At 42.8% G+C, this 255,585-nt stretch overlaps 2 protein-coding genes and 1 pseudogene across 2 annotated transcripts; 1 reads left to right on the top strand and 2 right to left on the bottom strand.

Annotated features, from left to right (window-relative positions):
• Positions 1-12,058: 12,058 nt before the first annotated feature.
• On the top strand, positions 12,059-179,626 carry Garem1 (GRB2 associated regulator of MAPK1 subtype 1). The gene is made up of 6 exons (XM_021150525.3): positions 12,059-12,546; positions 68,474-68,614; positions 136,748-136,878; positions 155,538-156,710; positions 173,002-173,168; positions 174,471-179,626. Exons 1-6 carry the CDS (start codon positions 12,426-12,428, stop codon positions 175,366-175,368), a joined length of 2,631 nt encoding a protein of 876 aa, XP_021006184.1. The 5' UTR covers positions 12,059-12,425; the 3' UTR covers positions 175,369-179,626.
• A 29,889-nt stretch (positions 179,627-209,515) lies between these two features.
• Positions 209,516-238,318, bottom strand: Mep1b (meprin A subunit beta). The gene is made up of 15 exons (XM_021150985.3): positions 238,225-238,318; positions 235,689-235,707; positions 234,917-234,967; positions 234,256-234,296; positions 230,103-230,181; positions 226,293-226,410; positions 224,161-224,339; positions 220,898-221,116; positions 220,183-220,335; positions 218,346-218,561; positions 216,014-216,457; positions 214,580-214,759; positions 213,412-213,544; positions 212,190-212,394; positions 209,516-209,646 (listed from the first exon to the last, which is right to left on the bottom strand). Exons 1-15 carry the CDS (start codon positions 238,285-238,287, stop codon positions 209,632-209,634), a joined length of 2,115 nt encoding a protein of 704 aa, XP_021006644.1. The 5' UTR covers positions 238,288-238,318; the 3' UTR covers positions 209,516-209,631.
• A 14,641-nt stretch (positions 238,319-252,959) lies between these two features.
• The window catches only part of LOC110284825 (protein ECT2 pseudogene), a 2,886-nt pseudogene continuing 260 nt past the window's right edge, over positions 252,960-255,585 (bottom strand).

Genomic DNA, 255,585 nt, shown 5'->3' with positions numbered 1-255,585 from the left:
TGGGGATAGTCTCCCTAACTCTGGGCAGCACTGTCCTGTGAACTGGAATCTTGGGTGCAATAGAGGGGGAAAAGTAAGCTAAGAGCCAGCGTTCAGATTGCCCTTCCTCTCTGTAGATGCAACGTGGCCAGCTGCCTCACGTTCCTGCCTCTGTGTCCCTCCTATGTAGGTGGGCTAGGAGCCAAAATAATCTCCTTCCTTAATTTGGTTTTGTCATAGCAAAGAGAAAACAGTAACTAATGCAGACAGATGAGGGACAGCTATCTCTTCCGAGGCACTAGGCAGGTGTTAAAAACTTTTAACAGACTTCTATTATTATTATTTAACAGACTTCTATAAATTATTAGCCAACGATAAATTCTTAACGGAAGTACTTCTTCTGATATCTCGTTTCCTTTAAGTAGGCAAAGATATTGGGTGATGGGTGATTTGACTTCATGATCTGCAGCCACTGGACTCTCCCTTACTGTTCTTGCCGACTTGAGCAAAAGGGCTACCAGTCAAACAGCCAGATGACCCACACTTATACTGGCACTGCCCATTTTAAACACTTTTTAGAGAGCTCAGTGAAGCTCCATGGTTATTAGACCACTTACTCCAGAGAGCTTATACTCACCCAGTAAGGACTGTTTCAAACAATTTAGGTCTAACGTTCTTGGCAACCATTTCCATCCGACCAAAAGGGGGCGCAATTCCCTTGATGGCCCCGCAGAGGGACTACTGTGACTGGTGGGTGCAAGGGCACAGTGGCATGATTGGCTCAAACAGGAACCTTCATTTGTATTAAAGCTTGTTTGTTGCAAACACCCTTTCTCCAGACACCTAAGCAGGCTGTTGGTTCCCTTGCTGAGCCTAATAAGAGGTATGCTCCTGTGTTGTCTCTCCTGGTGCAGCAACGTCAGGTTCATAGAAAACTCTTCAGTGGTCTGTTCTCACCTGCTTTTAGCAGAGCAGGCTGAGCTGGTGGAACCAAGAAAGTGGCACTAGAAGCAAAGACCGCTGAACACGCAACTGGCAGACTGAGATGAGAAGCAGCAAAATTACTGGCTTGGCAGCTCAGTAAAAGGGGGAGCCATGGAGAGCACCAGACCTGCAGAAGTGGGGCGGTGGGCAGTGGGGGGCGGGACACAGGAAGAGTATCACCTTGACTGTGGCAGCAGCGGAAAGCTGGGGGCCACAACTAAATGGTTGGAGCTAGGGCACTGTCTTAGACAGGAATACACAGTGGCATGGAGTAAGAGTTGAAGCAAAGGCCACAGCACTAACAAAGATAACACTGGAAGCAGCGGCAATGGCAGTGAAGATCAGGGGTCCTAGATACCACAGCCTAGAACTGTACTATCAGCCACTGCCAGTAGCTGAGCAATCCCAGAGCCTATGTCTGCAGTGACACCCTCTGCCAATGACTGAGGCGCCCTGACTCTCTGTCATTTGTAGAGTTAAGATGTCCCAGGATCCCAGTTCTGTGAGAGCTGTAAGACACTAGATGATACCACCTGCTGCTGCTGCTGCTGCTGCTGCTCCTCACAGATGCCAACTGGTTATCACTCCTATGATATTTGGCTACAAAATATGCACCACTCTCCGCATTTTGACTCCCAGTTCTATCATGGTCTTTCCAGCTGTCTGTCTGATGTATTTCACAGGTGACTCAGATTTAAAATGTCCACCTTCAGTCCATTCTCTCTCTTTCCCATCACATATTCAGTAGGCTCTTCTTTTCTTCCATCTGCTAATGGGATCATCACCATCAGGACCCCAAACAAGAAATTCATAAAGGATTCTCATTGCTGGTCAGGCATGTCACAGAATAAAGTCAATTGAATAGTACCAGGCTGAGATAAGCCAGGCTGCTTAGTAGTTAAGACTCTATCAGGTGATGAGACTGTCCACAAAAGTTAATCTGTCCCTTCAAAGTCACTTTGTTTCACTTCTAGTCTGACTTATTATAGATGGATATAGTAGTTCAATGTTAATTTTTTAAATTCAGTCTTTATATATGCTCATGTGTACTACCTACATGTCTACACACATTGGATGTCTTACAGTTGGATTTGCCTGTTCCAATAAAGTCTTGATCATTTTAGGAGAATCAAATCACCCATGATAGGAATGAATTAGTTGTGAGGATTTCAGCTCCTTTCTGAGTATGTTAGATCTGTTCCCTCGTTTACGCGTCTGAGAATGTATTGTCCCTGCTAAACCCTCTGTGATCTGTCATCAGATTTTCCTCCTGCCCTGACTTGTCCTCCATCCTTTCAGGCTCAACCTCTTCAAATCCAGACCTGACCTTGGTAACCTCGTCACAAAACTGGTAATTCCAGTAGCCCTTGCTTTCACTGTAGACCATCTATTACAGGTCTTCTCTGACAAGAGTGATGTCTCTTCACAGGAAGACATACCACTTTGTGATCTGAATACTGTCTAGTTCTCTTACTCATCTCAATACTCCCTACCTCAGACCTCAAGATACATCAAGACCAAACTGACTGCAGTAATCCTCTCATTGTGTGGGCTGCTCTAGCCTTCTTCCCCTGCCTTATCATGATCTGGAGCCTTGAATGGTAGTAGAATTCTCTAGCAAGCTGTCTTCTCCAAAGAGGTTGGATTACATTCCTAATTCTTAGCAAGCAGGAATCTCCCCTTTGCAATTCCAAGTACCACCCTTCTTACCTCTACCATTGCCCCCACTGGGTTGTAATTATAGTGTTTCTGGCTATCCCATGTATGCATTTTTCTGTCCCTGGCTTGGAGGGTACCTCACATATACGAATATTATAAATACTTAGTGATAAGTGGGTAGATTGATAGATGGATAAAGAGTAGGTAATGAGCTATGAGCAATAATGTGCCAATTTAATCAAAGCATACTTTAAAATTAATCAAAGGATAAAGTCACATTATTGTCTGTTTCCCTTTTGGAAGGGTATTAGTTGCTGTAATAAATACATCAACAATAGAACAAATCTGACTGCTGTTTCAACAGCTTTGAATGCTTTCATCTTCTCTTAGTAAACTCTGACAAATTAGAATTGTCACTGATAAATTTGAACATAGTAAATATTTTCTACTCAGTATATTTACTCTTATTAACTGAAAGGTATAAATCATTTGTGATATTAGAAAACAAGGTAAAAAATCAGATGTTCTGTTAATATTTCACAAATTTGTATTGTGTTTAGAGGTCATTCTCATGGTATCAACTTTTTAAAAATGACTTGAGTCCTTGATAAAGGGCCAGTAGTCCCAAGAATAAGTGAGACTCTAAATTATTCAGCAATCTAATGAGAAAAAATTTGGAAAGGGTAAATAGGATTTTACATTTTTACTACCATTGAAGTAGTGAAAAAAATAAATTTTAAGCATCTGAGGTAGTGCTTGAGAACTGTGTCAAAATAGAGTTTGGCTGGGAGTTTGAGGAAGGCATGCAAAGATGGTGCTTATATATACGTCAGAGCCGTCAACAGGACCCAAGGAGAATTTTCACAATCACGTTAATGGCACATCTTCCAGTACATTAGCCGAGCAGTTAGAGCAAAGTGAAACTCAATGGGCTTTGCCCCCATGACTCCCCAGTGCCTGATTAAATGCCAGGGGTCTGTGAGCAGCCATCAGCTCAAGCCAGATACCTCCTCATAGGTATTTATCTTCCCGTAGGATTTAATGGTAAGGATGTAGGGAAATTGAGGACATGGTTCTTACCAATGAAGTCAAGAAAGGAAAAATGTCAACTTCAGGGCTATTTTGTGGAGAAAATACAAACACAGGCCTGGACAGAGGTGTGAAAAATAACAGAATTCTCATGGCTCTATGTAAATGTTCCCTAGTCGTTCTTGACATGTGATGGTTCTTACTGTTCCCCCATATGTTCCATTTTTATCTTATTTTTCTACTTATATGTGTTCTTTTAAAATGTGGGGCTGGAGATAAGGCTTAGATGTTAAAGGCTAGGCTCACACAGAGCAATATAAAATGTCGGAAGAACGTATCCAGACTCGTGGTTCTTATTAATTATTCTCTTTATTTAAAGGCATGGAATCTTTTTTATTATATTGATTTCTTTATTTATTCTCTCTCTCTCTCTTCAGTTTTTGGTACTGTTTGGGTGGATCTAGGAGGTGTGGCCTTGCTGTAGTAAGTGTGTCACAAGAGGCAGAATTTGGGATTTTAAAGATTTCTAATTTGCTCTCTGCTTTGAAGTTTTGGTTCAAGCTATGAGCTTTTAGCTGCTACAGCAGCAGCATGGCTGACCGCTATTGCCTTCACCGCACTCAACCTTCCTTCTACAAGTTGTCTTGCTCGTGGTGGACTCATCAGCAATGGAAAAGTAACTAATGCAGGGTCCAGGGACAGAGCTCACTTTCTCCACTGACCCATGACCTCAGTCCTCGTTAAGGATTTTTGCCCTTTAAAGAACCGCTATACTTAGATGTTACTGCTGGTTACCAGATGTTCACAGTGGTGAGAAGAGAGTTCTGAGACTCAAACATGGGGACTGAGCATGCTGAGTACTCACTCACTGTGTCCCTGAGCACCTAGTGTGCACTCACTGTGTCCCTGAGCACCTAGTGTGCACTCACTGTGTCCCTGAGCACTGAGTATGCACTCACTGTATCACTGAGCACTGAGTATACACTCACTGTGTCCCTGAGCACTGAGTATGCACTCACTGTGTCCCTGAGCACTGAGTATACACTTACTGTGTCCCTGAGCACTCACTGTGTCCCTGAGCAGTGAGTATGCACTTACTGTTGAGCACTGAAATGAGTTCTCTGTATCACTGAGCTATATTATATCCCCCATTTGTCCAAATATTTTGATAAATGCCTCTTTGCATTTTGCAAACAATGAAAAATAATAATGTAAACTCATTTTCAAAGCACTATAAATAAAGCTTTATAAATTAATGGTATAAAAGCCTTTAAAAGCATTTATACATTCTAATAATTCACCACTCAGGAACTTCTAGTAAGGAGGCAAAAGTCTTAACTCTACCCCAAAATTTGCCTACAGAAAAGTTATGAAGTGATTATTAATAATTGAAATATAATAAATCTTTAAAATGTCAGTCAGAAAGAGTAATAAATTATATATGATAAAATACTACATAGTCATTTTAATGGCACATTTTGAGATATATAATAACACAGAAAATATTCACTATACATTGCTAAATGAGAAAGGTGAGCTTCAACATTTTATTAAGCTTTAGTCCAAATTAAGCAGAGATACACATTATACATACATATATACATACATACATATATATACACACACCACAAAAGTAACATATATGCCAATTCAAATAGTGGTAGATAGCTAAGTTAGGGTAATAGAATTGTAGCACACAATTTTCTCTATTGAATTCTTTAATGCTTAAATATTTTATGATATCAACATATAAAAACCACATTAGTTCACCACACCACAAAAATTAAATGAAATTAAAAATACTGTGATGGGGAAATTTTTCATTTGTTTTCTAGGTAGGAATAGGCATAAATCTTTAAGACATAGTTTTGGGAATGAGTAGAAAATCCACTAGAAAAGTTTAGTGTGATCTTCTGTCATCTGAAGTAACCCTGTCGTGTCACACCCAACTCTGAGAAGTGCAAAGGACAATATGTTCATTTCACTAGCATATGCTGGTATCCAGCAGAGGCCTTGGGCACCACTCTGTCTCCTCTCACCACTCTCTGGGAGACCGAGTAGAAATGTGAAAATTAAGGATGCTGGTGGGATGGACCTTTCTGGGAGGCTGTTGTAGCAGAGAGCTAAAAATCTCATCATCTTTCTAGGGAGAGACTTAACTGGAAGCATCTATAACTGCCACGACACAGAACTTTCCTGAAGCTTTGAGTCAGCAGAGCTGTAGACTCACACACCAGCTAAGAAGATTTTTTTTGACACTAGTAGTTTAATAAGAGAATCTTTTTATTTTGGTTCTAATAAAAGCAAAATGAAGTGTCTTGTGATTTAGCTTGTGACATTAAATACATAAATTTATTGAGGGAAAATCTAAATTATGGCATCAACTACAAACTCTTCTAAGTGTAAAACAAACTACGATAATGTATTTTATTACAGATACAGTATATAAACTAACCATTTCTTTAAATATATTTAAAAAACAATTTATTGGATTGGCCAGTTTGCCTTGACATGCACAAGACCCCCAGTTTGTTTCCCAGCACTGCAAAAGTAAAAATAACAACAGGTCCTTTAAGAAAACAATTCATTTACATGCAAAATGAATAATTATTCAATAATTTCGCTTCATTTAGAGAGCAATTATTGAAGCTTTAGGACTATGCAGACAACCTCTGCCCTCTTAACCATGCCACCGGAAAGTCTTGTATAATTCCCAAAACTACAGAGTCTTCAACTGAGTTCTTATGCTTGCTTGCAGTAAAAGTACCTTCCACAAAGACCCACTTCTTCACAAACTAGAACTTACAATATATGGCGTCATACATATGCATAATCATAATACATATATGTAATGATTTTGATAAACTCAACAATTTAATTCTTGTCATCTCCATTTCATTTCTGATTTCTTGAAGCTTCTATAACATTCAACATAATGGCATCTGCTTTGAGCAACTACAAATAGTAAAAAGCATGCCAGGGATATCTTACCTAAAATCATGCTTTAAAAGGTAGAGAAATAGCTCAGTGGTTTAAGGCCTTTGCCACCAAGCCTCAAACTTGAGTTCTATCCTCAGGACTTATGTGGTGGAAGGAGAGAATTGATGCAGACAACTTTTCCTTTGATGTCCACATACACGAACAGCTGTTTGTGATGTTTCTCTTCATGGTCCTCCAATAGCACTGTAACATTTGTGTTATCCAATGATCTACTTAGAAAAGTCATAGCCTGTATCAAAAGGGATGAAAAGCAGATTACAAAAGTAAATTTCTTGGTGTCCATTCGGGAGATATATATTCCTTTTATACACCTACAGATACTGTCTATCTGAGTTACCTACTATCCGTTAGGTGTTATGAACACTAACCAAAGACACCCCTTGGAACAGATGGTCTTAGGTGACTTCTGGGAAAGAATCATTTGATCCTCCCAAGGGGATCATGGCCCACAGAGTGAGAACTGCTGCTTTAAAGAGACAAAGTCATAGTAACAATAAACAATGCCAATAATGATCACAATTGCAGTCAATAAACACAATCTCTACTTTGTGATGAATAGCAATCTCAGTGGCAGTGGGCTCCAGTTTTCAGATCAAAGTCAAGGAACATTGGCCATATGTGTTTGGATCTTAAAAATCTTGATAGATTGTTTATGATGGAGATGTGGTGACCTCTGAGGTAAAACAAAATGTGCTGATCCAGACTATTGAATGGTCAACTCAACTATCATGTATCACTTTTCCTCTACCAAGCATGGTGATAGGAGTTGGAGAAACAGAGAGGAATCTAATACGTCGGTGCCACAGCTACTTGGTTTCTAGTAGGGAAAGCCAACAATGAGAACGACATGAGGTAGCAGTTAGCACAATAGAGGTGGGCTTTCCTGGCTATGATGACATCATAGAAAGCCATTCTCTTTCAAAAATAATTGGTTTTTTTTTTTTTTCAGAATACAAAAAGCTAGAATTGGAAGACATGTTCCCCAAGAAGAGAAAAGGAGAAAGGCAGTCTAGGCTGCTCCAAAAGCGTGCAACAGCAAGACAATTGTGGCATCCTATGATATCAGAAGGCAGCTAATAGAAATGAGTCTTGGGAGGCAGACCAACCATGCAAGGGTTGCATGGTTGCACAAAGGGATTCACGCTTTATTCCTTGAGCAAGGGAGACACGGGCACTGTACAAGAATTTAGCCAGGGAGTGACTTCTAGGTGATCTCTGTCAATAGAATAGAACTTAACAGAAAGGTAAAAGAGTCCGAGGTTCCAGAGCAGCACTAGGGCCGTGAACTTTGCAATTACACTTGACCACTGGCTTACTCTGTGCTCTAGGACACTGTGAAGAGCAACATGTAATGTGGTTATCCCGCAAAGCTGAGGATGCAGAATGAACAAGCATCTGCAAACAGTCGGTGCACAGTTAGGAGACTGGGGTGAGTCATGGAGGTCCCCAAGTATCTCCTGTCCAGCTCACCCTGGGCTTGCCAAGGGCAGTTCCCCCAGGCTCAGTTTGGCTCGTTCAGCCCACAGACCCTAGACTCAAGGAGGGAAGCTCTGTCAGGGTCTCCTCTTTGAGGACTGTTCCCCTATGATGTGCTGATTCTCCTAAATCTACAACCGCTTTTCAATCTGAACTTGTCTCTCCGTTTCTTCTCTAAAACTGGCCCTCGCCAACAGTGCTTTTAATAACACAGGCTGAAACATTCCTAATTTAAAATCCGAAATCAGCAAGGTTCAAAACTTTACATTTTTGAGTACTGACAGGGTAAGTAAAAAAATTCTATCGCTGGTCTCAAATGATAGTCACAGGCACACTGAAAACAACATGTGAAATTACATCCACAGGGCTCCAGGGTAGGGCACAATGCTGAACCTGTGTGAAGCCTTGGATTCAAGCCCTAGCATCTACAATAAAAAGCCTAAAAAAATGTCCATCATGCTATTTAGGTATATATGAAACAGAAATGGTATACATAAGATATATATATATATATATATATATATACTCAACATACAGATGAAAAATGAAAGAATTTCATGTATCAACTAGGATTTCACACCTCAAAACATCTTATTAGCTATATGCAAATATCCTAAAACAAAAACAAAGCTGGAGTTCTTCTTGCCTCAAGTACTTCAGATAAGGAATACTCAACTTGAAATAGCAAAGGGTCTGCTATGTAGACACTGTGCTAATTTCTCAGTGTGTGTTCAATGACTAGATTCTCTATCCCTCTGTGAGGAATACTGTTGCAAACTTACATCTTTCAGAGCCACAGTTTTCCAAGATTCTATACAGGAGCAACACCACTAACTAAACTCAAGGGCGGTCTATATACAATATTCGAGTATTTAAATTTGTGTTTTATGTGATGGAGGCCAGTTCTCTTCTTCAACCCATGCGGATCCCAGAGACTGAACTCTGGTTATCAAGCTTGGCAGCAAATATCTTTATCCATTGGGTCCTCTCACTGGCAAGTTGATATTTTTATTTATCCAAGAATATGCTATTTGCCTGGAGAGATGGCTCAGAAGTTAAGAATACTCATATGCTTCTAGAGGACCTGAGTTTGGTTCTGAGAACCCATATCAGGCAGCTTACAAATCTGGCCTCGATGGGCACCTGTACATGTGTGGTGCATTCTCTCTCTCTCTCTCTCTCTCTCTCTCTCTCTCTCTCTCTCTCTCCCTCCCTCTCTCCTTATTAATTAAACAAATACATGTTTATAACGAATCTCCTGGACACTTCACCACTGTGCTAATAAGACTTCCTTTATTACAACAAGTACTTCAGAGGAATCTGCTTACAGTTGACTCACACTTTTAAAGTTTCTGATGTGTCCATAATAGGTTGGATTCTTTGCTTTGGGGCCTCTATGAGGTGGAGCTGACTGTTCCCATCATCACATCTAAGAAGCAAAAGAAAAGAAAAAGAAGCCAGGGTTCCACAGTTTATCCTTCTCAGGGGACCCCATCCCAAATAACCTAAAGACCTCATCAGTCTCAACCTTTGCACCATCTCTGAATAGCTCCCTCAATCCCCTCATACTGTAAGGGTCCGTGATTCACTGAAGAATGATACCCTGGACTCAAGTAATATGCAAGTGCAGAGTGTTTTATTCTGTAGAAGTCCAGCATGCTGGGGTCTTCCATTACCAAGATAGATAGACCCCGAAGTGAGCTTGTAGGCCCAACTTAAAGCACATTAGGGGAGTTCCGGGGTAGGAGGGCTTTGTCTTGCTCTATCTGTAGTCAAGTGCAGTAGTGAGAAGAGGGGAAAACACAGACCAGCAGTTCAATCTATAACTGACTGTGAACAAGCAGTTGAGAAAACTCACTCCCTTTGTACCAGCCTGTCTCAGCCCTCTCAGCACACGGATTCCAGGGAATCATTTACGATCCTGAACCCTGTTCCTGTGATTCTACATACCCTGTGTTGGTTTAATAATCCTCAAAACATATGGCATATTGGCAGTTCAGTTGATATTTTCTTACTCTTACCAAAGCTCCATCTCATGAACTTTATGTTTCATAAGGATGAGAAACTTACCAGGAATTGGCTCATTAAAACTTCTTCCCTTAAATGCTTAGGATAGAAATGAAATGTTTTCTGCCAGGTCAGCAATAAGAGCAAATTTAATGTAAGACCTTTATTGATTTAAAAACAAATCTGATTATATTAATCTTTTTACATTTTGTCTTGTCTTTAGATCATAGGTCACCAGTCCTTTTGGGAGAGAGCTTTTAAGGAGAGTATAATAGAAACAGAAAGGGATGTTTTGTATTTTTTTTTAATAAGCTCATCACATAAGGATTTAGGGTCTAATTAGTGGACAAATGAAGGACACCTGACCTTACCCAACCTGGGATATTTTCTGTCATCTTTCTTTTTATGACTCTAAGCTTTATTTTCAGAAATGATGAAGATATTTAGAAAAAGTAGCTGGTACTCAGAACGGTGTGGTTTTGAAACATGTGAGTGAATCTCAGAACTTTAAGTATCTTGGATGTAGCTTTTTTTCTTTATGAGTGAAAAAAAATTAACATGATGTCACAGAATGAAAAAGTTGAACAGAAGAATTTAGTAAATAATATAAACAATATTCTAAAGTGAGAGTCCCGGAGAGGAAGTGTGAGGAAGAATCGCTTGTGGTTTTCCTCAAAAGCTCATGTTCTGGCTTGCTTATGCGAACAGACTTTTCTTAAGCCAACCTAAGAGGCAATGGGATCTTTGCAGGGCCCCGGGGCACTGAGCACCGGAATGTGTTGGTGTTGATGGGACATGTTCACTTCATCAACTGCTCACCTCTTCTAGTTTAACTTCATATGAAAGAAAACCAACACACAAGACAGATGTGTGACAAAACATAGGAACCTCTCACCCTCTTCTATAGTCTGAGCTCTGCTGGCAACTAGCAAACCCCTATTTCAAAACGGTGGACAAGATTATTATGGCAAATAACCTGTAGGTTGAATGCTAGAACTGCTCTCCCAAGAGCTGTGCCATTTTGTGACATCCCGCACAGTTCTGGTAGCATGTTTAGGAAAGGGAATGTATCCCTGGTTCTTAGAAGAAAACCTCTCTGCCCTTTCCCACTGCGCGTCGGAGGAGGGTGGCCTTCTGGACAGTGACACTCAGCATCTTTCTGTGTCTCGGGCTCTTATGCATTCTGCCTCGCAGCCACACTTGGGCTGGTCACAGAAACTTCCAGCTGATCTGCAGGGTCGTGGGGTTGGATGGGAAACACCTCGGAAGGCTGGCTCCACAGCGGCCTCCAGCAGGCTCTTCCCTGTTACCGGTCACTAAAAGGTGGACAACTTGCAGCTGCCAGAGGCAACATTGGAGTTCGTCACTGCCCACCGCGAAGAGGACTGCACCTCGGGCTCTGGGAAGGACCTGCGGAGCGAGGCTGCAGGGCGCCGGAGCGGTCGGACGGGGGAGCGAGAGCCAAAGCTTGCGGAGCGCAGCCGAGCGGGTACCGCAGTCCCCGGAGCCGCCTACAAGGGAGGCAGAGCGCCTAGCGAGTGAATTGCGGGAGGCGGAGCCTGAAGGGGGCGGGGCTATGAGAGGCGGTGCCTGAGGGAGATTGAAGTGGGGGAGGCGGGGCTAGGTGGAGAAAGGCGGAGCTAGAAGAAGGTGTGGTCGTGTGGGGGCGGGACATGTGGAAAGCCCATCCTACTGAAAGGGAGGCGGAGCTAGTGAAGGTGGAGTTAGAGTTCCTGGGAAGCGAAGCCTGCGTACCAGCGGAGTGGAGCTAGCGTCGTGGGGGCGGAGACAGAGTCAAAGAGGCAAGGCCTCTCTGGGGAGGCGGAGCCTATACTCCGGGGAGGCGGAGTCTCCGATGGGGAGGCGGGCGCGGAGGCGGTGCCGGGGCGGGCTGCGCAGGCGTCGCTTGCACCTTGTTGATTAGTCAGTGCCGGGAGCGCTGCTATGGCGTTCCTCGGACCCGCGGCTCCACCTCACACTGTGCTCGAGGCGGAGGCTAGGAGAGGGCCGAGGAGGAGGAGGCGGGCGGCTGGCCGCCGCAATTGCAGAGCCGGGGCCAAGGGAGGCGGAGGCGGAGCGGGAGCCGCCGCAGCCAGCCGGGCCGCCTGCAGTGCTCCCCTGGCTTGAGGGCGCGGGGCGCCAGCCATGCCTCGGTGTGGCCACTGAAGCCGGGCGCCGGTGTCTCCGCCGCTGTGCCTCGCTGTCCGGCTGCCCGCGGCGGGAGTACGGAGCCGCCAGCCAGCCAGCGGTGGCGCGAGCGCGGGAGCGCGGGGCAGGAGGAGGCGGGGAAGATGGACCCGGCTCCCTCGTTGGGCTGCAGCCTCAAGGATGTGAAGTGGAGCCCAGTGGCCATGCCGCTCGACCTGCTGGTCAGCACCTACCGGCTGCCCCAGATCGCGCGGCTGGACAGCGGTGAGTGCCTGCGGGACACACGGGTGCCTGGAAGGGTGGGACCGATGGCGGGGGCGGGGGAGAACTTGGGGGGGGGGCGGTCAGTGCTCACCCCTAGCCGTCTAGTTGGCCCAAGAGGCTGCCGCAGCTCTGGCGCGTTGCTCTCCACTCCCCCCAGCATCAGCCCTCGCCGCCGGAGAGGTGCACACCAGAACCCTTGCAGTGCAGTAAATAAGGACACCTTACATCGTGGAAACCTAGAGATAGTAATCTTGGACGCAAGAATTACTCAATCTGGGAATCCTGAAGTTATCTTAGGCAACTTTCTGACAAAAATAATTGGACTCTGGGTGGTATCTTGCTTGGGGTGCTCTCGCCAACTGGCCCTCCCTGCAGATTTCAGAGGAAAAGCTCCCAGGTGACCCAATGAAAATGATCTCCTTTCTTGGTGACCTTTTATTACAGCTCGTCTATTCTGTTTAACCCAACAACGAGTGATTTGGGGCTGTGTACAGAAAATGTCTTTAGCAGAAGTGATGGTATGCTTAAGGTTAATTATTAGCTTAGCACTCTTCCAGCTTAGAAAAAAAATATTTTAAGCCACTAAAACGTATTGATTTGCAATCTGAGCTTTGAACCAAGAAATGCCAGTATTTCCTGAAACTGACCTCAAGAAAACAAGCCAAGAGCACCCCCCCACACACACACACACTGATTATTCTGCACTGTGACATCTGCAAACAAATATGTAGATTTGCTACTGGCAGTCAAGTGAACACCTTTGGACTTGAGAGTTGTGACATTGGAGGGGGCGTTTAAATTGTGTCTGTATAAAAATACACTGTATGTTTATCAGGTTTAACTTCATGGGACTGCAGATTGTAGGAAGAAGTCTGTTCGGCTGTAGGGTAGTGGGGCAGCAGGTTGGCAGCAGGCAGGAACATAGACAGAGCTGTGCCCACACGCAAGCCAGATCAAAATAGGTCTGAGCAGAAGGATGTTATTTTTTCCAGTGACAGACACTTGCTTCATTCCTCGTTTTCTAGAGTAAGAGTGGTTCACCTGAGACGTATAAATGCCACCACAAAATTCCCGTTCTATTTTTTGTCTGTGAAGTAAAGTTAGACATTAGAAACCCTGACAAGAGAATTAACATCTAAGAAAGTTTTTAAAGCTGGGGAACGTTGGCATGCTTGCTGCCCTTTTCTGTGGTGGCGGGAGTTGGGGTGGACCCTGGGAATAAACTGGTTTTTAAACTAGGAATGAAGTGTGTGACGGTAACACTGTTGAATCCAGGGGAGGACAGATGGAACATTGAAGCATTTCTTCTTGGCAAAGTGTGTGTGTGTGTGTGTGTGTGTGTGTGTGTGTGTTCGTTCGTTCGCAGTTTCATTTCCTCCTCCACTGTGCAAAATTGTATGTTTTGGCAGATTGTGAGTCTTTACCTTTCCATTTCCAGACCTTCCCTCATCTCTGCAAACTCTGCCAAAACTTCTTAGCTAGACAAGAGAGCATTGGTGCGTTCCATGTGAAAATCACCCAGGGCTCTTCCAACTCAAAGTGCAAAGAGGCTGTGTATCAGCCTCAGACATAGCTTTAAAGTCTCATTCTCCACTTCCCTACCCCTGTCCACTCATTAAAGGATCCGAATCAGCACAGAGCTCACCCCACACTTCTTTTCAAATTAGGATGTAGGCTGTGAGTCTTAACACTGTCCTTTCAAGGCCTGGGATGGATTTGATCAACATACGGAATTCTAGTTCTTTGTTGTAAATTCCTCTTGTGATTACAATTTGAGAATCAACTTCAGCACACTAGGTTTGTACCTGTAACCCGTAACCAGTACTGCCTTATACCTGATTCCTTCATTAACCAGTCCCACCTCCCTTTTATTAGCATAGACTTTAATATCTGCATGCTATTCCTTGGGAATAGCTATACTACATATCTATCTGTTCCTCTATTGATGGACATTATGTTGCTGCTGCTTCTCCTCTTCCTTCTTGCTGCTATTTGTAATTTCAGAGATAATGAGCATTCCTGTACATAGATTTGTTTTTGGGAGTGAGAATGCATTCCTGGCTTGCTGAATGCACAGGAGTCCCTTTAAAATTTGTGATACAATTGTCTTTGCTCTAGAGACCAAAGGTTATACTCATGTAAACATAAGCATTGTGAGAAAACCACTGGGCCCAGTCCTTACTATAGTAGGACTCTGTGTTTATTTCCTAAGTTTTTAATCTGATGGGGGCAGGGGACATGTCATTTTAACAATTCAATTTGGATAGACTTTAAAAGTGCCAAATCATAAATTCCTTCCGTAAACTTTGTTCACTACAGTGTTGAGGACATGCTAAGGACATTGCTGCCATACTTTTAGAAGCCACAGGTAAATTCTCAGGATTTGTAAAGTCTAATCTTGTGTGTGTGTTTTTAGCCAGTTTTAATGCTACAGGAACATTTTACAGACACGGACGCATGCACAGACATGAAAAGTGGTTATTTTCCAAATCATTTGTTTTAAAAGAAACCAGAAAGAAACAGAAAACCATGCCCCAAACTGACATCATGCTAAGTGGAAGGATCAGGGCTGCCTTTAAGGAGTCCTGGAAGAACATTAGAAAGTTGGAGTTCATTGGTGTTGCTCACCGACCACCTGTTGCACACACGTATAAATCCATGTGTTGCACACATTGTCTTCGCTCCTCAGTAGCCTTGCTTTAAGGATTTGGGGAGCATAGACTCAGAGGTTGAACAAAAGAATCAAAATGAGCAGTGGGATTTCTAGCAGCCTTTGTGCCCCTGGGTGCAGGCTGTGCTGCCTCCTCCTGAGAGAAGGGAGTGGGAAGTGCCAGGTCTGACTTATGCTCTAAATAGCCTCACTGTCTCTGAAAGCTTAAGGACCAGAAAGTCAATATTTTTAAAACGGTGTAGACACCGAATTAAGTGCTGGCGTCATCCATCATATTTAGATGACTTTTTGCTTCCCAAAGGAGGGGCTGGGAAGAGAAGAAGGGTGGTTACCAAGGGAGAAAGCCCGGAGAGAGAAGGAAACAAGTGCCATGTGGGGCTCGTGTTCTTATTTGTTCAAATGACTTCTTTGTACAGTTAGTATTTAAAAAGTATTAACTTGACAGTACATGAAGAATTTTCCATGCATGAGCCAGGCCAATTAGATGCATTTAATTTGATATGTTCTATGGTAACATTTTAAAATAATTTATTCATATGTGGTGTGTGTGTGTGTGTGTGCGCGCGCGCGCGTGTGGGCTTGCTTGCTTGTACAGGCTTATGTATCAGAATGTACATGTGCATGTTGGAGGACAACTCATGGGAGTCAGTTCTCTCCAGCTACCATGTGGGTCTTGGGGATGGATTTCAGGTCTTCAGACTTTCCAGCAAGTGCCTTTATCAACTAAACCATCCTACCTGCTCTCCAATGAAGACATTTATCTTTGAGAGGTAAATACAAAATTGGTGAGACTTCCTAGTTTTGCCTCCCGAGTCTTTCTAGAGAATCTGAAGGAGAAGCCTGTAGTTGTTCTTCCTGAGACTGCTATGATCAGCAGAAGCCAGCCCGTTACTGACTCGCTGACTGTCCAGTATCTTAAATGGTTGTCGTCTTGTAAGTTGTCTGTAGGATCGGATTCCATGAGTTCATTCAGAACCAGGAAGAGGACAGAGAGTATTAACTCCTGCTCCATTCCAGCAGTCCATGCTCAAAGCTGGGGCTGTGGGGAGCTATCTTCTACTTCATCTTGCAAAAAGTCTTAAAGATCTAACTCTAAGTTATCTTCCCTCCCCACTTCCTCCTTCCTCCTTCCTCCCTTCCTTCCTCTCTTTCTCTCTTTTTTCCTTTAAGAACTCACATACCCTAAGCACATTGTAAACTTGTTCTTTAAAACTTTTCATTCTTCTTTTAAATGCAAAAAATATGCAACATATTGTAAATATTGATGTTTTAAAATACATTGTTATATCATTTCAAAAGCTCTAGTAGAATCTGTGCTTGATTCCCAGTGTTTCATATTATTTTTATCACATTTATTTGTGTGTGATGTGTGTTTGTTTGTGTGTGTGCATGTGTGTATGTGTGTGTGTGTGTGTGTGTGTGTATGCATGCTTGCACCATGGTATGAGTGTGGAGGTCACCTTTTGGGTTTAAGAGATCAAAATCAGGACATCAGACTTGGCAGCAGGTACCATTAACCATGGAGCCTTTTCACCAGCCTTCAATATTTATTTTAAAGAAGCATGAGCAAGTCCACAAGTTGTTATAAACTTTGTACCTTTTCCTCATATCCTTAAATCCATGCTTCTGCCTCCTCACACCCTGAATAAAGTCCCCATTCAGTTTCCCTTAGTGTTCAAAATGGCTTTATTGATCATTCTGTTACAAGTTCTGAAGCAAACAGAATACTTTGGAATGTAGCATTTTGTACTTTTTTTTTTTTTAAACCAGAAGACTTTTAGAATTTGAAAAATTCCAGATTTTAAAGACAACAATATTATTTTATGACAGGGCATGCCTAGTGCATAGAAGTCAGAGGATGCTGTCAATGGTATTAGATCTGGCCTTTCATCCTTGTGTGGGTTCTGGGGCTTGGACTCAGGTTGGCAGCCATTATTGACAAGTCCCTTTATCCACCAAAGTTTTGACCAAACAAAGAATTAGTGGCTGGGAGTGTGGTTCAGTGATAGAGTACTTACCCAGCATATAAGAGGCCCTGGGCTCATTCCAGAGCCAGTCCCAGAGCACACACAGAATTTCTTAAGGTACAAAAAGTATCACTCAAATGCTGGAGACTTTCACCCCTTAGCATGTGTCAACACTTTCCTTGTTTCCTTTGTTTATCCCCATCTCTGTGTCCCTGCCCAGTGTGTTTTAGAAAGATCTGGGAGAAAACAATACACGTATGAGTTACTTGAATTTAGTGGGTGAAGGAAGACTTAAGGTGGATAGGTCAAGAGCAGCTTCCATCTATCACAGGCATGGTCACCACAGGAGAGAAATTCTTCCATCCTAGTCATGGCTCAAACAGAACATGTTTTAAATAATTATCTTGGGTTTGAGTAATACTGGTACAAGATGGTAAAAAATAGTTCAAGGCTTTGTCTTCCAAAAGGAAAAGGAAGTCCTAGGCTGTCTTCAGTGATGGAGAGAAGAAAAAAAGTTGATCAAGTTGGAGACAGGTAAATAAGACAGCTTTAGTCTCCTACCTTGTTGTATTAGTCACTCTATCTGGTGTCCAACAAGAAGCAGCTTAAGGAGGGAAAGGTTTATTTGGGCTCACATTCTGAGGTGTGCTAGTCACCCTGGGAAGAAGGGAGAGCTTGTGGCAGCTGCTTGCTCACATCCCTACAAATCAGGATGTAGGAGGAAAGGATCCGTGACACCCAGATGGCCCAGATGGCTTTCTCCTGGTTCCTTTTGTTTTCAGGCTAATCCCAGGCCCTAGTGCAGTGCCACCCACATTTAGAGTGAGTCTTCAGCCTGTAGTTGATTCTCTCTAGAAAAACCCTCATATATAGAACCCGAGTGCATCTCAGTAATACCTGCTTATAATTGTTGGAGATCCTGCTAAATCCATGTTTTGTCTCTGAAATTCATATAAGTACTCTGTGATTGACGTGGGCAGTGGGGGTAGGGGGTGTGCACATGCACATGTGTGTTTTGCTAAATCAACAGCATATAGATACTGCCCATAATACACACACACACACACACACACACACACACACACACACACACACTTTATGGCTTCATTTCTTCCTGGAAGTCCATTTAGAATACAGAGAGTGCATATACAAGCTCAGGGATGGAAAAATAATGTTTAATGATGAATTTGGAGTCAATAACTATTGTTTTGTTGCTGTACAATCTTGGTTAGATCTCTTCATTTCTTTCATTTGTAGTTTTTCACGAAGGAAAAATAGACATACCCACCTCCAATGTGTCCTATCATAGTAATTCATTAGCCCCATACACTGCAATTCCCTATTATAATTGTAGTATTGAGAAAAGCTTTGTTCCTCATGGAGGAAGTAGTCTATGTATCTGCTTATTTGGGGCATTAATGCAATATAATGCAATAGCATATAGGTATTACATGTGGATTGCCTCATAGTTTATATGCATGTCTAAGATTGGTATAGAGATGCATGTATGCTTTCAGAGGGAGGCTTCTTCATGTATCACTGAGCATGCAGAAGGGACTGGAGTAATGGATTGTACTTATTCAGGTAGAGAAGCAGAAATGCTCCAGGTGGCTTAGCCTATTTTTTTCTGTGAATTATAGGTGTCGTAGACATCTGCAGGTTATAAAAAGGAGTGAAGTCTTTATCAGTGAGAAAGGGTTATGAATGAACCCATGATTGGGCTGAGAGGCTGGAGCAGAAGGTTCAGGAAGGATTCTTAGCTGAATCAGGGTCTATCCAAGTGGTATCAAGGCAAAGGACTGAGACAGTTGAACATCTGTGTGCATTTTCGTGGTTTTGTCTGTTAGTGTCCTTTTTTAGTGGCCGTGGTTAGTTCTGTATGCCAGGTAAATGATGAAAAAGTCCATTTCATGTCCTCTCACACATGGTATACTTTTTGCTTTCTTCCAGTTCTGACTTATTCTGACTGTTGGCCATGTCTAAAAATGACGTACTCAGGGTTGGAGAGGATGTTGCTTTAGGCAGTGAATGGGGATAAACATTTAGATCCATGAGGCAAGGGTAGTCATAGCTACTTTAGTGTCTTTGCTTTTCAAGTACCATGGCTGTTTTGAAAGTTTTACATGCAATGCATTTCCACACTGGCATTGAGAATCTGGGAAAGTGCTTTGACTATTGCAAGACTCTGCCTCATCAGTTGAAGAGGGAGTATTTTGGGTCTTTCTCTCATTGGCTGCCTTACTAAAATAGCCAGTTCTTGTAGACCAGCTTGTAAACTCATTTATTTTTGTTGGCTATCCCTGAGGGATCTGTCTTTTCACTTACTAAACCACAGCTCGTAGAAGACTCATAAACTCCCCTCTGGTCTTAGCAGGACCCTCAGTCTTTAGTACACCAGCTCTTGTGTACAAACGAAAAGAAACTACCACTCACAGCTTATATATTTTGTCATTCTTAAAGAACATCAAAGGGTTTTAAATTTCTGGAGATTCTTTCACAGCATATTCTCACATGAATAGCCTCCCCCACTTCCCTACCCACCTCTGCTCTGAAATCCACAAGAACATTTCCCCAACTTCAGGTTAAAGATACCTAGAGCTATTTTATTGTTTCTCAGCTCCTAGCACAGAGCCCATCATAGAGGAAGCTCTGGCCAGGTAAGCACTTCATAAATGAATGAGCAAGTCTCAGTGTTGATAACTGTGTGGCCTAAGACTCCTGCAGGCCTGTAATAGCTGGTAGTTATAGTATTGTAAATAAATCCTCTCTAGAAATGGCAATTTATTTTCAGAGTAAATAAAAAGTTGCTGGATCAATAAACCACCTGTTATGTTAAAATGAAGGTAATTGTGCATGTTGCATGGTGCCATGCCTCTGAATTTTTAAACTTTGATGTCATTACATTGCTCACCCGATGCCCATGTGTACGCATTAGAGTGCCGGAATCTTTGAGACTAGTCATCACTTACTTCTAGAAAGAAAGGCCCAATGAGGCAGTCATCTGTTCAGCCATCCGGGGTCTCATCATGGACACTAGTAATTTTATTTCTAAGCAAAGCAAACCACTTGGTTCAAATGTGCTACAAGGCTGTAATTGCTAATTTGGTACAGTTGTCTCTTCCTAGAATAGCCACAAGACTGACTGTAGTGTCTTAATCCCAGACAATGAGTTTCCTTTTATGCCCTTGAAGGAGTATTCTGTTGGAGGAAAGGAAGGAAAAACACTCCCAGTGCAGTGCTGTGGAGGCCTTGCCTTACAACTACCAGGCCAGGCATTTTAATGGATTCTGTTAATTGTTAACCCAGGCTGAAGTGGTTAAACACCACTTGGGCTTTGTTGGCGTAATGTTTGTTTAATAAATACCATATTATTGATTCTAAAATGCAATATGAATTCTTAGCACTGTGGAGATATTTGTTATTCTGGGTAATACTGACCATGCATTGCAAGTAATAGCACAGAGGAGACTGCGATTGTTTTTGAGTAGTGTTTATGTTTATATCCCTGGAAAGAGTTAAGCTATATTGTGTCTGGTGGCTTATTTTCTTAACTCACTAGAGAAAAATTTCTTCAGTCAGACACTTTTTTTTCCCATATTAAGATGATAGTTTTGTTAATACCATACTTTAAGATGTTAGAATTGAAACTTTCCTGTCTTTCTATCAGGGAACTAGATTTACATACTCAAAATAGACAAGGGCCACCCCCTTTCTGTTGTACCATTGTTTCTAATCATATTTACTCCCATGTAGGCACTCACAAACACTGGTTATTGGAGGCTTCTGTCTGTTCATAAAAAGGTTAAAGAACTCCCTGAGAAAACTTTGCAGAACATGTGAGCATCTACCTCTGCTGGTTCTGTTTCTTCCACAAGTGGTGCTCACTTTGAAGTACCATTCTCTGGTAGTCACAGTAGACCAGCAAGAGTGGTCAGAACCACTCCCCTGCCATTTCTGTCCTTAGGCTATGCCTCTGGGTCTTTCATCACAGGTTGCTTCAGGTGTTCACATTTAGGATATTTCAGCATTCAGTTTTACCTTGGGGCCACTGTCCCACAAAGTCAGTCAAGCTCCAGGCCCAAGTTAAAGAACAACGTAATGAGTTGAGAGAGAGGCACATGTGTGTATGTGAGTTAGAAATGCTCTAGAAGGTTCAGATCACCTACTTAAAATAACAAAGTCACAGGAAGCTTTATTAAGAGGCTCCCTTGTTTTTTCTATTTATTTTAGTCCCATTATTTGGCCAGTTAAAATGGAGTCAGAGTAGATAGGTTCAGCAGAAATTTCAGAACCTCATTTATCATGGTTATAGTATATCAGGCAAGGTTAATTTCAGTCATGCATTACAAGTTGAAACACACACACACCACACACACACAGTGACAACAGTGACTTACACAACATAGACAAGCCTTATTCTATGTTGTCAGGACTGAAATCCAGGTCCAGTGGTGAAGACTTACGCTGTTGCTGCCTTTCTGTTTTGTTTCCTTCAAGCTGTTGGTTCTGTCAAGGTGACTTCATGGTTCCAAATGGCTGCTGGAGCCCTTGCTGTTTTGTCTGCATCCCCTATAGCAGGAAGGGCAAAGGGGTATTTCCTCCTAGTTCCTCACCACATTCACTTACATCTTTGGCGCTTTGACGTGGGAGGTCATGAAGGCAGAGAGTCTGATCTGTGTCCAAGGGTGCTGTGGCAGGAGATGGAGGCACTGTGTGTTAGAGACCTTCTGTTACTCAGAAAGCTTTTAAAACCACCCAGTTCTCTGACATCTCCCATGTATTTAAGAAGCCTGTTTGTTGTTTGTTTGTTTGTTTGTTGAGGATGGTGGATAATTAGTGCTTACACATGCTAGGCAAGTAATCTACCATCAGCTATATCCTCAGCAAAGGAACCTGTTATTAGAGCTGAAAGTGCTGAAAAGCCAGGAGGAGTTGTGTATCTATCTGTAAGGAAGAGTGGTCACACAGCTGCTGCTGCTGCTGCTTGGCCTTGTATAATTTTCACATTTTCCCTCTGACTTGATACACTCATTGGAATATTTGTATAATTTTTGAGAGAAGCTTTTCCCCTATTCTGGTCCTTTTGGACAGAAAGGTGTGATAGTTGTATTTAAAACAGTATTTTTTATTTTCATCATCACAAGAAATTTGGAAAATATAGAAAAAGAAGGCAAAGTGAATATTGGCTTTAAACTCAGAGGGCATATTAATTGTTACATGACAGTTGGTATTACACAGATATGGAATGTAAGGACCAGATAAGAATATAAAAGTGGGACCAAACTGCCCATCCGTCAGCCCCGCACACTGCTGCACTGTACTTTGTTATTGCTGGAGGGTAAAACTACTAAGATCGATGGGCTTCTGCCTTAAGAGTGATCTTTCGTTTTTTGACCATTTCCTGTTGTGAGATAACCCTTCTGAGTATGCTGTTTCTGAGAACATTTTTGTACTTAAATTGGTTAGTTTCCTAGCATATCATTGTTTGAGGCTCCCACCCAAAAGAGTTGCTTTTACATTGTTTATGAGTGTTGGTAAGTTGCAGAAGGTAATGCTGAGACCATGACAAGTGAGCCTGTCACTTTGTATGCCACCGACTGTCATAGTCATTTCTTAGTCTTTGCTAATGCTAATTTAGATAATTAAAAAAAGCATTTCCCATTTGTATTAATGTTTCTTTGGTTACTGTTAAGTTAGCTTCAATAATATATTTTTGTGTGAATTTCCTGAGAATTTTTGCTCAATTTTAAACTTTTGGAAAGATCTTGTAATCAAAACAACAAAAAATCATAACTTTATATTAGTTTCTATGGGATGTTTATGGGATAATCTCAAGTTATATAGGAGTTAATCACTTTCTAAATTTTCTTTCTGTTTTTCTTCTGTTATTAAGTACTTTTTACCTCTACGTTTTTAATAGTCATGACCAGTTTAGAAATACTGCATGTATTGTTTTGTGCACGTCACCCATTATAACACACCCAGGATGATGTTTGAGCCAGTTAGGTGAGCCACAAGTCTAAACACTGGTACTCAAGGCTGACTAACAAAATTCACAGAGCGCTTCAAATCATGGGACAAGCAAATACAAGAGCTTGAATGCCATTTGTCTTCTGGTGAACATCTGTGCAAATGTCTTCCATGCAGTCTGTGGAGAGGGAGTTGGAAGAGTCTGTCTCAGTTCTCTCTGTATAGTCCAGTGACAGACAGGAGATAAAGTATTGTCTCAGTCTGTCAACTTAACACTGAAGGACCTTGTGAGCAGCTTTATCGATCAGCATGTGGAGGTGGCAGTTGCTGGAAGAGTATCTTTTATTGCCAGAGGAAGAGCCTCCAATTTACTACATGGTGAATGATGTATCTCATCTGAGCCTTGCTCTGTCTCTTCTTTTGCTCTCCCTTCCATCCCCACGCTCTGTTTTTTTCTTTGATTCAACTGGAAGACAGTAATCTGAGTAGCTTATGTAGAGTTGAATGTGGAGCCTAGAGAGTGGGGAGGATAGACGTGTATGCAGTAAGTACCAATGTCATGTAGAGTCTACCTATCTTAACTCAACCTTTACATCAAGCACTCTCACCCTTGAAACTTTGTCTGCCCATAGGCCTTGGTTATGGTTCTGTTGCTGTGGAGAGACACCATGATCAAGGCAACTCTTATAAAAGAAAACATTTAATTGGGGGCTTGCTTACAGTTTCAGAGGTTTACCTCATTATGATCATAGCAGGGAGCATGGCAGCAAGCAGGTGTGGTGTTGGAGAAGTAGCTGAGAACTACATCCTGAAGCAGAGAGAGACTCTACGCTTGGTTTTAGGCTTTTAAAACCTCAAAGGCCCAGTGACACACTTCCTCCAACAAGGCCATGCCTCTCAATCCTTCTAATCCTTTCAAATAGTGTCACTCTTTGGTGAATAAGCATTCAAATATATCTATGGGGGCATTCTTATTCAGGCTACCACACTGTGATCCACTTAAACAATCCAATGTGTGTTCTTCATATTTGCTCTTTATTCATCCTCTGTCCCCATTTACCCAGACATGTATGGAACTCTGTCACTGTAATAAAAATTAAGTCCTGGGATTGAAGGTGTGCACTACCACAGCTGGCTTCATTCTCTGGCTATCCTGGTGATTAGCTCACCAAACCTCCCTACATGTAAAGTTATCAACTTCACTGTTTTCTCAGGATCTTCTAGTCTGTGTCTTTCCTCTCAGCCATTTCTCCTATCAGATGTCTTCCTGAGTGTTGTAATGTCACAGTCAAACAGCAGAATTTGGGGATGGGGGGATAATGAGTCTTACATCAGAATCAAAGCCCAGCAGGTAGAGTGGGGTTGATTTAATGAGTGTTGAGAAGATGAAGTCCAAAAAGTCCATCTCAATCTAATTTTGTCACAGAAATATGGGAATCCATTTCTCTAAATCAACATAAACTTAGTATTAATTGTTCTTGCCAGCTTAATGGATGCAAGTGAAATAAGGTCTTATTGCTATACTAATTTGCATTTCTTCTCTGTAAATTGTGCATGCATGCATGCATGTGTTTGTGTGGGCTGTTTATATAACAAGGTGTGTGTATGGGTAGGGCAGTGGATAGCTTGTAGGACTCTGTTCTCTTACTTTGCCACGAGGGTCCTAGGGATTGGACTCAGATCATCTGGCTTGGCAGCATCTCTAGCCTCTACACTATCTCACTGCTCCTTGAGATAGTATTTGTATTCCCCGGGGGGTATTTACATCTATCTATTGTCTTTGCATTATCCCAGTTAACATATTTTAATTTTTACACAGATAGACAAGTCTTTTTTTTTTTCTTGTTTTTAATCCTGATTCAGAAAATCTACCAGGAAACATAGATTGTGCATGTAGTACTTTATATTGTTTAGGAAGATTTGAAAATTACAAATTTGTCTTCAGTCCATCTGGAATTAATTTTTGCATATGATGTAAGATTTCTATTTTCTTACAGGCTGCTGTTATGTGTGTCCAGTTCTTTTAAAAAAAAATCTGTTTACTACTGATATGAGCTATCTTTGTTGAATTTATCTTGCTTTTTAACAATAGGAAAACATACTTGAGCCACACCTGTCTTTCAGAGATTACCCTGGGCTCTGTTCCAAGAACATAAAAGATTAATGAAATCTGAAAACAATCTCTTTATTCGCTAGAGAAGAGTCATAGAAGATCTGCCTCTCTAGTATCAATGTGTTCTTCTCCTGCAGTAGCCACGGGAGACCCAATAGTTGTTTGTGCAAGGAAAAATTAAATTCCTTTTGAAGCAGGGTTGCCCTGGTGAGGTTTGGAAGCAATAGGAACTTGTGAAATGCTGTCTGGAAGCAGAGCCCAGATGCTTTGGCAGTAGGCATTCTCCGGAGAAGAATTTGTCTTAAATTCTCTACTAAGCTGTTGTGAGTGTGCTTGTACTTGTATGTCCGTGTGTGTGTGTGTGTGTGTGTATGTGTGTGTGTGTGTGTGTGTGTGTGTATGTATGTATATAAGAGAAAGGGAAGGGGAGGGGGCGGGAGGAATCATAGTTTAAGAAGGGGGTTACAAGTTGTACTAACTTTTAGATTCTATAGTTACATGTGTAGTTCTGTTATTTTTGGTACAAACAGGGGCACATGTTTGCATGCTATTCTTAATGTGTATGTGTCTACTTCTCTGGGACTCCATAGTGACCCACCCTTGTTGATTTTTAAAGACTTAAATTTCTCTTACATTTTGTTTCTCTCCCCCAAAATCATTGTTAACATTGTCTTCCTAATTCTTTTTAATCTCATTTGTGGAAGCCAGAATTAAAATCTTTAGAAAAGATGTAGGGCCTCATACCTCAGTTTCAAAGTTCATAATGTCTGCATAAATGATGTAAGGGAACTCAGAGTATTTCCTGAAACTTTGCTTATTGCATGTGTCTTGTGTAAAATTCTAGCAGACTCTCAACCCTGGGTTCCCTGAGGATCTTTCTGGTGGAATAGTGTGTTCTTAAATGTTTATTTCCTTTTAGATTTGTACTTCTAAGCTGCAAGTAGAAATTCAGACTTCACATCCTGTCATAGGTTACACAGGGACTAGTGCTGATGGCCCACCTGATAGATTAGAAGTCCAAGTGAATGACTCTCCCCTACGTTTGTTGGCTTTGATTATATGATATGTGCACATGTATACACACTTCATTTTTCACTTTACAATATTCAAGCAGATCTGGGCAAGAAAAACATCTCAACTCCAGAATCTCTCCTTTCCTGCTATAGCTCAAAGAATTTATAGACTTTTAAATATTTTCAATATGTATATGTGTGTATGTAGTATGCATGTATGTATATGAAGTCATGTTCATACAAGTATATATTCTAGAGTTTTTCTAAGGCCTTGACTTTTCACACTTAATTCTTAAAGACACTTCCTATCTAAGGTTATATTTATATATATTAGCGTAATGGAAAGAAATTGGATTGATGAAGTCAACATAATATTGAAATTTTGTTGGTGGATCATTGAGATTTAGCTATATTATTTCATCAAAAGCTATTTGAACTTTCCACGTGCTATGGGAACATATCCTAAAATGTACATTAACATATTCATCAATTCTAAAGTTCATGTTTTTAATTAGAATGTGTTTTATAATTAGTGGTGTGTCATAGTTAAATCAGTGGTGTTTATTCTGTCTTGGTTGTTTAAAATAATGATTATGTTACATCTGGGATATTGATGTCCCTGGTGGCATGAATTATGGTCATTCTACAGAATGTCTTTCTGACAAACGTGAAAACAAAGGTGTGGTTGCCCCAGTAGAGGACAAGATTGTCCCTGAATCATCCATTCTAATGAGGAGTGCTCTGATGTAGATCTGGGATGTCTCCTAGAGGCCCTCTTAAAAGCCTAGGCCTCGGCTTGGTGCTCTCGGGGGGCCATGGAAACTGTGAAAGGTAGGGCCTAATGAAAATACGTCAAGTTACTGTGCTGTGCCTTTGTGTAGGATCCCTTCCCTCTATTTTGCTTCTGGATACAGAATGAACGATTTTATTTACTGTATGCCTGTGCCATGATGGGGCCTTGCCATGTGCCTCTCCAAAACTACAAACAAATACTGCCTTTCATTATAAGTTGATTATTTCAAGTAAGTATTTTGTAGTAACAGGAAGCTAAGAAGAGGGAAACTGTTAGGCAACTTGTAAGTATGTGAGTGTGGATGTGTGTGTGTGTGTGTATGTACACATCTGTGAATGGGGACAGAGGACAACTCTTGGGAGCTGATTCTCTCCTGCTACCTTGTAGGACCCAGGGATGAAACTCAAGTGCTCAGGCCTGCATTCAAGTGGTCCTCCCAGCCCACAGAGCCATCTCACCAGCCCAAGGATTCCTTTTGTGGTATAACATACACACAAGCAAACTCACAATGTAGTTGAATGATGCTCATCCCATCTCAAATAAAGACATGTCTAAGTCTAAATTCCTTTTTATGTTCCCTTACTTAGATAAAATCTTTGCAGATGTAATCGACAATTATGAAATGAAGATATTCACCTGATTGGTTTATAAAACCATTAGTAAGTGTCTTTATAAGAGAAAGGAGGAGAGATAAGAGAGGTATGGAATGGAGTGGGCAGTGTGACCATGGAGGCAGAGACTGGAGAAATGGCTATATAAGTCAGGCTCACTTGGTGCTGTTAGAAGGGAGGTGAGGCAGGAAACAGAGCTAGAAACTTCATAGGAATGGTCCTACTCAGTAATTAAGTTTGGATTTGGCCTCCAAAATGGGAAAGGAATACATTTCTGTTGCTTTAGGCTACCCAGTTCATACCAATTTATTATAGCACCCCCAGAAAACTGCAGTGCCGACACAGACACACAAGCACTTGGACACTTACAAGTTCTGTTGGCCTATAGTTAACTAAAATGCTAGGTTCTTAAAAATAGAAGTTATAAATATAGAAGCACATAGACTTTACCCTAACATCCATCAATAGGATGTGTGAGTGGGAGTATGGTATGTGGTTTCCACAATGCTATTCATTTACAAGCTTTGGATCATGCGATTGCGATCTGATACACACAGTACCAAGAGCTGGGAGCACAGAGATAAACAGATGTGGAGCCGACCCGCAGGAGGTTCACAGGCCCACTGGCTAGGTGGAGTCTTAGACAGTTGACTGTTACCGTGAGATAGAGAGCAGGAAACGCTTCATCTCAGGGTCAGTTAATTTTGCCAAGGACTCTTGAGCAGCCATTTCAGAAGGCACCATTTGACTAGTGAGCTAGTCATCGAAGCATGAATAGAATTTTGCCCTGTTTAGAACAGGCAGAGTTGTATTCCTGACAGAGGTTCAGAGCAACCAAACCACAGGCATCTGAGAGAGAAATGAGGCCCCAAAGACAAGTTGGAAACAGATTTTTGAAGCGCTGTAGCATACTGAAATTTGGATTTCACCTGTGGCTGCACTGGTAGCTCTTCATGCTGGGCTCCCTTCCAGGGCACAAGTGACAGTGGCAAAGTCCCTAACTTTGATGAGAGTCAGTGTCAAAACTGCAAATAATGCAAATTATAAGACTAGGCAGGCCAGACAGGTTTCAGAATGTAGTTGGAAAACATTAAAGGGCCACAGATGTAGGAGCTATCTAGATTTATTTTTTCTGAGGATTGTTTTCATCATCGTGGAACATCATTTATAGCAGTACAAGGCAGGGGATGAGAAAGAATATTTGGAAACCATAGGCTTATATAGTAAAGAAAAAAATGTGACCTTTAGCCCAGAGCAGGTTGAAGAGCCATGCAGGTGAGTGGGGCAGACTTGCGGGTGAGTCTTAACTACTGTGGAAGTGACTGGATGTGTGAGTGGGGAAGAAGGAAGCTTTAACCAGACCCAAGGTTATTGGCTTTGTGTCAATACTGTATCAAAGATGATCAAAAAGCAGGCTGCTGGTGAGCATTAGCAACAGACAACTCCAAAAGGTCAGTGTTTTCAAACAAAAAAGATTAGGCAGTGGATACAAGAGAACGGTGAAGCATGTGGTCGGGCGCTTGCACCACTCAGAGCTCAGTTCCCAGCTCTTCGAATAATTGAATAAAAAGTAAGGGAAAAAATAGAAGTGTATGAATTTCTCACAAATTGGCTACTCCATGGCCTCCCCTTCCTCCTCTCACTGTAGGTCCCAGGTTTGGAGTCCCCATAACCGTGTTTCCAAACTGGTGAAGCAGGAGACTGAATAGGTCTCCTTGGTCCCTTAAAGCCTCTGCCCCGAAATGATGTAGCTCAGATCCCTGATACATGGCATTGTTAGTGGCTGGTTCTCCTGCCACACTTCCAAGAGTCAGAGCACTATGTGTCAAAAATGACTCCAGCATCTGTGATGGTGGAGATACAGGAAGATGGAATGATTGCAGCCAGGCACAAGCATTTTAGGGAAGCTACATTTAAATGTTGGAGCGTTTGCATCCTGAGAGTCCAGGGCTAGAGAGATGGTAATAGGGGATTGAATACAGTTGTTATAAATCAAGTGAACACAGTTACGAATAACATGGACCAGGTGTGAATAGACTCAGCTCAAAGGTGGGAAAAGACCAAACTTAATAAGCAGTAGCTACAAATGCTGCGACGCTGAAACCCTATATGTTTTGTAGCAGCTGGTTATAACTTTAAAATTTTATCTAATCATTGCCATCGGGTTGAATGAATCACTTAAACAGAATGTGGCTTTTGTAGACTCCAAAATCGCTGACTGGCATTTAATGATTTAAAAGGTGCCTTTAGATTTTGCAGTTAGATCCCAGCCAGTTTTTTACCCCAGCAGGAAAGATGATGCCTTGCAAAGGGTTGCTTCTGTAATGTGGGACAGGAGGTCAGTTATATGTTGATTCATACCAAGGTTGCTGAGTACTCAGAAAATTAGAATGTCTTCTTTTTTTTCCCCCCTGTCTCCGCCATAGACAGCAAGATAGGCTTATCCTTGCTGTAATGATGTTCTTTTTATAGCTTCAATTACTGGCAAAGGGAGGTAGTTAATAGCAGTTTTCCCCATTGGCTGAGGTTCAGACATAAGACTTACATTTCCTATTCTCCATTCTCTTGAAAGGTTCTTACACGTTGCCTGCCTGACCTCCATAGGGGGTCTACACTAGAGTATTCACTTTTAAAATGTCTTGTGTGTACATATGTAATTAATTACTCTCACCAAATTGACTCTCCTTCCTTCAAAATTGTGTATTTATCAGAAAAATGAAGAAATAAACCTGGCCTTACTGTATGGCACCATTTTTTTCTTTCTGATACAAATTCTCATGTATCATGTAGCTGGGGCTAGCCTGAAACCTACTCACTGTGTAGGATGACCTCGAGCTCCTGCTCCTGGTTGCTTAAGGTATCGGGGATTAAAATAAGGGCTCCTTGCCTGTTAGACAAGCACTCTACCAACTGAGCTGTATCCCCAGCCTAGCGTTATCATTTTAATGGACAGTATGAATGAAGCACTGTGCCATCAGTGAAGGTAAAATGGCAATTTCAGTCGGAACAATGCTTTGTTAGCTTTCTACTTTTTGATAGTACTGTGTTGAGTGGTTGAAAGAAGTTTAAGTAGGAAGCTAGCTTTTGCCTTCTGTGCATGCATATATACACACTTAAAAAAAAAAGATGGAATAACTATACATTCGTGGAAAAGAAGGACCTTCACCATGACTCACATGAACACAAAACAGGAAAAGCAGTGGTTAAATTCTACACAATGAACTTTATAGTTACCACACTGATCCATCAAGACGGCAACCCAGAAGTAGAATGTATATTCTAAAAAATATGTGACTTCAGTGCAGTCTTTAGAATGGGATCAACATACCTTGCCAGTGAGGAAGGAGTAATAGCTTCTGCTTCATTAACCATTTATTTTCATTACATATAATTTAAACTTAATGTCAATGTTAATATTTTCCTACAGTTTAATTGAGATTCTTCATGAGTGGGACATACACAAACAATTCGCTTTGTACTTGATCCCAGGCGTATGTATTAGTTTACTCCCAGCCTACAAAAGGAAGAAGTAGAGAATAAGGCCAGGTTCCTAAGACTGCCCTGCTGACATGTAACCTCAGAGCTTCTTGATGGAGCTGTTGATAAATTCCCTCTGACTAACAAGGCACTCATTTCGGTTCTCAGGATTGACCCCTAATGGCCCTCAGAATCCCTGATACTGATACTGAGATGTTAATTGAGTGCTAATTAATGTATTTACGTTATTTTTAAAAGCTGCCGCTAGCTTAAGAACATAGGTGTTTAGCTTCTTGACTCTAGCACAGAAAACTGTGAAACACAACAGTTGTGTATTCTCCAAGTCAACTAAGTCATTGGTGTTTACACCTGTGCAATAATTATAGTTCACATTTATCAAGGACTAATTATGGTGCTGGCAATTGCTCAGTTTATATTACATGATCTCAGTTACTTCATACAATAGACCTGAGTAATTTACAGAAGGCCATGTAGCTGAAAAGTGAAGTCGGTGGCTGGAGGCACTTTGAGAACCCAAACACAGCTCTAGCCGACCTCTCCAGCTCTCATGCTGGCCATCATAGCAGCCCTATGCCTGCTGCACACTGCAAAATAAGGCAGTTTGTGGTTGATTGTCTTTATGAGATGTTGAACCTCTCTAGGCGAAGGTAGCAAAATTAGGTCTGGTCCTCAGTAACTGATGGGAAATACCACAAGGATCTCATAGAACTCTCTCCAGAGGACAGAACTAAAGTGAACATTGCAGTTCCCAGGGCTTGAAATATTTGTCTTCTCCCACCCTAACTTTCCCAACAGGACGGGCTGCAAGGTAGCATCTAACAGCAAAGTAATAAAGTAGAAAGTGGCATGTAACAATAATAATAGTTTTTTCTTTTCCTTCTTGGCTTATAAAACACACATTCCCAAGTTGTCCTCAATGGTCTGTGTATGTGTGTGTATTTGTAATGTCTACACATAAATACACATATACAGTAATATCCTTCACTTACCAAGGGATGGGACTTGAAGAAACTCTACCCTTCTTTCCAGTGAGCCCCTCCATCTAATTTCATGTATCATAGCTCATACCTGCCATCGGATCCCTTCTCTGACTGGAGGGCAGTGTGCTTCATACCACAGAATGAAACAGCAACACTGGAAATCAAGCAGAAACAGGCTGGGACCAGCAGGGGTGACAAAACCTGTCATGAACAGGCATATGATCACACTCAGCTTCTAGTTTCAATAATCAGAAGATTCCTCCTGCCTGAAACACATGAGGACTAGGCTATTTTTATGCTGTTACAACATTAGTGTGATGCTTGCCCAACTTTTTAAGGTTGTAAGAAAGCAGCAGGTGGACATTAGGATTCTTCACGTGATGTTAAAGTATTCTTGGGTAGAGATACACTCCTGTTTAAAGTCAAGGACTCAGACTCTGGCTAGAGTGCTCTGACACTGAGGGACTTGGACACCACCTCACAGTGAGGTCAATCTCCACACAGTAGATGTTACTAAGGATGGAAAGACGTATCTCATTTATTTTCACTTTATTATTTTACATTAAAATCTTTAGTTTATTAGATAACACTCATGAGATAGTGCCCTTATTGTTGTATGTGTGTTGAGTGGTATTAGCAGTGTCTATGACCTGAGTGCTAATGCAGGCTTCTCAGAATTGTAAATAGCTGGAACCAGTTCACACCAATCAGACCTCACTTTGCTTAAGTACTCTCCTACCAAATAGCACCGAGTCTGTTATAAGCCTGAGGTTGGCACCTGGGGTACCAGGCTCACTCTGGCCTGCAGATAGATGGTCTATATAAATGATGTTTTACCGGAAGGTGGCACACTTATACACATACTTTCTACAGGTGTGAACAGAAATGATATAGCTCCATGATATAGTCCACCAAGCCTAAAATCTTTGCCATCCACTCATGTGAAAGATCAAGTTGATCATCCCTCATCTTAAGCCATTTGTGCTTAGCTACTTTAGTGTTCATTCATATGGATGGTGGCTACAAGACTACAGATACTGCAAGACTGACAGGATTGTTCACGAGTCTCATGTATGCTTACTTAATATATGATAGGTATGGAACAAAAGACACCCTAAAATAAGCCCATCCAGGAATACAGTATTACAATCACTTGTTATCTATGTTGCTATTATCTGTTTGTCAAGTGGTATAATTTTATAGACTAAGCTTTCAAATACCCTCTCATGGAATACCTAGACGAGACAGACTAAATTATCTAATGTAACAGCACAGAGCATAGACCAAAGAACCAGAGTCACCCCATTTGATGCAGCAAATCATGCAATTCCTTGGATCACCTATGTTTTCATGAAGGTGACTGAAAACCAGAAATAAACTGAGAGCATGCTTGCGATGTATAATGCAAGTAGGAGGAACAAAGAAATGCAAGGCCCTGCCTTCAAGAAACGTTGACATTTAATAATTTACATTTACTATTAGAGTTACATCTCTCTTTAAAACTGTAATAGCAGACTGAGAAGAATGAAGGAAACCTGAATCTATATCTTGAAAGACAATCATTCATCTTTTTTTCTTTTGCCATAAAACAAATAGGTTACACTTCATAGATGTCACCAGTAATTGTTATAAGAAAGAGATGTACTGATATGCTACCACTCCTGTGTGGGGGATGGGATTGTTGCTCCGTGGTAGAGCTCCATGTAGGAGCATGGGTAAGACCATCAGGTTCAGCTCACAGCAGAGGGAAAGGAGGAGAAAGAGGAGGTATTTCCCAATTTAAAAGGCTCACTTTTCAATAAAGCCAAGAAAATTCACTTACAGCCTGGTGTGAAGGAGCATATGCCACAGGGTTATGGACCACACATTTATCCAATGAATGGCTTTGACTAATAGACTTTTAAATATACAAATGAAAAATTTAAAACCAGAGAATTTAGCTGAATTGTGACGTGGTGTAGAAAACGGGATCTCTCTTAAAGCTGTGTCGGTTGAATTCCAACCTGAAAGAAATTCTTAGATTTGGCAACAGATGTTCTCATTTAGAGTCATTGGTGAAAACCATGGAGGACTAGTCTGTATCGCTGATATAAGTGATCAGAAATGAATTCGCTGCTTCCTACTAAGTGTAAATCAGGTGGTAGGGTTTGCATTGTGGATGTTTGTCTAGGAACAGCATATACAGGTAAAAGCAGCGAAGTTGCCTATGACGGGTGTCCTCTGGGTTCAGGACAGCCAGGGCTATTGACGGCTGTGACAATTGAGCCCTGAGAAGATGAGTACAGTAAGGACCCTTTAACCAGACACTGTGACTCCCTTGGGCCTGTGCTTGGGAACACTCACTAGGGCTAGACTGCAGTGTGCACTATACACGCAAGCTCTTTCATCATCTCAGTGGCTTGGGGATTTGATCCTTACTTTTGTACCTTGAATCCTTAGAGGAATTGCTGGGTCCACAGTGACAGCAGAATGGGAAACAGGAAGACCGTTGCTTTGTGCATCAACTTTTCCCATCTCTGTTGTTTGAGAGGTTGTTAGTTTGAACCAATCAGAGGTGGATCGCAACCCTCATTCTCTCTAGTCATTGTGTGAACCTGGAAAGTCAAGAAATTTTTCTGAACTTACCTCCTTTTCTAGGACATTTTAGCATCTCATTTTGTCCAGGAGTATCCCATTTTGTATCTCTGGTGCCAGTGGAATGATTTATTGAGTTCCCTTTCACTCTCAGAAGTGACCTAGCAGATAAAACACTAGAGAATTGGAACCTGGACCCCTAGAATCTATTTGAAAGCCAGAAAAGTGTGACAGGCATATGTAATCTCAGCACTCAGGAGACTGACAAGGATTCCTGGAGCAAGATGACTACCTAACTACCTACCCAGAACTGGTGAGCTCCAGGTTCACCAGGAGCCTGACTTTATACAGTAGAGAGTGACTGAGAAAGACACCTGACTTCAAAGTCAAGTGTACACAAACACACAGAGACATACATATTCATGTGCATATGAACATGCATATCACATATACTCGTGCAGATAATAGTGTCCAGGATTGGGGAGTACATAAGCATTCTATTTATAGTGGAGGGCCTCCATCCTCATCATGTTGCAGAGATAAAATTAAATACTATAAAAATACAACTGTGTTTATATTTCCTGGCATAACATGGCTCTGCTGCTAAAATAATGTAAGTGTAATTTTATTCTATTATTACCTCACTCAACATTTTTGATACAAGAATTAAAGTTAATACCATATGGCTTTATTCTGGGCTATTATATGTACTTATTAAATGTTTGTAATTTACTAGGTATTTCAAACTTTTTAGACTATGGACATAATTTGTCACTGATAATAATACAATTCAGTTTAGAATCATCCAGAACAAGGGACATTTCACACACACAATTTTGGCTGTTTAATCTGGGAGTCTAACCTTCAGCCATTCAGCTTGACTTCATCATATTTTATTAGAGTTCTAGTCTTATTCAAAGGCAAGGAATTACTAATTCATGGATTCTAGATATTACCATATGCCATCATGTTGACAAGACTTTGCAATTCATTTTTTCTCTTGGACTGTCTCTGCTGACACAGTGTGTGTGCTCTGGAGGAATGCACACTTCCATTTGTGGAGCCTATGGATGCTGTGCATTTCCAATGGTTTGCTTCTTAATGAGCAGATTCTCTTTTGTTCACGAGAGAGACTCAGAGAGGTCTAATGGCCTATTGGCTTCTGTATGTGTGTGATCCTGAATGAAAGCTGTGTGCCTTTGATTCATTCCACAGTTCACCCATTAACTGCAGATTCTGCCATCTACATCCAATCACCTTTTGAAATGATCTGTCCTTCTTCCCAATAAGGAATCCCAGAGAAGCTTTGTGGTGGGCTATAAAGAGGAGAGGAATGAGTAGGAAGCAGTGAGCTTGAGTTGCTGGTGACAATCCAGGCAGAATGCCTCCAGGGGGCTATTTTTCCTTTCAACTACCTCTGCCCTTCCATGGGCCCCATTCTAGTGTCTCAGACTAGCAAAAGATCCAGACAGATCCAGGGATGGGATGAGGTGGGAGGCAGGATGCACATCTCCTGAGGAGGAACTGTTTGTGTCGAGCTTTGAAAGACATATAGGAGTTAGCCAGCTGACAAGGGCTGTTTCTTTCTCATGCTATTAAATAAATACTTCTTTGCTATATGTAACCTTCTCTTAATCTTTGGAAGTCAAACCTGTCAGCATTAGGACCCCAAGAACATATGCATTCAATTTTGGAAACAGCTCATCTAGGAAGGGGGAGATGAGCCTTCCTCTACAGTTCTGGGATGTATGTCTGGATGTCTGGGCTGGTTGGAAAGGTTGGAATGGGACCTGGTACTATATATTGGATATAGGGACTGCCAAGGATGGTGTGATTCAGTGGGCATCATTGTGCCCACTTCTGTTTTGACTTGATTTCCTTAATGATTGTCCTCACAGAATGACTACCCAATCCAGAATGGAATGTTAAATTTCTGTCAGTTCCCAAATATGCAGTGAGATTGTTGCTAGGTTTTGCTGTATGGCGGGACTGCAGAATCACCTCTAGACCTTGAATGCCTGCACTCCAGCCAAGTGGCTGACAGGAAGAAACCTAGGCCAGAGTTCCACTGGCTGAATCAAACACATTGGCCAGTGTTGATGGACATTGGGTTGTTTCTGGTTATGGTTGTCATCCACACTGCTGATGTATTTGTATGCAAGTAATTATGTGAACATCTGTTTTTTTTTCTCTTGGATACACATTAGGAATTGCTGAGTCATATGGCAATTCTATGATGAGTCATTTGAAGACCTGGCAGAATGTTTCCCACAATGTCTGCACCCTTTTACATTCCTGCCAATGATGTATGGCAATTCCAGTATTCACGTTGTGCATATTTGTCTCTCAGTTGTTGCAGCTACCCCAACAGGTGTGCTCGTCTCATGGTGGCTTTGATACATGTTTCTCTAGTACCCAAGGGTATTGGATACCTTTGTGCCCATTGCTGTTTGTGTGTCTTCTTTGGAGAATGCTTCTTTGAATTGTTTACTCATAAATATTTATGCAGAATCGTTGCGAGTTCTGTGTACATTTCTGAGTGTAAGCCTTTGTAAGCTAATGTTGGGCAACTGTTTCTTCCCACTTAACTCTATGGATTACCATTTCACTTTCTTGATGATAGCCTTAGAAGCACAAAAGTCACTAAGTGTTAAATATTGCCTAAGTTGGACACGCTTAGTGCTTGCTCACACTTTGGGTGTCAAATATGAGAAACCATTGGTATATCCTAGGTCGAGAATTTCCTTGCCTTTTAGAGTTTATAGGTGTAGCGCTTACATTTGGAACTTTATCTATTGAGTTAATTTTCATATACATTATTGTTTAAAAGTAAATTGTATTGTCCTGCTGTCGTATCTCTAAATTATTTCCCCTTCAAGTAAATGGGAAGTTTTAAGGAAAGCTTTTACCCTTCTGTCTTGTGTTTGCTCATTTGAGGGCAGAGGAGCCTTCTTAATGACATAGTTATTCATTTCAGTTTTTTAAGCTCAGTGCTATTGTGAGTTGAAGAATACATGTTCTCTTCTACAGTAGCAAATGCAGTATGCCTCTGAACTCTCTTGCTCTGTTAACCTGAACAGTTGGTCTCTGTTCTAGAACAATCTCTTCATTTTCTGAGAACATTTGTTTGGGACCTTTCATTGAAAGCATCTCTCTTCCCATCAGCTTCTTATCTAACAATGAACAAAGCCTCTGAGCAGAGGGCAGAGGCTGAAGATGTGCAGGTGACTTGGAAACCCTAGCCCTGTCCTTTCTGTAAATGTTGGAAATTAACATCCTTTCCAAAGCTGAGTCTCTATAACTTGCAGGCTTCCTCTCCTAACAAGCAGACTTTTATGAAAATCACCTGTTGGCTTTTTCTCATTCTTTGCTGTGCTTATTAGTTCAGCATTTGGTGCGCCACTCTTACGCTTACATAGCACGTCTTACGCTATGGATGTCAGGATCTCTTAAAGTGTGCTCTGTATCTTGGAACAGTTCTTTCTTGGTTGAAAAACCACGTGGTGAATGAAAAACCAGGATGGAAGTTTTCCGTTGACGTTGCAGACACTGGGTCCCATTGGTGCATTGTATTCTTTAGATGTACCTAGCTTTTCAGGTGTTTGAAATTTATTTTGGCCCAAATAATGGAGTCATATACTTTATAGCACCAAATACAGAAATTGAAAATTGTTTGCTAACGTCATCATAATCCTATAAAGTGCAATAGACATTATAGAGACCATAAATTTAATATCATTTACTTAGCAGTGTTAAAAGAATAACATTTTCGATGTGATTTTTATTTTTACAAGATCAATAATAGTTTTTGCAAAGCAGCACAGTGATTTGGTCTTGGCAAAGCTACTCTCAGCACTTCAGGGAGACTTCTGAAAAACAGAAAAGACAATTTGCGCCTTGGATGTACTAGAAGCAGCTTTCACAACAGGGGCTTGCATTCTGGGCCCGGTTGTGAATTGCTTCAAGTGTCTGTTGGTGACCTTCCCAGGGACTCCATCAGCTGCACCAGGGACAGGAAGTTTGCTGTATTTTGGAATGCAAGCAAAAATATCAGCACATTGTTTCTGCAGATGACTTTAGCAGCGCTTTTCTCTCTGTGAGGGGTGGAGAGGGTAGGCTGTTGGGGGAGGTTGCTGAGTGGGTTGGCTTGTGTCCGAAGAAGGAGCCCTTTTATACCGGGCACTGAGGACCAAAGAAAAGCTGGGGAATAAAACCAGAGCAGGCCGCTTTTGTTTCTGGACACAAGGGAAGGCTTCTGTGTGTTTGAAAGATGTTGTGTCTGGGTGAGCAGACATTCAGCAGAGAGCACAGCCGGGGAGGAAGCCCCAGCCGTGGGCTGCACTAGCCCAGAGCTCAAGGGCCTGAGCAGCTTTACTGGCCACTCACTGCCTTAATCTTTGTCAACCACGGTCTTCTCCATTGTCAGCCACTAGGAATGGCTCATATTTATTGAGTACCGTCCACCAAGCAAGGTGCTTTCTAAAGTAGGTTTGTTTCTTGGCTACCCAGCTAAAGCATTTCACCTGCTTCCTCAATGTCTTTTGGTCAAGAAAGGACTCAGACTAAGGACATTCATTCTTCAGGGTTTTAAATCCACTGACCTGGAGAGGTTTCATAGGCCCTGAACCGTTACGTTACCCTATCAGAAGTCAGTTGGCCCCAGGAATAATGAGAAGTTTCTCCCTATAAGTTGCCTGCTTGGGGCTTTATCTGTGAGCTGATGGCATGTTTACCTGATGTCAACCTTGCCTAAAACCATAGTCTTATTCTCTGGGTTCTTGTGGGCTCTTTTTTTCCTCTTTTGTATTCCTCTGTGAAATAACTTTTTTCTTTAAACTCTTCTTATTAAGTAACAGATAAAGAAAAACGAATGGGCTATAGAATTTCCAGGACCTGGCAAGCTTGCACATCCTCAATTTGATTACTGTTATATAGCTGGAGTGAGGATCTTTTGCCATCACACTTAACAGTATTTACTTGGGGAAGTAGGGAAGTTAAGACCTGGCTGCTTCTCTGTGACCCTCATATGTCCAGCCAAGCCTTGCAGCCTTACCTCCAGATTTACTACCATGAGAGTCTACATTTATCTCTTGGATTGCCAGTCCCTTTAAATGTGGATTGGCAATCATTGATATCTTGAAAGCAATCTGTGAAGACTGTAGAAATTTCTCTTTGCAGATAAAGAAGCACAGTCATCAGTAAGGTGTTTGTTCAAAATCCAAAGTAAAAAATAAAGTCCTTTGTAAACTTGTGGGTAGCAGAAGCTTTGATTCAGTGCTGTGATTTATAAGGATGAAGACCTGACACCTTTTCTCCTGAACACACCTCTCTCCCAATGTTTGGAAAGACCAGAGAGCTGCCACTGCCTCTGATCCTATCCAGTTTATCCCTGGGATTGGAAGCTGGCTGAGGGAAAGGGTCAGTATGATAGTTGGTTCATAAGTAGTTGGCTAGATGCTTCAGCTTCCTCCAATGCAGAGGGGCTTACAGAGCCAGGCAGGCTGCCATGGTGGACGAGAGTGAGCCTGTGGAACAAAGCTATAATTCACAGGGATTCCCAGACTGCAACATGCTTGGGAGCAGTGCCTCAGGCCGGGGCAAATTACTGGCCAGAGCACCGTGAGCTTTCCTTTGGTTACATATACATCTTCCCATTACCTACCCATGACCCACCTAAGACTCATCTGTCTATTCATCTGTCTATCTTATCAGTAGAAATGGCAGCTAAAATTGCTAGGTTTGGGTTATTTATTTTCAACTTTAAATGGGTATCATTTGATCCTTTTTAAGTTTTTTTTTCTTCTGTTTTTTGGGGTGTTCATCTGTTTCATTTTATTTATTTTTTATTTTTTATTTTATATGTATGGATGTTTTGTCTTCATGTAAGTCTGTGTACTACATGTGTGCCCTAGTACCCAATGGAAGACAAAAGAGGGGTTCCCTGAATTGGAGTTACAACAGATGGTCAGTCGTAAGCCACCATAGTGTAGGTACAGGGAATTGATACCAGATCCTCTGGAAGAGCAGCCAGTGCTCTTAACCATCGACCCATCTCTGTAGTCCTAGTCTATTAAAGAGATCAATTGAACTTTTCAGAGTGAAACCAGAAGTCATGAACTCTGCTTTGGGGAAACTTGGGTTGCCTCACTGAGGTGTGTGAACAGTGTAGAGACCATGATTCAGAGTTATTCTTCAGACTGTCCGCTGCTGACTTCGCCACTGAGACTTTTAGAAGGAGCAACATAGTACCCCGCCCATTTTATTGTATTTAATGCCCCTTTCGTGTGCTGTCTGTAGCTAAGCCTGACCTCACGTTCAGAGGTGGACCCATCCTAATGTTCTCAAAGACAGTTAACCTGGCAGCATTGCCTGTTTAGTGTACTCTCTTCTTTGATGTTTCTATCACCTTGTGCTCCTCCCCCTTTAGAGCTGGTCCTGTTAGCTTCTCTGCTCAGGAAGTTGCTGACCCCAGAGCACACCACGGGATAACCCCTCCACTACTTGCAGGACCTCAGGTTGCCTTGTTCTCTTTCTACATGACTGTAGAGCTAGTATCAGTCACAGTTTTATCCCTGGGCTTTAGGAACCCTTGGAGCTGGGAGAAGCATGGAGACATCCCCATGCTGCCCCTGTCCTACGACAGAAGGGCAGCAGGAGTCAGGAGGCAAGCTCCTCAGACATGGTCATTGCTAGGCAACTGTAGGAAAGTAGCTAACACAAGTGACCTGGCTCTGTCTGGTGTGGCTCATTATAATACACTGATTTCCATTTAATGATTACATATCACTGTTCAATGGATTCAAATCCATATATGAAATGACACATACCTGCTGTATCGCCATCCTGTATTCAAGGGTTGCTCTGTGTACTTGCTGGGCTGGGAAGTGGCCGTGTGATGGTTTATTTCACAGTAGCCTAAAGAGGTAAGTTTTACATCACCTTAGATGGAAAGGTGAAGCCTGTGTGAGATGCTCAAACACACATAATTAAGGGAGCTAGGATTTGACACTGTTTCTTGTTTTTGTTGTTATGTTGTACTATGATTTAAGTTTGGATTTGGGGTTTTAGTTTGGGAGACAGCCTCATCCTGTAGCCCAGGCTTGTCCAAAAACTTACTATAAAGCCTAGGCTAGCCCCAAGTGTGTGATGATCTCTTCTTCTACATCCCCCAATGCTGGGATTGCTGGCAGGAGCCACCACTTAGCTTGAAAATGTTTATATCTCAAACATGTCTGCAAGTGGGTTGGTAAGTTGGCCGAGAATTTTAAGTGCCTGCTGCCTTGAACTTGATTCTCCGGAAATCTACATGGTGGACCAAGAAAAAAAATGGACTCCTGAAAGTTGTCCTCTGATTTCCACAAGTATGGATGGACATGTGTGCAGGAGGGGAGTGCCTGTGCATATAAAAACATACGCACCCCTATGCATGCACACACAAACACACGCACACATACAGACTCACGCACATACACATGCACACATTTTGTAAATCTCTGTCCTTTTGATATCTCCTAGCTAGCTGTAGGTGCATAAAGAAAAAACAAATTTCTCATGCTTGAACTGATCAATTTAAATCTGAATTGTCAGAGTAAGGCATTCTTCTTAAACTGTAATCTGACTTTTGTGTTTTCATTTAAAACTCCAGTTCAGGAGAAATTGGTGGTGTGGATAGGACTATGCACTCAAGTACCTCTAGGAAGGAAGCAGGTTAAAGCCACGTTACATGAGCTGCCTCATCCACTTAATTATTTGAGTAAGAACAGTGAGGTTTGGTGCAGCCAAGGACCTGGCTTTGACTGCAGTCACCTTTTACACAGAGTTTTAAGTTCCAGCTGTCATCTGAAGTTTCTTATCCTTTTGTTTTTTCTTTTTAAAATTAGGGGCTATGTGTTCTCCAACTTGATTCAAGCTGCAAATATGTTAACTGTAATTGTATTGAGCACAAATCAATTCTTTGCTTTTTTTCTTTTACTTCTTCCAAAGGTTTTGGTAATTTCTACATGCTTTGCTAAGTGTTGACTTAACCACCTTTTAAAATATTATCAATGATATATTAATTGTTTATTGCTAATATATAGAAATGTGATTGACTTTTAAGAATTATGTTGGTATTCTTTAGCCTTTACTTATTCTGGGGAAGTTTTTATTATTATTTCATAGGATTTTCTATGTAGATATTTATATTCTCTGAAAATATGAAAACTTTTTCTTCTCCTATATATAAGATTTTAATTTCCTTTTTGTGTCTTAATTGTAATGGTTAGAACTTCCAGTATTATGTTGAATAAGAATCTAAGCGTGGCCAGCCTTGCTTTATTGATGTTGGAGGGAACCATATGGGTTTGGGAATGGAGCTCAGGCTGCCACACTGTTGGCAAGTGCTTTCTCTACCTCACCTTCTTGCAGGCCCCAGTTACTTTGTCTTGGTTTCCAGTTGTCCAAGCTTCCTTCTCTTAGCAGAACTTTCTTTAGTATCTCTTCTGGAGAGGATCTGCTGGTTGATAAACTTTCTCTTACTTTTTCTTCATCTTAGAATGCTTTGATTTCTACTTCATTTATCAAGGATGGTTTTGCTGGATAGACTTCCAGGTGGGTAGGGTTGTTTTCACAGCTTGGAAAATAGTCTCTGTCTCTCTGGCCTATGATTTCTGAGGAGAACATCCTTTGAAGCATGACTTCCCTGTAGGTAGCATGTCACCTTAATCAAATTGCCCTCAGGCGGTGTCCTCTGTGTACAGTGTTTGGTTTTGGAATATCATTGCCTGGGTTTCACGATGCCTGCCTTTTCTACTTAGAGTTTGAATCTGTATGCTTATATTGTTCTCTGGCTTGCCAACGTTTTTAGCCTTTCCTGATTTTTTTTCCCCTACCTCACTGTTTCTCCCATCCTCAGCTGTGGTAACATGAATGTCATATCTTTTGATATTGTCACACCTGTAGACTTGTTCATTTTTTCTTCCATTTTTTCTTTTTGTTGTTCATAATAAAAATTTCCTGTTGATCCATCTTTAGGTTCATTTGCTTTTCCTTCTGTATCAGATCTGAATTGTGTATACTTCTGCAGACGTCGTGGTCCTGGTTAGTGGACTATACCCTAATTCAGTTCTTTCTCTCAATAATAAATTGCTTAGGGTGAGACCTATGTATTCTCAGCTTGTAAATGAACCCAAGATAGCATACACTTTATGGGAGCAGCTCTCTGATCTCTATCCCTGATATTCCTGACTCTCTACAACTCTCTTTTCATTTTTCAGGCTAAAAAAGCTAAAGATTTTTCATTTTCCTCTCTAATGTACAGTTTCCACAATTGTATCTGCATCCACAGCCAAGAAAGTGGATGAGAACCCCACCCCACCCCCAGGGGGGTGCAGGAAATGGCAATTTGCTCTACCATATAGTGACCAAAGTTCCCTCAGTCAGGTGAGCTTTATTCTGAATGAATGGCCTTTCTTTCCAGCTCATTCCTTCCTGATACAGAAGAATGCCATTCTCTTATTTTTTGAAGAGTTTTGGGAACGTGGTCATCTCTTACCACCACCTCCATCACACCAGTTTGCTTAAGGACCAGTGTGCTGCTGTGTCGAGTTCCCACTTGTTGTTCCCACTCTAGAGTGTCCTTGGAAGACTGCCTTCAGCACTCTGTCCAGCTCTTAGAAGTGGATCCAGTAGTGCAAGAGGCAGACTGTGCTGTGTCTATCACTGACTCCTGAGGACTGCAGCAAAGGCCATGTTTCTCCTGAGCATCCCGGACATGCTGAGACCCTTTGGCTTTCAGGATGTTTGCATATCCCATCAACTCTAGTAAACATAGAGTTGTGTTTACAACCCTAGTATCCCTGTGAGAACAAATGTAATAATCAAAATGCAGCAATTTTGTGTAAGGCTTTCTTGTTAGCACTGCACCATCAAGTCAGAAACAAGTTTCAGAGTAGCTAACATCAACTCCTTACATCCCCTTTGGTGTATTTGTGTAAGCTGTTCATTTGTAAGACAAAGTTTTAAAGATTGGATTTCACATCTTCAGGACACCCCAAAATATCAGCATGCCAGTTCTGTCTTTGATCCCTTTCTGACGGGATACAAAGTTGTACTTCAGTGTCAGCTATTTCTTCTGCTCACTGACTCTCACTCGGACCCCACCTGAGCAGGAGCTAGTTTCTGTTCTCATGGAAGTCGTGGGGTATTAGCATTTGAACAACATTCTTGTTTGTGACTGGTAATTGTGTCATGAAATTTGATATGTTATTTTCTTGATAAGTTAAAAGGACAAGCCTTTTTTAAAAAAAAAATCATGTGACAAGGATCGAGTTTCAGAACTCAAATGAAAACAGCAGAAACCAGATTGCTGCCCTGTCATACTCTCTGGTTTCATGTCATCGGATTGCCTAAGATGAACCATGATACCCATTCTTCTTTGGTCCCATTAACGAAGCCTGATGTACAGAGTGTTTAAGTATTTGCCTCTGTTTGGTTATTGTCTGCTATCTCACAGGCACAACGTAGACCAGGAACAGTTAAAATAAGAGAATGGCATTCTTCTGTATCAGGAAGGAATGAGCTGGAAAGAAAGGTCATTCATTCAGAATAAAGTTCACCTCAGCTGAATCACTGCTTTTCACCAGAGAAGTCAAGAGCCCTTGATCGCCGTACATTAAAATATTATCAAAGCCCTAAGCCAGAAACACAGCCTCTGAACTGAAACTGGCGGGCTTTCCTCACTTCCTGTCCTCACAGTATGAATGTACTTGTAGAAGTTGAGTTACCCTGCTGCGGGGTTCAAAATGTCATGGTAGCACCCGAATTCAGAATGGCCCACATGGGTGCTGTGAAGCAAAGGTGGCTGCAATGGAGAAAGGACTTGTTTTGTTGGAAATGGGTAGGCTTCGTTGTTAATGGCATTCTGAGAGATGAGTGGACGTCGTTGACTGGAGTGCTGAAGTTGTTTAAGAACTTTTACATGGGTCTTCATGATATACGTAATCCCAGGAGGGAGGCCATTGGTTCCAAAATGATGCAAGTTAGTTAGACTGTCACTGGGAGATAAGCAGAATATAGTCCTAGTAGCCAGGGTTACTAAGTTCATTTCTGAAAGAAGTGTGACAGTGAGACAGGACTTAAGTGTCACTTCTCTCTCTCTCTTTTTTTTTTTTTTTTTGGTTTTTCGAGACAGGGTTTCTCTGTATAGCCCTGGCTGTCCTGGAACTCACTCTGTAGACCAGGCTGGCCTCGAACTCAAATCTGCCTGCCTCTGCCTCCCGAGTGTAGATAGACAAAGTGAAAGTCAGCCTGTGCCACAGACTGGAGACAATAAATTGGCTAGATCCCCTTCCTCCTCACCCTGAAACTAAGAACAGGGAGGTCTCATTGCCATTTTCCCCTTAAACTTGGTTTTACTTCATTCATGCATTTGTGTGCCTGTTTTAGGAGACCTGTATCCCATGGTGCTCTTGTGGAGGTCAGGGCAACCTATGGTGGTTACTTCTCTAACCATGCAGGCCTTGGACATGGAACCTTAACCCACCGAGTCATCACCCCAGCCTCTGATCTTCATTCTAAAGAACCATTTCTTCATAGGAGAAAGCTGTATGTAGAGAAGCATAAGATACATTGTATTAAGTACTTTTTTAGACCCAAACTTTTTGCTAGGACCCTGCAAATTATGCAAAACAAACTTGAGCATATCATCAGGAAAGAAGAAATATAGGACCATCCAGGAGGAACTCAAGGGCAAGAAGGTGACAAAGGCAGGTCCAGCCCTTGACACTGTAGCAGGGTATTGTCATTTCTAAAACATAGGCTGAAAATGAGCAATAGTGTTATCAAACAACAACAACAACAGCAACAGCAACAAAACCAGAAAAGAAAAAAACAAAAAAACAAAAATAAACCTCAATGTTTTAAATAAGTTTGCAACTTTGAGTTGGCCTGGATTCCCGTCCATCTTTGGCTCCATGTACCTAGCAGTTAGACACATCTGCAAGGGATTGCAAGGCTGAGGATGCTCAGGTTTCTCGTTTAGGGTCGTATATCCATTCCCACCTCATCACTCTGTCTGGGAGGCTGGGCACCCTGTGTTCCAGGTTGTGGGCCAAGTCCCTCCTCCAGGATGGGAAGAGAGAGAATAGCGACAGGATTACACTTAGACAGACCTCTCCAAAAGCCGTCTATCCCCTGCTCAAGCTCACCACCTTATTTTAATTAAAGCCTTTACTGACTAACATGCAGCCTTCTGGAGCCAAACAAAATCCATCAAACTTACAAGGTCAGTTTTTCAACCATTTTCACTCGGAAGCAGCCAAACTGTTTTAATGGTTTGTCAAGGTGTTTGCTCTGTGTCTCAGAGATTGCTGCATTTCCAATAGTTCTGTATACTCTTTTAAAGTTACAACTTCATTTCCCACTATACAACCTGCCACCACTGTTAAAAACTCTATACTGCACACGTCATATGTGGTCGTGATCTTGCACACAATTTGACTGAAATTGCACTAAACCTCTCTTTCCTCATTCCTTGTGTTCTGCTGGAACTTTTTGACCTAAAAGACTTTAGCCCTCAGTTTTAGAAAGTATAGCTTTAATATAGCCATAAATGATGTGGCATTTTTTTTGAAAGGTCACATTTTTTTTATGGTTGGAAGGAAAATTGGAAATATTTATAAGTCATTTGAATTGTCTAAGTGAATTTAAGTCCAGATTTTCTATCCAAGTTTAAATGCTTAAGCTTAAATGCTGAGTACCCTTATCTGCATATGTCTGATGTTAATTTGAGAGCTGTGACGGAATGTTATAATACAAGCCCTTGTTTCCAGACCACAGCCACATTTCCTCATTTCAGAATTGAGCTCTGTGTGTCCATGTCAAGTCCACTGAAGCAGGTGCTCTGGTTTTCTCTCCAGCACAGTTATTCATTAACAGGGTGGCTTTGGACTAGTCATTTCTTTTCTTGGATCTTGAGATTTCCTCACATATTAGCTTGGAGAAAGAGTTTAAATAGCTGTAGACCTTTGGAAACACTTTGGCCTCGTTCACGGAAAATAATTCATGGCTGCATAGCACATGGCTGCCGCTGTCATCATTCAGTTGACATATATGTGTGTCTTGCATATCGTAACTTCACCAGTGAAGAGCCCCTGCTTTGCTTACTTTGCAGAGCAACTATATATGACATTCCTCTCCTGGTGTTGTTCTTCAAAGCTACAAGGCCACACTGGGCAAGGAGAACAATAACAAATTTAGGAGTCCACAGATGAAACTGACTAACACGTTGAGTGGATGAAACTGAGCACTCTAAGGAGATTTGAAGGGATAATTGCTATCGAATAAGAATGGTAGTGATATATTTGGAGACATAAAGTAGAGAATGGAAATTGAAAGAATAACCCAATATTTAGTAAGGCAAGGCACAGTTTGAGTCCAGAATTGCCATCCTGCTGGACATAACTCAGGCGAAACACTTGCCTCTAACATGTTTGGGTTCCTGGATTCAATCCCCGGTACCACCAAAATTAAAAAACAAACAAACAAACAAACAAACACAAAAAAACAGAATTAACTATCTTGTGTTCCTTTTGCCTTCGATCCTAGGATTTGTATTTTAATGATATATTTTTAAAATTCAGTATTTAATTATTCTTGCTTTGTCTGTTGTTGACCAGGCTTTAATTGAGCATTTTACTTTGTCCTTGGACTTCAGAATTAAAAGGGAAAAGTAGGAGGGGCCCATAAAAGACAATAGAAGTAATCAGAGAGTGTTACAACTAAGGTCCACAAGGAACCATAATCTTGAGTTCAAAGAGAAGTTAAAGAGATCACCCATGAAAAAGAACACTGAGAAAGTGCTTGCTTTCTTAGTGAGAGCTCGGGAAAAACTTAGGTAAATGAAGTCCCTCTTGCCGTACCTGGAGACGACCTGACTAAGATCTGTGTTCTGAGGAGGTGGGCTGTTTGCCTTCACTTTGTCTTTGTTGACTTGCATTTGGCGACAAAACCAACAGTTCTTTTATCTTCCATTTCCTTTTCTTTTTGTTTCTTGTTCTTGTAATAGAGGATCTTCGTAGGTAGCTCTGGATGGCTCTCCTGGAACTTCCTGTATACTAACTAGGCCGTCCTCAGACTCGCATGAATCCTACTGACTCAGTCGTGAGTGCTGGGATTGCAGCTGTATGTATGCTACCACATGTGCTTCCTTCACACACATTAATCTCTGCTTTTCTGTAACTCCCTACTTTCTTTTCCAAATCGAAAGGTAGCGTAGAGCAGAAATGAATTCTTGTGGCCATCAAATGAGGAGTTCTTTGACCCAGTAGTCCAACAGAGTATGGAGGCAGAGTCCCCTCGGTATTTGTGGATGTACTTAGAATCACTGTCTACCCGAAATAATGATAAATTGCATTTGAAAACAGAAACATCTTCCTTAGGAGGTATGTATAGTTGTTCATTGGTAAGTCTCCAATGAATGTGGTAAGTAATCCTGTTTCCTACTACCTGCTATATAGGAGAGAAAATATATTTCTTAAGCAAGAGCTGTTCAGTTAACAAGAGTTTAAAAGCTAACTTTATTGGGAATATATTCAGCACACTGAGTGGAAGATACAATTGAGCAGTAACTAATTAATGTATGCCAACCCACTGGGGTAAAAATAGCAGTGCAAGGAGCCAAGCGATCATGGAGTTGACCCTTCACTCAGTCACAAACACTAAATTGGGAATGGTACAGAATTTTAAGTGCCTTTTTTCTTGGGACTTGCTGTTGTGATCTTTCTTTAGAACTGTTCTGATATACCCTTAGGAAGGCTGGCCTCTGTAGATGTTGTCTGTGCCAAATTACAGCACAGAACAAGGGCCTGTTCTGTTTAGTTACTGAGAATAGTGCCTAGTCAGTACTATTTGACAACATGCTGAATTAAGAGAATGTTAGAAGGATGTTTGACAAAGGAAAGTGGGCAAAACTTCTGATGTTTACAAGTTCTGTTTATATGTAAGTTGATAGCATCAGAAAGCTGTACTTAAAGCTCTGCTTTAAAGATTCTACTGAACACATTGTGGAGAGAGGATGATTTCATCTGGTTCCAAATACATGCGATCTCTCAGTAGAGTTAATTCTACTTTAGAATCCGATCCTTTTCCTTTCTGGCTTGAAGTGTATCAGACGCTGCTAAGTTGCTTTGTGTTAACCAATCCTGTGCGGTCCTCCAGCCACCCAGGGACACACCTCAGATGTTTTGTCTCCCCTCGCCTTTGACTTATATCCTAGTATCTCATCTGAGGTCTAGGGATAAGTAACTAAGCTCCTTGACACGCAGCCAATGAGAAAATTAAATTGTGTTCTTGCATTTATGTGTCAGTGCATATCCTGGCCTGACAAAGATCAGTGGCATTTAATGTTGAAAGGGGAAATAATTGTGAACTACTTCTGTACTCTATTTCAGAGTCACAAGGCAAGCCTTTATCTTGCCTTTACTTCACCATAGCTCTTTAGCATATGAAAAGTCTCCTGTGGGGTTCTGAAAGCTGCTTCTATTTTTTTAATGAACAGTCTATGGTTGATAGTCAGGTACCAAATAGGAAACAATATGGGATGAAGTAGAAAAATACTATAACTTGGGGGATGGGAGGAATTCCTTGAGTCAGGCATCTTCCTTATGTCTCCTTTGGATAAAAGGTAAGATTTAGAGGATCATTGTACTGGTGGTCATTATACTCCTTGTAACTGAAAAGCTCAGAGATTTGCCAGCACACATTTAGCTAATATGTGACACATTATGTCTCTAAGTATATAAGTAGCAGTCACGTCACATGACAGTGATAACTTGTGACTGCATACACTGATAATAGAGACTAAGAGAAATTAGAATTAATCCATATTCAAAACCCACAAACCATCCTTTGAACTGATGTAATTTTCTTGAGCAAGATAAATGCTCAAATCAGAAAAAGAGCAAGTCGGGGCAGCCATTACCTAGTGGTTAATCTACTGCTGAAGTGCAAACATAGGGTAAACTAGTGTCTGCTTTATGTTGCTTTTCACCCCCAGCCAACACCTGTGTGGTGCTTATGATATGTTGAACACACTTGCCATCCTCTGTCCTTACTCCTCAGGGCAGATTATGAAAGAGTGCTCTCCCGTTTCTGATTAGGAGACCCGTCCCTGGATCTCCCAAGCACCCGGGGACACACATTCAAGGTCAGGCTAGGACTTCCACTGGCACCAAGACCAGCCCATGTTTCCCTGTACTCCCACGGACTTTACCTGTAGCAGCTTTGAGATGTGCAGTTGAGGTGAACTGTGTAGGTTCGTGTGTGAAAGCTGAGCACCTTGTTACCTTTGGAACAGACAGTTTAGTTCTCAGGGCCTTAAGGTTTACACCTAAGGAGCAGGAAGCTGAGGTCTGGTCTTGCTGGTGTCACAAATCAGAGTTTAGCTACATTTCCTCAGTTATCAAACAAAAACACATGAGCTTTAAAATTCTCTGAATCCACACCTAATTGCTACTGTTTTTCTCAAAATTGTTGCTTAAAGAAAAGGAAACACTATATGATCAGTCTAGATGTTTATGTTTCTTCTAACCTATCCCAACCAGAATCTCATCACCATTCTGATGGGTAGCAACGAAACCCTTTATAATGGTTCCCGGCAAACCTTCTCTTAACAAATTCCATCCTGTGTTACAATGGGGAACAGGAAGCTCCCATCCTGTATTCAAGGGGTAGAAATGATTGAATTGTAGAGTGAATTACTCAGGAGTTTAGTCCACAGACATAACGTGAACATTGGTACAAAGTACTTCTGCTGCTGAGGCTTCTGCTCTCAGCCCACAGGTATGAGAAGCCACTACAGTTACAAGGACTCTGGGGAAGGGATGCTTGCCAGGGAAAGGAAATGGCCCCATCTGTAGGATGGAAGGACTTGTACCTGCAAAGGCTTCTCCAAATCTCCAAATCTTTTCATACTTAATCCATTCAAAAGTTTGAGGACCAGGTTTCTCTCTCCCCCTCTCTTTCCCTCTCTCTCCCCCTCTCTCTCTCCCTCCCTCCCTCTTGCACATGTGCGCGCGCGCACACACACACACAATGTATATATCTATGTATGTGTATGGGGTGTGTATAAAGCATATATTTATAATATATGCTACTCCTATTTTATTCAGTTTATGACAGATCATAAACTATGTTTTCATTGGACATTGAAACCAGTTACTTAGCACAGTTTCTAGGAATACAAGCCCTCCACAACCCAGGTGAGGCCATGCGCTAGAGCAATAAATAGCACAGTGCCCAACTTCTCTTTTCTCAGTGCTATATACTGTTGTCACCAAATAAAGCAAGGGAGAGAAGAATGTCAACTCCCCTTAGCTGTGTGACCACAGGCTAGAGCGTCTCATCTCCCATTTCTAATTTTCCTTCTGTCAGGAAAGAGAAGAGCCTGCTCAAGATCATTAAGCTTTCCCTCCAGACTGCTCCTACAACTCAAATCAGACTACGGCTTGGGTCCAGCTTCTCTTCATGACACCAAGCTCCTATTTAGTCCCTCTGTAGTCAGCTTGATACTGACCTTTCTGGTAGACGGAGGCAGCTTGTATCTAGCGTGGGGTGCCCCTGGGAACCTTAGAGGGAGATGAGGAAGAGCAGAGCCCTGTGCAAGTGACAGAAGAGACTCTGGAATTTCTCCTTTGGGCTGGTGAATGGGGAATGATTTCTCAGGTGACACGAAACACCATTCCTCCTGAGCTAGCAGGGAAGAGGCTTTACCAGTCTCTGCTAGTGGCTCTACTCTGACTCAGCCTAGCTCCGTACCTTACCATGGCTGTAGGTGGGCTACAGGGAATGGGACTCGGGGGGAGGAGGAGGAGTCACACTGTACCTCATAGAGTTAGGACCTTGTTTTTTAGACAGACATCTCATTAGTGTGGAGCTTGCCAAGTGTACTGGTCTCCCTGGCCAGTGTGCCTCAGGGGTCATCCTGTCTTTGCCTTCCCAATGCTGGAGTTACAAGCACACACAACTTTTTACAGCTTAAAAACTGGATTCCTGGGGTTGAACTCAGCTTTGCATGCTTGCCTAATCAAGCAATACACTGAGCCATCTTCTCAACCACTGAAAATGCCCGTCTTTCCTAAACCGGAAGGGATATGGTTTGGCGATAGATGAATACCTCAGGGAGAAATCTGAGCCTCTCCCTCCTGTTGGGAGGTTTAATCCTAGCCACGGTGGCAGTTGAGAGTCTAGTATGTAGATTCCAAGGAGTCATTAGTTCCTCGAAGTAGTAAGTCAGACATTAGATACAACCAAGAGACAGAAGTATGTGAGCGCTGATAATGTTCCTTGCCAGCAATGTCAGTGCCTGGCATTTTCCGCATTTAGAACATTCTCCGGGCCTAGCACCCTCTGCCCTCCCCAGCACCCAGTCTACTCCTCTGTCTTCTTTCTTACTGCTTAGGGCTGGAAACTAGAGTCAAAGAGCAAAGTAAGGAAGTCTTACAACCTAAGCATAGTGTATAGGGTAATAATTCTCAAGCTATTTAAAACATTGACAGTTATACACCACTAGCTTTTAAAGGGCCAAGTGAAATTGTTGAAAATCACTTCAGATTTTTTTCTTAAACATAAACTAATTGGTTTTAGCTGAATTCATCTCTCAATTAAATGTATCTGATGTGAAGATTGTGTTTGTCTCCAGAGTCAGTGAGGCACATCCTGTTGACCTGGTTGCAATGCTAATGAAGACATCACCCTCCTTCTCTCTTGGCTCTTCCTCTCAACCTTAGGCAAAGGAGCAATGCTTTCATGAGATCATGACTCAAAGCGTTCACTGATCTTGACTGATGTGTATGCATAGAGTCACATTGTAGGTAAGGTAATTCGAAAATTACCTTGTAAACATAAAGTTGTACCCATAATACTCAAGTTGAATTCTGTATCTGCCTTGTTTGAACCACTGGCTTTCCTAATGAATTAGCATCCATGATAGGCAGGACTCTGAGATGGTCCCTTGCTCTTTGTCCCTTGGTATTATCATCGTTATGTTACATCTATGGCACATGGATTCCATAGATGTAATTAGGATCATTAATTTAATTTACTTTAAAGCAAGTAGTATCTCCCGGCCTTTTGTTTTGTTTTAAATTAAGGAGTATCTTAGTTTGGGCTGGTGTAACAAATGCCATAGGACTAGGTGGCTTATGTTAATGGGATTTCCGACTCATCCCTCTGAAGGCTGGGAATGTGAAGTCAGGTAGCCAGAGTAGCTGGGTTGGGGCAGGAAGACCTTCTCATTGCCGGTTGCTGACCTCTCCTTGTATCCTCAAGTGGTACAAAAAGAACAAGAGAGCTTTCTGGGGCTCCTTTTATAAAGATGCTCATCTTATTTCTGAAGGTTTATCTTCATTGCATGACTGTCTCCTCAAATCCACCAACCTAGGATCTCTAGGAGAACACAGAGCCAGGGCACTCTACCCCTGAGCAAACAGGTTTCAGGCTGGGAGAGGAGAGACTACAAGGGACAATTACCCCAAGTGGGCCAGCCTACTCAAAATGCCCTCTCAAAGTCAGGCTGTTCTTTCTCTAGCAGGTCTTATAGAGGAAGTCAGAGGTATTCAAAGGGTGAGAAGGCTTTGATATGAGACAGTGCTGGGCTGCTAAGATGGGGAGAGGAGCACAGATAAGTCCCCGAGACTAGCCTTTGACTGTGTAGCAGTCTCTGATCCACAGTCAGAACACAAGGATGTTAGCCCTTCAGCTAACTGACACCCCACATCCCGATGAGAATACAGCCAGCCAGCAGTGTCAGCCTGATAGATTTGTCTATGCTTCGTTCTGACTGTCCCTATATCAGGTGGTCTTTCAATCAGCTTTTTGTCACTTTGACAGAATTCCTAAGCAAGCAACTTAGAAGTAGAAAGGCTTGTTTGGTGGAGACAGAGGCTGCTTACTGCTTAGTTCCAGGAAGCAGAGAGAGAACACAGGAAAAGGGCAGATAGGGCCTTCTGATTAGTTTCCACCTCCAGTTAGCCCACTGCGCCATGAGCTTATCCGTGGGTGAAGTTAGCCTACCCATGGTCCTGTCACCCCTTGCCAGTGACACCAGCGGGGACCAAGCCTTCACCTCACAATGTAATTTTAGAGGCTTGTGTAGTAGGCAAACCATAACACTGTCTAGGTTTTGAGCAAAACTGAAACACTCCTGATCAAGACAATGTAGGTCAAGCAGGGTAGCAGCACAGTTATTCAGTCCAAAGTCACCTGTCCGTATTTGCCCATGTCTGAGAACTCTCTTAAAGTATTATTTAATTTGGCATATTTAAGCGTTGCAAGTAGCAATCTGTATCCACAGTTGGTAACAAACTGTCAGTCATTCAAACAGTCCCCTTTTAAAAGGCACCATGGTGCTTAAGTGCCCCACAATGTGTCTTGCTTCACCCCAAGCCAGTTAGTTTGTGTTTCAGATCAGAAGTTTAGAAACTTACCCTTTAGGACTGATATAAAAATTACTTTTTCCTTGGTACCTTTGACCACAGAAAATTGTATTGATAATTTATAAGCAATAAAACTGGTTAGGAAATATAACTAACCATAGTACCAACTTAATTAATATTGTTTAGCCATATAAGGTAATATTTATAAACTCTTGAAAAATATTTTGCTTGTTATTATTGTTGTATTGTGCATAATGCATGAAGACATGCATGTCACAGCATGTGAAAGCCACGGCACATGAAAGGTGAGAGAACAGTGTTGTGGAGTGGATTTTCCTCGTGGTTTTGCATGTGTCGTGGGCATCAAGCTGAGGTTGCTAGCACTACGCAGCCTACACCTTTCATACCAAGCAAGCCATCACTCCGGCTTCCTTTTCCTTCGCCTTGTTGCCTGGCTTTGGCTTTGGATATTTAGAAAAAAATGCCGTTGATCCTGTTTCATTTTCTGGTTATGCTTCGAGACATGGCACCTCAGTGGGGATACTGTGTACTTCCTGTCTGTCTACCTTTATTTCCTTGTGACCTTTATCTGACTATAAAATTTGATTTGATTTTTAAAATGTTTGCCTGTTTCCATCATTTTAATAGATGGTGCCCTTTCTGTTTCCATTTGTCAGTTGTGTGTATTTGGAAGCCACTGGTGTAGAACGCTAGGAAGCTGCTGTCTGCAAGAGCAGCTCACCTGGAACATGAAACCCTTCCACTGCTATATCGTAATAAAAAGCTGTTTTGTGTACAGTCTATTAAAATTCATTCCGTTTGTGCATTGATGCCAGAAGCATTGTTTTCAACTTTTACCTATGTTTCTTTAAGTATATGTAAGGCTTTGTTTCTCTATATTCTGTTTGGTTTTGTTTTGAAGACTAGGTTGTAGTTTCTGGAAGTCACTTAAATGTAAGCAAGGTATTGAAGCTATCAAATATGTAATTTAAACATGTTCATAAGACTATTCCTCTCATGTAAGTTCATAAGACTATTCCTCTCATGTAAGTTCTGGCCAGCTATCTAGTTTAGCTTGTCAGTGAACTCTAGGTTCATTAAGTGAAGACAAATCAAGGAAGACACCCAGTGCCAACCCCTGTGTGTCCCTCTACACAAGAACACACACACACACACACAAACTGTTGGGTTTTCCACTGGAAGCAAATCACACTTTTGTTAAAGTGAAAGAAAATGTGGTCACTGCACCTTAGCAATGATCTTTCTCAGTAGACAAGGAGTCTGCAGTATAAACTAAGCCAGTCACCAGGGAGATTGCTGACTGAGGTAGAAAACAAAGCAGAGTTCCAGGAGAGCCTCCTGTCCATGTGCTGCTACACTAAAGCTCTGATCTTCACCCTCATTCAGTCATGGTGGCCTCCTTAGCACGGCTCAGAGAACACAGGAATTGCTCACAGTCATGTTGTTAATAACAAAGCTACCAGTTAGAGCTGGAGAAATAACTTGGCAAGGACAGCAGTCCAAGGTGAAGACCGGAGCTTGAATCCCCAGAATTCACTTTCATGCTGGTCTAGTGTCGGGGCCTACCCGTAATTCCACCCCAGAAAGTTAAATGAAGGGCATCTCTGAAGCAAACAGACTGTGTAGACTACGAGTTCTGGTGAGCTGTGGAGGCTTTTGCTTTGCCTCATTTAATAAGGTGGACAACAATGGAGGAAGATCCAACATCAGCCTGGGACTTCCACATGCATGTACATATATGTATACATGCCTGCACTCATGTGTGTCCCTAGATATGAACACATGCATATGTATACACACCACACTCCCAGACATATACAAAGAAAATAACCACCATTTAAGCTTCAGCCATCTGTCAAAGTCCCTGGTTATGTCTGGGATTCCTCACTACCTCCCATGTACCACGTGGAGTCATCCTATCTTCATAAATTACTAGAACCTGAGAGTTGAAGGGAGAATTTCTAGGAGTGTGCCTGGTGCTTTGCTCTTTGACGCCTGGTGGAGTCTGGGGTGACACCTGCCTGTACTTGGGTCTTAGTTTCTGTGTACCATTTGTGGTGTGAGCATCTTCTCACACTGTTCTAGAGCAGTAGTTCTCAACTTTTCTAATGCTGCAACTCTTTAATAGGATCCTCATGTTGTGGTGGCCTCAACCATAAAATTATTTTCATTGCTACCTCATCACTGTAATTTTCTTAATGTAAATACCTGATATGCAAGCTATCTGATGTAGCCCCTATGAAAGGGTTGTTGGATCCCCTGAAGGGATCGATACCCACATGTTGAGAACCTCTGTTATAGATAGCACTCAGACTAAAAGAGTGATCTCACTGATTGTGAGTATCTAGCCCAAGGTGGCAGAGGCGACAGCATGGATCTATCAGGCTTCCTGCAGCAGCCCTGACTGTGCTGTAGCTTGGTAGGGTTTCGATGAATACCTTTCTCCTGAGTCTGAGCCTTTCCTGAAGTATTCTACACTATCCGCTGGGCACTACACCGGCTTAAGGGTTTTCAGTGTTTGTAGAAATGTGAGAACCACAACTGCCCACCTGCTGTTTGCTAAAACTTCCCTTCTGTAAAATTCTTATCTTTAAAATGTTAGCTACAGCTTGCCTTTTCAGAGTATAGAATCTGGGGTTTGACTTCAGTAGGCATAGTACTGTGTTATACAGAAGGACTTAGGTATCATAACTGGTAAATGTGCTGTTAGAAAAGGACTCCTTTCTCATTGGTTTATTTAAAGGGAGGTAATAGTATGTCCCTAGTCTTCTTTTTTTTTTTCCTCTTTTGTTTCATGTATTCCTTCTTGTTTAGACTTCACTAGGAAGTTCCCTGAACACATTACCAGTTAATACTTTGACTAAATCTCTTTTTTCCTTTTTTTTTTTCTTAAAATAAAGAATAAAATGTGAAAACATGGTGCTTTGACTTGCTTAAAATCCAAGATTATAATTTTGGGGCCTTTGAATAAAGTATTCATCTGAAAGCAGAACCCTGGGTGGTACAGGTTTCTTGGTGTTGGTGTAGGCAGGACAGATCAGTAGAAAACATTTGAACAAGTTCTCAGGTTTCCTCAAGAGGCTTAAGGGTTGAGTAAGAGCTGACTGCTTAATTTCTCTTTAGACTGTATGTGAATATTGATGACTTTATGTCAAAGATTCTTTTGATTGGAATGCATTTTTATATATAACCACTGTTTTATCCAGAAATCTTGTAGAATCCAACAAAGCAGAAACAAATTACATTGGACCTACAGATCAGATTGACAGTGGTGTAGGTAGAAACCCAAGGGCTCTTCTGTTTTGTGTGTATACACTCAAAGTAAAGGTCTGTCTGTGGAGATCTTAGCCTCTGTCTGTCTTTGCTTCCTAAACATGTGATACATTTGATCAGCAAAGGACCAAGAAGTAACTCTTTAGTTAGGCAGCATGGCATGACAGCATATGTCTGCTTAATAAGAATGTCTTCCAAGAATAGAATATCCTGGGACCAAGTGGGGGAAACCTTCCTGATTTGGTTAGCATATCATCGTAGAAAAGAATTAAATCCCTGTTCTTTGAATTCTTTCACATTCGCAGGAAACAGGGATCTCCCAAGATTTCCGGGAAACTAGAATTTTTGTACTGCAGGTTCATTGCCAAAGTGAGATGCCCAGTAGGAACTGAGCAGAGTCATGGGTGCTTATTAAATGGAGTGTGGGTATGGAGTGGCCTTATCTTGTGATGTCATTATGCAGCACTGTAAATTATTACAATCCTATAGAAAAGGTATCATCTCTGTATTTTTCATGATGTTTTTTTTTTGGCCCAGGTTTCTTCTGTTTGCCCCAGCCCTGGCCTCAGATTCTAGTACTGAGTTTTCCTTGGAGCCTGAGATGGATGCTACTGAGGGAGTGATCAAATCCAAGATCATATCAAATTCCACCTCTCAGAAAGAATAAAGAAAAAAGAGGAGGATAGCCTCTCCAAGAGAGTCGTGGTGGCCACTTAGTGTTCTACTGGAGATTCCAGCTAGGGGTACTGAAGAAAAATTAGGGTCCAAATTGGACTGGGGAAGTAAAACTACTTCTGCTTACAGATAACCCATGTTTATCAATAGGAGATCCTAAAGGATGTGTAGTTTTTACCAATTATACTAGAACCGAGAAGTTCAGCAGCATTGCTGAATATTAAGAGCAGCATACAGAAAATTACTGTGCATCTGTATGTTAGTAGTGGGCAATAATGTTTCTTGCAGTGCTATCAGAAAAAAATGATTACAATCTCACATATTTAGCAAAAGCATTGTACGTCTTCTATTACTGGAAAGTGTATTTTTTTAAATTAGATCAAAGCAAATAGGAAGGCATCACTGTTCATAAATTGTAAAGATTAATAGTTCTAAAATAGTAATCTCCAAATCACCCTGTGGATTAAATAGTTACCAGAATCACTGCTTTCTTTCCTGCTGAAACTGACAGTCTTAAAGGAACTAAGAAAAACCCAACCAACCTTGAAAAGGAGTAAAGTTGTCAAAACCAATTTCCTATTTTCAAAACTTACTATAAAATCACACTAAGACAGTATAATATTATCATAGAAATATGCTGCAGTTGAATGGTGTGGGAAGACTGGAAATAAACTGTTACATGTATGCACAGTGAGCGCAGAGCTCAGTGAAGAAAGGGTCACCTTTTCAAAGGCCATGGTTAGGTTTTTGAATATCCACATGCATTGGACCCTACCTATAACAAAAGTTAACATGAATTATAGACCTAAATGTAAAAGATCAAGCTGGGAAAACACCGGACCTTATGTTAGACAGTAGTATTTCATTAAAGTGAAGTAACAAAAGAAAAAATGTATTTCACTTCATCTGAACTAAAAATTTTTGCACTGAAAAGAACAATATGAAGAAAATGAAAGTTTCTACACAATGAAACATATTTTAGTTCATGTGTGGTGAGAAACTTGTATCTCAAATATATAAGAACTCAAGAACTGAGTCACCCAATGGGATACAGTCTCTCCTAGGCCTTTTCAAACTGGGTTGCACATTAGCATTCAGGGAAGATTTCAGAGCCTGCTCATCCAGATACCCCACTCCCAACATTCCTGATCTCATTGGCCAGAGGTAGAAACTGATTAGAGTTCTTACTAGATTACAGTGCACATATGGCTATGGGTCAGAACAGTCTCCCTATGGGCTGTGGAGTCCTCTCAGCACACACAAGGGACAGTTGCCTCTGAAACCATCAGATAAGTCAAAGGGTACTGTTGTTGACTGTGCCTGGTATCAATTTTTCTTCCAGAGACCATTGTTCACAAAATGATAATGCTAGAAACAGGCCACAGTGCTGAAGGTCACGACTGCTGTCTGTGGGATAGAAATGCTCTCCTGTCCTTGGAGAATCATGGAGCACAGAGAACATTTTTATTAGATGATCCTAAAACCATTCCTGTGTTAGTCCAGGATTAGGACGTTTCTTGTTTCATTCTGTTTTTTCCACACAGGCTATCTGTCCCACAAGCTTTTTAAAAAACAGTCGACTTGAGTCCTTTGATGCATTCCCAGGCTTTTACCAAGGAGCTTCAGACATGGTCCCTGTGTCTTAGTGATGCTGTGCTCTGTCTTCAGCTCATTCTCAGAACTCAGCCGTGAGGCTAACCTGGCCTCTTCTCTTGTTCTCTGGACTTAGATTTCTTCACTTCCCACTGATTTCATACTGTTACCTGGCTCTTGTGATTTCACATGACCACACCCTTCCTGATGGCTTTATACATTTTTCCTCTAGGTGGTTATTTGCCAATTAGTTAATTCTTTGGGAATTCCCCTCCCTTTCTGCTGCTTCCTCTTTGAAGCCCCTTCCTACCTTTTCAACACATACAACAGGTTAGTTGTTAATTTTCTGATTGCTCTTGGGCTCCTCTCCTTCTACACGCACATCCCTTCATCTTGTGGTTTATAAAGTCTTTTAGGACAGACATATCACAGGTGTATTCTACAATGTCTGTCTGTCTGATAGAGAAACTACTAAGACACCATTCATTAAAAATGTTCTAGATCGCCGGGCGTGGTGGCGCATGCCTTTAATCTCAGCACTCAGGAGGCAGAGACAGGTGGATTTCTGAGTTCGAGACCAGCCTGGTCTACAGAGTGAGTTCCAGGACAGCCAGAGCTACACAAAGAAACCCTGTCTCAAAAAACCAAATAAATAAATGAATAAATAAATAAATGTCCTAGATCATATTTATTATATTCCTTAATTTATAGAATAAAATCAGCAGAACAGAGGAGTTGCCTCTAAACTACCTTTTCAAAGGGCAGAGAAGTTTTTATTTATGCAGACTGCTAGAATAGCCTTTTTGGTTACTGTGAGACTGCTGGTGTTGAAGGTTATGCTAATAGAAGCTTTGCTTCAGGAAGGCTAACAATTGTAACAAGAAGGGGATCCTGGATCCTAGAGCTGACACTGGGGTAATGCCCAGCAGAAGGGTGTGGCCAGCCATGCAACAGGCAGTTTGTTCAACCCTGTATTAATTAAGAAGCCCAGACTATCATCACTGCCCTTCCTTTGGTTTGTTCCAGGTGCTCCTGGAAATCAATATTTCTCATGGGCTTGTGGTCACTTCCATGGGTATTACCAGGGCAGGAAGTAGGCAGTGTCCTTTGTGCTCACACACCATTGGCTACAACTCGGGAATGTGGCAAGGCCAACTGCTAAGGCAGTGGGGGCACCTTGCTCCTTTAAACACATGGAAAGAAGAGCAAGCATATTTGGTGTTCAGCCCCTGATGTCCACAATAAATAAAAATTCCAACTTCAGTGATTGATTCTCACTGCAAAAAACATTAACAAATCATATTGTTGGATTGGGGCTTCAGTAATCTGTCAGCAAGCATGTGAGTGTCCATCATAGTCAGAGTTCTGCTGAAGGTGCTGAGATGAAATTACGTTACCCAGGAATGAAAGCCATCTTGGAAAAAGGAGTCTGCATGCAAGGCCAGGCATTCTGGGAGTTGGAAGAATGAAAGCATTTTGTGGTGTGATAGCTTTGAGTTCCTGACCAGACATTAATTAGCTCCAGTGTGAATACAGCACCGGCAACACCAGGAATAAATGTGAATTTGTTAATAAACTTCAACTTTATAGTTGCTATAGTGACTTCATTCTCACAATTTAGGGAATTATTAAAATCAAATGTGTTTGGCCTTGTTGTTGTTGTTGTTGTTGTTCTGTAAACTCAGCATATGTTCTATATGACAGGAACATCCCCCCCCCCCCCAAATATAACATGGACATATGTCTACATTAGTCTTTGGCTTTATCTTACCATTAATAATGAGAAAACTTGTTAGTCATGAGCAGACAGATTTAATATTAGGACACATTGTACTAAGTTGTCTGAGTCCACTTATTACAGAATTGTGGATTTTCTTTTTAAATTGTGTGATATTTGCAGATACATCTTAGGACCTAAGTCTAAACACAGAACTCCTTTCCATCCTATATACGCTTTGGATACACAACCTGAGAGATCTGTGCAGTATTTTTAGTTGACGTACATTTCAACTACAGATCTCATATGAGGTCATGTGTGCAATTTTCCACGTGTGACATCATGGTAGCATTCAAAAAATACTGGATTTTAGAACATGTAAAATTTCAGATTTTTATTAGATTTTTTTATTAGAGAGGAATTAAAATATTCAATCTATACCTCATTTCCTGTTTAAAAATAAAAGGAGCATTTGACATACTTGTGTTCTACTGTGGGGAGTGCTATGCAATGTTGAGTGATTCAGAACCATACAAGTAATTCATACACACCAGCAGACACCTGCACTGTAATTCAGATGTATTTAGCTGTACTGGTGTGCAAAGTTAGGGTAGTCATGAAGTGCATGATAAGTTCCAACATGGAGCAGGGTATTCCAAATAAAGATAAACATATTAGAACATTTAATAGCACAGTGAAGGCGAAGGTCATGTGTGTGGCCTGCTGTGTTGCACTCTGTGGGATCTGGTGAGATGCACTGCCACAAAAACTATTTACAGTCCTGAGTGTCTTTTTCCTTACGCCCTGAAATCATGTTTCTAAAACCGGACAACTCAAGAGCATGCCATTTTTGGGTTTGAAACAGTGGACGGCTATGTAGCCGGGGCTGCCTTTAAACTCATCAAGGTGGACCTGCAACTTAGAATCCTTCTGAAGCCTGAGGCTTCCAGGTAGCTGGAAGAAAATGACACCATGGCCCGGACAAGACAAGTTTTTAAATGTATTTATTTTATCTGCACATTTATGTACATACATTTGAAACTTGACCTCATAGCTCTAAGATAAATGTACAATTCCAACATAGACTATAAACAAAGCTACAGAATTACTGTGATTTAAACCAGTGATATTTAGTTAGGATTAGCCTTGACATGGAAGGACACTCATGAGGGTGGCATTTGAGCTGGCTTTTAAGAACAGTAGGGTGAGGAACTGGGCATATGGAGGTGAGAATATAAAGAAAAGAATAGAAAGTGATTTTAGGGACCAGTTATGTCAGATTGAGCAAATATTTGAACAGAAAAGAGCCCTTTGGGAGTCAAATCTAGGGCAGGGACATAAGGTTACAGATGCTCTGGGCTGTGGGGCCACATAATGGATGGAGACATCTGAAGATGTATGAAGAGAATAATAGGATACTATACTCTTAAATGCTCTTACCTGTAGGAATGTCTAAATACGTTAGAAAGGGGGAAAGGGTCCACTCTGTTCATTCGGTTTTTTCACTCCTGTTTGGCCAGAACCTGGAACATAATTGGCTCTCCATCAGTGTCACGGAATGACTGTATGGTATATGCTGTGTGCCTGTCGGGGGCAGGGGGAGGGCATCTCTGCAGAAAGGGGTAGAAAACAGCCTCACCTCGACCAGGTGCTCCACATAGAAATTAGCGACTGATGGCATGAGCTAGAGAGCTGCCTGCAGCTAAGGGCCCTGGAGTTGTAAAGGAGGGGCAGGCTAAGGCCGGGTGTTCCTGCTTCTGTGGTAGCTGGTGAAGAGGGAAGGAACACTGAGAGGAGATGACAGGAAGTTGATTTGGGAGAACAGTTTGTACCATAAGCCAAAGGGCAGATGGGAGGGAAAGTTACTAAACATATACAGCCCATAACTAATGATTTTGGAGTTTGAAATTGAGCATTATTTTAAAGCAGACTTTCCTTTGACATTACCTAGTGTTAATATATACATGTATACATGTATACATATGCATATGGATATTTAAAAGGAATGTGTGGATTACTGTTAGGGGAGCAAGGTCAAAGCCAATGAAGTGTGTCCCAGAAGCAGGTTAGCTGCAGAGTAACTGTAGGGTGATGTGTACACAGTTTGCTATGTAACATCACTTCCTTTAGGCTTCTTAGTATTACAACACTGAGCTAAGTCTTAGAACATTATACATAGTTGTTAAGCACCAGGATAATTATATCACAAAAAGATGTTTGCTTTATGAATTCATTTAATTCCATGTCTTTATTAGTGACCTACCCTGGGATATTCTAAGTTATTCTATTGTTTTATTTCCAGACAAGTTTTGTGAAACTTATTTTGCCTAAAGCAGGCACACAGATCAGTTGTGAAAAAAATAAAATAAGACATAAGCTCAAAAATAGGCATAGCTTCCTTCCTACTTTATGGCTCCGAAAGTCATTGTGAGCCTCTTTCTAGTGTTTACTACACCAGTGAACTGCAGGACTGAACATTATGTTTTCAGTTTGATTAACTCGACTGCAGTTGTTTTTTGGGTGCCACTTTAGAGCCCACTGTGGAATAAAATTAAAACGTTCTTTATGACACAACAATTCACTTGCAGAAAATGGCATTTTTCTTCTGTCCCTGAGCGGCAGTATGCTCTCCCCCTGAGTTTCCCATATGGGCCTCGGGGCTCCATTTTCTCCAGATTCATCTTCCTGGAGTGGGGGTGTTCATTCCCAGGCTCCGGAAGGCTCCCATCTCCTTCTCCCCTCTGAGCAAGCTCGCTCATCCACCACAGGAGAAGCCCAACAGCTCTGTTCTCCTCTTTTTTTTTTTTTTTTAAGAATTCATTTAAAAATTTTTTATTAGATATTTTCTTCATTTACACTTTAAATGCTATCCCCTTTCCCGGTTCCCCCCTCCGAAACCCACCCACCCACTACCCTCTCCCCCTGCTCACCAACCCACCCACTCCAGCTTCCTGGCCCTGGCATAGAACCTTCACAGGACCAAGGGACTCTCCTCCCATTGATGACTGACTAGGCCATCCTCAGCTACATATGCAACTAGAGTCACATGTCCTTCCATGTGTTTTCTTTGGTTGGTGATTTAGTACCAGGAAGGTCTTGGGGTACTGGTTAGTTCATATTGTTGTTCCTCCTATGGGGCTGCAAACCCCTTCAGCTCCTTGGATCCTTTCTCTAGCTCCTTCATTGGGAACCCTGTGCTCCGTCCAATGGATGGCTGTGAGCATCCTCTTCTGTATTTGTCAGGCACTGGCAGAGCCTCTCAGGAGACAGCTATATCAGGCTCCTGTTAAGGGTTTCTTCGTCTCTGCTGAAGTACCAGGCCCAGCCTAGATTGCTGATCTCTTTCACACAGCATGGGTCTTCTGCTCCCTCCCATGGAATTAGGAGCACACTGTGGGCTCCTGAAATGACAGAACCATATCTCCTCTATATTTCTCCCAACTCCTCCATTGCCTGCTCACAGAAATTTCAAAACAAAACAAAAACAAAAAAACAAAGTGAGTACAGTCATCATGGCACATGTATACCAACATACATACATGCACCACATGAATAGATAGATAGATAGATAGATAGATAGATAGATAGATAGATAGATAGATAGATGGAAAAATAAAGGTTTGTTGGACAGATGGATGAGGACTATTTTGAAATTTAAAAAGCATGCAGCCTGCTCCCTCAGATGTTCATGACCCCTTCTAATACATCACTTTCCTTTTAATAAGCTGCGTGTCTCATATAATTCATGGATGGTGCAGTCATTCACCGTTCTTGGTGGCATCGGCTCTCTGATGGGCACTGAGGACTTTTGGTTGGTTGCTGATGCCTGAGACCCACATGCCCAGGCGCATGCTGGCTGTCCTGGTTGAGTAAATGAATGAAACTGGAAGCCCAGCGTCAGCTTCTCCCTGTTTCCTGAGTTACTGCCAGTGGTTTTCCAGGTAAAGGCCAGTGTTGTATCAGGAGACAGGAAGAAATGCAGAATAAGCCTCTTGCTTCCTAGCTGTACGGCTCCAAGCTGCACTGAAGGTTGTTCCCTACTCTATTCAAGCATAGGATGACCTAAAATCACAATGTTGGACTAACATTTAGGGGGAAAGTGTACTATAAACTTAATGCCTGAAGTTCTTTGCTCACCCGTAATAAATTGGACTTGGCCATGATACCCTCCATTCTCAGTCATTGTGTGGTCTCTGGAAAGCAGGAGTTATGTATGTTACCCCTCTTGCCAATGAGAAGCAGAGGTCCTGTCTGAGACCACACAGTGGAGGTGGCACAGCGCTGCTGGACAGTTGCCCTGCTGAACATGCCTGCTGCATGCTTGCCCTTCTAGGGGCTGCTTAATATCTCTCCTGGAGTAGAGCTTCTAGACCTTTCCTTCCTTCCTTAATATGCCTGAGGAATGCAAAGGGCTGACGAGTGGCTGCACCAGGAGATGTTGTCATTAAATAGCCTAGCCCTCCCAAAGCATGAGGGGCAGGGGAATCTGAGAACCCCAGGCCCCCTTCCACACACACACCTCGACATGAATCAGACCTTCCCCTCCTGCTAATGAACACTACTTCCAGGTCATTCCTACCCTATAAATAAAATATTTAAGTCTTGTTTTCTACTCCCCAAAATAAAATATTCTTTCATTAAAACTGTTTCAGAGATCATCATAATGGTTTAGAAGTCAATTCCCTGCTTATGATTGGAACAACCAAGCAGTCATTACTGCCTTCAGTAATGATTAGAAAAGTACTGAGTCTTTTCATTTTAAAGAGGACTGCAAACACCATTTCAAAACATACAATTACATCACTAATAACTCTTAATCATTGTACTAAAGTTAACATAAAAATGAGGAAAGCTTCTCCCCTAGGAAGGAATTAACCTCTCCAGATATTTTCATTGGGCTGGATTTAAAATGACTAACCCAGAATTCATGGACTGGATTTTGTCAGCATCTGAAAAACATCTTTTACATTTCAAGAAGTGGATTTCCCTTTTGCAATAGTTTGTCATCATTTCAGAAGGCTAAAAAGGTACTTTGGAGAGTATTAAAACAAGACATAATTTCATCTGGATGTTATAAAGCTTTATTACGCTTAATTGATTGGGAGGGTTGGTGGCAAGCCAGAGAGAACTGGCAGATGGATGCATGGAACTTAAAAGGAAATACATGCATTTAGTGTCAAGCACTCCTTCCCCTCACTGAAGTTTACTTTTGATAGTTTTGTTGTAGTGATTAAGAGCTAAGGTTTGGCACCCTTCTGGTCCACAGTTGAATCCCACTTTTCTGCTCATTAGCCCTGTGAGTTTAGACACATCACTTCCCATTCTGGATCTTGGTTTTCCTCACCTGGGAAGAGCAGTGCCTGCCTAGTGATGTGGTCACACTACGTGAAGTGGCAGGAACATCATTTGAGCTGTGCCCGCTCTAGGCACTGAGTGGTGTTTGTCATCAAGCCACAACCATGTAGGTATGCTAGTGCGTGTGAATGCCATATTGTCAAATGAATGGAAAATGTCTGTAGGGAACTCTATGTATAGTTTTCCAACTTGATAAGGAAACTCATTTTTTCCTTTATTTCTTTTCTCCATTTTTTTCCATCTCAAGTATAAACTGTCCATTTGTTCATAAGTAACTGGGGGGTGGGGGGAGAACCAGAGGATAATACTACCTTTTTTCCTTGGGTTTGTTGTTGTTGTTTTGAGAAATGGGGACAACTAAACCCTAAATCCTTGTGGCCTAGACTACCATGGCCTCCAGCTCCAGTAGCGCCAGGTATACCCAAAGCACCACCATATTTTTTGAGACAAGATCTTTCCCTGAACCTAGAGCCTACTGATTGGCTAGACTGTCTGATCAGTAAGCACCAGGATCCTCCTGCCTCCGCCTCCCCAGTGCTGAGGCTTGAACTCAGGTCCTAGTGCTTGTCTGACTTTCCAGACTGCGCCGTCTCTCCAAAGCAATATGAGTTTAAACTTAAGAAATTCCATTGTAGGGAGGAGAGTAAGCAGATCAGAATCCCAGCTTTCTCATATGGAATTATATTTTCTAGGAGAATGCGTGGAAGGGCTTCGGGAGAATGATTTCCTGCTGATCCATTCATGCCGGCAGTGGACGACCATCACTGCTCATAGCCTGGAAGAAGGTCACTATGTCATTGGGCCAAAGATAGAGATCCCTGTACATTATGCAGGTAAGACTTGGCCAGACAAGGGGGTGGGGTGGGGATCTTGAGCCAATTTTATCTTATCCGTGTAGCAGGAGCTAGGAATTGCCTGTCAACTAGAGAGTATGCCAACTTAAAAGAATCAAACCCCTCTGTGTGGTTATTTTTTAATCCATGATGTCTCCATTTTGTCATAGATATTTCTAGTTAATGAAGCTGGGTGTTTATAAGGTGAAAATTTTACATGGAGAATTCCTTTGTGGTCTTGGAATTGGAGCACTCCCTATGGCCAGTCCCTGAGCTCCAGTCTTTTGCCTGAGTAACCCAAGTACAACCTGAGTGTCTCTCTTGTAAATAACTAGGATGTAGCAACTGCACAAGGTGCCATTTCACAAGTGCACAGTGCTCCCTGGTTTTAAAAGTGTCCGTTTAGAAGTTAAGATACCTGGGCCTGCCACTCCTCCTCTTTTAGAATATAACAGGGGCATGACCTCATTGCTCTGGTCAAATGTGGATGGTGCCCACCCTGTCACCTTGCTTTGAACTCCGTTCAGATATAGGATGCCATTGAACTCGGTTTTGTTGAGTGAATTCTGTGGTCAGAACTGAACTTGTGCTGTATCTGCTTCAGTTAACTTTCAGGGTAGCTTATAAACCAGTTTTTCAAAACCATACACATCACCATCTGCTATCTTCTGTTTTTACAGTTTGTTATATATGGTTATTAACTTCTTATCTGTTATTCAACTTTCCTTAAAGTTATAGTAGGATATTTTATCCAGCTAACTATAAACTGTGCAGACATGGGCTGCTGTTTTGGCTTTGGCAGACATGTCTCCAATGCTTAGCAAATTATTTATTTGAAAACAGAATTTTGCCAGTATCTAGTGAATAAAACATGCTTTGGCGGCCTTTTTGATTCTTAGACTTCTTCAGCTGCTCACTAAACTTAAAAACAGAAAAAAAAAAAAACTTTCAAAAATATTATAAGAAAGAGAACTTTTATGCCCCCAAACTTTGTTTTTTTATAATTCTGCTAGCTAGTAGTTATTTGAGTAGGTTTTATGGGGAAATGTGAATAGAAGAGCCTGTGGAAGGTGTTGTTTATCAGACTAGGAAGCAGGCAACTGGGGCAGTGTTCATAGGACTGGGGAATTTACAAGCCCTCTGGGTTGTCCAGAGTCTCTTCGAAGAGGTTCCACCCACAACAAGGTCCACTTTACTTTCAGCAGGCTCAGACTCTGGTTTCTCTATGAAAAAATAAATAAATCACTATCGTGAGTGTTTTTAACCGGGCTGTGTTCTGTCAGTTGACTTGTGCTTTAGAAATTTCTACAAAACATGATGACTGTTTCTGTCAACCCAGTCTTCCCAGAGGGCTGCTTTCAATGGGTCATTCCCTCAAATTTCAATGGAGACTCCTCCTGCCTTGACTTGGACCTGCAGAACTCTGGCCTGTTTCTCCAATCTTTATCTTCTCTAAAGAGGGGACATCTATTGTAGCTGGGCCAGTCACCTCCCTGTTTCCTGATGACACTGTGTACTTTTCCATTTGCCCCACTCATTCTGCCATGCCACTCCTTTGGGGGCGGGGAGGGCCCTCTTCTGTCATAGATGGGCTCTGGATCTACTGACTGTGTCACATTCAGTTGACGCTCTTCATTCCATTGCTGCTTTCCGTGCTCACACATACCTTCCTTCACTCACCAATTGTAGTATACACTCCTTAACAAATCAAATGTTAAAAATCTCTTGCTCGGTGGTGGTGGCACACACGTTTAAACCCACCAGTTGAGAGGCAGAGGCAGGTAGATCTTTGAGGTCAAGGCCGTCTGGTCTACCGAGGAAGATCCAGGATAGCCAAAGCTACACAGAGAAACCCTATCTTGGAGACAAAAAAGAATCTCTTGTGCATCCTTTCTGTCAGTTTACAATTGATAAACTTCTTTGTGGAAATGGGTATTCAGGCCAGGGATCGAGGTCTTGACTACACAGTGGAATCAAATAGGTTGTTCTGAAGAAACTGGTTGCTGAGTCCTATCTGCACAAATTCTACTTCAGTTGGTCTCAATAATGACTTAGGTCTAGATGGCTGTGTAAGATTGGCATCAGGATTTCCACTGCTACAAATACAATTAAAGTTGGAGAAGGGCATCCAGTGCCAAATGATAAGATCTCCCCGCGAGGGTTTGCAACCCCATGGAGGGAACAACAGTGTCAACAGGCCAGGACCCCCACCCCCACCCGGAACTCCTGGGGACTGGACCACCAACCAAAGAGTACACTGGTAGAGGATGGCTTTGTTGGACATTAGTGGGAAGAGTGACCCTTGGGCTTGAGGGTGTTTGATGCCCCAGTGTAGGGGAATGCCAGGGTGGGAGGACAGGAGTGGGTGGGTAGGGGAGCACCTTCATAGAAGCAGGGGGAGAGGGGATAGGTTTCCGAAGGGGAGACCTAGAAAGGGGAAAACATTTGAAATGTAAATAAAGAAAATATCCAATCCAAAAGAAAGATCTCCCCCCAAATAACAATAGACATTAGTATTTCAAGCTTATACTTTTGCATTAATGGCTATCCGCCTTTCACTAGGAAGAGAGGCTTGGCATGTTCAGACACTTATTCTCCATATTTGCTGGTAACAGGGATGGTGCATGTAAAGCCACTTGTTGCAAAGATGTGGATTATCTTTAATGAAACTGAACTGCCAAAGCTAAATTAAGAAGTGGGGACACTAAGGTCATACCACTTTACATTAATGTATAGAAAACAAATTAAAGAAAGAGAAACCTGATATGAGGCCAAGTGCCTTATGAGGTCATTTAGCATCAGACAAGCTGGAGTGGGTGGCCGGTGAGGACTGTCGCTCTCTGTCTTCTGAGCTCTTTTCCTTGAATTGCTTCAGCAAGAAGCTTGAGGAGGAGATTTGAGGGCCACACAGATATGCTTGCTCTTCTGTTTGGGGCTCCAAACCTTTTGACGGCACTGATGCTTTTGCATTTCAGTTTACAGGCAAACAGCTGGCTCCTTTACCTCCTGGTAGAACATTTGCCTCAAGTGTGTTCAACCCTGACCTTAATCCCCCAGTACTGCAAGGGAAAAGTTTACAAAGACTCATTTTAGTGGTTTTCTATGTTCTTTTCTCCTCCAGTCTTCTAGACAAACAGGTAGACAAGAAGGCAGTTTGTTTTGGTTACATTATAAAACTGAGATTTATTATTTTAAATGCGATCATGTCAGTGGTTTTGATGGCACATTCATAAACTGTTTTCTTAGTTTTCAGGCAAAGTTTCACTGTTTCCCAGGCCTATCTCAAACTTCTGGGCCCAAACCATCCTCCTGCCTCAGCCTGCGCAAATATGTGCATGTAGCACCACACTTAGTTTACAGCCGCATATACTTTGTTTCCGAAAAGCGATTTATTTCAAAGTTCAGCCCTTGGAAGAAAGAGCATTAAAGTGCAATGTGGGTACAAAAGCTGTCACTTCCATTGTTCTTGCTTATTTGAGCTCTGGCTGTAATTAGCAGAGGATACACTCACCCAGGCATGTATTATTACTATTGTATTATTAGCTTCAGGAGTTTGTCTAAGTTGGGATTCATCTCTCATTCCTGGAGGACGCCTAATAAGTAGTTCACGGATGACTTCAGCACATAGCAGTGGCAAAGCCCACCAACCTCATGGTCATCCCTGTTTGGTTTCAGTCACTTAGTCACCTATTGCTTGGGCAAATCCTAGTTTCTTAGTGTATCAGTAGGATAGAGAGGCTATGCAAGACAAACATCTTTCAGACTGCTTAGAGCTTTCACAAAGACTAACGATGAATCTCATCACAGTGATTCCAACGAAATGTTTCTGAGTACTAGCTCCCATCTTGGACTAATCAAAAGGCGAATTGTTTTTCTGGTCATTGAAGCAGATGAGCATTGACAGCCCTTAAAGTTGTTCTGGCTGCTATGCATGGCTTGGTTTTGTTATCTGTGTGTGAGAGTGTCATTGTCTGTTTAGTTTTGCTTTTGTAAAATAATTCTGTTTGTTTTAAGAACTTCATACATGAGCCCTGCATCTACATCACTCCTGCCCCTTCCTCTCCCCCAGACTCCTCCCAGGTACCCCTGCAAATTCATGCTCCCACCTTTAGTTATCAATTCATGTATATACACACATACAGTGTATATATCATACATATATATATGCATATATACATGTATATAAATTATATAAAATATGTATATGCATGGGTTTGTGTGTATATAAAACATTTATGTATGTATATATATAGAATGTCTGTGTACATATGTATGCACATGTGAATATTCAGCCTCCTGAGCCCATTTAGCCTCGCTCATATGTGCATGTGTATGGAATTGACCTCTTCAGATTGTGCAGTCTCTGTGGGAGCTTGTTCCTGGAAGAGATTCTCCCTCTCTCAGCAGCTTTTGGCCACCTGGGGCTGAGACCATGTGAAATTTGCCCCATCCATATTGGTGTTTAGCTGGTATTGTTGTTGTTCGGACAATAGTATTTTGAGAGTTCATGGATACAGCTTCTTCTAAACATTGTCTGGAGGCCTCATCCTTACACCAATCACTCAGTTTAGCCCAGTTTTGGCTCCTCTCTTTGTTTGTTTGTTTCTTTTGATCACTTTTCCCTTTTGTTTTTAATCTTTCTTCCTCTGCCCAAATGTGCATTCACACACACACACACACACACACACCTATCTTGACTTTGGTTATTTGGGAGTAGACAGCACACTTGCCCTAATGCTTCACCACGCATTCCTAAAGGACAAGGTCGTTCTCTGTCTAATGCAACTGGCACAGAGTTGTAAAATTCAGGGCACTTGATACTTTACATCCCATGTTCCATGTCGTCACCTGTCGCATGATTGTCTTTTATTACATTTGTCCTGTTCAGGATAGCACTAGACCTCTTCGCGCATTTCTTCAAGTATCACCAGCTTGCTTTTTTCTGGCGCTGTTCCTTGGCTGTCTTTGTGTTGTGTGGTATGGACATGTTTAAGGATTATCACTTCCTAATCAGATTCCACTTGTGCACTTTGTACCAGTTTAGTATGTGTGTGACCGTGGCTTCTGCAAGGAGCCAATGACCTCGTGCCCATTATTAATCATACCAGTTCTGATCACTGAGTTAGGTTGATTTCTTTGCTGTATCTATATTTATAGATACATAGATCAATTGATAGGTCGATTAATAGATAGATAGATAGATAGATAGATAGATAGATAGATAGATAGATAGATAGATAGAACCATTGCTAGGAAATTTAAAGAGAAGACTTCCAGATGCTCTGACGATACTGTTCCTCTGAATCTTCCTGCCTCTCCACTTCACTCTATACATCTGGACCTTGTCCTTCTGGTGCAGTGTTTACTGTGGTATGTCGAGAATTGATGGTTTGCACCTAAACTGAGGCTGTGTCATGTGTCAGTCTTGCCCCTACTGTAAGGAAAACCTTTCCCCACTTGCCCATTGCTTTACTTGCCTGTGGTGACTAGCTTGGACTTATGGATTACTGTTCTTACTTATGTTAATGCTCAAGGTCCTCTCCCGTGTCTGGGCAGCACGCTCCCTGTATTTTTGGCGAGTATGCTCTGCTTTCTGACTTACACAGCAGTGTACTGCTTCAACAGGGGGAATGACAGCACTGCTCATCACTGTGTGCTCTTTATAAATGAAGTCCCATGGGTTTGGGCAGTGCACAGTCTGGGCAGCCACACATATCCAAGAAAGGGGTGAGACGCTGCTGCTGCTGCTGCTGTTCTCCTTCTTCTTCCTCCTCCTGCTCCTTTTGACTTTATTTTGAGACAGAGTCTAACTGTATAGCCCATGGTGGCCTCTGAGCTGAGATCCTCCTGCCTCAGCCTGGGATTACAGGTTGTGTGCCTCCACATCTGCTTCCAAACTCAACATTGTTAAGAAGTTCCAATTCTGAAGTCTTCCATATTCTGTGCCAGAGATTTTCATGAAATTTCTCATGTGAAAAGAAACAATTTCATATGGTATTTAAAGGAGCTGACTGTGTCCTGAAGTCTAAACTCTGACCTGGCAGCTGTAAGCCACTCCTCGTCCTGACTTCTGAGGTGACTTAACATGCTTCAGATAAGCAAAGACTTCTTCTAGAAGCAGAGCTCTTTAGGTAACAGTTCTGAGAGAATGTGTGCAATCAGCACTGTGTGTTTTGCTAATGGTAGAGAAAGAGCTTTGAAAAGCTGTAGTTGTTCAGGAAGGAGGTAGCTACTTTCATACAAGTGCATTCAAAATGCATCACAGATAAACTTTATCTTAACCTTCCTCCTTCCCATCACTACCCGATGGGCAAAGGTTTCCTAGGAAATGTGCAACAGAACTCAGCATTTCATGATTCTGCATCCTTAGAGCACCTATCTGGAAATTCAGCCTTGCCCAGTCATCCTGTGCACCCACCATACACCTCTTTCCCTCTAACTTACCCAACTGAACACGTCTGTCCTTAAAAATTCTTAAATGTCTTTCTACAGCTTCATTCTAGCCAAGGGTTCCCAGGGATGAGTGATTGTCACTTCACAGTTTATAGTGCTGTTGTTTATCAAATGCATTTTGTCTTTGCAGCTCAGAGTCATTAGTCCAACAGACTCAAATTATTACCTCACAAGTACATCTCATTTGTGTGACCCACCCAAATCAGTCTTGAATCTAATTTAGTATTCATAATTTGACATCTGTTTCCTTTAAATTAGATACAAACTTAGGAGTCATACAAAGACCTGGCTATAACATACCATCTGAAATTGTGTTTATTGTCTCATGTTCTGTGAAATGGAGATTTCCCTGAGACCATATTGTGGAGATTGTCATAGTTCTAACTTTGTTTTGTTTGGTTTTGTTATTTGAGACAGGGTTTCTTTCCATAGCCGTGGCTGTCCTGGAACTCACTATGTGGACAGGCTGGTCTGATCTCATAGAGATCTCCCTGCATCTGTCTCCCAAGTGCTGGGCTTAAAGGTGTGTACTACCACACCTAGCCTATACGTCTAACTTTATACATGCCTCTGCACATGTAGCCTTGAAGTGAGGGAGTCTTCATGTTTACCTCTCAAGAGAAGCAAAAGCTATCAACGTGGCCTGATAGTCCATGTCTGCAACTCTTGCCCAAGGGAGGCTGAGTAAGAAGTTCATGAGTTCAAGGTCAACCTGGTCATATATATCAACTTCAAGGTCAATCTGAACTGAGACCCTGTCTCTAAAGGCCAACAACTACCAAAACAAAACAAAAGTGTACCAAGATATGGCTTTAAAAAACCAAATCTGTGAGCCTGGCTCTGGTGAGCAAGACCTATAATCCCCAGCTGCTCAGGAGGGAAGGCAGAAGTAGAACCATTACAAATTCAAGGTCAGCTTGGACTACTTAGTGAGATCCTATCTCAAAGTACAAAGTAATTAGAAGGTTGTGGAGATAGCCCAGTGGGGAGTACTTGCTTAGCATGTGGGAGCTCATAGCTTTGATGTCAGTATGGACGGGAAAGAAGAAGAGGAGAGGGGAAGGAAATGGAGAGGACAAATGGCTTGTGTGAGATACCTATGTGTCTGTGCTCCGCCACCTTGGCAGGTAGTGCAATTCTGACTGTGTTCAGGAGAATTCAAATCCCTCCATGAACCACTTGCTATCATTGTGCATAACAGATTGCTCCTGGGACATAAGCATCTGAGATAAACTCCAGCCACGTTGGCTTCTATTTTTAAATTCCCACCCCGCTGCAAATCCGGTCAATCTCTAACAAGCCAGGATGATCTCAGAGCCTTCTCTCTGAGCTGCTTCCTGTGTAGAAAGAAGGGATGCTTGCACACATATCTGGTAGACTTGCTTATGGGGTCTGCACAGCCCTTCTTCAACAAAGCGCCTGGGTTTACATGGCAGTGCCTGTTTTTAAAGACATGGCATGTACAGTATCTAGCTCACGACAAAGTTATAATAGTGTGCTATCTAATATAACCTTGAATCATAATTACTGAACAAAAGGAAATGTTGAAACAAGTAATTTCGTTCTCTTGAGTTACGAGTTTAATTAGCGTGAATCATCAGTTCGCAGAAGTAATCGCTGGTGTTGAACCTCGCTTTGTATATTTTCTCTGTCATGAGGGAAAGCTATGATAAAAATGGAAAATAGCAAACTTTTCTTTGGAAAGTCCTGAGAGCTGCCATAATAGGCCAAGAAACATTTATCCCAGCCAGTCTGGCCGTTAATAATTATTAGAATCAAACAAGCAGGCAGCATCCAGGACTGACATGCTTGGCCACAGTTAACAAGTAAACTGTGGTTAGTGCTTATCATTTTCTAGGCTGCTAACTCAGCCCATTATTACTTCACAGATGTTCACAACAAACCTGCTAAGGTCGGTTCCTTGCTTGCATTTTGCAAACATGCAAATGCAATCCTGGGATGTTAAGTCTCTGGTGATGCTGCATAGCCAATAAGTATGATTTGAAGCTAGGATACAGCCGGGCATGGTGGCGCACGCCTTTAATCCCAGCACTCGGGAGGCAGAGGCACGCGGATTTCTGAGTTCGAGGCCAGCCTGGTCTACAAAGTGAGTTCCAGGACAGCCAGGACTATACAGAAAAACCCTGTCTCGAAAAAAACCAAAAAAAAAAAAAAAAAAAGAAGCTAGGATACATGGCTCCATGCCTTCTCTCACTGTGCTCTCTTGGAAAGTTCCTGAAGGCACTTTCTGTGTGGACAGTGCCATTTATCTATTCTAGAAAAGAGAGACCAGTTAGAAGTAGCTAGCATGTTGGCTTCCTTAGGGCTCAGCCAGTATCCTGACTCCAGAAGAGCAGTAAATGGATAATGTCAATGGTCACCTTCTCACTGTCATTGGCAGTCACAGCCCAGCTCTGTGTGACTACCCAAGGAGAGCTTCTAGGACACCAAGGCCCAAGAATGGCCTCTTGCTAAGCTTGGAGTCCTGCCCATTGCTGGAGGCCTGGAAAAGACCTGTTGCTGACCATCGAGGGAACAGTGATCCTTGCTCGCTCGGCATGGGATTCTTGAGGACTGAAACTGGGAAAGCCAAATGTCAGTGGAGTTAGCAGTAACGGGGACAGCAAGCAAGGACTGACTGTCTCCATCAAGACTTTTGTGTTAAAGGAAACGAGAGGGAGAGGCATGCAAGGCTTTTACTATTTCATTCTCAGAGAATAATGCATCCTGAGGCCTCTGTCTAGGCTAAGTGGAGTCATTCAGGAGAGAAAAGAAGCTAAGTAATGCAGTCGCCAGCAGAAGGGATCCATCCGCACACCTCAGAGTCAGGCTGGCACCAACAAAAGAAACATTTGTTTGCTCTATTTTTATGTGGCCAGACTGAGGAGGAGACTGTCTCGGCTGTCCAGTTCCATGGCTGGATTCAGGTGGATGTAACTGTCATAAAGGGTAGGGACTGGGAGGGAGACGACCCCCTCCCCCCCGCAAGGTTTATCTGTTTTAACTCTTGGTTTTTCTGGGTGACCTATCTTTGCACCAAGAGGAGGGCAGAGCTCCTGCTAGAATGAGAGCCATATAAGCCAGAGTGGCTCAGGTAGAGGACTGTGACTAGCTCCTATTCAGAGAAGCAAGGGCACAGGACGCTTATTTACAGGGTTTCTGTGTTGCATTGGAGACAAACAGGTTTATTATCCTCTTTGGGTAATACCTGGCCGGAAGGGAAAAGAGGTGTGTGTGTGTGTGTGTGTGTGTGTGTGTGTGTGTGTGTGTGTGTGTGTGTGTGTGAGTGTGTGTGTCTGTCTGTCTGAGGAGGGAGAGCAAAGGTTAGTAGAAGCTGCTCTGCCTCTTCTCTCACACTTTAATTCAAACACCAGTACCCCAAAGCCCACTCCCACTATGCCTCCTGACACTGTCACCAGCCTATTGTACTTAGATATGTCCAGATTCATACTCACCTCAAAGCAAGAATGAAACATTACATACACGTCTACTTTCCTGAAAGAATAAATTGAACATTGCTACCAATCCTTGGTACAGCTTCAGCATGGCCAATCTCCTTCTCATTGCTTCAAATAGTAAGCCAGGGTGCACTGTGGGTTGGCCCTGGGTCCAGCCCCTGCTGGACTGCACCAGTAGTAATGGCCGAGGGAGATGTGCTGTCATAATGTTTTACTGATTCTGTTAGATGTGATGTTGCTGTCCTGGTTGTGATAGGAATTGTCTTTAATTTTTAAGAAAGTGTTATTAAAAGGTAAATGTGATTTTGATATAGATACATAAAATGATTTTTAATGAAAACAGACTGTGAACCAATATATTTGTAGTTATTTGGCATCATACAATGTGACTTTCCTCAATGGCTCTATAAATACTAATAAAATACCTTTAATAAAAACCATAAAATCTCTTAGTGGTGGTTCCCCCATTTCAGCTTGTTTAATCTTGTACACCCTGTGAGTTGTCTAATGTATCTATAAACATAAACTGTAGGAGCAAAAAGAAATTCACTTCTAACACAAAGCATAAGTGGCATGTGAGGTCCAGGACAGGGGTGGTATATGGGGGTTCAGAACAGAGGTACTGTGTGGGGTTCAGGACATGAGGGGTAGTATGTGGCATTCAGGACAGGGGTGGTACGTGGGGTTCAGGACAGGGATGGCATCTGGGGTTCAGGTCAGGGGTGCTATGGGGGTTTAGGACAGGGGTGCTATGTGGGATGGTATGTGGGGCTCAGAATAGGAATAGCATATTGGGCTCAGAACTCCTAGTCTGCTGCTCTCAGTTTCTTCTACTTGTGTCCAGGTACTCAGTGGAAAGTTGGTGCTGGAAGGGGCTGAGTCCAGTTCCAGTCTAAGGTAACCTATGACATAATGTGATCAACGTGGGTGGAAAGCTTGAAAAGCCGCCTGCCTGTGACCACGCTGTTAATGGAGTGTTTATAGCCTGGTGGGAACATGCGCGTCTCACTTCGTAATTTCATTTCCATGTTGGATTTGTACCTCTGATCTTTTCAAAGGTTTCCTTTTAGCTCCTAGAAGTAAATTTGAGCTTTATCTCTTAGTAGAAAACAGACCTTCCAAACCAAGTACACCGCTAGGAAAACTTCCTGAAGTCACTGGGCGCCGTCCCTTAGGATTAGAATCATTGCCTTTATGACTCACTGCCCAGGGAAGTTGAGTGCTGGCTTTCCCTAAAGACTGACCCTCCTGGGTGTTGTCAGTAGACACAGAACAACAACAAACCAAGCGTAGCAATGCTCACTTCTGCCGTGTGATGCAAGAGGAGGGATGATTCAGACACTCCCATATTAGGGTGGGTATGACATAGTGCCCCCAGCTTGTCAGAGCTCATTTATACAACATCCTGGGGTCTGACCCTCAGAGTGACTCAAGCCAATGAGTGAACGTGAGCATAAGGCAAGCAAGACAGACACGGAGTTTTTATCTACGGACATTAAAAGTCTTTGTCAGAGAATGAAACACAGTAGCTTGTAGATATGAACATTCCAGTCCCAGCTGAGGGTTTCCACCCTTGGTGGTAAGTGTTGCTTCTAGGAGTCCTTCACACACACCATTTCAGCATCTCAGCCTCTCTCTGCTTGTAACCGGATAGCAGCCCAGGCCTCTGTCCACCCTGGCTTTCCTCCTTGCCCCCAAAGTTCCTGCATATCTAGTCTTCCTAGTGCCACTTCCTCAGTTCTGCCACAGGCCGCCTGGAAATCCTACTTGCTTTCTCTTTGGGTGTCTATGTAAAGGTCAGGTTACTTTTACTCTGCTTATCCTAACTGCTGGCCAAACTTTTCCAGCATTGTCTCCCATGTGAATACAAACTTCATCTAGTGCTGACCCTCGGGTTCCCACAGAGCTGGTATTGCTCAGACAGGTCTGTCATGTCTTGCTGTCTTCTGTTTCTTGTATAGAAGACTCCCATGCCCCAGCCACTGTCCAACGGCAGACCTCCCTCAAATGTTGTTATCCTCAAGCCCCCCTCGCACCTTCCACACGCTGGGGGATCACCTTCTTTTCCCATCTTCTTCAGAATCTCTGTAGCAGTTTGGGCTCAGGACGTCTGGCTCTTACTCTCCACTTTGGGTTTTTGTTTGTTTGTTTTGTTTTAGGTTTTGCTTTTTTTGTTTTTGTTTTGTTTTGTTTTGTTTTGAGACAGGGTCTCATTACATAGCTCTGACTGTTCTGGAACTTACTATGTAGACCAACCTGGCCTTGAACTCAGAGATCCACCTCCCTGTGCCTCCCAGAAGTGTAAATGTGTGCAGCACTGTGCCCAGCTTATTCTCTCATTTCTGAAGGCTCCTTGAGGCCAGACCTATATATGTTGCATGCTCTTAATGAGCATCTAGCACAGACATAGAAGGTATAAGGGCTCAGCGAATGAGTTAAACCAAATGGAGCTGATTCAGCTTTCAGAGACAAGCCTTCTTTTAGCCACTTTCTGAAGATGCCCTGAAACAGACAGAGGCAGCTCCCACGGACACTGACAGGCAGGGCTGCTCAGAAGAGCTGTCCTGGGGCCTGCAAGCCAACTCTGTTAAACCAGTGAATAAGCTGCAGTGCTTTGTTCTAGGGACAGGAGACAGGGGCCTCAACCACAGGCAGAAGATGCCCTCCAGACCTGGTTCAAACAAAGCTTTGGACTGTGACAGACAGCAGTGAGGATAATGTCAGTGATTTGTAAGACAGAGGGGAAAGGGGTGCTTGTAGATAAGGTTAGGAAGCTGGTCGGAGCCCGTGTAAGAGTTTGTACTCTAGGCAGATCAATAGGAGGTGCAGTTTCTGTACCCTAGGCAGAATTACCCTCTCAAGAAGAGTGGAGGAAGGCTCCCTCTCAGCAGGGTAGGAATGGACAAGGCAACAATTATGGTAGGTAGGGACACCAGTTAAGAAGTTACTGAAATAAATCCAAAGAAAGATATGGAAGCCCTAGACCAGGTAGGGTGGAGATGAGGTGAGAGTTCATATCCAGATATAAGGAATAAGGATGAGGGAAAGAAATCTAAGAAAATATTTGCCTGCGGTTTAAGACCAGTCAGCCCCCCTTGCTTTTGCCTTCCTGCCTACCAAGCACATGTGCTTATATTACTATATATGTCTTCAAAACTTGTTAGTTTATGGCTTTGTCATGTCTATGTCTGGGCTCGCTTAGGTCTATGTCATTGTCTTGGTTTCTTAAAGCTTTTCAGCTTAAAGTAAATGATGCTAGGCCAGCAATATGGCTCAGCAAATCAAAGTCCTTACTCCCAAGCCTGAGAAGCTGAGTTTGGTCCCTGAGACCCACAAGTTGTTCTCTGACCTCTACGCACATGCCGTTGTATATGTACGCCCACACGTTTGCACATACATATGTGTGTGAAAATAAGTAAATGTAATAAATGTAAAGAACTTCTGGCAACAACATGAAATCTTCCAATAGCATCATTAAGCATGATTAAAATCGTTTAATAGGATTATTCTAGAATACTATTATTCTAGTAATATTAAGTGTTAAGTGTTTTAGTCACACAGTGAGCCTTTGTTATAAAAACTGTGATCTCTGAGAAGTCAGAGGCTTTTTAGTCCAAGTTTCTCATCCTCTAAAATTTGATAGTTTTACCTATATTTGTGGCTTACTTCTTAACTGCATTCTATAGGGATTCTTCATTCTACATGTCAAAATCTAGAACAATTAATGAGTTATTATGGTCACATATCTTTCAATACAATGACTAAACACACTTCCTTATGATGGAGAATATATAATGTAGGTCACCTTACTACAATCACAGCGTCTGTCAGGGGTCTGAAGGTGGCAGTTAGTGAGTGCTCACTGTGTGTGCATGGAGAGCTGAACAAGAACCCCAGAACCCAGGTTAGAAGCAAAACAAACCAGGTACACTGGTTCACATTTGTAATCCAGTGCTGAGGAGACAGGGTCTCTGGAACCCAGGGGCTCAATGGGCAACCAGTCTTGGCAAGCACCACGCCAATGAGAGATCCTGTTTCAAAAACTATGGTATGGGTGGCACCTGAGGAATGAGCAACAGCCAGGATTTTCCTCTGGCCTACACACACACACACACACACACACACAAGGGTGCACATATGTATCCGCACGCACAAGACACACCTGAACATGCACACACAGCAAAAATGTGTTAGGGAATTTGTCAGCGTTCTTGATGACACTATTATTCCTTATTTAAGGCAAGAATGATTGTTTTCTCTGTTTAACAGACACCAGCAGTTCTTGACCAGAGTTTTATAAAGTTGTATCTACTTTCTTTCCCACCCTGGGAACAGCTGCCGATGTCTGAACACATTTTTGGTTATTGCCACTAGAGGAAGAGCAGCTACTGTAATCTGCTGACATTGTATAGTCCTGCTGTGCATGGGCGGCTGCTGCAGCCCAGGATAACCAGCATCAACAGTGCTTCCGGAGAAACATGCAGACCATCTTCACTGTCATCGTCATCCTCCACAGCATCCATGTCATAGTCCGCTGCATACCACATTTTCCTCACTCTGCAGATGCAGACCGTCAAGCAGACATTGTCTGGAAAGTCAATGTCAGAGTTGTTTCTAAAACAGCCAGCTGTTGCTCAGACCGGGGGTGAGGGTGATGTGGGGGGACTAGTTCAACAGATTGTAAATCCATGCTACTTTCCATACACTCTGACTGAGACTGACAATGGCTAAGCGGATCATGGCGAAAAAATTCAGGGGCTGCGGTGGAGACACTTCCGCCGCTGCTAAACTTTGTTTACCATCCAGCAAACTGTCCTTAACTTTTACCCTTCTTCTTCCTTTGTTTACCAAAGTGGGGAGGGAGGTGTGCCTATAAATGCCTAGCTTTTAAGAGAACGAAAACCTAGCAAGCCAGGCCTACCTGTTTCTGAGTGTGAGTGCCATCCACCTGACATGAGTCTTTACATGCTATGTGAGGGATTTAAGGTGTCCCTAAGGAAAGCACAGTTTGAGACCCCATCCTCCCTGCTCCCCAAGCTCCTCCTAAATGCAGACCTCCATTTTTTCTATTGCTGGTTCTTCATATTTTTCAAGCCACTCAACAAGTGTTTTGTTTTGCTTTTAAGTTCAGGCCGCTGCATCAGAGTCTCATCTAGAAAAGAGGGATAACACTGAAGCAAGATTCTCGAAGTTCTGTGGATATTTGTCCATGATTGGATGCCTACTGAATGCTAGGCAGTAAGGTATAGGGAGTGGAGCAACTGTTGGCTGTGGTGAGAGTTGAGTCCACTATTGAGCACTCAGGAAGTACCTGCCATATGGTGGCTGAACCATCTCATGTAATATAGAAGCTGTGCTGTGCTAGGTATGGAAAAATCAGCTTTTAGTCCTCCCAGGAATGGAAGGGAAGTTGAGATTCAAACTCAAAACTAACTAGTGTTGGAGCCTCTACACCCAACCTGAGTCCTGGCACAGCAGCTAAGTCTTAGAGTTCTCATGAACCTCCTGGCTTGGTCTCTGTCCCATAAGGATGAGGTCATTCTCACGATGTTGGCTTTGTGCAACAGGTGAGGACAGCCTTTGACTAGCAAATTGTGCAAGTGGAAGTAACAGATAATACACCCCTTTGTTCCTTGGCCCCAGGAGTTTGGAGAGGCTACCCCAGTCTCTTCCGAGCAGGCTGGGTATTATGAATCATGGAGAAGGCTTAGAGGATATTGACAGAGGCTGTAATTCTTCCTTTTGATTTTTCCAGCTCACCCTTACCTCTTGTCAACAGTGTTCACAGGGAGTGTTCTCAATGAGAGCTCTTCCACCAGGAAAGGCTCACAGGTGCTGGGGTGTCTGTTCTTCTCAGGTCAAAGTGTCTGACATAAAGGTCAGTGAGATGCCTCAGTAAGTAAAGGCCACCAAGCCTGACAACCTGAGTCAGTCGCAAGAACACATGATGTGAGGAGATATTCAAATCCCACAAGTTGTTCTCTAACTTCCACACATGTGCCTTGGTATGTGTACCATACACAAGTGTGTGCCCATGCATGCATGCACAAACACACACACACACACACACACACACACACACACACACACACAAAGAGAGAAAGAGAAACAAAAATCAACAAATCAATCAAAAATACCCTCATAATATATTAAGTAAGTTTATAATTTTGTGTTTGTCTTAATTCCTGTTCATCTCAGGCTGCATGCGGCCTATGGGCCACAGGTTGGGCATATCTGAGAGAGGCACTGATACTCAGGTGCCCTGAAAACTGTCTGCACACTTGGCACCTGTATAGTGCCACAGTGGCCAGTACCACTGTACTGGGTTCAGGAGCAGCTCTTCTAGTTGTAATGGGATTGGCCAGTCAAGAACCACTTGAGAAAGGCAGCCACTCTGTCTGGCACCTTTAAAGTGACCCTGGTGTAGTGCTTACCTTCCTTGTGGCTTGAAGCAGTCTCATGGTACTGATGCCCTAAGAAACAGGAACAAGACAAGTGTCCCTCTTTCACCTTGTCCTTCTGTGGCCCAACAACGGCCTTCTTCCCAGCTATGATAAGAATTCTATGAAAAGGGCAAGAGCAGGGAGCTCCATGGTCTACCAGCAGCTCTGCAACATGTGCCTCACTTTCATCATTTATAAAATGAGCATGATAACACAGAGCTCAACCACTTGTCACGAAGATTAGATGACACTTAGGATCATAGCTGACTATGCTGAGCCCTGAATGAGTAACCTCAGCTGCCATTACTACTTTTTCACATGCTTTTTCATTTGCAATTGGTACAGAGAAGTTGTTCTTAATTAACAGAGCTCAGTGTGATGTTTCAGTACAAACAAATCCCCAGCTCCATGGGTCTTTTCAGCAGCTCCTGTGAGGTACAGGAATCTCCATGTCTTGCTCATTTAGATTGATGAAGCTGGGCTCAGGAGTATCTCTCCAGCTTGTAAAGATCTTGTTGAATCCAGAATGACTTGATAAAGCCAGTCTCTGTGGCTAGTTGTGGATTCCCAGTTGTGCAGTAGTTAGCACTATTTGGGGATGGTATTCAGGGTGGGTGCAGTTCACATTCCCAACTCTACAACTTCAAAAATACTTTTTTCTTTCCTAAATCTTCATTATAATGAACCTTTGATTGCCAGGTACTTGGAATAACAAATGTCTTGGTTGTAGGAGCTTTGTGAATTATAAAGCATTGCTTTCAGTAGGTCTCCTTTTCCATGGTTCTGCATACACTTAACACCTTTTGGGATGGGTGAGTCTCTTTAGTGCTTAAAACAAAAGACATCTGATCTTTGTCATCCTAAATGCCCTCAGTCCCTCCCACCCCCACCCAGTTGGAAGAATTTACTTCTAAATCACACAGCACTTTATTGGAACTGAGTCTGGTACAATAGGGTGTAAAGTGCCCACCACTTGTGTCTGTAACTTTCTTGTGAGCTCATAGGCATATTTCATTTAATGTAGCATTCCTTTCTACACTACTCTCAGTGTACGGGGCACGTAGTAGGTTCCTTCATCGCTGAACATGTGAGCAGTCATTAAATCACAATGAACAGCAAACCAAGCTTTCCTCAAGACTGTGTGCTCCTTGGAACAACTTTTATTTTTATTATCATTCAATCATTTTCTTCTTACCCTTCATATTGTTTTTCCCCTTACCATCTTATTGAGCAAGTGTCTACTAAGAGGGCTGCTGCTTAAAGCAAACGCTGTGAGTAGTTGTTTGTGTTGGGTCTGAATTGCTCTGCCTGGATCTAGCATCATCACAAACACTTGACTGCTGTCAGTGTGGTTTAAGCTAGTACTCAAACACGATCCTAGTAACCTGTGTCAACCAGGATAAGACCACTAGCACGGGCCATAGGACTCCATTCACTGACCCAAGAACACAGACTTAATCTAGAAAACCAACGTGCAAATTAGAGAAAGTACTCCGGTTATTATTATCCTGAGCAAGAAATGGCGCTGGAAAAATGATGGGGCCCAGTGTGGAAAGCCATCGGCCTTCCAGAGAAGACATTTATGACCCCATGTCCTCATGCTACCTCTACAGAGTGTCACTCTTGCCTGGGTGTACCCCATGTGTCCCTTGTGTCATCGGAGCACACATGAAACACTTGATAAGAGGTATGCAGTGGGAATGTGAGTTTGTGGTCTTTGTCGGATGCTCAATCATTTCATGCCCAAGAATCTAGCAAGTTTTAACTCTGTTGTTTAGAAAAGCTGCTGAAAATATACCCCAGGCTTCAAGGACTTCATCAGTGTGCTGGAAAAGAGAAATCTAGATGTGGCTGTCAGCACCAAACACCATATTGACAATTTCTTATATGGAAAGGTATGTGTTGGTTTCACCAAAAAAAAAAAAAAAAAAAAAAAATCTAATAGAGTATTACCATGTAGCTCAGGCTAGCCTCATACTCAGAAATCTTTCTATTTAAGCCTCCTACTGCTGGGGTTTTAAGTGAACTACCATGTTTGGCTTGCCAGAAATATTTATCCATAGTTCTATAAGGTTTCCTGACTGGAGAGATGGCTCAATTTGGTAAAGTGCTTTCCATACAAGCATAAGGACTTATTGGCTTCCAGAACTCATGTAAAATGCCAAGTGTGGTCACTCTGTCTGTGACTCCAGTGCTAAGGAGGTAGAATTGAGTAAATAACTGGGGTTCACTGCCACTGGGTCACTGTCACCAGCCCAGACTAATTGGCAAGCTCCAGGTCAGTGAAGAGACTTTAAAAATCACTGGCAAAGTGAGTGACAGCAGGGGTGTCACTGAAGTTTGATCTCTGACCTCCATAAACATGCACTGATTTACCAAAATGACTGTAAGAGACTTTTCCATGATTGGCACCATCGGCAGTAAATCCCATATGCAGTGAAGCGGGTGGTGCAGGTTCCCTCTGTCTGGAGCCAGAGAAATCTGGGCAGCGTTTAGCAGCAACTTTAGTAATTTCCTCATAGCAACAGTTGCAGGCACTGGAGTGTATCATGTGAGAGCTGTTCTTCTTAGAACCTTCCAGAGTCTTGTTTTCAAACTGCTTTGCTTGTAAAGGTATCCTTGAGAACATGAGTAAGTCACCATGCCACTGTCATTGGCCAGAATCTTTGGAAAACATGAAGAAGAAGAAGAAAAAATTCATATTTTCAAAAATAATGTACTGAAAATAAGTATTAGTTTTAAATAGGTTATTACATTTTTAAAAATTCACGTGGAAGAGGAGTGGAAATGCTGTTCCCTCAGTCTGTAATGGTAACTAGAAGGAGTCATGGCCACTATGGGAGGGTTCTACCGTTTCTTGGAAAAGCCCAGCCAAGCGGGAAATACTCTTACCCATAAACCCTATCAATCCATCCCTCTGAAAACCACTGAGAAGTTTCAGAGCCTTGTCCATGGTGTGCAGGGCTTCCGTCAACTGCAGGCCACTGTTGGCCCTGAGTGGTTCTTAGTCCATGTGAACTACTGTCCTCAAAAAAGAAAGAAAACCAAACATTGGCTGGGTGACCTAGAAATAGAAATGTCTGAGTTCAGGGTGCTGGGAAGTCCTAGATCAAGGAAAAGGCAGACTAAGGATAGATAGAACAGGTTCAAACGCCGTACCTTCTTCCTGTGTCTTCTCATAGTGGAAAGGTGAAGCTCTCTCTGGGTCGAGAGCACCCACTCACAGCACTTAAGAATTGGATTTCAGCCTGTCAGTGTTGGGGAGGCCTCATGGGCAGCCCGACTACAGTGGTAGACCAAAGTCCCTCTTGCTACATGGGACCTGGTTCTGCCTGCGTGTGGTACATCACATTGTAGTCAGGAAGCAGTTGCCTCCCAGGTGGCTTTCTTAATCTTAGCGTCTTCCTGGTGAGCTTGTTTACTATTTGGCATTTTGCTCTGTAGTTAAAAAACAAAAGCAGATTTATTTGAGGCACTAGAGGAGTCAGGTAATCTTAAATCTGTACAGAGAGAAGGAAGTGTAGGATAAGAACACTATCCCGGATGCTCCCTCCGGCATCTGCTGTGATAGCTTCTATGGAACGGAAAGTAGCTAAGAGAGGTTAGACGAAGAGGAAGACAGGAAGAAGCTCTGGCCAAAGTGAAGCTGCCTAGTAAACACTGGGATACCCAAGATAGGTTCATCCTTACTATCCTAGCGCTCGCTCTCGAAGTTCCGGCGAGGAGTTCAAGGCCAGCCTAGGCTGAGTGAGACCCTGAGTAAATAGGTAAACATATAACTAGGTGCCAAGCATGCAGCCTTCTACAGTAGCAATCCCTGCGCCAGCTCTCTTCTTCAGAGCTCTCCGAGAGCCACTTTTCCATGCCACAGCTCTGACCTCTCGCCCTATTACCTGGGAGAGTAATCCAAGCCAAGTGTGGTGGCCATTCAGCTGACAAGCCAGTTTAACCAGTCTTCCCAGCTCTGGAGAGCCATGTGTGTTGCTGCCTTTGTGGTGGTGAGATGGAAGGCAGGCGTGCACGCTGCACTGGGCGGACTCCCTCTCCTGTGACTCACTGGGTGTCACTCCTTTGGGTGTGTTAGCACCCTCACTCTCTGCTGTCCTTTGCCTTCCAGGTGTAGCACCTAGAGTTCCCCCCTAACTTCTGGAAGCAGATTCCCCGTGGGTAATTGCTTTCTCTTCTGAAACTCAGTGGCCTAGGTGTGTCTTTTTCCTAGGTCGAATGTTGTACCTTGTACCTCTCAGAAGTAACAAACATTCCTGTTTGTCAAGGGGTGGTATGTGCCGCGTAGAAGGATCATGTTTTGATGATAAGAAATAGTATTTCCTTTTTATATATGGTTGTAATACTGATAACCTAAAGGGAGGTTGAGATATAGAGATACAATTCCCTGTATTAGAACATGGCATTCTTACTCACAATAAATGCCTTTTGTCTCTATTGTATGTTTGTGCACACATAAACCCACACAAGAATGAACAGAAGATGGCTGCCACAATATTAGGTTGGTTATGTCTAGAAAGTAAGTTGTCAAGTCATTAAAAAAGAAAAAAACCACAATACCCATAATCCCACCTTTTCCCTGTGTGTGTGTTTAGCGACTGTTTGATTGAGCATCCATCTCCTTACCTCTCATCTCCCTCCCCTCCCTTCCAGGAGTTTTCTCTAAGGTCACTAGCCCAGCCTAGCCCAGCCTAGCCCAGCCTAGCCCTGCCTAGCCCAGCCTTGCCCAGCCTAGTGTGGGTGGTTTCTTCAGCCCTTCTTTCCTTCACAGCTCTCTCCTTGACCTTTGTGAGCTTCTTGGGCTGCCAGAACATCACCTGATGCTTTCTCTCCCCCTCCAAACTCTTGTCACTCCTAGAGCCACCACCTTTGTCTCCTGGAATGCATTGTGGACTCCATCCTTTTCCCTTCTGAACTGTATCTGAAGAATGTTCAATGTCAGTTCAATATGGCTCCCTCCACACTTCCTGCCCACCCTAAACCTGCCCTTCTTCCTGCATCCTGTTTGGTGGCATCACCACTCAGGCCAGAAAACTGGGAGTCTTCCCACAGCTTCATCCTTCACATCCTGTGATGAAAGGTCCCTGGGATTCTATCTTCTCTGCATATCAAATGTGCTTTCAAAACTGCTGCCCTCACTCAAAGCCTTTGCATCTTCCACCTACCACAGCCTTTGAACTGCCTCCAGCTTCAAACTTTACCAAACTTTACCACCCACAGAGTAGCCAGAGATGCTCAGTATTTAAAACCTCCCTGCCCTATATGGTCACTGTAAGCACTCCCATGGATCTCCAGGCAAAGAGAATGTCTGAGCAGGTGCCAGGCACACCCGTGTGTTCCCCCTCTCGGTCTGCCTGTGTATCTGCAGCACTCTGTGGACATGCCCTGTGTGGACTTGAAGAAGTATTAAAAAAGTATAGCAAAGTAAAAACAAAATTCGAGGCTTTTGGGCCCAGGCTTGGGAGTGTAGCCTTTGTGGCTTAGTGCTCCAGGTACTGGTCATAAAACAGATAGCGACATTCCTTCCTCCACCCACCTGCTTCCTGGGTTCAATTCAAAGAATGACACCCTGACCATTACTGGAACCTGCAATGCAAATGTGCTATCTTTAGGGGCTCTTAGATTGTTAGGGGCTCTTAGAAACTGCCTTGAGAGATAACCTGACACTTGTGACTTTATACTTCCTTGTGACTCTTAACTGGTATTTTTGGTATTTTCCAACAACGCCCTCCCCACCTCCATGAATTGTGGTTTCTTCCTTTAAATACCCCCTTACTCAGCTACTCAGGGCGCCATGGTCCTCTACCCCTGCGTGGTGTATGACCATGGGCCCGAGAACGCTCTCGAATAAAAATCCTCTTGCAGTTGCAGCAAGATCGTTTCTTGTGGGTGATTTTGGGGTGTCGCCTCTCCTGAGTCAGAACGTGAGGGAGTCCTCACGTTGTGGGTCTTTCAGACTGTGTTATCATCACAGCCTCCCACTGGTCACGTGACTTCCCCACCTGGACTGATTGAAGCTTCTTCTGATTCATCCTTAGCATTCATGGTCTCGTTATGATAGTCCCCTTCTCTGGCAGTGCCTGAGCTGTGAATGGGTATATGAGAGCTAGTAAGAATTCCTCCTGTTCCTCCAATATCTGTCAGTCGACCTGGCTCTGATAAGACAGTACATTTTAATACTCAATACTCTTATTTAGGACATTTGCATTTTGGATAAAACCTTCAATATATCACTACTGTAAGCAGCTCAGGCATCAAAACACTCTGGAAAGCCAGCTTCTATCTCTACTCAGAACTCTAGGGGAACGATAAACTCAGTCCTTTGGATCCCCATCTAGATTCTTGGTGTGGGACCCTGCACATAGAAGTAGTTTTCTCGCATTCTCCTGACTCTTGTGCTGTGATGCTAATATTTTTCACTATTCCAGAAAGTGTTCATCTCTACCACTGGGAAAGTGGTCTTTGATTCTTTTCCTGTTGTTTTGACAAAATACCCTGACAGAAGCAGCTTAACTGTGAAAGGGTTTATTCTGCTGGGCGGTGGTGGCGCACGCCTTTGATCCCAGCACTTGGGAGGCAGAGGCAGGCAGATTTCTGAGTTCAAGGCTAGCCTGGTCTACAAAGTGAAAAGTGAGTTCCAGGACAGCCAGGGCTAAAACAGAGAAACCCTGACTCGAAAAACAAAAAAACAAAAAAACAAAAAAAAAAAAGAAAGAAAGAAAGGAAGAAAAGGAAAGGAAAGGAAAGGAAAGGAAAGGAAAGGAAAGGAAAGGAAAGGAAAGGAAAGGAAAGGAGGAAAGAAAGGGTTTATTCGGCCTCACAGTTCAAGGGCATGGCCATCAAGTTGGAAAAGTCAAAAGGGCAGGAGTTTGAGTTTTGTTACATTGTGCTCACATTTGGGAAGTAAAGACCAGTAAGAGCTGGTGCTCAGCTCACTTTGTACATCTCCTGCCATCCAAGATCCCTGCCCAAGGAGTGGTTCTGCCTACAGTCAAGATGGAATTTACCACAACAATTAGCTTCATCAAGATAATGACAGACATTCTCAAAGACTAACCTTAATCTATGCAGTTCCTCTCAGGTGTGCCTGGAACTTTACATTCAAGGATTCTGGCTTCTGTCTAACTGATACATAGCACTAACTATCACAGCAATAAAAGTGACAATTGGATTCTGAGGCCATTGTGGCAGAGCCTTCACTGGGGCCAGTAAAACAGGTTTACTGTTCAGATCAAATGCAGACTAATTGTCCACCTTCTAAGTGACAGTGAGCACTTGCCCTTTAACTCACAGAGTGGACTTTCTTCTTAGATGTGTTAATATAAATAAATGTTAGGCTTTTTACTTTACAGACAACTGTGTTTCGCAGGTTCTTGGTTCTTTGTGGGCAGAGGCATGTTTTCCAAGAAAGGGTTTCTCCATGTAGCCATGGCTATCCTAGAATTCACTTTGTAGTCCAGACTGGCCTTGAACTCAGAGACCTGCCTCTGCCTCCCGAGTTCTGGGAATAGCAGCATGGGCCACCACGTGACCCAGATCCCATTAAACAGCCACATTCATGCTGTTTACATGTGAGAAAGAAAAAAAACAAAAAACAAACAAACAAACAAAAAAAACATGTGAAAGAGAGCAGGACTTGGCAAGGAAGCTTAGGTGATAAAGACGCTGAGAGCCAAACCCAACATCTCTGAACTTAATTCCCAAAGCCATGAACATAGTAGAAGGAGAAAATGGACTCCTGTAATGTGTCCCCTTGATCTCCATGGGTGTAACTTAGAGCAATAATAAATAATAAACAAACAAACAAATTGGAAAAAAGAAACTTACCAAAGGAGTATGTCCTCTGCAATTAATGGAACTTGGGTTGTTAGACCTAGTTGTCTCTAACTAACTATTAGGAGAATATAAGACTTAGTTTGATTCTTTGGTTTAATGTATCAACTAAGTTTATACTAAAGACTATGACACCTGTGTTAGCTGTTAAGGAACATACATCCATACTGCAAATTAATTGGTATGGAAGGGGTATGCATCAGCTTTGCTGACCTGGAACTCACTATGTATCATAGGCTAGCCTGGAATTTAGGATTACCTCTTGACTCTGCTCCCAGTCACAAAAGAAGTGGTGTTAAGCAAACATGTATACTATACCTTCCTTGCCATTAAGCAATATTTTGAAAATGCTGTTTAGAAACAGTAGTTTACCAGTTCTGTAAGTAGATAACTTCTGGAGCTTTGCAGAAAATTGAAGGATTCATAGATGTATCTTGGAGCATTAAACTGTCCATCTTATTTTGTAAGGGTTTGTGTTTGACATGAAGCAGGTGCACAATTAGACTCATTAGATTAAACCCTGGAGTGCTGCTAGAGGGCTCTGGTTGTTGAGAGGGACTTAGTAGAGATTAAATGTTAGTGTTTATATCTTGCCCTTGGTCATGTAGCCTGCCATCAATCTGTCCTCATTTAAATAACTAAGAAAATTTATCGCTATTTCAAGTATTTTGTAATTTGCCTGGCATTCCATGTGAAGTCATGGCTTTATTGGTTTATGGACCCTGTGTTTCACCTATTGACAACAGAGTCATTGTTGATGAGAACCTACATTCCGCCACTGGTTTTTCCAGAGTATTTGTAGCACTTTCTCAACAGCTGCAAGATTGCCAACCCAGTTTTGGTATGTGGACCTCCCAGCTAGCCGGAAACCAAGCGTAATTTAAAATCACTCCTGTGTTGCATAACCATATATAACTCTGGCACTAAATTATAGTTAATGATTTTTGCCAGAGTTATTCTCATATTATTATGTGGTGGACAGACTTTCCTAAAAAGTGGAGGAGGAAAATGATCCCAAGTTCACCATTGTAGCCTACTGGTCTACCAACATCTTGGGTTTTCAGTGGCTGGATCTCAGAACAGGGAAATCTCTCTGTTATATATAAGTGTACCCCAATGTAAGGTCTTTTCCTTCCATGCCCTCTCTTGGGGTTGCCCCCACTATAGAATTAGTTGGTACAGTACTTGCTGAGGGAGGACATAGCAAGCCCTGCAGCTGTCCTGGGACACAAGGAAATCACAAGCCTTCCTGGAAGAAACTGGCATTCCCTGGCAGTATAAGCCAATACAAAGCCTTGAAGAGGATGTAAAATACAACCAGAGCAGGCAGACCTGGAAGAACTATGGGGTGATGCTCCTGCCAGCTCCTAGATAGAATTCTGTGGCTAGAGAAGAAGGATGGCTAGGTGGGAAAGGAGAGAGGTGTTAGAGGAGCAGGGAATTTGTCAAAGGAATACAATTATGCATTTAAAACTCTACAGTTGGCAGTTCCCCTTCCCAGAAGGAAAAGCAAGCACACTCAGACCTCAAAAGGTGTACACCTTCCTCCCACCTGTTTGAGATGCATTCTGAAGAGTCATCTCTTCATGTGCGCACTGTTCAGCAACCTCATCCATCTGCTATACATACCAAAATTGACTCAGAATTTGCTTTGTTGGTCCTTCCTTCCACCAGAGCTGGAGTGTTAACTTATCCCAGTCCCAAGTCTCCATTGCAAGATGGCGGCGGCGGTGGTGGTGGTGGTGGTGGTGGTGGTGATGATGGGATAGTTCTCCTGGACTCTCCTACTAGAACCTGTTTTCTGTTGCAGTTTTACCTACTCTCAGTAATGTTCAGGTGGCCATTAGTACTCTGCCTTAGCTGTGCGGGTGTGTAGTGGGCTGTGAATCCAGACTCATGGTATAAAGAAGTAACAAGGCGAGACCAAATGCAGCATTGCCTTTCTAAGAGAGTAGACGCACAGACTACAGCTGGCTAGGCAATTATTTTTAAATTTCCTTAAAATAATTAATGTGTTAAAAGTATACGGTATATCATTAATTTCCCCCTGGAGAGGAAATAATTTTTATCACTGAAGAAACTGTGGTAGACTTTAGTATTTCAAGAATAATTCTGCTTTTGTTAAAACAGGAATCAGTAATCTTCCCAAATAAACTACTGGCAAAACTACTTACCAGCTGCAATTACAGTTTATCTAATTAAGCAAACTTGATAAATGAACACAAACAGGAAAGTATAAGAATTAAATCATTATGTAAATGACATGATTGTCATAGGATTCCTTCGAAGAGACATCTTAGTTAACCAGTACAAACTCTTCTGTTGTAGAAGTAAATGTCTAGTTTTACAATGAGGTATGCAAGTGTATAAGTAGAGGAATATTACTATTTATAAAGTATGTACATGTCTGACAAACATCCCATTTTCTCATTTATATTTATGCTTGTTTTAATAATTAAAATATTGTGAAATTTACTTTTTTGAAACCCAAACTGGAAGGGCAGATGAAAAGTGTAAATTCACGGTTATGTTATCACCAAGGCCTTGTACAATATCAGGGATCATGTCTCAGTAAACACCCCTTAGTCATCATTTGTTAAGTATATATATATATATATTTGTCTCTTTCCTCTTTATTGATGTTTTCATGGCTCCTGGTAGTCTTTCCTTTTCTCACTTCTAATCTGCCCTTGCTGGTGTATAGAAGATCACATTTTAGCTGTTATATGTAACAATCAAAGGAAAATATAATTTAAAATGTATTTAATTTATAAATTTGGTAGATTATTAACATGCTAAAATTTTATTAAAAGTTCTTTTCCAAGACATGTAAAGGGCTTATTCTAGGAAATTACTTATTCTAGGCCAAGCATGGTGGTCCATGCCTACAGTCCCAAAACTCAGGATTTGAAGCTTATCTGGGCTGTATAAGAAGTTTAAGACTACCCTGGGGCTACAGAATAAGACTCTATTACAATCGAAAAGTAACAATGAAAAGAGATAATTTGTTCCAGACAACGAATTTAGGTGCCTTTGTTAGTTAGTTTTATTATTGTGGTGACCAAATAATACAAACAAGGGAGGAAGTATTTTAGGTTTGCTTAATTGAATAAACCATAATTGTGACTTGTAAGTGACTTGTTTGTAAGTGTCACAGTTTCAGGGATGTCTGTCTAGTATGAAGGGGAGGATGTGAAAAAAGCAGAGGGCTAGGAGAAAACAGAGCAAGATATAGCACCCAGGAATATACCCTCAGAGATGAGCAGCTGCCTCCATGGTGGTCCATCTCCTTCCTTTCATCACTTCCCAGTAGTAGCATCATATCATGAACCCATCAAGGGATAAATCCATCCATTGGATCAAAGTCCTCATGATTGAATTGTCTCTAAGAAGCACTACAGACACAGCAGAGTTGTACTTTAATAATCCCCTGGACACACATTAATCCAATCAAGATTGGCCATCATTCGCTGTCATAGTACCTACAGGGAGGTGCTGTGTAGGCTGCTATGGAGAAATGTCATCAACGTTCTTACCCACCTGTGACCAGAGTGGCAGGCTATGCCTGTGAGTGCAGTGCTGGCACAGATGTTAGAGGAGTAACCTCCTGCTTTCTGGTTGTCAGGCCCTCTCCACAGGAAGAAACATGCCTGGTACTGTAATCTGACTAAATAGTCATGCGTGGGTAGTTCATGGGCCTACTATTCCTACTCTACTAAATGGACGTAGGTCACACTACTCTCTAAATTAGTATCTCTGTACTCATAGATTCATAAAGCTCTCAAGCATCATCAGTGAACTTTTCTTTGTACACTCCCAACTGATCGATGTGCAAACAGTACCACAGGAGTGCTCAGCCCCAGCTGGGATCTCTCTAGCATATTTTCTCACCCCGAGGCTCGGGGGACATCTTGGAGCAGGGAGTGGAAAGGTTATAAGACCCAGAGATCAGGGAAGACCGGAGTGATACAGTGTCCTTTGGACATGAGGACCGAAGTACCCATGAACTTTAGCAGCTAGGATTATCTACCCAAGACCTGCACAAGATCAAGCCAATCAGCATCCTAGCATCCTTCACCCCTAACAGAGGAGCCATTGATGATTGATGGCTTCTGGTGAAGAGTTTCGTTAATTTTCATTAATGTCACAAGTGTATTGGCAGCACTGATCTGACTTGGAGGGTTATTTGAAAAAGAATAGGAAGACACAAAGTGGGGAGGGCATGGGGAGGTGGGGTTTGGTTCTGAGTGGGTTGTGGTGGTGAAGAGATTGACTGTCTTAGTCATCACAGGAGAGATGAGCCAATGAGGCACAGTCCTGCGGCACAAGAACAACTGGTGGGGGAGACCTGAAGACCAGGCTACGTGCTCAGTGTTGGTGTTTCTCTGTATCTGACCAGGGTTTTCTGTGCCACCTTTCATGCCAGATCCACCATCATAGTTTCTAGTAGCTTTGAAGGTGGCAAAGGGTTTTGTGTGTATGTGTGATTGTTTGAAAAGTATCTGTTTTAGATGCTACACATACAGGATCACATCTAGAAATATGGAGTACTACACAGATATAAAGGAATATTGATGTTTTAATTATTGTCTTGAATCTATTAGAAGTAAGCAGATTCCACTCAGTTTTTCCCTATTAGTTTAAACCTCTTGGTGTTGACTTTATATGAACTAAACAGTACACTCTATAAACTCATCTAGGAGATAAAAACACTTTACAGTCCAGTCTTTTCTAAAATAATTGGCTAGGGTATTGAGAAATTACAAAATACTGGTGTAAAAATCTGCCTCGTAGTAGTATGTTTTAATTCTACTTCCTGTTAGCTTGCCAGTACTAAAAATAGTAACTCTCTGGAAGTCAAATGGTTAGCTTTGGAATGTTTATCGACCAGCCAAAACTAGGCAGAGGGCATCTTTTATTGGGAGTTTGGGGGGAAGAGACAGCCTCTGCCTTAAAAGGACCTGACAGTCATTTGGGTCCACTTATAAAACAGTAGGCTGTTAGCTACTACATTGAAGTTAACCAACCATCAAGTCCCTTTGTGTTCTCAAACCTCTTAAATGTGAACATGAACAGTATGAGACCTCTGAGCAAGGTCTGTAGTACAACCCTTAAGAGCAAGCCACACACTTGGGAAACCCAGCCTGCAAAGCAAAAACATACAGGATGGAATTGGGTATCCCCAACCCCTTAACTCTTTCAGAGAATAGAAGATACTTATTAAACAAAATCAGGACTTTTCTTGAAGCAGTTAGAATATAGAAACACTTTTAAAGCTAAAAACATTGCAGAAATCATTTTTAAAAAAGAAATTGTCAATTGATAGTTTCATTAAACATTCCCAGCAAGTAAGATTTTCAAAAGGATGTAGAGAAAATGGGGGTGGGGAATCAAATCTGCACTTGCATTTCGTTCCAGAATTCTAGAAAAGAAAAAGAGATTGGGGGCGGGGCAGAGACTCAGGAAGACAGGGAGATTATACAATGTGCTGAACCACTTTGAGAGGCTTAGTACTTTGAAGTAACAAACAGGAATTAGTAATAGTTAACCTGGGAAAGCAAGGCAGTTTTCCCTCACAGGGCCTGGGCAGCACACAGGGAAGGACCCATTTGGCTCCTTGGGAATTGTTTAGTATAAACATCTAGCGTTACTCACTGTCCCCAAACTGTGTTTGTTACTTGTTCTTAGTCATCACTGAGACCTGATAGAAACAACACAAGAGAGGAAAGATTTGGCCAGGCTCTCCCTTTCCTCAGCTTCTGTCCCTGTGCATAGTTTGTTGGTTCCCTGCCGAGGACATCATGTAATAGAACTTCCTCACCTTATGAAAGCCAGGAAGCAGGGACAGGGTATAAGGGAGGGACCTCAGAGATCAGGAATATCCTTCAATGGCACTCATCCTGAGAACTAATTCATCCAGTTAGGCCCATCCCGAGTTTCCACAACTGCTCAGCTTGGGACCAGGTAGCCAGCACAGATGACTTGGACACATTCATTTCAACCACTAGTCTGCCTCTGGCCCCAAAGTCTGGTGGCCATTGTGTCCAAATTCAGCTTACTCAAGGTCCCAGGACATGGACATAGTAATATAGGCAAATTCTTTGTCACGGTGTAAGATAAATGGCCTCTGTAGCATCCCTAGCCTACTTGAAACCTCATAACAGTGCCCTTCACTGTCTCTATTCCTGCAATGTCTGGTCTTCAGCTCCCCCACCAAAATCAACCATGAGGCAAGCTCTGCTTGCGGCATTCCAGACTTTCTCTAGCCCTCTTCTCCCAGTGCTTCGGAATCCCTCCCACTAATCATTTCCAACGGCTTGTGAGACCGAGAGCAGCATCTTGGTAACAGTTCTCTGTGTTAGACCTTACATCACCGCACCCAGAGTTCATGGGAAGAAATACTCATTTTCCCCAAGATGTCATAGGTTTCAACTTTTTTTTTTTTTTGGATGGGGATTATGTGGTAAAGTATTACTGCTCAACTCTGAGCAGCCAGGATGGCCAGAACAAGGGACCCCAGGACCAGGTATTACTTTCAATAATACTCCCTCCAGACCCCACTTCCTCCGGTTGGTCCCACCTCAGAATGTCTCCTCAATCTCCCGAAATAGCACTACCAGGTGGGGTCCATATGTTAACATGTGAGCCAGTGGGACAGCTCACATCCTAACTACAATACTCACAAAATCAGGGAGGGTTGTGGGAGGAGAGAGGAGGTGCATGTGAGTACAGGTGGCCTAGTAAACCATCTGTGGAACGGAAAATCAGGAGTTTCTGGTTTTGTCTTAAGACGGGATCTTACTATGCAGTACTGGCCAGTCTGGCACATCTCAGAAAGATCTGCGTGTGTTTGCCCCCTGAGTTCTAGGATTAAAGGCTTGTATGCCCAGCCTTAAGTGTGTGTGTGTGTGTGTGTGTGTGTGTGTGTGTGTGTGTGTGTGTGTGTGGTGTGATTTCAGAAACATGAAGAAAAAAATTACAGATGAAACCACTCAAAGTAAAAAATATTTGTCTCTTGGAAGCAAGAATCAGGTTGGGAGGTGTGGAGTGGCTGGCTGCTGTTTTTCCTTTTAAATTATAAGCCTTAAATCCCTGTTGTTGGGGGTAAGGTCCTAGGGAGGCATTGTGGTACCTTTAAGAGGTAGTGCCTACAGGGAGGCCTTTGGGTCATTGGGAAACGCCCTTGAAAAAGATTGTGGAACTCAGTTTCTTCCCTGCCCACAGGGCTCTGGGTTTCCCTATGTCACTCTCCCACCCTCATGTACTGCCTTGCCAAGGCCCAGAGCAGCAAGAACCAACTAGTTATGGACTGGAACTTTCAACTGTGAAAGCCAAAAATAAACCTTTTCTCCTTATAAGTTCATTAGCTGAGCTATTTGCTATAGTAACAGAAAACCGGCTAACACAAATACCCTCTAATTACTACAGCTGTGAGGATGTTTGATTAAGCAGTAAAGCAGAAGGCGCGTTTTTGTTTTGTTTTAATAAAGCACCACACACAGTTTTGTCACCGCCTATGAGTGTCACAGCGAGGGTAGGGGGAGGTAAAGTATGGTTTGCAGATGTTTTTTTTTTTTCTTTTTTTTTTTGATTTTTAATATTTTTATTGCATATTTTCCTCAATTACATTTCCAATGCTATCCCTAAAGTCCCCCATAGCGCCCCCCACTTCCCTACCCACCCATTCCCATTCTTTTGGCCCTGGCATTCCCCTATATTGGGGCATATAAAGTTTGCAAGTCCAATGGGCCTCTCTTTCCAATGATGGCCGACTAGGCCATCTTTCGATACATAGGTTTGCAGATGTTTTAATGCTATGCTGTTGCTGTTACCAAACTCTCAGTATTTACAGACAAGGGCAGGAATGAACCTCCAGCCCTACTACTGACACAGGGTTTGGAATCTCGCCTGAATCTGCCACTCCTTCCTCTGACCCTGACCTTCTCATGGCCTGTGGTCTCTACATTGATAAGACCTCAATGACTGGAGCAGTCTGACATTCTGGAGGTAATTTGGAAATAGTACAGTGTGGACAGTTGCTCCAAGATTTTCTGTAGGTTAATGCTGTCTTCTTCTAAAGAAGAAACTTAGCATGGAAAGGGGTTATTTTCAACTATGAACTACGTACTTAATGAAATGATGTTCCTGGAGTTGGGGAGGGGAGCGTACATGGAGAGCTCACCTTGCCTCACCCTTCAGAGGGAAGAGGAAGTTTCAGTTGGTGTCTAGATTAGAAACAGGCTGTCAATGCACCCGCCTCCAAACAAGGATCTAGGACTGAAATGCTGCCCCTCTGAGAACCTGGCCTCCTTTGACATCCTGTGGTGAGCAGTGCCTGCTGCAGGCAGATTTGAGTCCCTGCTTGTATGCTGTCAGGTGTCCTGGACAAAAAGCATGCAAGCCTCAAGTGCTACTCAGAAAGGGCCTCCCTCCACTGTCTCTTGCTGCATGGGCAGAATAAACCTTGGCCTTTCCTATGCAAGTCTTAGTGTTCCACAGCCAGACTGCCAAAGGTCTCCATGAAAAATTGGGGTCTATCTCTGTGGCAGGGCTCAGTTGAATGGGTCTTGGAGTCCTCAGAAGAGTCAGACAACAGCCACTGGAAATGATGGCCTGAAGAGAGGAGGCAGGATTTCTGATGCAGTCAGTTAATTCATTTTAAAGGTATTTGTCAAAGAGATCCTCCTTTAAAATGTTAAAGTATTAGTGGTAACCCAGAGATCATTGCTACCCACAGAACATTGGGTCGAAATGATGTTACTCACTTGGATGCATGTGTTCCAGTGTCTCTTTTGTCATGTTATTTATAGCTCTGACTTAGTCACTGAAATTGCTTAAGGTTGCAGCATACTGAAGATAGCTCTGTTTTGCAGGCTTAGATGAGGACTTTTTTTCTCGGAGTTTTGGAGAAAGCCATAGGATGAAAACAACACAGTGAGATAGAGCACTAGGTCATACAGATGGGGCAATGCAGACCCCTCCCTTTTGTCTGTAATGGCTCTTGATAGCCATTTGGATCACATGTCCTTCACATTCCCTGAGCAAGACACACAAATCCAGGGTAGAGCAGGATAATATGCCTCAGAGCATATCCCTCAGAGGGTCTCTGTCATCACAAAGCTCACAGTGCAGACAGCAAGGGATGCAGTTCCACTCTGAGATAAAGGCTATCAGTGCAGAGGTCAAGGTGTTCCAAGGGTTCAGAAGTTGGAATAAATAGATGTTGTGTTCAGGACAGATCTGTTCGTGGGAGTCACTTGTAAGCTAAATGATATGGAAAGAGAAGGAGAATTGCAAGCAAGAGAACTAAGATTGGTTAAACTATGGAAGAGTTCCCACAAAGGCACAGTTCCATCCTCAGAATAGAAAGATTGCCGTGGGGTCACACCAGACTGTGCTGCCAGGATCAAAAACACCTTTAGAAATTTCATCATAGAACTATCCTCTTAATGCTTACAGATGGGTTCAGTGTGTATTGATATGGCTGTAGGTTATGCAACTAGAAAGGTGAGGGTGACAGAACACATGTGACATGAAAGCCCAATGTGGACAACTGGCTGGAAGGGCACAAAGATGAAAAACCAAGGGAGAACTAGCAAAATAAATTACATTTTACAATGCCAAAATGAAGCCTAATGCTTCATATGCTATTTTTAAAAACTAGTTCAGACTTTTTAAAGTACATAGATACAAAAATATCACATGTACACATCATTGATAGAGCAGAGAACTTAAATTTAGACAGCAAAAGTAGAAATGTTGAATCTTCAATTCATTATAAGAAGTGGTTCTCTCAGGAAGTACTTGTTACAACTTTGTAGGTTTAAGTCCTTCTGTTTGTTGCTCATTGTGTAAGATGAACAAAAGTCTTCCCAATTGGCTTGATAGTGCCATGTCAGGAGATCAACGGGAAGACCTTCATCAAGTGTCTAGTAGTTAGTAAGTCCTAGTAGATGTTGCCATCGTTATGTATTTGAGGGCTTTAAACAGGCACTAGTAGACAGAGGAAAAGAATAGTAAGCTGATCGGCAAGAAAAAGTAGAAAACTTTGTTCAAAGAATCAGAAGCGTGTATTTATGAATTATTTTGTGATTTAAAAAAAAAATTCTCAAACACCATAGGCAGTAAACCTTGGATGACCTCAACCCCTTTATTCTGGGTGTTTGTACTCTGAGAAGTTCTAAGACTGAACACTCCTGAGATTTCAGAAAGCAAACGGGAGCAATGAGTGTGAATGGTCATCAGACACAATCAAAAATCCCCATGTACAATTATAAAAAATAGGGGGAAAATTGCCAGCCTGACCTGCTTCATGGTGATTTGTTCTCTTCTTAAAACAAACCAAGAAGCCAGATGGTCAGCTGCCTGAGATGGAAGCTATTTCCTTTGAAATCCTGAATGAAGCAGCAAGTGCCTCTTCAGAATGGCCAGGTCCCCTCAGAAGGTAATCGTGACCCGATTCCAGCATTTAAATGTGGCTGCAGGAGTGTTGCTCATGGCAACAAAGAGCACTTGTAGACATTAATGCCCCCAAATAAGGCTTCTGAGATGAGTGGACATGGAATTTTCCTGGTCTACTGTACCAAATGTTCTTTAGTTTTCAGTGATTATAGTGACCTAAATAGTACTCATCCTAGTAGACTTGTAACCAGTTGTCAAGGTCACATGTTTGCTTAAAATCCCCCATTTCTTTCATAGAATACTTTCTACCCAGCATATTCTTTCATGGTTTTGTGTGTGTGTGTGTGTGTGTGTGTGTGTGTGTGTGTGTGTGGATTTTAATACAGTTTTTAAATGTTAAGACAATGAAGGAAAAGTTCCTTCCTTCTCTCGGATTTACAAGATGAAATCAGTACCTGCTATTTACTCTTTCAAAAGATGAAAGTGAAGTAAAGGGCTCCAGTGTGGCTCCATAGGCCTGGGTCCCATCCCCTTGTGAGGGAGGAGGAAGGGAGGAAGGAAGGAAAAAGGAAAGGAATGTCTTCTCCTGTGCTTGTTAGACTTCATTTCACTGTATTGTTAGGAGCTGAAATACGAATGTGAAGCAAGGAAACCTGAGTACAAAGCTGATACCCTGACCATTTTATCTTCCATTCCTGACTTCTGGAAGTAAAGTTCCTGAGTGATAAGCCGGGCGTGGTGGCGCACGCCTTTAATCCCAGCACTTGGGAGGCAGAGGCAGGCGGATTTCTGAGTTCGAGGCCAGCCTGGTCTACAGAGTGAGTTCCAGGACAGCCAAGGCTACACAGAGAAACCCTGTCTCGAAAAACCAAAAAAAAAAAAAAAGTTCCTGAGTGATGATCATGAATGGAAATCCACACAAAATAGCTGTACATACAAAATCCTGGCACAAAAGAAAATTTCATTTACTTATCCAGAGTTGAGATTCTAGGTGGTACTGTGTTGTTGGGATTTTTAAAAGAATTGTAGACTTGAACAATTGTTCATCTACTAAATAGGTTTTGGTAAAAAAAAAGAATACTATAATTAAACATGAGGTCTTCGTTGCTAATAATGATCACAAGACTGACTCCTATTAAATTTTTTCATCAGTATCTCACACCCAATTTTTATCATTGTAAATACAATTTCTCAGGTGTAATTTTCTAAAACTGAGTCCATGGCACAGTGGCGTCATCCCTGACCACTGCGCAGGTGCCATGGTCACCTCTGTTCTCCCTCCTCACTGAGCTTTCCCGTGTCATTTGCTTTTCTGATTTCTCACAAAACATTCAGACATTCACTGATGAAAACGGTCAGCGAATAGGGAGACTGCTTGGTTTGTGTGTTTAATCTGGTGTATCTGCAGAGCCCTGGAAGCTAAAAGATCCCAAGAGGGGCAGAGACAGAGACTAGTAAAACATGCATGCTACATGAAAGCTGTAGAGGGAAGAGTACTGGGGTGAGAGGAAGACCCTGAAGGGATAGCTAAGAGACCAGTTACTGCTCTGCCATGTGACTGGCCAGGCTCTCTGTGTACTCCCTCTTACTCCCTTCCTCTTTTTCTCTCCCCCTCCCTTCCTCACTCCTCTCTCAAAGCTGACAGATCTCCCATTCTGTATGACCATGATGCCCAATCTTTCAGGGCTGGGGAGACGGCTCAGCAATTAAGAGCATGTCCTGCTCTTCCCAAGTTTGGTTCCCAGTAGCTCATATCTGCCTGTAATTCCAGATCCAGGGAAGTCCTGTGCCTCCTTCTGGCCTTCATAGACACCCATACATCATGTATACTCACAAAGACACACACACACACATACACACACACATACACACACACACACACACACACACACACACACACACGTAAATCTTAAAAAAAAAAAAAAGACCCTTCTCTAATTTTGTCTGTTTTGTAATGTTGACTAGTCCTTCTGCCCTTCATTATGTGATTTCTACATAGGCAATAGGAAACAAATGAGGACAGACAGACTACAAACTCTGGTACTAAATTCCTTTTTCACTTTTGCCACAATCCTGTACTGCTAACAAATGTGTCTGTTTAGATTACCAGGATGATTTATACATTTATCTGTGGTTCTTTGGCTTGGCCAGAATTCATAAATTTAGCTTACTAACATCAGCCAAGTGGACATCGTTTATTAGTAATCCTTTGTTCTAGTTAAAGCAACTTACTCAAAAGATTTTCAGATCCTCCCAATGGGTGGCTTTGTTTTCTTGGCTTTGAGAACTTATTCCTTCCTTCCCTTCTCCTATTCACTGTGTCACTTTCTGTCCCCATTGAAGTGTTCTCCAGCCTCTTATCAATTCTGAGTCGTAACATATCATGTTTCCTAGCTGGTGACTCTACACATAGAGTTGTTCCCATGAAGTACTGTAGAAGCCACTTGGCACAGGGGCTGTGGTTTAGAGCTTTAAAGTCTTTTTCCCTTTCTGACTCATCTTCACTCTTGATCTAGGGGCAAATGTTTTTACTATTTTCAATAAACGTTTTGCATTGTAACTCAGAAGTTAAAGCCTGTCATCAGAAAAAGCCCTAATCAAATTGAGAAATGCTTTGTGTGAGTGACTCAAGGACTTGCACTTGGGCTTAGATCAGAGAAATTGGCTGTGAGGCTAGAATAATAGAAAAGTCGAAAAGTGCTTACTGTGCATGCATGGGGACCTGAGTTCAAATCCCTAGCACCCATGTAGAAAGCATGGTGCAGTAGTGTACAGCTGAAACCTCTCCACTGGGGACACAAAGATAGGAGGCTGCCTGGAGCTCGGTGACTGGAGCACAGAGCTCTGGGTTCAGCGAGAGACTCTACCTTGAAAAGTAAGGTGGAAAGTAAGAGCATGCTATCTGTCTCTAGCCTCTCTGTGCACACACTTCGTGCTCACATGTGCGTGTGTGTACTGCACATACACACACTAAGCAGAATAGCTATCACATCAGTCAATGGTAATCACAAGGCTGGGCACCTCTTACATGAAGGAATTGTCACTAAAGTGCTTGTGAAGCACTGTCCCACAAAGAAAACGCACAGACTGCAGTGAGCCCTCAGAAGATATTAGTGAAAATGGATGTTCCTGGCCAAATTATCATCTGATCTGAGTTTTTGGCACATTTCTTACTATAGGAACATTTAAAGATACTAATGTAACAAGTAGAATAAATGTCAATAATAACAGATTGTACATCCAGGTTCTCACTGTCTTGTTAAAATATTAACACCTGACCTTTGTGAGAACTAGTAGGACAGGGGATGAGGAAGATGGCTACCACCCACAAGATATGCTTGCATGAAGTATATTAGTGTGTACGGTTAGTAGGCATTAATAACTGTAATGAAAAAATTCTATTCTCCAGTCATGTAATTGAGATTGGGATATTTATAGCTGAAAGATGTATGTGTTAGTCCCTTTGTACTAAAACCCTGATTGTCTTGTTATGTTTAAGTACCTCCATGTTCTGTTTGTGCCAGTTACCTGCATCTTAGCAACTGTAAAAGTGCTGAAAACTGCCATCTCCCATGGCCACAGACAGGATGCTCCTCCCCTCCAGACCCCTGATGGGCCTGGAGTGCTCGCCTGTGGCATTTCTTCTGTTGACGTTCTCAGTGGTACAGATGGGTCCGGTCAGAGGTGATGTCTGGCTCCTGCTAGTCCTCCTCTTACCTGACACACCTCATTCTACCCTGATTTTAGCTGGGACTCATCTCTTTATCCCTACCACCTCCCCCAGGGACCCCAATCAGGTTTTCAGCCCCTGACATCCTGAAACTATGTCCTTTACAGAGGCAACCTTCAGTCCCTCTGGTGGTCCACCCCACCCATGAGCCTCCAGGAGACACTAACGGATTAAAGATTCCCTCTCTGGGCAGATGTGGAGTTGGTACCCCATTAGCCTTGGGTATGGGTTCCCAGTGCTCGATCAACTGTGACTCTGGCTACTCTGACACTGTGCTTCCAATCAGATTTTTTGTGCTGATCTTGCAACTTAATCCTCGATTGTAATTCTGAGCCCCTGGGAAAGTGTTAAAGTTTTGAGCAACTGGCTAAGAAGTGGACTATGAGAATTCTGTAGTCTTAATGGGTGTCTGCCCACCTCTGATAAAGCTGTGCTTTGCAGCTGCTGAAGGCTTTGTTTGGAGTTGGGGGTGGGGGGCAGGAGAAGGAGGACTTGAGAATTTGAAACTTTAAAAGCACTTTGTAATCATTTTAACTTATGTGTGTCTTCCATTTAAGTTTAGGCATAGTGAATTTTTGTAGGAAGCACTTAATTTCACATATATAATTCCTTACGTCTACATATGAGCAGCTGTGTGCCTCCATGGAGGAAAACAGATTCTTTCCACAGTTTCTTCATGGTGTGGAAACTAATAGTTTAATCCACCTTTTCAGAGAATCTAGTTAAGTCATGAACAGCAAAATTTGATTTTTCACTTTCTTTTTACTGTTTTCTGTCCAAGTAGGGGGATGAAGGAAGGAGATGGAGAGGGATGGAGACGTGGACTGTGGTGCAGTGATGCTCGTGTTCTCATTGTTCAGAGTGTTACTCTAAATGTGTGTAGCAGGATCTTAGGTACTTAACACTATCCTCAAGCTATTCTCTGCACACTTCTCTTGGTTAAACTTGACTGGATTCTGCCTGCTCCCGGCAGCTTGGTTGAGCTGTGTGAAACCCCGTCATGTGGGCCCTTGAAGGAACCCTTCAGTGCTTTTGGGGGAAATGTATTATTTCTGGGTTACTCACAAGCCAAGATTTTCATTGTTGTTCTGCTTACATCAATAGTTTTACATCAGCCTCTTCCACTGGTAAATTTGACTCAGATTAATGAGTAATAAATCTAAAGATAACCTTTTAAAAGTATTGGAGAGCCAAGAAAGCAAGTATATAATTATGACTTAAAAGGACACATGACTAAGACACTGGAACACATTTCATATGGAACGCAGTTTTTTCTAGTTTAATGCAACTGGATGAAAATTGCTTCCTAGTTCAACATGCATCATTAATTACGTTACTCTTTTAAAACCTGACATTCAGGATCAGAACTTTAACCAGAATACTAAAATTAGTTTAAGATACAGGTTTCATAGAGAAGTAACTGAGCCGTCCTCACCCTCACCCCCCACCCCCGTATTTGCCTTACTTACTAATGCTAAACATGGGTTCACTATTAAAGAAAAACATGACATCCTTATCAAAAGGTAGAAGCTTGTCTAGTAAGTTGAAATTTTGTTAAAGCACCATTCTTTTCATTCCTGGTGGGTCATAAAATTTAATGTGGAACAGAGATGAAAAACATAGGCATTTGAACTTCACGTGTATTCTGAGGCCAGAAGGCTGCTGTTTGGTCTGTGTCTACAGTTTGTGCTTTGATGTCTCTACAACTCTTACCTTTTTATCACATGAAGTAGAAATGAAACTTCTATTTATCACCCAAGTAAGAACTCTTTAAAACAATTCTTAATCAGTAGGAGTTTTACATGGCTTCTTTTTTTTTTTTTTTTTTTGAGCATGTAAAATAACGTAATCTTGGTTTGTTTTGGGTTTTGTTTCAGTTTGGTTTGGTTTGGTTTTCTTTTTTGTGAGATGATTTGTTTCTTTACTTTTTCTTGTTTTGTATTATTATTATTAATTATTATTATTATTTTATTTACATTCCAACCGTTGCCCTCCTTCCAGTCCCCCTCCCACAGCTCCTCATCCCACTCAACTTGGCTTCTTTTTAAATTACATCTAAATAAAGGGTCTTTTCTTCAGTTGGAATCCTGTGAGGTAGCTTGCATGTAGAAATACTGTGAATTTCAGTAGAGATGTTTATACTTATTTTTACCTAATGTAAATATCTTTGGGACAGATTAATATGTTAAAAGAGACTCTTGAATATATTAATAAAGTATGTTAATGTTAGCCAAATTTCTAATCGGTATAATAGTACTTTTGTTACACTTGTGTTCTTATGTACAATTTTAATTTCTTACTTTCCTAACTATAAAATAATCCTGTTGCTTTTATAAATAGAAATTCTCTCTCTCTCTCTCTCTCTCTCTCTCTCTCTCTCTCTCTCTCTCTCTCTCCCCACCCCCTCCCGTGTGTGTGTGTGTGTGTGTGTGTGTGTGTGTGTGTGTGGAGGTGGGGGCAAGAGAGACTCCAGTGACCCACTTGGGTTGGAGGGAGAGCAGTTTTTCACTTTTTGATTGGTCATTTTTCCTCCTGTTCTCATGCCCCCCCCCCCACACACACACACACACTTGCAGTATCTGTAAATAAAAAGTGTCCTTCCAAGCATCAGCTCTTGCCAAGGTGTAAATCAGCCCAGGCTTCATTCTCCCACTTCAAAAACAAGCCCCCACCCCCAACTGCTGTGGCCCCCTGGAGCTCTGCCAGAGTTGTCACGATGATGTCAGCTGACCAGGAATGTTCACATTTCTCACGCTGGGCTCCACATTCTGTGACTTGAGCAAATGTCCTTTCTGAGCTCACTGAAGACTCAGGGTTGAATCAGAAAAACACAGCTTGTTTGCAACCCTGCCCTTCCTGTGCTACCTTCCAAAATCTGGAGTCCATATTTAGAACAACTTGTTGATTTACAAACCCACCTGATACTTTCTACATTTGTTGATGAAGAAACAAGTCACCAGCAGTTAATGGAGCTTTGAAGTCAGGAAGACTTTATTAGAGTTCTAAAGTTGAACTTTTCTAAGTCCAGCAAGTATTTACATTATGCATCCACATTGATAATAGATTTTCATTGGCTTTAATTTTTTTCATCACAAACAGAAATGCCATATACTTAATGGGGGAAGGTCATTTCTGTCATAGGATATCGACCTTGGTATAGAGTCTCACTCAGCGTTCAATGTTTCCTCGCTTTTGCCCCGCTCATTGAAAACCACTAGGTAATTATTTCTGTCAGTTAACAGGTTTTTTTTAAATTGGATATTTTCTTTATTTACATTTCAAATGCTATCCCGAAAATTCCCTATACCCTCCCCTTACCCTGCTCCCCTACCCACCCACTTCCACTTCTTGGCCCTTGTGTTCCCCTGTACTGGGGCATATAAAGTTTGCAAGACCTAGGGGCCTCTTCCCCATGATGGCCTACTAAGGCCATCTTCTGCTACATATGCAGCTAGAGACACGAGCTGCTGGGGGTATTGGTTAGTTCATATTGTTGTTCCACCTATAGGGTTACAGACCCCTTCAGCACCTTGGGTACTTTCTCTAGTTCCTCCATTGGGGGCCCTGTGTTCCATCCAATAGCTGACTGTGAGCATCCACTTCTGTGTTTGCCAAGCACTGGCTTAGTCTCACAAAAGACAGCTATATCAGGGTCCTTTCAGCAAAATCTTGCTGGCATATGTAATAGTGTCTGGGTTTGGTGGCTGATTATGGGATGGATCCCTGGGTGGGGTAGTCTCTGGATGGTCCATCCTTTCATCTTAGCTCCAAACTTTGTCTCTGTAACTCCTTCCATGGGTATTTTGTTCCCTGTTCTAAGGAGGAATGAAGTATCCACATGTTGGTCTTCCTTCTTCTTGATTTTCTTGTGTTTTGCAAATTGTATCTTGGGTATTCTAAGTTTCTGGGCTAATATCCACTTATCAGTGATACATATCAAGTGACTTCTTTTGTGATTGTGTTACCTCACTCAGGATGATATCCTCCAGATACATCCATTTGCCTAGGAATTTCATAAATCCATTGTTTTTAATAGCTGAATAGTACTCCATTGTGTAAATGTACCACATTTTCTGTATCCATTCCTCTGTTGAGGGACATCTGGGTTCTTTCCAGCTTCTGGCTATTATAAATAAGGTTGCTATGAACATAGTGGAGCATGTGTCCTTCTTACCAGTTGGAACATCTTCTGGGTATATGCCCAGGAGAGGTATTGCTGCAGTTAACAGTTTTAACCAGTAAGCCAGAAATAGTTTTTAAACCTGGAGTGCCTGAAAACTGTTTCTAGAGATAGCTGTGCTCAGAGGGAGTTGTTGAACTTTGTTACCGTACCTTATTCTTCTCAACAGATGCCTCAGTGTTGTGAGACCCGTGAGGAGTTCAGTCCACTCACCATCTCAAATGTGTGTAAACTCAATTTTACGGGCTTTTAGAGAACAAAGCCTTAAGATTAAAAACCTGGTCTTTTCCACACCTGTTACATCTGAACTAATTATCCCACATAACTGGAAGCGCTGTGCGTAATTCTAGTCTGACCTGACCCTAGTAGAACATGAAATCAGACTAAAATCTTACAGGTAAACTTTAGGTCTCTGAGTGATCATGGGTAGTATAAATGTTAAGCTGAGTTAATATTGCAAATTCTGTGAGCTGGGTTGGTCCTCAGAATTCTTTGTAAATGCCCAATAAATATTGAATGCTTATGCTTGTAAATGCACATGACCTGCTTAACCTTTATAATGCAATACCAGTATATACTTATACTGTAAGTATATTTAATTTTTATGTTCTCTCATTTGAATAAGAAAATTATATAGTTATAAAGAAGAGAGAAAAGCAAGAACTTTTTGGCTGTTACTTTTAAATTGGACTTTCCACGGCACAGACTCACTTTGGGTATAGCCTACTTTCCTTTTCTCTTAGGATAGGAGGATTATGAATAGTTTTCTTTTAATCATTAAGTTGTGATTCATTTAAAATAATGGAACTTCTTGAAGCAGGAGTTAACCCATACACTAAGAGGCCTAATGTCAGTCAGACGAGCCCTTGCCTCCTGTCCTCTCTTCTCATTGAACAGTGTAATGACTTTTGACAAGATTCCAATTCATAAATTTAAACCATTGTGAAGTTAATGTTTAATCCTCCTCTTAGTGCTCATGGTAAATGTATCCTTTTGGTAATTTTTAGAGTGTTCCTTTGTGGCTTTTTATAGAAATTTCAAAACAAGTTAAACTAGGCAAATTAAAGTCTAGTTGAAGACAGAGATTTTTTAAACCCTATTTTAAGAAATAATTGCAGATTCTAGAAGCAGTTTCCAAATTAGCAGGGAGGACTCGATCAACATTCCATCTCTGACTGAGCACACCTACCCACATTGTCTAGAATTCCAATGAAGTTGCCAAAGCTAGCAAGGTGCCTGAGTTCCAGGAAGAGTCCAGAATCTGGATTGTAACTCTCCTCCTTAACATTTCCTAGGATTGCTGAGGCTAGTGGGTTGCTTAGGGTGTACTCTAGCAGGACACCAGGAAGCTTTAAACTAGTTACTTGGCGTGAAAGGACAGCAGGCATGTCTGCTTCTACCTGCTGCTGTGCTATGGTAGAGACAGCTGCTGTCTTTGCAACAGCAGCTCTCATAACCCAACCCCTGTTATTCTCTCTTCTCTCCCATTTACTGCGTACCTTACAACATTTTCTAAAGGAAGATTGCATTTCTGCTGCAGAGGAGTAGCTTCATTGATCTGAGTTGTTCTCTCTCACACATCTTTAACCCACTCTCATAGATCTCAGTCTTAGAAGACCACTCGTACGGCTCCCATGCCTGCAGCTTTCCGTTTCCAGTGGGAGCTCCAGTGTGTGCCTTTGTTCCCAAGCAGCCAGCTAGATAGAATCCTTGTTCACCATGGACTTGAGATTGGTTCCCTTGGCTGCAGAACATTGCTTTGCCTGACCAGTGATTTTCTTTTTCTTTGTTTTAATGATCTTGTTACTAAGCCATTAATCTTCTACCCCATAAACTCATTCTCTTTGTCATTAACTGTCTTAAGAATCGCTTGCTCTTCTGCCGTTGTGTGTGCAGAACTAGCATGTGGCATCACAGGGTGCGCGTGCTTCTGTAAAGCAAGAGCCCTGCAGCAGGTTTATGTTCGGATGCCTAGAGATTCCATTTTCAAGTAAATATGCAGTATGAACAAAGCAAAGACTGAAGGCTAAATTGAACTGGGCAGCTTGCCTCTCCTTGCCTCTTAGCCCTGGAGAGCCACACTTCCCTTTTGTAGAAAGTTCTTTGCAGGCTATAGCATTTAACACTAGACTTGCTTTTTGAGAAACTTGTTAGGAGTTTTAAAACACATTCTTTAAAATTCTCCGAAATCCAAAAGTCTTCACCCCTTCACTTTTCAGTGCCTCATTTATCAAGGAGTTATAATTTTATTTTTTTTTAATTTCCAAATCATTTGTATATTTAAAAAAAAAAAAGAGCAATGAGGCATTCATTCTCTTCTCACCAAAACAGAGCAGATCCCTTGGGTTGTACTGGAGTTTTACATTTACATGTATTCTGAAACGAAAGAACCATGAGGAATGTTTTTCACATTATAATTTACCTCTGATAATCTCTATCGGTTTTTAAGAAAAAGTTTCTGGTGATGAGACATTTATCAAATGTGTAAGGAAACTCCTGTTTAAGTGGTCTAGTTAGGCTCATTTGTATTGGTAGAGCTAAGCCAGTAAAGGCCAATGGTTTCATACGAAGTTTTACTGAAATGTTTGTGAAATTAGGGTTCTTTTCCAACTGTCTTCAACTGAGCATTACAGTGATGAAAATGACGTTGCTGTCAGCTTTTGACAAACCTGGCAGTATACGTGGGAACTTGCAGTCTTAAGCTCAAGTCAGAGTTAGCAAAACCAGCCCAAAGTGTAGACTATCTTCTGAAAGGAAGGCAACGCCAGTTGTAGATAACTGAGATGGGTAGATACTGCACTGATGACCCCTGACTGACCACAGGGCCCTGTACTACCATCAGCAGTGAAATCGGATTTCAGAACACAAACCTGAGTCAAGTTTTCCCCAGCATCATTCTTATCAACTTGGTTATGTGATTCTCAGCCAGCAATTCATCACTTGCTTTCATCCCTAAAGCCAAATAAACATTTGCTTATTTGGACAGAATTAGCCAGGAGCAGGCATTTCCTATGCTTGTTGCTAATAGGACCACATTAATTTCAGCTTATCATGAGTGTGGCTAGAAGACTTTCTTCCTCCAACCTCCCCTGTGTTCCTGTTTCACAATCTATGTGCAGATGCAGTGGAATAAATTTTCCCTTTTCGCTTCCTCTATGTCATCAATTTTATATCCTGTGACATTTTCATTGAATGATTATCTGGTTATCAGTTCAATTTTTTTTTTCAAGATGACAGTCTGGCTTGGATTTCAGCAGTGGTGGCATGTGATTGATAGAGAAGACTTGCCATGCTCAGGAGTAATACTGATTGCTAATATTGATTTCCTAGTGCATCCCTTTCTTTGAAGCTTTGTGTGAGTTCGTCCCCTGGATGGTCCAGAACTTATTGCCCTCTCTGAGGATTGGCTCTGCTGAGACATTGCACTTGTTATGTATTGTTTTATCATGAACTATTCATGAGCTTTCTGACCTGACACTGCAGTATTAAAATGTATATATCATACGTGCATATGTTTTATCATTTGGCAGTGTTTTGTTTTGAGAAACTTTTTAAACTAGAAATCTTTAAGCTTAACATTTTACCCATATGATTTAACTCTACTGGAGTATTCAAATAATTAAGCACTTCTGGATATATAAGATTGCTATATACTCACTATGGTAAGCTGTTAACTTTGCACTTTTGGACATAACCATTCATAATTCCTTGTGTATAGTCTGTTCTGTTCCATTAAAATCTGGATTATCAGGGCATTACCTAGATCTCTGCAAACTCTGGTTGACTATGCAGGCTCCCAGCAGATCAGTATATATTTTTGCCAGGCCTAAGCAGAAATGATATCATTGGTCAGCATTTGCCGTCATTTTGAGAAGCTTTCAGATATGCTTAACTTTTAGGGATGAGAGGCCAGTAAGGCCTAGTTTTAACAGGTATGCAAACAGGTCAGTCTAAGTATCTGGGTCTAAAGTGGGGTCAGATCCAAAATACACAGTCTTCATATTAAGGGCTGTGACTACAGTTCAGGGTGATTTGAATGCCTGTTCAGGTGGGCGTGTCCGTGTCCTTCCAGGTTGGATATGAACAGGATGCTTGCAGGCAGCTGGACATCTGAACCTTAGCAGAAACAAACGAGGAAACAACCTTGATTGCCAGTGAGCTGGGGAGGAGGCAGGAGAAGCTTGCAGTGGGAGGAACACAGGTACTGTGACAGGGACAGAAACTGAGGATAGCAGGTGCTTCCATATACTCTGACTGCTGCCCTTGTGCCAGGCGTGCCCAGTGTGGGCAGCTCATTGACTCTTACTTGTGCCTGCTGACTACTCAGATGGACCAAGACAGTGCTCAAAATGGCCCTACTACTTCCCACAAACTTGCTGTTCATGTGTGCTAGGCAAATGTTAATGTGTTTCACCAAATATGATATGGGGCCTATGTTAAGTAAGAAGCACAGGATCTCTTCCTCACTGAACTGTCTGGCTTTGAAAGTATTCTGGGGCTTTTTCAGAAATCACTTGTACAGACCCCAGAAGTGGTGTCTCTCCACCTGCCTTCCGGTTGTCTCACGTTTTGCTGTCTTAGGGTATTTTCTAGATGGTGTGCCATCATCACCCTGATCCTTCTACCTACCCCCAGTTGCTTGGATTACAGGGTTGTACCACCATACCACAGTTGTACATGCCATGGGAACACTGTACCAACCGAGCTACATGCCCAGTCCTAGACAGTGCATCTTGTAAATTTTTTATAATTTGTGTATTACAAAAATAGAAAGTAGAAAAGTAAGCATCAGAGCGTGGGTCATGTGATCTGGAAGTATAGACACAGATGGAGTAAAGTTAGCAGTATGTGCAGGGTAGACTGACTCAGAGGTTAGGAAACTCAATGCTAAACCCTGGCACCATGTTCCTGCTACTTCAAGGCTTTGAATAAACACTATCCTGGCCGAGCTCTAGTTATTAGATCTGTAGGTAACAATATATGCCAAATAATTTAGGGCAGAGGGAGCGTGTAAGAACAATACAGTGATGGGCACAGTGAATTGCCTACGGGATGGGTTGGCGGCCATGGTATAATTGACAGTACACATCCCCCTTCGCCACAGTAACCAAAGCTTTTGTTCACACAGCACTTGTTCCATTTATCCAGCAGACATTTCCAAGTATATATTATTCAATTATTTATTCTTCACTTCAATTAGTGTGTATTAAGAGATCGGGGATTCCAAAGAGACTACCCTCAGGGAGTCGTCTGCTACAGAGACAAAGACAATCAGGCAAACAATTCTGCTAGAACAGGGAGTTTGAATTGTATCCTGAGTGCTAAGAAGCCCAGCAAGGATTCCAGCCAGGGCCAAGCTTATAGAAATAAGTTACATTTTAGAGTTGTTATGTTAGCACCAGTGTTGTGGATAAGTGGAAAATAGAGCCAGATCATAATTAAGTGGAATGATGAAAACTGTTTCGGATCAGAACTTAAACAACAGAAATAGAGCAATTGGAATAGCTTCAGGGAGTATGCAGACTGCAGAGGCAATAGGATCCTGAATTTGAGCCCAGCCTGGGCTAGGCTACATAGGAAGTTGTAGGCCACTTTGACTACATAGTAAAACAAGTTCGGGGCACAAGAAGAGAGGGTGGGATGGTTTAGAGTAAAATCTATTCCTTTGTAGGTCTGTGTATCCAGTGACTGCTGTGGATGAGTAAGTCTGGAAACTCCATAAACCACCTACTGAATTCTCTAGGTCATCCCGCCTCCGCCCCATGACCTTTAAGACTGTTTTCAGTCATCCTCTCTGCCAGCTTTGAGTCTGTGGTATGCTTCTTCTAGCTTGTGTGGTTAGTTAGCTAATGTGTTTTGCATTCAGCCAAGGAAATTCAAAAGACTGTCTCTGAAAGCCAGCAAAGGTAGGCATGCTGTCCAAGTTACAAATGGCAGGCTTGCTGAGTTCTCAGAACAATGATTGAACAAACAACCCACTAGTTTTAGGCTGGGAGAGCATACAACACAAATTGAGTTTTCCATTGTACATAATGTCCTTCCTAGACATTCTATAGCCTTTGGAACTGTCTTCTGGCTTGCCAGCTCTTGGCCATCTTAAAGGCTCATATCCTCACTCATTATTATATTAAGTGTGGTCAAGAGTTTTGTTCTGAATATTTTAACTTTCTGCACTGGATCATCTGGACCTCAAAGGTTATGGGAGCTTAGCATATCTTTTTATGTCCCTAATGGAGCTGGACAGCTGTAAGACTTGCATCCATGTTACACATGAGTGCATAAGCTGGGTAGTGGCACACAGGACCACAGAGGTCTCATGAGTTACCACCTTCAAGCTTGTACACAAGAACTGTAGTGTTCCAAACTGCATCTTCATGGCTCCCACTTGTATGTATACATTTACCAAAAAGGACTAGTGTACATCAGATACATCCTGATCTGCTCCTGCTCACATGGGTGCAGTCTATAACTAAAGTTCCATTGGTCTTTGACAGGAAATTTTCAGATGGCTTTTTGAGCCCCACTTCTGGTACTCTTTCAAACTTCGTAGAACTATGAACAAGCCATCAAGTGTATGCATATTTCACAGTGACTGATATCCCTAGCACTATATGCCCTCATACACTGCATATTTTTCTTAAATATAGATGTGCCCATTTATACCTACTACTTTGTAGACTGGCCCCTAACTCCTACATTTCTCCATTGGATTTCCATGCAAATCTTTTCAACATGAAGAACTGATGGTATTACTGTTTTATAAAATAAATGAGGGGGAAAAAAAAAAAAAACAGCCCATTCCTCTAGAGGCACTATCCTGCAGAATTTTGAGCAGTTACAATTTTTAATTACTTGTTCTGAATCTGGAATTTAGCTAACTGCCTTATATATATTTACTAACATTAATTAATCATAGCTATGAAATCAATAAAACAGGCCTCATTTTACAGATGGAGAAGCTATTTCCTGTTCTTGCCCTGGGTGCTGGAATCTACCTAGCCAAGGCCTATGACTCTGGTAGTTTTTATAGTTTGTATCAACCTGACAGCATGTAGAATTACCTGAAGAGACAAGCCTCTGGCCAGACCTATGGAAGATTTTCTTGATTGCCTTAATGGTTGTGGGAAGACTCATCTTAATTGTGGGAGGGCCATTTCCTGTCTGTGGTCCTGGGAGATGACCTCTAGCACACCATTCATGGTGCTGTGCTTCTTGACTGTGGATGCAGTATGACCAGTTCCTGCCATGATGACTGTCCATTCAGGGTTGGTGCTGCCAACTATGAACCAAAGTAAACCCCTTCTCCTTTAAGTGGCCTTTGCCAGGGCATTTTACCACCGCAATAAAAAGAGTAACCAGGCCAGTGGTCCACAAGCATGGTTGATTCCTAGTGCTAGATTCCTGGACTAATATCCTTATTCTGCCGCCAGCCCATAGTAACACTGTAATGGAAAACAGGTCACAGCTGATGTGGATTTGACTTGCTGACACCTGTAACCACTATAAGTCTATTTTAATAATAAATACCATGAACTCCTGCACTTATATTTTATAGGAATGTGATGTTTTACTCAGAACAAAAACACAATTAACAAACTTAAACTCAGTACATATTCACAGCACACCATATCGCAGTGCTTTCATACATGCTATTCGTTTCGTTTTTAATAATAACATCCCAACGAGCCTTAATTACTGCTCATTTACAGATAAGGAAACAGTGTCTCAGGCTGGGGAGATGACTCAGTCACCAAGAGTTTGTGCTCCTCAAGCCTTAGAACCTGAGTTCAAATGCTCAAAGCCTACATAAAGAATCAGGCCTGATCAAACATACAGAAATGGGAGTGGGGATCAGTGGGGCTTGCTCTCTGCCGATGCAGGGGCCAGTGAGAGGCACTGTCTCAGGAAATAAGGCAGAGAGTGATAGAAGCATCCTCTTTTGACCTCAGCACCAGGTAACACATACACACATATGAAACGCAACACACACACACCTGCATATATTCAGAAAGCCAGGCACTTGAGGGGGAGCACTAATGGGGAGAGCTGGACCTACAGGAAAAGCTGTTAGCCTCCTGTCCATGGCTCTGGCAGTGCTAGCCTGTCCACTGTCTACAGAACTCCCTGCTGCTTGTGGGAGCACTGCCTGCCTCCCTAGCCAGCATCAGCCCAACCTGATGCTTGTCATTTGCATACTGTACTTGTGAATTTTAGATCACTTAGGCATCAGCACAGAAAGCATTTCCTGAGTTGTAGCTGGAATTGTCTAGGGGAAGTCATGCATCTAAAGGAGGTATTCTATTATGCAGTCATTAGCATCTCGTTTAGGAACCTCTGTTTTTCAGAATTAATTTCACAGAGAGCAGTGGAGTTACTTATTTATCAGGCATTTCTGAGAAATAAATACAAGAGATGGATACATGTAGTTCAAATCAAGACAGTTCATTACATCTGCTCTGGGTATTTAAGGAGTCCGGAGGTAATTGGACATAGTAATTGAGTTGTGGTATCTGAAGGTTTTCCCTGACGCTTGTTTTTGGTTGTGTTTTGCCTGAGCCTGTAATTGCGAAAACATTCTGCCATGGTGATTAGTTCCCAGTTTAAAATTGACTGTTTCATTAAAGGTAACTCCATAATGAGTCCAGCGAAGAACCCAAGCTGTGTCCTTTAGCAATTGTACTTCCGTCTTCACTGGACCATGTGCCTACAGAGTGGTGTGAGTCACAGCCTTCATCCTCAGTCCTGTCTGAATTGCAAGAAGAGAGGAGGCTCAATTACACTGCCCTTAAGGTTCCTTCCAGATTTAGCATTCAGTGATTCTTTGGAATATTCACCAAATGGAGGTTCGAAAATTGATTCTGCTTTCACACTGAGAGAGAAGAATGCCCACGATTGAATGAAAGATTAGAAGCTGTGGAGAGGAAATAGTTGTGTTGAGTGAGTTCTTTTATTTGAAATCAGCTTTGGACTACTGGACAGGAAATTAAGTTCTTGCCTGGGTCATTAATCATTGTGCCAGTCTGAAGATTGGCAAGGGAGGGAGGTGCTATATTTGAGGAGGAAGGAAGAAGTGGGCAAAGGGAGCCCTCCTACAGCTCCGGGTCTGAGTGGGCATTCACAGGCAATGGTAGGATGGTCCAGACACTCTGGACACAGATGTCTGTGATATTTTTGTCCAGCCCTCCTGATAGTTCCCATGCTTCTCCTGCCCAAACCTGTTTCCCACGTTCACCAAGAGAAGAGAAATGGATGGAAGAAGTATGGGATTTTCACTGAACACTGGCAGAGAGATGACAGACTCATGGGGATCAAATTCCCCTTTCAGCTCCAGAGATGTCCTAAGGAGGAAGACAGGGGAGTGAGGATATCACTCAGTCCTACCCATATCAGCATCAGTAAGAAACCAAAACACCAACAGAAGCAAAGGGGCCAGTTGCACCATTTCAGGACGGCTGCTCCCCTTAAGACTTGCATCTTCTGTCATATCTGATATGTGTCTTGTCCTCTTCCTGAAGGAACACTAATTTGGGGAGAATCTCTTCTACGATTATAAAGTTGGATGGATTTTCCTCAGCCTTTCTTCATTGTGATAGAAAGCTCTCCTGGCTCTTGTTCCCCAGCCCCCACCCTGGCTCTTGCTTCCTAGCCTCCCACAACTCCCCAGTGTGGGACTGTGTCAGAGCTCTTGTGCTTCTCTGTTTATTTTTTCCTGTGAGGTGAGAAGTCTTGGTAAATAAAAAACTTGACAGTAGATCTTATTTCCACAAGAATAATAACTTTGACATCTCCAGGTGTCATGTGTCTCAAAGCTGTTCCCAGTAGACTCTAAATATACCTCTGAGCTTCCTCATCACCCATCAGACCCACCTGGGACATGTGTCCCTCCTGGGCTGTGACTGACTAAGCCTTCTATAAGCCCTAGCTTACAGACTTTTCTGATGAGGATGTGACTAATTTGGGATGGGAATCAAAAGCGTTTGGCATAGTTAGACTTTGTGTGGGTTTTCGGTTCTGTCTCCTTTCTCCCAGACACCTGCTTCTTTCTAACTGGATTTCACAGTGGTCTTACTTGCTCTGCCCAGTGTGTGTCTCAGCATCTCCAATGAGTCCTGCCCTGACATATCCTCTATACACTTCATGGGTGGCCCTGGTGGTGGTGGCTTCCACACTTGAATAGGATCCATGTAGCCTTTGCTGCTCCCTCTGCTGATCCAGCGTCATAGCTGCCTCTATCTTCTTATTAACACCAGAGATGAAATCTAAGAGTTTCCCAGGCCAGGGAGAAAGAAAGCAGCATGAAACACAAATGTGGTTGTCAGCCTAAGAAGTATGGATCCCCTCCTCTTCTGTGATTGTCACTCTGTGTGCTAGACCACCATTAATCATTCATACTGTCCTCACACAGTGGTATTACCAGGAGACAAAAGAGCCAGGAGGACCTGGGAAGTACACCGAGGCACTAGGGATTCACTGCAAGACCTCAGTAAAGGCTGTATGATTAGTATCCCGTTGAAAGACTTTGCAAAGGAATTATATGGAGAACATGACTCCTAGGAAGGGAAATCTGAAAGTACCTTTAACTTTTTTCATTGTTTGGCTATTGGATTTGGCCCCCTGCATCTATTTTCTTCTTATTTTCTTATTTGTTACTATCCTGGACTTTTTTAATTGTATGGATCTGGACTTATTTATTCTCAGGAAATGAATACATTTTTACAAAAGCCCTTTATACAGATCAAGTTTAATCAATAAAAGTATTGTTAGTAAAAACAGACAACAGAGGATAATAAGTCCCATCCCTGAAGAACTCAGTGCTATATTGTACCCCATTATAGGCTTACCCTGTACTCTACCCCACTATAGGCTTACCCTGTGCTGTACCCCACTATAGAATTACCCTATGTGGTCATCACAGAATACTATCAGATGCTAGGTAAACATCATGACCAAAAGCAACTTGGGGAGGAAAGCTTTAAGCCACAGCTCAAACCTGGCAAACCTGGAGTCAGGAATTGATGCAGAAGCCATAGAACAGTTCTCTATGCTGGCCTGCTTCTCATGGCTTGCTCAACCTGCTGTCTTATGGAGCCCAGGACCACCAGCCCACTGATGCCCTCACCCACAATAGGCTAGACACAATGATCCCCCATCTATCACTAATTAAGAAAATGCCCTACGGGCTTGCCTACAGCCCGATCTTATGGAGGTATTTTCAGTAGAGGTTCTCTCCTCTCAAATGACTCCAGGTTGTGTCAAGTTGACATAAAACTAGCCAGCACAGATGGCAGCAGGAGGCTTCTGTGCAGGACCTGGGATCTGTGCAGGCAGCACTCTTTCCCTCCTCTGCAGACATCTAAAGACTGACCTGAATGGCTGTAATCTAGGTTTCCTGGCGGGATGAATCCCTTGGAGAGTCTGTGCTTGCGATCTTCAGTCATGTCTTTTCTCCTTGCTTTTCAGAGATTTGCTTCTGTTTGGCATTCACCCCAGGGGGACTTTGCCGTACTCAGACCACATTAGCTCTAAAGTCTCACATGGTGGCACTGCTTAGCAAATAAAGTTCACTGGGTAGTGTTAGAGATCCAGCCCAGTTATAGTTCCCATTTACAACCCGGAGAAACACTGCACAACTGGCCTCTGTCCACGGAACCTGTGACAGGTTTTGTAAAACCATGATAGGCAGATGCCCTCGTCATAAGAACTCCAGCTTTCCATATGAGGGATTGCAGGCAGAGTGGCTCTAGGTGACGTGCATGTCAAATTGACAAGACTGTTGGGACAGCAGTAGCATTTGGTAGATGTAGTCCAGACCGTTCTTCAGATGGGCCCCTGTCGTCAAGCCCTGTAAACAGACTGTCTGCTGTTGGTCCTTCCCACTCAAGGGCTTCTGCTTATTCTCATCTCTCTCCTGTTCCTGTTCCTCTGCTTCCTCCTCCTCCTCTTCCTCCTTCTCCTCTTCCTCCTCCTCCTTTTCCTCCTCCTCCTCCTTTTCTATATGTTTCCAGTTGGTTATTTCATCATCTGAGCTTTAAGCATCTAAAGAAAAAGAACTCCCCTAGACAGTTTGACTGTCTGCTTTCTCTAGTTTTGCAGAGGGAGCCCACCATCAACCTTTGCTGAATTTCTTAGTCTCTTGTCTCCTCTGACGATGCCATTGCAATATGTCCCTCTGACAATGGCAGAGGTCTAGGTGTGTAGTATCGCATCACTTGGTAAGAGTGCAAATTGCCTCCTGCCACCCCACACCTGAATCAAGCTTTGGTGGCTAGATGGAGCCCTAGACACACATTTTAACAAGATATCCAGAGTAACTTTACATTTAACAACTGCAAGTTTCAATGACTCCTTAGAATTTCCCCATTACTTATTTTACTTTGTATAGCAAGCTCCAAGGTATGTTCATCCATCCATTACTGTTTGGGCCACACTCATGAGTTTTCATTGCTATCCCTAACTGTTGGACATACTTTTGAACCAATTACTGAAAGCTATTTCCGTTTTTATCAGTTCTCTGAGACTAAAGATTTCATCTTGATCTGCTTAGGAACTCATAGTCTATAAAGAAAAATGTCAGGTTCTTTACAACCCCTGACCCAGCTGAGAAGTCTCCACTGTTCCACTGGAAGACGGGACCTTCAAAGACGAGGGAGAAGCAGAATTCTGTGTTTGCCTAGACTCTGCAATCTGGGGACAGTCCTTTCAGAAAGCTGGCCCTAGGCCTATGTGGAGTTTTGAAGGGAACACTAGCAGTGAGCAGTAGAGCAATTCTCAAAAAGGAATTTTGATTTGTCCTCAAACTCAGTGCTCTAGGACACTGAATTATTCCCTCTGTCCTCTGCCTCTTTCCTTCTATATCAAATGCTGATTTTGAAAAACAGCCTTAAGTTTTCTTTCCACAAATAAAAGAACAGGGGAGGGGGACTATTTTATTCCATTTTATTGTGGTCACTTTCTTCCTTCCCACTCAGCCACATGCAGCCAGTTAAATATGTTTATTGAGCCTTGTCTTCTGCAAGTGCTTTTGAAAAGGTAATTTCTGTGCACATATTTTTCGGTGTGATATAGGTGTGTGCTGCATAGGATACATGTGTGCATGTGTACATGAGTACATACTTGGAGACCAGAGGAGGACTTTGGGCATCTTCCCAGTCACCCTCTATCTTGTTCCCTTGAGATAGGATCTCTTAGGAAACCTGGAATTAGGTTTTTCAGCTAGGCTACCTGGCCAGACAGCTCCTCTAATCCTCCTATCTACGTGCAGCTCCCCAACCCACCTCCAGTGATGAGGTAAGGGTCGGCAGTCATACCCAACCTTCTCCCTGGACTCAGATCCAATCTCAGGTCCCACTGAGCAACCTCCCTAGCCCGCAAACATCTTTAATCTATGAAAAGTGGATAGTGTTTTAAATCTTTTTTTTTTTCTTTTTCATTCAGCACGATCCAGCCTTGCTTCAAATCCAGTTTCTTTTTTCAGTACATCATGATAAGCAACATCATGCTGTAGTGACAGTCCCTTCTAGGCTGTCCCCTATGTTCCTATGTAAATGTCTTTGGTACTTACATATAGCAGTAGAATTCCTGGGTGTTGGATACACAATTAGTCATAGTTTCCATTTACAATCACTTTCTGCATATTCTGAAACTTTGAGAGCATCATCACCATCAAAATAACAAATAACAAAAGTCTCACAGCTGAGTCTTTGCATTCCACCCACAGAGGGACATTGTGTCTTGTGGACTGACTGATAATTGATATTTTCTATGATACAATGTAAACAGAACCATACTTTATATGTTAATTTGTACTTGACTTTTCACTATAGCTTTTTAAATATCATGAATTCAGAAAGTAGCCTTCTGAACTATCCCAGACACTTTAAATGTTCTTTATTTTTCTTTTAAAAAGAAAAAATTTTAAAGTTCAAAATGAAAAAAAGTTGATTCCTTTTAATGACATCAGAAATTACAGTGTGAATTATATCACTATTAATCTTTTAAATTTTTTTCTAGTAATTTCTATTCATTAAAAGCCTGATCGTACATTAGAAACAAGAGTATTGCTTTTTATTTTCAGGTGTGGTGATGCTCAGCTATAATCCTAGCACTCAGGAGACCGGACTAGCCTGGACTAGCCTGGACTACACAGTCAAACAGGGAAGGGAAGTTGGAGGAGGAGAGGAAGGGAAACAGAAGGAACAAAAGTGTTTTTGCTTATATTGCATCTGTTCAGATTTGGTCCTCTCTAAAAGCATCCCCCCACCTCAGCCTTGTTGATCCCATCAGACAGCCTGCCAGCAGCCCAGTTTACATAATTGCCCTCCTTGGATAGAATATTTTAAGGAGTCCTGTCCTCCACACGAACTACAGCCTGTTTAACATGGAACAGGGTCAACCTGAAAGACACCAGAGAATGCCCAGTAAGCTAGTTCTTTGCAGAACAAAAGTGGAGGCATTTGGAGGAAAATGAAATATTGGAGCAAGAACAGGGGCAGTTCATGAGCAAAGACTAAAGCGGGGTGTGGGGGGTGTCCTTTGGTGAGGAGGTAGATGGGGAAGGATGGGGAGGCGAGGGAGGAGAGGGAGGAAAGTGTGTATGCAGAAGCATTCAGGTTAACTAAGCACTTTCAAGAAAGTGAAATTGCAAACCAGCAGAGTAGCCCCAGAGCTGTTCAGGTCTCCAGTTCACTTGTTCGTTAGTTCTTTCTTCCTTCCTTTCTTTCTTTCTTCCTTGCTCTCTCTTTCTTTCTTTCTTTCTTTCTTTCTTTTTTTTTTTTTTTTAAAGATTTATTTATTATATGTAAGTACACTGTAGCTGTCTTCAGACACTCCAGAAGAGGCCGCCAGATCTCGTTACGGATGGTTGTGAGCCACCATGTGGTTGCTGGGATTTGAACTCTGGACCTTTGGAAGAGCAGTCGGATGCTCTTACCCACTGAGCCATCTCACCAGCCCTCTTTCTTTCTTTCTTTCTTTCTTTCTTTCTTTCTTTCTTTCTTTCTTTCTTTCTTTCTTTTTCTTTCCTTCTCTCTCTTCCCTTCCTTCCTTCCTTTCTTCCTCCCTTCTTTCTTTTTTCTTAATTTCTTTTTTTCAATAATTTATTCATTCACTTTTTATCCTGATGGAAGCCCCCTCCCTCCTCTCCTCCTAGTCCCAACCTTACAATTCCCCCCTTTCTCTTCAGAGAAGGGGAACCCACACACACACCACCCCACCTTGGTAAAAGAAAAGCATTTAACAAGAATGAAGAGGCTTTCCGTAATCTACGGCCTTTTCATCTTACTGGTTTTTAAGGTTTCTTTCTACAACAATGATTTATTCTTAATCAGAGTAGGACCCTAGTCCATAGTCATTGGGTCACAAATGTATTTTAAGCATGAGACCCTTGGATTTGAATTGCTCTTCTCCAGGTGAACAGAGAGTTTAGTTGGCAGCTGGTCATCAAAACAGATTATACTTGGTGTGGTTTCAATCTCTGTCTCTTCCAAAACCAATAAGGTAGCTGAGAACTGCCCTAAATCCCTCCTAAGTTTCTTTCTCTCAAGTCTCCTCTTTCCGTCTAACCTCCAACTATGTCATTTCTTCGTCTATATCAAATTCACAGAACTTTCTGATGTCTTGTATTCTGCAGGAACTTTCCCTGGATCTATGTCAAGAGACAAGGCCTTTCTTGTGTCATAAGAAAGGCTACATGGTTGCACCTGTTTCCACTGATAACACACATGCCTTCATCCCACATTTTGATCCCACACTGAAGAATGCATTCATTCACCAAGCTTTTGTGTCACTGTGCTGAGCTCTGTCTACATAACTAGTCAGCCTAGTGAGTCTAACATCAGTATTTCCAACCTGTATTATGCAACTAGGGAGCAAATGTGTCTATGAAATTATGACTTAACCAAAATTCCACTGTGGGTGAAGAGGCCAGGATTTGACTACAGCAGTCCACACACTCTCTGCTGTGCAGAGATGGATAGTCATAGTGATAGCCAGAAGCCTATTATGTGCTGAGCCAAGAGAATAGAACATGCCTGCCTGATGGTGACCTTCCATATCTCTACCTTACCAGATGAAGCACTTGAAGGACCTGCCTTGCCAATTTTAGGGGAGATTTCTCATACTCCCCTACCCCGACATGTACATACCCTCCCTGTTATCAGCATCCCAACCAATCAGGTTGGCCTGTTTGATGAATCTACCTTAGCACATCATCATCCAACGTCCATAGTTCACCTTAGGGTTTCTCTTGGTGGTGGACACCCTCTGTCTTTGGACAGACCATACAGACCAGTACCACCATTCTGTTGTGCAGAGTGCTTTCACTGCCTGACCCCTGTATTCCCTCCCCCACCCCTGTCACCACCGGTCCTTATACCCTGGGTACAGTATAGCCTTTCAGAATGCCATGTGGTTGAAATCATATTGGCATCTCTAACACAGTAGCATGGATTTAACGTTCTTCCATGTCTGTTCAGAGCTCCAGTGCATTACTATTCCTACCTAAGGAATTTGGGGGGATGTATCCTCTCTCTCTCCAGAAACACAACACGGGGCCTGTGCAATATATGTTTACTTTGTTGTTGCTGTATTTGAGTGGACGGAGCCCATTAAGTATCTGCTTTGCAGTGTGTTTTTGAGACCCATCATTTGTCTGTACATGAAGTTTTAATCACTCCAGTTTTGGCATAGAATTTGAAAACTAGCTCTTCTATAACCAGGGCATTTTTCCCCTAATGAGAACCACAGTGTGTGCAGCTGTTTGTCTCACTGTCTCTCTTCTGTGGTCCCACCGGTGTGTGGGAGTTCACTGTTGGCTGGGGAAGAACGAGTGAGCTAGTAAGAAGCCAAGAGTGGGGTCAAGTTTCAAAGAGGGGAAAAAAAGATGGAATTCTAGAATCCTTGTGTGTTCCTCACCACCCTCGCTCTCCGGTCATGACGCTAGCTTTCTGCTTCCCTTTTAAACACTTTCCTATGGTGTGGAGAAGAAGTGTGTGTCACACAAACTCCAGGACTTCCTCGCAGATGCACACGCACGCTTTCATTTTTGCCTGTCAGTGTAAAGTGACGGTATAGCCTGTGTAGTGCACACCTGCGTTTTTTTTTTTTTTTTAAGATTTATTTATTTATTATATGTAAGTACACTGTAGCTGTCTTCAGACACTCCAGAAGAGGGCGCCAGATCTTGTTACGGATGGTTGTGAGCCACCATGTGGTTGCTGGGATTTGAACTCTGAACCTTCGGAAGAGCAGTCGGGTGCTCTTACCCACTGAGCCATCTCACCAGCCCCACACCTGCGTTTTGTATGTCTATGCTTGTGTGGTGTTTCCAGCCCTTCACCTGGGCAGAAAGTGTGGATATTTGTGTGTACTGTCTTTCTTGTGTTGATTTCTAGGTCCTGCTTTCATTTTTTAATGGTTCTCTCTGTCTTTCTCACTCCCAGCCTCTTCTCCTAATGTTCTGGCTACCTTTGTTTTCCCCTTTACTTTTCATACAATCCCACTAAAATTAACAAAAAAAAAAAAAAATGCTTTATATTGGGTACTTGACTTTTATGTAGATAATGGGTCATTTTGTTATATTTCTCTTTTTTTAAGAACCCAGCTCGAGTAAAGTTGATTTTGATATACTGGAACCTACTTTTTTAATATATCTTTTTGCTTTTTAGTAGAAGTAGCTGCTCCATTCAGGCTGCACTAGCCACTGTGCCAGAAATTATAAGTGGATGGCTGTTTCTACTTCCACAGAAAGGGGTCAGTCCCAGTCACACCACAGGCCTCCCATGCTTCAGTTGACTATAGCACATTTACATGAAGCACGGCCTAATCCTTTACCCAATTTCAGGTCACTTTGGGAATTAAATGAGACAATCTGAGTAAACTTTCAAATTTTATCAAAGACAGTTCATTGACTAAATTAATGGTAATGACCCATCTGCTACTAGCTTTCTTTATACTCTCCCAGCAGGAGGTGAGGCACCTACCTCAGCCCGTTGCTCCCATCCTCAGAAGCATCGCTAGCAACAGCAGATTCAGGTCAGAACACAGCTACAATCCCAGATTTACTCCTGACTCACACAGACCAAAGCAAATTCTTTAATCTCTATAGGCTCCGTCTGTGTCACAGCCAGTTCAATATGTAATAATCCTGCCTGTCCCAGGCCTGTTGAAGAGGATGTCTGCCCAGGCTCACTGTGAGGAAGTACCTGAGAAAGCTCTGATGCAGAAGTCAGGCCTTCTCCTTTCCATTTTGTCTTCCCAAAGCTGATGGAGTCTCTTAAGGAGCCACTTAGATGGGTGTGATTCTCTAGGTCTTTGACTGGGTTAGCACCAGCACATTTTAAGTTCAGAGTAGGGCCAGATCATGGAAGGCACTTAGAGATTAGGGAGCTGTTATATTTGTTCTGTCGTTTATTGTACAGGTGTTTATGGAATGCTCTGGTTCGCAAGGGACATGGGTTTAGGTTGGATGCTAAGGTGTAAAATGTAGTGACCGAAGGGGAAGGATGGGGTGGGATTAACAGTGGAAGCCTTAATATCCTTATATAATAATGTAGGAAGCCAAATAGATGCAATGAGTGCTGAGGACAGAAAGACTCCAGGAAAAGAGCATGAGCGAGTTAGAGTGAACTGGAACTCAGTACAATAGGATGAAAACAGTGCTGAGATTCCCATTATGAAGGTTAGCATCCACGTTCAACTATGAGACCATATTAGGTCTAACCTTTTATTGGAACACTTTCTAGTAATACTAAAGAAACAAAAGACCAATGACATGCTGTGAAAAATACAATTTTTCCTTTAAAAAGAAAAACTAGGAAAGCCATTTTCAGAGTTATAGTCTAGCCTGACTCATTGAAACATCTATCCCAAAATTATGCAACTATAAATCCATGTAGATCTAGGTGCATTCAGAGCTGGAGCATCACGGTGGAAAGTGATTGTCTGACTTGTTTTATATACGGCCCAATGGAAGAAGCATAAGTAGAAATATGCACAAATTATTTATAATAATCTATTTTTACCTCATGTCTTTTTATTTTCCAAGACAGGGTTTCTCTGTGCAGTCCTGGCTGTCCTGGAACTCACTTTGTAGACCAGGCTGGCCTCGAACTCAGAAATCCGCCTGCCTCTGCCTCCCAAGTCCTGGAATTAAAGGCGTGCGCCACCACTGCCTGTTTACCTCATGTCTTTTTGAGGGACAGTTGTTTTTTGACTAGTGATTTCTTTCTGCCTTGTTTTAGTTTCTATTCTCAGCAGGGATGTGGGCCTTTGTATTGGGATCTGTCCTTTTCTTTGTCCTCTTAACCCCAAACCACAGCCTTAGGAACTAACTAGACCGAATACAGAGAATCCAAGTTAGAATGCGAAATGCCATCTTGTAACATTTCAAGTTTGGTGTGTGTGTGTGTGTGTGTGTGTGTGTGTGTGTGTGTGTGTGTGTGTGTGGTGCATGCTTATGTCCATGTTTGAGTGTGTATATGTGTACAGGTACATGAGCATTGCATGGGCATGTGGAGGCCAGAGGTCAACACTGAGTGTCTCCCTCAATCCCTCTCTACCTTATTGTGAAGACACAGTCTCACAGTATTTCTGGAGCTTTCTGGTTCACCTAGATTGGATGGCCAGTGAGCCAGGGACACTCCTGCCTGTCCTTCTGCAGCATGGAGAGTACAGGAACACATTGATACGCTGCTCATTTATATAGGCTCTGGGGTGCAGGCTAGCTCTTCATGCTTGTGCAGTAAGCACTTCATAGCCTGAGCCATCTCCCTAGTGCATTTTTATTTTTAAAATCATGTTTAAGATCAGTACAAAGTTCAAAATTGAAAGTAAGAAAATTGATTTTTAAATCGCCAAGATATCAAATAGTAATTACTTTGAAAATAATTGTGTTATTTTTTTTTGTAATAAAAATGCAGTTAAAATCCCAGTGAGAGGGTTAATTGATGGGCTTTAATGGTTTTCCAGTAAACTACTAGGCAAACATGAGGTTGGCAAAGTGTGAGTGGGCACAAATTTGTACTTTGACAGGGGGAAGAATTAAAATGCGCTTGCCCTTTGGCCCAGCAAGTTCTCATTTTGGCATCTTCCCCCCAGTGTCCTTGGACTAAACACTCAGAACCTTCAGTTCGAGAACACTGACTGGCATCTCTGTGGCTACAAAATACTGGAATAAGCCTGACGCCCGTCAGGAGGATGCTGGTTAAGTTGGTGATGGCACATGTTGTTGGAGTCTGATTCTGTGCAGCTCTTCCAAAGAATGAGGCAGCTTGTACACATGTGGAACTGTCTATATGGAATGCTGTTCTGTGTTTGGGGAGGAGTGGTGTTAGGCGCATGGCTGGACTGTGTCAGGCACTCTTGAACTTGATGAAGGATGTAAGTATATGGACTTCCACCATTGGTAGAAACAGACACACGCATGGAAACGGTTAGCTGCTGGTGGTGACAGTAACAGATGTGTCTCTCTCCAGGTGAAGTCCTGCTCTTCATTCCAGCCTAGGAAAGCTCTAACCTGCATCTACATGCAGATAAAAACAGGAGTTCTCTGCTAGGAGAGCTTGATAATAATTACAGATTCCCACCCAGCCTTATTTACTTATTGGAAAGTGGCTTTGGTTTGTTGTTTTATTCATTGGGAATGGCTTATTTCTTCACCTGGGGAAATGCCCCAGTGGTTCAAAGGTTCACATATTTGAGCCATTTAAAATACATCGCTGAACTAGTGGTACTTTTATGCCTGAGTCCCAGGGAGACAGAGGCAGGAAGAGCAAGAAGCTAAGGTCATCTTCTATCTAGCAAGTTGGTAACCAGTCTATAAGCATGAGATCTTGTCTCAAAAATGAATCTGTTAACCAACTAAAAAGCATTTCTGCTCAGTGGCCTCAAGCCCATCCAACTTAATGCTGGGAGTCTGTCTCTGAAAGATGTGAGAGAAGAAAAGTTGGCCCATTCCCTGTTCCAAAAGCACATAGTGCTTTATGCCAGTGAGGTAACTGTCCCTGAAGAACACAGACCTGTCCCTTCCTAGCACTGTAGACATTCGGGGCTCTCTTTGCTTAGCCTTGGGTGGTGCAAGCCTTGGACTGTGTTTGTATTCCTAGTGCTCCTCCATTCTTCTCTGCTCTTCTCCTGGGATGGTTTCTGCTCTTTAACATTTCCTACAGCAGCAGCGGAGACATCAGTAGGGTGTTGTTCACATGAGTTATGGTCGCATGATGGATAGTATAAGCCTCTGGTCTTACCTTGCTTTTTATTTATACACAATAAGTATAGCTCTGTCCCTACAGAATGGCCAACAGTTTTTAAAAAGTGCTGTAAAAATAAAATATTTACCTCTGGCCATGCTCACTGTCACAGTGATGGGCATCTATGCATGGACCCTGGTCTTCATTGGGCACAGAATGAACTCTGGCTAATGGTTACCCTAAGACTTCCGGCCAGTGGCAAGTTAGACTGGCACTCTGCTTCCTCTCAGTCTCCCTGCTTCAGTTTGCACTGTTGCGCCCTCCCTGTAAGGAACAAGTCTGGCACAACCTTCCCCTGTAAGGAAAGAGCAGGTATAGGACGGCCCCATGGTATTATAGGGTGCTAGAACTTAGATGTCAAGGGAGAACTTGGGGCCTCTTGGTTATGCTTAATATAGTATGCATTGTGACGTTCACCACTATGTCTGCCTTGAGGGGCATGTAAAAAATGACTCTTTTCTAAATGATGCCTAACTCCTAGTCAACATGTTAATTAGGAAATGGAGTTTTAGAAACAACACATGGGAAAAAGCTTGAGTCTTTGTTTCTAAACACCATGCTAGAATCATTTAAACTCTGGTCAATGAGCGTGTCGTTGATGTTGGATTAGTTTCTGGGAGTTTCAGGGACCACAGATGGGCCAGGTCTCACAATGGAGACGTTTTATGAGATCATCAAAGCTGTTGAAAGACAATGCAGCTTCCTCTGTCTCTAAGAACGGAGCTTGACAGTAACATCTCAGAACAGATGTTTCCACAGCTTCCACATATTTTTATTTGGTGGCACAAAAGACTATGTTATTCATGAAATGGTCTGTTAGAGAATTAGTTCCCCTGGGTGGGGGTCGTGGGAATATGTGTTGTATAAATTGATTTTACTTTTGGCAGGAGACTGGCCCTTAACTTAGCCAGTTCACAAGGTTGGGCTTCAACAAGATCTGATTTTTCAGGCCACAGAGTCACAGAGGATGTAGCAATGACATGGCCTAGCATCTTCCTCAAAGTGTATCAGAGACCATCATACCATTCATAAAAAAGTAGAAGCTGAATAAAACCACAGGACCCTGGTCTTGTAAAGCACTGGCAGAAGCTGGGGTGTTCCTGTGGCTGGTTACTTACATCATCATTATCCCAGTACAAGCCCACTTGTGCAGCTCACAGATTTTGATTTTAGATAGCCATTTAAAGGGAAACTGCCATTCTGAGATGCTGGCAGAACAGGGTATAGTTTCAGGATCTTCCAGGAGATCTTAGTGTGACTCCTCAGTCATATAGACTGAGAGCTGGTCATTTTCATTTCTGATGTCTTACTTTGTCCTGGTCTGTACTTTGTACACTGTCTAGCAGGACAGACTTCAGCAGACTGTCCCAAGGGCCACCTTTGACCTGCCGCCTGCTTTTGTAAGCATTGTCTGAGAGGATCCTCTGTCCACTGTACACTTTTTGTGGCTGCTTTTACATTTTGTTACCAGGAGCCACTTAGCTAGTGAAAGCTAAAATAGTTACAGAAAAGTGTGCCAACCACTGCAATAGGAAGTTACATACATACTGTGATTGAGCCCATGAAGAAGACATTTGATCTGTACACTCAGGTGACAGAGACAAAATGATCACAGGGCCAGCATAGCCTACACAATAAGACCCTGTCTCAAAAAATAACACCAAAAAAGAAAAGGTAACATATGTAAGGTTTTAGTAATTTAGATTTTGAAGTCATTTGGAGAATATAAGAACTATAAATAATTGGTGTTAGATATCCTATCACAAGAGAGTAGTTATACACAGACAAACATGAAAACCAAAATCTCACAGAATGATCTGAAAAGCATTCTAAGATGAAAATAATGTTTTTCTGATGTGTAGTATGTTCTGATAATAAGAGCTATATTGTATTTAGCTGTTGATGTATTTGTTTCTCTCTCATCTGTATTCAGTTCCCAAAGCCATAAGGAAGAAAAAAAGGGGGGGACTGGAAATAGCGTTGTACTCTAGAGCATTTGTCTAGCATACAGGAGGCCCTGGGCTTATTTCCCAGAAAAGCATATACACAGCCCTTATTTAAAAAAAAAAAAAAAAAATAGGTATCATGGCAAGTGGGTGGGGATGGGGGAGAACGAACGAAAGAAAGAAAGAAAGAAAGAAAGAAAGAAAGAAAGAAAGAAAGAAAGAAAGAAAGAAAGAAAGGAAGGAAGGAAGGAAGAAAGAAAGAAAGAAAGAAAGAAAGAAAGAAAGAAAGAAAGAAAGAAAGAAAGAAAGAAAGGAAGAAAGGAAGAGAAAGAGAAAGGAAGGGAGAGGGAGAGAAGGAAGGAAGGAAGGGAGAGAAAGAGAGAGAGAAAAAAAAAGAAGAGAAGAGGAAGATGTTGTAAACCTCCTTATTTCATGAGCCAAATAGTCTACTGTGTCAAGATATAAAGCATGCATTGGATTTCAGAGATTTAATGCAACGGCTAGGGAGGTGGCTTATTTGGTGAAGTGCTTAGAGGACCTGAATGCAATCCCCAGAACCCACATAGAGACAATGGATTAAATGGTGAATGCTTATATCCCCATTGCTGAAAAGCAGAGACAGAGGCTTGCTGGCCAGGCAGCCAGACCTTGTTGGTGAACCCCAGGCTGCAGTAATAGATCCTGTCTCAAACAAGGTGGAAGGTACCAGAACACACCAAGGGTTGTCTTCTGGCTTTCGTCCAGGTGCACGCACACACACACACACACAGACACACACACACGTACACACGTACAAATGAACATGAAATAACTTTGTAATGGTTTTGTTTTGTTCAGTCTAGAACTATAGACTTAAATCTGCTGCTAAAACTGATTTCACCCTTTCTTTTCTGCCTTTATTAGTGTGGCTACTAGAAAATGTACATAACTCAGCTTGAGCAGCTACTAGCCACTTACTGGGTGTTTGAGCTACACACAGGTCCCACCTCACCTTACTAAAAGCTTCCCAAAACACTGACCACAGCTTCTAATCAACTCTAATGGTAGACCTGAGCAGATGACATTTGCAGATTTTCATCAAACTGTTTCCTGATAGCTTGATTCACATTTGGCTTCCAAATCTGTACCGTCTCATTCATATAATACATTACAAACTATAAATCACCATTACAGGTAGTTGGGAATATTGGCAGATATTTGAAGTCTCTGTCAGATGTCCTATTGTCACAGTCACGTAAATATAAATTTTAACTCCCACAGGCAAATGCTTTGGCCTCACTCATCTCCTAACAGAGAGACTGCCCTGTCTCAGCTTGAAAGATAGTTTAGGATGTATCTAATCTATTCCTCGGCTGGGCTGGCTTCTGAAAAGTAACCTTGAGCTTGTCTAGAGCATCCAAGTGATGCTTTTTAAGTAGGTCACTCTCCTTTGTGGCTTTTGAACTAATTCCCCCCAGAGTCACAACTTCATCCCCATCAGAAACATGGATGTCACTACATCTCCACGGTGTCTCTGCCTTCCCATCCAAGATCTTTGGTATCTTTCCTAACTAAGAGGCCCAAGAACAGGCATAGGTTCACTCCCTTGCATATGCCCTGACTCCTTCCTCCTGCCTCACTTCCCATACTCACTGGCGACTTCATAGCCATGGCAGAATCTGATTGTAAATCTGTGCTTACTTCACGCCAGCCCCTCTGCTCTCTCTGGCTTTGGTCTTAATTCTTGGCCAAGCTCAGCCAGTGCTGACTTTAGTGTTGCTCAGCAGCCACATCACATCATAGCTTTCTGTGGGCACCTGAAAATCTTCTCCCTAACCTCCAATGCTTCCTTTTCAACATTGTTCTAACTGACAGCTTTTCTCCACCTCTGGCTGGAAAACTTGAGTCAGGAAGAGAAAGCCAAGCCCAGCTCAATCAGCTGCCCCTGCTGGAGCAGAAGGTGGGCTGCCCATGCTCTTCTGCAGTGGCTCCTCCTTCTGATGTCTCTGAACTTCACCCAGTCCTGGTTCTATTCTAGATTAAATACTAACTTCAAAAAATTAGTTCTGCCATGGTACAGGGCCTTAGTTTTAGAAAGTAATGGATGTGTTGTTATAACTAAATGACAAGAAAATGTACTGCTAAAAACAAAATAAGCAACTGTCTCTAGCAGACTATGTTTCCCCTGAGAGGTCTAATGACATGCAGGCCCTGATAGTAAGCTCTGAATCTGAGCAGAAAAAAGATAAAATGCAGTTTGTTTCCATTTCACACTGAGTTTCAAACTTTGTTTAGATTCTAGCTGAATGAAACCTGTAGGATGATCGTCCTTTTTAACATGCTGATGAACAGCGATCTACGACAGAGAAGGGCTGGCATCGAGGAAGATGCTGCTGTCACTATGGTGACAGCTGTCCAGCCTAAGCATCTCACATCTCTTTGCTTACCATGTGTTTTAGGACAGTTCAAGCTGCTGGAACAAGACCGGGATATAAAGGAGCCGGTGCAATATTTCAACAGCGTGGAGGAAGTGGCCAAAGCATTTCCTGAACGTGTGTACGTCATGGAGGAAATTACATTCAACGTGAAGGTAGCTCTGAAGAATCAGATATTTACCCCTCACTGAAACATCCCAGTGTATAACACACTAGGTGTGCACACGTGCCTCCTAGGAACATTCCATACATCCTCTTAGTTAGCATCTGAAACACTGTTAGTGGTAAAGCCGACCTGACTCCTAGCAACACACGTTACTTATTACCATGATTCTTATTAGAACTTGAAACTGTTAATTTCAGAAATAAGATTCCTGGGTTTTGTTTTGTTTTGTTTCTCATGGCTGACACAAATGCTAACAAAAAGCAATTACGGAAAAAGGGGTTAATTTTTCTCACAGTTCGAGGGGATAGCCCCATCAGAGTGGGGAGCTCAAGGCAGCTGGCTTCACGACATCACACTTAGGATGCTGTAAGAGCTCACTTTCTCCTTTTGTTTTCAACCTGGGATCCCAGCTGTGGGTTAGCTTCAGTTAATCCCATCTAGAAACTCCCTCACAGACAAGGCCAGAATCTTGTCTGCCAGCTATTTGTATCCTGTCATGTTCGTAGTCAATAGTAAACATCACAATTCCTAAGCAAATAAAAGACGTTTTTAACTTGAACTTCATCCTTTTGTTGGTAACTGCTATTTCACCAGGGCCTCTGATAAGCTGTGTTGTAGAAGCAGAAGACCTATAATGAACCAAATATCAGCATTTTGTTTTTAAAAAAACACATCAAAGAGGAAGGAGAGCTTGCTTCCGACACCCACACCGAGATCAGCACACATTCATCCTCTGTGAACTATTTCAGTGTGTTGAGAAATCAGTGTGCCTCGATACATGAACCTACTTCCCTGGCCAGAGTCGCTAGGGGAGCAGGGCCATTGCCTGTGGGATCCAGTTGGATTGTTCACACACCTGCTCCATTTTCTTATCACAGTCACATCACACTTAGGAAATGTCCACGTTGAAAGGATTTCCTGTTTACCCTCTTTTACACAGGAAGTCCAACTAAGTCAGATACTATGAACAGGCAAAAAGTCAGGAGTCAACATACCTGTTTCTTAGAAATGCATTCCCTCTGAGCAGCACACTACACAAATTGTTGGCTCAAAACAGCATCAGTGTCTCTGTGGGTAGGTCTCCACCCACACCCTCAGGTTAACTCCCAACTGAACAAGGGCCCGTGATGATGGCACAGCATTTGTCCCGGACTTCTGAAAGGCATCCACTGTGGTCTGCTTTCTGTTATTAGAGTTAGTGAGACTCTATACTGTATAAAATCTCCTGAATATGTTTTACCTATATATATAAGTTTGGATATTTTTTAATTTCTCCAGTGTCCCAGTATATAAGGCATCAAGATAGCAAGCCTTCATTTCCATGTTCTGTTTTTAAACTTACTAAGATTCGTTAATTCATAGAATATTAGCCGGGCGTGGTGGCGCACGCCTTTAATCCCAGCACTCGGGAGGCAGAGGCAGGTGGATTTCTGAGTTCGAGGCCAACTTGGTCTACAAAGTGAGTGCCAGGACAGCCAGGGCTACACAGAGAAACCCTGTCTTGGGGGAAAAAAAAATTCATAGAATATTAAATCTAGGAAATGGCTGCTGCTTGGTTTTGTTTTTTAAGTTTTGAGGGGTTGGAGATAAACTTGGGGCTCTGAGCTCAGCAGCTGACTACTGGTGCCACTGGACTTCTCCAGGAAGCCGAACTGAACATCCTGAGTGTTTTATCAAGTCTTAACATTACCCTTAAAATTTTAATTTAATGTTAGCTAAATAAAAAAAGTAAAAAATCAAGCTAATACTTTTAGATCCTTTTCTAAAAGTATTTTATCTCCTAAGTGGTGACAAAGCAGGCATAAAAATGTCTTATGGCTTTTAAGGTTAACATTCTGGTTTTGATCCTATGTTGTTCATATAAAATGTGTTGAGACAGGGTCTTACTGTGTAGCCCCATTTAGCCTAGAACTCACTATGTAGTTCAAGCTGGCCTCAAACTCACAGAGATCCACCTGCCTGGGATTAAAAGCATGTACCACCATACCCTGCTTTGTGTACAATATTTTCAAAGCTGTCTCTCTAGAAGCTTTTTAAATGTTTGTGGTAAATCATTACATACAGACTGGGGAGTTGGCTTCATGAGAAATACGCTTCCTGTGTAAGCATAAGGACCTGAGCTTGATTCCCCAGCTCCATATAAAAGTTGGACAGGACCATCCATGCCAGTAATGCCATTGCTAAGAGGCCAGCAGGACGGTCTCAGGCCTTGCTGACCAGCCAGCCTAGCCAGTGGGTGATGCCAGATCCAGTGAGACATCCTGGCTCAAAAATATAAGGTTGGGAATGGTAGAGAAAGATAATCAACACTGACCTGTTACACACACACAAGCTTACAAAGCAACAAATAAAATAATATTCTGTGTGTAATTGGGATGCTGCTTACAAGTCTGCGGCCACAGGTTAGCGTATGAATCGTGAGGTTAGAGCATCCAGAGACAAGTGGATTTGGATTGAGTTCCATGCTGGTAAGCATCAATATTTTATAACAGTTATTTATTGCTTACAGAGTTTTAAGAACCATCACATCCAGTTTGCATCAATCACTAAAATATTCACTTTCCTTCAAAGAACCATTGCTGGAGAGAGCGAGCTTGGGAAATTTGTATAATGACATATCCAGAACTTTGTGTGCTTAGTGAATACACTCCAAGTGAATGAACTGTGGTATTGGTGTTCTCTGTAGACTGGAGAGGGGAAAAAGAAAAAAAACAACCGCCATGTTTGGTTCTTACACCCACTGGAGAAAGACAAAATGAAATTAGCACTGTCTAGGCTTAGACAAAGCTGTTTTCCAAGAGACAGGTTTTTGAGGTGGAGAGTTGTTTTTCTGTAAATTTAAACCTACAGAGAAATATTTTACCTACATAGAAAATTTTATTTTCTAACTCAAAACTGGCGTAGGTCCTGAGAGACCTATGGCTGAAGCCCTCGCCAGAGTTCAAATCCCTAGATCCTCCATAAGTGTTAGGTGAGCATGGCAGCCCACCTGTGATTCCAACCTCAGAAGGCAGAGGCAGTTGATCACCCACAAGCTGATTAACAAGACTAGCCAGATCACTGAGATCTGGGTTTGACTGAGAGTTCCTGGCTCAGTGAACAGGTACAAGAATGGTCACAGATGATTCTTAACATCAGGCCTCCACATGCACATGTGTATGCTTGTATGTACGCATGCATACACACATGTGAAAATAATAATAATAATAAAAGAATGCCATAAATACGGCAATGGGATACACTATTGAAGTGTTTGTAGTTATGAATTCATGACTAACTGGCTTCATAATTGTTAAAAGACATACATCTTTGCATGTATGCATTAAGATGCATATAGAGTCCAAAATTGAAATGAATTATAATAATTTGAAGTAATACCAAATATATTAACAATATAGCAACTCAGGGTTGGAAATAAAGCTTGGTAGTAGAGTTCTTACCTAGCATGCCCGAAGTTTCCTCCTCAACAATGCAAAAATCATAAACCATAATAATAGCAAACTTCGTTCTGTCTTGTCCAAGACTGTAGTACAAGTTAAATTAAGTCCGGTGGAGCATATCAAGGCTACCTACAGTTACTTTAAAATGAGGTATCTTTGTTTCATTTTATACTTTATGCAGGGTCTTATGATGCAGCCCAGGCTGGCTGTGAGCTCACAGCAATCCTCCTACCTCAGCTGCCTAACTGTGGGAGCTACCACACTCACCAAGATCTCTTCTAGCCTAAAATTAATAAAGTAAACTTATCCTTAAAAGATGCCTTGATACAGTTAAAATTATTGCTCTGATGGCCCCATCATTGGTGAACTGCACAAAATGAATTCTTATATAGTATTTAACTGGTTAACTAGCAAATGTATTTTGAACTCCTACTGTCTGTTCAGGAGTGTTCTCAGTGAGTATGCAGGGGCCCATCTTCATGGAGACAGCCTAGTAGCAGAGGAACACAATAAATAAACAAATGTTTATCCTAATTCCAAGGCACACAGATATTAAGCTTGGAAAAAGACTGAAGTTGGGGCACACATGTATGGCCTCTCACCTTTGGACAATACTTGAAAGCTTGGGTCTAGTTACATTAGCCTGCAACAGCCATTCTCAGAGGTAGGTGACTTTGTCCCTGGGCACACTGGTTGTGTCTACGTGTAACTTTGTCATGATTATGGGGTGGAGGAAGTTCCTAGCACCTAGTGTTCAGTTCACTTCTAAGCAACAACATCAGAAGCCCCTGTATTTTCAGCTCCGGGAGATTGTGCATCCTCTTCTGCCTCTATGGGCACTGGTCTTCATGCATAAGCACACACACACATAAAAAATAAAAATAAATCTTTATTTTTTTTAAATACCCACACAACTATGTTCAGACTATCTGTCTCTCTTTAAATAAAGCCACCATATCAGAAGATCTATGAGGCTGTGGATTTAGAGCTGAGTTCAGCCTCACCCATGGACAGTAAGTGTGACCACAGACATGCTGCATCTCCCGACCCCACCCCAGCTCCCAGTATCTTCCCATGCACAGTGGGAGTGAGACTGCCACCCTAGCTAGGTACATGTTGTGAGTTAAGTGAAGCCACGCTCCAATCCTGTTTAAGTGTCTGGTGTGGGAGTTAGTGAGCCGTGGGCTGTGGGAAGCCACCTGTTTCCATATTGTTGTGTGGAGCACCCCCTGTCTATCTACATGTTGGCTGTGCCTCCTTTCACCCTGGCAGCAGAGCAGCAGAGACTGCAGCTCCCAAAGTCCTCCAAGTCCAGTGCCTGGTGCAGAACTTTCAGTCATGCCAAATTGTTCCTCCTTTTAAAAGAATCCCTTCCCCCACCCCCGCCTCCACTATTTCCCTTCCACTTCAATTCCTCATACCCATGTCTTCATTAAGCTCTCCACGTAGGGAACCTAGATTTTGTCACTGAGTCAAAATTACCCCCTTTATCCAATATCTTTAGGGGACATTACACTAATAGCTAGTGAATTATTTGAAATGTCTTCAGCCTTTCAAACTCAGCCCAGTGCTGATGAGAAATTTTCCCACGCATGCATTCTTGCCATCAAAAATAATGACTAACCAATTAGGTTTTAATTCACATCCTGTCCTTGTTGCAGCAAGTGATGGTGGGGGGCGACTTTGATTTAGCATTGGATCTGAGCTTTTCTGTCTTCACTGCTGCCCCAAAAGCTGGGAAGTTACTGCCTTCAGGTTGGGGGGGGAGGGGGGCAGGGGGCAGCACTGCTGCTCTAGACTGGACACTGTCATACTCCATTCTCCAGTCAGTCAGGTCCGGTTTTTAACTCTCTCACCAGACATTACCTAGATGAAAAATAACAAGTTTGCATTATCTCAAGAAAGGAAAGTGAAATTTGGTCAGATGTGGATAGTCACCCCCTCTAGTTGCCCAGACCCCATAGAAGGATCTTCTAATTATTGTGTTTAGGACTTGCTTTATCAAAAGTGTCTTAGGTAGGGTTTCTAACTGCTGTGATTAAACACCATGACCAAAAACAACTTGGACTATACCAGCTGCCAAACAGATAATAATCAATAGTCCTATAAACTGCAAAGCCTGTGAATCATAACAGTGACTAACATGGCAAAATATCTGCATTAGTGTAGTAGTGGCATGTATGTCTTGGTGGTGACTAACAGCTGTCTAAATGAATGAAAGACCCACTCAATGGGATGGAGGGAATGTATACTTGGTTCTATAAACTTAGCCAGGTACCCTTGGCTAGAGAGGTCATAGACCTTAAAGGAGAAACCTACACTACATTTCTCCAAAATCAGTATAGTTTTTAACTGAATTCTTTATCCTTATACCCACGGATAAATATAACTCTCCTCCCTCATTAAAGAAGCTTGTTTTTTCCTTTGAGCAGACAGAGGCTACTACATATCTACAACTGGTCAGAACACAGAGAATAAAGTAGTCAAGGGTGTGTCCAGCACCAACTGGTACATCTATAACACAATCCCTACACCTAAGTCGTAAGGAACATCGTGGAAGAGGAGTCATAAAGACTGTAAGAGCCAGAAGAATAAGGTGGTTGCTATGAGATAGTCTAAAGGGGGCAAGGGAAGTATTTATTTCATCTTACAGTTTGTAAGGAATGTAATACAAGAACTCAAGGCAGAAACCTAGATGCAGGAGCTGACACAGAAGCCATGAAGGAGTGCTACTTACTGGCTTGCTCCCCACGGCTTGCTCACACCATCTAGGACCACCACCAGCCCAGGGTTGGTACTATCACAGTAAGGTAAGATGGGCCCTCCCACACCAATCATCAGTCAAGAAAATGCACCTCAGACTTGCCTACAGGCATATCTCATGAAGATATTTTCTCAATTCAGAATTCCTCCCTAACCTGTGTCAAGTTCACAAAGTAGCCGAGACAGGTCATTGCCAAGCAACAGAGGATAAGGATCTCAGGATTTCTGGTTTTCATAAAGGTACAAATAATGATGGTTATAAAGTACACATGGTGCTAGATGCGGTTGTAGTGTGTGAAGTGATAGGGTCAGGGTGATCAGATCAGTAGCATCCAGCACCTCACATCTGTAGTCCTTCCTCCTGTCCAGCTGCAACAGCGTGTGTTTGATCAACAGCTCAGCATCCCCCACCCTCGCTAAAATGACCCACTCTGGGAAGTCCCCATTCCTCACTAAAACAGAAAATGGATCAACTGCACAAGTTACTAGGACAATGGAAAATATGCTCAGATCTCCATGGGAATGGCCCATTCTGCCCCCAATAGTGTGTTCAATTTTATCTTCCACATAGAAGTGGGAACATGCAATATTTCTCTTTCTGTGCCTAGCTTATCTGACTTAGCATAGTGTCCTGAATTATCTTTGTTGTCAAAGATGACATTCTTTCCTTTCTCTTAATGCTGAATGATAAGCCGTCCAGGGGTGCCTTTTCTAAGTAGGTAAATAATCATGTAAGACTCACAGGGAGTTACATAATGCCTTGATACTGATAAGTGTGCTCAAGAATTCAACATTAAAATGTTATAAACAATCCTACAGGACAAGAGTTTGAGTTTTTATAACCGTCAATTTTAGATCTAGAGGGGCCTCTAGACATGACCTAGTCCTGTTTCCTTTAGCAAATAAAACCAAACAAACAACAAAACCTAAGAAGCCTTAGCAGCCTTCAGAGAGTCACACAGTCAGTTAAGTCTAGACTGGATTGCAGGTCCCCTAGCCCAGCCCAGCCACCCTTCTGCTCTGCCACATTCCATCTGTGTGATTGAGATAGGACAAGATTGTAATCTGAGCATACTTTCCATCCATTTTCTTTTTTAAAATGTAAATAGGCTAGCTATGGCAGGACACACCTGTAATCTCATCCAGTTTAGGTAGAGACAGCCGGTGTACCCAGTGAGACAGGCAGAGTTCAGGTCACCCTTGGCTACCTAGTGAGTTTAAGGGAGACCCTGGTTGTCACTTCATTTTGGTTTTGGAGTATATAGTTCAGTGCTAGCCACTGTTCCTAATTTAAAATGACATTCCAGGTTTCTGGCTTGATAATTCAGAGACCTAATCTCCTGTGTTTTAAGTATCTAATAATATCAGTGAGCAGATTCTTCCTGGGATTCTTCAAAGTAGACTAGGGCTGGTTTGTTCCAGCATTTTTCTCTAGAATCTCGGAGCCTAGGAAATGTAGACAACCAATATTCAGGGTAGCTGTGAATTTTAACAAAGTACTTTCCTTTCAGTCTCTGTATTAGCCTTTTCTGCCATTTAAAGAGAATACATGTGGAAAGTGTAAGCCTACCTTCATCGCCTGCTCTAAAATCCGTTGACACTCTCTTGATATGCATGTGACTTTTGCCTTAGGGAGCCTCTCTCTCCTGATAACTCAGTGTCTTATAGTCCTGTCTAAGTCCTGTGCCGCCCGGTGTCTGTTAGAACACCTGCCCCAATACTCCCTCTCCTGGTTTTACTTTCCATGTCTGATCTGCTGGGCTGGGAATTGGGAGCCACATTGGACAGTGTTCTGATTAGCACAGAAGACCACCCTGGCTTTTCAACCAAACCAGAGTGCCAGGCCTTCCTGGTGGTCACTGAGAGCCTCCTCAGCACACAGATGGTGGAAAGGATCGGTGGTGACGCATGCAAGCAAAGTTTTGTGGGGTAGAGAGAGTTTTTAAGAGAGCTAGTCAATCTTAAACACAGGCAATTTTTGTTTTCTGGTTTTAAAAGTCACATGGTTTCCGTAGAATGAGTCAGATGTCGTATATTGTGGAGACTCGTGGAGGATGACAAGCTGGGCACAATGTGGGTGTGATAATCTTAGTGTTTGAAGACCACTCGATGCTTTTTTTAGTTTGCTGGGGTTTTGTGAACTCCTCTGAGAAACTACCAGGTGGCAAGTTGTCTGCCAAGCCATGCCATCACCACTAAGTCAGTGCCATTGTGCATTCCATCCCAGCCTATTTCTTGTTTTAAACACACACACACACACAGTACACAGACACAGAAGGTCAACACTTACCTCAACTCTTAAAGCACCAGTTTTTTCCAGTTTTCCAGAAGACAATTATATTTGTAGTTTGGGATATCAAACATTGTGTAATTAGCACATATGTTAAATACACGTATCTATGAGATTGATTGTTGCTCTTGAGAACAGGAGTTCCTTTTCCTTTTTTTTTTTTTTTACAACAACAATAACTTTATTGAAGCAAAAAGTTAACTTCAAAGGGCCCCATCTTCACTGTCACTATTAACAGGTCTTGGAGAAGCTGCACGTTAAGCTGACTGTCTTATAGTGCTGCTATGTGGGTGTTCCTATTACATTGTTTGATTACTAGACACACATTACCTACTGCCCAGAGAGGAGCGGAGTGGAGAATGCATATGTACCTGTGCCTGGGTGCACAACACATCCACAGTTTTACATCAATAGCCTAGAAAGGCTTGGGGTATTAATTCTGAGCGGCATTAAGAGCAGTAAAAGCCTGATCGTTTCCTGGATTAGACCTATTAGAGTTGTTTAGATAACACACTTTGAATTACTTCCTCTCAGGAAACATTGAAGCTGGAAATGTTAGCCAGGCTCGCATACCAAAGCACTTAGACAGAGCGCGTTGTTTCTTTTGCAGTTTAAAAAAAAAAAAAAGAAGAAGAAGAAGAACTTTTTTTAAAAGGGAAAGAAATTAGAGAAATAAATCACGTGCATGGAAACCTAAGAAGTCTGTCAGGCTCAATGGCCAGAGGAAGAGCAGTTCTCTGAGACTCCTCATCTGTCCCTGACAGCAGCCACAGGATTGGTTGCTCTGTTGGAATCATAACTTATGCAGGGCTAATTGCCAGCGTTAATGGTGACATCAGATCTGGAGGCCCAGAACTGCAGTCTGTACTCACATACGTTATGCATTTTATATGTGGAAGGAAAACTGGCTTACTGAGCAGGCAGACACAGTGTGGGCTGAAGTGTTGCGTGTGCCCAGATAGTGACATTTACTAAGGAAAGTTTACTCTGATTAACTGTGCACGTCCTGTCTGCTCCTGGTCTCGGAAGCTGGCTGACATCCTCTTTCAGTGCATTTCATGGATGGCATTTCACTTGACCTATAATTTCTTCCCTCTAGAAAGTATGTGTTTATAAAGGTGGGTTAGAAAAAGGTAGAAACAACAACTTAATTGCATAGGAAGGAGCACATGCCTTACAAATTTGGGGTTTGGTTCCATGGTAGAGTGCTTGCCTAGCATGCACAAAGTACTGGGTTCAGACTTGGGGGAGGGGAGATTAGAGAGAAGGGTTGTCTAATCTCTTCATGTTTGAGGAGCATTACTAATTCTCTGAATACTAGCTGAAGATGGTTTGTTACACAAGTAAAAGAGAAGCAGACATCGAGTCTCAAAATCAGTAGCACCGCATCTTCAGAACCCCTGAGTGTTCCACAAGATTATAGTAAGAAGGAAGTATGTCGATCAAATTGAGAGCTTCACAGACCAGACTGTTCTAAATCAGGACATGTCAATTCATTTCCTTTGATATATGCCCGAGTGGATGTATAGGCTCTGTTCTGATACTGTTTTATTCCAAGTTAACACATACAATAAAAAACTTGAGCTCTATTCAATACAGGGAAGAGGATCATGCTTAGAGGCAGTGGTCTGGGCTTGAAGACTTCCCAGTGTGGCAGTGCAGGGATATAAATGCTACATGTGATAAAGAATAAGTCAGGTGTTCTTGAAAAAGAGGAACAGCCATGTTGTCTTTGTTGATTGAGTCCCTCCCCATGCCAGAAGCTGGTCTTCATATGTATTCATTTATCCAGCTGAATAAATACAGATGAGAGTGCACTAAAGTTAAATGCTTTGGCTAGAGTCAATTACTGTCAGACAGGGTTCAGGCTCAGCTTATGGCCCATGGTTGTATCAACTAGTAATACTGTACCAATCACATTCCGAATGCCATGGTCCCTTCCATGACTGGCAGCATTCTTGTGAAAAAGAACATGATACATATTGTAAAGTTGATGAATCATTTAGCTGCACATACTTGATGCCGCCTTTGTCAGGAGAAAGCAGCCTGGACTAGACATAAATGATGGGTGTGACAATGTCCTCATAAAATGAGACAGTGGGCTGGATGTCTGCCATGAATTGTAGTTTGCTGACCTTTGATCTGCATACATGGTTGTAAATTTAACTAAATGCTAATTGAAATTAAAAGCTGTGTGTCTGTGTTGGTTGGGGGTGGGGATGGAGGTTAAAAGTCAAATGAATAGTGGTTCCTGAGACCAAAGTCAAGAAAATAGGATGACTGAAGCCCCGAAGGTACAGATCCTATAGAAGAAGAAAGTTGAGGCTGGAGAGATGACTCAGTAAGTGGTGTGTGCTGTGCACAAGTATGAGGGACTGAACTTGATCCCTAGTGCTAAAAAAGCCAGATATAAAAAGCCAGATGTGAAGGCACATGCTGTACTCCAAGCTCTGGAGAGACAGACACACAAGGACCCCTGGGGCTTGCTGGCCAGCCAGCCAGTAGTCTACTGGTGAGCCTCAGATACCAATGAGAGCCCCTGTCTACAAAAAAAAAAAAAAAAAAAAAAAATAGTGACCTCCTAAGGAAGAACACCTGAACTTGACCTCAGGTCATGAAATGCATGACCACACATACATATGCACCAGTTGGCATACACACATACACCTATACATGAGCACAGGCATGGCACTGTCACATGGGTCATTAGCCGAAGCTTAGTGCTGGGCTCACAGGGACTCTGTTGTGTGCAGCTCCTTGAGCAGTCAGAAAGTATTCTGACTATTCAAACAAATATTCCTACCCTACTCCATCGTAGAAGCTGGGAATCTACTTAGGGCAGGTGAATACAAAGGAAACAGATACAAATCTTTAAAACATAATGATCCTTCTGTGAGTCACCCAAAATGGACTTTAAACCCCCACATGAAGCACCATTAAAATAAGTTTGTTGGCATCAGGTATTTACAGATGACTCCTCTGGAAAACTCTGCTTCACCATGGAAACGCCAGAGCTGTTTGTTTTTTATGGTACTAATGTTGATTGACAGATTGCTTACTCCAGAGATTAAAATTACATAGAGACGACTTGTAACGATGACAAGTTACTTACAGAGATGTCTCTGCCTAGTCTTTCTAAATGCACACTGGCATTTTCTACTTAGGAAGCAGTATGAGCTTGCTCCATCACTTCCGACAGACACTTTTTATTGACAAAGAAAAAGTTCAGTTGTGATAAACGTTAAGCCTGATAGACACAGACTAATAAAATTGTAGGCCATTCTCCCATGCTGCTGAATTATATCGCTATTGAAGAGAACTGGGCAGTCTCATCATAGGTGTACCACGATGATGTGGAAACTAGCTCAAGCTTGTTGTCATTTTAAAATTTGGAAATTGATTGCTGGAATCATAAAGCAGGGCATTGAAATAAAAAAAAATAATGTGACCATATTACTGGATGCTAAATAGCAATTTACCTAAAAATTAGTTTCACTATAGAAATTTTTAGAAAACCAAAAGTTGGAAGTTAACTGCTCATGTGGTAAAGAATATCTGAGGCCAGTGTAGTTCTTACAGTTTATACTAAAATGCCGAGAGCAGTCTTGTAAAATACCAGCATGGTGAGGATACTCACTTCTCCAACCACCTTGTCGTTGTTAGAAAGAACAGGTGACGTAATCTCAAAACTCGGAGAGAATCAACTGGGGAGCTTAAGGTTGGAGCTGGAGAGACGACTCAGCTGTTGGGAGCACTTGCTGCTCTTCCAGAGGTCCCAGTTTATCAGGATCCCAGCGTATGGGAGACTGACAGCCACCTGTAACTCCTGCAACACCCTCTTCTGGCCTTAGCAGACACACCTATGCCTGTGTGCATACATCTCCATATAGACACACGTAACTTAAAACCAAAATCTTTTTTAAAAGTAAGTTAATTCTGTAAGTTTGTACTGAGCGAGGCACAGAGAGTAAGAACACAGTCTCTGCCTGCAGCCATTAGCAATGGCGGTGATTCGTCTTTATTTCATGTGGGAAGGGTCCTTCAGCCTTTCTTGGTATTTCAAGTGAATTACTGAGGCATAGTTCAGTGGAGGAGCACTTGCCAGGAATGACAGCCTGGGTTAGACACACACAACAGAGAGAGCAGGAAAAGGAGGCAGTTTCTCAGCTTGGGGGTGTCTGATAGTTCATGATTAGGTCCCAGGAATATTACATGGCAAGCATCTCGGGGAACTGACATGAAACGAATCGCTTGGGTGTTATTAACTCTGATCGTTCAGTCAAGGTTGGTCCGGTTGCATGAGTGTATTGTGCCCTTTTTCCTCGTTACACTTCCAGTCATTCTAGAGCAGTGCTTCTCAACCTCCCTCAACCCTTTAATACAATTCCTCAAGTTGGTGACCCCCAGCCATAGAATCGTTTTCGTTACTACTTCATAACTGTAATTTTGCTAGTTAAGAATCTTAATGTAAATGTTTTTGGAGACAGAGGTTTGCCAACAGGTTGAGAGCCACTCTTTAAGACCATACGTATGGCCTTTGGATTTTTTTCTAAGTACTTTTGCTTACTCTGACAGTTTCATACCAGTGCATTATTAACGTGTCCCCCTGCCATGTGCCTCTCTTATCTCCCTCTAACACCCTCTTGGCCCCTTCAACCTCCTGGCCAGCATCCTCTTGCTTCATTTCTTGGCATCTGTTCTTAATTACAGTTGCCCGTGTGAGCATGGCTGTGGGGTTCTGTACCAGCTTGTACACAGCTCACCAGTGGCTCCACCACTAGAGAAAATGCCTCCTCTTCCCAGCGCCTTCAGCTGGCAGCAGTGCCTTCATTTACTTGCTCTTCTTCAGACTTCTCTAAGTTTAGCACCCACAAATGACTGAGGTGGCCATGGCAAAGTCAGGGTTTTCCTGGTCCCCCATTCTTCCACATTGGTTGGCTCTTCCCCCATTCTCTTGTTTCCATTTGTTTGTGGGTTCTGCTGTCAGTATAAACCTGTATTCAGTATTCTGTAGATTGTAATTGATTATAGTTATTGTATTCTCAAACTTGCAGATTTTAGCAGTGGGAACTAAGTCAGGCCATCTCCTGTGTTCTCGTGACACATCCTCGTCATCTTATAAGCACTCTGTTTCCTGGCAACCAGTGTCCCATGCTCACCCTGCACCTCTCCTGCTCCACCGTAGACACAGTTTTTTCAAAGAGCTCGGGTTCCTATTGAGTGCATGGTTTGCAATATAAGGAGTTTGTGTCTGTCTGTCTGTTTGTCTGTCTGTGTCTGTGTTTGTCTGTGTTTGTGTGTGCCTCTGTGTCTGTCTGTGTGTATGTCTGTGTTTATGTGTATATATGGGTGTGTATATATGTGTGTGTATATCTGTTTATGTTTGCCTCTATTATGTCTGTATGTCTGTATCTATGTGTCTGTCTATATATGTACTATGTGTGTGTATCTGCATCTGTGTGTCTGTGTGTTCTTTTGTTAGCGTGTATATAGTTATATGTCTTCTGATAGCTCCAATTCTGAACCAGCCTACAAGGTGTTCTTCTTACCTCTTCCTGATTCTCACCATTTCATTTCTGCCTTTTCTTCCATAGTTAAACTCTGTAGCTTTCTACGTTTTTATTACATTAAGTTATTTGTAAGTGTGTACAGACATGCTAACCACAGTGCACATGTGGAGTTTAGAAGATAGTATGCAGGAGTCTCTTCTCTCCTTCTACCACACAGGTCTCAGGGATCAAACTCAGCTCATCAGGCTTAATAGCAAGTGCCCACTGAGCCATCTCACTGACTCAGAACTGAACTCCTAACACTCACACGCGATTATTCTTTCCTGCTGTGCACATAAAGTCAGCTCCCTCCGATTCTGTTCACATCTCTGCTCTAAGGAACAGAATCTTCTGAAGGAAACATATTCCTTAGCTTGTTTGAATGTATGGGGTCTAAAGGTCAAAGCTCGGCAAGGCCAGGCAAAGGTCTCACTTTCCACTACTTCCCTCTGCCCTATCCCCCTACACACATCCTGAAAATTAACTCATTTCACCGTTTTCTCTTCTTTCTTTATCTTTCTTTTCTTAAAAGCTATAAATAAGTTACCAGTCAGCAGGGGGTTCTTTTGCTCTGTTCTGGTAGACATCACAGATAGGCAACTTGGATCTCCCTTGGTGTGAGCCACTTTCCAGTTTTGAGTAGCAACAGACCAGCAACTAGCAGCTCATGCTAGGAGCTCATGCGAGGCAGCCACTCCTGCTGCTCAACTTCCAGCCGCTACCTTGAGCGTTCCCAGCTGCTGTGACCAGTTGTTTCTGACAGTTCTTCTGCCTTTGTAGTGCTCACCGTCCTTAGCTTCTTGCCATCTTGGCACTTGCCTCAGCCTGTTTCAAGTCTTTTCAGTCTCTGCTTCCTATCTGTTCTCTGGGATGACAGGCCCCGTGAGTCACAAGCTTAGTCTTGTCCACCCATGATAAAGGACCACAGAAAGCAATGAAACCCCCAAAAGCAATTCTCAAGATCTAGACTGAAACACAAGGCCAGTGTGGGGTGGCAAGGCAGTGTAGAAGAAGGAGGTCTCCTTAACTGACCCCGGGTGATTGAGAGGAGGGCTGTTTATATATCCAGTCACACATGTACACAGCCCTCTGTTTGCTAACCACAACATTTCTGCACTGTCATACCAGTCTCCTCAGGCATCCTCTATGAGCAGTCATGGGTGTGGGCATCTGGAATGGCTATCACAGTAGAAGTCATATCTTCTAGGATCATAGGTGTGTGGAGTGACAATGGAAACAGCTTCCTGACTTTGCCCCTAGAAGGAAACTGTGGCTTCTGCAGAGGCCAGAGCAGCTGGGCCTGGGTTATATTCTCCTCCGTTGGCCGTGGGTGTACTGAACCTCCCCGAGTAGTCATGGTCCATTCTCTTCTTTCATTAATAATTTTATACATATGTGTAATATACTTTGATGATATCTCTGCATTACACCTTCTTGTCTCCCTCCTACTCTACTCTTTCTTTGTGATGAGTCTCCTTTATACTTTGTGGTTTTGATCGACTACATTTAATTAATGCTGCTTACATGAGCACAGGTGATGCTATTGACTTGAGCAAAGACAACTTGCCAGTGGCTTCACCACTGAGGACTACAATCCCCTCTCCCCCTGCAGTCTTTTCTCTGCTCCTCAGAGAAGGATAAGATCATCTGAACCCCTCCCTCATCCCTGATGGAAGGGTGATGGGTCTCATCTTGAACAGGTCTTGTGCAGGTAGCCACTGTTGTTTATGTTCATGGATATCTGAACCAGATCATGGTCTCCCCACCCTCTGGTTCTCACAGTCTTTCCACCTGGCTTTTCTACGGTGTTTGGAGCATTGGGTGCAGTGATATAGATATGCCATTTAGGGCTGGCCACTCAAAGGTTACTTGTTCTCAGAAACAAGTTAGGGGTCTCTGCAGTAACTGTTGCCCATTAACCAGAGGCTTCCCTGGCCAAGGCTGACAGCAACACTGCTCTACAGGTGTCAACATAATCATTTAGAGGGAATCTTGACACCCCGATCATTGAGCAAAACAACAGAAATGTGCGCATGCGCGCGCACACACACACACACACACACACACACACACACACCACCCAGGAACCACAGCTACTGAAATGAGGGCCACTCTCTTGATCCAGGAAAAGGGGCTAGTTAATTGACAGCTTCAGTGGGGATTCTGAATTAGAATAAAAAGAGATTTGTTATCAAATATAAAGTGATTATAAAGATATAGAAATTAAACTGTATGACTGGCGGGTTGGAGAACTTTGATATATGTCCTTAAAATAGAAATATATACATGAATCTTTAGATACTTGTTTTGTGAATGTTAATACAAGAGAAAGACAGCATTTAAATCAACTACAAATGACATATTACTTAGGAAGTATACTAGACACTACATTGACTTTAAAAATAGAATTGATCCCTGTGTTACATAATCCACCAAAGAGAATTCAGCTACATAAATATAGTAAATGAGACCATCGGCATCCTGGACTACAGTGTTGGTAATTATACCAGCAACTCCCAACTTCTGAGTGCGATTGAAATTTTGAACTGGGTAATCTTTTCTGGGGTCAGGACAACGGGCTGCCCTGTTTAGTGTTCATACTTAGCAGCACCCTGGACTGTGCCCAGAGAGATAAAAAGCAGCTAGCTCCCTCATCGTAGCAACCAAAATGTCTCCAGAAATTGCCACACATCTCCTAGGAAGGTTGTAAAATCTCCCTGGTTTAAAGCCAACCATCTTCTCAGCTAGGAGCATAGAAGAATAAGTCACAAAAGATAATTCTGGAAATACTGTCTGTATTTTTTATTAAGAAAATTATTTAGAGAAGCTGCAAAATTAAAGCCAAATACTAAGTTCAAAACTATATAGCATGAAAGCCATTCACTTTACATTAAAAACGAAGAGCTAAGAGGAGCCCAGATATCTAAGCTTACTAATAGCTAAAGCTCTTGACACAGAACATGAGCAGGTAGACTGAGGATGCAGGCCTTCCCTTCAGCTCAGGGATGTGTAGGTAGCATGAGTGGAAAGCAAAGGCCCTGTCTCAGGTGCACATAGCCGAGTCCCTCACTTCTGTTTCTGTTGCTTCTTCCTACAGAAATCTCTGAACTGTCAAAACTGTCATTGCAGTTCTATTTATAATTGATAAATGTCCGGAAAACTCATTTTTCTAACAATGTAAAGCCAGTCTTTGTGTAATAAACACGTCAGACGATGTTGTTATTGGGGACATATATACACAGGAAAATGGAGAGATTATGGTTGAAAACTCAGTAAGAATATGGATTTGCATATCTATCTCTGAGATAACTGATACATACTGCTTTTTTTCTTTCCTATTTATATAAGATTTTTGACAGGTTATATGCAATAGGAAAGTAGGTTTGTGTTATTTTTATGTATTTCTTCCAATGAAAATGAATACTTGGTGTGATGATTTTTAAGTAGAGAAATAAAGCATTTTGGGGACTTGGTGGTTAGCTTAGTGATAAACCACTTGTCTAGCTTGCTCAGAGCCCAGGTTCAATATCTAGCAACACACAGAAATATTTTTAATCCTTTGTCTTAGTTCCAAATTTTAAAAATTTATTAATTAAAAAAATTTAAAGGCAAAGCTTTAGTAAAATTTTCAATAGCAAAAAGAAATTTTTTTTCTTCATGTTTATGGAAGTGTTATTTATAATTACAAAAAGATAATGTTAATATTCCAGAATAATTATCTCCCAGCACTTGGGAGGCAGAGGCAGGCGGATTTCTGAGTTCGAGGCCAGCCTGGTCTACAAAGTGAGTTCCAGGACAGCCAGGGCTATACAGAGAAACACTGTCTCGAAAAACCAAAAAAAAAAAAAAAAAAAACCAGAATAATTATCCATCAAGTAGACCTCTTTATATTTATAGGAGGTAAAGGTGTTTTAATAACTCAGTGTAAAACTAGGGGTGGTGGCACACACCTTTAACCCTGGCATTTGGGAGATGCAGGCAGGAGGCGGATTCAGCTGCCTGGTGAGTTTGAGGCCAGCCCTAGCTATATGAGGCCGTATCTCAAGAAGACCAAGATAAAAATAATAATAATAAATTAAATTAAAGTCTAAATTAATATTGCCTTATATAAAAAGGTTTTTTTCCCCTCAGCTGAGGAGCTATTGGTAGTTAATGGCTGCTAGAGGAGGGGAGTCATCTTTCTTTAGAGGTATGACAACTGGTAGGTAAGTCCTCCATGATCCAGTAAATAACCCCATACCTATTGCCCATGCAGGCAAGCCAATTAATTAACTCAGTGAGTTATTTAAAAAAAAAAAAATACATTAAAAAGGTAAGAAAGCAGAGCATACTGGGAAATAAAGGTACAGAGTGAGAGAGCCTGAGAGGAAAATGGAGGCCATTCTAATAAAAATGCCTTATAGACATTTATGAAACTGTCAAAGAGTAAAGCAAGAAATCTTTCAGCAGCCTTCACCCAAGTTCCTCTCTAATGTTAAATACATATAGCAAACAGAAGAATGCAGCCGTTGTTAGCCACACACATAAAAATGAATGGTTGCGGGAGGCACAGCACTGGCGTGTGTGTTTGCTTCACTAATGTGGAATTCGGTTTATCGTGTCGTAGGTTGCGTCGGGTGAATGCAATGAAGACACTGAAGTTTACAACATCACCCTGTGCACCGGGGATGAACTCACCCTAATGGGGCAGGCAGAAATCCTTTATGCAAAGACCTTCAAGGAGAAGTCTCGTCTCAACACCATCTTCAAAAAGATTGGGAAGCTCAATTCCATCAGCAAGCTGGGGAAAGGCAAAATGCCCTGCCTCATTTGTATGAATCACCGGACCAATGAAAGCATCAGCCTTCCATTCCAGTGCAAGGGCAGATTTAGCACCCGAAGTCCCCTGGAACTTCAGATGCAGGAAGGCGAACACACCATCCGAAATATCGTGGAGAAAACTCGACTCCCGGTGAATGTGACAGTGCCCAGTCCCCCACCCAGAAATCCCTATGACCTCCACTTCATTAGAGAGGGGCACCGCTACAAGTTTGTGAACATCCAGACCAAGACAGTGGTGGTTTGTTGTGTGCTGCGCAACAACAAGATCCTCCCCATGCACTTCCCTCTGCACTTGACTGTCCCCAAGTTCAGCCTCCCGGAACACCAGGTGAAGGGAGACATGTGGCCAGAAACACTAGTCCATCACTGGCTTGGTATCTGCCAAGAGCAGTTTGACATCGATGAGTATTCACGGGCTGTGCGCGATGTGAAAACGGACTGGAATGAAGACTGCAAGAGCCCCAAAAAGGGCCGCTGCTCTGGCCACAACCATTTACCCAATTCCCTCAGCTATGCCCGCGATGAGCTCACCCAGTCCTTCCACCGACTCTCAGTCTGTGTGTATGGCAACAATCTCCATGGCAATAGTGAGGTGAATCTCCATGGCTGCAGGGACCTTGGGGGAGAGTGGGCCCCTTTTCCTCATGATACCCTTCCCTATCAAGACTCTGGTGACAGTGGGAGCGACTACCTTTTCCCGGAAGCTAATGAGGAGTCAGCGGGCATCCCGGGGAAAACAGAAGTTCCCTATGAAGAGCTGTGGCTGGAGGAAGGCAAGCCCAGCCGCCAGCCTCTCACTCGCTCACTCAGTGAGAAGAGCAGGTGCGACACCTTGAGAGGCTCCACGAGGTCCACGTGTGCACCCTCTTCTCCTCCTACCCCTGCGACCTTGGGAGCCACAATTAAGTCTTCAGAAATCGCCCTACCTCCACCTCCAGTGCCTCCCAAATCTGAAGCTGTAAGTCGCGTACTTTTGTGTGTGAATGGTCTTTCATTTATTTTCTTAAAAAACAAAAACACTTCCCAGTTAAAGACCATCAGAATGAATAGATGTATTTAATTCGGAATGAAGTATGGACGCTAGCCCAGTTATTTCACTTAGGCAAGTGAGAGATGTACTACACTGGGTGAGAAAATCTGAGAGTGTCTAACGGGATATTTAAACTTGATTTGCTGTTGCCTAGAAAACAAATTACAGGGAAAAGACAGCAGATGCTAGATGGCCAGGAAAGAGGCAGACCTGACAAAGACCTGAGTGACAGTGTCTAAACTGTAACCCCTGTCAGTGGTAGGTGGCCAGAAGGAATGAGCTTCAGAATATGGCCTGTAGGTAGACCAGCAATATTCACTGGCGAAGTAGAAGTGGAGAGAGGAGGAAAGAGGAAGCAAGAGAAACTGGATGGTTCACCTGTAAGTCAAAGTGGAGACTGGTGCTGTATCTGAAGGAATGAATCCTCTGTGACAGGGAGCAGGATCAACAAGAGGCCTCAGTATCTCCAGTAACTCACCTATATCCTTCCAGTCACATTAAGACCAGAATAAGGGGATGGTCTTACGTACACACATACTGCACAACCAGGTGCTGTATGCTGCTGGGTTGACCTTTGCATCCCTTTTTGTCTGGAGGGACAAAAGCCACAGAGGCACCAATAATGACTCCATGGATTTGACAATGTCTTTACAGGGGGGTTGGGGGGAGCGTTTGTTTGTTTTATTTTATCTCTAGCAGAATTTGTTTTTTACAAGAGAGAAGACATAGAGGTTAAGAAGCTCTCTCTGCTTTTGCAGGGGACCCAAGTTCAGTTCCCAGCACCAGTGTCAGACAGCTCACAAGTGCCTATAACTCCTGCTCCAGGGAATCCAATACACACACACACACACACACATACAAAATAATCTTTCTAAAAAATAAATATTTGTAAAACCAGAGAAGTTAAATGAAAAGGCTGTCTTCCTTGCTCCCCCCCCCCCCCACACACACACACACTCTTTCCCTGTTAGCTGGGCTTTGGACACCTCACTGAGACCCTAGAACTCTAGAAAATCCACTTGCAAACTCATGAAGTTGTAGGATAGCTGCTAGAAATACAAACATCAGAAAGACCAGGACTGTGGAACTGGTGCTATTCCGTTTCCGATCGAAAGCAACATGAAAAGAGATGGCCAAGTTAAAGATGAGGAACAGAACAAGAGACAGATAACATGTGTGGCAATTTAGAACACACAGAGAGACTTCTGGTGGAAGGTGCATGAGAGACTGAGAGACTTAATGAATAATGGCATTTAAATGATGTCAGAGAATGTGCATGAATTAGAAGGGGGAGGGGGTTGATCCCAGAGAATGCAAGGTCAAGATGTGGTCCTGGGATGGCCTAGGCACACAGGTTTTGTGGGGTTGCTGGGAGAGGTTGGGGAGGGTGCATTATGGACAATCCAAAAGGCTAGAGCCAGGAAGTGGGCAGGCTGAGAATTAACAGCGGATCACTCCAAACATGTGATTGGCTATTCGCAAAGGGTTCTTGATGCTACAAATGTTTCCCAAGGTAGGACCCTCCCACCCCACCCCTCATTTGGCTTCCCAAGTGTTTCAGGACTGAACTGTGCTTTGCTTCCTACGGAACTTTCCAAAGACTTAAGGTACGTGTGCAGAGAAATACGTCTACTCAGTAAGAGATCCTAGACTTTGCAGAATTCTGGATGAGCTGAGATCCTCAGACCTTATATTCAGGTCAGAGGGTCCCTAGGGGTTTCCAAAACATAAATAACAAGTACAGAGCACCCTTCCTGGCAAGCACTAGACAGGACACCTTTAGTGGTGTCAGAACTCAGCAGTGTGTTTGATGTGACATCACGATCGACCTTGATCTTTATCAGGAACACGACCTGAGTCTTTCCTGTTGAACTTTGATCTGCCTAGCTTGCAGTGGCTCTCGTGTTTGTTGACTGACTGATGTGCTTGTCAAGGTGATCATACTTAGGGTCACTTATGCAACCAAATCTAGAGGTTGGAAACGTTGCTTAGTTTTTATTATTGTTGATGTTTTGTGTCTGGTAAGAGATGAATAGGAATGCCCATATTAGATGTCCCCTCATGAGTATGACTGGAGCCTTGCCTACTAAGGAAGATTAAGAGGTGGAGTTTTTTCGGGGGGAGGTATTATTTTTGTGTTGTTTTGTTTCATGTTTCAATGTGTTGCCCCAAATCATGTAGATTTTGTTATCACCTAGTTATCTCAAATTTCTTCATACCTGATCTATGCATACTTTTCACAAATATTCATGAAGAGGAACCTTGGAAGCCGTTGTCATATCCATGAGGTTCAGTGGGATCCTGGGGTCTTTTTGACAAGAATGTGTTTGTAAGATTGCATTGCTGAGGCTGGTTTTTCTCAGAGTTCCTTGCAATGTGACTGACCTGAGGTCACTCAGAATTTGTAAACAGGGTAGGGTAACAATATATTTTCATTGATGGACACATTTTTTTAAAGGTTTACTTATTTATTTTATGTGTGTGAGTAACACTGTCGCTGTCTTCATACACACCAGAAGAGGGCATCAGATCCCATTACAGATGTTTGTGAGCCACCATGTGGTTGCTGGGAATTGAACTCAGGACCTCTAGAAGAGTACTCAGTGCTCCTAACCGCTGAGCCATCTCTCCAGCCCAATATACACAATTTTTGTTTCATCAATCTGTGTTAAATCATTTGCATAAGACTTTGCAGCATTTTTATGACATAAACATTTTAACAAAATGGTACTTGCAATAATTTTAAAAGAAAATGACTATGCTGTCATCCTATCTTGACCTTGGTTCTAAAAGAAAAATATCAGACTTAAACTGAAACCAAAAGCAAAATGTCATAAAGACCTAGACCTTCATAATGGTGATTTCTCACGACACAGGAGACTCTTCTCAGCATGCCCAGTGTTTATAAAACACTATAAACATAAAGGATGCGTTATAAACACCTGAAAATCATTTACTTTTACAGGAAAAGCAGGATATTTTAAATGAAGCCATTTTTATTGGTTCTATGACCATGAAATGAATTTTCCATTTTTAGTGTGGGATGGGGGGGTGGGGAGACCAGAGAATGTCATGACTGATAGATAGATGTGGCTTCAGCTTGTGATTTTCAAACAGGAGCTTTTACAGGCCATAAATGCAAGTGCTTCCTTAGAATTAACCACGGCCCTGCCTTGGGTAGGTAGGAGTTCTGGGAGAGTGACAGCCTTGTGTCCAGCAATCATCCTACCCAGTCACTAACTGTGGTGAAGAGAGAGAGAGACAGGAAGGACCCACCCCCAGTTATGAATGCCTTCCAACTAAGCCCCACCTCCAAAAGGCTCCATCACATTCCACAACAGCTCCACCAGCTGGGGACCAAATGTTCAAACACATGTTCCTCTGGAAGATGTGTCTCATTCAAACCATGACCAAAACCAGCAGAACACTTATCTGGAAAGTTGACTGTCCCTACCAGGAACTTCTAAGACAGCAAAACAGTCAAAGAAAGAGTATGTGCCACAAAAAGGAAGCAAGTTGGCTTGTGAGTGTAGCTATGGTGAGGTCTTGTGATATAGTGCTGCACTGTGGTGCCTGTCTGTTCATCTGTTCCGACTTCTACCCATAGCTGCTGAGGGGTGACATTGTTGGGCTGAGGAATCTGATGGTCTTTGTTTCTTTGAGTGAGTGCAAGAACAGTTCTTTCTCCTTCAGTAGTCATGGACACTTAGAATTATAACACAATTGCCTATGATAGCTTCTCGGGGTGTTTTGACAACTTGCTATGTTCACCTCTCTGGAGTAGGAGAGCATTCCTCTTGACAGGGGTGTCTCAGGGAAAGGCAAACAGGAGATGTCTAGGGAAGAAGGGATCTTCCACTTTTATCCCTTAGAACTATTGCATCTCAGCCCAAGCTAAGAAATAAGCCAAGCCCACTGGCAGGGCCCTTGTCCCTTTCGAAGTTTCCCAGGAGAGCAGGCAAGATGTGGTTGTCTCCAAGCCAGACAACTTGATCTCTATAGCTGAGTCCCACCCACATGGTAGGGGGAAACAGCCAACACCTGTGAGTTGCCTGACCCCCACTCTCAAATCATGGAGAATGTACATGCAATTTTTGATAACTTTTCATAGATCCCTGTATCATGATAATTGACAGTTCCTCTTAAATCAATTATTCTTTGATCCGTTTGTTTATAATGAACACATTCTTCATTTTGGAATATTGCAGGTCTCTATTCATCTTAATTCCTGGCTGCTAGCTAATATTTCTCTTTTTTTAATAGTTTATTTTATGTGTGTTGATGTTTTGCCTTCATTCATGTCTCTATGAGGGTATCAGATAGCCCACAACGCTGCCATGTGCATGCTTGGGATTGAACTCTGGTCCCTCTGGAGGAACAGCCAGAGCTCTTAACTGCTGAGCTATTATAGCTCCAGCCCCCTAACATTTATTTCTAAAGCACTTACTCAGACACTTGACAAGTGGCAGTCTTCAAGAACTCCTGTCTTTCTGTCTCTGTCTCTGGGTCCTTCTCCTCCCTTCCCCCTCCCCACCTCAAATGGCTATCAGAAGTGCAGGGCTGTTTGCAGGAAAATTGATATAACTGGAAATTATCATATTAAGGGAACATATGTTTTCTGTCATTTGAGGTTCCCAGGTCTTATATAAACTGCAAGTGTGGTGTGTATATGTGTGTGTGTGTGTGTATGTGTGTGTGTGTGTGTGTGTGTGTGTGTGTGTGTGTGTGTGTGTGTGTGTTTGAGAGGGGATGGGGAAGAGGAGGGGAGCAGAGATGAGATGAAGAAAAGAGAAGAAGAGGAGAGGAGAGGAAGAGGAGAAGAGAAGAGAAGAGAAGAGAAGAGAAGAGAAGAGAAGAGAAGAGAAGAGAAGAGAAGAGAAGAGAAGAGAAGAGAAGAGAAGAGAAAAGAGAAGGGAGGAAAGTAAAAGTGGAACTATTTAGGGTGTCCAAGAAGACTACCAAGAGTGGGGAAAGCAGAATGAGAACGAGATAGTGCATGCTCGTGTGCAGTGTACACTTATATGACAGTGATCTTATGTAGCACAATACTGTGAGTGGTCAATATATAGTATGAATTTTTTTAGAAGAAAATAGTAAAGTCTCAAGTGGGAAAAAATACCAACAAAGTACAGGGTATTCCTGGAGGTGTGAAGCCAGATGCAGAGGTTACCCAGCATGTGCAAAGCCTCAGTTCAGTCCCCAGCACAGAAACAACCAACACCATCACCAGGTCTCAACCTTCTGAAGCCATTTGGGCAGCGGTGTCCTGTCTGGGACCAGCACCTTCTGTCTATACAGTGACCCTTGGCTGGATGTTGGCACTACACAATCTGTAATACTGGGGAAAGGAAAACCCAGAGTGAGCTCTAGACTGAAGCCACCAATTTCACCCAGTTTTACTGCAGTGTTCGTGAGTTTGTTAGGCTTTCTGACAGAATGCTCTCGCAGCTGCTTACAGGCAGGTGAGGCCTGAGCTATAGGATAAAGACTGAAGTCACTCATGAAGGTGGGCAGCCCATCATTAGTAAACCCCAAAATGAAGTGTACCACCATGAGACTCAAAGGATGCATTGAAAGCTGGGCCCCATTCCAGCTGTAGGTTAGTTTCTGAGTTCCCTCAGCCAGCTGAACATTCAGTAGGAAGATGGAATCTGTCTAGGTCCTTGGACTCATTCTCTTCCAGTGGAGCTCAGGAAAGCACCACAGGATAGTTAGGAGAGCACCGATCTCCACACTGCAGGATAGTCAGAAGAGCACTAATGTCCACACCACAGGATAGTTAGGAGAGCCCAGATCTCCACACAACTGGATAGGTCATTAGAAGTAGCCGTGCCAGAGAGCCCCACGTGGACCTGCATCCTCACTTGACTTAGCAGCTTCACACTTGGGAGAAATCTCGAGCCTTCCAGAGTCAGCTCCTGTGGGGATGATAAGTTCTCTACTGTGTTATTGTATTATACAAAGGACTTGGCACATCTTCTTAGCACTTAGGGAACATTTAAAATAAAGAGTATCAATAATTGAATATAGGATGGATTCCAGCTTATAGCCACATAGGAAGTGATGTTAACCTTTCCGACACCCTGCCGGATGCCCTTGCAGCTGCTGAGAGGCAGGGTATGAGGACCAAGCTATAGGATGAAGAGTGAAGTCACTCATTATTAGAGGGTGGAATTAATGAGACTCCATAGTGAAGCACACCACAGTGAGACTTAGAGGGTGAGTTGAAAGCTACAGCTTTCTCCCTCACCCCATCCTTCCTTGACTGATGGATGAAGAGAGGAAGTAAGCCCCCCCCCAAAAGGGTCAGGCAGTAAATGTGGACATTTGCATCTCCACAGCCAAATCCAGAGAGGCAGCTCAACATCCTGAGGCGCTGCTGTCCCTCATAAGATAACACATTTGATTTTTGAGACACAGGACAGTATTTTAACCTGCCTATAAAAGTTCCTACTTGACAGGGTATGTGTCATAATTCCCTGGGAGTGGAGTCATCATAAACAATGCAATATATTAAACCAAACAGTGAGAACCTGCACTGTCTCCTGGTACCCTGAAGATCCCAGTAGCGCATGTCATTTCAAGGGGGAGTTGCAGGTGCATGCAAAAAGGGAATCTGTGAACAAGTTCCAAGGAACTAACACTCCCATCCCCACCTGCACTCCGGCTATCTCAACGCTGAGGTGTGATCTCCCGTTCATCAAGCCAGGCTGTAGTGTTATCAGCTCTTATGAAGCACCACCGACCCCACCCCCAATAGAACTGGGATTTACTCCTAAGTACTCGGGTTAAGAAAGTGTTATAAAAATGTTGGCCTAGTCAGCCATCACTGGGAAGAGAGGCCCCTTGGTACTGCAAACTTTATATGCCCCAGTACAGGGGAACTCCAGGGCCAAGAAGCGGGAGTGGGTGGGTAGGGGAGCAGGGTGGGGGGAGGGTATAGGGAATTTTCGGGATAGCATTTGAAATGTATATAAAGAAAATATCTAGTTAAAAAAAAAAGAAGCTTATATACCATGATATTTTAAAGTTTTATTGTGGTATATGAGCTTGCTGAATGTATCATGACATTAAACTAAATGCCATATGATTTAAAAAAAAAAATGTTGGTTTGTAAACTAAAGGAAGTGATCATGAAAACTGATCCAAGCTCAACTTTTTTTTATTTTCTCTTTGTCCTTTTTCCCTTTCTCAAATATTGGGGCCAGTGCTGTGGCTAACAGTGTTTCACATGTCATGCTGACAGCCTGCATTCTATTCTCAGAGCTCATGGTAGAAAGACAGAACTGACGCTCTCATGAAGTGTCCCACGACTTCCACATGTGCTCCATGCTGTGCATGCACCCACACTCACACACACCACACACACAAATGATACTACATTTTTTAATTTTTAAAAAGAATGTTAACGTTAGATAAGCCATTAAATGACAGGTTTTCTTAAAGACACCAGATGTATTAATATTCAAGCTGAAATATTGAAAACCATTCAAATGAAGCTGGGGCCTAGGGATTTGAACAGCTCGGTAGAGATGCTTGCCTAGTGTGCATGAGGCCCTGGTTTTCAGTATCCAGCCAGGAAAAAGATACTGCATGGAAGAAATAATGTGCATCAAGCTAAGTGCTCCACAATAGCCTCCATTCAAGATTCCACTAATTAATGAGGTCTCCTAGAACAGTTGGCATTTAATTACAACTTTTGAGGAATACTTTGTAAGCAAGCCCTACCTGGGCTTTCACTCATTAATTGAAATGATGAGTAAATTAGTATGTTGTGGTAATTCTGAAGCTAATTGCCTTCTATCTCAGGTTGGTCGTTTTTACATGAAATTTTCTAAGCCAAGACATTTTTTTTCTCCTATGTCCATCGGAACTTTCAGTGACTGGCATGCTAATAAAGATAATTATAATATCCTAGTGGAGTGAGTCTTGTCTCAGACATGCACTCTGCTACGTGTGTAAAGTCACACTGCCAAGAAGGTTATATGTTATGTAATGATGTATATCATATACTGTACTCCTTTCTCAGAAAAATCTTTATTCGAGGCCCCAGTGGCACCCAGGTCTTAAACAACGGCTGCTTTTCAGAACCACTTGCCCTTCTTGCCTCCAGCTGAGCGACTTAGCTCCCTCTCTTATTCGCCCTTGCCTGGGGCTTGACTATCGGAGACCTTCTCCCAGTCGGGTCTGTCTTAGAACCTTATTATCAATATACAATGAGACAAAGGAAATAATAAAGCAGCACATTTAAGAATGGGATTTAGACTCTAAGTTGGCCTTCGGTAGCTAATCCAGTAGAGATTCATTCATTACATTTCGATACGATAAAACTTGCATTTCTGTCTGACTGAAAATACCCACTATGGCTATGTGGCAGGGTTATGAACTCTTTGTATAAAAGGCTCTTTATAAATAAGATTTCTTAAGGCTGTAATGATTTTGTTATCTGGGAGGGGAGTGTGGGAAGAAATGTAAAATGCAGGCAGAGAGCGTGCAGGGGAGGCAAGGTTACAAAGTTCAAGGCAGCGGAGTTACAAAACTCCTTTCTTTAGATTGCAACGCTGCCCTGAGGTTGGCTCTGTTAGAGAAGAACACTCATACTGAAGGTGAGCCCAATTTCAGATCAAGCTCACCGCCGGCATATTTATTTTCTGACTCGTCAAAATAGAAGCAAAAGACTCAAACCCAGGAGAATCAAAAGTCTCTTTAGTGAGAGTTCCCAGTTCCAGGCAGTATAATCTTTTCCACAGGCTATGACCCCATCACCACCACCACAGAGTGCATAGATTTAGAGTGTAAAGTCTCAGGAGGTGTGGCCATCGGCAGCTATCTCCACCTTCACTCTCTTCTAGGGGCTGAGCAGCCACTGCTGTGAAATCACGTGTTTCTCAGTAGGAGATCTAAAGGATGCTAAGCAAAAAATACCACATGGTGACATGACTGGTTTTCTTAAGCTCTCTCACTGGACAGCTAGTGGAGATGTATTATTTCCACCCTAGAATAAGAGTAGGGAGTTAGAGTCAAGAAACAGAGGCTTCCTAAAAAATGTCACCTAACCAAAGTCTCACACACCCTCACAAACACTTGGGGTGACTTTTACTTTTTGCAGTTTTTTTTTCTGGTTTTTCAAGACAGTTTCTCTATATTGCCCTGGCTGTCCTGGAACTCACTCTGTAGACCAGGCTGGTCTCAAACTCACAGAGATCGGAAGCAGTCCTATCCCACAATGCATTTGACTTCAGCCCAGTGATTGAAGTTGTATTTGACCATGCTTACTTAAAACATGAAGCCCTGCACTCTGTTAGATACATTTTACCCTCATGCCAGCTGATTGAGGGTAAGTTAGTGTACACTGTTTTTCTGTGTGATGTGGCCAGCAGGGGCCGGTGGAGGCATGGCAAAGGCAGACAGCAGGGGGCATATGTGTTCATTCTCCCTTCTGTCCTCAGTCCTCATCAGTGAGAGTTCAGCATATCATCCCTGGGACTGGGGGCGGGGGGTGGGGGGTGACATGCCTGGGCACAATTCCCAAGTTTCTCTCCATTCAAAAAGAAAGGCCATTCCATTCCGAGACCCTTTCTAACAAGTACCCCTTCTTTCCTGGCCATTAGCAGAAGTGAGTGATATATCATGTTGACTCCATCTTCACCTCTCCTTCTGGCTTCCTTCCCTTCCACTCAATGGAATCTGCCTTCTGTGCCTTTCGACCCTCACTCACTAGGCTTGCCAGGGACCTGCTGACTACCTGTATGGTATCCTTTCTCCCTCCTTCTTATGACTTTCTGATACTGTTATCTGCTCACAGCGGTACTGCTGTGTCTTCCTCTGCATCATCGCTCCCTTGGCTCCCCCCGCCCCTGTTACATTGTTCCATGATTCTGCTCTATGGACTGTATGATGCACTCATACTTGTTTTCTCCGCTTCAGTCTTCCTTTGGGGGCCCAGCCTTCTTCAGATTCCATCAACAAATACAAAGTCTAATCCAAGCTGTGTTTTCAGTCTTGAGCGCCATAGTTTCTCCTGGACCTCTTCTTTGAATTTCTGTTTCTGTCTCTAACAAACGGAATTAATGTCTGTCTCATCATCTACCCTCCCAGACCACAGCATCACTGTGGTTGTTAGATGTTAGATGTACCAGGTATCTGACGTCATGCCATCTAAGCCTTTATTACACTCTTAATCCTGCTTCCCCAAGACCTTCTCACTAAAGTGTCCTATGAATTTATTTTCCTGCTATCTCAAATAAGTTCATAGTGTTCCCACAAACCTCTGCACATAATTCTATTACTACACTTTCTGATTTTTATTTTAATTGTATTTGTTTCCCTTCCTCATAAGCAACTCTGGAGGTTATGTATTTTTGTAATCTCAGACCAACCTCAATCATAGATACTTCACATGCATTTGAACTTCTAAGTAGCTAAGTGAAGCTAACAGAGTCATTAGACTCTTAGGAACAGTAAGAGTAGACAGTGGCTATGTCCCGCCTGTTAACACCCATTCCAGTTGTCTTCAGATCCTCACTGTTCGACGTTGTCCGTGGGTTAGATCTCAGGAGCTTGTTATTCCTCCTACACCACCTAGGCTCTGAGAGAACAGTTCGCTCTCTCTACTTTTCTTAAGTTAACTTTATATGTGACCCTGGTGTCATCTATGCAAATGTCAAGAACTAATGACACCACACTATTCATGACAGATATTTGGCAAGATTTAAAATGCTGAGATGTCAGAGAGGGAAAGGAAGGTGGCCAGGCTCTGGGCACAGTCAGGAACCAGCTTCCACACTGTAGCCTAGATCAGTATGGTGTCTCCTGGCTTTTTCTTAAACAGTAGGAGGCCGGTGCTGGGAGCCTTTCTGAACACTTCGCCTACAGACAAAGGTCACCCATCATCTGATGGATGGTTACGTTCACCTTAAAACTGAATGCTGACCCTCAGGTAGCCAAGGTTAATGAAAACACAGACACCCTGTTGCCAGTTGAAACTCAGCTTTGAATACTGAGTATCAGGCAGACCACACTCATCTACCAGGCACAGGGTAGTGTTTTACATGCTTGTTTGAGAAGCACTGTTGGGAGGTGGGAACACTGGCAACTGAAGAATGCAGTCATTAGATTTTCACCACATGACTATGCCAAAGTATAGTGAAGATGTATGCCAAGTGCAGCAGAAGCCTACACCCAGCCCACATAGCTCAACATATGAATGTCGTTAGAATAAACAAGATGTGTATGGTTTACATTTAAAGGTAGAAATGCATCTTTGTTGCTTTGTTTGTTTGTTTGTTTGTTTGTTTAACCTTTAAAAAATCAGCCTGTTAATCAGTTAAGTTTCACCTGAAGCTCTGTGTAACATATTCCTGCCAGAGGAGACAGATGCCTAAACTCTGTATGACTAGAGAGTTACAACAGTGACATCGGTCCATTCCATCTTGACTCCTGGACTAATTAAATATACATGGAGGGTAAATAACTGCAATAGCATGCTAGCCTAGTTCAGAAGCCAGGATAGACTCTATCCTGGTGGCAAGACAGACATGCTATCTTTTAGGCAGTAGGAATGGTCAATTAAATGTGATGAGCTGGGAGAGACTAAAACAGAGGCGAGGCAGGGAAGCACAAGGTGCTTCAAGCAATGGTGGCTCTCCCAAGCAGATCCACTGTTACAAAGAAAAGAGAGGAAGCAGTACATGGGGAGGGGTGCAGGAGGAGGAAGAGGAGTCTGAGAAAAAGCCAGAAAGATAGGTCAGAGCTAGTGTGCAGAGGCCTCAGTGAAGACCAGACAGGGCTGGCCCTCTTCCACTGGGCAAGACCATGTGGAAGCCACCTGAGGGTATGTGCTGGGCGTGTAGCACCTAAAGTGAAATTGCATATGAGAGGAAGCAGGAAACAGGCTACTTGACCCATCCCTTTTATTGCCAGATAAAATTCATTTCTAGCACAGCTACCATCTTCTTACATATAAATGTCTCATGTTGAATCAAATCAAGAAGCAAAGAAGAATAGGATCATAGCTGCCATGAGAGACCCTAAGAGGCGATAAGAGAAGCACACAGCACAGCCGCCCTTCACTATTTATAACTTCCAAGAACCGACCAGAATGTGTGCATCCCACCTCAGCGTGCAATCCTTCCCACAATATGCTGTGATCAGAGATGCCACATCTGCAACCCAAGTGGAAAGTGCCCAGCCTCAGAGCTGTGGGTCTGTGGCTAGCCAGCTACCTCACCCACTGAGGACTGCCCTTCCTGCCCTCCTGGGACAACAAGCTCTTCATTCTGTGCCTCTGCAGAAAGATTCTTAGAATCCATCCCAGTGCAGGATAAGTTGCAGCTTTTAATCCTACCACTTTCCCAAGGGACATTTTAAAGGAGCTTGACCTTTCCGTGCTGAACTGACTTAGACCCAGACCCCGCCCAGGAGTCCCACGCAAGATCCCAACACTGCCCATGTCTCAGGTTTCATTTTGAAGTTTAGCTTTAAACCCTTCATTAACCACAGTTTCCTTCACACCAGGCCCTGACACCTACAAATGCTTCTTTTCACTGTCTGCCTCCACCCAGCCCTGGCAAGCCCTTCTGGACTGCCCAGCTATGAAGGTGCTGTCCGAACAGCCCCAGGTGCCTTTGGCCATAAGAACAGGAAACGGGGATACCCTCGAGCCACATTCAGCTACGCATGGCCGCTTTTTTTGAGTTCCAATATTAAGGTCAGCCAGTTAATTTTAATTGAGATATACATCATAGTGGGCGTCTCAGCACATTGCCGTTGACGTGTGAGGTAAGCTATTCCTAATGATGTATCACACCTAATGGCTGACTCTGACATGGAGAGCACTCTGAATTGAACTCATCACTAATCGTTTCTCTTCACATTCCACTTCATTCTGATATTGAGAACTCATTTATTTTAAAAATTAAAACATTAACCAGTTCCTCTTTTAAAAAAAAAGAAGACCCCAGTGGTATATCAGCTGAACAGTCCTCCCAGTTTTCCACACTCCGTTATTTATGAATTTACTCTCTGTAGATGTTCACCAATGCCACCTGTTTTATTGGAGGGATTGAGTGAGACAGGGCTTCACTATGTGACACTAGTTGTCCTGGCAATCGCTTTGTAACCAAAGTTGTGGAGATCCAACTGCCTTTGCCTCCAAATGCTAGAATCAAAATGTATACCACCACACCTGGCCCACCTTTTAATTTTTTTAATTAATTTTCATTAAAGTATAATCATGAGGCTGAAGAGAAATAGTCAAGGTTGAGAGCACTTGCTGCTCTTGCAGAAGACCCAGGTTCAATACCCAGCAGCCACATGGTGCTTCATAACCATCCATAACCCCAGTTCTAGGTGATGCAATGCCCTATTCGTACTTTCTTGGATGCCAAGCATGTATGTGTATACATACACTCACATATAAAATAAAAATGAAATCTAATAAAAAGTAAAAAATATAATTGTTTCCCTTCATTCCTTTTTCTTCCCCCAACCTTCCCATTCCCCCTCAAAATCATGGCCTCTGTCTATAATTGTTATTTTTACACACACATATATGTTGTGTGTAGGTATATATGTATGTGTATATATATATCCATATATGTATATATATGTATATATACATAAGTACAACCTGCTGATTCCTTTTTGTGTTGCGTACATGTACGTGACTTCTGAGCTGACCACCTGATATTGGATAATCAATTAGGGGACTCCTCCCTGGGGAAAGAGAACTCCCACCCTTAGTTGCTGTAGTTCTTTGTTTAAAGGCAGGACCCATAATACTTCCCCTTCCACTTTAGCCTGTCTATTGGGTTGTCCTTGTTCAGATCTTGTTTAGACAGCCATACTGTTGAGGTAGCATAGCTACAGCTTCCCTGCCATTTCTAGGAGACAATTTCACAGCACATCTCCAGGTACTCTGGCTCTTTAATCTTTCCGCCTCCTCTTCTGACATAGTTCGTGAGCCTTCAGTGTAGGAGTCGTGCATTCCTTGGGATGCACCCCCTACATGATTATGGTTATTTTCTGCATCAGGACCAGTTGTTGTTTTCTGTGATAGTCCTGTATCTGCTGCAGAGAGGGCTCCTTTGATAAGAGCTACTTTTCTGTAGCATACCGTTTCAAAGACTCCAAAACAGAAAACTTGCTCTAGCCATTGAAGAGGAAATTTCCTGCCCAAGTATTTAGCTTTAACTTGAATGAAGAGCTCTCTTCTTCCCAACCCAGTGCCAGGGCTGAGGGTGCTCTGGGTGAGAGCAGAGACTCCTGGGCTTGTGCTGAACAAAGAATGATTTCCTTTAAATCACTCCCAGTGGGTATGGTAGGATGTACTTGTGATTCCAACATTTGGGAGGTGCAGGCAGAGAGATGGGTTCAAGGTCATCGTCCACTTCATACCATGTTCAAGGCCAGCCTGGCTATATAACAATTCTGTCTCAAAAAATTAAAAAAAAAAAATAAGATTGCTTCCATCTCACTTAAATCAATGCACCTTTCATGATAATATGGCTTCCTTTTCTGGCTGATTTTGGCAAGCGAATCAGACCTGGGATTCCAGCTAGAGGCCCAATATGCAGTCAGCAAAGGAAGTGTATGTGTCACAGGAGGCTGTTCATTCCACTTTCAGCATCTTCATCACCACAGCTGTCACTTGCTGTTCTCATGTCCCTAAAACAAGTTGTTGAAGAACAGACTGAAAGAGATGCTGGGACCTCAGCCTGAAAGCAGGTGAAACATCTCAGAGCTCAGCATATTTAACAGAGTCCTGAATTGGCCATGGTTCAGGGTGGCCTAGCACAACCAGGCATCGGGTGCCCCCTGCTGCCCAGTATGGAAAAGGGCATGCCGAATTAGCACTTCTCAAGTAAGAATGCACTGGGGGAAAAACTCCTGGGACTAGAGAGGCTGTAAGGACAGTCACTCGCTGAAGTCCCAGGCCATACTAGGTCACCTAGATCATCCCCAGTGTAAAGATGAGTGGATGTCATCTGACTGGGGTAGGCTTTTACCAGCAAAAGTTCTACTCTGGAATTGGAGTGCTTCCTCATTGCTCCCTCTGCATCTGTCTGCTCCCTGGACCTATATCATACCATTCACCTTGGAGTTTGTTAGAAATGCAGACTTGCCCAGACACCATAACTTCTGTCTGTAATCCCAGCTACTCAGAAAGGAAAGAAAAAAGAAGAAATAGTGGGAAGCTTTCCTGAGACAGACTCTTACTATGTAGCCCTGGCTAGCCTCAGACACGTCGCAATCCTTCTGCTCTAGTCTGAATGCTGGGATTATAGACATGCACCACCCTGTCTAACTTCAAGAAACAACTTTTAAAAGGGCTGGTCATTTACTCAGTCACTAGAATATTTGCCTAGCATATACAGTACCCATGAAAACATACACATAGTCCATTAACACACACACACACAGGAAAAGTCAACTCTCGGCCCGCAGCCTGGATTTCCTAAATTCAAATATGCATCTAAACAAGGTCACTGTCATATTTATAAGGCACCAGACATAGCTGTCAGTGGAACTTTAACCTGGCAGAAAGCCCACATTTTGGCCCAGAAGGCTCAGTGAGGAAAGGCCACCAAGCCTAATGACCTAAATTTAATCTCCAGGACCCACATGGTGGAAGCAGAGAACTGATTCCTATAAATTGTTCTCTGACCTCCACATAGGTACCATGGAGCAGCTCACGCATGCATATTCATGTGCGTGCATCTCTGAGTATGTGCACACACACAAAGCAACATAAAAAACTAAAGTCCATCTTTCCAAAGGTTTGGATCAGACTGTATTGCATATGGGAAATGAACAGGACTCCAGCAGAGCCATCCTCTCTCGTTGTCATGGCTGACACCGTCATTGCCTCCACATCCACGTCTGCTCCATGCATCTTGGCATCTCTCAAGCCTGTGTTTCCACAGAAGCTAACATTCACCAGTTTCCTTCCAGCTCAGTCTGTTCCCAGCAATTTGTGGCAGGCTTCCAGTTTTATCGTTTGTGTATGTGTGTGTGTGTGTGTATGTCTATGTCTGTGTGTGTGAATGTGTGTCTATGTCTGTGTATATGTATGTGTGTCCTGCTTACCTTTACTGCTTAAAGTCTCCCTGCCCCTGCACATTGGAGCTGTGCTCCCCAATCTCACCCTCAGTCCTCCACCCCATCCCTACCCCATGCCAGTCTGTTGTTAACCTGGAGTGTTCTTTTCCTACACCAGGTCAGGGAAGAATGCCGGCTCCTGAACGCCCCACCTGTGCCGCCCCGAAGTGCAAAGCCTTTGTCCACAAGTCCCTCCATCCCTCCTCGAACAGTCAAGCCAGTCCGGCCACAGACAAGATCTCCAAGCCCCACCCTGTCTTACTATTCTTCAGGACTGCATAACATGTGAGTGCCCCACCCACAGCAGAACCCCCAGCAGCCAGTCCATGGGCCTTGGGAACATCACCTAGCAGCAGGGTGGGAGAGGAAATGCTGTATGCCTTTTAAAAATAATTTCATAGGAAGGTCATAATTGGGCCTCTACTCTTTAACCTTGAGTGGAAGAACTGGTATCTTGATTTAAAAAAACAAAAACAAAAAAACAAAAAAAAGACGCCACAAGGGTCTGTAAGAGCCACAGAGGGCTCCTCCTCTTGGCCACAGTGTGTGGGCTGCTATCGCTTCTCAGGAGATGGCTTTGGCACTTTTCACCTTGACTTTGACACAATCAGTTTATCAGAACCTCAGACTTAAACTTAGCTCTCTGCTCTGACCCTGAACCGAGAGGGATCCCTTCTTAGCTGTGGCTACAAAGAAACAAAGCAGACCAGCCCCATTTCTCTCAGGAAACATTTTAGGTCTTCTGCCAAATAAAGTGCCCATTTCAACTGTCGTTTCCTGAGATATGACAACCTGCTCACCCACCTTTCAGCATATTCTGGTTTTACTGTCAATGTTAGGATGTGAAAATATGGCCCCCAGCCCTAACCTGGGTTCTTGCTGTTTAATGTCTATGTGGGCAGTTTTTGTTTTGGTTTGGTTTGGTCCTCTGGACATTAAAATTCTTAGCTATATCTATAAATCTACTGTTCAGAAGCCAGGGCAACGATGAGCACTGTATTGGAAACATTTCTTCCTATCAGACACTGGGGAGGACCCAGCGCTATGAACAGTGTTGATGTGGCTACATCCTTGTCTCTGGCATGCATGTAGGAGCAGCAGTCACCACCCTGTCCCTCACCCGTGCCCACTGCAGACATTGCTCTTACGTTGGCCCAAAGAATGGTGTGAAAATTTTTCTCAATGTAAAGGTTCAGGCACTTACTAACAGCACTTTCTTATTAGCTGTAACATATATGTTTATGTATGTACACATATTAATTTTTCTCTCAGCTGGAATGTTTTAAATTATTATATACATATACAAGTACAAAGAACTTTACTGATTCTTTTTCTTAAAAGCAGGTAATTTATTGAATTTAAGAAAAAATACACACACACCCCTACCTTTTCACCTTAGAAATAACATCTATAAATAATTACAAGGAAAAGCTTGGGCTTTGACTTTTTTTAGACAGGGTCTCACTGTGTAGACCAAGCTGGTCTGGAACTCACAGAGAATTACCTGTATTGACCTCCCATGGGCTAAGGTTACTTTATTTTTTTTTTTTTTACTAATTTCCTTTTCTGTGTTTGCTTCGTGAGCAGCATCACTCAGAGTGATACAAGTCCTCCCAACAGTGCCCCTGTGTCCTGCTACCCCTGCACCCGAGTGAAGAGTGACTCTGTGGACCCCAAGTCCCCATTTGGAAGTCCTTCTGCTGAAGCTCTGTCCTCCCGGCTCTCATGGCCCAACCATTACTCAGGAGCATCGGAGAACCAGACAAGGAGTGACTTTCTGCTCGATCCGAGCAGGAGCTACAGCTACCCCAGACAGAAGACACCTGGCACACCAAAGAGAACCTGCCCAGCGCCTTTTGATTTTGAGGGTTGTGAGCTCCTGGGCAGCCCACCCAGCACAACCTCTGCAGAGTTCAGTAGCAGCGGTGTCCCCAGTTGCCCCAAGTCGGCCAGCTACTGTCTGGAGAACTCCGAGGACAACTCCTTTGCAGCTGGCATGACCAAGCAGAGCGTCTCCTGCCCTGCCTTACCCCCAAGGGCCCCAAAGCCAGTGGAACAGAAAGCCACCCCTGAAACATCTCCTTTGCCTCTGAAAATTGATGGTGCTGAGGAGGACCCCACAGCAGGGTCACTGGACCTCTCAGAGGACCAGTATTTTGTCAGAAAGGGCATGCAGGACATCTTCTCTGTCTCTTACCCTTTCTCATCTCCACTCCACCTCCAGCTGGCCCCCAGATCCTGTGGGGATGGTTCCCCATGGCAGCCACCTGCTGACCTATCAGGACTCTCTATAGAGGAAGTGTCCAAGTCTTTGCGGTTCATTGGTTTGTCTGAAGACGTCATAGCCTTCTTTGTCACTGAAAAGATCGATGGGAATTTGCTTGTTCAATTAACAGAAGAGATCCTCTCAGAGGATTTCAAACTAAGCAAACTACAGGTAAAGAAAATATTGCAGTTTATTAATGGCTGGAGGCCCAAGATATAGCCAAATGGCCCCATCTGTCATGAGACAGAGCTAAGAAGTGTGTGCTGGAAGGGGTGGGCTAGGACACAGATTCATGTTTTTGCACTTAAAAAAAAACAAAACAAAACAAAACAAAACCTTCTCTGTAAATAGAGATAAGAGAAAGTCTTACTATGCAGATTCCGTTTCCGAATGGTGAACAGGCTATTTTGTACATCAATAAAGATGCTATACAGAACACTTAGAGGTGTGCCTTGTACGTCACTCAACATTCAACAGCTGCTAAAAGAACTAAAGTCATATCCAGAGAACTCATTTGTACCCCTAATAGGTCTTGGAGAAGGCATGGTATTTATTACAAAACAGCCAAAGCTGAAACACATAAACACTTGTGAGCAGTTCGCTTCCTGGGGAGTCAACGGTGGACAGTCCATTGTATTCTGCAGCTCGCTTTGCTTCCTGCCAGTTGTTTTCCTCCTGTGCCTGATGATGTTAGTGGTGTGAAATGACACTTTAATGTTCTATGCTTGGTGGAGATCTTTTTATCAAAAGGCATTTTCCAAAAATCATGTTTTGATAGAGGATATCTGGTGTCCTTAGGAATGACACAAATCATGGCCATTACATTTGATCTGTAACTGCTGCTAGTTTCATGGAGCAGAGGAAAAGAAAAAAAGGAAAAAAAAAAAAAAAAAGGACATGTGTGTGTATGCGCACAGATGTGTTTTAATGTAGTTTTTTAATCTGATATTTTTAGATAACATCTTTTTACTTTGTAATATCCACTGAGGTTCCCAGGCTTTGAACTGAATGGATTCGCTCAAGAACAGTTGGCATAACGACCCCAAAGAGTCTCAGAACCTGAACTTTAAAGCTCGGCCTCCTAGGCTCCAGCCCTGAAAACTCAGAAGGAATCAGGGAAGATTCTGCTGAAGAATTTAATGTGCTCTGTAAGCCCGTGGGAGGACTGACTCTTGCATATCTGTGCTGACATTTGGGGAAATGACAGCTGCTTTGGAACCTTCATCCTGTCCTCCCGTGTGCCCCAGTGAAAGGTCTGAAAAGCCTTTCTCCACAAATGTGAGGTCTGCTCAGCACACCTCTTATGTTAGGAAACCTCGTGACTCAGACAGACCACCTCTCTATTTTATATGCCATATCTCTGCACTGATTCCTAAGATACCAATAAGAGTACTTGCTAATTCCATAGTCGATCTCTTTCTCCTCTTCTAAAACACAGTAACTATCATATTCTTATTCTGAGAATTCCAGAACATGTCTAAGGATTTTTCTAAATGTGGTTAAATACCCCAAACGATACCATCACTTTTTTTCTCTTGACTGTTTGAAGGAATATAACCTCAAAGAGTTCCATTTTTTTCTGAGCAACATATCCTCCACATAGTCCCTAAGTCTGTCCCCAGATTCTCACTGGACAGACATCCTGTTAGTGAGATGCACACCTGAGCTGCTCAGGTAAGATTGTTTGACCACCAGGAGTCAGTGTATCCTGAACAGATGACCCTATTTTATCATGTCTTCCTGTTCCCCCAAAGGAAGAAACACCCACCAGTTTGGGTTTCCAGCCATGTGAAATATGTCATTATTTCTTGCCATTAGAGATCTACTTAATTCCATCTTGTGATCTAGAGTTGAGATGAATTGATACTTTGTCTAATTTCTCATCTCTGATCTCATTACTAAGAAATAGCTTTTATCCCTTCCTAACATACAATCCAAATGTAAATATTACACTGCAAGTAGCAAGAATCAAACAGGCAGCTGGAATGCTTCCGGAGTCAGTAATGAATCTGTGAAGTTTCCATACTGCTCTCTCACACCTAAGACTCATGGAGAGTTGGTTTCAGAAAGCAGCCCTCTACAAGGGGAACTAACTCCTTAGAAAGTTAACCTATCCTGAGAAAATTAACTTCCCTCGAGAATAAAGACAGCTTGCAATGGAGACACTTCAGGTCCCCACTGGAAACCCTTTCTTTATCCATCCTTCAGCACCCAGCCCTTGGCCATGATTTTCAAACTCGGAAGCAAGCCCTAAGTTTGGTTTGCATTTGCTGTGAAGGTTGCCCCATGTAAACTCCTTTGATCTTTGCAAGAACCTTACACAAAACAAGATTTTCAGTCTTCTTTTAGTTTATTTGCTTTGGTCCTGGCATACTTATGCCAAATCTGTTTTGATTGGGATCCTGGAACCTTCCTTAAAGCAAGGATTGGCCTTGGGGTCATACATTCATTGTACATTCAGTAAGCACCCTCTGTGTGCCAGACCCGAGGCTGAGGAAAGGCCTAACCCCTGCCCTCTTAGAACTCGTTGATGTTTCAAAATCACAGTTGCTGGCGGTGTATATGTGTGCGAGAGACTATGAACAGTTCCTGGAAGCTGGATGCATGGAGTCCCATATTTAAGGAGCCCACAGATGGAAGCAATGGCAGGTGCCTCTAAGACAAACAAACAATGCCCCAGACGTTGGTGAACACCCCCTGACCCTTGGACTATATTAAAGAAGAAATGCATCTGTCTTCCCCGGCTCCTATTTTCTTTCACTGACTTGGAATTTTTTAATGATAATCAGTACTGGCATTTCTAAAAGCCACAAATAAGTATAATTGCCACTTCTGAGCTGAGCACCTGTCTGAGGAGGATCCTGACTAGACAAGGAATTCATAAGCCAGAGAGAATCAGACAGGCTACACAGAGCAGAAAGCAGAAACACCCCTTGCCTTCCACACCCTACAGTGGAACCTCTCCAAAACCAGCCAAATCAAGACAATACCTCCGTTAGCGGCAGAGTCCCTCTGTCCGTGAGGGACAGTGGTACTTGTGGAGAAGTGCTATCTTTGGGGGAAATCCTTAAACTCACGGCTAAAATCATCTTCCTGCCCCTCCCCTGTCGGAAGAGACCGTGTCATCAAGAAGCTGGGCCAAGCAGCTAAAATGTAAAATACGAAGTCAATTCAGAGAGAAAACTCAAGTGTTCACCCACCGCTTCCTTCACAGAATCTTCCAGACGCCTGCAAGTTCTGTCTAAGTTGAACTGCTCAAGTTTATGAACTGTGAAATGTCCACATCTACTCTCTCTCAGCCCACATAGACCATTCAAATTTATGAAGTTGTATCAAACTGCCCATTCAGCTAAATTGCAATGTTTATTCCTGTCCTGCAGAAATGCCACAACCTTATGGGAAATGTGACAGCCCATTCCAGCTGATCAGATTCATACATAAACAGCCTCCGTTCGCACTGCAGAGCCACCTGCACAGCATCCGTCCGCATGCTCCCTTGTGAAGTTCAGGGGCTTGAAATGGATGGATGGAGAACCCATCATTTTCCTAGTGCTTTGTGTAATAAGTCAAGTCTCGTGCCTATCTTCTGTAAGTATATACCCTGAATGACAAACTGGGAAACACAAAGATTTCCAAGGAGCCCAGGAAATTTGAGTTGCAGTCTACCAGGAAAAGTTCCATCTATTGGTGGACACACGAGGCTTTGAGAAACATGCCCATTGTGTGAATTCCCAATGCTCTTCTCGAAACCTGAAAGCTGCTAAGGCAAAAGAATCAAAGTCCCAGAGGACAAATCGTGGAACCAGAACTTTCCTTATCCTGTAGGTTTGTAATGTAGGACTCTGTGGCTGTACACGTCGGGTCACATTTCTAGGTTTTCAGGAAGTCTTGTTTTATACTTTGACTCATTGTGATAGCCAGAAACACGTGAGCATGAGTGTGCTTTAAGCAGCCAGGTGCAAGTGTCGTCTGCGGTTGTCTCCCTCTGCCCACCTCCGAGGCTGCGCATCTCTGTACTAGAGCTTAGCAGAGGGTGAGCTCCTTTGGTTTACAATCTCCTGTAGGATAGGGCTTCCATAATTCCCTAGCCATAAACCTGTCCCCTGTTTTCATATGTTCCATTTGGAATAGTGTTTCAGCTAAAACTAGAAAGGAAGGATGGAAGGATGGGAGGGAGGGAAAGAAGGAAGGAAGGAAGGAAGGAAGGACCCCAAGAACTTGGGGCGTTTTCCTTCACTTAAATGGAAATTGTATTTTCTAAGAATTTGGAAGTCTCTGTACAGTTTCTGGGCTGGGAGAACAGTGGGTTGCTAGCCACACATCAGCAGTTCATTGTGTTGCTCTCCGGAGCGTTATTTAATGGGCCCAATGTGTACCTCAAGATAAATGCAGTATATTATGTCTAAAAAAGAAAAAGCCGTTGTCTGTTGATTTAAATGGTTCTGAAATGTCTATAAATAAAGAAAATTTCAAGGTTGCTCTTGAAGTCTTTCCTGAGCGAGTCAGACCTACTACTGACTTTTCAAAGGCCTCATTGCCCAGCCCCTCAGGCATAGGGGACTAGAAAGGGATTCCTAATGCTGCAAACTCCATTCAGAATTGAGATCCAAGACAAAAGCTGTGGTTTATAGAAGCTCAAAGCCAGGCAGCCCCAGGATGCTCAAAGAGGACCTGTGTGGTCAGAGGCAGAGAAAGCACCTGCAGATGCTGTTTTAAGTTGAAAGGAAGTTCCAGTGAAAAGGGCGCTGATGCACATTCCTACCTTTGGCTTCCTTGTTTTCAAGTGATGCAGTCAGAGCCTAGCAAAAGTGCTCCAGGATGCTGGAGAGGACAGTCCACTCTGCTGTGGCAGGTAAGTGTCATAAGGAAGCTAGGGAACGGCGGGTGGAGTTTTTGTTGTTCTCCACTTACGAAATCGCTTCCCTGCACTTTATCTCCCGATCAGAAGCATGCCTCAGTCATTCATCCCACCATTTCCTAAGCCTCCTGTCCCAGTCTCCCATTCCACAGGGGTGAGTATCTGCTACCCTGGATTGCAGTCAGGCACTAGAAGACTAAAACTGAGAGTTCTCAAGCTGGATGTACTTAAGAAATTGGAAACTAGAAAGAAGTTGTTAGGTCCTTGATTCCTATGTAACTGGCATTAGAAGAGGCACTATCTGCAGAAAATATTAACTGGAAGATACGTTGTAACTTTGTCTAGATGACTCCCCCTTGTGATGCCTGCTCACCTTCGTCCCTTCTTGCTTGGATAAATTGTCCATATGCTTTGGGAATTATTAGACATCATCACCAGACTGTGTAGGTTCTTCTCCTTTGTGAGAAAGCAGCCTGTGTGTGTCCACCCCTTGTGAGCTGACTGTCCTTTGGCCTCCAGAGCCTTCAAAGTCAGAGGACTCTTGAACAGATACACCATGACATATCTGATGGTGGCCAGTCACTATAACATGAAGGCATCAGCCACAGAGTAACAGAGTGGAGTTAAGTCAGATGAGGTCCAGAGAATGAAGCTCAGTGGGAAAGCACGGGCCCAGCATGCTTGAAGCCCTCAGCTCAGTCTTCAGCATCCAAAATCAAAATCAAATGAATGGCAAGTGTGACACTCACACCGTCAAATACAGAGCAGACGAGAGAGTAAGACACAAACTTGCTTGGTGATCCCAGCTTCACTTATGTGACAAATGCAGCAAGAATTTCTTACAGTGGGGACGTTCTTCTCTTACAACTTATGCCAGTGACTTCCCTGTAGTTATGGACATAAAAATGAAGGAAGAGCAGTGTGTCCCACAGAGGGCCACCAACATTAACTTCCAGAGATGCAGGCAACTGAGAGTACATGTGGTGGGTGTTTAAACTCTGGGCGTTCTCAGGCCCGTGTCAGTAGGGAAAGATAACGCAGGTCTGTGTCCTCCAAAACAGGAGATGTATCCCAACAGGGCTTTAAAACAAAGGGGACTTTGGAAACCCACACTTTTAGCTTCATAGAAATAAAACTCACTCTCAGTCCCTCCAGAGCACATGTGGGCTATAATAAAACAAAGGAAAGAACTTGGATCTCCATCTTATACGCATTTCATTGCAGCTGTCTCCCAATTTCCCCACCTCTTACCTTCCGTAAATGACTGAGCAGCCTTTTGATTCACAGGTGGAATGCCCTGCCCTGATCCACTACCTACTGTCCTACAGCTGAAAAATCAGTGAGGGTACAATCCTCAACTGATCCGCCCCAGGTGATGCTAGAGTCGAGGAAACTGTAGCTGAGCATGGTGGTGCACACCTGTAATCCCAGTAATTGAGGAGCTGAGGCAGGGGGATCTCTGTAGGCTCAAGAGCAGCCTGTACTGCACACCCTTTGTCCAAAAAAGAAAGGAAAGAAAGAGAAGAGTAGAGAAGGGAAGGGAAGGGAAGGTGAAGGGGGAAGGAAGGGGGAAGGGGAAAAGGGAAAGAGGGAAAGGGAAGGGAAGGAAAAGTGAAGGGAAAGGAAAAGTGAAAGGGAAGGAAAAGTGAAAGGAAAGGGAAGGAAAAATGAAAGGGAAGGAAAGGAAAAAGAAAAGAAGGGGAAAGGGAAGGGGAGGGAAGGGGAAGGGAAGAAGGGAAGGGAAGGGAAGGGAAGAGAAAAGAAGGGGAAGAAGGGGAAGGGAAGGGGAAAAGGAAAGACTCCTGTTGATAAAACAAACTGTACTAAAGAGGTGGCTGAGCAAAATAAAATCCCAGACCACCTGAGTTCAGTGCCCAGTACCTACATCAGGCAGATCACATCGCCTGTAACACTAGCTAGCTCCAGAGCTAGTGTTCTCTTCTCTTCTACAACCACCAGCAAATGCATGCCAAATGATACATATACATATACATACACATATACAAATACATATAAGTCAAAAAATCTTTTTTCTTTAAAGAGGATCTGAGAACATTAGCTCCTTCGTTCAAAACAATGACTCAGTAAAGATACTAAATAAGACTTTAAAATATAAACGGTTTTCAGATAACATGTACACACACTTCATTTGGCTGTATCCAAGCAAGAAACAGCTTACAAAGGGAACCAAAGTGGAGAAAAGCTGTTATACCAAATATGGCCACTAGGTGCCAGGCTCTTCCATCCATGACTGCCCCAGGACTGCACCAGCCAGTTCTGGATAGACAACAATGACAAGAACGGATTTCAGTTCTCTTCTGCCAATCATGTTTTTACACTCGTCAGTCAATGGAACCGGAATCCTGAGGTTGGGGAAATTAGTAAATAGATGTGGCTCAAGAAAAACAAAGAATTAGGAAGCAGGGCACTGTGTGGTTTTTTAAATAAGGTGTCCACATGAAGGGGCCTGGAGCACAATGCTCAAAGCACAAAGCTGTTTAGCTAGAGCTGTTTGATGGGATGCCGACTTCATGTTTCTTCTTCACATTATTCCTACTGCCCTAGTTTGCTCTCTGTTGCTGGGATAAACACTGATCAAGACTAACCTGGGGAGAAAGGTGTTTATTTGACTTATTGGTGACTTACATTTGACTCTGTTGTGGACTTAAGCCAAGACAGAAACTGGAGCAGAGAGAGACGAGGAGCAACACTGGTGACTGGCTTGCTCCCTCTGGCTTGCTCAATTACCTTTCTTACATAGTCAGTGAGCCAGGCCTTCCTTCATCAATTAACAATTAAGAGACACTCCCACAGGCAAGTCTGGGGACGATGGGCAGTTCCTCTGCTGAGGCTCCCTCTTTTCAGGGGTGTCAGGTTGATGGTCCTTTCTGTCCTGCACCTGTGGGACAACAGGACTCCTGCAGTCTAGAGAGGTTCCCTATTTTCCTTCTGAATTTGAAAATGTTCAGCCATGCAGGTAATTTTACAACTGAAACAAATGCATTCTTTTTCTTTATCATCTATGGTTATTGTGTATGGTGTAGTATGTGTGTGCACATACATTCTTCATGAGTCATGAGACTTATTAGCTTGAGGCAGGACCACTTAGGAGCCTTTATCCACAATCTGCACCCCAGAGGACTTTTAGCTTCACACCTTGGGATCTTGCTGCACTTGGTCTCCAGAGCAGCAGGTCCCGTCTCTTCATGGACAGGTCTAGGTCCTGCCTTCTCTGTTAGCCCAGTGTTTACCTGTTCATCTGGCCCCTCATGGAGACAATCTATGAAGCTGGTCACTCCTTACCACGTTCCTTCTCGGGCCCAGAGACTTCATTTTAATTCCTCATTTTCCTTAGATGAGAATGGCACTTGACTTTCTGTCCCCGTGCTCGGGTCTAAATACACCAGCTGCCTGGAGCACATTGTTCAGAAGGAAGATTCCCCTGTATTCACATCCTGGGTGATGGAAAGATGAGGATGTTATCTGTTCTGGATGAGGAAAGGCAGTGTATTGGAATATACTAATTCCATAATTAGTATAATGGCTACACATGAAGACCCCTGACCCACCTGTGACTCAGTTAACCACTGAGAAGTCATAATCTGAAGACAGAAATAACTAATTTCTCTTTCCCAGATGAAATAAGAGATAAGAAAATGAAGGGCTTGCTATTCGGTGGTCTCTCAGGAATGTCCCCAATAAAAGCTTGAGAAACAGGTATACTGAGTAGCCCTGGCAGCTTCTTTGACAGGCATGTGCAGTGTCTGTTTATTCATTGCCTCTGCACGATGCCAGTACCCACCACACTTACGGATCCCACCTTCAACCCACAGGCACGATCGCCTGCTGATGGTGACTTATTGTCAGGAAGTGAATTGGTCTGGATTTTTGTCACTTTGTTTATGTGACAAATACCAGAGGGGAAAACCATTTAAAAGGGAAAAGGACTGGTTTCATCTTCACTTCTGAGCATCAGTCTGCGCTTGGCTGACTCCATTGCTTTCTATCCTATTACAGTGGAAGGCTGTGTGAGCGCGGCCACTCCCCTCAGGATAGCCAAGCAGCAGAGACAAGAAGAGGCAAGAGCAAGATGTTTTGCTTCTGAGTCACATACCAGACCTTCCTCCAACTGAAGAGAGCAGAGCCCACCCCTCAGGGGTAGAGTAGTAAAGAACACTGAAAATGATCCGAGCCGTGCTTGCAGACTTTCAACCCGAGCTTGACTGTCCTCTGAGAAGCTCCACCCATCAGCTGACTGAAACAGACCCAGAGACCCACAGCCAAACACTAGATGGAAGAGTTTGGGAAATGATTGAGGGCCCTGAAGGGGACAGGAACTCCACAGGAAGGTCAACAGGAGCCAACTAACTTGGACCCTTAGGGCCTTCCAGAGAGAACCCATCAAAGAACATACAATGGCTGGACATAGACCTCCCCACACATATATAACAGATACGCAGCTCGGTCTTCATGTAGGTCCCAAACAACTGGAGCAGGAACTGTCCCTAAAGCTGTTGCCTGTCTATGGAATCCATTCCCCTGGCTGGGCTGCCTTTTCTGGCCTCAGTGGGAGAGGAGGTGCCTAGTCTTGAAGAGACTCATTGTGCCCCAGAGGGGGGATACCCAGGGAAGGTCTTTACCCTGTCAGAGGAGAAGGGAAGGGAGGATGGGAGGAGGGACCTTGTGAGAGAGGACCAGGAAGAAGGAGGTTGTGACTGGGAAGTAAAGTGAATAAATAAATTAATAAAGGGGAAAAGGGGATCCAGTGGAGCCCTTCCGTGACTGTCACCATAAAGCTCACGTGAGCATGGAGAATCACCATGAATGGAGAGTCAAAAATGAACCAAAAGTAGGCTAACCTGAGTGCAGAGGGAGCAATGAGAAGGAAGTTACTCATTCAAGAAGTGATAGGAACTGGATGAAGTGCGACTGGGGGGATGCAGAGGAGTGGGCCAACTCTAACACTGTTGGGGAAGCAATGCTTGAACTGGGCTAACCACTGTGGCCGCTGATGTTTGAAAACGTGCAAGCTCCTCCCCAGGCCTCATGTGACTGTGTCTCACAAGCTTTTGACCTCCTCCTTCTGACACAACATGGGAGAAATGAAAATTAACTTTATGATGGTTCCTGGTCACTAGATGGAAAAAAGAGTTATGTGACAAGTGACAGTGTGCACTTATGTTGCTCCATCCCCCATCACAACTAGCCCAGGTCATATGTCCAGACGTACCCTCTAACACCATGCTATTAGCAGATAGATAGGCGTTCGGAAGTGTTTAGACAATGAAGCTGGAACCCCTGTGATTTATACAAGGACATCCTGGGGCTGGAGAGGTGGCTCAGCAGTTAAGAGATCATAGCACTCTTTTAGAGGACTAAAATTCAGCTTCTAAAACCCACATCAGGCTGCTTACCACTTCATGTAGTTCCAATCCCAGAAGATGCAGTGCCCTCTTCTGGCCTCCACTAGCACTTGCACTCACAGGCATAACTCCCCCACCACATCCATCCACCCACACAATTGAAAATAAAATTTTCTTTAAAAAAAAAAAAAAGACATCAAAAAGCTAACTAGCCTTTTTCTCCACATGAAGATGTGATAGATATAAGGCAACATCTGTACAAATGCAGGCCTTCACCAGATAGCGCCTAAGTGTGGGCTCCCAGCTTCCAAACCCATCATACATAAACCTCTGCTGCTTTAAAGACATCCAATCTATGGCATTTTCTTATAGCTGCCCAAAGTGACCTTTTTCAGGCCAGAATCCCTGCTGGATCCTGAACTCCTGAGAACAGAAATGAAATGGGACCTTTATCAACATTTATACACTCCACAAGGATTCTCTCTCTCTCTCTCTCTCTCTCTCTCTCTCTCTCTCTCTCTCTCTGTCTGTCTCCCTCTCTCCCTCCCTCCCTCCCTCCCTCCCTCCCTCCCTCCCCTGGAGCCATCCCTGAACAGGATAGAGTGTATTAAAGATAGAAGTAAAAAAGGAAATTAGCCTCATTTGCTATCATAAGTGGGTAGGAAAAGAATTTGATATCCTTATTTCAGCAGTATAGTCAGAGGATCTTAAAGAATCGTGTTTACTGCTTTATATATATATATATATTGAACATACAGCACAAGGTCTGTTCTATAGTAAGTGTCCAGTTGCCTGACTGAAATTTGACAAAATCTCCTGAAAGATTAGCGAAAGCTTCCAGATGTAACGTATTCGTGAACTGTGTTCATAACTCTCACCAATCCCTTCAGGAAATTTAGTTGGGGTCTTGGGGTTTGAACCCATGCCCACAACTAGGAGATGATCTGTGACCACAAAGGACTGCCCACCCACAGCCTCTGTGTCCATCAGGTTAACATCGCTGTAATGATACTGCCAGCAACAATGGGAAGGAGGAAAGACTTGTTTTGGCTCAGTTTCAGAAGGTTTCACTCCATTGTGGTTGGGAAGGCACAGCAGAGCAGCTTAGTTCATGGTGGCCGAAGTGTGTGACAAAGACTGTGTACACACACAAATGCACACACACACACACACACATGCATACATAAACATGCATGTATGCCTGCATATACAAACATGCATACATACACACATGCAAATACATGCACACACAGCATACATACACAAGCACACATTCTCTCACACACACATGCATACCATGTAAGCATGTATACACAAATACACAACAAACACACACACACACCTTTCTTTTTCCACCATGAGCAGCATAAGACCCTCACTAGAAACCAAAAATATCCTGCAGCCATGCTCTTGGATACCTTAGTCTCAGAATCACAACCCAAAACAAAATTCTTTTCTTTATATGTTACCCAGTCTCGGGTATTCTGTTACAGCAGCAGCAACATTAACAATGACTATGATGACTACAACAAGCAGATGAAGACACACACTTCCCACAAGACTAACACAGGAACATCACGAACAAGGTCGGATTCTTTACCTAGAGCTCTGGGGACATAGTGTGCAGAGTCCTACATTTCCTTCTTCACTTATCTGTCACTTTTAGCATAAACTATATTTTTACTGCTGACCCTTATTGCCTATACTAGGTGACTTTGTTGTTTATTGGTTGGTTTTTTTTTGTCAATTTGACACAATCTAGAGTCATCTGGGAAGAAGGAACCTCAGCTAAAGAATTGCCTCCATCAGATTGTCCTGTCGGAATATCTGTGGGGAGAACATTCTTTATTAATGGCATACAAGAAGGGTCTAGCCCACTGTCAGTGGCGACATCCCTGGACAATAGTCCTGAATTGTGCAGGAGAGCAGACCAAGTCCATAAGCAGCTCTCTCAGTTGTCTCTGCTTCAATGCCCGTCTCTTGGGTTCTGTCAGTGATAGTGTGTCCTGATTAGATTTTTTTTTTTCAAACTTGAAACGTTCCAGGATCATCAGGGAAGAGAAAAATTCCACTGAGAAAACCCCTCCACTCAGCTGACCTATAAAGCAAGCTCATGGAGTTTTTTGATTAATGATTGATGTAGCCAAGATGAGACTAGCATGGGCAGTACACCTCTGGATTGTATAAGAAGGCTGAGTAAGCCATGAGAAACAAGCCAGTAAGCAACACTCCTCCTTCAAGGTCTCCATTTCAGTTCCTGCCTCCAGGTGCCTGCCCTGCTTGAGTTCCTGCCCTGGCTTCCCTCAGTGGACTGTGATCCAGATATGTAAGCCAAATAAACCCTTTCCTCCCCCAGATTGCTTTTGGTCAGAGTGTTTTATCATGACAATAGAAAAGAAAAAAGAAACTAGAACATCCCCATAACCCCCATGAAAGGGACATGAGAGACCTGCCTTGTTAAAGATAAAACAAACAACTGGAATAAATTGTACACTTCACAGAGAACCTCTCAACCTGGAATAATTTATTCTCTTTTTCTCTAGCTTTGACAAGTTTACAGTCTTGGGAGTAGTGGGGAATAAAAAAGCCACCAGGAATCAAAAGCAAGACTTCATTTCCTTGAAAAGAGAAATGGAATGGGGGGAGGGGGGCAGGGCAGAGGGCAAAGAGGCTTACAGCAGGCCAACAGAGAGCAGAGCGCGGTCTTGTTACTGTCCTGAAGCGGCCAGAGGAACGACATAGCAGCATTGACCTTTCTTTCCCCTGGAAAGAATGAGCTGGCCTTTGGCTCCCTTTCTGAGGTCAGAGATTGCTCTAATTGCTCTTTAGGTCTTGGTGAACAACGTAACAGTTTTTGGTAGTTTAGTTGGGTGGGCTGGTAAGTGGGTAAATGACTGCGTTGGTTGGTGTAGGTTTAAAACATACTCATTTTATACTTTTCACTGGGTGGGTGGGTGGGGGCAGTATGTACGTATGAGAATGTGCAGAGACATTGGCTTCCCCTGGAAGTGGAGTTACAGGAAGATGGTAAACCACCTAACCGGAAGCTGGGGATCAAAACTCAGGACCTGTAGCAGGGCAGCAAGTTTCCTTAACGCTGAGCCTCTCTCCAGCCCTGGTGGATTCAAATGTAACAAGTTCTCCCCTCTTCTCCACCGTAGAAGGGCCTTTTTCTCCTGCCCCCACCACAGGCTGCCTTGCCAAGCTACCATCAGATGGTAAGCATGTTTCCATCTTCCTGGTGGCCTCAGCCTGTTCCCCCAGGCACTCAGCGAAGATTTAGTTGCCGTTAAGTTAGGCATATTTTAAATTCTGCCTTTGAAAGTCAATTCTTCTATAGTGTTTTTGCTACTGTTGTTTGTTGGTTGGTTTTATTTTGTTTGTTCTTTGGTAAAGAAGAGTAATGTTTATTAAATACGAAGTCTGTTGAAATACCTGTACTTCAAATTTTCCTTTTGTGACCAAACTTGAAGCCTACCATTAGTTTTCAATCCAATGAAATAGTGTCAGTTTTCAGAAGACACAAGACAGTGCTTCTAGCTTTTTCAGTCTTTATGACTCTTTTCTCATTCAAAATGATACAAAAAAAGTTTTCAACTTAATGAATATATAATTCTCTCTAAATTATAATGTGATGGCTTGAAAGGTTCGCCTCTCTTAGGTTTTCTTCTCACCCTGTGTGAACAAGCAGATGTATTCTGCTAGTGCTAGAGCCACATCAAAGCAGAAGGCACGTGCTTTTCACAGGATGCATCTTTAATTCCCAAATTATTCCCATTGCAGAGTTTCTCTTTATAGTTTTTTCTCTTTGAAAACTTTTAAGAGAACTCAAGTCCTAAAAGCATTCCACCGTACAGTGTTCTGCCTGTGACCGAGAGGAGCCAGGGAAAGGTTAACAAACACAAAGAAAAAAGTTTAACTCATTCTACTTTATGGAAGGCAATTTCCAAGTAGCTTATCTGTTATGACAATAACGTCATCCACGCATTTATTTAATAGTTAATTAGAAGCGTCTCTTAAAAGACTTCCGCAGCCATAATCCCGACTAATAATATCAAACTGATGAGCAAAGACATCACACCTACGTGTTCAGCTGCTGATGTGGCAAAGATCATGAAATTCTGCAAAACTCAATCTAAAGCGAGTTGTAAATCGCACAAATACCAGCTAATGGATAATGAGATCCTATTCTAATGTTGATAATGTGCAAAGTAAGTGTTTCCTGTTTTTTAAATAGGATATCTTTGACCATTTAAACAAGTCTTTAGCACCAGGCATCCACAGACATGAGTATATTAAAAAAGCCATTTTGTGTATGCCGCTCGGAGGTAATGAGAAAGAGCTTCTCGATGGGACACGCTTAAGAGGACACATCAATGTCTTATTAATAGGTGAGAGCACGCTGAGTTAATAGTGCATTGATAACTTATTTTTATTGTCCCCTCCTCATCACGCTTATGTGATTCCATGATGTAATATTAGCAAGAAAATAAAAGGCCAACGTAGCACAATTACTGTGTCATCATTTTCTTAGTATAAAGGCATGCTTGCTTTTTAATGGAGATGTCTTTTAGCTGTGAGGCTATCGTTTGACCTTTTGCACAGATACATTATGTCCAGTACATCAGCCAGGTACCCCAAATTCTTCCACTTGGTTCCTTGCTCCCCTAATTATCTCGCAGCAAACCCAACTATTGATCTACTGAAAACTCTTAACAGCCTGAACTATGGTCAGAATCTTTTTCTCACTGGGTTGTTGCCAGTCTTCCTACTTGCCCTAGAGCATGGTTTCCAAAGCCAAGCAGAGCTTCAGCAAAGCCTTTCATCTAAGAACTGGTAACTCTAGAATGGAATCTCTACCTGCCTTTAAGTCAGCCCTCAGTGATGGGCCCTCTGGTAGACTGGGAGAAGGATACAAAAACACATGTGGTTGACTCTGCTTAATTGTAGAAACAAATCAAATATATTGACTGGACTTGTAGGAATGAAATCCATACTGCACACACCCACACTGACAGAAGGAGAAGTGAGAGGTACTAGGACTGAAGTTGCCTGGGGAAGGGGCCACATCTGCACTATGCAGTCGACAAGCTGATTGACAGACTAAAACCTGTGACTAGACATCTGGATTGTTACATGTTAAGAGCCAATTTTTTTTTCCAGCTTTCTGCTGCCCCCTAAGCAGCCATTCCTTACTCTCTGTGTGCCACCCAACATTCTTGTGACTATTACATAAATCCTCTCAGACTACACAAACACACCCCTAGCTTCCACCAACCCAAGGCTAAGAATGTCACCTGAGGCCACCTGAGACCCAGAGCAGAGCCCACCCAGCCTTGCTATGACCCACTCACCTGCCTGATATTTTTTGCCAGCTTCCTTGAAGGATGTCTCAGTTTATGGCTCCCCGAGTTCTGTTGTTACAAACACTTCCCTAATCTGTTATCAGCTTGGAGTGTGGAACCTGGGGTCTGTATCTGTGTTCTGGGCCAAGTTAACTCTGAAATAAACTCTCTTCTCTTTGAGGTGTCGTTTTTGTATTCACCTCCAGCTTGACCTCAAGGGGCTCTCAGAAGAGAAAGGAGAGATAGACAGATACAGAAGTCAGTGCACCAGAATGATTCAAAACAGAAGGCAGAACAGGACGTACCAGAAAGGAAGTGGTTCTTTTATTTTAAGGGTTTTTTTTTTTAACATTAAAAACAAATTCTTTGTGTGAATAGAGTTATGTGGTGGTTATGAACATGGATGGAGCTGCAGGAGCCAGGCTTCCACAGCCTGGGTATAGAGAACGACTTGGAGAAGCCGGTTCATTCCCTCCATCAGGTGGGTCCCAAGGATTGAACTCAGGTCACCAGGTTTGTCAGCAGACCTGAGCCACTGAGCTACTGAACATCTTAGAGTCCCCAAGGCAACTTTAATGTTACAGCTTCTTCTTTCAATGTCTGGGATCCACGCATGATCTTCTGGGCTCCTCCTAAGGGATGGTGTCACTTCTCCAGCTCTGCCTCTGTAGCACTCTTAAGTTCAGGTTGATCCACTCCACTGCCACTGCTGTTCTTGGTGATCATCCCATGGCACTGGCATCTCAATACAATGGAGTATTACCCACTGAGCCATCTTGCTGGCTCCTCCTTGAATATTATTTAGGTCAACAACCTGCTAGTCATAATTAGGAATTCAGATGAGGTGCTGTCTCTGCTTTGAATCTTCTTTCTACAAAGTCTTTCCTTGCCACACGCTTTTTTTTTTTTTTTTTTTTTTTTTTTTGCCATGCCTTCTGTTGTGTATCATCCAGTTCAGTTCTGTCAACACAGACCACCCAGCCACCTGGAGAACCTGGGCAGTGGTGGGAAGAGGAAGAGGGGTGACGGTGCTGTGGATATCAGGAACAGAAACATGAATTTAAAAAAATAAAAATAAATAAAAATTAAAAAAAAAAAAAACCTAAAACCTAGCACCTTCTGTGTGTTCTTGAATGGTTTGTTTTTGGCTTCTTGGCTCTGTGAGTCACAGTCTTGTTTTGTGTCCCTGACTGACTGGGTCTTTTGTAGTGATCTGAATGAGCATGGTCGCTATGGGCTCATAGGTATGAGAATCCTTGGTCACCAGGAAGTAGCACTGTTTGAAAGAAGAAGGAAACACGGCCCTGTTGGAAGAAGTACATCACTCTATGTGGGCTTTGAGATTCCAAATGCCAAGCCAAGCCCACTGTCCCTTCCTCTTCCCAATTCCTGTGGGTCTGGATATAGGACTCTCAGCTACTTCTCCAGACCACGTACAACTGACTATCTGAGTGCCTCCATGCTCCTGCCATGATGCTAATGGACTAAACCTCTGCAACTGTAAGCAAGACCCAATTCAATGCTTTCTTTTTTTTCTCCCTCCCTTGTTTCTTTCCATCCATCCATCCTTCCTTCCTTCCTTTCTTTTTTCATTCATTTATTTCTCTTTGTTTGTTCATTTGAGACAGGGTTTCTCTGTGAAGCTCTAGCTGTCCTACAACTTGATCTATAGACCAGGCTGGCCTCGAACTAAGAGATTTGCCTGCCTCTGCTACCCAAGTGTTGGTATTAAAGGTGTATGCCACCACTGTCCACCTAAATGCTTTCTTTTAAAAGAGTTGCTGTGGTCATGGTGTCTCTTCACAGCAATAGAACACTGACCAAAACATTTTTTTAGAACCCAGTCTAGCCTAAGACTTTCAGCAATCCTCCTGCCTGATCTTTCCCAGGTGCTGGTATTTCAGGCATGCACTATCATGCTGCGCTTCGTACATTTTTACTGAGGTGCTGAGGATGGGAGCCAGGGCCTTGTACATGCTAGGCAAGTGCACAACCACTGAGCCATATCCCCGGGATATGGTAAAGACAGCATGTCTCTCTTTCCTGAGTGTTTTCCATTAGTCCAAGTGGAACTGAGATCAGAGAAACTGCATTTGCGTTCAAGAGCCCTGGCCCCAGTTGCTGCCCATGGAACCTTATCTAATCTCCTAGGTTGCCCCCAGCTGAGTTGATTCCTGCTTCCTTCTTTATGGGAAAACCTAGATGATCATCTGTTGCTCTGAGCCCCCAAACAGGAATGTCCTCTGTTATTGCTGGAGATAAAGCCATAGAATGTTGGAAATGAAAGAGCCAGAAGGCTGCAGATGCTCACATTGGACTGCACAGAAGCCAGAGGAATGGCCAGACATTTCACTATTGACTAGACTTCTGTGGAGCTGACTGGAAGAGCAGAAGAGTGAATGGCAAGGACTCATAAGGCAGGAGAAGTGTAAAGTGATCCCCAGAAGCAGGCAATGCAAAGCTGGTGGACCCTCAGGCTGGAACAGAGGGAAAAGTGGATGCTTTAGGCAGAGTTTCATTTCTAAGAACATCAATAACTTGTTTTGTTTTGTTTTGTTTTGTTTGCAGACTTCTTAAAGAATATCAAAGTCCTTCTTTCTGTTGTTGTTTTTACATTTATTCATTTGTGTATATGTATGTCTGTGTATGTGTCTGTGTTTCTGTGTGTGCCTGTGTGAGTTTCTGTGTGTCTGTGTGTGCCTGTGTGAGTCTGTGTGTGTGTCTATGTATATGTGTCCGTATGTCTGTGTGTGTCTGAGTGTGTGTGTCTGTGTGTGGATCTGTTTATGTCTGTGTGTGTATGTGTGTCTATGAACATATGTAGAAATCAGAGGGCAACTTTCAGGAGTCAGTTCTCTCTTCTCACCATGTGAGTTCTGGGTAAGTCCTGGTAGTGTGTGCTTTTACCCACTGATCCATGTCACTTGCCTTGAGTTCAAGGCTCTAACAAAGGAGATTAGGCTTCTGATAGAGATAAGAAATGCCCTGGTGAAGGAAGGGCTGGGGAGATGACTCAGTTGGTAAAGTGCATGCCATGCAGTCACAAAGACCATAAAGCACAAAGTTCAGTCCAACACACCAACAGTGAAAACAAAGAAAACCAGGCATGACAGCCTCTGTTTCTGATCCAAATGCTGAGGAGGCAGAGACAGGATTCCTGGGATTTGCTGCTGAGCCAGCCTAGCCTAATCTGGATCCCAGTGTGAAATTGTCTCAGTGAACACAGTGAGCTGCACATGATACCCTCCCTACAATTCATCGTCGGAGGGAGAAGGGTAATGAGTGTATGCCATTCATTCCCTAGGGGGCTATAGACAGCTATGGCTGCTGGTGGGGTGTAGGACCCTGAAAGGCAACATGGTTCCTGGTTGAGCTAAGGCTAGAAGCCCCAGTAACCCTAAACTGGTGGCAGGCATTTTGCCTGGTTCCCAAACACTAAGGCTCCTGACACAAGGCAGCCCTCCATTGATTTGTGGCCCAGTCACGTAAGGGCAACGCCCCAAGCCCCTCCACAGGTAAAGGATGTGACCACAGGTCATGTAGGCTCAAGACAGGTCTACATCTTAATGAGGTACCTAAAGGTCTGGAGGGCTTAGCCAATTAAGTTCTCCTTCCCAGACACTCCTCCCTGCAAAAGGTATCTAACTTCAGCCCCACCCTGAGAAGTGGGATAAGTCTTACTCATCCATTATCTGCCTTGACAATAAATGCCGTAACACCAAGGACTGCCTCTTTTCATTGGGATCCACCCTGGGGAGCCAGAGGCCTTTGTCTATAGAGCCATCTAGTCTCCCATAGAAGGTCTCTCTGCACTCCCAGGCTCTGAACCACCAAGCCAAGCTCAAGCCAAGTCAACTGGAGGACAAGCCAAGGACTCTATCCCCTGAGGGACCAGCCGGAGCTCCCCTTTCCCCTTCGGCCCCGACCAGATCCAGCCCTCGGGCCCCCACTCCATTCTCAGCTCTTCTTCGGCTCCCAGCAGCCCCTGAGTGCCCAAGAGCCTGAGAACCAGATGGCCCCAGCCTCATCGAAGAACCGGGGACCCCCGAGCCACTCCGGCTGCCCTAAGACCTCAGACTGTGCCTTCCCACCCCTGGAGCAGTGTCCCTCAACTGCCCGGCGACATCATGGGATAAGCGCAGTCAAAACTCCTGAGTCCTGCCTCCTCAGCGGTGGTATAGAACCCCATTAACCGTACAGTAGGGTGAGCTCACTTTCTTCAGTGGTGTAGCCACTGATAAATTGCCCATAAGCTGATAAGAAATTACCACCCACACTCATAACTAGACGAAAGCACATTTAAAAAGATATGAAAGTAGCAGGAAGACTGGCAAAGAAGAGGCTCAGAAAACACAAGGGCAGTAAGAGGATAATGAGGTGAGCAGATTAATTATACATGTGTGAAATTGTCAAATACTACATTTAAAAAAAAATCAACAGCGCCTGTGACCACATTCCATTCCATCTGCCTGAAACTCACAAAAAATTTAAAACAAATAGAAGATAAGAAAATACCTCTGGTGGGAAAGGATGTGGCTTGGTGGGTAATGTGCTTGCCTGGTGTGTGTCCAGTCCAATCCCAGCACCACATAAATCGAGTAGCATTTGGCAGGTAGAGGATTGAGAGTTCAAAGTCACTGGGCTAGAGCATACAACTTGGGCCTAAACCTTGGGCTAAGGAGATGGCTCAGTAGGTAAAGGGCTTACGAGCATGAATTTGCATCCCGAGTAGAAGCCGTAGAGCAGCAATGTGCACGGGAATCACGCAGCATTTAGAGTGAAGTGGGAGGCAGAGACAATGGGGTTCCCAGGAACTAGGTTAGGGAGCAGTTGGGATACACCCAGCTAGCCTGATGTATACGGCTAAAAACAAAAAGCCTGTCTCACACAAGGTGCAAAGCAAGAACAAACACCTGAGGATATCCTCTGGTCACCTCACATACTCTGTGGTACGTGCATATATGTGTGAGGGGGGTGACTTCTTAAACTTCCAGACCTTCAAGAGGGAATGGGGGTTACAGTCCCTTCAGCCCCTATGTGACCAAAATCTACACCCAAATCCTGAGCTAATGCCGTTTTTTAGCCCAATGTATTACGAAACAATAATCTATGCCTTGGATGTGTATACAGTCAGAAAACGACACCTGAAGAGCCTGGTCACCTGGCACCCAAGCATGTGGAGAAGTTCAGGTCAGCAGCAGAGGCCACCAGAGCAGAGTCAGCAACATCCATCACCTCCTTCCCCAAGTGACAGAACACTTCTGCTTTGTCCCCTCCTCATCCTTAATGTGAGAGCCAGGAACTAATTCCCCAGCCAAGCCATCCTCCTTTAACTCAGATCCATTTCTTTGCTTTCTAAAATAGCTCAGCTACAACAGAGAAGAGTTCGGTGTAAACATATACATATGATTTGTGATTTCATATCTCGAAGGCTCTGGGTGACTGTCAGTCAAGCTCTACATGTATATAACTCATCAGCACTGTGAGAATCCACATCGTATGGTTAGCTGATAATTGCTGTCCTTGGAGGCCAGCTGGAGCTGGAGGCAATTATAAGCTGCTGGACTTGAGTGTTGGGAACCGAACCCAGGTCCTCTGGAAGAGCTGCAAGAGTCATTAGCCACCTCTGTTGCTTTTTAATGAATGAGCTAGGGATCAAACCTGGGTCCTCACACATGCATGACAAGCATTTATTGTGGGGCTGAGCTGGCCCCTAAAATATCATTTAAAAGTCATCCCAAGATCAGGTTTTGCAACACACAAAACAGTATGTCCACAGTGATTTTCCAAGGACATGGTCTCCATTCCCCTTCTTGGCCAGTGGGGTTTATGTGTGAGTCAAACTGTACCAATCACACCGCCACATCCTTTTCCACAAGCACACTCAACCAAAGCCAGGACAACCAAATCTTTCAAACAGGAACTGGGAAGAAGAAAAAGTTCCTATTTGTGGCAGAGCTGTTGGAACCTCAGTGCAGTCTCACCAGTCCCACCACAAGCCTGCCTCGGAAATGGAGCTGGTTTGACAGAGAGGGGCAAAATGGGAGAGCAGAGGACAGGACCCAAGAGGACCTGGTGCCATGGCTAATTCTGCTACCTGTCTTCCCCTGTGGACCCCAGCCTTCCCAAAGTTCAGATCTGCAATCGATAAAGGGTCCTCCTCCTTACGCAAACTTGTAAATTCTTCTTCACCTGTGGTCCAAAGGCTTCTGACTTTTACAAGCAAGAGTCCACCTTTAACTGCCTTGTTCCTCATTCTCTTCTCCCTTATCTGAGTTCCGCCAAAACATGGATGACTAACCAGCAGCGATGGCACTTTTCTTAAAGTCAGCTCCAATTTCTCTCTCATTTCTCATGGCTCTGCCAGGCAGCAATAGCTAAGTGAATAAACTGAGACTAAAAGTCCCTGTCAAATCCCAGGGCCAGCTGTCACTAGCTGGGAGATAAAAGCTTCCTGTAACACCTGGGGAATGTGGCCTGTGCAGATGGATCCTACAGAGCTGTGTTCCTTTCTCTTGTGGGCTGCAAGTGGGATGGCATGGATCACAGTTTATAAACAACACCAGTCATGGGATTTGAAGAGGTTTAGTTCCTGAAAGCATTCCTGCTGCCTGGGCCTCCAGTCTTTTAGTGTGACATATTAGAAATACCAGAAAAAGAAAGTACTTGTTTTTAAGGCAGAAGCCAGCAATGGTAGAAGAGCTTGTAATTCCAGCACTTGGGAGTCAGAGACAGGAAGATGGTGACTTTGAGACCAGCGTAGGTTATGTAGCAAGATCCATTTTTAAACAAACAGGTAGCTAGCTAGCTAGTTTCTGCACTTTATCTGATCTGTACACACTTGAAATATAGATTTGGTAAAAGACATAAAAGTATGATTTCTTTTTTTTTTGATTTTTAATATTTTTATTACATATTTTCCTCAATTACATTTCCAATGCTATCCCAAAAGTCCCCCATAGCGCCCCCCACTTCCCTACCCACCCATTCCCATTCTTTTGGCCCTGGCATTCCCCTATATTGGGGCATATAAAGTTTGCAAGTCCAATGGGCCTCTCTTTCCATTGATGGCCGACTAGGCCATCTTTCGATACATATGCAGCTAGAGACAAGAGCTCCGGGGTTCTGGTTAGTACATCATGTTGTTCCAACAATAGGGTTGCAGATCCCTTTAGCTCCTTGGGTACTTTCTCTAGCTTCTCCATTGGAAGCCCTGTGATACATCCAATAGCTGACTGTGAACATCCACTCCTATGTTTGCTAGGCCCCGGCATCGTCTCACAACAGACAGCTATATTTGGGTCCTTTCAGCAAAATCTTGCTAGTGTATGCAATGGTGTCAGCGTTTAGAAGCTGATTATGGGATGGATCCCTGGATACGGCAGTCTCTAGATGGTCCATCCTTTCATCACAGCTCCAAACTTTGTCTCTGTAACTCCTTCCATGGGTGTTTTGTTCCCAATTCTAAGAAGGTGCACAGTGTCCACACTTTGGTCTTCATTCTTCTTGAGTTTCATGCGTTTAGCAAATTGTATCTTAAATCTTGGGTATCCTAAGTTTTGGGCTAATATCCACTTATCAGTGAATACTTATTGTGTGAGTTCTTTTGTGATTGTGTTACTTCACTCAAGATGATGCCCTCCAGGTCCATCCATTTGGCTAGGAATTTCATAAATTCATTCTTTTTAATAGCTGAGTAGTACTCCATTGTGTAAATGTACCATAATTTCTGTATCCATTCCTCTGTTGAGGGACATCTGGGTTCTTTCCAGCTTCTGGCTATTATAAATAGGGCTGCTATGAACATAGTGGAACATGTGTCCTTTTTACCGGTTGGGACATCTTCTGGATATATGCCCAGGAGAGGTATTGCTGGATCCTCCGGTAGTACTATGTCCAATTTTCTGAGGAACCGCCAGACTGATTTCCAGAGTGGTTGTACAAGCTTGCAATCCCACCAACAATGGAGGAGTGTTCCTCTTTCTCCACATCCTCGCCAGCAACTGCTGTCACCTGAATTTTTGATCTTAGCCATTCTGACTGGTGTGAGGTGGAATCTCAGGGTTGTTTTGATTTGCATTTCCCTGATGATTAAGGATGTTGAACATTTTTTCAGGTGTTTCTCTGCCATTCGGTATTCCTCATGCGAGAATTCTTTGTTCAGTTCTGAGCCCCATTTTTTAATGGGGTTATTTGACTTTCTGGAGTCCACCTTCTTGAGTTCTTTATATATATTGGATATTAGTCCCTTATCTGATTTAGGATAGGTGAAGATCCTTTCCCAATCTGTTGGTGGTTTTTTTGTCTTATTGATGGTGTCTTTAGCCTTGCAGAAGCTTTGTAGTTTCATGAGGTCCCACTTGTCAATTCTCGATCTTACAGCACAAGCCATTACTGTTCTATTCAGGAATTTTTCCCCTGTGCCCATATCTTCAAGGCTTTTCCCCACTTTCTCCTCTATAAGTTTCAGTGTCTCTGGTTTTATGTGAAGTTCCTTGATCCACTTAGACTTGACCTTAGTACAAGGAGATAGGAATGGATCGATTCGCATTCTTCTACATGTTAACAACCAGTTGTGCCAGCACCATTTGTTGAAAATGCTGTCTTTCTTCCACTGGATGTTTTTAGCTCCCTTGTCGAAGATCAAGTGACCATAGGTGTGTGGGTTCATTTCTGGGTCTTCAATTCTATTCCATTGGTCTATTTGTCTGTCACTATACCAGTACCATGCAGTTTTTAATCACAATTGCTCTGTAGTAGAGCTTTAGGTCCGGCATGGTGATTCCACCAGAGGTTCTTTTATCCTTGAGAAGAGTTTTTGCTATCCTAGGTTTTTTGTTATTCCAGATGAATTTGCAGATTGCACTTTCTAATTCGTTGAAGAATTGATTTGGAATTTTGATGGGGATTGCATTGAATCTGTAGATTGCTTTTGGCAAGATAGCCATTTTTACAATGTTGATCCTGCCAATCCATGAGCATGGGAGATCTTTCCATCTTCTGAGATCTTCTATAATTTCTTTCTTCAGAGACTTGAAGTTTTTATTATACAGATCTTTCACTTCCTTAGTTAGAGTCACGCCAAGATATTTTATATTATTTGTGACTATTGAGAAGGGTGTTGTTTCCCTAATTTCTTTCTCAGCCTGTTTATTCTTTGTGTAGAGAAAGGCCATTGATTTGTTTGAGTTAATTTTATATCCAGCTACTTCACCGAAGCTGTTTATCAGGCTTAGGAGTTCTCTGGTGGAATTTTTAGGGTCACTTATATATACTATCATATCATCTGCAAAAAGTGATATTTTGACTTCATCTTTTCCAATTTGTATCCCTTTGATCTCCTTTTGTTGTCGAATTGCTCTGGCTAGGACTTCAAGTACAATGTTGAATAGGTATGGAGAAAGTGGACAGCCTTGTCTAGTCCCTGATTTTAGAGGGATTGCTTCAAGCTTCTGACCATTTACTTTGATGTTGGCTACTGGTTTGCTGTAGATTGCTTTTATCATGTTTAGGTATGGGCCTTGAATTCCTGATCTTTCCAAGACTTTTATCATGAATGGGTGTTGGATCTTGTCAAATGCTTTTTCCGCATCTAACGAGATGACCATGTGGTTTTTGTCTTTGAGTTTGTTTATATACTGGATTACGTTGATGGATTTCCGTATATTGAACCATCCCTGCATCCCTGGGATGAAGCCTACTTGGTCAGGATGGATGATTGTTTTGATGTGTTCTTGGATTCGGTTAGCAAGAACTTTATTGAGGATTTTTGCATCAATATTCATAAGGGATATTGGTCTGAAGTTTTCTATCTTTGTTGGGTCTTTTTGTGGTTTAGGTATCAGAGTAATTGTGGCTTCATAGAATGAGTTGGGTAGAGTACCTTCTGTTTCTATTTTGTGGAATAGTTTGTGAAGAACTGGGATTAGATCTTCTTTGAAGGTCTGATAGAACTCTGCACTAAACCCATCTGGTCCTGGGCTTTTTTTGGTTGGGAGACTATTAATGACTGCTTCTATTTCTTTGGGGGATATAGGGCTGTTTAGATCATTAACCTGATCTTGATTCAACTTTGGTACCTGGTATCTGTCTAGGAACTTCTCCATTTCATCCAGGTTCTCCAGTTTTGTTGAGTATAGCCTTTGGTAGAAGGATCTGATGGTGTTTTGGATGTCTTCAGGATCTGTTGTTATGTCTCCTTTTTCATTTCTGATTTTGTTAATTAGGATGCTTTCCCTGTGCCCTCTAGTGAGTCTGGCTAAGGGTTTATCTATCTTGTTGATTTTCTCAAAGAACCAGCTCCTTGATTGGTTGATTCTTTGAATAGTTTTTCTTGTTTCCACTTGGTTGATTTCACCCCTGAGTTTGATTATTTCCTGCCGTCTACTCCTCTTGGGTGAATTTGCTTCCTTTTGTTCTAGTGCTTTTAGGTGTGTTGTCAAGCTGCTAATGTGTGCTCTCTCTAGTTTCCTTTTGGAGGCACTCAGAGCTATGAGTTTTCCTCTTAGAAATGCTTTCATTGCGTCCCATAAGTTTGGGTATGTTGTGGCTTCATTTTCATTGAACTCTAAAAAGTCCTTAATTTCTTTCTTTATTCCCTCCTTGACCAAGGTATCATTGAGAAGAGTGTTGTTCAGTTTCCACGTGAAGGTTGGCTTTCTATTATTTATTTTGTTATTGAAGATCAGCCTTAGTCCATGGTGATCTGATAGGATGCATGGGACAATTTCAATATTTTTGTATCTGTTGAGGCCTGCTTTGTGACCAATTATGTGGTCAATTTTGGAGAAGGTACCATGAGGTGCTGAGAAGAAGGTATATCCTTTTGTTTTAGGATAGAATGTTCTGTAGATATCTGCCAGATCCATTTGATTCATAATTTCTGTTAGTTTCACTGTGTCCCTGTTTAGTTTCTGTTTCCATGATCTGTCCATTGGTGAAAGTGGTGTGTTGAAGTCTCCCACTATTATTGTATGAGGTGCAATGTGTGCTTTGAGATTTACTAAAGTTTCTTTAATGAATGTGGCTGCCTTTGTATTTGGAGCATAGATATTCAGTATTGATAGTTCCTCTTGGAGGATTTTACCTTTGATGAGTATGAAGTGTCCCTCCCTGTCTTTTTTAATGACTTTGGGTTGGAAGTCAATCTTATCAGATATTAGAATGGCTACTCCAGCTTGTTTCTTCATGCCATTTGCTTGGAAAATTGTTTTCCAGCCTTTCATTCTGAGGTAGTGTCTATCCTTTTCTCTGAGATGAGTTTCCTGTAAGCAGCAAAATGTTGGGTCTTGTTTGTGTAGCCAGTTTGTTAGTCTATGTCTTTTTATCGGGGAGTTGAGTCCATTGATATTAAGAGATATTAAGGAAAAGTAATTGTTGTTTCCTGTTATTATTGTTGTTAAAGTTGGCATTTTGTTCTTGTGGCTGTCTTCTTTTAGGTTTGTTGAGGGATTACCTTCTTGTTGTTTCTAGGGCGTGGTTCCTGTCCTTGTATTGGTTTTTTTCTGTTATTATCCTTTGAAGGGCTGGATTCGTGGAGAGATAATGTGTGAATTTGGTTTTGTCGTGGAATACTTTGGTTTCTCCATCTATGTTAATTGAGAGTTTGGCTGGGTATAGTAGCCTGGGCTGGAATTTGTGTTCTTTTAGTGTCTGTATAACATCCGTCCAGGATCTTCTGGCTTTCATAGTCTCTGGTGAAAAATCTGGTGTAATTCTGATAGGCTTGCCTTTATATGTTACTTGGCCTTTTTCTCTTACTGCTTTTAGTATTCTATCTTTATTTAGAGCATTTGTTGTTCTGATTATAATGTGTCGGGAGGTATTTCTTTTCTGGTCCAGTCTATTTGGAGTTCTGTAGGCTTCTTGTATGTTCATGGGCATCTCTTTCTTTAGATTTGGGAAGTTTTTTTCTATAATTTTGTTGAAGATGTTTGCTGGTCCTTTGAGTTGAAAATCTTCATTCTCATCCACTCCTATTATCCGTAGGTTTGGTCTTCTCATTGTGTCCTGTATTTCTTGGATGTTTTGAGTTAGGATCTTTTTGCATTTTACATTTTCCTTGATTGTTGTGCCGATGTTCTCTATGGAATCTTCTGCACCTGAGATTCTCTCTTCCATCTCTTGTATTCTGTTGCTGATGCTGGTATCTATGGTTCCAGATTTCTTTCCTAGGGTTTCTATCTCCAGTGTTGCCTCATTTTGGGTTTTCTTTATTGTGTCTACTTCCCTTTTTAGGTCTAGTATGGTTTTGTTCATTTCCATCATCTGTTTGGATGTGTTTTCCTGTTTTTCTGTAAGGACTTCTACCTGTTTGATTATGTTATCCTGTTTTTCTTTAAGGATTTGTAACTCTTTAGCAGTGTTCTCCTGCAATTCTTTAAGGGATTTTTGTGCTTCCTCTTTATTGTCTTCTGCCTGTTTAGCAGTGTTCTCCTGCATTTCTTTAAGTGTGTTATTAAAGTCCTTCTTGAAGTCCTCTATCATCATCAGGAGATATGCTTTTAAATCCGTGTCTAGCTTTTCCGGTGTGTTGGGGTGCCCTGGACTGGGCGAAGTGGGGGTGCTGGGTTCTGATGATGTTGAGTGGTCTTGGTTTCTGTTAGTAAGATTATTACGTTTACCTTTCGCCATCTGGTAATCTCTGGGGTTAGTTGTTATCGTTGTCACTGTTTAAAGATTGGAGCAGAAGCTGTGTTCCACTCACCAGCAGTCCCAAAATCCTGCGGCGGGGGTCGTGGGTAGCTGGCGGGTGTCAGGCAACCCTGCGCTCCCGCTACCCCGGCGCTGATCCGGCCGGATGAGGCCTGTGGCCCTACTCAGGCCGGTTTCTGCTTCCCTAACTAATGCAGTCTCTGCAATTGGATTGGAGCAGAAGTTGTGCTCCACTCTCCAGAATTCTTAAGATCCTGTGGCCAAAAATATGATTTCTTTAAAATAACTCATCTTCCCAGATTATGTGTCCTAAGCGTAGTTATTGGAAATATGTAACAAATTTAGTCGTGTAAAACATCAACTAAGAAATAACTAGTGAGCAAAATACTGCCTGCCCCCGTCTCACTCTTGTGGGATCTGGAAGTCCTACTCCCTCAGAGGACTGTGTGCACCAGTGTATGAGTGGGCAGGTCACTGGAAGGGCCTCCAGATGTCCTGTGGGAAGTGTCGTCAGAGTGGGGACAGAGGCTTGCTGATTTTATAGCATTAGTGTTCAGTTTAGGTCTTAAGGGAAAAACAGGATTGTTTCTTTCCCTGGGGGAGACAAAGCAAATTTCTATCCCTTCTTTATAGGGCACTAATGACAGACCAAAGTCCTGCCTGGAAAACCAGTGAGCTTAGTAGGCTTACTTACAGAGCATGAACAGGGGTTATCTACAAACTGTGGGGGACCCTACAGAGTCCACACCACTGGTAAGTCTCATCCCGATAGCTGGAGTCTCCACTTGTGCTAACCTTCCTCAATCAATGAACTCCAGAACTTCCTGATGCCACAAGGCCATATAGAAATAGGGAAAGATTATATGCAAATGTCTGGCAGGTGCAGGAGGGAACTTGTGAGTAAAGGTCAATGCCCCCGTCCACCCACATCATCTTTGAGGGAGTGTCTAGTAGGTGCTGCTATTATGATGAAGGTGACGGCTACTGTGCTCCTAGAATGACATTCTACAACAGCAGTTAAAAACAGAAACAAAGAAAGTCCAAGGCCTAGTCCTTCAATTAGCAGTTCCCATAAGCCCCTTAGCAAAGCAAATGCCTTTCGGAGCCATCCTTGCTGTCTCCACCAGAAGGCCAGGCAGGCACCTCACCTCACCTCTCTCCCTGTATGTAGATCACACCATCACTTCCCGTTATCATGGCTTGGCTCTGCTTCACAATTGACCATCACAAGGACCTTCGTGTAAGTTCCACAAAAGTTGTACTGAAACAACCCCTCAGGTAAGGCTGGTACTCAGTGGGGTGGCCTACCCTGCCTGGGACAATACACACACACACACACACACACACACACACACACACACACACACACGATAGGTGAAAGGTAAGACACGGATACCTCAGAATAAGTCTCGTGACTGTTTAGATGGCCAGTGGTTAGTTGGAGCTTTAAAACAGGTTTTGCCAATTTAGAATTTGAGAATTCTCAGGACAATTCCTGTAATCTGTAGCTCTCCTGACAGCAAGCCCTGCCTGTTTCATATCTGATACATCTCCACATGAGTTCATGTCCCTGCTATACACACACACACACATATAGTATTAGCCTTTGGCCCTGGCAATCCAACTTTAGACAGTAAAATTTAGTGTTCTGTTATAATTCAAGATTCAACACGTATTTCTCCTCAGTCCACACTCCACATTCCTATTTGAACATAGCTTTAAAAGCAAGTCATCTGGGTGGAACCCCATGCTTTGCTGGGCCCACGGGGTGGCAATATTATCAGATCAGACACAAGAATTTTAAGATCACCTTGAACCTTGGATTAAATAATTTTCAACCTCCTTCCCATACTTACAAAAGCTTATTAACTTGGTTTCTGCAGACACAGAGAGCCTCAGAAGACGACTGGAAGTGTGTGTAATTCCCATGAATATCTTACTGTAACAGAAGGATTGGGGGGGGGCGGAGCTGGGAAATATGGTGTGGCTAAATCCTATGCAAAATGTGACCATTTTAACTTGAAATAGCTTACTACTGAGAGTATTCATGAATTGTCTATGGGCAAAGCTTTAAATAATGTGAAATATATGACATTTAAAATCCTACAAGAATCTCAACATTTTAAAGCTAGTCGTCCATACCAGTTGAAAACCAAGATTGTATTCACAGACCAGTGTCACTTTTCCTAAATGTTAGCTACATTTTTTGTTGCTATGACCAAATATCTGTTGAGAAGCAACATGCAGGGTGAAGGATTGCTTTTCCCATGTGAACTTTGAAGGGATACTGGTCCTCGTGGCAGGAAAAGCATGGCAAGGGGGGCATGAGGTGGCAGGTCACACTGCATCCGCTGTCAGGAGCAGAAAGGGAACAGGAAATGGGCCAAGACTGTAGACCATCGCCTGTAGCTGCCCGAGGCCACACGAAATGGGTTCCTCAGTGGGAGGCTGGAGCTGTAAGGGAGGAAACAGCAAGAGAAGAAACGAGACCAAGACAGATTTCTGATCAAGGCCCAATGTTTACTAAGAGTCTGTGTTTATAAAGAGGGAAAGCTCATCCCCCTGCCATGCCAGGCTTCTTGATGCTTTGTTGCCAAGTTGTTAGCACTTAGTCTGCTAGAGCTGTTAGCATTAGGTCGCCAATTTGACAGGTTGTCAGCTATTTCAGGAATATCTCAGGAAGACAGGTTCAGCCTCTCAGTGGGTAGCAGAGTCTTGGAGAAGAGCAGCACAGGCCTTTAATCCCAGCACTCTTAATCCCAGCACTGGGGAGGCAGAGGCAGGTGGATTTCTGAGTTCGAGGCCGGCCTGGTCTACAGAGTGAGTTCCAGGATAGCCAGGGCTACACAGAGAAACCCTGTCTCGAGAAGAAAAAAAAAAAGAGCAGCACAGGTGACAGAACAATAGATGCAAGACTCCACTCTAGGTGGTCTCATCACTGTAGCAGAATAGGTCTGAGTCAGCCTGCTCAAGGCTGGGGGAGGCTACAATTGCCCAATTCCCACCATCAGTGATTCATCTCCTAAAGTTTGCATACCTTCCAAACCAGTCCCACCAGCTGGGGACCAAGTGTTTAAATACATGAAGCTAGGGAAGGATGTGCTGGCTACTTTTATGTCAGCTTGACATAGCTAGAGTCATTGGAGAGGAGGGAGCCTCAACTGAGAAAACACCTCCCTAAGATCAGGCTGTAGGAAAGCCTGTAGGGCCAGTTTCTTAATTAGTGATTGCCATTGGACGGCCCAACCCACTGTGGGAGGGACCACCCTAGGCTGGTATTCCAGGGTTCTATCAGAAAGCAGGCTGAGCAAGCCATGAGGAGCAAGCTAGTAAGCAGCATCCCACCATGGCCTCTGCATCAGCTCCAGCCTCCAGGTTCCTGCCCTGTTTAAGTTCTCGTTCCAACGTCCTTCAATAATGGAAAGTAATGTGGAAGTGTAAGCCAAATAAACCCTTTCCCCCTCAACTTGCTTCTGGTTGTGGTGTGTCATCACAGCAATAGTCACACTAAGAGGGAGACATTTCATATTTAAACCACAACTAGTATTGAGAAATAACCTCTGTCAAATATCCTCTTGTGAGTCAAAACTGAAAGAAATGAATGGCCCCACACACAATTGTACAAGCATAGGCAGATATCACAGTCAGAGGCTGCCAGAATTCTGTTATAATAAGATACTTGGATAACACACATGTCCATTCTCTCTTCTGAGTTGCTTGGTACTTGCTGAAATTATGATCAGTTGCTTCCTTAGATTGCCCAGACCACTGCCTACCCTTAACAGGGTCAAAACATCCCATTGAAAAGACCTGGCTGATGCTCTGAAATTCTTGAATTCTAACTACCAGGGAAGCAGTCAGACACCCATCACCTAAGTGTGTGCTGTGAATAATCACAGGGACCTTCAGGAAAATAGGCAAAAGAAAGTGTTCCACTGTGGCAAGCAGTACTGGGTCACAAACTGAGATAGCTCCATCTCCCCCTCATTTTCATGACAATCAAAGCGGAATAGGAGATATCATATAATAGAACTGTGCACAAATCATTGGAAACAACTTCAAAGCAAAATGCACAGACTACTAAAAATCTAACAATCCGACGGATACTGAAAATATGGACCCCATTGAAGCTGTGTGACATACATGGATGCCATCTTATGAATGTGTGTATTTCACTCCTGTGTCCTATGTGTGGCTGCTGGAAGAAATAATCTGATCGACCCTCAAAAGTTAGATGACCCAGCAATTTGGGTCCTAGATGTTTACCCAAAACACTGTGCGTAAGGATACACACACACACACACACACACACACACACACGACTGGGCTTGGTGAATATTTGTAACCCAGAACTTAAGCAGTGGAAGCAAGAAGAATGGGAGCTCAGAGTCATCCTCAGCTACACAGAAATGTTAACGCCAGTGTGTGTGTGCGTGTGTGTGTGTGTGTGTGCTCATGTGTGCATGTGTGTGTGTACTCACGTGTGCATGTGTGTGTGCTCATGTGTTCATGTGTGTGTGCTCATGTGTTCATGTGTGTGTGCTCATGTGTGCATGTGTGTGTGCTCACGTGTGCATGTGTGTGTGTGCTCACGTGTGCATGTGTGAGTGTGCTCACATGTGCATGTGTGTGCGTGTGTGCTCACAAGTGTATGTGCTCATGTGTGCATGTGTGTGTGCTCACGTGTGCATGTGTGTGTACTCACATGTGCATGTGTGTGCGCGCACACACACATGACCCAAAGTCAAACAGACTAAAAAGAATCTCCCCCCAGACAGTTTAACTGTGTAAATTTGATAACTTCAAGAAAATACACCCATCCTTTGAAAAGCTCGTGAAATAGATCATCTGGCTCCCTAACTTGAGAAAGCTAAAGGTACAAGAATAAGCCATCCCATGTGCTCCCACTGCAAATCCTTCTGTTTTTAAAGCCCTGTGAGAAAAGAGAGGTGCAGGGCACTGGGACAAGAGAGATGAGGTCCAAAAAGACAAAAACCTTTGGGCCATACTGACCAATGCAGTAAAAGATTTTGACAAGAATCTATATCCATTTGAGATTTTTAAAAATTGTTCAGGGGCTCCAGAGGTGGAATCGCTCTTCCAGAGGATCACTGTTCAGTCCCTACACCCACATCAGGTACCTCACAACTGCCTGTAACTTAAGCTCCAGGGGATCCAATGCCCTCTTCTGGCTGCACAGGCACCTGCATTCACACAGCACACACAAGCTCACATAGGCATGAACACATACACATAAATTTAAGAAAAAAAAAATCAAAGAAGATAAATGTGGAGAGGACCTTTCTCAACTTGTTGAAGAGAAGTTACAGAAATGGATGATGTCATAGCAAATGATGAGAGACTGAAGGTCTTCCTAAGACAAGAGCAAGCCAACAGTGTCCACTTCCATCACTGTATCAGGAAACACAGAGGGGTTCTGGTCAGTCCAATCAGGGAGGAAAAGAAGGCCAAAGGTCCACAGACAGGAAAGAACAATGTAGCAGCCTTATTGCAGATGGCATGATTGTATAGCGAAGTCACTGCATACAAGCTCAACATACAGAAGTCAGTGGTCTCTCTATGCACCAGTTGTTAGCATTCCTTCTAGGCTCCACCCCATAATTACCTGGCAACAACCAGCCAGGGCTACACAGAGAAACCCTGTCTCAAAGTTCTTTGGAGTCCTGGGTAATGCTTAAAAATGTCAAAGCTCCTAAGATCCCTCTGGCCCACATGCTGAGTTAAAACTTTTCCTGAGGGCTGCAGTTTTACATTAAGGCAGGTTCAAGTGCCACAAAGACCACAGGAGAAAGTAAGAAAGGAGACATTTGGAAGACCATGTGAGGGTGTCCCGGAAGGGCATCCCACTCTCCTCCCCTACCTTGGGACAGGACAGCACTGAAATGGCTGTGATTCTAGCCCAGGCTCCCTCCCACAGTGTGTTTTCTGTGGTGACTCTGGTTAATTGCTCTGAGGTTGAATATTTTGTCCCTAAACGGAAGAAACAATAATTTGGAAAGCTGTCTCTCTTTTTCTCCCTTTCCTTGACAGTTTTATGCAAATAGTATGGAGAATCCTGAACTGTGGAGAGTAGCAGGGGAGGGAGAGAGATCACCAATTTGATTTTTACCAAAATAATGCTTTATTACGCCTTCAGCTATTTACAAAGATGATCTGGTTGGAAATGTCACATGGCTTGGGTAAAATATTCTTCTATGATGGAAGGTCTCTTTTCATTTCACCTGCTGGCGTGAGTTAATATTCAAAACGCATGTTGCTGAAAGGAGAAAGGACAATTTATGACATAATTCCTAAATATAAAAGATGGGTCACAATGCAACAGTCTGGTTTTCAAATGAAGTCGCCAAAACAGATTCCTGACATCCCTCCCAGCCGACATGCAGGACCTGCTCTGTCCTAGGGAAGATATCCTGGCCCTTGTGACTTGAGATTCTCACATGCAAAACATGATGAGGGTTCATAAGGGTGAGCATCTCAATTCAAGATCTACACTGGATCTGCAAAATCCATTCTAGCTGAACACACTGAAGAAATGCAAAGATGAAGGAAAATGTAGCGGACTTCTCACACCTGACAATATATTTACGGACTTGGATTGTCATTAGGAGGACATCATAGTGGTGTGTTCATTCACTCAGTATCCTTGCCATGTCCCCTGTGATATCATGGTGGCATATGTGTCCACTCAGAGTCCCTGCCTTGTTCTTGCTATGATGGTAGTGTTCTCCTCTATGAACTTAGGCACATCTCTTTGTTTTTCCCATGCTTCTTTCACATGCACTGAGCCCTTACAACCTCTCCCACACTGCCCAGTTTCTAGAGAAGGGCTCTTGACAGTCACGTACACTCACATTGCTGGTTCTCCCACCCTACCACGCTCTGCTGTTCCTGCTCTGGTGTCTGGTGCATCCTTCCCAACTATGGGGACCTGGTCCATGGACACAGGTTCAGACAGGCAGTGCAGCAGGGTCCCACAGTGATTGCTCTATCACTGTTATTTACTCAAAAAAATAAGCTGAGAAAAAAGTTTTCAAATGAAAAGCAACTTGTATACATTTCATTTACTTTTTCATTATTGTTTTTGGTTTTTTGAGACAGGATCTCTATATAGTCCTGGCACTGCCGTATAATTGCCTTGTATTACCTATGTAACTGCTATGTGGTGCCTTCCAAGTGCTGAGATTAAAGGTGTGCAACACTGTGCCCAGCTTAGATACTTTTAAAATATGTGATGTGGGGCTGGAGAGATGGCTCAGCAGTTAAGAGCCCTGGCTGCTCTTCCAGAGGACCCAAGTTTAGCACCCAGCACTCACGTGGCAGCTCACATTTATAACTCCAGTTCCAGGGTTTCTGACACTCACACAGACATACATTCAGGCAAAACACCAATGTACATGAACTAAAAATAAATTGTATATATAAAAACTATGATAGAATCTATAGCTAGGTGATGGCATTAGAAATCTTCCTGAGGTTGAATTAATGCTAAAAGAGAATAGAACCATTTGCTTTCAGCATTGCTGTCCATCTTACAGCTGATTTTACAAAAATAAAAGTCTTAAGTAAAACATGGAGTCATAGTGTCTAGATACCAGACAGTCCACTTAAATGCTTAAAGCATGGTAGTAGCTCTTCTTAAGAAACTACACTCTTGCTTTAGCTCACTGAAATGTTTTTATGTTAGCTCTTTTTCCATGCATCTCACTAGCCATCTTCCAGGTACTTTGGTTCTCATTGGAGTGTTCCTGTGACACCCTTTGTTTGAGCTTTTGTGTAAGACTGCACATTGGCCTGTGCTCTGTAGCTCTGGGGTCACTAGCAAATCTCAGACATGTTCAACCCTGCCATTCTACATGAAAACTTTCATTCAAGCAATGTCCTCCCTCAAAGACTGCTGTCTAGGCAGTTTTGTGCAACTCCTCAGGGTCTACCCTCCTGCACTGGCCAGTCAAACAGTGAGTACAAAGACCTGCCCCTTCCTTCAAAGTAAAAAGTGGGTGGGGGTCCGTCCTGGCTCCTACGCTCTTTGGGGGACAGCTGAAACCCAGGTGCACCTACACCAAAGCCCAGACTCACCTAATTCCAGCCTAGCTGCCCTGTTCCCAAATATGCACCTCTGAACCTATCGTCTAGGACCCATGTTGTCATTTAGAATTTCATCTGAGGCAAAACTTTAAACCTTTCACATGAAAAAATAAAACTGCCTTGGTGATTGTTACTCCAGAAGCCAGAATTCACTGGAACCTTTTTTTAAAGAGAGGCACTTCCCCAGACATACTTCTCACCTCCTGAGCCCAGTCACCCCAAGACCCTCAGAACGAAGACATTTATAAGCCATGGCCTCTTTGCTAGGATGATGGAGACTTGCAGGAAATGTCAGCTGTGTTGTCACCCCAAAGAAGCATGAACAACCAGATACAAATCCCAGAGTATGACTGCCCCTCTAAGAAGCTTCTACAGATGCCGAGCCAAGACTCACCGATTTACAGTGGTGAGAATGGGCATGCCAAGAGACTCAACCCAGTCTACTTAGCTTAAGACCAAAAAACAGTTAAAAATGAAGAAGTGTAGCCGGGCGGTGGTGGTGCACGCCTTTAATCCCAGCACTCAGGAGGCAGAGGCAGGTGGATTTCTGAGTTCAAGGCCAGTCTGGTCTACAAAGTGAGTTCCAGGACAGCCAGGGCTATACAGAGAAACCCTGTCTCGAAATACCAAAAAAAAAAAAAAAAAAAAAAAGTATGTAAAAATGGCCAGCTCCTCTTCGTGTGGTTCCATAACCAGTCGGTACACTCAACTTACGTTTTCTAGAGTCATGGCTGCCGTATTTGCTCTAGCCTTCTGACGATATTTCCTCCGGGTGCAGTAGACGCTGACAAGAGTGATGATCAGCATCACAGCAAACACGGTGACCGTGGAAGAGACAGCGATGATAACAGTGTCTCGGGTGGACCCTCTCTTCTCACACCTTTTGCCCATGTACCACCAGTCTTCTCCTGCAGGACACCTACAGGAAGAGACAGGCTGCCATTTAGGGTGTTCTTTATGGGTGACATCTGTGAACATCATCTTAAGGGCCTGGTCACTTCTAGTATATGTGAACACTGATGGTCACTGCCATACATAACTATTTGTATACACAACCACCTGAAGAGATGAGACTAGCATCCGGTGAGGCAGGAAAGAGGGGAGGGGTGTACTACAATTAATCTGACACCCGAACAGCAGCTGGGGGAACAGGGAGAAAACCAGCTGAGGGGATCAGGGTCACCACTGTGAGCTCCACACCTTGGCTAAGGACTCAGCACTTCAACACATTTGACTAGAAAACGGGGAACAGCAGAGTCAAGGGACAAGACTGCTGTGAGAATTTAGTGATAAGTAATGTAATAAGATATATAATTCAGGCAATTAGACTATAGTGCACTGTTTCTTCATGAATCATTATTATGGTGGCTAGCCAGAGTCCCAAATGGAGTTTAAAAGAGTAACTGCTGGATAGTTTTATGTCAGCTTGACATAAGCTAAAGTCATTGGAGAGGAAAGAAACCTCAATTAAGAAAAAAAAAATGCCTTCATAAGACTGAGCTGCAGGCAAGCCTGTAGGGCATCTTCTTAATTAGTTATTGATGGGGGAGTGCCCAGTCCTTTGTGGGCGTGGCCATTCTTGGGCGGGTGGTCCTGGGTTCTATAAGAAAGCAGGCTGAGCCAACCTCAGGGAGCAAGCCAGGAAGCAGCACTCCTCCATGGCCTCTGCATCAGCTCCTGCCTCAAAGTGCCTGCCCTGTTTGAGTTCCTGTCCTGACTTCCTTCAGTGTTGGGCTATGATGTAGAAGCATAAGCCACATAGACCCTTTCCTCTGCAAGTTGCTTTCGGCCATGGTGTTTCCTCGCAGCGATAGAAGCCTGACTTGGACACTCGATCAATATCATGCATGTAAATTGTCAGCATCTAATTCCCAGAAGGGCAAAGGCCGATCTCATGAGAGAGTGAGGTAGTGGTGCCCCCCACGAGAGTCCTCACTTGCACTCAGCTCTGCCATCTTGGACAACACAGATGCCACCGTTCTGACATTCAACCTCAGAGCAGGCATTATGGACAGCGGAGGTGGGGATTGGGTCGGGGACAGCTGATGTAGAATTGAGGTGAGATATGTCTGCAGAGGGAAGGAGAGAGCACGGTGGAGATCAGCTTTTGCATTCATTGCCGTCGGACGCAGATACTACTCAAGAGTTAAGGCCTGTGAAAAGGTATGTAATCTTGATTCGTGACCCAGCAACACTTATGGGCGGTCAAAAAAGAATCAAGCAAAGCTGGAGAGACAGCTGTTAGCTGAGGACTTGGCTTTGCTCTCCAGAACCTGTGGCTTGTTTGTTTGATGTTTGTTTTTTAAAAGCCATCTGAGGTGGTATATATTTACAGTATGAAAAGGTAGAGACAGGTAATTAATGGTTGAGAGGCCAACCCACCTCACATGCTCTCAAAGGGGGCTAGAAAGATGGCTCAGCAATAAAGAACATTGGCTGCTCTTCCAGAGGACCTGGGTTCAATTTGCAACACTCACATGGTGGCTCACAATGACTCCAGTTCCAGGGAATTCTGCCACCCTCACACAGACACACACACACAGTGAAAACCAATGTACATTTTAAAAATAAAAATAAATAAATTCCAAGAAAGGGGATAACATTTGAAATGTAAGTTTAAAAAATGACCAATTAAAAATTTATAAAATTAATTAATTAATTAATTAAAAGAGCCAATGGTGCCGAAGGCAAGCAGAGTTGCTTACACACACACACACACACACACACACACACACACACACACAGAGGAGAGAGCTGGAGTGACAATCACCCTGCTTCTCTGGCAGAAGGAGCTCTGAAGGCACCCCCGTCAATCTCCTGCCCAAGACCATGTGCTTCCTGTGTTAGGAAGTAAGATACCAGAGGATTTCAATCTAAAGATTTTCACTATTATTCCATAATGTAGTAAATAAATGATTAACTCTGGAACTTTTGGTATATCAAATGAAATTGTTTCATATTTCTAATTATTCATATAAAAAATCCCACTCACGCATTTCCTACCATAACCTATAACATAGCTAAACACAAAAGCCAAAAGAATACAGCAAACAGACAACCGCTACAACAAGAAACAAACTCACATAAAACTATTATTTCGATACCTTCAACAGTCAGTAAGATGTAAACGTCATCTCCTTTTATGAACTCTCTGCTCTTCAGCCTCTCTCGGGTTATGAAGACAAAAGTTCCATAGCCTCTACCTCTGCTAAACTGAGTTCCATTAGGGAAAACATCCATCACTCCCACCTTGGAAGGCCTGTCCCAAAAATAGCTTCCATTATCTGAAAAAGCAATTTATATTAATGGGCTGGATTGAGCATCATCACAGCTTTCAGCAGGAATCATCAACAGGCATCGAGACATAATGAGAATGCTGAAGGGAATCAACTGATGCTATTGAGCTATGGTGTATTCCCAGGCAAGTCGATGGACCTTGCTCATTCACACTGTCCAACGGAAATAAGACTGCTTGCCAGTGAGGCCCTACCTCTAGACAACAAGTGGGGGACATCACACATATGCAAATTGCCTGTCACAAAAACCCTTCTGTCTGGTGGGATCGAGCCTCAACAGCCTTCTGAGTTGCAGTTGGGCCTTGTTTAACTGAGTCAAAGCAGTAAGTTGCTGAGATTTTTAAATATTAGCAAAGAGCAATTTAACTCATAAACTGAACTAAATGCCACTTCATCCAGAGGAGCATGATGAAAAAGAATGAAAATTTCCATTTCTGTTATTTTTTTTCTCTCTATCAGATTCAGTTGCTATTTTTCCTATGTCGTTTTGATTCATCCTTGTCATTTATAAAATATATTTGGTGACATCCTGCTTCCCATAATTCTATTTTCCCCTCTACCCAGTTTCTAGGAACAACAGATTATTGTAATTCTAATTGTGGTCCTGTTTCTCTGGGCAATGGCCTTTTTGAGACTTGGAATGCTGTCACTATCACTCAAGTTTGTCAAAAGCACTGTTGTCAAAAGCATCCACTTCTACACTGCTGCCACCAATGTCCCAGCATCTCCGTTCTGACTATAAGCTCTCACCTTAAGAACTGAGTTGTTTTTCACCATGCTACTGTGTGACTAAGTCAGCATGGGTGAGACACTCAACATCAGAGAGACTCTCCCTGCCAACAGGCTTCTATCTTAACCTTTCCCAATTCTCTTAGTAGATTTGTGGGATTATTGTTCCTGCCTTGGTTCAACAGCTAAGAACAGTGGGGCTTCAAGAACTTTTTTTTTCCCCCAAGATCACAAAACTAATGAGAAGCCCATGTTGGGCTTGAACCCAAGCATGTCAGCCTCTAAAGTCAGCACTCCTAAGCCAAAATCTGGGATGGTTAGTTCCCAAGGTCCAGGCCTTGCTGACATTCCTAATAGTCTTCTACGTGGGGACTGCGTTTTCCACTAGTAAGTCCTTTCTCTGAAGCTGAATACTTTCCAAGTAACCAACAGTGCTATCTCTCACTCCCAAGTCACCCATCCCTCCTTGAACAATCATCATGGCCCTAGCCATAAGGAACATAAGCCACGAACCACTGGTCATCGTTGGGTCTGTGGTTATACTCCGCTGGTTGGACATACGCTGTCGAATGTCAGGATTTTGATCCAAGAGTGTCATTGTAGCTTGTTGCCAAGGACATGGCCACTGTAATTGATCATCATTGGCACCGGAGATCAAGTGGAAATAAATTCCTACATTCGTTGAGGATTTTAGATCCATGGAGATCTGAAAAGCGTAACCTTTAGAAGAATAAAATGGAGGACTGTATACAGATGTGTCCTGGCCGCCAAGAATCTGTGTGAAATTCTGTATGTGCCAGATATGGTGAGGACACCTTGTTTCTGAGAGATTGATGTCATCAATAGACAGACCGCCTGATGACGTGCCAGGGCCTCTGAGTCCTTCAAACACCACTCGAAACTTTTTAGTCACTTGCAGTGTTACATAGTGAAGTTGCCAGCTCCCGATGGGTACCTCTGCAGAAAGAGCAATGAAGGACTGTGAACTCTGTGCTGACATGCTCAGTGTTAAAGTTCTAATCTTCAAAAGCAAATGACAGTCCCAGCGCCTCTGATTCTCCTTTTTTTTTTTTTCATTAATTAATTTATTTATTCAATTTACATCTTGATCGCTGCCTTTCCTCCTGGCCCCGCTTCACACAGGTCCTCCCCATCCTCTGTCCCTTTCTCCTCTGAGAGGGAGGAGGTCCCCCATACCCTCCCATGGATTTGAAGAAAGGTTTTCTCATGTTTTTATACCGAGATCATTGACTTAAGGGTGCCTCTGAGCTTAGACTGTTCCCTGGGATATTTAAACTTTACATACCTGTTCCTCAGATAGCACAGATAACCCTTTCTCAGAGGGGTAATCACCCAAGTCCTGAGTGCTACACGGCTGCTTACCGGTTACCTGGCGCTCTGTACTGATTAACAGCTGAGTCCAATATAACACCTGTGGTTGCTGATACTCAAAGACTTCTTTAATATACTTGTATAACTTAGCTGAAGTACTTAAATGTCTGCTGAATTTTAGCAGTATTAAACAGGACTCTACAAACCCAGGAATACCATATCCTATTGATAGATGCACAATGCATGCATATTCTTCATGAGACTGCAACCCTCACTCTTCATAGGTCTTCATGAACATAAGCAGCACCTGTATCTCAGATGCTTTCCTGAATCAGAGGTGCCGTGACATATAGGACAGTATGGATTCACTTCCTAATGAGTTCGGTTTTGTCATTAAATTAAGGGGTCAGTGTGAAAGAGAAAAGTAGTCAGGGTGCTGTAATGGTGGTTAATTATGAGTGCCAATTTGATGAGATTTAGAATCACCATGGGGTCCAGCCAGCCCTGTGCATGTCTGTGAGAGATTTTCTAGAAAGAGGTCAATTGAAATGGAAAGACCCATCCTAAATGCTGGCAGCACCAATACCCAGGCTAGGATCCTGGATTGCATCCAAAGGAAAAAAAGAGTCAGCCACCACTGCCATTGGTGTCTTTGCTTCCTGACTACAGATGGAGTGTGACCTTCCCTGCTGTGAAGGACTGTGCTGTCACACTGTGGTCCACAATAAGCCCTTCCTTCATCATAACAAAGAGGAGAGTAATACAGTCTTCAACCCTTCCTTCCCCATCTGCTTTAGTATGTGGGCAGTTGGCCCACCTCTCCCACACATGGTTGATGTAAATGTGGACTCTCCCTTCCCACAGACAGAGCTCCCATTATGACATTTATTTCATATCACAGCAGAGGCCTTTATGGGATCTATTTTTTAAGCAGGAAATTAGATAGAATCCTTTTTCCATTTGAATGTCACTTTGGTAAAACTGAGCCACAGTGAGGGAAAATGAGAGGTGCCAAGAGTGTTTCTTTAGGGACAGACCAAGCCTCCCTGAGGCTGATCCTTCCATCATCCACTCCATACTTTGGTTTCTTTTAGCCATCAACATTCAGTGTGTTCTCATTTCTTCTGGAGAACTCATGTCCACAGTTCCAGAGACCTGCTATGTTTTGTTTTGTTTTATTTTTTTTTAAGATTTATTTATTATTATGCATAAGTACACTGTAGCTGACTTCAGACACACCAGAAGAAGGCGTCAGATCTCATTACAGGTGATTGTGAGCCACCATGTGGTTGCTGGGATTTGAATTCAGGACCTTGGGAAGAGTCTCGCCATCACCCCTGCCCTCCCCCTATGGCTATGTTTTCTAAGTACCGCATAAAGGACCCTCATTTTAACTTCATTTCAAAACAGATCAAGTTCTATTTGAAACTCACGTGTCACCAGCCCCTGCTCTGCTACAAGCTCCGAGAACACCTCACCCTAAATCCAAAGAAAAGAAATGTGTGTACTGTACCTTTTATTTCTCTCTGAAGGGTTAAAACACCACCCTGCTGGCCTGTAGTGTACTCCCGGGTGTAAATGTTCAGTTGGTCATTTCCACTTCCACTGTTGTACAGATAAAACTCCAAGCACTGAAACCCTCTCTTGGGGTACAACAGTCTGCTCTCCAGCATCGCTGTGGCCCCCTCATTCACAATGCTAGTGTTGAAATGCATGAAGAAGCCAGAGTCTGCTCAGAGCACACAAGCAGAATGGATAAAAATAAGATGTTAGGATGGCTATCTTTGAGCACGTCTTCCTTTAGTGTTTGCCAAATACCCACCATACACAAATGCTATAGTCTGGCTGTGGCCGCCAAAGTTCATGCAGTTGAAATAACTTTCAAATTGATGTGCTGACAGTATTTGGAGGAGATGAGGACACCATGAAGTCATGAGTGGAGCCCTCACCTAAGTATTTGTGGCTTTGTGAGTAGAAGCGACTTGAGCCAGCAGACTATTTCTTGTGATCAGGTGATGACCCTTGCCCTAGGATGTATCAGAATGTCCCTCAACAGATGACAAGCAGACACTAGGCACCCTAATCCTAAACTTTTGTTTGGTTTCCGACCCCAGGACAAGAAGCTGGGGTGCATATTTTACATAACACAAAAGACCTGGCCTTCTGGTTCTCTCAGCATCCCTCAGTCCCTACATGTCCTGACCTGCCCCCAACCCTGAACCCTGGAAAGCCCAGTAGTTGGGCAGCCTTTTCCCCAGAGGCTCCTCCCTATATAATCCAGACATTTTGGTCTCCTCTTCTCTCCTTTCCTCTCTTCTAATCTCTCTCTCTCTCTCTCCCTCCCTCCCTCCCTCCCCCTTCCTTCCCCCCTCCCTCCCTCCCTCCCTCCCTCCTCTTTCTCCTTATTCATGGCAATAAACCTGCCTTTATATATTTTAATCTGGCTTGAACTGACCTGTTTCACCAATGGAGAAATAACTTATCAACTTCCAGTGTCAGTGTTCAGACCCCATGAGAAAGTGATATTTAAAGAAATTAAGTATCCAGTCTCGGGTAATCAGTTATAGAAACCAAAAAGACCAAACCAAGCACGGTGTTGGGCATTAAAATACCGTTCTACAGTCGGGGAATTCATGAATGAGACATAGTGAGGCATCCTTTCTCTTACTACAGAAATTAGCTTCCAAGAAAAGAGGAATGTGAAAGCACCTAGGTTGGAGCATCCTGTCTTCATTGTAGGTACCTCGAACTCACAATTGTGCCCACATATGGTCTAGAACAGAGTAACTCACAGCCCAGCAATGCTCACTAGACTCCTACAGTCTGGAAAATGCCAGGAAAGGCATGGCAACCCCTCCAATCACAGTCCTTCCAAGAGGGTCCTTCCTGTCCTACTCTTGGTCCTCGCAGAACCAATCCCTTGATTTGTAGAAAGAAAAATCATTCTGAGTGAGCAAAAGCAGAACAGCAGGCACTCCTGTACAGTGCATCTGGCCCATTCCATTGGAAAAACTGGATGTGTTTTCATTAGTAATTCTGATAGAGGCAATAAAGGGATGGCTCAGGGGTTAAGAGCATCTAATGTGCTTACAAAGAACTGGAATTCTATTCCAAGAACCCATGCCTGGCAGCTCACAACTGCTTGTAACCTCAGAGAATCTAATGCCTCTGGCTGATAAGGGTATCTGCACGCACATGTGCATACCACCGACCCCACACTCTAACACATAATTTAAGATAATAAAAAACAGATTATTTTAAAACAATGATTCTGATAGAAATGAAAGATGAAACACCAGTCTTTTGGACTGAACAAGAAGGCTGGAGTCACTGATCATAAAACCTGTTACCTTTGCACTGGCCCATCTTGGAGTGGTCGCTCTCTGGGCCACTGAGAACCTGTGAAACCCGCTGCCAGTCAGCACTATCCCCCGAACTTTGGATCATGCCACAGATATTTTCCAATTCAAAATCACAGGAGTCCATAAAACTCAAGGAAGAAGCTACAAAAGCAGGAAAGGAGAGAGATGTGATTGCTCACACACAGGATGACGTGTGTGAGCCCAGGGATCACAGAACTACAAGGGGCATCACTTGAAGGGGGCATCTGGCTGACTACAGGGCCTGCCGACCGGTAGACATGTGTCCGTCCACAGAGTCTTGTGTGTGTGTGAATAGCCAGTCCTCATCTACTTGTAGAAACCTGAGTCAACGTTCCTCCTGTTAGTCAAACCTTCATGCCACAACAAAGGTTTTTTGTTTCATTTATGGGACACTGCATGTTTCATTCTGGCTTAAAAAAGGTTTGAATATAGAAACCGTCTGTATTTGAATTAGTAGAACCTCAAAAATCTGCATGGGGTGCATTCTTACGAGGATTCAGGCTGTTTTGCAAGGGTAAACTTTGTAAGAAAAAAAGTATTGAAAATGTTTGTTAGATTGGGATCCAAGAGCTATTCTCCTAATCTAGCTTTCATAATCTTGGAAACCCAAATGTATACAGAGCATCTTTTTTTTTTCCTGCAAGGCAGAAGAAATGAGTAATTCAAGATACCCATCACATACTGCAGTTATACAGCTGATTCAGCTTCAGAAGGTCATAGTCACTGAAGTCCATTCGTTGGCCAATCACGTCCTCGAACTCTGAGATTCTCGTGACGATGGTGGACTCTGTCCCGTTCTGGAAAGCGGTTTTACTGTAGTGCATTACTGAGGTGTAGTCATATGGGACATTCAGGGAATCAGACACACTGTCATTGTAGATGTTGAAGTTGTGTTCCTTGCCTGAATATATTTTGAAAACTTTCATTATTTTATGCTCATAAAACTAAGGTGCTTTTACGAAATACTGTTAACTGAGAAATACAAAATGTAATAGAGAGAACTTTGTACACATTACCTACTGAGTGTCAAGGGTTCCAGATACTCTTGTCTTTGAACCTGACATCACGCACAGTTATGGTAGCAACAGTTGAACTAACATATATACCTTCACTTCCAGGACACTAAAAAGCGTAAGACTCTACCAACTGCTACTAGAAAGGCTGGTTCTACAAAGCAGTGTGGAAACAGTCAGTCACCACCCAGCACTGATGGAGGCTTACAGTGCTCACAGCAGACTACTCACGTGAGAAGCAGGACTTTAGAGAGTATACCAAGATAGGACCCTACACTGATAACATGGATATGAGTCATTAGAAATGATGGCTATAAACTGATTGGTGGAGGCACACACCTTTAATCCCAGCATTTCAGAGGCAAAGGCAAGAGGCCTGTGAGTTTGAGGCCAGCCTGGTCTACAAAGTAAGTTCCAGGATAGCCAGGGCTACACAAAGAGACCCTGTATTGAAAACAAAAAACAAAAAGCAAAACCAAATCCAAAAATTAAAAAAAAGAAAGAAAGAAAGAAAGAAAGAAAGAAAGAAAGAAAGAAAGAAAGAAAGAAGGGAAGGGGGAGGGGAAGGGGAAGGGGAAGGGTGGGGAGGGGAAGGGAGGGGAGGGGAGGAGAGGGGAAGGGAGGGGAAGGGAGGGGAAGGGTGGGGAGGGAAGGGGAAGGGTGGGGAAGGGAAGGGGAGGGGAGGGTAACGGTGGGGAGGGAAGGGGAAGGGAGGGGAAGGGAGGAGAAGGGAAAAGGGAAGGGAAAAGGGAAGGGAAGGGAAGGGAGGGGAAGGGAAAAGGGAAGGGGGAAGGGAAGGGAAAAGGGAAGGGAAAAGGGAAGGGAAGGGAAGGGAAAAGGGAAGGGAAGGGAAGGGAAGGGAAAAGGGAAGGGAAGGGAAAAGGGAAGGGAAGGGAAGGGATAAGGGAAGGGAAGGGATAAGGGAAGGGAAGGGAAAAGGGAAGGGAAGGGAAGGGAAGGGAGAAGGGAAGGGAAGGGAAAAGGGAAGGGAAGGGAAAAGGGAAGGGAAGGGAAAAGGGAAGGGAAGGGAAGGGAAAAGGGAAGGGAAGGGAAGGGAAAAGGGAAGGGAAGGGAAGGGAAAAGGGAAGGGAAGGGAAAAGGGAAGGGAAGGGAAAAGGGAAGGGAAAAGGGAAGGGAAGGAAAAGGGGAAGGGAAGGGAAAGGGGAAGGGAAGGGAAAGGGGAAGGGAAGGGAAAGGGGAAGGGAAGGGAAAGGGGAAGGGAAGGGGGAAGGGGAAGGGAAGGGGAAGGGGAAGGGGAAGGGGAAGGGGAAGGGAAGGGAGAAAGAAGAAGAGATAGACATTGTTGAAGACTCCCAAGGCTACTCTACACTTGTATATTCATTTAAATCACAGTGGCTAGAGCTCATGATTGTAGTTGCTTGTAATATGAATGCTAATTATGTTCCCCCTAAAACTGTTTGTACAAGAGTGCCAACACATAGCTTCTGGGAACCTGCCCCCAGTTGGTTCTGACTGATGAGTCACGATGCCTGCAGCCAATAGCTGGGCAAAACAGGTAGAGGTGGGACTTTTAGGATTTCCCAGGCTTGCGACCCGGAGGAGGAAGGAGAAGTAGATCTGCTATGAAGGAAGAGTGTGGAGGAGAGCAAAGACACCGTGCCTGAGAATAATGCCGGGTAAAGAGACATAGCTGCCATGTAAAGGAGCGGAAAGAGTGTGGCCCAAGAGGGCTGCCCAGCTGGGCCCAGGGCAGCCAAGGTAGAATATATAGAATTTAGTAAATAATAAATTGCGAATATTGACAGGAGGTAGATTAACCCCATGGAGGTTAGGAAATAGCCCAGCATTTGTGCTGTCTAAGGCATATTAAAACACAAAGGCTGAGCCGGGCGTGGTGGCGCACGCCTTTAATCCCAGCACTTGGGAGGCAGAGGCAGGCGGATTTCTGAGTTCGAGGCCAGCCTGGTCTACAGAGTGAGTTCCAGGACAGCCAGGACTACACAGAGAAACCCTGTCTCGAAAAACCAAAAAAAAAAAAAAAAAAAAAAAAAAAAAACCACAAAGGCTGGGCTGGCAAGATGGCTCAGTGGGTAGGAGCACTGATTTCTCTTCCAAAGGTCTTGAGTTCAAATCCCAGCCACCACATGGTGGCTCACAACCACCCATAATGAGATCTGACACCCTCTTCTGGTGCATCTGAAGACAGCTACAGTGTACTTATGTAAAGTAATAAATAAATCTTTGGGCCTGAGTGAGCGCAGTTGACTGAAGGGAGCAGGCTGACCAGATAGAGCAGAAGTCAAAATAATTCAATTCCCAACAACCAAATGAAGGCTCACAACCATCTGTACAGCTACAGTGTATTCATATACATAAATTAAATAAATCTTTTTTTAATTAAAAAAAATACAAAGGCTGTGTGTGTCTTTCATTTGGGAACGTAAACCATTGAGGCAGGTAATAAAACTGCCCGCCACCAGGGTTTATTTATTTAATATTTAATTCAATACATGATAGAGTATTATATCCTTTAAGATTGTAAATAAGTTAATGTCTCATCAACAAAGTGCCTTCTCACAAGAAAATGCTGAGTAAGTGACAGGCTTGCTGATTGAGTTTATTTTAAATGAAGCAATAACTGTGCAAATTATTTTATTAATGTGCATATAACAAAATATCACCTTGTTAGCCATAAATATATAGAATTATAATTATAGATTTAAAATGTGATATTTTTGAGTTATCATGAGCTCCAAAGATAATCATTTTAAAACATTAAGTTGAGAGTATTTAGAGAAGATACCAGGCTACTTAGCTCCCCGTTATTGGACAACCCATTGCACCTTGATATCAGATGAATTTGTAGACATGATGAAGAGTATCTGGTCTCCAAACACCCATTACCAGGCTGCTACTGATGCTTACCTGCTCAGAAACTTGACCTGTAATTAAGCATGTAAGAGAAACATACCTGACTGAATCCTGTCCCAAACTATAATGACGTAATCATCCCGGTCAGCACGTGACTGCTCATGCCAGAATCCCAGGGCGTGGAGGAACTCATGCTGAACTGTTGCTATTCTGTCACAGTTTGTCCCAATGGACAACTCCTGCTTCCCAACATGAATGTTTCCCACTGAAGACCAGCACCTGATACAGACCAGGAACAGGGTGTTTGCCTCACTGTGGAGCTCACTTCCTTACCTTATATGTCCTTCCCTTTTCAGTGGGGGACACACTGGACAACAACATTGAATTGTGCTCTGTAAAGGAATTTCAACCCAGCAACATGGCTGCTCTGGAAATCTGGCTAGAATGCAAACATGCCCTTAGTACACACCTTTAAGGTAAAATTAGTTTGTAGAAGGAAGCAGCCATGTTTAGAATTGACATCTAATTAAGGGGCAGAACAAGTGATGTATCAGAGAAAGATTTGACAGAACGAGTCAGAGATAGGGAAGAACAACACAAGAAAGAGTGGCTACTCAAGAGCAGTGCAGGGAGAGAGAGAAAGTCAGGCAGTTGGGAGTCAGTGCTGTGAGTGCAATGGAGTTGAGTTTGTTCAAGAGTTTATGTTCAGTGCAGGTAGCAGAGACAGTTGAAGCCAGAGAATAAGAAGGAGCCATATTAGAATCGATGACCAGAGTTAGTCAGTCTGAGGCCAAGCAGAGCAATTCAATGAGAAGCTGAGAGAAGCCATACTGAATCAGTCAGCTTGGAGAGGAGTTTGAGCCAGAACATCTGAGTTGAACCAGGCAGCCAGTTCAGAAAGAACAAGAAATGGTGAACTTGTTCACCAGTAAGTCTCTGAGGTGGCAACTACATTAAGTGAATAAAAGTTCCTTTTACTTTTACAGCACTCTTCATTACGAACCTTGTAAGACAGATAATTTTTAGAGCATTTCCCTCAGGACCATGTATTGTACAAGGACAAGCTATCCATGTCCATCCCTGGGAATTGCAACCTTTCTTTAGATAGGCATTGGTATGTCTTTCATCGCAAATCGCTGTTTTGTGTAGTTTTATTGTTTATCTCTGTTTGGTGTATCTGGAGACAGGCATGTGTTTGAATGCCCTCAGACGTCGGATGGAGGAATGGAATCCCCTGGAATCAGAATTGCAGGTGGTTGTGAGCCACCCAGTGTGTTGCTGAGAACAGAGTGTGGTTGCTCTGCAAGAACAAGAGTTGACTTGTCTCCTCAATTACCAAACAAAAGGTTTCTAGGGAGATCAATTATTCAGAGTCATTGTGTTTCAGGTCCATGACACTGCTACCTTCAAGTAATAAGACCTGCTCAATTAAAATGAATTCACACACAATCTACAACACATTTTACTTGAGAGAATAAAGACTATTAAGCTGTAAATAAGATGAAATTCACAAGTCTATAGAATAAATGACATCAATCAGCTCATGCTTACTAAATGTAGTCTGGTTGTGTGGATAAAAACACTTCTAGTTTCTTATTTATTTTAGTGTGTGTATATCTGTGTATACACATTTATGCAGATGTGCATGCATGTGGTAGCCAGATCGAGTGTCTTCCTTGGTTGCCTTCCACCTTCCCTTTTGAGACAGACAGACTCTTTCACAGAGACTGAACCTCAGCAATAAGGTTAGGCTGGGTAGCCAATGAAGTCCAGGAACCTGTCTCTACCTCCCCAAAGTGAAAAGCTGTCTCACATAGTAGTTTGTTTGTTTCACATAGATCTGGGGATCTGAACTCTGGCAGTCTTCATGTTTATGCAGCAAGAATTTTAGCAACGAAGCCATCTCCCTAACACCAGGTTGGCCACCTCTTCCTCCCTCCCACCCTTCATCCCTTTCTTCTTTCTTTCTTCCCTCCCTTCCTTCCTTTTCTTCCTTTTCCCCCTTCCCCTACTCCTTCTTCTCCTCCTTGGTTCTCCCAAACTCTTTCCCTTTTTTATAGTACTGTGAACCTACCCCAGGGGCCTACAGGCCATCTACTACTGTGAAAACATTATTTTATGGCCAGAGAAACTGGGCTTAAAGGTCAGACTCTGCATAAATAGCAAAGGAATTTGTCACCCCACCCAAAAGTCAAGCAAGACCTTGGACCTCAGGCCAACCTTCAAACTTACCCACTGCCCTTGAACACTGAGATATAGTTAGCTTCTCCGGACCAAGGCTTGAAGTCAATGCATGTTTTAAGGCGATAGCGCTCAAAAGCATTGAGGATAACTCCTTTAGCATTCATTTCTGACAGAAGACAAAAGTGGGCAGTGAGATCTATGTTTTTTTTATTTAAAAAAATATTTATTTACTTACTTTTGATTTTTAAAGACAGCCTTACACGTCCTTAAAATAAGATAGAATGTCATGGCCACCACATGACTATCTTAGAGTAGGGTATTGGGACCTGCTAGTAAAGCTTTGAGAGGAGAGTTTCTGTCCTGAGTTGAACCATTCTGAGAACCAAGCAGAACATGTGTAAAAGCATAAACTGTAGAGGCCTCTACCAAGTTAATCTGTCCATTTACCTCGTGCCTTTACTACCACAGGTTTTGTCTTACTTTGGGTCATTTGTAGAAAGCTTGACCTGGGTCACGTGGCATCTCAAGGATAAAGAACATTCCAGAACATCCCAGGATCTCAGCAAACAGTGATGCAATTCCTGGGACCCACATGGTGGAGAGGGCCTCTGACTCCCACACACATGCACATGTATGCACCCATGTGCATACACACCGTACAGGAATAATACGAGTTAAAAGACAACATGAGAAGGCTATGCCGGGGCCTGGCAAACAGAAGTGGATGCTCACAATCAGCTCTTGGATGGAACACAGGGCCCCCAGTGGAGGAGCTAGAGAAAGTACCCAAGGAGCTAAAGGGATCTGCAACCCTATAGGTGGAACAACATTATGAACTAACCAGTACCCCCCCCCCCCCTGGAGCTCATGTCTCTAGCTGCATAAGTATCAGAAGATGGCCTAGTCAGGCATCACTGGGAAGAGAGGCCCCTTGGTCTTGCAAACTTTATATGCCTCAGTACAGGGGAACACCATGGCCAAGAAGTGGGAGTGGGTGGGTAGGGGAGGGGGCTGTGTCTGGGAGACTTTTGGGATAGCATTTGAAATGTAAATAAAGAAAATACCTAAAAAAGAAAAAGAAAAAAAAAAGGGATGTACCTTCAAACTCTTGAGAGACAACCAAGAGCAACAATAATGGTCTACACTGTTATGTGAGCCACTTTATCTACCTAAACTTGTACAGTAGTTTCTCATGTAAGGTATTGGAGTATTTTGTTAAGTAATTCATGACTTTTAGGGAGTATTGTCAACCTAAGTGTCATAACGTCACTATATATCTATTTATGTAGTAGAATTGGATCTCTGAAATATGAAATTAAAAACAAAATATAACCTACAATAACAACAAATAAAAAAAAAAAGAAGTGCAGTACACTGACTGAAAGAAACAGGAAAAACTATATCACCATAGATACAGTGATATAATGGTCTCTTTATCTAAATGGGAGGAGCTATGCTGAATTCTCTCTCCGTCTTTTTTTTTAAAGATTTATTTATTTTATTTATGTGAGTACCCTGTAGCTGTCTTCAGACACATCAGAAGAGGGCATCAGATCTTATTACAGATGGTTGTAAGCTACCATGTGGTTGCTGGGAATTGAAATCAGGACCTCTGGAAGAGCAGTCAATGCTCTTAACTGCTGAGCCATCTCTCCAGTCCCTGTGCTGAATTCTTAAGCTATCATGGTTTCTAAACAATTGTTCCCCAAGACTGGGCTGCATTTTGGCCATCCACTCACTCAGTACCTTCCTCTTAGTCACTCACTAAGAGCCATGACTATGAAGTGATGCATGTGAGGTACAAGGGCTACACACATGCCAAGTGAGCACTCTCCAACATGAGCTACATGCCCAGCCCAGGAAATGATTGGTTCTTAAGTAGACATTATTTTTTTATCGCCCCCCCCCCAAAGGTATCTTTCAGATTGACATTTATCAGAGGCAAGAACTGCTTTCCCAGTCCACAGAGAAAATGAGCTTGCTACAGGTAACCTGGGCTGCTTTGTGTTCTCTGTGTCTTTCTGTCGTCTCTATATATATCTGTCTCTCTGCCGGTGTCTGCCTGTCTCTGTCACCCTCTGTGTCTCTCTGTGTATGCTACTGTCTGTCTCTCTGTCTCTGTCTCTCTTTGACTCTCTGCCTCTCTGTCTCTGTCTGTGTCTGTCTGTCTCTCTGTGTCTGTGTCTGTCTGTCTGTCTGTCTGTCTCTCTCGCTGTCTCTCTCTCTCTTCTGTATGGGCTCCGGCCTCAGGTTCAGGATCACCCTGCCTTTCCTTCTGCAGGGCTACCAGAATTACAGGTGTGCTCCCTACTCCTAGCTCATGACTGATTTCTTCTGTACAAAAAAATTTTCTTTGTTATTGTTATACTCTTTTTACTTCCCCCACCTCTCTCTCTCTCTCTCTCTCTCTCTCTCTCTCTCTCTCTCTCTCTCTCTCTCTCTCTCTCTCTCTCTCTCTCTCCATGTATGTGTATGCATGCACATGTGTATATGTGGTGTGTGTGTGCACATGTGTGATATGTTTGTGAGTGCACATGTCTGTGATATCAGAATTTATCCTCCATTGCTTTTCTACCTTAGTCATTAAGGGGAGTTCTCTCTAGTAAACTCAGAGCTTTCCCGTATGGCTAGGCTCCTTAGCCAGCTTGCCCTGGGCTTCCTCATCTCCAAGGAGGATGGAATTACAGCTGGCTCCCCAACACACACAGCATTTATGTGGGCTCTGAAGATCTGAATTTGCATCCTCATGCTTGCCATCTCCCCAACCCTCTTCTGACTTTTTAATAATTTAATGCTAAATTAATAATTATTTATTTCCAGAAAAATAAAAGATAGCAAACTCTTGTTAACATCTGGATTTGGCAAAATAAAATCCTGACAAACTGCCATTTTCTACAAAAGGTTATTCTGTGTTTCTTACTCCTATTTACATCCCGCACTGGGGCTAGGGATGGGATGGGAGGACGTAGTTCTTGTGCTGCTCTTCTAGAGGACTGGAATTTAGTTCCTAGGACCTACAGCAATGTCTCATAACAATGTCTCCAGGGGATTTGGTGTCTCTTCTGACCTCGGCAGGCACTGCACATGTGTTATTCACTCGCTAGACATGCACAAATACACATAACTAAAAGCAATAAAAATTAATATTTTAGAAAATTCTTTCCAGTCTGGGAGTCAGCAATGGAGGGATGGCTTAGCGGTTACGAGTGTGCATTGCTCTTCTAGAGGACCAAACTTGGGTTCCCTGTGCCATGTCAGGTGGCAGACAGACTGTAACTCTGGCTCCAGGGGACTCATCCTCTTCTCTGAGTACACAGAGACTGATGCATGTGAACACACACATATACATGCACATACATACACACACTCTCTCACACACACATACATACATATACACTCATGTATACTCATACATACATATACACACTCATACATACATACATACACATACTCACACATACATGCACACTCACACACATACCCCAAGTGGGGGAAGAGGGAGGGAAAAGTACAGGGAGGGAGATCAAATATATATATTAAAATCGCAATAAAATCTAGAACAAACATTATTAAAACCAAGAGTGCTTCCCTAATCTTTTTGTCCTTAGCATTCAACACAAAATAAGTTATCCATCAAAGTTGACTGAATTGATTTTATATTGGTCAAAACCAACATATATTCAGTCAAAAATGTTTAAGATCTTTTAATTCTGCATTTTGCTTATTTTTTAAAGTAATTGTATATAGCCACATAGAGGAACAACAGCAACAATAACACCACACAGGTCATTCTGGTCAATGTTGGCCCTGTCATCTCAGGAACACAGTAGCTGCAGAAACTCCAAAGTGTGTACTAACCCAAGCTGTCCTCTAGAACATATGGAATGGTATGTGGCCATCTCTTGTGGTCTCCAATGATGGAATTCTTCCCATTTGCCTGTCAAAAATAAGTGTGAAAGGGATCAGTTAAATGAGATAGATAAAGCTAATCAATTATCAGTCTGGAAATAAGTGAAGTTTCCAGTTCTTCCTGGTAATCCAAACCAATGGGGTATGTGTCTAAATTTCTACCATAATTTAATAAAATTTGCAGATGGAACTCAAAAAAAGATTGTTGGAAAACACACTATAAGACTGTAGATGTTTAGATATTAAAAATACATAAGAATGGGCTCTCAACACCTCTACAGTCAAGACTATTTCTTGTTCTTGAACAGGATCTAAATTTAGTTCTCACCCCCCACATCAGCAGCTCTCACACAGCATGAATAACTCCATGCAAGTTCACACACACACACACACACACACACACACACACCATGCATATGATACAGATAAACTCATGCAGGCTTACACACATAAACTCATGTAGGCACAAACACATACATACATGTGTTATACATAAACACATGCAGGTTCTCACACATATACACAGGAAAACAGGATGCATGTAGTGCACATAAACTCATGCAGGCACATACTCCTATAAATAAATAAATAAATAAATAAATAAATAAATAAATACACAGAAGGGGAGTGATAATTAAACCAAACCTTAAAAATCTAAATCTCAGAGGGAAAAAAAAAATCAGACATAAGATGGATGAAAATTTTTCTGGAGGAGAAGCCTGGAGAAACAGCTCAGCTGTTAAGAGCACTTGCTGCCCTGACAGAGGACACAGTTTGTTTCCCAGCACCCACCTGGTACCTCAGAATCCCCAGTAACTCCAGTTCCAAGGGATCCAATGGCCTCTTATGGCTCCAATGGCCCCAGAAACACCCATGGCACACAGAGACACATGAAAGCAAAGCACCCATACATGTAAGCTCAAAAATAGACAAATAAATATGCTTTTAAAGGCATCCTAATTTTATAATAGAAGATGAATAATATATTTTTTAATGCATCTGCCCTGGCAACACAATAAATGTCATTCTGGAGAGCAGAACTTTTGGGTGGTAACTGCAGCAAGGCCCTCACACTGGCTCAGCCAGTGCTTTATCTGAGTCACCACATCAGCCCACAGTCATCTATTTAAAGAATGACTTTACTCCAGGAAATGAGTTTCAGGGTGGAAAATATTATGGAGAAGGAAATGCAATATTTGAAACTGAAGGGCGAATTGGAGGGCTATTGCAAACATACAGGGAACCAATGACAGGGTTTGGATGCTGGGGAAAAGTGACTGAGCCAAGACTGCTGGGAGAGGCTGGCAGGGGCGCTAATGGACTGGGAGAGAGTGGGGATAGACCAGGAGCAAGGTGGACTCCTGAAAGTGTTAAGGATTTCCTTGCGATGAAATTTCTGAAGCAGTGACAGGCAGCTGGAGAGGAAGGCTCTAGGGGAGGGTCAGTGCACACCTAGATTTGCTGTATCTTGTAGACATTCACATACAATGTGCAAATGGAGACTGGGGCTTGGGGACAAGGCAGGGCTACAATTACCCACTCAGACCTACTTCAGAGGTGGCACAGTTAAGCCATAGCTCAGGTGAGATGGAGAAGCAGAGAGAAAGGGGCCAGGACCAGGAGGAAGCCTTCAGATGGCAGCTTCCTCCCTATTTCCCTTCCTTCTCTCCTTTCTACCTCTTATCCTCTCCCCCTGTCTCTTCCCATCGTCCCTTCCCTTACCTCCTCCACCCTCTTCCCCGCTTCCTTCATCCCTCTGTAGTCCTTCCTTTTCTCTCCCTATCTCTTCCTCTTCCCTTCCTTCTCTTTTCTCCCCCCATCACTTTCCTCCCCTCCCCCTCTCCTTCTTTTTGTACTATTGGAATCAAACCCAGCAAGAGCCTCAGTGTCACACTGTATCCCTAGCTTCTCTTTGACATTTTAACTTGAGTTTGGGTCTTACTGTGTACCCCTGGCTGGCTTTGAACCTATGGTTCTCCTCCCTTGACCACCAGAGCAGGTGGGATTAGAGGTCTGAGCAACAGGTGTAGGTCATAGTTCTATCTCTTCAAGGAGGATTTGAGAGGTTAGCCTCTGATGTGTAGAGGGCAAGGAGGGATCACAGAGTGTGTTGGGGAAAGCAGGAGAAATCTGAAGAGCAGAAAGTTCTACTGGGTGATGTCTATGTCCACGGGTGTGCATATTTTAAATTATAAACAATCTTGTTAATTTCTCTATTTTTAAGTTTACACAAACTTCTACAACATAGCAATTATAAATGAATTGTTAAGCATCTTTGACTCCATCACCTACAAAAGAAGAGTAAGTTCTTAAAGTTTTAAAAATCTGGAAAACTGGGGCTGGAGAGATGGCTCAGCGGTTAAGAGCACTGACTGCTCTTCCAAAGGTCCTGAGTTCAAATCCCAGCAACCACATGGTGGCTCACAACCGTCTGTAATAGAATCTGATACCCTCTTCTGGTATGTCTGAAGGCAGCTTCAATGTACTCATATAAATAAATCTCTTTTTTTTAAAAAAAATCTGGAAAACCAAAAAAATATATCTTACTTTTCTTTTTAGAAAGTGCTTAAGACACTGAATTCTTGTTTGTTTGGTTGGGTTGTTCTGTTGTTCTGGGGTTGTTGTGTTTTGTTTTGTTTTGTTTTTGTTTTTGTTTTTGTTTTTGTTTTAGACAGTGTTTCTCTGTGTAGCCCTGGCTGTTCTGAAACTCACCATGCAGACCAAACTGCCCTCAAACTCAGAGATCCATCTGCATCTGCCTCCCAAGTGCTGGGATTAAAGGCGTGTGGCAGGACACCATGTCCAATAAGATACTGAACTTTTAAGTCCTCTTAATCCACATGTACATCTGCACATGTGTTCTTCTGTGTGTCATATGACTAGATCAGAATCAACACTCAAAGACTGGTTTGTGAGTACCCTTTCTTTGCATCATTATTTATAGCTGATTTCAGGGGGAAAGTAAAATAACAATAATAATAATAATAACAATAACTGATAATTATATATTATACAGTATATGTATATATAAATATATTTTGTTATATGTAATAATATAATAATATAGTGATTATAAAATACCATAATAATTATATATTTATACATAATATATTTTATATTATAGAATACATTCTATATATAATTTATTAAATATATCAAATATTATACAATATATTATTATAATGAATAATTATTAATAATAATAAGAGCCTAAGTCATTGGATATAGTTACAAATTCAGTTTTAGTTTACTCAACTAGACAAAGTCAGTGCAACTCTTGTTTTTGAACAAAAATTCTCCTTATTGCTGCAATAATAAGAATCATTCAAAGCGCCCTTTTCCCTTTTCCCTTTCTGCCACCGCCAAGCCATCCAGACTGAGGAAGACCCGGAAACTCCGGGGCCACGTGAGCCACGGCCAGGGCGGCATCGGTAAGCACCGCAAGCACCGGGCGGCCACGGAAATGCTGGAGGCGTGCATCACCACAGGATCAACTTTGACAAATATCACCCAGGTTACTTTGGGAAAGTTGTATGCCGCATTACCACTTGAAGAGGAACCAGACCTTCGGCCCAACCTGGATAAACTGTGGATGTTGGTCAGCGAGCAGATGCAGGTCAATGCAGCAAAAAACAAGACTGGAGCTGCTCCCATCATTGATGTTGTTCGATCAGGCTACTACAAAGTTCTGGGCGAGGGAAAGCTCCCTAAGCACCCTGTCATCGTGAAGGCCAAATTCTTCAGCAGAAGAGCTGAAGAGAAGATTAAGGGTGTTGGAGGTGCCTGTGGTTCTGGTGGCTTAAAAGCCACACCAGAGGTTAATTAAATGCTAACATTTTCGGAAAAAGAAAAAAAAAAGAATCATTCAAATCACCACATACATGTTAAGAGATAGTGAATTTCACTACACAGAAACCTAAGCACTGGAGGATGAAGACGTAGCTATACTTGAGTCCTTACAGGACAGCGTACGCTCCGAATCCATGTCACCCGGCTGCTACGCCTTCTGAAAGAACGCCTGAGCCAGCAGCCAGTGCCCATCGTGCTCAATACTCAAAATCCGCGCTCAGGATCCAGTCGCACAAACATCATTGCAACTCACCTCGAGTCTGATGTCTCCCTCAAAAAGGTCCAGTCCCAAACCTAAGAGAAGAATTGAGATAAGCCATGTTATTACATTGACTTCCTGTGCCACATAATAGACAACGTTTTGAAATTTTCTAAGAGAGGGGCTCACAAGGCCCCATCCCTAAGGATCTGTAGGCAGTTTAATGGTTTCTTGGGGGTGGGAGAAAACTGTAGCCACTGGTAAGCAGTGCATGCTCTTGTGAATGACCCCTCACCTATCTTTGTAACCCTGATGAAGTTCAGAAGAGGAACAGCAAAACAGAGCAGAGAAGCAGGGATGGGAGGGGGTGATGAGAGGGTGGAGCTTGGTGGGAGCTTGGGGAAACTGGAGAGGACAGAGAGAGCAATGGGTGGATATGATCAAACACGTTATATACACGCATGAAAATACCGTAATGAAAGCCATCATCATATGTAACTAAAAACATGATAATAAAAAAGTTAAGGGGGACCCTGAAAGATAGCTCAATCAGGAAGAGGTGCCTGCCACCAAGCTTTGACAACCTGAGTTTGATCCCTGGGAACCTATATGGTGGGGGAAAGAGAACCCACTCCCACAAGTTGTATACACACACACACACACATAATGAAAATGTTTAAAATATTATAATAAAAAAGAATGAAGAGCCACAAACCTTGATTAATATCAAATATGTCTTGATCAATTCCCCCATCTATGTCTTTGACTGAAATTACAAAAAACATATGAAGATTATGTTCATGAAAGAAAAAAGAATCTCATTAATCACACAATCAGAAGGAAATAAGTTTTTGCCTCAGATTCTCATTTAGCTTGCATTAATTAATTGATGGGGACTCTACTTGATTGACCCTCCTGTGAGCCAGATTGGGGACTGAACGGGGGACTTTTGCGTGTATGCTCGTCCTTTCCACTTCCTTGAGTGTCAGATGACTTTAGGAAGAAGACATTGCTCACTCTGCATGTCAGTATACATAGCTTGGAAGGCAGGACTAACTAGAAAATGAAAGTTTAAAACTGGTCACCCAGAAAGCCACTGTAGTGGCCTTTCTTGTACTTCTGGTTTTCTGATGGGCAGATGGGTCCTGATCAGCCAGTGTTGGTGCTGGGGTGATGGCTTAGTGGTTAAGAGCACTGGCTATTCTTCCAGAAGCCCCGAGTTCAATTTGAAGCATCCCTATGGCAGCTCACAATTGTCCATAGCTCCAGGGGTCCCAACACCCTCCCTCATACAGAAATAAGTAAAGATGAATAAATCATTTTTTAAAAAGCCAGCATTTGATCAAAGTTCATCACACAGTTGCCTGGGTTCTGCATCTGCTGTCATGCCTTCCACTCAACAGAAGTACACCTTTATGGCATCTGCTCATTTGATTCAGCATGTAACTTTCTTACACTGTCTAGAGCAAAACTCAAAATAGACTTACCAAACTTTTCTGGAGCTGGCTGGGAAACAAACACCGGGAAAAAAGGTATCATTACAAAGCTCATGGTATAAGTGACATCCTTTGCTCCAACTTTGGATCCCTTTGATAATCATATTTAAAGTTTATTTATTTATTTATTTATTTATTTATTTATTTATTTATTTATGTGGTGTCTGTATGTGGTGGACAGAGGAAAACTTGCAGTAGTTCGTTCTAGTCAGTTTTCTCTCTGTACCATGTGAGTCTTGGGATAGAACTCAGATCATGAAGCTCAATGGCTGGTGCTGAGTCACCTGCTGAGCCAGCACCGTGGCCCCAATTTTGTATGTATTTTTTAATACCAGGTCTCTCTGTAGTTCAAGCTGGAACTCACTTTGTAGTCTCGTCTAGACTAACCTTGAACTTGCTACAACTCTCCTCCTGCAGCCTCCCAAGTGCTGGGGTGACAAGCATGAGCCACAGTGGTTCTAAGTCACACGCAGAAAGTTCTTTTTATTACTAAGATACAGCACTTTCGTTCATATATCCCAGACAAATCAGCTGGAGTTTATCTAACATTTTGACCAGACAGATTATTCTCCTGTTGTATAGAAACTGAAGTTTCCTGAAGCTTCCTGTTAAATGAATTTAAAGATAGAAACAAAACAACAACAACAACAAAATCAACTTCAAAGTTTGAGAAGAAGGCAATACAACCGCAGCCCTCAGGAAAGCACTCAGTTTACGCGTGCTCTCCCGGAAGACCCAGTGCTTGGAAAAGCTGCAACCTTCTTCCCAGTGAACAGCAGGAACTTTACCTAGCACCTTACTAGAATCATGTCTACCATCGTGCCTCAACCAGGACTCTACCTCTAAACACAATACCAAATGTCTAAGCAAAATACAATGAGTAGATTTTGTGAGTTTTTTAAAAATGCATACAACTTTTTGTTGTTGATTTGCTTTTTGTTTGTTTGTTTGTTTGTTTGTTTGTTTTGGAGACAAGCTCTTTCTGTGTATCTCTAGCTACCCTGTAGACCAGGCTGTCCTGGATCTCAGAAATCTGCCTGCCTCTGTCTCCCTAGTGCTGGAACTAAAGGTATGCACCACTACCAACTGGCTAAAATACACATTAAAAAAAAATAGATTGTAAATAAATGACTGAGTTGCATGCCCAATAAGGGAAAAAAATGGAATCAACACTGGAAATTTATTTTGGGGGTGGGGGTATGTACATGGGCATATATTTGTGCTGTTGTTTCAGAAATCAACAACAAGTGTCATTCCTTTTCACACAAAGTCTGTCACTGGGCCCCAGGGCTCACCAGTTAAGCTAGGATGGCTGAGCAGCCAACCTCAAGGAGCCCTGCATCTCTGTCTCCCCAGCACTGCATACAAGCACATACCATCATACCTGACTTTTTATATGTGTTCTAGAAATCAAACTGAGTCCTTATGCCTACGATGGAAAGCACTTACTAAAGGCAACCTCCCCCAGGTTCTCTGAGAACTTTCTAATCAATGTGATCTAGGGAGAAGTCAGCGGAACTCGTAGAAAATCCGTGTGAGTTATACCTGGGTTCTCTACATTTAAGGCATTTTACTTCATGGTCCTGAATCTTAAATCATCTGTGTGATGAGGTCACCACCTGATTTGGGTGACCCTCATGAGTTATATGACACCACGCCAAAACATGCTGTAAAAATGTAGTGCTGTTTCACACGGGTGTAAAGTACAATTGCACTTTAAAAAAATTTTAAAAACAAGGTAACAGTGGAGATAAAGAAAACTAAACTGTTTAACAAGATGTGGGTGTGAACTAACTGGTCAGATGGCTACCACCGTTTTGACAGCAAGCATCCTAGTTTTCTCATTTGGTAACCACACAGCACACATTCACAAATGACCCCATTACCTGCAGAAAGAGATTTACAAGCAGCTTCTCTGAACCCCAGTTAAATGTGTGTGAAATGGCCACTTCAACTCTGTAAGTCTCTATTTATCTGTACACCATCAGCTCAATAGAATGTATTTAAGTTCCAACTAAAGTGTTAGATATTTAACCTTGGCCATTTGGAGATTTCATATAAGACCTTGAGTTAGCTTAGGGTACAAACTACCTAGTCCTGCTGGAAGATTAGTTTTAGACTGGCAAAGATGCAGAAGAGAAACTCCATATTGTGAAACTTTGTTGATGTGGACATTGCTTGCCTCTGACATTTGTCAGTTTTCACCTGTGTCAAGTTATTCTCAGTAGCAGTCAATATGTCACTCAGCAATAAAAATGGCTTACAAAACTTGTGTTCGCTATCTTATCAAAAGAAAACCTGTCACACAACAGTGAAACAGAAAGGAAAATATAATTTTCTGTCACAATCTCTGAACCTCTCTAGCAGAGTGACGTTTTATAATCAATACCTTCCAGCCCCTGCCTCCCAGGAAGGGATGCTTATTTAATACCAACATTTTAAATTATGTAAAGCAAAAGACAAACAAACAATTATCACTCAATGGTTGATATTGATAGACCCCCAATTTTTCTGATAATTTTCTTACCAAACCAGAAACCAGGAGAAATGTGGCAAAAACCAGAAACCAAGGCTGATGCTGGGCATCCATACTGTGGCTTCCAGATGAAAGCTGCAAGCTATGACAGTCATGGCAGAGCTGACTTTTAAAAGCTAAACATTATAACTTCCAGCCTTTGATCTTAATGTTAATGATCTATCTGTCAAGTCATCTTGCTGCTATAGTAACTTCCAATCAAGGAGCTAAAGTCCAGGGTTGCTGACACACCTCTTTTTCCCCCTCTTTACTGTGCCAACATTGAACAACTAAAACTTGTCACTGAGACATATTCTCTGATGTATACATATTGCTTCCCAACATTACTAACACTGTTTCAGCAAAAAGAAACATACATGTATGTGTACACACACATACACACACACACACACACACACAAGCACAGAGTATGTGAATCAACCAACCTCTCACTGTCTTCCTCAGACTCTAATGATAGTTTATTAAATCCAGAATCAAATAGCTGTTTCCTGACTAGGGCCATGAGAAGCTACAATACAGAGTCAAGAGGGTATTAGGAAGGAAGAGAATAACTCCTGTGAGGCCAAAAGTAATACATACACGCCAGAGAATGAACCCACCCTGAAGGGTCACACATGTGGAAATAAGAATATTTCCATAGTGAGACTACCTAGGATGGTAACTAAAGGAATAATTTTCCAAGGATGCCTGAGGAGAGACAACATCAGGGATCATATGTGGCCCTGCCAACACCTCTGGACTTTAAACTTGGGCACAGAATCATTTATTTGGTGTTGGAGATATACTTCAGCAGCAGAGCCCATGCCTTACATTTACAAGGCCCTGCGTTTGATCTCCAGCAACACATACACAAAAATAGCTTGCCCCTCATTGGCTGCAGTGAAATTTCTACTACCTCCATGGAACTAATAATGACTCTTAAAGAAAAATAAAGGGAGGAGGCTGGAAAGAAGGCGCGGCCATCAAGAGCAGTGGCCCGTCTTTAAAGGACCCAGGCGCCATCCTTAATACCCACACATAGATCAAAGGTGTCGTGATTCCAGTTCCAGAGACTCTGATGCCCTCTTCTGGCCTCTGCAGGCACCAGGTACATATGTGATATATAGCCATATATACAGGCAAACAGTCAAATACAAACAAACAAACCTTCTCTTAGAAATAAAGGAAGATAAAGTGAGATCTTTTAATGAGGAAGATCAAATTATGAACATCTGGCTTTCCAGGCTGCAATGTGTGCCTAAAACACCTAACTGCATTCTAACTATTAGGACAGACAGCTATCATTTGAAAGTAGGAAAAGAGAAGCAGAAAGAGCAGGAAGCAACAGTTCGTGGGACAGGAGAGTCTATTTTCCACTCTAATTACAGGGTATGACCCAAGTCTGAATAGGAGTCTCATAGAAAGTTCACAAAGCACAGCTGAATCCAACTGCAAAAGCTGCATTCTGCCTGGGCTGGATGGATGACCTCTGTATCCTCTTCTGTCCTGGGTTTCAGTGAAATCCTCCTACAGGAACACAACCTGAGGGGAGGGGTTTAGCTTACCTCCAAATGTCATCATGTACATCCTGTCCCTGGGAGCCTTCAGGAGCTTCATCCTGCATTTGAAGCTGTGTCTGCTTCTGCTTGCTGGTCCAGCTGTGCTATTCATGTCTCCCTAGGCAACATCATCAACTGGAAACCTGGTGTCAGGATCACAAAATTTATAGATCACTGTTTCTCTCAGTAATGTGGTTGACGAGGCATCCATGGAATAGGACAGCATTCTAGACCTGAGTTTTGCAAACCATGAGACTGCAAGAGCTAGTGCAGAGGTACAACAAGAGGGTCCAAAATATCTCACAATATGATTTTCTTTACCTGAGTCTACCTCCAAAATGTATAAATTGTGGGGCTAGGTCTCTAGCTCAGATGGTAGAATATTTGCTTAGCATTTGTGAAGCCCTGGGTTCAATCCCAAGCACTACAGAAAATGAGCTGTTGTATAAGTCTGTAATCCCTGAACTCAGAAGCAGAACGAACAGAAGTTCAAGATCATGCTCTACCACATAGAGAACTTAAGGTCAACCTGGGCTACATGATCCTATCTCAATTAAAACCTAAAACAGCAAGTTATGACCTAAGTTTCTTAATACCAGCTCTTCATGAAATATTATAAGCACTCCTAAACATATTGTGAGAAGATCCTTCCATCCTTCTCTCTATATACATTTGTGTGTGCATAAATACATACATATACTTAAACTACATAATGTAGAGAAAAGGAAAATAATAATTATAGGTGAATATAGATATCTATGCATTGAGAACACAATGCACAACCAACTAGACAACAAAAGCACTCATAAGGGCTGGAAAGATGGCTCAGAGGTTAAGAGCACTGACTGCTCTTTCAAAGATCTTGAGTTCAATTCCCAGCAACTACATGGTGGATCACAACCATCTATAATGAGATCTGATGTCCTCTTCTGGCATGCAGGCATGCATGCAGACAGAATGCTGTATACATAATAAATAAATAAATCTTAAAAAAAAAAAGCACTGATGAGCCACAGGCCCAGGGTGGCTACACTGTTTGATGCTAATCAGGCTGTCACATTATTCAGAGAGATTTATTTCCAAGTCCCTCCCTTAGATTACCATTTTTTACAACATTTCTCAGAATTGTGACTTATTACTAGTTAGCTAGGGTGCTTCAAAAAGGGAAAATCACCAGGATGTATAAATACCCACAGGAAGACTGCCTTAGAGAGCGTTTCATGGCTATGAAGAGTCATCATGGCTTATAAAAGCATTTTTTTTTAGTTGGGGATGGCTTACAATTTCAGAGGTTTAGTCCATTATCATCATATTGGGAAGCACGGCAGCGTGCAGGTAGACATGGTGCTGGAGAAGGAGCTCAGAGTTCTACATCTAGAAACGAAGGCAACCATAAGGAGACTGTATTCTGCAGGCAGCCAGAAAGGGACTGAAATCCCACGCTGGGCGGAGCTTGAGCATAAGAGACCTCAAACCCATCCCCACAGTGACATACTTCCTCCAACAAGGCCACACCCACTGAAACAGGCCACATCTAATAGTGCCACTCCCTATGGGACGTGCATTCAAACACATGAATCTATGAGAGCCAAACCTATTCAAACCACCACAACGACGAATTTACTTTGAGGAGTTGGCACCATGTGATTGCAGGTGCTAGCTCATCCAAAATTTACAGACAGTGGCCTCAGGAGGCTGGACAGCCAGGCTGGAACTGGAGTTGCAGCCACTGAACTAGAGAACTACTTCTCTAGTGACTAGAGAAGTTCTTTCTATAAGGGCCTCTATCCCTGATACTCAGAAAGCATCCAAGGACCAGGAGTAGCTCATCAATAAGTCAGTAGACTGAAACTGAAAGGGGAAAGGTCTATCCCGACACAGACTAGCCCAGTTCTGATGCCTGTGCTGGTGCCTCAGAGGGGGCCCTTCTACTGGCAGCCAGCCCACAGGGGACAGTGTGGCACAAAGGATTTGTGCCTCCATCAAACCAGGCAACAGCTCCCTGAGGCTGCCACAACCAGATTCCCAGGGGACTCTAGTCTGGCTCAGCTTGTGTCCTGTTACTCTGGACTTCCATAATCTAGAGTGGGATTGGTAACACTGGGGGTGGGGGGTGGGGGGAGAGTAACAATGGAACTTGCTTCTTAATTGGTTATATGTCTGCTTCAGGGGACCACTAGAGCGATTTGGAGAAGGGAAAGCTTGTTCAGTGGTTAAAAGCACTCACTGTTCTTGCAGGTGACCAGAATTTAGTCCCAGCTTAGCACTGCCTACAACTTCAGCTCCGGTGGACCTGATGTCATATTCTTAACTCCTTGGGCACTTGCACTCGGGTGAGCAAATACCACAAAGAAACTACAAATATATCTAATTTTTTAAAGTAGTAGAGTAAATAGTTTGTTTTTAGATACAAGTCGACTCTCTCAGAGACAAGTCCAGCTGAGCGCCCCTTGCAGTTCAAGCTTGCAAGCATCTGGAAGAAGCATCCCTCCTCATTTTACATGTATGAGTATTTTCCTACATCTATGTCTCTGCACTACATGTGTCCCTCGAAGAAGCAAGAAGAAGGTGCTAGGTCTCCTGGGACAGAGGTTACAGTTGGTAATGTTAGGTGCTGGGAGTGAACCCATGTCTTCTGGAAAAGCAGCCAATACTCTTAACCACTGAGACATCTTTTCACCCCATTCCTGGTTTTTGGTAAAATGTTTGCTTATTTGTTTGTATGTCTATCTATGCACATGGGGGCTGGGGGGTGAGTGCCTCTGTTCACAGGAGCCCAGGAGGGCATCAGGTGTCCTCTTTGTCACTTTTGGTCTATTTCTTTGAGACAGGTGTTGTGTGGTATTCTTCAGAGAAAACTGTTCAAACATGAGTTTAAACCGATAAAGTCTGTATTAGCCAGCTGGCATAAGGGGCTAACAAGGGGATAAAAAACTGGTTAGTCCCTATTCCTATGTAGTACAGTAGTTAGGTCTCCAAACATAACTAGCAATCCTGGCTGAATTTTGGCTGGGAATGATTAACTATATCCTCAGGGTAACTTCTTGTGGCATAAAGTCTGATTCTCTGAGTTTTGTTTTGTTTTCTGTTTTTCAAAAGCCAAAATCCAGAAGAAGGCATTGGATACAGATGGTTGTCAGCCACCATGTGGTTTCTGGAAACTGAACTCAGGACTTCTGGAAGAACAGTTAAGTGTTGAGACCGGCCAGCAGCTCACATGTCCGGGTTCAAGCCTGGAAGGCATCTTGGAATCTGGAAGAAAAGGGGGAGCCTAGGCGGGTTGAGAAATAATGGAACCAAGACATGCTAGTCTGTTCAAGGTTCAACTTTAATGTCAGGGAACATGCCTTATAAAGAAAAGGGGAGAAGGTCCATTCCCGCCGATTCATCCTTGGAGCCTGGAACCAGCTGCAGATGATGACATGCAGGATAGGGTGTAGTCTCCAGAATAGCTCCAGGGCTTCTCAGCAGGTAGCAATATCTTGAAGAGGAACAGCAGCAGTGGCAGAACAATAGAGTGATCTAGGGAGGAAGGCTCCACCCTAGATAATCTTCTTAGTGGCAGCAAGATCAAGTTCTGGATTAGCCTGCTTCAGGTTTATGGGAGACTACGGTTAATGCTCTTAACCGCTGAGTCATCGCTCCAGCCCACCAGAATCTTTTTTCAGAAGGCCTTAGTTTTACCACCCCAATTTTTGTAATGGAAATTCCCTTGTTTCTGGCAACTAGGGGGCCCAGATGCAGGGCATACATAGAATTTTAAACTTTGCAATTTGAATCTCAAAAGATAGATTTCTATGTCTTTTTACTCTCCATACAACCAGACACTTAAAGTGGGCATCAGCAAAGGTCAAGATGGAACACAGGTTTCTGGTCTATAGTCAGAGTAATCGTTAATACCTTTCCCTCTATCTATCTTTCCCCACTCCCAGTTCAGCCCTGAGGACAGCGGGGTTTGGACCATGCCCCTATATTCATACCTATAGTGTAAACACAAGGGTCAGGAGGACATAGAAGGGCAGAGAATGGAAGGGCCAGGGCCAATGAAAACTTAATTTCAATGGATTCATAGTCTAGAAACGGTTCACTTGGCAGCAGCATCTGTGGATTCACCAGAGTGGTGGATCCATTGTGCAATGCCAGCTACTTTCATAGTCACAGGATTAAAGAGAAAATCACTAGGTAGGGTCTCTTCCAGGCTAATTTCAGCACCCCTTCGGATATTCACTTGACCCAGATGGTATCACTCGACTTGAACAAGGGGAAACGTGATGAACTCATATGTTGGCTGAGTCTCTCAGATAGTCCAATGAAATAGCCTGAATAGAGAACTGGAGGGTCCATAGTAACACGAGAAAGGAAAAGTTAGAGATTTTTGCCAATTACAGGTTTCTGAGGCAGGTAAACAGAAGGGCAGGTATGATAGTCTGTATATGGTCTGCCCAGGGAGTGGCACTATTAGAAGATGTGGCTCTGTTGGATTAAGTGTGTCACTGTGGGTGTGGGTTTTAAGACCCTCATCCTAACTGCCTGGAAGCCAGTATTCTAATAGAAGCCTTCAGATGAAGATGTAGTATTCTTAGCTTCTCCTGTACCATGCCTGCCTGGATGTTGCCATGTTCCTGCCTTGATGATAATGAACTGAACCTCTGACCTGTAAGCCAGCCCCAATTAAATGTTGTTCTTTATAAGACTTGCCTTGGTCATGGTACCTCTTCACAGCAGTTAAAACCTAACTAAGACAGCAGGTGTTTGAAACATAATCTTATAGAGGTAAATCCCTCCCTACATGAGGTTCAGCAGACTAAAGCAAAGCAAAGGAAGGAGACTTATCCATCCTTTTGTAGAATCTAATGAAGAGTTTAATGGTTTCTTTTTTAAACCTGACCAGAACTCTGAGGTCTATGTACATAACAAAGTTTTTAATCTCAGTCTAAAGCTTTAGTGATTAACTAAAAGGTTTTGGTCATGAAAGCCAGGCCATTCATTATCTGGCCTCACTGCTAAGGTGGGAAGTCAAAATGAGGGACCTGTTCCTGGAAGAACTTTGTAACTACTATATGAGCAGTTTTGGTCCAAATGGGGAATGCTTTTACCCACCCTGAAAAGGTATCTAACAAGTACTTGTATCCACCCCTGACAGGCTAGATATTGACAAAGATAGTTTTCCCAGAGTTCACTGGGGTGTTGGTCTCTCATCTGAACCCCTTTCTGGGTAGGAGCTCTATGTTTTGAATTTTCTTGAGCTCGAAATTGTCATCTGGCTGAGACATCCCATGCTAGGCTATCCAGTCTAGGAATAGTATACCTTGGTATAAGCAACTCAGAAAGTTAGTGTTTTAGTTACAGTTTTAGTGCTGTGAACAGACACCATGACCAAGGCAACTCTTATAAGGACAATATTTAATTGGGGCTGGTTTACAGGTTCAGAGGTTCAGTCCATTATTATCACAGCAGGAGCCTTGTAGTGCCCAGACAGGCATGGCACAGGAAGAGCTGAGAGTTCTACATCTTGTTACAAAGGCAAGCAGGAGAAGACTGGCTCCCTGGCAGCTAGGACAAAGGTATTAAAGCCTATGCTCACAATGACACACCTACTCCAACAAGGTCACAACTTCTAGTAGTGCCAGTCCCTGGGACAAGAATGTAAAACTATCACAGTTACCAACAATCCTGCCAGGTGTTATCTCAGAATGATCTCTCCCTCTGGTGTCCTCCATCAACCTGTGGGTTTGAGCTATCCATTCCTTCTTTACCATGGAGTCTCAGGCAGTACCTTGCCATGGTATCTCATCAATAGGCTCCTCTGGTATTAGGGTCAACTCAGAAGCTCTGCAGTGAAGGATGGCAGCTTGTAAGGAAAGCCAAATAAGCTTCTAGGAGAGCCAAGATTTTTTAATGTATTATCTTTCTCAGTGGTGAGAGGCCCCTTTTTCTCTATAGATCATACTGTGGACACGCCAAGTAGTAAAAGCATACCAACTGGTGTTTCATGTGTATCATGGTGGACTTTCCTTTCCCACATCTGAAAGCCTGGGTCAGATCAATCAGTTATGCTGTCTGGGCTGAGGTACCTGGCTTGGGCCCAAATGGTTTTGGTTACAGTAACTACTGTAGCTCCCATGTACCTGGTTTTATCTTTCATCTCATGACAATCACATATAAGCACCTGGGTAGCCAAACTGATGACAGTGAATTTTTCAAACAGGACTCAAGGGTAAGCCAGGAGTAGGGCCTGGAACTGGGTTACACAGTCATTAGACAGTGTTCTGGTGTTTCTCTGAAAAAGGCCCCAGCTGAACCATGGAGTGCTGTGAGTCTTGACCCAGAATTTGTTTTTTGTTTGTTTGTTTGTTTGTTTGTTTTATTAAGCCATCAGTAACTACTTCAGCTCTTAGGTGGTTCATCCTGTGACTACAGGGTCAAATGGTTTGGACAGGTATTCCAAATCATTGGGTATTTCCATGGCACCAAAGTTTGGATTAAAACCTCTTTTTTCCTTTGTTTCATGGATAAGTAGATGAAAGGATTTTGAGACATCTAGAAGTTCTAGGGCTGGAGTGGAGGACAGAAATGATTTTACAACCTCAAATGCCTTTTTTCAGTCTCAGTGCAGGTTAGGAGCTCAGTGCTCCCCAGTTTATGCTGGTCTATAGAGGCCTCGCTAGTTCCACAAATTCTGGTGTCCAGAGGCATCAGTATCCAGCTGCACCTAGGAACCCCCCAAAAAATAGCAACAGGAAACATTTTCTGAGCATACAAGGACCAAAATTATTGGGAAATCAAGTGTGTACTGACAGATTATCTGTACTGCGTGTGTCTTCTCTGCTGGCTTTACTCAAACTCTGCAGAACACCTTGGCTCAGATTAGAAACTAGTGCTCATTACTTTTTAACTGTATGTAGAGGTCAAAGGACAGCTTGCGGGAGTCAGTTCTTTCTCAACCGCATGGAGTCTAGGAATCAACCCATGTCATCAGGTTTCACAGCAAAAACCTTTGACATCTGGCCTAGTCTGACTTTATAATGAACTTCAGTGTTTTCATTATACATAGTAAGGCTTTTGCCCATATAGAAACAAGAAGGTTTGATTATGGGGAAAAAAAAGTTTTAATTATTTTCCCACTATTATACCTCAAAGTATAGGCATCAAACTGTTTTGTCTTTGGATTGGTTTGTATTATTCAAACAAACACATCCATCTCATTACCATGAAAATTTGCTTTAATCTCCAATAAATGTCATAATTTTAAGTATATCAAACAGTTTTTCAAAAATACATTTTGTGATACCCAGATACTTATACATTCAGAGAAAGCCACCTTCTACAAAGGGGACACACACACACTTTTCACTTTTTATTTTGAACGGAAGATCTCACTAAGTTTCCCAAGCTGGTTTCAGTTTACTCTGTAGTACAGACAGGCCCAGAATCTGTGATCCTCCTGCCTCAGTCTCCCAGGTAGCTGGAATTACAAACTGAGTCACTAAAACCAGCTTAAAATAATTTGTCACTTAATATCAGTGAATGTTTAATTTGTATGCTTCTTTCATATACCTACCTAGCCAGGATCAGGTAAGATTTTCTCAGGCACAATAGCTTTCTAGATAAACAGTTTATGAAGCCCTGACCTCAATGTGCTGAAGAGACAAACATTGCCAAGAATGTGTAAATGACATGACAGTTGCACACAACAGCCTGTTGTGTCATGTGGGCAGATGAACCAGGAGCTAAGGTATGTTTCCACAGGACAGATCAGTTGTCCTGGCAACCACCCTACCAACAAGAGCAAGCATAAGGAGTTTGAAGAACCATACATGATGTTTCTCAGAGAGAATCATTGAGGTCACCTTAACAACAGAAATTATTGAAAAGGAAAAAAAAAATCCAAGAACAGAATATATTCTATGATCTTGTTTACATATAAATGACCTAGTGTAAACATTTAGAACTAGACAAGAAATTAGTACAAGAACATAAAAATCATACCTGTAATCCTGGCAGTAAGGAGATAGAGACAGGAGAATCAGAAGTTTGGAAGCAGCCGGGCGTGGTGGTGCACGCCTTTAATCCCAGCACTCGGGAGGCAGAGGCAGGCGGATTTCTGAGTTCGAGGCCAGCCTGGTCTACAGAGTGAGTTCCAGAACAGCCAGGGCTACACAGAGAAACCCTGTCTCAAAAAAAAAAGTTTGGAAGCTTAAAGTTCTCAGCTATTTAATAAGCTTGAGAACAACCCAGGCCATGTGAGTCCATGTCTCAGGGGGGGAAAGCAACAATAAAAAGACTATTTTATGTTAGTATAAATAACATTTTAGTGACAAAGCACATGTTCAAAACCAAAAATACAACAATGTTTTACAAACTCATAGTCAGGTTTAGTAAAATGTTGGTGGAGTCTCACATCTAGTGATACATTCAACTCATCAGTAGAAAATATACCCAAAGGATGCTCCACCATACCACAAGGACATGTGCTCCACTATATTCATAGCAACCTAATTCATAATAGCCAGAAGGTGGAAACAACCCAGATGTTCTCTAACCAAAGAATGGATACAGAAAATGTGGTTCATTTGCACAGTGGAATACTATTCAGTCATTAAAAATGAGGGCATTATGAATTTTGCAGGCAAATGGAAGGAACTAGAAAATACCATCCTGAGTGAGGTAACCCAGACCCAAAAGGACATGCATGGTACATACTCACTGATAAGTGAATAATAGCCAAAAAGTTGAGAATACCCATGATACAACTCATAGATCGTAGAAAGCTTAACAAGAAGGAAGGCCTGAGTGCAGATACATGAAACCCACTTAGAAGGGGAACAAAATAATCACAGGAGACAGAGAGAGGGAGGAAACTGGTTGGCAGTGGGGAGGGCAAAAGGAAGGGCAGGGTCAAGTATTGGGAGAGTCAGGAGAGATGCCCAGAGGGCCAGGAGGATGGATCGAAACATGCAGCAGTGGGGGTTAGGGAATGGGGGGCAGGAGTCCTAGAAAGTCCCAGAGACCTGGGATATGAAAGGCTACCAGGACTCAATGTGGATGACACTAGCCAAAATGCCCAACAGAGGGGAGATAGAACCTGAAGAGACCACCTCCAGTATTCAGACATGGCCCCCAATTGAGGCAGGGGGCCACCTGCTCATCTTCAAAAAATTTAACCCAGAATTGTTCCTAAGGGAAATGCAGGAACAAACATGGAGCAGAGACTGAAAGGCCATCCAGTGACTGGCCCAACTTGGGGTCCATCCCATGCACGCACAAATCCTGACACTATTACTTGAGGCCATATTGTACGTGCAGACAGGAGCCTGGCATGGCTGTTCTCTGAGAGGTTCTACCAGCAACTGACTGTGACAAATGCAGATACTTTCAGCCAACCATTGGATTGAGATCAGAGACTAATATGGAAGAGTTAGAGGAAGGACTGAAGGAGCGGATATGGATTGTGACCTCATAGGAAGAACAACAATGACAAGTAACCCAGACTCCTCAGAACTTCTAGAGACTAAGCCAAAAACCAAGAAGCATACATGTGTAGCAGAGGCCTGCCTTGTGTGGCTTCAGTGGGAGAGGATGAACTTAATCCTGTGAAAATTTGATGCCCAGGGAAGGGAGATGCTGATGAGGGTGAGGTGGTGTGATGGTTTATAAAAGTTTGGCCCAGGAAGTAGCACTATTTGGAGGTGTGACCTTGTTGAAGTAGGTGTGTCACTGTTGGTGTGGGCTTAAGACTCTCACCCTAGGTTCCTGAAAGTCAGTCTTCCACTAGCAGCCTTCACAAGAAGACATAGAACTCTCAACTCTGCCTGCACCATGCCTGCCTGGATGCTGCCCTGCTCCCACCTTGATGATGATGGACTGAACCTCTGAACCTGTAAGCCAGTCCAATTAAATGTTGTCCTTTATAAGACTTGCCTTGGTCATGGTGTCTGTTCACAGCAGTAAAACCCTAATTAAGACAGATGGGGATGGATGGTCCAGTAGAGGAGCACCCTCTCAGAGGCAGGGGGCAGAAATGGAGTGAAGAACTTGGGGGGACAGGGAAGGGGGAAACTTTTGGAATGTAAATAATAAAATAATAATAATAAAAAAAGAAAGGCCGGCAGTGGTGGTACACACCTTTAATCCCAGCACTCGGGAGGCAGAGGCAGTCAAATTTCTGAGTTCGACGCCAGCCTGGTCTAATCTAAAGAGTGAGTTCCAGGACAGCCAGGGCTACACAGAGAAACCCTGTCTCAAAAAAAAAAAAAAAAAAAAAAGTCGCAGCTAAAGATCATGGATAAAATTAAAATGTGACCTCAAAGAAAACAATACTTGGAAAAGAAGCATTTTCTAATATTGTAGGTGGCTGCAGGTTTTGTGGTGATGGTATTGGTCTATTGCTTTTAAAGTTTTTTAGACAATTACTCCCTATAGCCAAGGCTGGAACTTACCCTACAGACTTCATTGGCCTGGAACTTCTGACCATCCTGCTTCAGCCTCCTGAATGCTGCATTGTGGGCACAGAACCACCAAACACATCTTAGATTATGAATGTTCTAATGAAGCACTCAGCTTCATGTAGTCTTTTTGCTGCTCATTTGTGGAGGGAAAAGTGCTCATGTGTTATCACATGAGGTGATAACACATGAGCAGGTGCTAGGGAGCCTGAGGAGGCCAGATGTCTCAGAGTTGGAATTACAGATGGTTGTGAGCCACCATGGAGGTGCTAGGAATAGAGCTTCAGTCCTCTGCAAGAACAGCCAGTGCTCTTAAATCACTGAACCATCTCTGCAGGCCTGGCTACCTTGGCTTGAAACTCGCTAATTCCACTCAGCTGGAATCTACCTGTCTCTGGCTGTATAGGACTATGATTACAAGCATGTGCTACCATGCCCAGCTTTTTTTGTTTGTTTGCATGACTTTTTTAACATGGGTCTTGTGGTTCCACATTCAGCCTCACCACTGGGGCGTGTGAATGCTGCTCGGGCAGAAGAAAGAGGAGAGCACTCGGCTACATTCCATCCTCTACTCATCAGGCTAAGGGAGTGGAAACACAGCCTCAGATGGGGGCCACAGCTCGATGAAAAACGACACAGGCTGGGGCTGAAGAGACCGGGTTTCCAAAACTCTCAGATGTCCAGACGCCACTGGGAACTGCGTGGAGTCAGGACGAGCCTGGGGCCAGGGAAGGGAGAACTTCACCTTAGTTCAGGGGGTAAATGTCTGGGAGCACAGAAGGGCCTCGGACTTAGGGAGACTTAGGCTGCACAGCTCTGTATCATGAAGGCTTCCCCTAACTGTGGTTCTTGATGACAGAGACAGTCCTTGATTGTCCAAGCTGTCTATTCATTGCTCATTGTGGAAAATGGGTGCATACCACTTTCTCAGGGTGGACCAGAGATTAAATACCTTTTGCAGGAAGAAATGTCCAGAAATGGAAGCTTATTGGCTAAACCCGCGGGCTGACCCATGTAGAGATTTCATTAGCATGGAGGGCTCTGTGCTACATGACTATTGGTCACAGTCTTCATGTGGGGTACCGCGGTTATGCATTTCGGAACAGGAACCTGTACAGGAGTAGATGAAACACTTACCGTTTTCAGATGCGAAAAGTACCGGAGTTTCTGAATCCGTTCAGCCTTCCCAGTGTTTGTCTGGTGACACTTGCCACACAGTTTCACTTAAGAGATGAAACTTGGGTTCCCAGCTTTGCAAGGCTTTTCTCACAGAGCTATCTCCTCCATCCCGAGAGCCTCATTTTCCCAAGATGTACTGGGAGCTCCTGGGATGAGGAGAACCCACCGCTCAGAATATCACACGGTGCCCGTGCCAGGGAAGCAGGAGCCAGAGACTGTGTCTTGAATTCCTGATTTTTTTTAAACTATTTATTTACAACGTTCTTGCTAATATAACTGCTTTTAAAATATAGCAAAACAAGGTCATTTACTAACCTGTGAAGTGGTACATACATGATATAGAAAAAAATCCAGTCAGTTAAATTATTATAGCAGATTATTGAAAATTATGTAACAAGGAGACCTGTAACACTCCCTGAACGTGTAAGAAATAAAATACTCTTGGCCATAGTAGCCCAGTCATTCTGTATTACTGACTAAAAGAAATATTACAGTAGAAGATAATGGCAGATTCACAACATTTTTGACAATAAATTTCCAATCTTATTTTAATGATATGACCACAATAAAAAGTTCACCACACATTATATCTATGCATTTCACAGGCGATTAGCAAAACTGAAGACAACTTCAGAACTGTACAAAGAACAGAAGCAAGTCTTAACACAGTTTTCCCATGGTCTTATCCTTTGAAATAAATTCAATACAGTAGTCAAAACTAAATCAAGATTTACTAGTGTCTAGAACAAGAAAGTAAATAAAAATAAAAGTCTCTGAAACAATTATAAAGTACATACTAATATCTTTTTTTTTTTTTTTTTTTTTTGAGACAGGGTTTCTCTGTGTAGCCCTGGCTGTCCTGGAACTCACTTTGTAAACCAGGCTGGCCTCGGACTCAGAAATCCACCTGCCTCTGCCTCCCGAGTGCTGGGATTAAAGGCATATGCCACCACACCCAGCTCATATTAATATCCTATCTTCGCAACATATACAATGTTTTGTAATCTTTCTCTTCTTATCTCAATTTGCAGAAGAAAATTCCAAACGATCTTAATTGTATGGTTAATAATGGTGTATCTTTTAAAATTCATGTGTTAGATCTCTTATTTTAAAAGAAAATAAAATGCAAAAGAGCAGTTAAGTACATCAAACAATCCAACTGAACAAGCCTCTAGAATGTAATCAGAGGTTTTTATTCAGCATTGCTGTTCAGTCTCTGCACAAATTGAGATACACAGATATGTACTTCCAAAAATTCAAGATACTATACAGATACACATTAGTATTTTGCACCCACCAATTGTTTACTGTATCAGGGTTACAAAGCTACTGATTATCAGGAATAACTTAAGTCACTGGTCTTCAGATGTGAGATTCAAATAAAGATAAATTACATCAAAATCAGTATTTTTTTTACATAGACCATCTTGAAAAGTGTATTTCAAGAAAATAAAAACAGCATTGGTTAGTGTCTAATCTTCTCTAAAAGTTTACTAAGTGCTAATTCAAAGAACCACGTAAGTCAGCATCTTATTGAAGCATAAGGTCCCATGGGACTTCAGTTTCATATCAAGTGAGTTGTAGATCGACTTAATGTATGACTTCTCCGTTCAAAGAAAGAAGGGAGGCTGGCAAGGGAGGGAGATGGAATACCTGCTAAGGATGATGTGCTGGACAGACGGCTCACAGCAAGTTTTCCACTACTCGGAGGACTCCTTCCCTCTGAGCTAAGGGTGATGAAAGAGCCATCCGTAGGGCTTTCTTGGGAGTTTTGAAAAAAGAGAATCGCCCTTGTAACCTTTTTTGAAGTCTTTTTTTATTGCTCTAGATGCTCGACTCAATGTACTATCCATATCTTTTGTATTTACTTCAAAAGATTCTAGATCAGCCACATAAGATTCTCAGCATCTGCCTTACAAATGGTGTTGACTACATGTCAACACAGCATCTTCAGCCATTTCTCCTTTGGAAGCTCCTCTGACGTCATCTGGAAGCTGAGCAGTACATTGGCCTGTTCTGTTGGTGGCCTCACAAGCAAGGCAAAGGCATTGTGACAATCTTCCGTCTCTCTGATGTCCAGCACCTTCTTAATCTGAGAAAGAGGCATTAGATGAATGTGCTTCAGAGAAGCTGGTGGCCAGGTGCGGTCATGAGGACTTCTAAAAGTGCCAATAACCTTGTGCCATTTTCTTGCTATCTCGAGGCAGTCATTGAAGAGGAAGAGAGTGACTTGCTCTCCTTGGTCGCACCACTCTTTGCACCAGGCTTCGATGAGAAGATAAGAGATTAGCTGGGCATCCATCTACTTCATAAACAACATCAAAAATTTGCTTCTGTGCTTCTGTTTTTCTCTTATCCTCATTGATATGTGTCATTACTTCTTTTAGTGATCCAATAGCTTTTTCTAAAGTGCTTTTGTCTGGATTTTCATCAGCTGTATGTTTTTTAAGATCATTTAAAAGTAAAGCGACACTGGGTAGCCGCTGTACTGGCCGAATGAGAAGTTCCACAAGGCTCTGTTGTCCACATTCTAGTTTAGCTTGATTTATCTTGAGGAAAGCATGAAATCTGGGCTTTTGTTTTTCACATTTCCTTGCTCATTTCAAAGAAGTTTACAAACTGAGGGTAGATTTTTAACCAAGTCTTTTGAATATTTAAGAAAGATGTCACCAATACTTCTGCTCTCATCCCAGTTAGCAATAAGGTCTTCAAGATCATCCTTTATCTTCATATGCACATCAAAGATATCTGGGATGCTCCCAAAAATAGTCTTGATCTCCTCAGGTGCAAGAATAGATCCACCGCGTTGTCCTTCTTCTTCTAAGGGTACCTGAAATAATTGAATGATTGTGGCCAGTATATTGACATAATTGCTCTCAGTCTGGTAGAGCTCTTTCACCACCTGCCACCTAGCTGACTGCTTTGGAGGAACTGGAGTAGAACTTCTAGAAGACTTAGCACAGGACTTCGGTGTTTCTCCATAGTGGATGCTGGACTCCGGTGTGTTGGAGATATCCAGGAGTGATCCAATAGAAAGAGAGTGCTCAGCTGAGGGCTGCTTATGGGGAGGGAAAGGAGAGAGGTCAGTCTCCCTGGAGAGCTGAGCCAGGGTCTCTTTCAATCTCTGTCTCTTGCGGTTGCTGTTTGGAGAAAGCAGAGACCCCGATTTCTTGAGCTCAGGAGTATTAGCCTTTTCATACAAATACATAGTTTCTCCTGCACGAGCATCCATCTGAATGCTTCCCCAGAACCACTCTTGCTTGACAACAAAAAGTTTCTTTGAAGGTTCAAATGGAAGGTCCTTTACTGTATTCTCTTCAACAATAAGGTGAGTGCATCTTTCATCCCCAACTGGTAAATAGCTACCTCCTTGCATTTCAGTCATTTCTTCCATACTATGTTTCTTTTCATCTGAAAATCCCAGGAAACTTAAAATGCAATCTTGGAATGGAGAAACTTTAAATTCATTTCTAAAGTCATCAACTGCTGCACAAAAACACTGTTCCTTGCGTCTTTCCCATGCTTTATAAATCCATTCTGGCCTCATAATTGGAGTGCCCAGGCTCACAGCAACCCTAAATTTTTCTCCTTGTGTACAATTTGCCACCAGATGTGTTACTTTGGAATTACATCCTTTTCAAATAACTCCACCCATATGATAAACCAATGTCACCAATTTGACAAGCTCCTCCTTCTTCCTGAATCCAGTGAAGCAGAGCACCAGGTTCAGCATACAAATACAATACAGCAGCCGGCAGGAAAATGGCAAGGGCTCTCCCCTTTGTGCACAGTTGAGTATAACTGGTGGCCCAACAACCATACAATCAGCCTTGTATAAGTCATTGAAGACAGAATTCTGGAAGTCAGTAACTACAAATATATTCTCAAATTCTGGGGAATCCAAACTTTCAAATTCTTCCATTGAGTTCATCTTTACACAGGGCACTTTCATTTCCATATTAATACTACTTTTTATTAATTTTTCCTCCGATTTTCCAGGACAACTTTCTTTTATCTTTATAACAGGGACTTCCATTATCTTAATAGTCTTTAAGGCCTTTAGAAGTTCTTGTTTCCCAGCATCCTAGACTATTATCACTCTTGCTTCAACCTGAGGCATTTCTTCATCAACATTTGAAGTAGACGCCAAGTACAAGTTTTCCTTGGACGTTTCAGTAACTTTAGAATCA

The sequence above is a fragment of the Mus caroli genome, unplaced genomic scaffold, assembly GCF_978045245.1.
Source record: "Mus caroli unplaced genomic scaffold, Mus_caroli_1 scaffold_19, whole genome shotgun sequence".
Lineage (NCBI taxonomy): Eukaryota > Metazoa > Chordata > Mammalia > Rodentia > Muridae > Mus > Mus caroli.
Note: the sequence above shows the minus strand (reverse complement) of the source record. Positions and strands in the feature narration are given on the sequence as shown.

What these genes read in the sequence shown, in the direction of transcription:
- Garem1 (XM_021150525.3), top strand. Translation starts at nt 12,426, where the DNA reads ATGGACCCGGCTCCCTCGTTGGGCTGCAGCCTCAAGGATGTGAAGTGG. An exon ending in GATCGCGCGGCTGGACAGCG is followed by an intron (nt 12,547 to 68,473) that starts GTGAGTGCCTGC and finishes TATATTTTCTAG; the next exon opens with GAGAATGCGTGGAAGGGCTT. An exon ending in TGCCTCCCAAATCTGAAGCT is followed by an intron (nt 156,711 to 173,001) that starts GTAAGTCGCGTA and finishes TTCCTACACCAG; the next exon opens with GTCAGGGAAGAATGCCGGCT.
- Mep1b (XM_021150985.3), bottom strand. Translation starts at nt 238,287, where the DNA reads ATGGATGCCCAGCATCAGCCTTGGTTTCTGGTTTTTGCCACATTTCTC. An exon ending in TTGGGACAGGATTCAGTCAG is followed by an intron (nt 221,117 to 224,160) that starts GTATGTTTCTCT and finishes AAATATATTCAG; the next exon opens with GCAAGGAACACAACTTCAAC. An exon ending in CAAGATGGGCCAGTGCAAAG is followed by an intron (nt 218,562 to 220,182) that starts GTAACAGGTTTT and finishes TGCTCTGAGCAG; the next exon opens with ACTCTGGCTTCTTCATGCAT.